We start from the raw sequence: 283,199 nt of genomic DNA, 5'->3' as shown, positions 1-283,199 counted from the left end.
AGGAGGGTGAGGCAGACAGGGGTCAGGAACAGGGCCCCTGAGAGGGGAGGGGGCAGGACCCCAACAAGTTGGCCAGCACCCCAATTTCACTTTAGGCTGCTCCCAGCTGGGGCCCTGGGGTGGTAGGAGAGGTCCCCTGGGATAAGGCCAAAGGGCAAAAGCTTTGAGCTCAGTGCCTAAGGCCATTGAGATGGCTGAGGTGGCTCCGGGGGACAGATCTGGGAAAAGATGTTGACTTGGGCCTTGGGGGGACTCCCTCACTTCTGGAAACTCAGACTGGACAACGAACTGGACAGTATTGTCCTCACTGTCCAGTCTCTTGACATGGGGAGGCTTGTCCTGCAGTTCTGGAAGCCCCCTGGGAGTTTTCACTGCCCCCCTGCCGGGGGGCTTGACCCCAGTCACAGGAGGAGAGCTGGGGTGTCCCTCTCTCACCCGCCCCCCCCACGGTACAGAGACCAAACGCCAATGCTTGGAGCCCCCATGACCTGGATCTGGGCTCAGGGCGGGCCGGTCAGTCTGAGAGGAAAGTTCTGTGGGGCCAGGGAACCTGGAGTTGGTTCCCGGGCTGCCTGCTCCCTGCTGTGTGACCTCAGGAAAATCAAGTTTCTCTGGGCCTCACTGAGTGGGTAGCCCTTCACTGCAGGGGTCCCTTTCAGCTCAGCTCGGTGAGAAGGGCTCCGTGATTTGAACTCTTCCCTGTGTATCTGGGTCCCCTGCTCTGGGGCATGGAGTAAGGACGCTTGGGAGAGAGGACACTCGCTGGACTGTTGCTGGGCAGAAGGACCTGTGGGCCTGGGTTCAGGCTCTGCTTCTTTGGGCCTCAGTTTCCTGCCTGTGAAAATAAGAGGCTGGGCTCTCTCAGCTGGGGTCCGAGGGCCATCAGGGGTTGCGTGTGTGGGAAGGGAGGGGAGGGAGGCCATTGGCTGGGCGGGGCAGGGCAGGAGTGGCCCTCGCTCAGGGCTCACAAAGGGGCCGTGTGTCCTCCACGGGCCTTGCGGGGCGGGCTGGGCGTCCGCTGTAGGGATGGGGATTTGGCTTGAGAGTGAGGCTTTATTATGTTTCCTTTTTAATTACGATGGTCCCGGCTCCTACAAGGGCAGCTTTTGTTGGGGCAGCTTAGAAGAGGGAGGGTGCAGGGCTGGCCAGTCTGGGGCTGGAGGGGTTCTGTGGGGAGGGGCAGCTCTCAGACCCCCTCTTAGGTCCTTGGACAGGGAGGTGTGGGGGCACGAGGGAGGGGACAGCTGGGGGGACGGGTGCAGCTGAGTTGGAGCCAAACAGACACTTCTCTCTGCTCCAATTCTTTGCCAAGCTCCACATTCTGACCGGCAACACTGGATACTTGACCACCCTCCTCCCTCAGGTGGCCCTTGGGTACCTCAAGTTCAACATCGACTTCCCCTAAACTGGCTTCGTCCTCTGGGTTTTCCATCTCGGTGAATTCATTCATTCAACAGCTATTTATTGAGCACCTGCCTAGTGGCAAATCTCACTCCAAGCGCTTGGGTGCCTTGGTGAAAAGAGGCCCCACTGCCTGTCTCCTGGGGCTGCCTGGCTCGCTCGAGCTCATCACGCGTTTGTCCCTGTGTCTCTAGGAAAGGGCAGGGTTTGCTGCGAGCCCGCCCGGTGGTCCTGGCAAAACTTGGCACACAGTAGGCACTATGGGAATGTTCTCTTGCTGAAGACGGAGAGAACCAGGCGGAGTCTGAGGCTGAGCAGGGTGCTTGGCCTGGAGAAAGGCGCGGAAGGTGGGAGCAGGGCGGGCGGAGCGGAGCTGACCGACTGCCTTGCCTTCGTGCACCTTGTGTGTGCGTCGCCGGGTCACCTGTTCTAAAGCGCGTTGGTGATTCACATGTTGGAAAGAGCACGTGAGAAAATCTTTAAATAAAAAAGAGGTTAAATGAGCTTTAACAACAACAAACCCCAAGTAGATTTTAAAAAATGGAATTCATCTTCATTTCCCTTAAGGAATAAAGCATGTAACTAGTGTGCTTGGACAGTCACCTCTGCCATTTCCCAGGTGTGTGACCTTGAGCAAGCCACTTTGTCTCCTCACATCTGAGTTTATCTGTAACCTTGAGGGGTTGCTGAGAGGGTTGAATGGGGTAATGACCATGAAGTTCCAGAGTATTCTTACTGCCCTCAGGCCACTGGAGGGGGTGGAGGCCATGGTCATTGTAAGAAAGAGCCCTTCACCATGGAACCTGCACAGCTCCCGCCCACCACAGACCCCTGCACCACCTGAAGCTCCCAGCTCCTAACCCTTAATGAAGGGGTGTCTCTGAGGCTGGTAGCCTTACTCCCTGGACCCCAGGTTTGGTCACCTGGGACTCCGGCTACATTCCTTTGCCTTAGGGTTAGAGTCGAGGCTTCTAGGCTGTCTAGGCCCTTGGACCTTGGCCTCTCCATCCCACTTCTAGCTGAGTCCCTCTGGACCGCAGGACCCAGGTACCACTGAGTCTCAAGGGACAGAAGGCGCCAGACCGAGTCCAGTGGAGTGCTTGCAGTAGAAACCGCAGTTTCACTCTTACGGGCCGGTTTGGGGGAGGGGATGGGGTTCCTCTGGTCCTACCCATAATCCCCCGCTCTCTGGTCCATGGTGGGGATCTCAACCCATATCCGCAGACAGGTCTTCCTAGACCACCCGAGATAAAGTGGAGCGACTGCCTCCGCTCCTGCGTGCCCGAGCCCCCGGCCTACGGCGAGCCTGTGGGCTACACACCCAGGCTCTTGACCCGATTGCCTAGGCCAGGGTTGGCTGACTCCTGGAAGGTGGGCTCCTGGAAGGCAGAGACTTTGGTCTGTTCACTGCTGTATCACAGCCCCTGGGTGGACTGAGCTCTTTTCGTGTTTTAGAGATGGGGAAAACAGCGGTTCAGAGAGGGCAACTGACTCTCCCAAAACCACACAGCAGGTCTATGGCAGTGAAAGGACTCTCGAATTATCTTTCTCTCTGGGAACCACCCCCCATATTTCATCCTGATTGTCAGTAGTTGAGTACCTCCCCCGCATTGCTCCCATCCCAACAGCCTCCAGAAAAGGCCGTGTCCAGAGGGAGGCTGTGATTTAAGCCCAGGCCCAAGCGCTGACGTGTGAGGCGGGAGCAAGCAGAGGCAGCACAAGGGGAAGCACTGCCCGCCCTGCCAGGCGCCCATCTGGACAGGGCAGCTGCAACCCGATCTGTGGGCCAGAGAGCCGGGCTATTTTCGGGGCGGCACCAGAGGCCCGGGCACCCTGACTGGGGGAAGGGGTGTCTCCTGCCCTGCTGCAGGCTTGGGACATAGGCCCTGACCTGGGGCCTTTCCAGAGGGCCAGGCAGGGGTGGGTCTGGCAAGGAACTGCGTCCTGGGATAGGGTGGGAAGCTTCTGCAGGAGAGACAGGGTCCCAGGGGGAGGCTTCCTTACTTGGGGGCTGGAGGCTCTGGGGCCACAGGCATTGACTGAGGAGCCATTCACCTGGGTCCTTACCCCAGTCCGGCCATCTCACCATGTGCCCCCTCTCTGGGTTTCAGCTTCTCCATTTGTACCATTTGGAGCCCTCACGTCCTGTTCCAGTGGTCTTCCATCTTGATAAGCAAAGGGAGAAAACCCCTTGAGCTTTAAGGTTCTAGGGAAAAGGAGATGGCTCATATGTGCTCAGATTAAAGGAAGAATTCTAACTTTTGAGGACTCTGAGAATAAAGAGAATGATTCAAGGGTTTCAATGATCGTAGGTTTTAGGGGGTGGTCATTAGGTGGCCGAGAGTCAGGAAAGGGACCTCCTGGGCTCCTGGCAGTAGTGGTGTTGGGGTTATTCCTAGTTATTACTAGGGCAGTCCAGAAGACGTGTTCGATCCCACGGCACAGCCCGTGTGAGTGGAGCAGGAGGGCTCCCGGGGGATGTGGGGGCAGGAGGGTCAGCAGGGGCAGGTAGGTGCCTGGAAGTCAAGGCTGGCACAGGTGGGCCCTCAGGGCTGGCCTGTTCTTGTCCTGACCCTAGGCCAGGAGAGCAGCTGATACCCCTGCCTGCCCTGGTTTTCTGCCAGGACCCACCCGGCTGTCAGCTGTGGTTTTTGGGCAGTGCCTGCCAGAGGGGCAGAGAGGGTGAGTGTGCACGGGAGTCCCTGAGGACGACTGGGCTCCTGCTCCTCCCTGAAGCCTCCCGGACCAGGGCTAGTGTCTTCTGGCACAGCCAGGGCCCCCGGGAAGAGCTCTGGCACATGCCCTCACCGAGCCAGGCTTCTGGGAAGAAGGCAAGACTGGACCCAGCCTGGGCAAGGTCTGGGGTGGGTATGGGTGGGAGAAGCCCAGGCACATACAGAAGCCTTCTGGAGCCCCTGCTTCTTCATCTGTAAAATGGGGCAATGACACTCCTGCCTTAATTGACACAAATAGTGGATAGGGCCTCAACGTTCAAGAGCATCCACAGGGTAGAGAGATGGAGGCAGCTGGAAGGGCGAGGGACACATGCTCTGTGGGAGAAGGGGACTTCCCGGGGGAGCTGCACCCCCCAGCGGCAGGCCATGGCGAGGGTCACCTGCCTCCTGGCCTGGGACTCGGTCCAGAGGACCCCCAGCTGCCTTTCGCTCAGCCTCAGAGTTTTTCCAAATGGAACATCCCCACTTACCAGTCAGTGAAAACCTGGTGCTGGGCCAGGCGTCAAAAGCGGGTGGAGGGTCCCAGTTTAGGTCCAGAGGTGCGGGTAAGACAGCGCCAGGAGAAGTACTTGCCTTTCCTCACGTGAAACTGAGACCCTGGGAAGTGGGAGGTGTTGAGGGTGGACCCCCAGCCTGTCCCAGAGCCCATCACTTCAGGGGGGTGTGTGCAGGAGCAGTTATTTACTGACTCCATAGCAATCCTAACCTGTCATCTACCAACAATCTCTTTAATCTATTTTGCAAAGGGTTTGGTGCAGCTGTAAGAAATATTTGTAATTAAAGAGAATAATATAAAAATAATCAGAAGCTTCTATAGTGCATGTGAACCTTCGAAGCAGCTGAACTGGACCTCTTGGTGCTATGGGGAATGCATGAGCTCTGGGCCAGTCAACCCCATCTTTCTGAGTCTCAGCCCCCACACCTGGAAGCTTGGGAGACTAGTTCCTGCCTTGTGGCTGTGCCGTGGGGATCCAAGGACCGTGTTCGCAAAGGGCCTGGCTGGGCACTAGGCAGGTGCACGATGTCCCACCTGAGGGCAGGGGTCTCTGGAGATGCTTCTTGCAGTTCCTGCTTGATTTGTGTTGGCAATGAACCAACCAGACAGGCTTCCTGGAGGAGGTGTGCTTTTTGAAGCTAAGTTAGGTGTGCTTTTTGAAGCTAAGTTAGAGTCCAGGTTGGAATCAGGACCAGGAAGAGGAAGTGGGCTCCTGAGTGGGGGCTCTGTGGAGTTGCTGTCAGAGCCCTGAGGATGTGAGAGAGAGAGGTGGGGAGCGGGGGGGGGGGGTATGAAGTGGGGGGGCTGGGAGGATGGGCTTGCTGGGTCTATCCAAAGCCAGGGAGCAGGATGGAGGGGAAAGGAAGAGAGGAAGGGAATATGCAATCTGAGAGCACCCGTGTTCTCTCAGATACCCCCAAACCCTGTTAGAGACACACGGGTGGGTCCCACTTTTTAAAATCCTCACCTGACAATATGTTTATTGATTTCAGAGTTGGGGGAGGGGAGAGAGGGGGAGAGAGAGAGAGAGAAAGAGAAACAGAGGAACACCTATTGGTTGCCTCCCATACACACCCTGGCCAGGATCAACACTGCAACCTAGGCACGTGCCCCGACTGGGAATCAAACACACGCCCTTTCGGTGTGTGGGATGAGGCTCCCACCAGCCAAGTCCCCAGCCAGGCAAGCCCCCCCTTTATATTTATAGATGTGGAAGCTCGGGCCGGCGCTGGGCTCCGAGGCAGCTGTTGCTCCGTGGGGGACACCAGGGAGGGGAGTCACTGCGCCTTGCCACAGTTTCGGCTCGCCGTGTGCTGGGTTTCGTTATAAGCAAAAACTGAAATTAAAACAACTTATCAAATAATGACACAGAGCAATAACTTGTTTATAGAGAAGGAAATGCAGGCCAGCACTTCAAAATGTGCAGCCTGAGGTGCCAGGGCCAGGGCCAGGGCCAGGGCCAGGGCGGGACGGAGCTGCCACCGGCCCGGCTCCTTCTCCCAGGCAGGGCCAGGGCAGGGGTCCTTCCCAGGGCGGCTTCCTGCCCAGCAGGCCCCTCTCTGGTTCTTGAGGAGTTTATTGGCTTAACAGGCTCTCCGAGACCTGGCACCTGCCACCTTTTCTGTTCTAATAAAAGGCAGACGCTCTGGGGGGGAGGAGGGTGAATGGGGAGGGGGTGGCGTGTGGGGGTCTCTGGCTCGTGGCCACTCTGGGCGACACATTCCTGGCTCCTGACTCACCGGGAAACATCTTCTTGTCTCCTCAGCACTTTTGGACCCTGCAGCTGTGGTCGCATTCTTCCCCCCTCCCCACTCTGGCCAGAGTTGCCGCTACTGGAACAGACCTGTCCCGGGCTGTGGAAACTGAGGCCACTGAGAGGAAGGCGCTGGTCCCCAGCTGCGGCGGCGGAGTCAGGGCAGGAAGGGAGCCTTCTCAGCTTGGCCTGGGGCAGAGACCTCACGGAGGCAATTTGGCCTTCCAGGGGACATTTGTCAATGTCTGGAGACATTTTTGGCTGTCACAACTGGCAGAGGGTGTGTGTGTGTGTGTGCACACTTTTCTATTGGCACCTGGAGGGTAGAGGCCAGGGATGCTGCTAAGTAGCCTACAATGCACAGGACACCCCCTACAACAGAGAATTATCTGGGCCCTGAAGTCAGTGACCCTGTAGCTGAGACACCTAGGTCTTGGGCTGGAGTGGGGGTTTGGCGCCCCCACTCTGCATGTGTCTCCCTGTCTCACTGGGGCAGACCCCGGACTGAGATGGTCCATGTCGAATCCTGGGGCTTAGGGAAGCCCCGGTCCATGAGGGAGACAGACAACAGCCCAGCTCAGCCCCAACCTTCAGAGCCGGGAAACCAAAGGGCGTGAGCAGGAGGCCATGAGTTCTGAGCTCGGAGGACGAGCTCGGAGGACGGATCCCTGATGCTGCAGACAGAGCGTGTGACGGGGCACTGGGAGGCCCAGCTTTGGGCAGCAGGGGCCCTGGGCAGGCCTCGTCCCCGCCGTGGACCTCAGTCTCATCCTCTGGCCAACTCCCAGGGCACTCTGGGCTCCCGTAAGCCAGGTCTCAACTTGATAGCAGCATGGGCCGGTACAGGGTCTGTGCCCCAACGCAGGGTTGGGCACATCACAGCCCACCTGGCCTGTCACTGTTTTTGTGGAGAAGTGTCATTGGCACACACCATGTCCATTCGTTTATATACTGTCTGCGCTACATCAGCAGAGTTGAGTAGCTGCAACGCTGCCTGGCCCTCGATTCTGAAATCGTTTTCTATCTGGCCCCTTACAGGAAAAGCTCGTGCTAATGAATGGATTTCAGGTGTAAGTCATTGGCCCCCTGGGGGCTGATGGCGGGGCATTTGTTTGGGGGAGGGGGAGGGTTGGGAAGGGCATATCTTAAAGGAAGTTTCCATGAGTGCACAGGTCAGAATCTCAAATTCACACTCCTCCACGTGGCCTCGGTTCCCCGTGTGTCCGTGGACCTCACTGTACCTGCCTGGCGGAGCTGTCCCGGGGCGCAGCAGGTGGTGAGTGAAGAGAGAAAGTCTCGTGCCCAGGCCAGGCAGCCTGAGCCAGGTTATTTATGGGTTTCCGCCGGGAGGGGGCCGTGGGCCTCGGGCGGTGTCTGACCTGAATTCTTACACTCACAGGAAATTAGAGCCCTCAGAAGCAGGTGGCTGGTGAGCCCAGCACTCGGGTGGCCAAGAGGGTGATGTGGCGGAGGCAGCAGGGAGGGGGGGCTGGAGGGGGGGGCTGGAGGAGGGGCCGCCCCGGGGGGTGGGGTGGGGGCTCCCGCCACCCCTGCTCCCGCAGTAACGGAGGGAAAACAGAATGACCACCACTGCGCACTGGGTTTTCCCTCTGTACTTCCCTGTGTTTGCTCAGTCAGTCCTCACAACCTGCCTGCGAGGTAGGGCCATTCCTCCATTTTACAGACAGGAGAAGGAAACAAGGACCCGAACCTGGGAAGGACTGCGTAATTCCAGTTCTTCTGTCTCCTTAGTAACGCCAGCTGTCTTTGGGCAAGGAGGAGGAATCTGAAAAGAATTCCAGGGTGTTCTGTGGGTTTCAGCGGTTCCCTGCTGAGGCGGTGGTGGGCGCGGGGCAGGGGCAGGGTGCGTGGATGGTCTGTCCCTGGGGGTGGAGTGGGAGAGTGAGGGGCAGGCTTCTCGGGGGGGTGCATGGATTTGTGAGTGCTGGGGGTGGGGCCAGGGAGTGCCAAGTGTCCGCAGTCAGCAGGGCAGGAGTCATGAGGGGCCGTGTGATGGAGTGTGTCCTGGGGCCAGCTGAGCCCTCCAGCTCGGGGGCCACCCACCTGTCTGAAGTGGGAATGGGAGGCAGGTGTGAGAGACTGTGAGTCACGTGCGTGCGTGACACTGTCCTGGACTCGTAAGAGTGTGTGGGGATGTGACCACATGTGCGGTAGTGTGACCGTGACAGAGAGTGAGTGCGGACATCTGAGTGTTTGCAGGGGCAGGTTCGGGCCTGGTGCGGCCCCGAGTGGATTCAGTTTCGGGGTCCTTCTCTGTGAAAGAAACACAAAAGTACAAATACTGAAGAGCCTTTAAAATGAGAAAAGAAATCAAAGCAAATCACCCAATTTTAAAACTGAGAAATGCCACAAACGTTACCGAATTCAGAAAAATCTCATAATATTTTTATTAATTAACTTCCTGGCACAAGCCTCTGCCGATGATTTCCCTGCCTTCCCTGGCTTCGACCGTTGCACACACGTGTTGCAAGGCTCTCACAGGGCCTTGGAAGGAGCCTGCAGCTCAAGCCTTGTGTGTGTGTTTGTGTTGGGTGTGTGTGTGTCTAAGGACGTGACCAAATGTGGTGCCGCATTTCCCAAAAAAGTGAGAAATGGAGAGCCAGTCCTTAGCAAACTGCCTCAGCGCATGTTTGTTGACTGAATACAAGAGAGTACCATGTATATGTGTAAATGTGTGCGAGGGACACACACGTGTGTGTTTAAGCATCTGCCCCTCTGTGAGCTCATGAGTGTGTGGTAGTTCTGTGAGGAAAGAGCAGGTATGTAAGTCTGTGTGAGATTCCTTGGGTGTCTTTCTTTGGCATTTCAGTTTTGGGGAACCCCTCCCTGCCCGCACCTCCACCCCCACCCACACTCCACCCCAGAGGCAGATGGGCACAGACACGCTGTGGCATTTGGTCCAGGCCTTGCGGGGACAGGCCTGGTGTGCGGAATTCGCAGCTCCCTTCCCTGCCCCACCTCCCTTCCTCCCACCGATGAAATGTTGGTAATTCAATCCCCAAGAAGCTCAGTGTCCTGGGGAGAGGCTGGCATGGGCCCTGTGTGTGCGTGTGCGCACGCGTGTGTGACTGTGCAGGGGAGCGAGAGATCCACAGTGTCCAAGTCCCTGAAGAGCTGTTCACATCCTTCCTTGTACAGAGCAAGACACTGAGGCTCAGGAGTAGGAAAGGCATGTTTCTGAGAAAAGTCCAGGTTGGGACCAGAATTCAGGTCTCCCAGGCCAGCAGTTCCAATTCAATGAACAATAGTTGGGCACCTGCTGAGGCCCAGACATTAGATCGAGTGAAGGCATGGAGAATGGTGGATGGAGAGTACTCTCCCTGACCCTGAGGTGCTTCTAGAAAAGTAGGGGAGTACGTGAGGGAGTCCTGGGGAGATATGTCTTTTGTGGGGGCAGGAATGAGAAGCAGGTGGGGCCATATCATGGGGATCGAGAATGGCTGGTTAAGGAGCTTGGTTTGCTCCAGAGGGGAACAGGAAGAGGTTAGAAGGTTTAGGGCTGGTGGGCCAGGGACAGATTTGTGTGTCAGGAGAACCTGACTTCTGTTGGGTGGGGGTGGGGTTGACCACCAAGGAGGCTGGTGCCCCATCTGGGAAAGAATAGGGGGTCTGATGGGGTGGGGGACAGGTTTTCAAGGTGGAGTTGACCCCAACTCTGGCCTTTCTTGCTGCTGTCCTTGCCTTCCCCATCAGCTTTCCCCTAACAAACAGGTCTTCACCCAGCCATATCCAAGAGAGGCCCAGCGCTTGAGTTTGGAGGAAGACAGGCGATGCTCTGCTGGCCTTGATCTGTAGGGGAGATGGGCACATCAGAGAAAGCCTAAAAGGCAGGCAGAGCTGGGTTCAAATGCTGGTCCAAGTGGCTGTGTTACTTAACCTCTCTGGGCCCCAGATTCCTTATCAGTGGGGATGACAGCAGGAAGGACTTAGAGAGTTGTTATGAGGACTAAATGAGTTCAAGTACGGGTGCCCTGCATGGTACGGCTACGTGTGTGATCGCTACTGTTCTAACTATAGGAATCACATCCAAGATGGAGAGATTTCTTCTCCCTTGAGCAACCTAGGAAGGCTTCCTGCAGAAGGAGGCAGCCTGGTACAATGATGAGAAGGCTAGCTTTGGGGTGAGACCAGAGTTGGGATCCCAGCTTCTTCCCTTGTCCTCTGTGCCCTGGGTGACTCGGGTGAGTCACAGCCCCTTTCTGAGCTCCAGTTCCTTCCCTGTGAGGAAGGTAAGTGCAATGACAAGAGGCAGCGAGTCCTGAGGACCTTCATGCTTTGAACAGGAGACCAGTGCTTAGGGCCTTATTTAACCTTCTCCTCCTCCACTCAGGAGGTGAGACTCTTGAAGCTAGAGAGGCGCAGGCTCTAGGGGGGAGGCCACTTGCCCGAACTCCCTCTGTTTGGAAGGGCAGAGCCAGGACTGACTTGGGTGGTTTTAGCCATGAGGCTGGGTTCTGCCCGCGCTGACGGTGAGTGGACAGCTGTTAAAACAGTGAGCGGCCAGTGGCATCAGAGCTGGGTCTTGCCAGAGGAACGGGACTTCCACAGAGAGCAGAGGGGAGAGGGAAACCCAGTGAGGACATGGGCTGAGCAAAAGCAGGGTGGTGGGGAAGGGTCTTCTTCCCTGGGCACCTGTGCTTTTCATCTGCAAGAGAGGCGCTTGGGGCTCTTTTATTTATTTCCTCCAGGACGTGGTCAGGGACCTTTGGGACAGGAGAAGCCCTGGGGCTGACAGGAGCTGTTTGCCCCTTCACTCTGCCCTCCCCACCTGCTCTGGGCTCTGGGACCTGACAGCCCGCACTGCATCCCGAGGCTCGAGCCAGTGAGAGGGTGGGAGCTTAGTCTGGCTCCCTCTCTTCCGAGCGGCCACTGGCTGGCCTCCTCCCCCTACGGCTGCCTGGGTTCCAGTGACTGCTCCCTCCTCGATCTTTGGGGAGGGGGGTGCTAACGGCTCCCCACTGTTGCCAGTCTGGGTGCAGCGTCACCCCCACTCGATCGTCCTTAACTCCATCCACTCCTCTGAAAATCTCTCTCCTGTTACCCCTTTCGTGTCAGTCTGGTTCCTGCTGGGACCCTGTCTCCCCCGGCCTGTCCCCAGCTGCCCTTCGCTACACTCTCCCCTCTGGCCTGGGCTCCGGCCTTCCTCTTAGCTGGGCTGAGGAATGTCACTCTCAAGTTCCCAGGGGGGCCTCGAGCTTGAGCTCCTGGGATGACAGCCCCAGGGTCATTTCAACAAACACCCAGTGCAACAACCACAACTTTAAATAAATAAGGTCTGGCGGGAGGGCAGCTGCTCATCCGTGTGCTTTGGGGGAGGCCTTGCCCCTGTCCCACGGGTCTGCTGCTCACACTGTGCCGATGTCCCGGCGTCCACAGCTCTCGGGGGTCTTCTGGGCCCTCTCTGTGCCTCGGCCCTGTCATGAAGCTAAATAACCTCCTCACAGCAGCACTGGAAGCTCAGACCCTCAGCAGCTTCTCCTAAAGGCACATTGAAGGTGCTTCTTTTCCGCACTCGGGAAGTTCTTCCCACATCTGACCACTTCCTCTACTGCTTTCTGCTAGTTCAGTCCTTAGCCAACACCAGCCCCTCCCACCCACGCCCAAGATATGAGAACACACCGGCTGCTGTGCCAAGCCTATGGGAGCAGGGGTGGAGGCGAGGGGACCAGCCAGGATGCTCCCATGATAGACCAGCAGGAAAGGACGATGGCCTGGACCAGGTAGCCATGCAGGTGGAGAGAACCAGCTGGATTCCAAGAACTCTCCCATTTCAGCAACCAGATCCCATGCCAGAACACCAAAAATATAATTCTTTGGGCAGACTGAGGCCTTGCATTTGGGTTCTGAAAATTTGCATCCTGTCTGGGAGGTGGCCCATTCATTATTCCCTGGGGGTGGTGGGTGGGCCAACAAAAGCCAGGACAGGCCTGCGGTATCTAGTCATCTGGTGCACGCTGACTGTTTTTCTTGCCCTGCGTGCAGGCCGTGAACTAAATGGCCCTGTCCCCCTGGTGCCGCCAGCTCTTTAGTGTACTGCAGGTCGCCATGTGACACCTCTCTTCCCCACCCCGTGTTTCCTAGCAACAGTACCTGCTGCGTGTTGACTTTCTTCTCTCAGGGTCTTGAGAGCTTGGACAGTGCCTGGCACAGAGTCAGTAATTACTGAGCACCCACCAGCTTCAGGCACACTGCACCTCCTCCAAACTTCCTTTCATTCGAGAGGTTGTGGTGTTCTGAATGCCAGGTTTCTTGTGAGGACAGAGAGTCTCAGAGGCGTGAGGGCCCATGCTCAGGGTCCCAGCGGTGGGTGGTGGCAGAGCTGGGATTCGAACCCAGGCTGGCCTGACTCCCGGCCCTGCCCTGCCTCTGTCACTGTGCCCTCCCTCCGGCCCCCTTCCTCCTTCCTGTCCCTTCCCTCCAAGCAAGGCCGAGCCAGATATGAGACTGAGGTTCCAAAGACCTTCCTCCTTCTTGGTCCAGAGATAAATATTTGTATCTCCCAGTGTAAATACCCCTCTGTGTTTAATGAGGTGATTTCAGGCCATTTCCTGGCACTGCTCGGTGCCTGGAAGTCTCTTTCAATCTGGGAAAAATGGGCCTTTCTGCAGTGCCTCTCATTTTCAGATGAAACTGCAGCCCAGAGAGGGCAGCTAACCCATCCAAAGTCACACAGCCAGAATTCAGACCTGTGCAGCCTGGCTCTTGTCTCCAGGTTATGCTGCCTTCATTTTCTGCTTCGCGGACACTTCCCTGGCCCTCCGCCCCCCGGTGCCTTGCACTGTGACTGACAGGCCGGTGAGCACCGAGTCCCATTCCCTTCTCTTGGCATCTCCGGTCAATATGGCACTGCAGCCCCCTGGGCATGGGCCCCCTCCTGCCATCCCCACTTAAAGTGATGCTTTAATAAATTATGCTTTTATGTTATTACACGTGGAGCTATAAAAGCAGAGCGCGTGCAGTGGTGCTGAGGTAAGGCGCCCGCGACTTTGCAATTTCCTGGTCTGGCCTGGCTCTGTTCCGTGCCGTGAATTTTTCATTAAAGTGCGCAGGTGACGCCACGGGGGCAGACACAGGCCAGGTACGCCCCCACGGTGGTGCGGCCCCTCCCCGACCTCGCCGGGTTGGACTGGTGGTGGTGGAGCTCTCACACCCCGGGTGACCAGACATAACCTCATTCTGGGGCTCTAGCTGAGCCCCGGACCCAAATGGCAGGTGATAAGAACCACACTGCATCTGTGCAGAAAGGAAGGGTGTCCCTGGCCCAGCACCTGGCTGGGGCAGACCCTGGGCCTGGCATTTGACATGCATTACGTCATTTCACCCTCAGCAGGGTGAGCTCAGCATCATGAGCCCCATCGGACGGACGAGGAGAGTGGGGCCCCGCTGACCAGGGACAGCGCCAGGTCCGCCCCCAGCCAGTCGCGTTCCAGAGCCCCTGGTCGTGGTAGCAGTAGCCCTGCTCTCCTCACTTATTTCTCTCTCTCTCCCTTCTCTTCCCCAAACCTCTGGGCCCTTTCCACGTTGTCCTAATTACAGAGGTTAAAAAAGCCGTTTGGACTCCTTGGGGAAGAAGCCCTCCCGGCTCCACAGCTGTGCCCACCCTGTTCCCTGCCGGCACACTTTGCTTCTTCCCCATGGGGCTGAGGCACTCGGGCCTCCTGCCTCACAACCCTCAGCTTGCCCCCCTTGCCCTCTCTTCTGCTGGGTACCCGCAGATCAGTGCCTTGCTCACCAATGGCATCCTGAGTACCGGCACTTCGGAGGTGTGTCGGTCCTCCCACCCGCAGCGTGGGGCTAGGGCCTTGACGGAGTGAAAATGGGTCCACAGCAACCCATTGAGGTTTACGTGGTTCTAAAATGATTCTAGAAGATTACAGAATGAGAGAGGCAACAGGAAAACAGGTGCCCTGGCCCTGTACATGCACAACAAAGGTGCTTCCTTTGTAACATGGGTACAGGGACCTGTGCGGGTGTCACTGAGAACAGCGCTGCCTTCTGGTGCACAGGCCTAGTCGAGGCCAGATTTCCCCAGCTCTCTTGGGAAGTCATCCCTGGAGCTGAAGACGAAACCAAACTTGGACTAAACTCTCAGGGCCCGAATACCCCATAAATCTGGGCAAGCGCATCTCCCCTCTCCAGCTTCGGGCTTCCTCGCCGGCCCGGAGCACAGACAAGAGGCAGCGTGGTGGTGGGGGCCTCTCACATAATCCGTGAGATTAGCCGAGGGTGGGAGCCCGGCAGATGTCCCCTCTCCAGACTTGGTGACTCACTTGCCTCCCTGGTCGAGACAGGGATCCAGCCTCCAGCCGGCCCGAGCTGTCCTGGCTGGTGAGAAACGAGAAGCAGGGCAGAGGTCAGGGTAAACACCGCGGTCGAGGCAGGAGGTCGGGATCAGGGTGGGGACAAGAGGAGGACAGAGCATTTCCACTCAGCAGAGGAAGAGCTTTCAAAGGCCCAAGCTGCACTGGGCAGGAGAGGCCGCCTGGAGAGGTGGTGGGGGTCCGTCCCAGGGCTGTGTGCAGGGCTCCCGAGGACCCTCTGAAGGCGGATCCTAGTCAGCAGGGAGGGTCCCTCCAGCAAGAGGCTCTACTGCACAGAGGGGCAGCCTTCCCTGTGAAGTGTCCGGTAGAAACTGTTTTAGGCTTCGCAGGCCTCATACCCTGCTCTGCTGCTGCAGACAACACGTAAATGAATGAGTGCGGCCATGTTCCAATACAACTGTAGTTTACTAAGACAGGCGATGGGTCAGACTTGGTCCGTGAGCCATCATTTGCCAACCTGTAAAGGCTGTGGCCCTGGGGCCTGTGGGTGGGGGTCAGAGGGTCTCTCTGGAAGCTTGTGAATCGGAGCCACTGGCCTGCTCTCATGCACTTGACCCTGCTGAAGGTGCCCCTCCATGTGGAGGGGCTTGTTCTTCCATTTCTTCTTTCTCCCTTTCCCATTCACTCACCCTTCCATTTGCCCATTTGCTTCATTGTTTCAGTTAACCTCTAATTCATGCACCAGCTCAGTAACTTGTTTGCTCACTTGCACCCTCACTCAAGAATTCATTCAGGGACAACTGTAATGGAACAACAATAATAGTTCACAGTGAAAAAAAAAAGATTCATTCAGTCACTTATTCACTCACACATTTCTCAGGGCTCTAAAACTTATGATATGGACATGCTAGATGACCCAAGATTGTTTTATCTGGAGAGAACCTGAACAGACCCAGGGCTTGGTGGTTCTCTCCCAGGGTTTGTCAGGTTTACGTGAATAAGGTGTGAGAAGTTATTCCTTCATTGAGTCCTGTGTCATTTCTGGACTCAAAGCTTCCTCCACCCGAGGGTCTGTGCTAGGAGTTCAGCAGGGAAAATGCTGTCCTCATCCTGCAGGAGCCCACAGCCCAGCCTAGACACCGACTGATGTGACCGGTCGGGTTTTTCCAGGCGGGAGAAGAGTGTGCCCGTGACCAAGGGGTGAGGCGAGTGAAGTGTGTTTCGAAATGACAGTTCAGTCCGACTGGAGCCCAGTGCCTGTGCATTGCCCCTCTCTGGGCCTCTGTTTCCAAGTTTCTAGGACAGTTCCCACCTCATCGGGCTGCCGCAAAGATTCCAGAGCACCTGGCTCAGAGCTTGGGCTCAGTACCTGCTGGCTATTGTCAAGGGCTGATACGTGTTAGCCACTAATAACCGCTACTCATAGTAAGTATTATTAGATGAAGACCGTGAACCGGTGGGTGAGGATCAAGCCAGTGGCCTGGCTGGCTGGACTACAGGGAGAGGATGGAGCCAGGGACCAGTCAGGGCTTGTTATGGGCTCAGCCAAAATATAATAGGAGGAAAACAGCAGTAATAGCAGCTAACGTTTACTAGTCACTCACAAACTCTGCAGCTTGGGCACTTTCCTCACCTCTTTGAACTTCCTTCTGTAAAGAGTGTACCATAGTAGGGCTTCATTTCAGGTTGCCATGTAGATTGAATGAGAATAATGCACGTTAGTAGCTTGTCCTGATAAGTGGCAACTAATATCTTCATTATCGTAACGTTTGGGTCTTCGCAGCTGCCGCTCTGACCCCCACCTGGCAGCAGAGAGACCGAGGCTCAGGGAGTGCAGTGCTGCGCCCCAGGTAGCCCAGCTGGCTGGGCCCCAGCAGGATGAGGCACAGGTAGGGGCAGAGAACCGTAAGGTGGGCCCCTCCTGTCTCAGGCCTCCTTCCTGGCAAGTTTCACATCCCTCCCGCCACTCCCAGGACATGTCTGTTCCCACGCCTCTGGCCTGCCTCTCTTGCCCCACCGGGTTCCTGGTGTCCTGAGTCTGGAAATTTCCCGGGCCTGGGAGAGATAAGGGGTGCCTTACCCAGGCCCCTGGGCAGTGCCGGCCGCGTTTGATCGCAGACCAGATGGTTCTGCCAGCGCAACTGTGGGAGAAGCAGCTGCAGTGATAGGGGCAAGCCCAGGGAGGGGCCAGGCCTGGTATCAGCCACCTGGAGGGGGCACCTCCTGCTGTTGCCGTAGCAACAGGCACCCAACCCTGCAAACAGGAAGCTGCCCCTGCACTGGTGGTGGGATAGGCAGGTGTGAGGGAGACCCAGCCCCTTTAATCTTCTAGAGGAAGTGGTCTGGGGGTAGGGTCTGGTTTAGACCACCAATCTCCTATCTCCCCAGTGAATGTGGGGGTGAGGCACAGCAGGGACAGCCCCTAAACTGCACAGTTGCCTGAGTGCTGTCAAAGGGTGGATTGCAGGAAGATCTTCCCAGGGCAGCCCAGGCTCACCAGTCCAAGGGGCTGTGCAGACCTTTTTCTGAGGCCTTCAAGCCGGGCACTCCCAGGCTCCAGTCCCCTGCTTCCTGGGAGGTGGCAGAATCACTTTCGGGCACCCGGGGCTACCTGGTGCTCAGGGCACGTCAACACCCCTTTGAGTCCCCTGCCCAGCTCAGAGGGCTGCAGAAGCTAATGGCCTCAGGATCTCTGCAGTTGGCTGGGTAACCTTGAGCAAGTCACCATCTGCACCTCAGCAAGACAGGGATCAAGAGTCTTCCCCACAGGGTTGGTGTGCAGGCCCGTGAGGTACTCTAGGGAATACGTCTATGTAAAGAGTAATGCAATTTAAGGTTCCATGACCCCACTTCCAGAGCCCCAACCCTAGAGAAACCTGACACCCCCAAACCCAGCAGCCATGCAGTGCTGGGGCTGAGGGGCTGGCAGGCTTGGGGCTCAGGATGCCAGGCCCTGAGCCGGCCGCCTCCCCTGCTACCTCTCACTTCATCCTTCCAACAGCCCTGATGGGCAGGAACATGATTCCCATTTCATAGATGGGGAAACCGAGGCTGGGAGCTTTACTCATTGAATCTTGGGCTTCCTGATATACCCTGTGAGCCCTGGGGATTCAGGCTAGAGGCCCCCAAACAATGCAGGGACTCAGAGAGACCACGCACTTGGTGGTCCTTTGGTCTACCTGTGGCAGCTCCCTCAAGGCACCACCTTCTTTCTGCCTTCAGGGGCAGGGTGACCTCAGCCCCTCGGGGCTGCAGCGAGCCTGGGCTGTCAGGGAGGGCGGACCAGGGAGGCCAGGTGACTTGCTCAAGATCACAAGCAAGGGTAGCCCCCGAACCAGGACTTCTGGCACCTACTGCCGGCCTCTGCCTGCCCTCCCTGCCCTTTTCCACATCCCACAGGCTTCCCCTGGGCTGGCACTGGGGCCTGCACTGGGGTCTGTGGGGGTCCGAAGGCATCACCGTGCTTCCTGACCTCAATGACCTGCACCTAGCTGGGGAGGCAGAGACCTAAAGAGACAAGGATGGGAGGGAAGAGGACAAGCAGAGGGTGGAGGGAGCGCCTGCCAGGAGGTGTCAGACACCTGACTGATGCCCCTGCTGGCTGAGGTGAGGGGAGGGTGCTAAGGGCAGGGGCTCTGTAGGTGCAGAAGTCTGCAGGTCTGAGGAAGTACAGTGTCATCTGAGAACCAGGGCTGGGCTGAGGGGGTGGCCGGGCTCTTGGCTGCAGGACCAGCATCTTAGAGACGGTCCCCTCTGCTGCCTGCCCCACCCGCCAGCCACAAGCCCCTCCCAGGAGTCACAGTCTCAGTCTTCCTCCTCCCCTCAAATAACTGGAATTGTTTGACAGTGCCCAGCAAGAATTCAGCTCAGCAGGTTATACTGGTCAGAGAAAGGGCCCAACACTGAGTGTGGGACTGCTGGTGGGGGAGGGGGCACTTAGTGGGACTTCCTGGGAGAAGGTGAGAGGTCCTGGCCTCAGGCCAGGGCCAGCGCCCCTGCGAGCCCTGATCTGGGAGCAGATTACAAAGGAGACGATCCAATCAGCTTTGGAACAGAGACAGTGAAATGGCCTGGAAAAGCTCCTCTCCCTGCCTGGGGGGGCAGGGAGGAGAGTGGGAGTGCAGAGCCAGGACGGGGGCTGGCAAGGGGCACTGTGTGCGTGTGCAAGAGTGTGTGCACGTGTGCACGTGTGTGGTCTGATACACCCATATCTGTGTGTGTGAACACATCTGTGTATCTATTTTCTCTCTATTCTCATGCACATCCCTTTCCTTCTCTTTCCCTTTCTCTCCTCGCCCTGATTTTCTAGTCCTCAGTTCCACCACTATTAGCATTGATTCATTCAAAAAGCATTTACTGTTGAGGGTCTGCTGTGTGCCAGGCACTGTTCCAGGCTCTGAGAATGAATGGGAAGGAAATAAGACAGACGAGATTCCTGACCCCACAGGAGTGTGTGTCCTCCTGGGATGAGACAGATGTTAGACAAACAAGCAGGGTGACAACACGCCAGATGGCAACACGTGTCAGGAGAAAAGTTCAGCAGGGACTGCGAGGCTGGAGGGGGGGCTATTTTACATGGCTGGTTGGGGAGGGCCTCGCAGATAGGGGGTTGGGACACACTGTGGGTCACAGGCAGGGAGATGACATGACTACCTGGGAGAAGGATGTTCCAGGCTGAGGGCACAGCCAGTGCAAAGGCCCTGAGGCGGGAGCGTGTGTGGGCTGTTCTGAGAACTGTAGAGGCTGGTGTGGCTGGAGCAAAGTGAGTGGGGGAGAGTGGAAGCATGTGAGTCAGCAAAGCCACGGGGCACAGGACCAGGTGGTGGTGAGGGCTGTGGATTTTGCTCTGGGTGACAGGGGTGTCATTGCAGGATTTGGGATTAAAGGGGAGACAGGTCATTGAGGAGGCCATCGCAAGAATCCACTGAGGGGAGACAGTGACTTGGTGAGGAGAGCACAGGGGAGGTGGGGAACCTCACCACAGAGACGCTGAGTTTGGTACAATCATTGCGCCTCGGGATTTGACGACTCAAGCCTGGAGGTGGAGATACAAATGTGGGAGCCGTTGGCACTCAGCACTGAGAGCCGAGATCACGTGGGAGCCATGTCGTGCATTTCCACGGATGTGTCTGCGTGTGCCCACACCCTGCTGTGGCTGAAGACTTGAAGCCAAGGGGTCCCAGTTACAGGCCTTGCCCCAAGGGGAAGCGTGAGGGGCAGGTGAAAGCAGGCAGGGATGAGTTAAGGGGGCAATTCTGGGGGTAGGTTAAGGGCACATGGGTTAATATTAGACCTGGGTTAGTGTTCTGGTGTGACCTTGGACAACCAAGGTCAACCTCAACTGCTCTGAGCTGTGCCCTCCCAGCTGCAAAGTGGAGATAACAGTGGTATCTCCTTCCTCAAGGGCACCTGTGAGGACTCGACGGGGCAGTGCCGGTGCCTATACGGAGCTTAGACTAGGCACTGGCCCCTTGTTATTCTGATCAGCACCAAGCTGCTGCGGAGGGAGTCCTTTTGGACAATTTGCTTTCTTCCTCTGGGTGGGGTTTAGGAAAGTGGCATTTCCTAGGTGCCAGGCTCCTCCACACTTGCTGACTGAGGAATCTGAGGCTCAGAGAGGTTGATGTGCCCAGGGACACACGGAAATGGTGAAGCTGGCACTGCAACCGATTCCGCACTGTGTCCCCTGCCACCCCCTCCCCACCGCCTATGGCTTCATGCTGCCACGGAACAGGAAGCTGCAGGCTGGTAGGAGGGGCTGAGGCCTGAAGACTGGCCTGCGTGCCCAGGAAGCTCTGCCTGGGGGCGTGAAGGCAGCAGCTGGTGCAGCCTATGCCATCCCCTTCCACAGGGCCCTGGGCAGTCATGTCAACCCGATTTCTCTAGAGCAAATGCTTGCTTCTGGGAAGAAGGTGGTGGGGAGACCGTGCTAAGAAGCAGAGGCCCTGGCACAGGTCCTTTAAGACCCCCCGTCTAGTTTGTCAGGGGGCCGGAGGCGGCCAGACCTGGACCCCTCTCCACAGTGCTGCGGGCAGCTCCTTGTTCCAGGGTATGCATGCATTGCCTGTCTGTGGCTGTGTGTGTTGTTGGGGTGGGAGTGGGGGGTCAGACCTGTGTGGACAAAAGCCCCGTCTGGCAGCAGGGCCAGGCTGGAGGGAGCCACGCTGCGGAGGGATCTCCCGTGGTCCTTGAACCACATCAGAGCTGCTGTGGGAAGGCTCCCCGGTGCATGGAGAGTGAAGAGGGAGGCACGGGCTGGTGATTTATCAGCATCTCGTCCTTTTGATCTCCTGCTTCTCTGCAGAGACTCCCTCCTCCACACCTGGGGCCACAGCAGGAGGCCTGGCGAGGGGCCAGCAGCCGGCCTGGGACACAGGAAGCTTCTCTCTCCTGCACAGCCTTGCTGGCTCCTGGTTCCCTGTTATTGTCACTGAGTGACCCGGCTCCGTGGTGCCATGGGTTCTGTGAAGGCTTCCTGTCCTGTTGGTCAGGCTCCAGGGCACACTCGCCCTGAGTCTTCTGGGCCAACTCTCTGTTTCTCTGTCCTTCTCTTTCTGCCTCAGTTCACAGTCTTCTTCCTCCGTCCTCTCTGCCTGATGTGCCAAGACCCCACTCCAGGCGTTTTAAGGGTCTGAGAGCCCCAAGAATTTTAACTTTTGCTCTGGTTCCAAGGGCCAAAGAAGCCCAGCTTTCAGGCGGGGTCTGGGCATGGCTTGCAGGCTGGTTGCCAGTGGGCAGGTGCAGAGGCAAAGAGAGGGCGGAGCCAGCCAGGGCTGGGTTCGAGTCCTCGCTCAGCCCTCTCCCAGCTGGGTGGCAGCAGGTGAGCCGGTGGCTGAGGCTGTGCATGGCCTCCTGGCAGGTCCTGGAAGAACACCCGAGCCACAATGTCTGGGCATGTCTGCGAGCAGGCGGGCTGCCCTGGGGCAGGGGACCGGCAGCACTCAGACGTCCAGGTGGGGCTGGGGACTGGGAACTCAGCCAGGGAGAGGCGGAGGTGGGGTCCTCAGCACTGTGCCCCGGGCAGACCTGGGTCAGGGCAGGGGCAGGGGCCTCCCTCAGGCCCCAAGTGACAAGCTCACCTGGTCTCTTCCTGGGGATTGGATAGGGGTGCTGAGCAGCTGCCCTAGCCAGGCCAGGCCAAGATCAACCAGAACTCAGAGTCCCCTGAGTGGGACAGTGGGACTGAGAAAGGAGGGGCTGGGAGGCCTCAGCTGCTGGCCCGGGGCACTCTCGGCTTGGGCAGCGGTGGACACAGGACAGGTTGGGAAGGGACGCGGTAGTGGCATGGGCTGGACAGGGTGTGGCTGTATGCAGGGGGCTCTGTCTACTCACCCCTGGTCCAGGGGCCTCCCGGACCCGATGGCTGTAGCACACTCCCCAACCCTGCCCCACAAGGCCCCTCGCTCCTTCTGTGGCTCTAGGCCTTCTGGCTCCTCAAGGCTTCATGTTTGCATATTTATTTTTTCACATATTTTTAAATCATTTCTATTGTTATTCTATTACAGTGGTCCCGATTTCTCCCCTTTGCTCTCCTCCGCCCATCCCGCACTTGCTCCCTAGTCAGTTCCCACACCGTGGTCCATGGCCCTGGGTCATTCCTACGTGTTCTTTGTCTGCTAGTTTCCCCTTCTTTCCACCGTTATCCCCCTCCTGTCGCCCCCTGGTCACTTTCAGTCTGTTCCGTGTTTCCCTGCTTGTGGTTCTATTTTGTTCGTTAGTTTATTTTATTCGTTAGATTCCTCTTATATTTAAATTTCTCAGTTTTCTTCTTTCTGGCTTGGGTTTTGTTTTTTTTAGTTGCCAAGGAAGGGCTTCCCTACCCAAGATCATGAAGACCTGTCCTCTCAGTGCTCCCAGGCCTTTCCCAGCTGTAGCTTCTCTGTGTTCCTGTAGCTGCTTGCCTGTCCCTCACCCAACTGGTCGTTCACCGCTGCCCGCTGGATAGAAGCTCAGTGAGGACAGGGGTTCTTGTCCGCTCTGTCACACATCGTGTCCCTCACCCCTAGCAGGTACCCATCAGTGCGCTGCCCTGGTGAACGAGGCACCGGGATGTGAATCCAGCACTTCAGGACAGAGAGTGTTCAGCAGAGACACCCTTCACCATGTCCGTCCCCAACACACTCTCTTGCTCCCACCCCAGATGGTTCCCTCTTGTCCAGGGGCCTCTGCTCCAAGTGTGCAGCCCCCTCCTGCCCGGAATTCCTTCTCCCGCCTCTCCTCAGCCCGCACATTCCCCTAGCTCTTCCCAAATCTCTCTCCTTCCTAACTACGGATGGAGGAAAGAATGCTGATGGATTCCATTCATAAAGGCTGCTCAGCGCCTACAGCGCTCAGAGCTGGGGTCCCCTCCTAGGGGACCTAGGAGGCCGGTCTGCCCCTCCCATAAATACCATGCCACCCACTGAAGACTGTATATAACAAGGGCAAGTGCGTGCTGCCCGGAATGCTGGCTAGGCACCCCATCTGAAGAGCCGTAGCACATGTAATAGGCTCCCAAATTATTGCCCATGAGCTAAATCACATGTAAGTAGCATTAATTTCTATTAAAATTGCTGGAGAGGAGCGGCTGGGTTTCTATTAAGGGATAAGAAATTCCAGCCTCAAGCTGCTAATCAATAAAATGAATGCATAATTATACACCCCAGAGCTCCATAAACCCATTCATCATGCTAATAAAATGACCCAGTTCCCGAAGCGGCACCAGGGGTCATGGTCTGGCCTGTCGTTCTGTGCCCGTGCAAGTTGAGGCTGAGAACTGATCCCAGAGCACGTCTGCGCAGCGTGAGCAGCTGTGAGAGGGGAGACGTGCTGCGCGGGGAGGCCAGCCCCCCAGAGTTGGGGGCAGTTGGATGTGGTTTTGAGCAGCAGAGAGGACTAAAGGATGTCATCTCTCAGGGGTCTGGCTTGCAACTGGGGATGGAGGGACAGCAAGAGTGATCATGACCTGAAGCAGGAGAGCAGGCACAGCAACAGTGCTGAGAGACAAGGAGGAGATGCGGAGGGTGCAGCCTGGCTTTCGTCACTGCAGATCCCGTCGTTCCCCAGCCTGAGCCTCAGTTTTTCCTTCTGTCAAATGGGATTGAGAATCTCTGCCTTGGCAGCACCTCTGAGAGTGGGAGCGTGACTGAAAAGCTCACTGTCAAGTTAAGACATTCGATTTTAGTAGATTCTGTCTGACTTGAATTGAACTGGTGTGGCCAGGCCCTCAGGCGCTGATTTACATGGCTGCGGTTGTGTGATTTTGCTCTCGTAAGAATTGGCTCTGGAATGTTCTTGGCCATGCAGTCAGGTCCAAAGAGAGCCCAGCCTCTCTGCTGGAGACAGAGACCCCCACTGGACTGGTGGGCGCCATTCGATGCCCCCAGGCCAGCAGCACCATGTTCCCTCCTAAGCAGCCTGGGGAGGAGGGGCCTCACAAAGGGCGTGGGCAGCCCAGGGTGCGTATCCATGCGGGAAACTCTTCCATTCACTCGTTCATTCTTTCACTCACTCGAGTTGGGTAGGGCCAGCCTAAAAGAAGAACCTAGACAAGTGAAACTAGACTCAGTTGCCTCGGTGTCACGGAGAAGACCAACAGGGGCTGAGGTGTTGAGGACAGGATCCCTGCTGTGATGAGGTCAGGAAAGTCTTTCTGAGGAGGCCACAGCCCGGCTGAGACCGGAGAGATCAACGGGAAGGTGCTGTGGAAAGAGTGGAGGGGCAGGTATTCTGGGAAGGGGAGAGACCCTGGGCCAAGGCCCTGAGGTGGGAAAAGCCCGGTATGTCTGAGAAATGACGTAGCTGGAGTGACAGGGTGGGGAGCAGCGTGGTGAGATGAGGGGGAGGGGCCTGGGCCACACACCACAGGAGTCGGGGGACAGGCCGGGCAGCTCATCCCCTCCTGAGCATCAGGGACGGTTCCAGAGCCAGTTTCTTCCTTGGGTCCTGGGCAGAGCAGGCCTGGTCCACCCAGGAATTTGGGACCCTTGGGCCTGGCTCCCGGGCCTCCAGACAGGACCCCCCAGCCAGCCCAGGTATGGGACCCCGCAGGGCCCGGGTGAGGTGAGGGGTCCCAGTGCCGGCTCCAGCCTGCCCTTTCCCAGGGCTCTTCCAAACCGGCCCGTGAAACCGGGACCACGAGATCCCGTCCGGGCAGCTGGACGCGGGCGCGGGGTTAGGGGGCTGTCCACTGCGCGGAAACCACTCGTGTGCGAGGAGCTGGGAGCTCCCGGGCTCCCGGGCAAGGGCAGAGCTGGGAAAATGAAGACAGAAAATCCCACCTCAAACCCACAGCCAAAATATTTCATAAGAATCCCCCTCCCCTTTTTGTTGAGTGAAAGATATACACGGCCTTTCTACTTGTAACCTGGCCAAGAATAATTTGTGGCAGGAAAGTTTGAGCATTTGTAAAAATAAAATAAAAATGTAAAAAAAGAGAGCGAGTGAGCACTTGAGGGTACGTTCGTGTGAAACTAAACAGAGGGAAAGTTATTTACGTGGTAAAATGTGTCCAGGTCTCCCTCCCACCCCCTGCGCCCTGACACTTGGCCCCCTCCCCGAGTGTTGAAATTGAGATTGCTGGGGTATTTGTTTTGTTAATCTCCTGCCAGGGCCAAGGGGCTGCAGGCTGGGTTTCTTCTTGTTCACAGGGGCTCCAGCTGCCAAATGAGTCCCCCTCACCTAGCCTGGGGCTGGGATCTGTGCACCTGTTCCCTGCTCGCCTGGACGCTGCTGGGGCTGGGGGAGTGTGTTTGCCCTCCCAAGAGAGCATGGCTTTGCCCTTCCCGAGACCCCCAACTCCCTGAGGACTCGCCTCCCCATCGCTTCTGGAGCCTCGGAGCTCTGGCCTGCACCCCTGGGTGCTGCTGAGGCCTTGTGGGAGTGCCAGACTCTACATGGGGTCTGGTGGGGTGGTTACGAGAACCAGGTAGATGAGTCACCCGGACCTAGGTTTGAGTCCTGGCTCAGCCATTTGCTAGTTGGGTGAACGACTTCATCTCTCTGTGCCTCTGTGCCTCATGTGCCAAACGGGGACAATGACAACAGCCACTTCATGGCACTGTCAGGAGGACTGAAGGTGCTAACACAGGGGAGGGGTTAGGACTCTGCCTGCCACACAGTAGCTGCTCAGTAAACAGGAGTGGGCTTTAAGCAGTATTAGCGGTGTTGAGACGATGGCTTTGAGCGTTTCACTTCCCTGTGGCTCAGTTTCCCTCTCGGTAAAATGGGCGCAGTCTCTGCCCACCTCATGGAGTTGTCTATGAGGGTGGAGTCAAATAAGTGTAACGCTGAGGTCAGAGTCAGGCACGTGGAAAGGGCACATTAAATGTCAGTGGTAGTATTATTGTCTATTTGCTCTGTCATAAAACTTCATTTTGGTTCAACAAACAAGAAAGGAGAGGAGTGGTCGCCAGGCATTTACTGGCCACGGCCTGCACACGGCCCTGTTTCATGAGCGAGCCAGTGCGTGACCTCAGTGCTTGTCCACACGCGTCTCTTGGCCGCTTTGGCAGGAGACAAAACTGAGGCTTGGGGGATTCAGCAGGTTAATGGCAGAGTGGGGTAGAGCCCAGGCTATATGGTGCCAAGGAAGATGCTCTTTTCATTTTTAATACTCACCCGAGGACACGCACGTTGATTTTAGAGAGAGGGGGCGGGGCGTGGGGGGGAGAGAGAGAGAAACGTGGACGTGAGAGACGGTTGCCTCTCAGAAGCAACCGTTCGACCCCAACTGGGGGGTCGAACCCGCAACCTTTTTGTGCATGGGATGACACTCCAACCAACCGAGCCACCTGCCAGGGCCAAGAAAGGAGCCTTTACGGCTGAGCCCTAAACGGGCCGTCCGGACCAGGAGGGGGTAGATGAGGGTGGCGACCACAGTGACCACGGCATGGCCGAGTGCTCCGCAGAGGGTGTGATGTGAGGCACCACACACGTGTTATCTGTTGGGCTCTCCTCGCGGCCCGATGAGGGTCTGTCGTCCCCACGGGACAGAAAAGGAGGTGGAGGCACAGGAGGGCAGGAAAGTGGTGTCCACTGACCTGGGCCTTCTGGGCGGCATCTGCTTTGGCCGCTCTGCCACCAGCAAAGAAGCCAGGCCTTGGTGCCTGGTGCTTGGCAGATGCCCCACACAGCCACTCCCCTTCCCACCCATTCACCTTGCCCTTGCCCTTTTCTCCAGAGAGGTCAAGATCAGGATGGCCAAAAGGCAAGACTCAGAGCCCAACTCACTTGTTATACAAATGGGGAAACTGAGTCCAAGAAGGGGGAGGGGGTGGGTACCCAAGAGCAAGCAGAGAAAAGCCCATTGGATGGTCTGTGAGGCTCAGATGGCTCTCTGGGGGGTGGTGGGGGGAGTGAGGCTGAGGTGGGGAGGGGAGGAGGAGAGGTATAGCCTGGTTGCTGCTTTGAAAGAGGTTGATTGAGGGTGGGGTGGGAGGCGAAGGGAACGGTCTGGGGGGAGGAGGCACACATCTGTGCTTCACAACTTGGCCACCTCACCCCTCCCAAAAACCCAGCCTTCCCCGCCTCTCGCCTGCATTCACCCCTCCCCACACCAACCTCCATCCCTCCCTCACCAAGACTTCAGGACGGGAAGCTAGGACCTGGTTCCAACACCCTGGGAACTGGGGTAAGCCCCTTCCTCTCTGGGGATTGGGAAAACGAGGGACAGCGGCACCCACCTCCCCTGGCGGGTGCGAGGACAAGTGAGGTAAATGCAAAGGCTGAAAACTAGACAGAAATGGGAGTTGTTGTTATTTTTGTTATTACTGCATCAGATAACTGGTTGGACTGCATTTTTCTCCACTTGCCCCTGGGGCCCTGCAGAAACTGCTTCAGACTGTGCTGGAAATTGTTGAGGATACAAATGAGAAAATCTAGGTTCCACCCCAGCTCCCACCTGACTTGCGAGGTGCTTTGGACAGAGTCCTGCCCCTGCCCCTCTCTTGGTCTTCATCCCCCGACTGGGCGATGCAGAGTGGCTGAGGTGTCCTGTCCTGGTCTCTGGGGCTTTGCAAATGGCAAGTCCTGGCTTTGTGGGGTGAGGGGAGGGTGCCCTGGAACAAGAGGGAAGGGGACAGCAGGGAAGGATGCGTCCCTGGCAAAATCTATCCACTCCCCCATGCACCTGAGCCAGTGGGCTTCCTGGGTCTGACTTCGTACACAAATGAGTTCCTCCCTCCCCTCCACAACATTTTGGGGAAGGAGAGGTGGCCTGTCCCGAGGCCCCATGATCATGATAACCCTCAGCGAGGGGGCACCCCAGCCAGCTGGACTGTTTTGAGAGACTGCCAGGCAGAGGAAGCTGGGGGATGTGGAGAAGCATCTTCCGGGCCATGAATCTGGGAGCTGAAGGTGGAGGCCTGCAGGGGCTGGGAAGACAGAGTGTGCACATCGCCACCTAGGCCCCAAGGAGGGCAACGCAGCCCCAGCTGGGCTCCTGGGTAGCTTCTGCCCACTCCCTTCAAGCCAGGAGCACCCTCTGGGCACCATGTCTGTGCTGGGGCTTGGGGACAGAGTGCAATGCCAAATTGCTCACTGTCCCTGCCTTTAAGGTGTTCACAGCATGGACAATGATGCCCCTGGAGGGGGACCGCTAAGCTTTCCTGCTTTGTCACCAGCTGGCTGTGTGACCTCAGGCAAGAGACAACCTCTCTGAGCCCATTTTCTTGTCTGTGAAAGTGGGGGCTATTTCTTCCTTTGCAGAGGCACTGAGGGCCTGAAGCGGGATATTGCCTGAGAGGTGCCCAGCCCCAGGGTCAGGTACCCAGTGAGTGTCCAGTTGCCCGTTGCTGCCTTTCTCTTCCCTCTACAACTAAAGTCATAGGATGTAGGAGAGTAGCGGGAAAGAAGCAGCTTACTACTGGGGGGTGGGGGGTGGTGGTGTCAGGGAAGGCTTCACACTGAAGAGAGAGCATTGGAGTAGGGTTGGGGGCATTGAACAGGAGTGTCGTGGCATACCAGGGCTCTGTGAAGGCAGGAACCAAATCCGCCTTGGGTTACCCCTGCCTGGTATATCATAGGAACTCAGTAAATATTCGTCGGGTGGGAAGAAGACATTCCAGGGGGCAGGGACAGCGTGGGCAGAGGCGTGCAGGCGTTCCTGGGCCGCTATCACTGGCAGATGAACCGCTTTGACTACGAGAGACCATTGTACATGTGGGCTCACCTGTGTCCCCGAGGACTGTGGGCACCACAGGGGCTGGCTTCTGTGGCCTTGCCTTCCTGTCCCTATGGCCTCACCCGAGGACGGGTCCTAGATTCGATGCTCAGGTGAGTTAGTCTGCCCCTGTGGACAACTGTCAAAATCCTGGTTTGGGGCGTGGTGGCGGCTGCCTTCCCCTCATGCTCCCCACTCTTCCCAGGGACCAAGGACAAAGTCCAAGCACTGCATTCGGCCTCACTTGGAGACACTGTGCACCCCGAGGAAAATGAAGCAGGATAGGGGCTGGGGGGTGTGTGAGGGGAGGGGTTGCCGTTTTAGGTGAGGAGGTCAGTGAGGGGCCTCCCTGGGAAGGCGATGCGAGAACCGTGTGTCAACTTCCCCTTTGGGCTCTGGGAACAAAGCCTGCCCGGCCCTCAAGCGGAGCTGGGGGTCCGCCTGGTGCCCCGTGGCTTTGCGTATCCTGGCCCGGTCACTTCTTGGCCATGTGACCTCGGACAATTTAATTCTCTTTTCTCTGCCTCCGTTTCCTTACAGGTCAAATGGGGATAAAATAGTACCTGCTTCTGGGGTGTCAGCAGGGGTTCCATCTGTTGTCATCTACAGAGGGCCAGGACAGCACCGGCGTCCCAGAAGTGTGTCAGTTATTAGCATCATTGCCTTCCTCCCACTTCCATATCCCTGTCCCGTGATGCACTGGCCTTGTCCAAGACCTTTGGGTCTTGTCCAGTCCTCTGGAAATGGCACTGGCTGGGGATTCCCAGGGGAGCCTGGGCAGGACTCAGGCATGAGAACAGTGTCCAGCAGGCTCTCCAACTGCTGGACGGGGGTGGTGACTAAGCGAGCCCTCAGTTACGGCCAGGATGGTGCTCAGTCTCTTATGCCTCATTATCGCAGACAGCCTTCCACAGTAGCCCTGCCCTGCACCCCAGGAAACCCTGACTCAGGGACTGCCAGCCTGGGTCTGACTCCCAAGGGTCAAGGCCGGCCTGTCCCTATGCCCCATAGCCTCCAACCACCATGGAGACCAGAGGGTTAGTCAATGGCATGGGCTTGGAGCAGGTCTGCAGGAGGCCAAGTGCCTTTCTCCAGAAAGGGGAAGGTGCATTGTGCCGTCCACATGCCTAAATTCAGCTGTTCTCTAGTATCAAAGGGGGCGTGTGTGAGAGAGAGATAGAGAGAAAATGCACAGCAATCTGCATGCACTTTGTCCAGCTGAGCTGTACACTTAAAAATGGCTAAGATGGTAAATTTTATGATATGTGTACTTTACCCTAGTGAAAAAAAAAACATTGGTTTATCTTTTCTCCTTGGCCAGTAGTTTGGATATTCTTCTAAGAGTAATGTGAAGTAATGGGAAGCCACTGGAAGTGGTCAAGTGATCAGTGGATCTAATATACGTGCAGTTCGTTGAATTCCTTTGGCCACCCTATGGAGGAGGAATGCCAGGGCAGCAGGGAAGGATGCAGGCAGACCGGCGAGGGAGGCGGGTGGTTGTTCAGGAGCTAGTGGGTGCCTGGGACCAGGCCAGTAGCTGCAGATGTGGGGAGAAGTGGGCAGATCCAAGAGGGAGGGTGGAGCAGCGTCAACAGGAGCAGCAGCGGATGGGAAGGAAGAGGAAGTGTTAGCCATGACCTTTGGCTCCTCTGGTGCAGTGGGGATTTAAAGTCAGACCATGTCATCTCCGTCATCTCTGGGCTGGGCTAGTCAGCTTAAGACTTGAAAAGACTTCAAGACATCATCTTGCCCATCCTCTTGCCTCCAGAGCAGACAGGACTCACCCCTGTCTCCAAGCCCGATCTCTAAGAGAGCGCACACTGGGGATTCCAGGGCCCCCCTCCCTGCCAGATGTCTACTCGGACCAGTAGACTGCATCCTGGTCGAGGCTCTGTCACTTCCAGAGCCTGGTCACAGCTCCAGTCCATTCGATGGTCCCAGCATCTGGCGGGTTGGCAGGGAAGGTTGTCCTCCGTCATGCTGTTGAGGAAAGCGAGTCTCAGAAGCATTGTGCCATTCGAGATGAGGCGTGTGTCTCCTTTGATGATGTATCTTTCTTGGCTTTAAAGATGTGATTCGGATTTGAAGCAGGAAGTTATGAGCAGGTGCCCGGCTGGGGGAAGCCAGGCTGGTGGTCCTCCGAGATGTGGAGGTGAGGCGGGGCGCCCGCTGTAAAGTACAGGGGTCCTGGCAGCCTTGAAGTGTTGGAGAGCATTTCCCTGTCTATCTCTAAGCACAGGGCAGGAGTTTCTGAGTCCCCCCTCTATCTGTAGCCTCCTCTTGAGGGGGCCTGGAGACCACCCAGAGCTGTAGCCCCAGGATGTTGCTTTTTGCCCACATCCCAGAAGCCATGTGCTTTCTCTCCCACAAACTGCCAAACTCAGGTGGCCCGGGAAGAGAAGGCTGAGTGCCCACAGGATTGGCCCACTCATGCATTTGGAGCCCACGGATGTGGGAATCGGAGGTGCTTCTAGAGGCTTGACTCTCATCTCCACCCTTTCAGCCAAGTTCAGGAATGTGTCTGGCTGCAGACAATTGGCGTCATGGCTGCAAACCGAAGTCTTCCAGGGCTGGGAGTAACTGAGAAGTCCTCCCATTTATTCTACAGCAGTGGGGGGCGGGTCGGGGGGCATGTCCTCCCTTCCTCCAAGGACCAGCCCAGCCAAGGGAAATGATGGCTTTCCCTCCCCTCCCCTCCCCCCCCCCTCCCCTCCCCCCCCCTCCCCTCCCCTCCCCTCCTCCCCTCCCCTCCCCTCCCCTCCCTCCCCTCCCTTCCCCTCCCCCTCCCCTCCCCTCCCCTCCCCTCCCTCAGGCCTTCATTCCTATAGGGAGCAGCTTCTAGCCAAAGACATGTTCCCGAGGACTGTAGACATCTTTAGTTCTGCCTGCCCAGCGCATATACCCCCTTCAGAACCTCCCCAGCTCCTCTTTTAGGTCATCAGTTTGGGTGAGGCTTGCCAAGACCCTGCTGCAACATTGTGGTCCCCTCATTTCAGGGTTGCTTTGGGGGGGGATGGGCATGAGACTGAAGCAAGGCCAATCAGGTTGTTGCTTCCTGACAACAGCAGTGAGGCTGGACGCAGCCGTGTCTGAAGCTGGAGCCCCCCGCCCACCCCACCCCCCCAGCGCATCTTCAGTGCATAAGCTAATGGCTCCCCTTCCTGCTTGATGAGCCCATTTAAGTTGCGTTTCTGTCATTGTCGACACACTGCACCAAGCCCACACTAGGGCCGCCCTAGGCTCCTGTGCAGAGCCTTGTCCCTCGGCCCCGCCTGCAGTGGGCTGGAGGGGCCGGGCTGTGCCCTCGGCAGGAGGCACCTTCCTCTCCCGAGTCTGCTGGTCCACCACTGTTCAACATGTGTCTCCACTTGGGCTCTGCCTCTCACTGTTTCCTCCTTGGCTTCATGTTGTTTAGAACTTTTTCTGCTATAAGCCGAGAGAAGCCCACATCACATTGGCTTGAGCGGAAAAAAAAAAAAACCAAAACAAATCCTTGATGGTCTAGGAAGAGGCCTGAGAAAGGCCCTGGGACTGGAGCCAGGGCTCAGGGCCACCGGGATTCTCTCCCTTACATACCTCTGCTTGTCTCTGCTTCCCTCTGGGGTCAGTCCGCTTCTCTCCCTTCTATGGGGTAAGGAACTTGGCCACCACCAGGCCAGTTTGGCAACCCCAGTCCAGGTCAGTCCCAAGGTAGAACTTTGGCCTTGTTGGCTCTTGCCCACTCTTGGACCAATCACTGCTGCCAGGGAAGTAAGTACAGTCATTGATCAAGTCGGGGGAGGATAGGGGGGTATTGAGGGTTAGTGAGTGACGGAGTCCCGCGGGGAAGAAGGGCATTTTTCCAAAGGAGATGGGGGGCTAATGTTGGGCAAAGGATGGGATGTAGGGGATGCTGGGTAGAAAAGCCAAGAGGTATCCACCTTAGCCACCACTGCTAGCACCGCCATTGATACCTGTTAACATTTAATGAATCCCTAGTATGGGCCAGACTCCTCAAGGAATTCATTAATTCATCCATCCATCCATTCATCCATCCATCCATTCATTCATCCATTCATCCGTCATGTGCCCACTCTGCACCAGACCCTGAGCTAGAGGCACAGTGATGAGACAAATGCCTCTCATCTCACTCACAGAAGGGGGGGCTCAAGTCCAAGGTCAGCCTAGGGGGAAAGAGCATTAAATAAGCCATTACATTTCCCTGGGATAAGAGCATTCATAGGGGAAGTACAAGGCACCCAGAGAAGGGCCAGCTAATGTAGTTTTGGCAGAGCAGTTAGGGAGCACTTCCAGGAGGAAGTGACAGCTGAGTGGAGACCTAAAGGAAGAGTAGGAAATAGCCAGGTGAAGAATAAAAAGACGTTCCAGGAGAGGTAGTGCTGGGAGGAGTAGCCTTCATGCCTCCATAGAGTTCGTGGATGTGGGAAGACAGGATGGGAACCCATTCACTCATCTGTTCCTTCCTTCACTCAGCTGGTGACAACTCAGTGCCAGGGAGGACGGTGAGGGGCTCCAGGAGCAGGGTCAGTCTGTGCCGAGTCTTGGTATGAGGAGCTTACTAGATGGAAGTAAAACCACAGGTCCCCTGTTCTCAGCGCTGGTTCCTCTAACCATTGTCTTCATAACTACCAGTGTGCAGGTGTCCCCAACAGCATCGTCTTGATGGCCTCTCGCTCCTGGAGAAGCCTCACACTAAAGTTCCTTGGCCAGAGTCGGTCTCATCCTTTCTCCTATGCTCACGAGTGGCATAGAGGAAATAGGTCACGAATGTTGTTGAAATACGATAAGTAGACCAACTTGGGCAGGGCAGGGACGGTAGGAGATAGGGTTTGGTCTGGATTTGAAGTCGGCAGATGGGACTCTGGTCCTCCTTCAGCCACAAAGTCGCCTGTGGTCTTGGGCAAGCCCCAGCCCTCTCCTGGCCTCCATGGATTCCTCCATTGGGTGGGAGGAGCGCACAGGCCTTGATAAGGGGCCAGTCCAGTCTTGCCGCGGTGGGTTTCCTGGGCCTGTGGCCCCTGTCTCTGTGAGCTGGTCGGGGATGGTGGAGGTGAGGTTACTTTGGGGCTCCTGGCTCTCGGCCGAGCCGCCTGCAGCCTTCAAGTCCTGAGTCATCTTCCAGGCAGCGAGTGACCTCTCCATACCCTTGTCTCCCCCCAGCCCTGTGACCTTGGGCGGCGCAGGGCCAGGCCGTCCCAGGCAGGCAGGACGGTGAAATCACAATATTGACCCAGAGCGCAGGAAGTGGGGAGGACAGGCCGCCGGGGTTCCGGGCCTGAGGAAGACAGCTCGCTGAGTGATGAGCTTGGAGCCAAGCTCTCTCTCCCTCCTGGGTCACCCCCGCTGCCCGTCCGCCAGGGCTGTTCCTCCCAGCTCCAGGGCCCCCTCCTGGACCTGCCTCCCCCACATTCTCCTGGCCCAGGCCTGGGAGCGGAGCTGCTGGTGAGCTCTGCGGCCTCAGGCCCTCTTGGGCCCTGCTTCCTTCCAGATGAGGTACAGGCTCCCCTGGGCTTTCCAGGTTCAGCAGGACCAAACAGGATGTACCCTCATAGGCCGTTGGCCTTTGGAATAGTCCTACTTTCCACCTAACAGGTGGGGAAACTGAGGCCCAGAAAGTAACTCAGCCAGTCATATCAAAGCCAGGATTCAAACTCAGATCTGTCTGACTCCGAGCCAGCGCTCTGCCCACCACCTGTGAGTTGGTCAGTTCATCTTTGATAACCACAGGAGTGTGAGTAATAGACTGCCAGCTTTGGGGGGGGCACAAGGCTCACTCAGTCCTCACAACAACTCTATGAGGGGGTCAGTTGTTGACCTGACTTTACAGACAGAAGAGGAAGGCTCAGAGGGGGTGGAGTAGCTGTCCCAAGGACACAGCTGGTAAGCAGCAGGGTCGGGGTTTGAACTGAAGTTTGCCCAATCCCAAAGCTCATTCTTTGTCCTTCCTGACAAACTGCAGCTTTAAGGTTTGCTCAAATGCCTCCCACTCCTGAGCCCTGGGACCACATTCTGCATCCATGTTCCTGTGGGTACTTGCATTTGCAAAGGGGTTCCTTGGGGCAGCCTAGCCTGCCACTGGTGGAATTCTCGGTGGGTGTTGCTTGGGACCTGGGCCATAGGACTTGGTGGTGACCCTCCAGCCAGCTCATGGGTCAGGCTAGACTAGGAAGTCCTGCTGAGTGGCTAGCAGGCTCTGGGGAGCCAGTGGCTGGGGAGAGGAGAAATACTGCTGGGCTCCGAGTAGGAGACCTGGGACTCCTCTCTGCCTCTCAGAGTCTTGGTCTGCTCATCCAGGGAAGGGCTCGGGGGCTGTCTGCAGGTCTCCTCCCCAGTACTAAAAAGTGAGGAGGAAGTTCCTGTTACGCCTACCACCCTCCCCACAAGCTGGGTGTGGGCAGAGAAAGGGCTTATGCGGGCTTTCAGACTCTGCTTGGATATTATACCCTGAGCTGTCTCTGTCTACAGTCACGAATCACAGTGCGCCAACGTGCTCATTCTAGGCTGCCATTGAGGACGTCACCGGAGTCATCACATGGCTCCGCTGTGAGAAACCACAAGAAAAACTCACTCAGACTGTACTTAGTGCAGGCAATCTGCATGAAGCCTGAGAAAAATGGTATAACATTGTATCAATGTTATAACATTGTAACAATGGTATAACAATGTATAACATGGGCACCAGTGTGCGTGTGCGTGTGGAGAGGCACGTGCATGCCTGAGTGTTTACTTCTTTGTTTTGTCCCCATGAAGCTCAGTGCAAAAGCTGTGGCGCCGAGCAGCTGCAGGGCTTTCTAATTCAGCTTGTTTCCTGGGCTCCCCCTCCACTGACTCCAAATGCAGTAACTGCCATTTACTGAGCAGCTACTGTGTGGTAGGTACAACCCTGTGCCGATTTTCTCCTTTCCTTTGTACCAAGGTGGAACCTGACTTTCAGAATGTGGATGATGTGCATCATAGGTTGCATTGATTAGTGATGTCTGCCCCAGGCACGCGAGGGGAAGTGCAGGCTCAGACATCTCATGTTTGTCTTCCGTCACTCACTCAATGTATTCAACTATATGTACTGATATATTTTTAACCATATGTAAGTACGTAATCTATCTTTAAACCTTTGTGGAATAAGATTTTAAGAATTAAAAATAATACTTCATTACAAATAATTATTCAGTGCCTTCATGTAGGTTATATGACTATGTCCTCATCATATCCCTGTAGGAGAAAGTGGGTGGGTCATTACAGAGGCAGAAACTCAGGTTCAGGGTCAGGACCTCAGTTAGCCTGTAGAGCACCTTTGTGTGTATCGCAAAAACGTGCCCCTCTGGGTGATCGTGGCTGGACACACGCCGGACTCACCTCATCACCCCGGTGCCCTGGTCCAGTGCACAAGCTGAACAGCCTTCCACAGCAGCCTCGTTTGTCTTGTCAAATCCCACAATTATATCCCACACTTCGAACCCAGGGCTCATTTCACTGCTCACAGCTCACAGACCACATTCTGGGTCTTGGACCCCCGTCCCAGGCTCTAGGACGGATGGTGTTCAGTCTGAGGCTAAGTGAGGGGGTTGGAGAAAGAGCCCTGTTAACAACTCAGCCTGTGTGTGTGCCCAGAGCAAGCGAGACCGCTTCTGGTGCCCGCCCCTGCCGGCCGGGCTCCGCTGAGGATCTCAGGCTGTGAATAGTCCCAGTGAAGCCCTCTTGGAGAACCTGCTGGACAGCCCCGAAGCCCCGTCCTTGGCCTCCACCTCAAGCTGCTGGAAAACCTGGGGTGAGGCCTCCTCCTTGGCGCCTCCGTCCTGCACGTTTCTTCCCGCTCGCTTTCCGCCCGGGATTACCGCTGGGGCTGGGCTTCTGAATACTGCTGTCACTGGGGCTCCTGCACAGGATGCTTGAAAAACATCTCTCTGAAAGCAGAGAAAGTGTGAGCCTTCGAGAAGGAGGGTGTGGAAGGAGAGCGGTCCTCCGAGGAGGGGAAATTTACAGCATTCGTTTGGCTAGTTCTGAGGACATCGGGAAGCCAGTGCAGAATGCCTTCCGGAGGTGAGCACTTTTGGTATTTTACAGCTTAAAATCGGACGTCAACACGTTGCTGCCCCTGGAGACTGCCTCCACCACCCTCTCCTTTGGCAGACGGAGAAACTGAGGCACATACCAGAAAGAGAGTCTGCTGAGCCCACGCAGCTGAGGGAAGACATCCCGGCACCACCCGTGAAGACTGAGTGCACACCAAGTGCTCTGGGCGGCAGCGCAGGGACCGAGCACGGGACGGTGTGCTGCTCAGCTTGGCTCCATTAGCTGCCAGTTCCCTACGTGCCAGGCTGTTCCCTTGACCACTCACAACCTCCCCATGAAGACGGAGTTACTGCCCAGATTTCACTGATGGGAAACAGTAGGTGAGAGGGCCCGAATCACTTGGTAAAGGTCACACTGCACTGTGGCGAGGGTGAAAACGATATGTCACAGTGATTGGGAACGTGCCCTCCAGAGTCTGACAGGCCTGGGTTCTCTCACCACCACCCACTGGCTGTGTGACCTTAGCTAAGCCTCTCCGAGCCTCAGTTTCCTCATCTGTAAAGTGACAGTAATAACCGTGTGTCATGAAGATTCGGCAGGATAGTGCGTGGGCGGTGCTTAGCACTATCATGTGTATGTTCATGTTCAGTAATTAGTGCCAGTGTCTGTACGGTTGTCATTACCGACATTATTAGTCATCTGTGGCAGACATTTGCTTGGTTGGCTGCCAGAGTCCAGCCGCTGGGTTTCCTGGGGCAAATAGCCCCTGCCCTCTGCGTGGTCTTGATGGTGATGGTGAGAGTCGGGGCTAGTCCTCGGAGCTCCCCTCCCTCCTCCAGGATAGGAGGAGTCACCGCCATCTTCCCCCAAACTGGCTGTGACTGTGCTCGGCTGCGTCTTTGAGTCTTGCCTGGTGATTCAACGCCACTCAACGTCAGCTGGGTTTTTTTTCCTGATATCACAGTCGTAGTGATGTGTCGGGAGGGTTTGTCTCCCCTGCCAAATGCTCATTTATTGATTCATTCAGTGGTTATTCTGGGAGCACCTGGGCCAGGCATTTGTCTGGGTGCCTGGGACACAGTGACACAGTGACACAGTGACACATATGACAGGCAGAGTCCCTGCTTCCTCATTCCCAGCTTTCCTGAGTCCCCTGGGGCCTGCCTCTCCTGAGCTCACCTCTCCAGCCTCGTCTTGGTTCAGGGCGTCCCCGTGTCAGTTTTGCCCTCTGCTCATGTTGGCCAATTAGCCAGAGCCCAGAGTTAGCTGGTGGGATTGCACCCCAAGCTTCCCTGTCCTCTGAGTCTGGGCTCATCCCCTGCTCTCTGGTACCCATAGTTATCTTGATATTCAAGCTCTGGCCCTAAGATTGGCCTGGATGAGACCACCCAGGTCACAGGATACATCTGAGAAGAACAAGGTCTGCCCTGGACTCTGAGATTCCTGCCACATCCCTCAGAGCCGCGCAGTTCTGCAGAGGTACCTGCGGGGCGTTGGGATTTGGGAGTGGTGGAGGGGACATTGAGTGCAAACGTTCACCTCCCCTCCCCATTACCATGCCTGTTTTAATGAGAGTGGCTTTGTTTAGCGTGACACTTAACAAGCATGGGTTCTGGAACAATGCTGCCTGGGTTTGAGGCCTATCTCTGCTACTTGTGAGCTGTATGACCTGGAACAAGTCTCACCGTGCCTCAGTTTCCCCATCTGTAAGTGGGAATAAGGATACTTCAGAGAGTTGCCGTGAGGACCGAAGGGATGTATGGTGCGTTGGTCTATGGTCAGACTTCACTACGTACCAGCTACTGTTACTGCCCACTTTGCATATTGAGTTTCAGTGGAATATTCTATTGGGGGGAAGGGGAACTTTTTGTTGCTTAAGAAATGATTGAAAATATCTGCTCCACATGCTCACTGAGGTGTGATTCCCTACCCTAGCCTGGCCTCAGTGCCTTTTTCCAGCAGTTCTCCTCTGTGGAACTTTCCAGCTCTCAAAATCCACCCTGAGTTGTGTGAGGAGTCACTGGTGTTCTCTTCTTGGGCCACGTCAGGGCGTCTGGCCACGTGGCCGGTGTGTGGAAGCAGGTGGCAGCTGCCCTGCTCTGGGGCTGAGCTCCTGGGTCTGGGCCACTACCACTCGTCTCTACCACCTGTGAACCGTGTGACCTTAAACAAGTCATTCAGTCACCCCGTGCCTCAGTTTCCCCACCTGTACAGTGGGCACGATGCTACTTTAGGGGTTCTGGTCTCTCTTACATGACAGCCCTTTAGTGCAGGTGTTTGGGCAGCTTGGGGCTTTGTTGAGTCCTGGACTCTGTTCCCTCCCTTCCTATCAGGGACCCTGCCCCGAGCTCGGAGGAGAGAAAGAGACCGTCACTGGCCCCACCAGCGGAGACAGCTCCTCTCCACTTGGTCTGGGGCGGGGGCAGATCCGGATGCCAGCTCTCGGCTGATGGAGAGCAATCCAGCCCCGTTTTCCTCAAAACACCCTTTTCCCCTTCTCTGAGGCCACCCATGCCCGGGGGTCCTGGTGATGGGTCAGGACGGTTTCTGCCTGTGTCCACCTGTGCTGAGCCTCTCGCGCCTGACATAACTGAAGTTTTGGGACAGTCAGGAGGCCACAGCCTAATTTATTCGTGGAGCGAGTGGGAAATGTCAGAAGTCTGAGGAGCTTGTCTCTGCCCCAGGTACTTTCCCTCGCTGGGCTACCACACCCTTGTCTGAAATGTTTATGCATTTGGGAAGCAGAGCTGGCCCTTCGGCATGTGCCAAGTTTGGTGCCTGGTGCTCAGGAGGCTCAGATGCCCCACCTGGGTCCTCACCTAGGGCCCCACCCTCAGAGGGTCAAGCCAAGTGGACAATCTGATGTACAAACATGTCCCTGCCAAGGGCTGGGACATGGAGTGGAAAATACATACCTGACTAGGAGCAAAAACATTATATAACTGTCGACCATCATGGAGAAGGGTGAGGGGACAGATATGCAAGAGAAAATCTTGTCTTTAATGCAGAGCGCAGAGCTATTGCCTGGAGCTGACAAAGAAACCGGAGTGTGAGCGTGTTATGTGTGGATGTGGAGGAAACGAGCAGAAAACCTAAGACTAGAAATGATGATGATCATCAATACTCCTGAGTGTTCACCACGTCCTGGGTGTGGCTCTTGGTGTGTGTCAACTCACGGAGTCCTTGCAACAACCCGACACGCTAGATGTCATATAATCAGCCCCACTCTCTGGGGGAGGAGACCGAGGCACAGAGGTATGGAGGTGCTCCGCTGGTGAGTGGTGTGTCCTTGGATGCGAACCCCGCGTTGTCTGACTCCCAGAGGTCTGCTCTTAACCACCAAACATGGGCTGGTGCTCTCCGAACTTCAAAAAAGTTCTCTGGATGATGTACCCAGGACAGGGCGAGGGTAAAAATCTTTTCTCTTTGCTATTAATATATTCATTGGCACTTGCATGAATTACTTTGCTTAATTACACACTCAAGTAAACAACGAAGAGCACTGATTCTGGACTAGGAGAGAGAGAGTTCCCACTCTGGTTTTGCTAGTTACTGGCTTTGTGTCCTAGAGTAAAGTGTTTAACCTCTCTGCTTCTTGGTTGAGAGAATGGGAATGATCGAAAGCTGATAAAACTGAGGAGGACGTATTGAGCTCACTCATGCAGGTCCTTGAGCACAGCGCCCTGCACCAAGTGTACTCAGTAAGTGCCAGGTTCTGTTAGGCCTGGGTTCAGTGTGGCACAGAGCAGGGGAAGCAACTCCAATCGAGGGAAATCTTCTCGGAGGAGGTGATACTGGGACTGGTTCTTTAAGGATATACTGGATGCTCCAGGTGGAAGGGCGGATCAGGCAGAGTGAGCGTGGAGTCCTGGAATCGCGTAGTGGGTTGGGAGCAGCACACTGTCCAGGGGCCCTGAAAGATGGGATGGGAGCTGGTGGGAAACAGCAGGAGGTAAGACCTGGGAGGAAAGCAGAGCCTCATCACATAGGGCCTTGTGGCCAAGTTAAACACGTCCCCAGGGCAGTGGGGAGCAATGGAAGGGTTTGAGTGAGGGAGTGACCTGGTCAGCTCTAAGTTGTAGAAAGACAGCTCAGCGGCGCCATGGAGAATGGGAGGGAAGACCCTCGGGCCCACTGCAGTCATCCCAGTGACGAGGCCCAGAGAGGGAGACGAGACATCATTAGTGCCCTCTGCCCTGGGCCCAGGAGTCTTCGCTCTGATTCCATCTGGTGAGGGTGGCTGGGCTGACCTCCAGCCCACAGCCTCAAGGTCATGGCTCTGAAGGCCCGAAGAGCTGGCTGGAGAGGAGGCTGACTCCAGCCTGGAAGGGGGAAGCAGAAATGTTTGCTCAGCTGCAGAGACAAGCTCATGGGTCTGTCCTTCCCCATGAAGAGGAAAGATGCTGGCCGGGTGGGGGACCAGCATGGACCTCCCTCAGCTCCCTGGCTGCTCCCCCCTCCTCCCCGAGACCAGCCCTCTGAGATCTGAGGTCTCAGAGGCTCTTTTTCCTTTTTCTTCTCTAATCAAAGACACCGAACTCTTTCATCTTTTCCTCATGTGACAAATACTGACCTTTATTTTTATTTTTAGAGAAGTGTCCAGACTCAGCAGTCATTGATTCAAATCTTTTTGTACTGGCTGACACAGGCAAGGTGCCGTAAGGGTTCAGAGCCGGGGCTTTGAGCTTGACTCCCAGCTCTGCCACTGCTCTGCGTTATGGCCTTGGGCAAGTCACTTCATCTGTCTGTGTCTCACTGGGCTGCTCCCCTAAATCAGTACTCAGAACCCCTTTTCCAAAGTCTGATATAAAGATTAAATGAGCAAATGTTCATAAAGCACATAGCGAATGTTCAATAAACAGTACCTATTATTTTCTGTGTCTCTGGACATCTTGGCATCACTTTGTCTTCCTCTGACACCACGGTCCCAGGCAGCTGTACCCTTACCAGTTCCACAACCACTTCTGGGTGGGTGCACACTTTCCACGGCCCCAGGGAGCCTCGCCTCCTGCTGTCCTGCCTGTATGGTCTCCTCCCTTCGAGTATGACGTGTTTCTGACCCACACAGAATACAGCAAAGATAATCAAACATCATTCCAGTGATTCCGTTACATAAGACCACAACTTCTTTCTTGCTGGACTCTCTCCCTTACTAATGTGGATGAGAAAGGGGCCACACACTAAACCGGACACTCTCAGGGGAGGCCTGCATGGTGGGCCTCACAAGCTCAGAGACCTGAAGTAACCATGTAGGATGGTCTGAACACAAAAATTCCTGACAAAAAGCGAGTCGTGGAGGTAGTCATGTCCTAGGCCCCATTGAACAGAAGGCAAAGCTGAAGTTCAGAGTAGTTCACCCACTTGCCCAAGGCTGAGGGGTGGAGGTCTCAGATATTGGCAGGCCCAGAAAGCCCTCTGGTACCCTCTCTGACTGTGTGATGGGGCCTAACTTCCATGCCAAGGGAGCAGCAGCCAGCCAGACCAGGGTCTGCGTCCCGGCTCTGCAGCAGCAGCTCATCACCCATCAGCTCATCTCCCGACACACACAGTGGGGTGGAAGGACCACTGGCGTACTCCTGGCTGCCTGCCACTTCAGCAGGGTTAGTCTTTGTCAAGAACAGTTCAGTCAGCTGGGTTCTGCAGCTGTAGGGCTTATTCAGGAAGGTGGGGTGCCAAGGAGAGATGGAAAACCCCATAATTAATTCCACAAACAGGTACTGAGCACCTGCTGTATGCACGGCCCTGTGCTAGCTGCTGCATGAGACGCACTGATGAGCAAGACGCAGTGTCTGCCCTGAGATGCACACAGTCTCATCAGGAGTGAGGGTGTAGGGAGAAGATAAACAAATCTTCCTGCTGTGGCTACAAGGCAGAAGACTCCCCTGTGCTGTGTGGCCCCAAGAAAACTACCTAACCTCTCTGGCCCATGTGTCATGGGTTGTTACGGAGTCCAAGGAGAGCCCTGTATTATTTCCCTAGAGCTCCAGTGACAAAAGTACCACAAAGTGGGTGACTTAAGAGTAATTTATTGTCTCACAGTTCTGGAGCTAGAAGGCCAAGGTCAAGGTGTCGGCAGGGTTGACACCTTTTCAGAGCTGTGAGGGAGAGTCTGTTCCATGCCTTTCCCCTCGCCTTCGGGGGTTTGCTGGCCCTCTTTGGTGTCCCTTGGCTTCTAGAGCATCACCCAGGTCTCGGCCTTTATCTTCACATGGTGTTCTCCCTGTGTGTGTGTCCCTGTGTCTACATTTCCCCTTTTTATAAGGACATCTGTCATATTGGATTAGGGCTCACCCTCCTTCTGTAGGGCCTCATCTTAACCAATTCCATCTGCAATAACCCCACTTCCAAATAAAGAGGTTAGGACTTCAACGGAGGAATTTGGGGTGGGGCACAATTCACCCCATAACACTATCCTGGACCTCTCCCTGTGGCCTGGGCTTCTCCCAGCACGACAGCTGAGTTCCAAGAGGGAGCACCCAGAGCAAGTGCTCAGAGACAGACAGGTGGAAGCTCTGAGTCTCTTCCACTGTATTCTCTTTGTCACAAGTGAGTCACAGGGCAGGGGACCAATGAGGGTATGACTACGAGAGGTAGGATGGGAGCCACTTTTGGAGACCAGTTACCCCTGTTACATGGAAGCTCACATGTCTCCTGAACCCCAGAAGGAAGTGTCTTCTATTTCCTGTTTGTGTCCACCCTGGGTAGCTCACAGTGTTTGGACAGGGGTTGTTTAGTAAATGACTGTGGTGTTGAAGTAAATTGTGAAGGGGTCTACTTCCCATTAGCAGGAAAGTGACAGGGACCAGCCCCTTCCCAGTTGGTTCTTTGTCCCCCTGCAGACCCCCTTCCTTGCAAACTGGAGGCTGGTGGGGACCATGTCCTGGGACCTAAAGGGTTCGAAGCCTGAACACAACAGGCCGCTTTTGCCTGCCCACACACCTGGGCCTGCCACTGGAGGGAAAAGCTCCCCAGGCAGCGGGAGTTTTGCAAGCCCAGCAAGAGGGAGACCTCATTTGAAATGTTTTCTGAGTCCTCCAAATAGAGGCTCTGCAGCCCCCACCTCCACCCCAGGGAGGAAGGAAAGGCCGCAAGAGGAAGAGAAGGAGTGGGTTTCCAGTCTGTTTATATTTCAGGCTATTTTGAAACCCCCTGAAGGCACTCACACACAGGGGCGCATTTAAATGCACCAGGAAGTGCTCCCAGAGTGGAAACTGGAGTCAGAGGAATGCTGGGGCATGGCGTGCTGTTCTGGTCTTCTGTCCCTCAAACAACCACCGATTCAGCCCCTTCAATGCCCAAGTCAGAGCCGCTCTGGCCGGAAGGGCTCCTAAAGTTCACTTCATTCCTCCTTCTCCCTCTTCACCAAGCATTTACTGAGCATCTCAGCATCCTCGTTATATCAGTTATAGGGCTCTTTCGACCACAAGAAGAAATAGAAAAAAGCACCCAAGCTGATCTAAATAAAAAATAAAGGGGAATTTTATTGGCTCAGTTCACTTGAAAGTCCAAGGAGAATTTAGCTTCAGGTATGGCTGGACCCAGCAGATTCAACCATATCATCAATGTTGGTTTCTGAACATCCCTGGGCTCTGCTCCCTCCATGGTGGCCTCATTTTCCTCAGCATTATAAGGAGGCCAGATGATGCCAGCAGCTTCAGACCCTCATCTTCAAGTCCTGCAAAAGATCTTAGGATGTGATGTTCCCATCGCCTAGGCTGAGTCACATGCATCGTCTCCCACTCCTCGCCCTGCTCACCTGAGAGTGGAATCAATTCTCTCTGAGGTTCAGAGGTACCTCTCCCACCCAACCCTCATCCCCAAACACCAGACAACAAAAACCACACCCTTGCTCTCATCCTGACAAGTAGTACCCATGTCCTCCACCCATACCCCTCCAGCAATAGAGGGCTCCCCAGCGTGGAGCAGCCCTGTCCTTTGAGAACTTCATCCATGTAACTCCTCTTACTGTGCTTTGGTATAATTCATTGCTCACTCGTCTTCCTTATTGAACCCTGTTCTTCCTGTATCTCCAGCACCTAGCCCAGGGCCTGGCAGAGAATGGATGCTCAGTAAATGTTTATCCAATGAAGAAGTAATGTCTTCCTTTATTAAGCGATAGTGCATGCCAGGTGCTTTATACATGTTACCTCATTTGATGCTCATGACCACTCTCTTAGGTAAATAGCATTGTCCCTCCTTTTATGTGAAAAAAGCAGGTTCAGAGAGGTTCACCAGGGTCACCAACAAGGTGTGGAGCTGGGATTTCGAGCCGAGGTGTCTCTGGCTTCTGCCTGAGGTGGGGGTGGGAGAAGAAGGGAGAGAAGGGCAGCAAGTGGGAAAGGAGGAGAACAAGGAAAAAAGAGAAATAGCACAGAGGGGAGCGGGAAGGGGAAGGGCTGAATGTTCAAAATTCTTCCCTCTGATGTTTACTCTTAACTCGCTTTTCGGTCACTGACTCCTTCAATAATTGGATTAAAGTTGGACCTGTGAGCAGAAAGTGCTTTCGCTTGGCGCACTGGTGGTGGAGGAAATTGCTCGTCTCCTGACATTTCGAGGGTGACTCAGACTCCCCTTTCGTCCACAGGAACCAGATCTTTGTTATGCTACATGGGCTCTTCATCCTAACAAATGATTTTCTGCTAAGTTTTAATAGGATATTAAAGTTATTAATAGAATTATATTATTGGTAATTATAATACAACATACATTATAATAGGTTAATTATTATATCATTAGTGGAATAAGAGAGAAATATAATGAGTCACATGACCAAAGACAGCACATGGCTTTTCTACAGTGGCCCCAATTCATGTCACTGTTTTTGGATTTGCTCGTAAAATCTAGAATAGTTGTCAAGTTAGAGAATGGGCTCTTGGCTTCATTGCTGTGACTTCTGGAGTAAGGAACGACCAGGGAAAATGGGACGGGGGTCATGTGTGACAGCTGCACATGCAGGGGGTTTTCTGTGTGTGCTTTCAGGGCCTTGGAAGATCCTTTACATTTCATGAGCGTGTGCATGAGAGGAAGTTACCGAGAGCGGGGAGAACCACCTAAAAGCTTTAGAGGAACAGTGCCTGGGACTCACAAAGAGTCTGGAACAGCACTTATTCCCACCCGCTGGACTGAGAGCCCTCGTTCTGCACAGGGCACGGGGCAGAGGACACAGAAGGGCCTCGCTGCCGGGATGGCAGGGATGGTTATTCCTGCACTGCACACTGCTCTCATCTCTCTGGAAAAAGTCCCCTAAGCAAGACTTGAAAAGATCAAACCGTTTTCCATTAAATTAATTGTGTTCCAGAGCAAAGATGAAGATTTTTAAAGAGAAATATGAAAATCTCCAGCACACAATGAAGCAAGGCCCGCAAACAAAAATTACTAATCACTCAAAGAAGTGAAAAAATACAACCCATAATGAAAACAAAAATCAATCAAGACCAACCTAGAACTGATGCAGAAATTAGAATTAGCAAATAAGGACATTAAAACAGTTATTATAACTGTATTGCACAAATTAAAAAAACTAGAGTAAAGATTGAACATGTCAAGGAAAGTCACAGAAGAGATAAAAAGGGACTCGAATCAAGCATCTAGATATTGAAGCTACAGTGTATGAAAAAACAAAGACACTGAATGGAATTCATAGCAGAGTAGACACTGTAGGAATAAAGGTTAGCAAACTTGAACACATCAGTAAAAATTATTTTAAATGAAACTGGAGAGAAACAAGACATAAAAATAAAAATGAACAGAACATCAGTGATCTGAAGGACAACCTCAAGCAGTCTAATATATTAGGAATAGATTCTCCAAAGGAGAGGAGAGAAAGGATAAGGAAAAGAAAAAAATGTATTTAAAATGAAAATATTAGAATAAATAATGACTGTCATTTTCCAAATTCGAGCCAAGAATCTCAGTGGACCCCAAGAGAAGAAACATGGAACAAGTGACCCCATATCAAATCCTAATTAAACTGCTCAAAACTAATGGTAGAGAGAAATCTTGTAAGTAACTAAAGAAAACAGGTATAATGTACACAGGAACTGAGATGAAGTTGACCACAGATTTCTTGTTGGAGACAATGCAAGTGAAAAGTCAGTGGAACAATCGATTTAAAGTACTAAAGATAAAACAGACAAAAAACAAAAAGCAAAATTGTTTATCTAGAATTCTACACCTAGAAAAAAAGTATTTCAAAAATGAAGATGAAATCAAGACTTTTAGAGATATACAAAAGCCAAGATAATGCATTACCAGCAGATTCATACAGCGGAAAATGTTTTAAAAAAGTCCTTTTGGCAGAAGAAAAATGTTATCAGATAGAATATAAATTTACACAAAGGAATGAAGAGCACTGCAAGTGGTAATTATTAAGATAAAATACAAATTTTTTCTTATTTAAATATCTTTAAAAGATAATTGACTGAACAAAAACAATAACAACATAATATTCCAGAATTTGTGGAATGTATAGCATGTATAGATATGTACCATGTTTGAAAATAATAGCACAAAAGCTGAGAGAGAATCAATGGAAGTGTACTATTTACATTTTTATACTATTCATGAAGTGTTATAATGTTGCTCAAAGGTAAAATGAGAGATTAAATATGTATACTATAAGCCCTAAACCAACCATGAACATAACAAAATGAAGAGATATAGGTAAATAGAAACAAAGAGGATAAAGTGAAATCAATTAACCTAAAAAGAAGACAGAACTAAAGGAGAAAGAGAACAAAGAACAAATAGAACAATTAGAAAACAAATAGTACAAGGGTAGATTTAAACCTAACCATAGCCATGATCACATTAAATATAAATGTTCTGAATACCTACAGTAAAAGACAAAGTTGTTAGATTGGACAATAAAGCACACCCTACAAAATGCTGCCTAGAAACTTACTTTAAGTATGAAGCCAAATTGATTAAAAGTAAAATTATAGGAAAAAATACTGTGTCACACTAATCAAAAGAAAGCTGGAGTGTCTGTACATCATATTAGGCAAGGTGGATTTCACAGCATGAATTTGACCAGGGGACAAAGACAGTCATTTCAAATGAATGAAGAGGTCTGTTCATCAATAGGGCATAGTCCCAAGTATTTATTATGTACCTTATAAAAGACTTTCAAAATACAAGAAACAAAACCCAATAAAACTGCAAGGGGAAATGGAAAAAAGTACAATCATAATCAGAAATTTTAATACACCTCTTTTGCTAACAGAACAAGTGGATAGAAAATCAATAAGGATATAGAAGACTCATCAGCCAACATGTAGAACATTATCAGCCAACTTGACTTAATTCACATAGAACATTCCACCCAATACAAAATACAACATTCTGTTTCGGGTGCCTATGGAATTGTTATAAGATATATTCTGGGCCATAAAACAAGTTTCAATGAATGTAAGAGAATTTAAGTCATACACAAATATGATCACTGATGAAAATGGAATTTCATTAGTCAAAAATCAATAAATAAAAGTAGTATCTGGCAAATCTCTTTAACATTTGGTAACTAAATAACATACTTCTAAATAACCCAAAGGTCAAAGAAGACATTAGAAAGGAAATTATAAAGTATTTTTAACTAAATGAAAATGAAAATACAATATTCCAGAATTTGTGGAATGCTACACTAAGGTGGTACTTAGGTGGAAATTTGTTGCATAATATATTTGTAGTAGGAAAGGTGAAAGGTCTGAAATCTCAGACCTCAGCTTTTGCCGAAAGAAACTGAAAAAAGAACAAATAAAAACCAAAGTAAGCCGAAGAATGGAAATAATAAAAATAAGAGAGGAAGTAAATGAAACAGAAAAATGAGAGAAGCACTCACAAGACTAAAAGCTGGCTATTGAGAAGATCCATACAATGAACAAACCTCTAGTCTTTCTGGTCAGGAAAGAAAGAAGACAAATTACCAATATCCAGAACGAGAGAGGTGGCACCACTGCAAATTCTACAGATACTAAAAGACAATAGACTATTATTAATAACTTTGTGCTAAAAAATTCAGTGACTTAAATGAAATGTAGACTTTCCTTGAAAGACATAAGCTACCAAAGGTCCCTCAAAAAATAGATAAGAAGAAACAGATGTAGCCCTACATCTATTAAAGAAATTGCAGTACAGTTAGAAACCTTCCCACGAAGAAAACCTCAGCTTTCACTGGTGAATTCTACCAAACATTTAAGGAACAATAATAGCAATTCTACACAAACTCTCCCAGAAAACTTAACAGGAGGGCATATTCTACTCATGTCATGGAGCCCAAACTAGAAAATGATATTACAAGAGAAGAAAGCTGCAACTAAGGTCCTTTATGAACAAAGATGTAAAAATTCTTAACAAAAATTTTATCAAATTGGATTCAACAATATATAAAAACATAATACATCATAATTACATGGGTTTATGCCAGGACTGCAAAGTTGGCTTAACTATTGAATATACATCAATGTAATTCACCATACCAACAAACTAAAACAGACCTCTGATTATCCCAATAAATGCAGAAAAAAGCATTTGACAAATTCATTGTCCATTCCTTATAAAAACTCAGCAAAGTAGGAATAGAAGGAAGCTCCCTCAATTTGATAAAGGACACATACCAAAAAACAAATTTCAGCTAACAGTATACTTAAAAATTCATGCTTTCTCCCTAAGATGGGGACAAAGACAAAGGTGCCTGCTCTCAGCACTTCTGGTCAGCATTGTGCTGGAAGCTGTAGCCAGTGTCATAGGGGAAGATAAAGAAATGAGAGGTGTTCAGAATGGAATGGAAGAAGTAAAACTGTTGCAGATGACGTGATATTGTATGTAGAAAATCCAATGCATGCTAGAATTAATAATTAAGTTTAGCAAGATTGCAAGATATAGGTCAATATACAAGTTAATTATTTCTATATATGAGCAATAAACCATGAGAAATTGAGATTAAAAAAAAGCCATACTGGCATCAGAAAATATAAAATCCAGGAAAATAATGTACAAGATTTGGACACAGGAAGCTACAAAACACTGCTGAGAGAAATTATAGAAAACCCTAAGTAAATGGAGGAATATGCTATGTTTATGGTTTAAAAGACTCAATATGGTCCAGATGTGAGTCCTCCTCAAAATGACCTACAGAGTCCGTGCAAACCCAATTGAGTTCTCAGCAGACTTTCATGTAAAAATTGACAAGCTGATTCCAAGATTCGCAAGGAAATGCAAGGGTCCTAGAGTTGTCAAGGCCGTTTTGAAAAAGAACAAAGTGTGAGGACATATACCACCTGGTTTTGAGACTGACAAACTTACAGTGATCGGCACCGAGTGGTGTTTGCATGGCGATGGATAAGCAGATCAATGGGAGAGGAAAGGAAATATAGAAATACACATAGATAGACAACTGGTTTTCCAAGGTGATTCAGTGCTGAAAGAATAGTCTTTTTATCAGATGGTGCCAGAACAACTGAATACCATCATGCAAACACAGAAAAAAGAGTGAAAGAAAAGAACTTTGGTCTATATCTCAGACCACATTTAAAAATTACATCAAAAAGATCACCGATTTAAACGTAAAAATCCAAAGCCATAAAAATTCTAGAAGAAAACATAGGGGAAGTCTTTGTGGCCTGGGGTTAGGCAAACATTTCTTAGATGAGACACCAAAAGCACATCCATAAAAGAAAAAATAGACAAAGTGTACTCCGTTAGAATCAAAATAACTTCTACCCCCCAAACACTGCTAGGAGAGTACAAAGACCAGCCACACACAGGGAAGGAGTTTTTTCCGATCATTTATCTGATTAAGCATTTACATCCTGACTATATAAAGAACATGCAAAACTGTAATTAAGAGCTTGCACAATGCATTTTTATATATAACTGTTTTTATATGTAACTGTTAAGAGATTTGAACAGTTACTTCACCAAAGAAGACATGAGAGTGGCAACTAAGCATGTGAAAAGATGCTCACTATTATTAGCCATCAGAAAATTGCAAATTAATGCACAAAGATACCACCACGCCCATTAGAACGGCTACAACCTGGGAGACTGACCATGCCACGTATTAGGCAGACGAGGAGCATCTGGGTCTCCCACCCATCGCTGCGGGAAGTGCCAAATGGTACAAACACTTCGGAAAGCAGTTTGGCCGTCATATAAAGTTAACATACACCCCCCATATAATCCAGCCGTTCTCCTCCAAGTGTTTACTGAAAAGAAGAGAAAGCCTGTGTCCCTATATATCCACACAAAGACTTGTACACAAACGTTCACAGAAGCCTTATTTGTTAATGGACCAAATCTGGGTACAACTATCTGTCCACTAACAGGTAAATTGGTAAACAAATTACAATAGAGCCATATAATGGAATACTACTCAGCAACAAAAAGGTACAAACCCTGATCTATGAGACAACATGGATACATCTCAATATAATTGTGGGGAGAGAAAAAGCCAGCAGTACCCACTACCTGATTGTATTAATATAAAATTCTAGAAAATATAAACTGATCTTTAGTAAGAGAAAGCAGATCGGTGGTCGCCTGGGTTGCTGGGGAAGGAGAAATTAGAATGGGACTGTCTCTTGTGTAGTGTTGGTTTGATAAATGCATACACATGTCAAAGCTTATTCAGCTGTATACTTTAAATACATGCAGCTTAGTTAGCTCAATATAGCTGTCTTCAAAAGCCATGTACACTTAGCAGCTACCTACTGCTTATGAACAGTTACCTACTATTTACAAAGCATTTTGGAGACTATACAGACACTCATTTATTTATTCAACAAGCATTTTTGAGGGCCTATTACACTTCATATACCCTATATAGTCATAGTCATAAACTCTCATGAAGCCTGGGAATACTTCAGTCAACAAAAATAGACAAATTTCTGACCTCTTAGAGCTCACATTCTTGGTGGGGGAGTAGTGAGTGGGAAGACAAATTGCCAGCAAATAATTTAAATACTTAATATGTCAGATGATGATGAGTACTATGAAGGAGAAGAAGCAAGGCTAGGAGATCGGGAGGTGGGGAGGGGATGGAGCTGCAATTTTAAACAGTGGTCCGGGAAAGTCCAAGTACTTCAGCGGAAAGCCTGAGGGCCTTGAAGAAAGGCATGCTGGTATCTGAGAGAAGGGACTTCTAGACAGAAAGGAGAGAATGTACAAATGTCCTGAGGTGGGAATGGGGTTGGCGAATTGGGAAATATCAAGGATTCCAGTGTGTCTGGAGCAGAATGAACGACGAGATGAAGTCACCTTTGGGGCAGGTCAAGTTCAGCCATTAGAAGCACTTTGGCTTTCATAAACATGCAGTGAGTCCTGCCCCTCAGAGGAGGGGCAGGAAACCTATTACCATTTTCTGTGGACCTACTGTGTGCCTCCTGCCTCCAAAGCCAGAGAGACCTGGGGCCTGCCCCATCCTACTTCATCAACGGGCACATACTTGGGTGGCATCCAACGCCATGCCTGGCACACAATTGACACTGAAATATTAACTGCGATTGTCCTAGAGAGAGAAGACGTCGGGCCTGGCTTCCTGGAGAGAGGCATCTGAGCCAGGCTGGAAGGATTATTCTGAAACTCTACAGCTGAAAACCATTGTCTCTGGACAAGCCAGAGGGGACAATATGCTGTGGGTCCCCTGGGAGCATGAATCTCGCGGCTCTTGTCAACCTCTATTCCCAGAGCCTGACACAGCACCCGGCGTGCTGCAGGAATGCCCCCCGAGTTTGCTAGATGAACAACTGATCGAAGGAACAGTGACACAGCTGGAGGGGAGCCAGGGACTGCCCAGAGGCCCAAGAGACCCAGGTCCCGAAAGAAAGACAAAGACCCCAAGTCCTGGTGTCAGAGAAACCAGGATTCAGGTGCCAGTTTCACCCCGTTCTGTGAGACGATGGGCGGGCACTTGACACTCACAATCTCATTTTCGTGCTCGGCCAAATGCAGACAATAATAATATCTACTTCATGGGGTGCTTGTGAGGACCAAATGAGAAAATCGCCCTTGCAAAGTTCCAGCCACATGGGGAGTACTCAACAGGTAATAAACTTGGTTTTATTGAGTACTACAGGGGACAGGACTTGAGCTAACGACTTTTCATGGGTTAACTCTGAATTTAAGCATCACACCCACCCTGTGGGGTAGGCACCAACATTCTCCACTCATCTAACAGATGAGGTGACAGAGCTCAGAGAGGTTCAAGAGGCTCACTTGCCTGAGGTCACACAGCTAGTAAGTGGGGATGCTGAGATTTTAATCAGAGTCCACACTGGTAGCCGCTGTTCTTTTAGGTCTCTCCCCCCACCCCCCAAACTTCCCACTTTCTCTAACCAGACTGAGGGCTTTGCTCACTGGGCAAGACGGAGCTATTACGGATCCTGAGGATGAACAAGAGGATCTGACCCTTGCCGACCTTCTTAAGGTGGGAGGCCCTCACACGCAAACCCAGGAGGCAAGGAGGGGATTAGTACGGGAGAGCTCACTGCCCACTGTCCCTCCTCAGTGTGCTCCCAGCTGGGTTTGCTGTAACCTTGAAGGAAATTGGGGAATAAGCTTCCCCAGAGCCAGGCTGCCCCTGTGTTGGGACAAGAGTCAGCTGGGTTCCTGGGTAAACCTTGGGGTCCACAGCTCGTCCCCTAAGAGGGACTCTTGCTGGCAGTGACCTGCCGGGGCAGGGAGGAGACCAAAGAGGTGCCCGGGGCTGGCTGTCTGGGCGGGTCTCACGGCAGCTGTAATTGTTGGGCAGCCCAGGCTGGGCCCTTTATGGAGACATTTATAGCCAGTCCGTCTGGGGGACAATTCAAGTGGTTTTCTCTCTTTTGTGTCCCTTTAATAAGCGAGAAGAAGAGACATCAAATTAAAGCGGATGCCGGAGAAACTTGGCTTTGCTGCGAGGCTCTGGGGAGGTCAGGGGAAGGTTATTCTGCTCACTGACCCTGAGGCCTGGAGTTTTTACCACATGCTTTTAAAATGTACAGACTCAGATGTCAGGGCTAGTCGGGCCTTTGAGGTCACCCAAACCAACTCTCAGCCTTGTGCAGTGATCCCTGCTGGCACATTTGCAGTCTTCCAGGGATGGGGAGCTCACCACCTTTAAGGCAACCATGCTGTTGATAGACAGCCCCTCAGAGTCTCTCTGGAGCCATAGAATCCGCCAGGCTGGGGGAAGTCCAGCTCTTGTGCTCACCCATGGTGATGTGGGGTCCTGAGCAAGCTCTCACTCCCCTCTGAGTCTCCTCCTCTGTCAAATGTCACTCATCCATCCAAACTATGGTCTTAGCCTGGGCTTCCCCAGAAGCAGACTCAAGACAAGGATTTGAGTGCAGGTATTTGGGAGGTGGTCCCCAGAAAAACTGAGGAAAAGGGGAGACTGGGACAGGGAAGGTGCTGTGGATTGAAATGTGTCCCTGCAAAAAGATTACTGAGGTCCTGGCCGCTGGGCCTTCTGACAGTGACTGTGTTTGTGGGTGTAACCAGGTTAAGATGAGGTTGTGTTAGGTCAGGGTGGACCCTGATTCAGTGACTGGCGTCCTTATGAGGGAAGTTTGGGCACAGGGACACACTGAGGGGAGGTAGCTCTGTGGTGACAGAGATGCACAAGGGGAGAACGCATGTGACAACAAGACAGAGGTCAGAGTCACGCTGTGGGCCACCACCAGATGCCGGGAGAGGGGCACAAGCAGAGTCTCCCTCTGAGTGCGCAGAAGGGACTATCCCTGCCGACGCCTCGATCTCCGACCGCTGGCCTCCTGAGTTGGGAAGAGTGCACTCCTGCTGCCTTAAGACACCCAGTTTGTGTCACTTTGTTGTGGCCTCCCTAACGCAGCAGGGCAGGAAGTGATGAACAGAAAGGGGCATTCAGTGCACAGCCACTGTGGGAAACTGAGGCTGGGTCCCCGGGGAGGTCAGGGAGGCGGTGGATGACATGCCTGGGGGTTGCCCGGGCCTGAGAAGCTATTTGTCCTCCAGCTTCTGTCAGCCTTGCCTGGAGGATGCTCCTGGGGTTCGACACACTGGCCTCCCCGGTGTGTGGACGGGCCAGGCTCCAGTCGCCGGGAAAGCCGCGGGTGAGAGTGGCTGGCAGTTGGAAGTATTGGGGCTTGGAGCTCAGGAAGGGGGTGCTGAGGTGGTATGGGCAGGGCACCAACGGTGTCTTGCCAGATCTTTACTGGGTGCCTGCTGTGCGCCTGCTGTGTGCACCAGGCACCGATCTTGGTACATGGATGGAAAGCAGCTCCCTGGGGCTGGGCCCGGGCCGGCCCTCCTGGAGGGAGACAGACGACAGCCTAGCAAACCAGGAGGCAGCATGATGCCCCCAAGAGCAGACAGGCGCACACGGTGACAGGTGGTTGGCTGGAGGGCCGTGTGGGTCACAGCAGGTGGCCCTAGGTGAGCCTGGCTGTGCAGGGCAGGCCTCTCTGAGGTGACTAGAATATGGGGAAAGCCCAAAATTCAGACACCGCGTGGAAGAGCACTGCAGGTGGAGGGAAGGGCCAGTGCGGAGGCCCCGAGGAGACGGAGGGTTAAGTGAGCTGAAGGACTCTGTGGAGACCTTGAGCAGAGGAGGCTCACCGCCCCACCTGTGCTTTTGTTCCTGGTTCTGCCCCGGCCCACGCAGCGTGGTTAGTCCACTCCTGGCCCAAGGACAGCCCTGGAGAGGCTCTGGCACAGGGCTCAGGGGGTGAGCCTGGGCACCTTGACCTTGGACAAGACCTTCAGCTCTGAACCTCACTTTTCCTCTCACTGTAGAATGGCAGTAAGAACAGTGTCCACCTCCTGGGGTTGGTGTAAAGTTCAAAGGCTGCCTTTCCCAGGCAGAGAAAGGGGGGTTCCTTACACTCAAGCCCCTGAAACCCCACTTCCCTTCCTGCGGGAAGCCAGGTAACTGTCGGCCAATGTTCTTTGTGGTGAGGGAGAGTCATCAGTTGTCCGTGAATTAGAACGGCACCTGTATACGTCTTTAATTCATCAGTTAGAAAACACCCCTGGGAAGGCCCGAGCTCCTGGGAAGGGGGGCCCGGTGGGAAGCGAGGGGTAAGTGGGCACTGGCCGCGCCTGCTCTGCACGTTCGCCTCGGAATCTTCGCAGCAAGAAGGGTGAGGGCCACGGATAGTTTTCATTTCAAGTTTTGTTGCACCTTGAATACATACTTAGAGGTTTAAACATTTTCCAACAATTTAGGAGTTTGTAGAGGATGAAATAAAACCACCCACCCCTCCCCTTCCGGTAACTTTCCGGCGACCTGTTTGGGTGTTGTCTCCCAGACTTGTCCATGCACAGCAAACGTGTAAATGCAGGTTTGGCTCTTTGTTTTTGACAGATGTGGGAACACGTTTGCCCTTTTTACTTAACATACTGTGGACATCTTCTCTTATCAAAAATATCGAGGTAGAAAGGATTGCCTCATTTTACCGGTTCTTTGCCAAGGTTGGAGAGGTAACGTGTTTAGCTGCAGGTCTTGCACTGGTGAGCGGCAGAGCCAGGACTGGGACCCGAGTCCGTCTGAATCTGGGGTCCCAGGCATTTCTGCTGGGCCCAAATGCTGTCATTGGTCATCCTTAGCGTCTCCCCAGGACCAGGTAAGAGAAGAGGCACTTCCTTCTAGGGGCAGAGAGCTGAGAGGGCAGCCCTTTCCAGGGGCAGGAGGTGAGAGGACAGGGTGACCGTGGGGCTCGTTCTTGGAGGAGGGCCCAGTGGGGGGAGACACAGCTGCGGGAGGCCTCTGCCAGGCTCCCAGCCCATGTCCTCACCTTCTTGATGACATCCTGCTTCGCTGTCTGTCGAGCCTGCCCAAGCTCCGAGCGCCACCCCCGCCCCCGCCAGCTGGTGCTGGCTGGCATGCAGCTTCCCCGCTGTCTCATTCATGGCTCAGTCACACATGGGCACCGTGGGCAGCATTTGCCTGCCTGTCACCCTGTGCAGGCCCAGGGGCATCCGGTCTGTCTCTGTCGGATGCTGGGTTTCGTGAAGTACTGCAGCAGGTGGTGTTCAACTGTAGCTCAGCTGACTGCAGAGCTGGCTAGCTCATGACCTTACGAGGAAGCTGGTTCCTTCCTGGATGGCTGCAGCGGTGGGTGGGCTAGTGGGACGAGCTTGGGCCCAAGGGGCAGACCCAGGTACTGGTGGGGAGAATAGGAGAGATGATGAGTGTAAAGTCTGTTCCTATTGTATGGGGGCTGTGGGAGCCTCAGTTTCCCCTCCTGGCCTCCTTGGGCTCAGTGTTTATCTAACTGTGGGCCATAAACCATTAGTGACCCATGACATTAATTCGGTGGGCTGCGACCAGCATTTTACAAACCGCATAGAACAGAATAGGATAGAAAATGTCGGCATGCATCTCAAGCAGTTAAGGTCTAAGACTTGTTTCCTGAAACTTTTGCCGTCAACATGGGGTTAGCACCCTCATTCGGTGGGCATGGAGGGGTCGGAGCAGGCCTGGTGGGGGCAGGGGCCTCCAGAGGCACCGAGGGTGGCCTGGGGGGGCTCCTGGGCTCAGGCACCTCTTCCTGCCCCGCAGGCACCAAGCAGGGGCCCCAGGGGCGGTGGGAACAGGAAGATCCTCTCCTCTCTCCCCGGGGCATCCAGTGGGCCCTGAGCAATCGCATAAATCGTCTGCCTGGAGTCAAGGGCATAGAGCTCCCTGATTTATGCCTTGCTGGGCCACCCCCTTTGCCTCCCTTCTGGCTTTTGTGGGGCCAAGGCCTGGCAGGCTGCTGGCTCCAGACAGCCCCGCAGTTGCCGTGGCAACCAGTTCAGGCTGGGCCATTATCCCAGCTCCTGCCTCTCTGTCTGCTCTCACCAGGCCTGGCTCTTTAACAGCACCAATGGGACTCTCCTCCCTAAGCCTGGCCTCTCCCCTCGGGGCGCCCCTTGTCCAGTGGGGCCCACGCAGGGGTGTCACAGTGAAGCACAGATGTGGCATCATGCTGAGATGGGGCAGTGTGTGGTTCTGGGTGACTGCCTGGCCTTCGAATCTGGCAATCAGGATTTGAATCCAGCTCTTCCACTTCAAGACTGCCAATCACAGTATCTGCCTCACGCCCTTGTCAAGGATCATCCAGAGTCTACAGGGAAAGTACTGGCCCTTTCCTTGGCACTTAAACCTTTGCAGGTCTCATCCATAAAGTGGGTGTAACTATACCTCACTCACTGCTCTCTCCAAGAGCCTGCAACAGTGTCCAATGGAGTATGCGCCATACGTGTGAGCGAATAACCGAACATCATAGGTTGTTGTGAAGATTCTTAAGTGAGAGCGTAAGTGTGTGGAATAGAGATGGCCACATATCCTCTGACACTCCTCGCATTGGGGTGTGGGGGTTCGGTTTTCCTCCTCTGGAGTCCGGGCTGGCCTTACTGCTCGCTCACAACCCACAGAACGTGGCGGGGGCAAGGCTGCTGGCCCTCCGGAGACCGGCTGTCTCCCCTTGGTCTCAAGGAGCCCCCTGCCATTCCCCCTGCTGGGCAGACGCAGTGGAAAGGCCCCGACCCCCCATGAAGAGAGAGCGGGAGATGCTCTGTCCCCACCACCCCAGGTTCATCCCTGTGGAGACGGAGATGAGCTATCCCCGCCAGGCCCCGCCCACACTGCAGGTTCATGAGCAAAATAAATAATTGTCATCGCTTTTAGCCACCAAGTTTGGGGCTGACTTGTTCTGCAACGTGGATTTTTTAGAACAAACCGTAAAGCCCTGCTCCATGGCCAGCACATAAGACGCGCTCAGTGAAGGGTAGTGGGGAAGCGGTAGCGGTTGTTGCCGGCGAGCAAAACAGCCGAGTTACTCAGAACTGAGGCTCCGGAGGCAGGCCGCCTGGGTCTGAAATTCTGCTAACTGCGACCCCAGACAATTTCTGTCCCTCTCCAGGCCTCAGTTTCTTTATCTGCACAAGTGCAGTAATGACACTTTGTAGGGTCCCTGTGGAGGGGAAGTTGGTGAGATGTGCATGTGAAGCAGTGCGCACAGGGTGCCGGGCACGGAGCGGGTCCTGGTCTGGGACAGCCACCGCCACCAGCCTCAGCTCCGGCGCCTGATCTCCAATGTAACATTGGAAGTGCTCTCTCCTCGGAGGGTCAGAACTGGGAGGAGCAAAGCCATGGTGTGTGACCCGCCACCACACAGATGGGGTTGGGTTACCAGTGGAGGCTGTGAGTTATGATATTCTTATCTTTCTTTAAAGAGCTCTGGGTGGCCCATCTGAAACCAAATAAATAAGAACTATGACACTGGAGGAGGAAAGGGGGAGGGGGATGAGAATTTGCCTAGTGGAGCTCACCTACATCTTGCTTCTGAAACAGCCCAAAGGGCTGGTCTCTCATGGACTGCTAAATTCTGGGAGCTTCTGGGGGTCGGGGCAGGATAGAAAATTTTCCACATTTTTGGGGTGTTGGACACTCTCAGGATCTCCCAGGTCAGCTGACCCATCCTCTCATTGTACATATGAGGACCCAGAGAGGGACAGTGACTCACCTAAGGTCGCACAGCAGGTCAGAGGCAGAGCTGGGACCAGAATCCAGGGCTCTTGCATAGAGGTTTCCAGGCTGCTTCCAGCCACAGAAGCGACACATTTTGGAGGGGGCTGGACTTGCAAAGCTTTCAGGACTGGTTTCGCCCTCTCCCTGCCCTGCCTACGGTGGACTTCCTTGCATTAAAATTCTCATCGTGGGAGTCCCAGCTATTATTCATTTCTTTCCAAATGGAATGTTAGCACTTGACAAGGAGCTTCTGGGGAAGACTGTGCCTGCCATCTGTAAGCTCATCTCCAGCCCCAGCTTGAGCAGAATCGGGTGGTCTTCTCATCCCCCTTTAGCAGATAGGAAAGCAGAGGCTCAGAGCGGGGGAAGAAGGCTCCGTGTGCTCATCTCGGACTCCACCACGCACTTCACCTCCCCAGACGCCTGGCAGGCAGCCATCCACGTGGTGCACTTCGAGGGCTCTCGGGAGGCTGGAAGCGCCCTGGCTCAAAAATTGTCTTCTCCATCATGTTCTACCACGACTGCAAATCTACCTTTGGAGTCAACTGCTTTTGAGTAGGAAAGCATTTGTGAAAACCCTCTGGTCGCCATGCTATTGAGCTGACCAGCGATGGGGTACAGTGGAAACAACACAGGATTTGAAATCGATGAATCTGGCTTTGCCACTCATTGCCTGTGTGACTTTGAGCAAGTCATTTTATCTTCCTGAGCCTCAGTTTCTTCATCTATGAAATGGGGTCATAAATGGCTCTACCCCACCCCATGAAGGTGAAGTGCAATATTCTAGTTGCCTGTTGCTACATAGCAAACCACTCCGAAAGCTTAATGGCTTAAAACACAACAATCCTTTGTTTGGCTCATGGATTTGCAACCTGGGCAGCGCTGGTCACGGCTCCACACGGTGTCCGCTCGTTGACGGGGGCTGGGGGATCTTTTTCCAGGATGAAGCACTCACGTGACTGGTGGTCAGTTTCTCCCCACACGGACCTCTCCATGGGGCAGCTTGGGTTTCCTCAAACCATGGAGGCTGGGTTCCTAGGGAAAGGACGTTGGTTTGGGCCTAGAAAGTGTTAGAGTGACACTTCCATTGTATTCTGGTGACAAGTAGTCACTGAGCCCACATGCAAAGAGAAGGGACATAGGGAATAGCATTCGCCACAGTCACAATTAATATAGTTATTTATGTCATTATTTTTTGACATCTGCTTCCCTCCCCCCACCCCCCACCAGAATGCCTTATTCATTGTTGGATCCCTAGAACCTAGAACAGGGCCTGGAAGATCGAAGGCTTTCGATAAATAGTATTATATATGCAGAGGAGTGAATGAGCTGAGGCCTCTCCCCTGGACTGCACTCCAACCCTGGATCCCGGTTGCTCAGGCTGGGGCGAGGGTTGTGGAAGGGTTTGGGCCCGACTCTGGCCGCAGGGTGCTAGGTGACCTTGGGCTAGTCACAAACTTCTCTGTGGGTGTCAGCAAAAGCTAATAAAACAAGACCCTGGCTTTTCAACTTATGTCATCAAAAACCCCACATAAGACTTGCTTTAATTAAGATAAGAGCACAGCATAATGTTTGGACTTGCTGTTCGTTCTTTGATGTTTGGCCTTTTCTGTTGTGTTTGATGTCCAGGGACTTGGAGAACTGGACTTGGGTTCTTGGCCCTTGCTGGCCGGCTGCCTGCCGTCTGCTGTTTGCCTTGTTAAAAGCACTTATGATCTAATAAAGTGAGATGGATGCGGCCTCCCTGGGGATGAAACACTTTCCATCCCCCGTAGTCACCGCACTTCTCGGCTACAGGCGGAGCCGATGGTTATTGAGCACCAGCTGAATACCGGGCCTGCACTAAGTTTCATCCAACCCTCAGAACAATGAATGCATGGGGTGCTGCTAGGGTCCCCACTCTAGACAGGAGGCCATAGGAGCACAGGGACTTGTCAAAAAAGGCACTGGGAAGTAAGCACGTAAGTAGGGTGCCAGGATGTGGACCCAACGCAGCCTCTGGTGGCTACTGGTGGCCCCGGCTTGGTCGGGGAACTTAGTGCCATATAGAAGAGGAAGCAGGTGGCTCTGCTCTCTCAGTCTGCTCAGTACCAGAGCTAGACAACAGACGTACAAGGTTCTGTTTCTATGACCTCCCGTTTTACAGGCGGGAAAACTGAGGCTTATAAAGGTTGCACAAAGGGAACTGGTTTTGGGAAAAGACGGTGGCTGAGAAAAAGGAGGCGGGGCCTTGGCACCTCTGCCCCTCTGCCTGGCTCATCGTCCAGGGTTACGTCAGGTCGAGATGGGAGCCTTTGCTGGTCTCCTGTGTCAGATTCCGGTCAACCTGACTTTGGCCTCTTCCTGTCCAGCACAGACAGGGGAAGGGTTGTGACTATGCCTCCCCTCTCCTAGAAAAAGCCGAGCTGCAGGGAGGGAAGGAACGTCACTCCCGAGAGCACTTTCTGGGCAATGTAGGAACTCTGGTTTTCTTCCCGGGAAAATGAAAGAAGCACCAACCCAAGAAGGTTGGAGAGCTCCTGGCACAGTGCCAGGCACTCCAGAGGGCAAAAGAGGCCTGTGCATTCCAAACTGCACGTCCGCCCCGCAGATCCCGCATCTGGGCCTGCCGTAGAGTATTGGATGCTCATCACTCACCAGAACCCAACTGTCCCCAGGCCTCAATGGCCTGCAGGCACCTATGAGGTCACACTGACATTAATACTCAGATGAAGAAGGTTCTTAGCCCTTTCCCCGTAAAATCCTCTCCCCACCCCTGACCAGCGGGGCACCTCTAGCACCTCCCAGGATACCAACGGGCTCATGGTGAGGTGGGCACAGGGTGGGCTTAGGCCAACTCCAGTTCAGGGTTGGTCACCCGGGCCATACAGCAGACCTACCTGGGTCCCCGGGGTCCATGGTCTCTATGACAATGGCTCGGACAGCTTCTTACCCCACCCTTTTCTCCATCAAGTCTCAAAATCCAGTGCTTGGACAGAAGACACGCCTTTACCCTATTGCCCTCATCCCCCCATTCCTTGGCCCCAAGTACCCAATTCTGAGGCTGGAGTCTTCCTAGTGCTTGTGACAGCCAGGCCAGCCAGGCCAGCCAGGACCCACTGAGCGCCCTTTTCCCACTCGGGCCAGAACAGCCCGGCGGTCCTTATCGTGCACAGCTATCTTCACTGTTTGCACAGTGCTCATTTCCCCGGCCTAAGAAAACACATTTGCAAAATCAGATTTCCCAGGAAAGCCGGCAGGTTGAAAGGAAAGGAAGCAGTTTGACGTCTGTGAAGCGGGGGCCTGAAGTCGGGACCAAACCTCTGGGACTGCCCCACTCTTCTGGGTCCCCACGACTGGTGGAAGCCGGGCCTGACCCCAGACTTCAGCTTCTAAGCAGCCCCTACACCACCCAAGTCTATTCGAGGACCCCCAGGCATCTGAGGCTGACCGAGGCTGGCGGCTGTGTTCAGAGTCCCACAGAGTGGAGACTCCCTTCCCTAGAACCTTCAGTGGCTCGCCTTTGCCGGCAGGGCAGGCCCACACGCAGCCTGGTGTTCAAGTTCTTCCCTCATGTGGCCCTTTAGTTCTAGTCACCCTAAGTTTCTCACTGTCCCGAACAGGCCCATCTCTGCCCCAAGTACACACCCTCTACCCCCCTCTCCACCTGTCCAGCTCTCTCTTCCTCAAGGCCCCACTTAGATCCTACCTCCTCCTGGAAGCGTCCTTGACTAGCCTTGCCCACAGGATGGTCCTCTCTCAGGAGCCCTGGCATTGTCGGGTCACTTCTCATCTGTCCCCATCCCCATGGCCACCACTGGGTCCCAGCTGCCTTCTCAGTCAGAGCCTGGCCTGGCTTGCTCAGGGCCGCTGTGAGCCACCAAGAAGGGACCCAAGGGTTTCCTTGGGGAAAAGAAATGATACCCACAGTGGCCACAGGCTGCCAAAGAGCCTCACCCTGAGGCTTTCTTGAAAAGTGACTCCTCCCGATACTAAAAGTGAAATAAATCATGCATGCAGTACCACCGCATGCCAGTCTGTGGCCGTTAACAAGGCAAGATCGACCAACCTGGGCCCCGTGGACAGCTGTCCCTGATGAAAAACGCAAAAGCTGCAGAAGGAAATGCCCGTGGAATTGCACTGGTCTGAGCACTCTGTGTGCGCTGCTTCCTCAGGCCCCCAGTGCCGCGGGGCAGTTGGCACCATCGCTGCCCCATTTTACAGATGTGCAAACTGAGGTCGGGAGGGGGGAGTCGAGTGCACACTGTGGGCAAGGTCAACCTCGGTGTGGCCTCTCTGTGTTCTCCACTCTGTTCTATGTTTGTGTACATTCAATTCCAAAGATACAGGAAAGTTGGTGAGGACCTTCCTCGGTGACTCGCGTATAGCAGGGTTTGAGAGTCTTTTCCTTCCTCTTCTTATATTCTGTATTGTTCGGTTATCAAATAATATAAAGTGAATTTAAAAAATAGAAAAATCAGTGCATATTCATTCAAGAAAACTCAGAAAAGAGAAGAGAAAGGCCTCAGAAACCAGCCTGGTTTCTTGGAGTTGAGAGGGAGCACACTCAGGGCCGTGGGATTCTAGAAGGTTCACCACAGACACGGGTGAGAAACTGGGATTATTCCAGACCCAATGGCGTTAGGTGGGGAGCAGACCTCAGCTCAATTTGAAAGGCACTTTGTAACTAAGCGGAGCTGTCCCACCATGGATGTGGCAGCTTCGTTTGGTGGTGAGCCGCCTATCAGTGGGGGCATGCAAGTTTATGCCAGATGCTGGATTAACACTGAGCTGTTTGCTAAATATCTCATGTGAGTGAGGCTGATTCCCACCTCCCACTTCTACCCCAAGCTAGACAGTGAGAGAATGTGCCTGTGAGGACTGGTTGAAAATAACAAATAAAAACAAAGATTAAGAGCCTTGCACAGATACAGCTGTTTGCAGCTGGCAGAATCTCTCGGCATACGTGGTCTCATGTGATTTCAGAACCGCCTGACATTACAGAAACATTTTATAGAGGAGACAAACAGAGGCTCAGAGGGGTATGCACTTGCCTAAGATCAGCCAGCTGGTCCCGAGTTCCCGACCCTGGCCTGGTATGCCATGCGGCACCCAGGCACAGCAGTCCTTCATCTTCCTCGTAGTGTCCAGTACCCAGTAGGTGCTCAGGTCCTCCACAGAAACATGTGGGTTCTGGTCCAGCTCAGGCCCTTGTGCTGTGTGATGCTGAGCAGTCCCCTCCCTCTGGTGGTTTGATGTGTCCGGTTCTCTTCCATCTCCGTTCTGTCTGCCACCCAGCTGGGTTCCTCGCTTTTCTGAGCTTGTCCCCCGACAGCAGGCCCCAAGGAGTCCTCATGAAGCAGAGGAAGGGAGGGCCTGTGGGGCAGTGGACACTCCGACACTTGGACCCTTCCTTTATTCTGGGCAGATTTATAGGAGCACGTTCCTGAACTTTCGTTCACTGTCCATGGCCCAGCACATGTCTAAAAACAACAGATCCGATGAAAGAGATTTTGCCCACAGATGAAAGTGGGAGGGAAACCGGCCGCCCACGGCCCCAGCCTGCTGCACACTCTGGTCAAGGCCAAGTCAGGGCTGCAGGGTCTGGAGAGGCCTAGAGGAGGCGCCTGCCCACCCAAGGGTCTGGGGTTTTGAGGGGCCCTGGGTACAAATCTTGGACGAGGTTCTGTGGGAGGCAAAAGAACATGGAGGCCCAAGCCCCATCCAGAAATTTAGCAGAACCTAAAGTCAGATGGGACGAGGATGAATGATTGCCAGGTACCACCTCCAGCACCATCTGCCCCTCTGCTCATTCACTCTGCTCCCACTGCTCTTCGTTCCTTGTGTCTTACAACTCAGCCAACACATCGCCTGACCCCAGGGCCTTTGCACATGCTGCTCCCACTGTCTGGAACACTCTTCTCCCCACCCTTCACAAGACCTCTCATCTTCTGGATCTCCAATTAAATGTCACCTCCTCCGGGGGGCCTCTAACTAGTGTCCCAATCTGTTCTCCAGTTCTCTGTTTCCTAATCGTACTTGGCACAATTTATAATCATTTGTTTCAATGATTTCTCTGTAAGCCCAGGAAGATGTGCTCTTTATGTTATGCCTCTGGGTAGACAGAAACAGCGCTGACACCAACCCACTGCTTCAGGCTCAGGCGTGAGCTCCCCTGATGATAACAGCAAACAGTGTTTAGCTCTCGTCACATGAAAAGTACTTTCCATATATGACCAAACTCAGTGCCCATGAAACCTAACGAGGCAGGTGTGGGTATCATGTCCATTTCACAGACAAGGAGACGGAGGCTGAGTGAGATGAATGCTGTGCCTTCGCTACAGCCCCCCGAATGGTGCGCTGCTGCACAACACCTGCCCCTGCGGCCAGGGTCCCCGTCACCCTTGGGTGTCTCCCATGTGAGCACTGTGTGGGGGGAATCAAACTGTGGGGACACTACAAGCAACTATGGGGAAAGGGATACTTTCAGGGGAGATGGGGGGTCCGGGCTCTTTCTGCACAGGCTCCACCCCTCAGAGACCCCTCAGAGATCCCGCTGACCCCCTCCTGGTCTGCAGAGGGGACCTCAGGTGTTTCCAAGGGGAGGAGATCAGCTCCCTCCCCTGCTGCCGGTGGAAGGAGGGTGGGGGGTGTAGACCGTTCACCGTGATCTGGGAGGATGCCGCTGCTCATTAGAAGCAGGAGCTCTCTGCCTTTGGGCTCCCTTGGCCCAGATAATTCTCCGAGGGACACATCCTGAGAAATCATCAGAGGCAAAGAAGGCAACTTCCACAAAGCTGTTCCCCCAGACTCACCTCCCCGAACCCATGCGCAGCCCCAGGGTGCTGGAGATTCTGTGTGCCAGCCTCTGCTTCTGTGTGCATTGCATTTTTCTGTCATGAAGAGTAAAAAAGGGAGGGAGGGCAGGAGGGAAGAAGGAAGGAAGAAAAATACAATTCCGTTTTTTTAATTAAACAAATTATATATGAGGACATACACCAAAATGTTGACAGTGGTTCTCTGGTGGAATTATGGGTCATTTTATTTTTCTTCATTTATACTTTTTATATTTCTAATTGATGGGGAAACACCTGCAGCTATGAAGGAAAGAAAAGGAATGCCCCGGGTTCCAGACTCCTTTCCACCCACACGGCCATTCTCGGACTCTGCCCCGGTCGCCTTGCTGAGTCTCCTCTCTCCTGGTGAAATGCGGGGATGAAAGCTCTGGCCAGACCAGAGGAGCTGGTGCCTGAGGAGGCACCCAGTGGTGCCAGTCCCTGTGCGCTTGTCCCCCACCAACACACTCAGGCACCCGGAGACCGGGCACTAAGCCCTTGCACACCTGCAGACCTGCTCAGGAGACATGCAGACCCAGAAGGACAGCCAGGCTTTCTGCCCACCCCCCACGCACTCCCTGGCACACCAAGCCCCTCGTGCCCATGCACACAAACACAGCACGTGGGGTGCCTGTGAGCACACACAGCACTGTAACCTGCGTGGGGCGGCCCATCAGCCGACAGGGTGGGTGAGAGGAGAGAGCCGCGTCCTCTCCAAGATAAACACAGGAAGTGAGGATCCCACAGTGTCAGGGTGAGGTTGGGAGCCATCCATAAACTGCGGGCGGAGGTGGGGGTTGGGAGAGAGGGAGAGGGGCCCGGAGCCGGGAGGGAGAGTGTGGGAGTCTGGGCAGGGGCCCCAGTTTGACAGCCGCTGTCTTAGGTTCAAATGTGAAAAGTTGAAGCCGTGACTAAGCTTGGGGGCCGTCTCAGCTCTGTCTGTCTGTCTGTCTGTCTGGGGTAGCACCTCCCACCCTCACCTCACCTCTCGCTCCCCGGCCCTGAGCTCAGTGTACCGTGTGCCCCGGCCAGTTGGAGGCCTGAGGGCCCCCAGCTGAGCCCCCCACCCCCAACCCTGGGGAAACCAGAGCCTTTGCTCAGCAGAAGTTTGGTAAATGAATGAGTGCATGGAAAGAAACAGTCATTTCAGATTCCGGGATGCTCCCTAATCCAGCACACGCTTCCTGGACCAGCTTGTATCTCTGAGAGATTATCCTGGGGCAGCTGCCAGGGCCCACCCCCCCCCCCAGCCTTCCCCTCTGGTGCTGAAGCTCCTGCTTCCCCTGAAGCCCACTGGGTCCCAGGGGAGAAGCTGGACAGGGTCCCTGGCTGGGCCAGAGGGCGGAAGGCACAGGGCCAGCCACCGAGGGGCTGCCCCATTGTGATTCTGGATGAGTGAGCACTTGCCGTGTGCCAGGTACTTTACATCAGACTTAAATACTTTTCTGGAACAAAGCAAGGACAGAGCGGGAGAGAAGGGGACGCTTTATCGTTTATTCTCAGCCACCCAACCATTTCAGTTTGCCCTCAAATTCCCAGTGCCAGAGGCAGCCGCACCTCGCCGGGCCCCCTGCCATCACCCTCCCCGACAGTGGGTACAAGTCAGGAGTGCCAGGGTGGTAGCAGATGGAAACATTAAAAAAATATATGCTGTTTTGAAATTCTCATTCAACCCATGGGCAGGCGGGTTGAATAGATCCCTTCTGAGCATGACCGCCTGCTCACCTCTTGCTGTCATAAGCCTCCAACCCGCAGCTGGAGCCCCTGCCCGCCCCAACCAGCAGCCGGGGAACCTGGCCCACCCCACCCGCCCCTGCTGTGCCAGTTTGGGCAAGCCGCCACACTCCCCGCCAGCTCCAGCTGCTTCAGGCCCACCTGGATTCCTCCAGCTTCCAGTAACTTCACCTGTGCACAGCGCTCTACAACTGTTTATTTCATTGGCTCCTCCTGGCAACTCAGAAGATAGAAAGATTGTGTTCATTTTGCCCACGAGAGAACCGAGGCCCAGGAAGGCCACACAGGGGGTGAGAAGTGGAGCCCAGCCCAGACCCTGGCGTGCTGCTTCCCCAACCAGTCCCCTTCTCCAGGGCCAGCTCCTGCCTCTGCCAAGCCTGCCGGTCAGTGGTGGTGACGGCACCAGGGCTGTGAGAGGGACCCCGGGGCCCGGGGTTTCTGTTGGCTTCTGCCTTCCTTGTCACCTCCACCCCACTACCAGCTCCGCCTTGGACCCCAGACTCACCCCCGACTGGGGCCCATTGGGACCAGCCTGGGTCGGCCCTGCCTAGTACCTCACGCGTCTTTCTTTGAACTTTTTACTTACTACCTTCAGCCACGCGGTTCTTCTTTCATATCCTTGAATTCCTGTTCTTTCCTGCCCTGGAAATCTTATTGTTATTCTTCTATTTTCCTGTTTTAAAAAATGTATTCACGGCATAGATGGGTGACAGGTGGTTCGTTGATGGAAGGATGGACAGATGGGTGGATGGATGGATGGAAAGATGGATGGGTGGAGAGATTAATGGATGGTTGAGTAAGTGAGTAAATGAAGAGGTGATTAAGTGAGCGGGTGAATGGGTGGGTGGGTGATGGGTTTGGATGGATGGAAGGGTGGATGGATCTGATGGATGGACAGACGAATGTATGGAGGACAGACAGGCTGGAGGGAGGAGACAGCTTCAGTGCCGCTGGGATTTGCCCTCTCTGCCACCTCAGTGACCTGGACCATAGTTTTCACACCTACTGCCAATCTGCTCTCCCCCACGAGGATGGGGAACAGCTGGGAGGCTGCAGCAGCCCCTCGGGAATGCAGCAGGACCCCCAGATCAGGCTCCAGGGGTGGGGTCAGCCCCTGTCCTCTGCCTGAGGCCTGAGCAGCTCGAGCCCCTCACCCGTCACAGTGGCTGTGGGTGGGGAGGGGGTGGGGTGTTATACCCCCTCAGTTGTCCTGAAAGTAAAACCAAAACTGAGAATTTGCCTCAGATAACACTGCGATCTAAATTTAATGAACTAAAATGACATTTTGATGACGAGAACTTAAACTTTAAAAACTCAAACATTGTCTTGAAGAGGTCCAGAGTAATTTAAATAAATTTTGAAAGGACACCCACCCCAACTAACTCACTACAGAGTTAAGAGATGCTTGTTAATCAGCCCCGAAGTCAGCCAGAATGTCTTTAGACCAATTAGCTAAACAATCTTCCATATACAAAATAGAAACTGGAGCGAAAAAAGATGCACCAACAGTGGGCAGAAACGTGGGTGTACAGGTCATCGGGCCAGCAGGGCTTTAGGGGAGTGTGCCCGACCCTAGCACCCTGCCCTCCCGAGTCCCTTACCCTGACTCCTGGAGATGGGAGCAAGACCCTTCTCCCAGAGCCCTGGCCGGGGGCTGGGTTGGGGGCTGCCTCTGAGTCCCTGTGCTCGCCTGTCCATGCAGAGGTACTTACCAGCCCTCACAAAGCACCTCCCGGGCTGAACCCTGCAACACAGCGGCTCACCTCATCCTTACACAGACACTGTGGGGTGAGCATTACGGTGATCCCCATTTTTCAGATGCAGAAACTGAGGTTCAAGGCCAGGAAGTGGCAGACCCAGGATCCAAATCCGTCTTAAAGATTATCTATTTCCTCCTAACCCCACAAAGTAGATGAAGCAACCGCGGTTCAGAGTGGCCCAGGCCACAGAGCCACTGAGGGCAGACCTGGGCTTCAGTTGCACAAATTCTAGTGTTGGTGAATGGGACAGGGCCTTGGCTTAGGGGATCGACTCCTGTGAGGGTGTGGGTGGCGACTAGAGGAGCGAAAAGGAGACTGTCAGGGAGGGCTTCCTGGAGGAGGGAGGCATTGACCAACACAGAGGATCTGGCAGACCCATGTCCTCCGAAATCCCCGTGGAGGTGGAGAGAAGGCAAAGAGCTCTCTGCTCTCTCCCCTGAGATTTCTCGTGCAGCCGTGTCACCGGAGTAGCTCCTGGCCCCCGACTTTGGGAAAACCCCACCCCACCCCCTAGCAGGGCCAAGGGGGCAGAAGCAGCCAGCAGCCTCCCATCAAGCCTCGACAAGCGTTGTCACCAGCACAGATCCAGCAGCGGGTGGGGGGCCTGTCTGGCCTCAGCCCCACTGTTTACCTGTCTGGGCTGTTGCTGGAACCATCCATCTGGGTGAAGGATCACACAGCCTCCTTCCCTCTTCCTCCCCCTCAGCTCTCCCATCAGGCACCCGTGTCCACAGATCTCCTCCACTCCTGGCCCCTTAGACACTGCCTCCCTGCATCCCCTGCTCCTTCCTGGCCAGCCCCTGGGCAGGCTTCCTTCTGCTCAGCCCGCCCTGCCCTGGTTGCCCAGCCTCTCCCCTGCCCTGGTGTGTGTTCTTCCCGCTGTCCTCACCCACCCATTGAATTCCACTTAATTAAAAAGACGCACCGAGCGCCCACGGACAGCATCGGTAGCACCGAGAGTTTTGCGGTCCTGCTGTGTGCCACTGGCCCTGTGCTAAGTAAGCCCTTTACGCCCCTGGGCTCCTCACCTGCGTGGTGTCCTCAAAGAACGAGAGGTGAGCGCACGTTTTTCCTGATCGGTGAGGTGGGGAGAGTTCACATAGCTGCAGTCATCAGACCTCAGATAGGGGAGCTATTAATTTCATCGAAGGAAGTTGGGGTGGGGGTGGGGACAGCAATGAAGGGGCCCCTCTCTAAGCCCTGGCAGGAGCAGTGGTTGTCCCAGGGACCAGTGGACTGTGAGCGCCCACGAAGGACATGCATCAGGAGCAGCCAGAGTGTCCGTGTGGGAAGAGACCAGAAGCTTCCTTAAGGCTTTTCTTGAGCATCCTTCTTTCCCAACCCCCAGTCACTGGATCCTCTACCCCTTCTAACGCACTTACAAGACATAAATTTCGCCTTCCTGTGTAACTTACTGATCACATGCTGTCTCTACCCAAGGATCACAGGCCCCTTAAAGGCAGGGGGCGTGCCTTGTATTTCCCCACTCTGGCCCTTGTGTCCAGTGCAATTGGGACTATACCGTAGACATTCAGTCCAGAGGCGGTATTGCTGCCGCTGTTGCTGAAGGGTTGGTGGTGTCTGTGAGGATGGCAGGGGGTCAGGAATGGGGACCGGTCAGACACAGCCGGGGCTCAGAAAGCGGTGGATCGGGCTGCTGTGCTCCCTCCCCCCTTCGGCCCTTCCAGCCCCCAGATCTTACAGGGGACAGAGGTGGGGGCTGGAGAGCCCCAGTCGCTTGGCTTTCCCACAGGTGATGTGGGTGCCCTTCCAGCTTGGCGGTCGCGGAGTCTGGCCTCCTCTGTCTCCCCTGCTGCCGCCACCCCCCGTGGTGTGGCGGTTTGGTGCCAGGACTCGGAGAGCGAATCGCTGCTCTGACCCTGACCCGCTGCGAATGGGCTTCCGTGTCCCCATCCGTAGACTCCGAGGACTCTGGAAGCACTTGTCCAATGCACTTGTCACGTGGAATAAGGACGCGCAGTGTGCATCAGGCTCTGCACAGTGTCTGGGCATCTCAATAAAGGCAATCGGCCTTTGTCGTCTTAAAAACGCTCCTTCCTCCCTCCGCTGTCGGGCCTTGAGGGAGGTATTTCTCCCTGTTCACCTCTGCTCAGCAGCCTCTAGCTCACGGTCCTCAATCCCTCAGTTCGGGAGGAAACAAAATTGCCCTGGGTCCAGAGAGATCTGGCTCGTACATTTAATTCCTGTAGTCGGAGGATCGTTTCAGGGCCTCAGTGGTCTCCGTGAAGATGGGGGCCCTTCAGGATGAGGGATGTGCTGGTGGCCGGCTGAGCCGCAGCAGGAGTCCTTGGCACTGGCTGTCCCCATGCCCACACCGAGACGCCAGGCGGCCTTGCCCAGTCCCCCGTGCACACGGAAGCCAGGTCCCCTGCTGCCCTCAGGCCCAACGCAATTCTACCTGTTACACCCTCTGTTTGAACTCTGCCCTGTGACCCTGGTTGAAGTGGGCGATGTCCTCTCCGGGGGCCTCCTTTTGGTGGCCACAGTGGGTCAGGGGGGCCTGGGTGGGGCTGAGGCAGGAGCCTGGGGCCACTTGAGGCTTGGCCGGTGCTCTGGGGAATGAGAAGGGCTTGTCTCCAGATGCCCCTGAGGGGGTTCTTCCCCTCTGGCCTCTGCCTGGAGGCCTGGCCTCGTTGCCCACAAGCACAGAGACAAAGGAGCCCTGGAGATGATGGCCCGGTGGGCGTCAGTGCCCATCGCAGGCCCGGCTGACAGGGAGGGCGCAACCCTTGGGGGAAGGGGTGTTGTCATTTAGGTAGGAAAAGAGAAGCCACCAAGCAGAGCACCGGCTGTAGGTGCCCTCTCCTCCCCCACTGGTGCTTCATTTTATCTTCTCCGAGGGCCATCCCGCAATCCGAGACCCCGTTCCAGAATGTGAGCTCCTGAAGGACGCTGGTGTACTCATCACTTTATCCCTCATGTCTAGGACACTGCCAGGCACACAGTAGGTGCTCAGTAATACCTGTTGGATTAATGGCCACACGACGGCATCATCTCATTCCTTCTCTACATGGGTGGTGGGTCCCATTTTGGAGATGGGGCGGCTGAGGCTCCACAGAGCGAGGGGGATTGGCCAGTGTGCACACCCTGCAGCCCACGGGGTCTGATTCGAGCCCAGGTCTCTCCTCTCTGGGCCACAGGCCTGGCCTGGTGTGCGATGGCACCAGCTGGCCCTTTGACAGGAGGGAAGAAACAGATTAACGCTTGGGTTCATTGGCTTCTCCTGCCTGGTGAATAGTTTTATTCCCCAAGTTAAGTGTATTTGTGGGCCAACCCCTTATGTTGCAGCCTCAGCACCCCACCTGCCTCTGAAAAGGACGGATGTTGAAGTGACACCAGAGACCAACAGTGGGGGCAGAGGAGCAGGGTGGGGCAGGACGCAGGGGCTGGACACTTTGCACGTCAGTCATGGCGTCTGATTTGTTGCATGCGTCCTGGGTGCACCAGGCGCCCCTCTCAGCCCTTTGAGTGGGTCATCTCATTTAGCCCTCACAGCCATCCTAGGGGACGTTCGTTCCCATCCTCCCCAGTGGCTGGATGAAGAAAGTGAGCCCCTGAGCGGCTGAGCCACTTGCCCCAAGTCACACAGCTGGAGGGCGGCAAAGCCAGCACAGGCCCCAGCCACCCTGCCGCCAGAGCCCACCCACCGACTGCTCCTCCACGTCCAGGGGAGGAACATGGGCTTCGGTGCTCGATTCCAGTCCCAGTTCCACCACAGCCGAGCTGTGTGATCTTGGGCTAGTGGCTGAGTCTCTCTGAGCCTCCACTTCCTCCACTGTGAGTTGCAGGCTACAGCAGCACCTTGCAGGGTGCTGGGGGCACTCAGTGAAGCAATGGGCAAAGCACGTGGCCCGTGCCTGGCACGTGGAAGGGGTGCGACCAGCAGTGGCGGAACTCGTGGCTCGGGCGCCCGGCCTACAGCTGTGACTGGGGTTTCCACTCCAGTTTCATCTTCTAGGAACACGGGGTCAGTTCCAGGTCAGTGAAACTATCGCACCTCAGTCTCTAGTCCCTCCCGTGCACCCTGGACGGTGCCCGAAGTTCCAGCGTTCCTTTACCTGAAAGCTTTGCTTCTGGAGAGAACACAGCTTCCCGCAGGTGGGGTGGCACTGGGGGTGGGGCCAGGACTTCACAGTAACAGCCGTCCACAGTCACGGTCACCTCCCTGTGAACGAAGATTCCAGAACTGGGCGCCTGGGGAAGGGGTTGCCCAGGAGACAGGCAGAAAGGGGTAACTTCGCCAAACTTACAGTTTTCTGCCCGTCAGACATCAGCCTTGGGCTCTATCATGGGTCTTGCCTGAAAACCTTGCTTTGCAGGACCGAGTATTGATAATATGAACGTTATTTCTCGTGAATATTGATAACATCAGTTACTTTGTGGGTGCTCTACAGTTTATACAAGCTTTTCACCTCATTCACCCTGTGTGGGCACGACACTGCATTTCACAGGTGAGGAAACTGAGGCCCAGAGAGAAGAGACTGGCCAGGGCAGTGCCAAAGCCCCAGATGGGGGCCGGTCTGGGGCTTTCTCTGGGGTTTGGGCTTGGCGGGCCTCCCCAGGGACCCCCCTGGCCCCACTCCTTCCCATCAGAGAGGCCCAGACCCTGGGCCAGGCCGGGAATGTTCCGGGGGGGAGGCCCGCCCGCGTCAAGGCTGCGTGTGAGTGTTTTATTGTCTGCCCGCAGAGGTGTGAATGAAGTAATGGGCCTTCTCCAGCACCCCATCCGTCTAGGGCTGACAGCCCTGCTCCAGGTCCTGGGCCGCTCTGTGTAAACGCTGTCACCCTGCCATCCCCGAGCAGGCAGCTTCCTCCGGGAAACTGTAATCAGGGCCTCCCGCACCCGCAGCTGGCCCTGTCCGCAGCTCGTAAATCACGGCTGCCTTCCCGGAAAGCAGAGGGAGAGACAGACAGGGTGACGAGGAGACGGACGAGGCCGGGCGAGGAAGAGATGATAGGGACAAGCAAGGAGAGAGGGAGGCAGCGAGGGCAGCATGGAGGAGGGACAGGCAGAAAGGGACAGACGGACAGACCAGGGAGAGTGGCTAGAAGACGAAAAGGGAGAGAGAGAGAGAGAGGGAGAGAGGAGTGGATGACAGATGTGCGAGAAAGGAGGAGACGGAGAGAAGAGGTGAAGAGAGGCCTCACAGAGAGAAGAGAGAGAAAGAGGGACAGACGCAGAGACAGATGGAGGCAGACGGAAAGGCAGGGTGGGGTCTGGGAGGAAAGTAAGGAAACAGCAGGCGGAGAAGAAGATGAACAGGATGAAAGAAAGGGCAGGAACAGCACAGACGCAGAGGGAGGGAAGGAAGGGGCAAGTCAGACAGAGGGGCGCATACCAGACAGGGGGCCTCAGCTGGGAACCAGGGCAGGAGTGCGAGCACTGGGCAGCTGGTCCAGACCGTTGACTGGAGGGGGCACCAGGGGGCTGCCCTTCCAACCCCGGCAGGGCCGCCCAGCTTCCCCTGGCCGGGCCTGGTCCCTTCTAGCACTCAGGCCCTTCTCCCTCCACCCTTCGCCCTGCGACTCCACTCTGCAGCCAGAGGGCGGGGGGAGAGGGGTGCCGAGGAGGGTGGGAGAGGAGAGCAGGTCCAATCCATGGGCCTCCGTTCTCACCCTGGGACCTCTCAGGGATCCTAAGGGCAGATGAGGGGCTTGCCCGGCAGCCACGAGGACACCCAGGCCTTGCAGCCACCAGTGTGCACTGCACTCCCATGCCCTGGGTGCACATACATGCCGGCCACATGCACACATGTGTGTGCCTGTGCCCACTTGCAGAATGACTCACGTGGGTGGACGTGGAGATGCTGGTTCTCAAGCCTAGCTAGCCGGGCTACCTTAGCCCTGGCGGCCACTGGCAAGGCCCCCAGAAGTGGCAGAGAATGTCTCCGGCAGCATTCAGCCCAGTGAGGAATTCTTTTCCCAACCTTAGCCCTGAAAGTTGATTTCATAAAAACTCTCACCCACCAGGTCCTGTCCCAGGCACTAGGGATCTAGCAGAACACAAAATCGAGTTTCTGTCTTCCAGACTTGATGTCCAGCAATAAGCAAGTAGACACAGCGTATCACGTGCTGATGAGAAATCTGAACCGGGGAGGAGAATGGGAGCCTTGCTAGTTCATCGAGGGTGGCCAGAGAAGGGGACCTTTGAGCAGGGAACTAAAGAAAGTGAGAAGATGGAGCATTCCAGGTGTGGGGCATTCCAGGTGTGGGGCATTCCAGGTGTGGGGCCAGCATGTGCAGAGGCCCCAAGGCAGGAACAGGGTCAGCATGTTTGGAGGACAGAGGAAAGCCAGCCAGTGTGACTGGAGCAGAGTGGGCCGGGGGAAGAGCTCTGGGAGGTGAGGTCAGAGAAACGGGGGACTGGGTCGGACAGGACTTTGCAAGGACTTTGACTCCTAACTCGAATAAAAGGGGAAGTCGGAAACGGTTGGTAACTGAGGGTGACTGGGTCTGACGTATTTTCAGAGGGTCCTCTGGCCACTGCTTTGAGAAGAGACCGAAAGAGGTTGGTGCAGAAGCAGGGAGACCGGTGAGGAGGTTGCCGAATTCATCCACGCACAGGTCGATGCCATCTGCTCCGGGGGTAGCGGTGGAGGTGAGGAGAATGGTCAAATTTTGGATGTCCTGTGAAGCTGTGACAAGATTTGCTGATAACATTAGTCGTGTGAGACAGGAAAGTCGAGGGCAAACTGAAGGTTTGGGGACAGAGCCACTGGAAGGATGAAATTGGCATTTAACTGTGATGGCAAAGATACATGTGGAGCACGTTTGGGGTGGGGTAGATTTCGGATCTGTTTGGAGGGAGGGGCCTGTTGCACGTCCCGGTGAAGGCCGTGGGCGGGAAGTGGGAGAGCTCGGTCTGAGCCGAGGACAGAGATGGGCAGCTGTCAGCAGGTGGGTGGTATTGATAGTTCTGGAGCCAGACGAGGTCACCTGGGGATGAGGGGCGACAGCCCAAAACTGAGTCTGGGGCCCAGGCTGCATTTAGAGGTTTGAAAGAGAAGGGAAATGTAGCAAAGGAGATGGAGCAGGAAGGACCAGTAAGTAAGAGGCAAAACCGGAACAGCAGAATCTGAAAGCCAAGTCAGGGGTCAGTTCCAGAGGGAAGGCTGGTCGGCAATCCTGCCGAGGGGTCAGGAAACTCGAGAACAGATGGACAGAGGCTTGACTCGGGGTGAAGAACACATACTGCCCGGGTGATGTGTTGTAGAACTGCACACCTGAAACCTGTTTGATTTTGTGAACCAGTTTCACCCCAATAAATTCAATACGAAGAAAAACAAAAGGGTGAGGACCGAGGCTCACAGTTAGACAGGCACAGGCAGGTCACTGGGACCTGGACAGAGCAGTTCAGGGTCAGTGTCGGTTGGAGTGGACTCACGAGGGCATGAGAGGGGAGGATCTGCAGACGGTGAGTGTGGACAGTTCTTCTGGGGGGTTCGAGAAAACAGGGAGGAAAATAGAGGAGGGGGACGTAGAATCAAGAGGGAACTTTTAAAAAATACCTCTTTTATTCTGGAATCATGTAATATTTACAGAAAGTCTGCAAAGGTGCCGCAGAGAGCTCCCGCGTGCCCTTCACACAGCTCCCCTGTGATGCTCGCATCCTCTGTAACCACAGTTTATGCGTCAAAATTAAGCCATTGGCATGATACCATCAGCCAGCCTACAGACTGGATTCCCATTTCACCAGGCTTTCCACAAACTTTTTTTTTTTTCCTTTGCTTGGGATCCAGTTCGATCCAGGACACCACGATGTATTTCATAGAGAACATCCTTTTTATTTTTTATCTTTAAACACAGGGACCGTGCTGTCTGTATGGTTGCTGATGGCGATGGCTTAGTGCTGGCGAGAGAGCTGACGCTGTGGGTGAGTGAGGTGGGGACGATGGCTAAGATGGATGTTCCCTGACAGGGACAAGCACACGGGCACCAGGACGTCAGCATCCTCCTGGTTTCCGACTGCCCTGCGCCGTACGGAGGTCACCCAAAACCACAGGCACCCCTACTCACGTAAGAATGATGTGTCCTGCTTACAACGGTCTCTCCATACAAATGTATTTCCAAACTCTTCTCCCAAGAGAAAAACAACACCAGAGGCAGGATGTGTGACCGAGGAGAGGGACTCAGAAGAAGCAGGGACTTCCCCAAGGCCACACGGTGTCAGCCGCTGAGCCAGATCTCCCGCTCATGGGCCCCAGCTCAGGGCTGGAGCCATCGGCCCGTCTCTCCCCTGCAGCCGGTGTGTTCTGGGTGTTCCAGGTGGCAAGCAGAAAGGGCAGAGCTGGAACGAGACACAGAGACACTCACAGTGTCTCACCCCAGTACACCAGCTCTGGGACTTGGAAGGTGTTGGTGGGTGTGATGGAGCGCAGTCCCGCAGAGGGGGCAGGTCAGGCACACAGAGCCCGGGGGGGCCACGCAGGAGGCCTGTCCAGGACACGGCCGAGACAGCACTCAGGCCCCACTGTGTCCTGGCCAGTGGGGGTCGGTGTTTAACCCCAACACCCCCTCCTCTGTGCATTCCCCATAATTTGCTCTTTGTATAGGGTGAGCTTTGCTGTTTTCAACCAACCATAGTGATGCCTCTATATAAAATGAATGAATGAATGAATGAATGAATGAGTCCTGTTCCGTTTAAAGAGTGAAACCTCCCACATCCTGATGTCTGGTTGCAGGGATCAGTTTTGCCTGTAGCCAGTCGCACACACACATACACGCACAGGCACCTTGCAACCGGCACCCCCCACCCTCCACCCCCCATCTCTCTCCTGGAAGCTACGACTTCACCTAGAACAAGTTCATGGTCCCTTATCTGAAGCCCTTGGGGCCACATATTTCGGACTTCAGAGCGGTTCAGCGTTAGGAGGGTAGTTTGGCCCACATTCCCCAGCATTTGTACTGACACCTGTGCGGCCCGAGCAGCACTCTGCACACAAACACATCAATATTTCTTCGGTGAAATGTACGAATATTCACAGTAATTGGGAGAAACAAAGGCCATAAATAGCCTCACCATAGTTCAAGTCATGTTTTACAGACCCGTGGGTTCAGGCAACACGTGACTTTCAGAGCTTCTTGGGTTTCAGGATGGTGGGCAGGCAACTGAGGCCCTGGAGGGAAGCCCCAGAGGGGCAGGCTGCCCCGTCCCCAAGACACCGGCGTTTGCTGCATGTCTTCCTCCTCTGAGTCCTGGTGGGGCCGCAGAGGCACCCTTTGAACCCCCTGACAGCTCCCCACCAGTGGGCACCCAGCCACCCACCCCATCCTTCCCTTTTCCTGCTGCCTCCTCCTCCTCCACCCAGCATTGCCCTCCTGTGCGCCCTCCGGACTTGGCCCGTCGCCTCCTCCCTGAGGGGCTCAGAGCGGAGCAGCCCTGCAGCGCTCATTCACCAGCAGCATTGCCCGGTGGGAACTGCTGGCGTGCTGTGAACCTCGGCCACCTCTGGTTCTGAGAGCAGCGTCTTGCATCCAGCTTCTGGCCAGTGAGTGTGCTTGACCTGGAGGGTCCCTGCCACTGACCCCCGTGGCCCAGGACGAACCTGATCAGAGCTGCAGACGCCCATGCTCTCTCCTTCCCTTGGAGTCTCTGATTTCTTTTCTATGATTTTCCCCCGTGAGATATTTTAAAACTTTTAAATGTTTTTGCTAAGCATTCTGGAAAAGATGGATAATTAAAAATTTTTAAATAAATTTTGAGATCATTTGAACTTACAGAAAAGGGGCAAAAATAGCCCAAAGGGCTGCCGTCTGCCCTTCGTCCACACATGTCATCGGTACAGGCTCCGGCGTTTGCTCCATCACCCCTTGCACGGAGATCTGTTCGCCGGAAAGCGGCAGCGTGGCGCTGCTCTTTGCCTCCCTATCTCTGCGCGGGTTCTGTAGAAATAAAGATCTTCTCAAATGTAACCGTAGACTTCGAGGGTATGCAACCCAGGAAGTTTAACGTTGACACGACACTTTAATCCATAGTTCTCCCGTGCGCTTTAAGTCACTTGTCTTACGGTTCCTTGGACGGTTTGGCTGGGCTTGGGGTGAATTCCTGGTGTGAGGAGCTCGAGTGCCAGTCACGGCTCCCGTGGGTTAGTCTGGACTTCAGATGCAAACCACATGGAGGGTTCTCAAGCCATGAGCCACGGAACCCTCGGGGTTCCACCCAGGGAGGGAGGGCGGGCAGCACTTTGGAGGGCGGTTGATCTGAAGAAAAAAAGTTCTACTTCAGAGAAAGAGGTGAAAAGCCACTGAGAAGCCAGTCTCTTCCTTTCCCGTTTGAGGATGGAAGCCTCAGGGGGGTTAAGCAAACCCTTTCCTGCCACCCTGGGAGTTAACGTCGTTAGTGGTTGAGCCCAGTCAAAAGCCAGGTCATGTATTCATTCAACCGGCATTTTGCAGCCATAGCGGGGAAGTGGGGGGGAGTTGCACCCTGGAGTCACAGAGATGACAAGCACCAGCCGGCCTTCCAGGAGCTGGCTGGCTGAGCTGGGGCGGGGCCCTGGTGCCCTGCGCTGCCCGGAAAGGCGGGCTCTCAGCTTACTCACGTTGGAGCCCAGGGCCCCTGGAGGAGGGGAAGCAGCCTGTGAATCGGCAGGAGCTTTTCCAAGAACAATAGTGTTCTCTTAGCAAACATTTGTTCTATCAGCGAATTTTTGAACATTCAACAAACATTGGTCCATTCAACAAATATTTGTTCTCCCGCCGGTGTTGACTCAGTTCCTGCCCTGTGCCTACTGCTGGGCGGGGGACCGCCGGCATGGGGTTAGGGACAGAGGGCCAGGCAGCTCGAGGGCCAGGCCGGAGCTCAGCAAAGGATGCAGGATGGTAGCATCTCTTCTTCACCACCTCCCTCTTCCTGCCTCTGCCTCCCGCACCACAGCAGAAGGGACAGGACCACCCAGCTCCTTACTCCCATACTCCTCCTTTATAAGCAAACCCTTCATGTTATCAAGTGGACCCTCCGGCCCCTGACCAGCAGGAGCAGACCCTGCTGTCCGGAGGGCAGGTCGGCAAGTCACTGGAAACGTCTCGGATGTGCACGACCTCCGAGCCAGGGAGTCCACCTCTGGGAATGGGTCTCAGGAGCTCGGCCGGGGGTACATCTGAGGTCCAGCCTCAAAGGTTGTTTCCCTGAGTGAAAAACAGGAAGCAGAAGGAACATCTGCTGGGGAGGCAAAGCCAAGCGTCCTGTGACAACAGGCAGGAGAAGGTGGCACGTCAGGCAAGATGGTCCCCAGTCGATTAAGGAAAAAAGTTCCCAAGATTGGATCCATGGGGTGATTGGTCCTGGTTTTTTAGAATTATAGACACAAATACAAAATAGTCTGATGGAAAATACCCTAGAAAAGTTAAAAATTGTTTCTCTCTATACAGAAGAATTACCAGTGACTTAAAATTGTTTTTTCTTAATTATGTTCTCCTGATTTTCTAACTTTCCTGCAATGACTATGGATTAGTATTATAATTAGAAAGTAATACACAGAGTGTAACCTTGCCATTAAATTTGATGGAACAGCAGTTATTAATCCTTCCCCTGGTAGTTCTTATACAACACCCAGCTGCAAGCCTTTATTACAGACCCAACACCATTTCTAGAAACTTCGCCCAAGGAAAACATATAACCCTCAACCCCAAGCGACAACCCTGATGATCACATCAGCCCTCCTGGGCCTGGGGCTTCATACCCTTGTGCTACACATGCACATGCACGCATGTGTGCAGACAGATGTGTACACAGATGTGTTTCTTGGGCCGGGCTCGCTCCCAGTGAATGCTGGAACGGGCTGGGACAGCCATTCACATCCAGAGAAAAGAATGGTCTTTGACCGACAGAGTCGGTTCTTAAAGCTGCTTGTATCGTTGCCAGGGGGACGGGCTCATTGAGCCGCCCCACCCTGAATGCATTCACACACCCGAGAGACACACGTGCACACGCACACTTTTTACAGCCAGGCACGGCCAGGAGAAAAGCAGGGTCAGAAGGGTTACAAGTCCCATGGGCTGGCCTCACATGGGTGCAGAGTCCCCGGGGGAGGGCGCTCCCGCAGGTGCTCACGCAGAGGGTGTGCTCCCAAGTTCACTGCTACTGGGTGTGCAACACCCACATGCACATGTGCTCTTGGTGGGCACACATGGACCACGAAGAGAGACAGGTGTCCAGCTCCCAAGTCCAGCTTAGCTGTTCATTAACCTTGTGAATCGGGCAGGCCGTGGCCTCTCCGAGTCTTTGTTTCTCCTGAAAAGTGGGAAGGACGGGTGGGGTGTGATTGATAAATGGTGCCATGCTGTCCACATCGGACGGCTCCTACACACGAGGGTGGCCAAGCGTGGGTTTACAGTTGTTTGTATGGAAAGTAATACAATAGCGAATACATAATAATACTAGAATGAACTGTTTCACGTACTCACAACTGTTAACCTACTCTTGCCCACCCCATATATATGTGGTCATACTTACAAAACCAATAAGTCATAGCAGTCATAGAATCTGCCTCTCCTCTAGCCCTGCTGACATTTTTCAACAGACTCTGCTCTGCTCACCTCCCTTCTCTGTGGCTGCTTCATGTTAATTACAAAATCTTAGCTCTGGAAAGGATCCTGGAAGTTACCTAGTCAAAGAGGCATGAACAGTCTCTATCGGAGAGAGGGGCCCCTGACTCAGCGGAGCAGGGTGCACACCAGCAGAGCCCACCTGGGGGATATGCAGCTGGGGGGGGGGCACTAGCCCCCTGTTGCTGAGCCAGGGTAGGAGCCTCAGGCAAAGGGAATCAACAGACCCAGGAACTCCCACTAGCTCGCCCCAGCGAGGGGCGGGCTGGCCCCGGGGCCCTGTTGGAGGGGCCGGCCAGGCTGGGATTTATGGGCCCCTCTTGGACACGTTAAAGATCACATTAAGTGCAATAAATGTAGATCACGCTCCTAAATAAGCTGAGATTTATCCCCGGATCCTCTCCGCAGGGGCTAGCCCCATAAATCCTGCCCAAGCCTGTCCCCTGGCCAAGCAATGGGGGAGGGGAGGCCAGAGTGGGGAGGGGAGAAGAGGGGGAGCAGTTCCAGGTACTGAATGACTGTAGCTGACTGTGGGCTCTTGACTAAGGAAGGACAAGAGAGAGGGTGGGGCAAAGATGGGGCCCAAGCTGTCTGCTGGCCTCTCTCTAGTCCCTGCCCTCCTCTCCCTTGCCCACACTTCTTGTCCCGGTACCAGCCCAGCCCAGCCCAGCCCAGTCCAGCCCCTCCCCCTTCCCTGCCCCCACCCACCCTCCCTCTCCTGGCCCCTGCCTGCATATGATCTTGTTTAGACATCAAAACAATAATGACTCTAATACTGGAAAACAATCTGTAACTTCTAAATGGGAAGCTGAGCCTCCCACCCCACCCTCACCCCCCCAGCTAAAATTTGCCTTTGTCCACGGTGCAGGAGGGCCCTCCAGTAAGAAAAATATATTGTAGGGAAATGCAAATTTACAGACCAATAAATTAGGGGGTGATTAGTCACATTGCAACCTTTCTTCAAAGGATTCTTTAAGGGCTTCACTCCTTCATTTAAGTGTCTGTTTATAGCTCAGTAACTTCCAGACTGAGAGAAGGCTGGGAGGCCCCACCAAGGGCCCAGGGAATCTGGAAAGATGTAGAAAAAGAGGGAGAGGCCCTCTCCGTAACCAGCCTGGGAATGAACCACCCTGAAAGGTCATCAGAGTCATCTGGACTGTGTCGATGGAACAAATGTTTGCTCGGCATCTACTATACCAGGCACAGCCCCAGCTTTGGGGAGGAAACCAGACAGGACCCCTGGGGCTCCCTGGACCCCCACTGAGTTCACTGTGGGGGTGAGACGGGAGATTAATAGTGATCAGATCCATCCTGGTTGCAGGTTGACTAGACGTGATTTACAGGCAACTGTCTCTGGGCACATCTATCACTAAATGTCAGGGACAGTCCATGTGCATGACGGCGGAAGGACGGATGAGTCAATAAAAGATGGGGTTTTGAGGAAGGAAAAGCAAATATAAATGTCATGGCTTCTCCAGTGTTCCCAAAGAACAAATACGAAGTTTGGCCTTCACTGAACCAATTGCCCCAGAGTCCTCTGCTCTGTGACCTGGATCGAATCACTCAGCCACTCAGCACCTCCAGCGCCATTGACCACAGGCAGACAAGAATGATGATCTCACACCCTTGGCCACCGGGATCGCTGAGGAATCTTTTCCAAGGGCGAGAAGACGCCTGCTGGATTCCCTCCACCCACCAGTTGGAGCCACGGAACTTTACACGCTTTCCCAAGCCATCCTGCTCCTTCTGTCCTCTCCGCCTTGACGCCCTCTCTCCTCTTCTCTACCCGGCAGACTTTGACCCGTTCCGAAAGACCCAGCTTCTATCAAGGACGTACTGCGTATTGTTGTGATTTAGCCATTTTTTGTGTCTGCTGACCCCACCGGATTATAAGCTCCTTGAGGGCAAGAGTTACGTTTTATTGGTGCCAGCACCACACCCGCCTCACAGGTGCTGCTCCACAATTGTTCGCAGAATGAATGGCCTGAATTAACCGGATGGCAGATGACCACAGTCGTCACAGTTATAGTTCCTGAATGTTGAGCACTGGCTGGCGGCTAAGCGCCTCGCCTACCACAAACATGCCGCAGAGTTTTGATAATCACCATTTTACAGAAAGAGAAATTTAGCCTGGAAAGATTGAAGGCTTGTTCAAGGTCAAAGAATTGGTAATTAACAGAACCCAGGTCTATTGGATGATCTATTCACACACTCAGTTGTCCCTTCCAAACCGTAGTCTCTCTCTGGGTGGGGGCTGTTGCACTCAGCTCTGGGCAGCCCCCAGGCCCCAGGAATGTGTGTGCAAAATCAAACGACAGAATGAATGAATCCGAAACCACTGTCTTTTCATTGGCAAAGCGACACTTGTGTTGATTTTCAAATCAACAGCCAATTGGCTAAGATTCAGTGCTATGCTAAGCCACATTGGAGTCAAAAGCAAAGGGGAAAGCGTGCACCCTATGGACATAGTTTAAATAGTTTTTAAATAGTTAAATTTTTCTAGGACATTAAAGGATATCAAACAATGAAGAGCAGGTTATGAGAACTCACATTATTTTAAGTGTGGATGTTTTTCTTATACCCAAATCAGAATTTACTATATTTCTCTTCTGGCTTGAGCAGAAACACATTCATCCATACAAATCGAAATTCAAAATCTACTTATTGGCTTGTTTTATTTTTCACTGAGAGCCAAAGTTCCAACAAAGAAGAAAAAACTTTGAAAATGTTTGGTGAACACAACACTTTAACAAAAGATGTCCAAATACTTCCCAAATACTTAAACTTAATATTGTGAGTTTTAATACATCTACTTTTCCATTGTTTTCATATTTTGAACTATAATATTCTGAAAAAATATCTTTAAAAATACATGAAATCATGTAAGTGGGGAAACACATCTTTTCTCAGGCTCATGGCGCTGTGTTTTTATATAAAATTTTGATATTTTGTTCACCAAGGATTTTTTTTTTGCATTACTTTTGATTTTTTAAAATGTTGCAATAAATATTATTTATCTTGAGTACTGAGTTTTCTTTTGGTGCCCCTTAAATTTTATGTGCTGTTGCCCTGGCTAGTGTGGTTCAGTGGAGTGAGTGCTGGCCCGCCAACCAAAGGGTCACTGATTCGATTCCCAGTCAAGGCACATGCCTGGGTTGCAGACCAGGTCCCCAGTAGGGGGCACATGAGAGGCAACCACACATTGACATTTTCTCCCTCCCTTCCCTTCTCTATAAAAATAAATAAAATCTTAAAAAAAAAAGTATGACCTGCTCACGTAATATTGGCCCTGTTAATTTCCAGAAGAGGAAGGGTGAAAAGGGGGCCCACTCCCACCCCGAGGCAGAGACACAAACAGATGCGGCTTCTCTGCCTCGCAAAACGTGATATGCTCCGAAAGACATTGAAATGTGTCCACCGTATGGCCCATCAAAATCCCACTTCTAAAGAATTCAAGAGATCCAAATAAAGTTTGTTTTGTTTTTGGGGGTTTTTTTATGGGGATGTTCATCTCCGTGTTATTTATAACGCTGTAAAGTTGGAAATAACCTGATTGCCCAAGAATAGGAGAGTCACTATTAAACACTCTGTTTATCTGTGCGATAAAATGCAAGGCAGCTGTTTTGAATCACGTTTTTTCCAAATAATGTTTCTGAAGAATATTTAGTGACGTGGGAAAATAGTCCGGATGCCTTCGGTGAGAATGCACGATGGGAACCATATATTCTGTTATTTCATTTGTAAAAAACATTTGTTTTGGAAAAAAATGAAATATATAAGTTAACAGCGATCATCTCTGGATGATGGAATTGTAAGTGACTTTTTTCCTCTACTTTTTTTGTAGATGTTTTGTTTCTCCTGTTTTTTAAAAATCTTCATTGTATTTTCCCATTACCATTTCATCCCCTTATCCCCGGTCCCCGCAGCAATCACCACACTGCTGTCCATGTCCATGAGTCCTTTTTCCTTTTATCTCCAATGACTTTGTATTAGTTTTATAATCAGGAATTAAGCATATTTCTTCTTTCTTACATGAAAATGTGATTGACATATAAAAATAGATATTTTAAGTTAATTCATCCAATGAGTCTATGCTTCAGACAGGTTCAGGAGAACAGGGAATATGTCTGCGTTGCCCCTTGTTGCATTCTCAGTGCTCACAGCAGGGCCTGGCACGTAGTAGGTGCTCAGTTAACATTTGTTGACTACTTACGAATAAGAAGATCAAATACTCCTTTGATTGATCAAGCTTCTTTTGGTTGAGAGACAGAAATGGAACTCAATTTACAGGAGAAGGGTGGAGGGGAATGAAGGGGGGGAATAGAACAACTGTAATGACATAATCAATAAAATATATTTAAAAAATAAAAAATAAAGGAGAAGGAAATGGCGGATTCGTAGGCGAAGCTCCCTTGGGGATCGGGGCCACTTGTGTTCGTTCACCTCTCATCTCTGTCTGGCTCCCCCTGGTTTCAGCAGGGACGATGGCCGCCGACAACGCCTGAACCACCTCCTCCCAGCCCCACTCGACCCCACAAAGACAGATTCTGGGCACAGGCCCCCTGTAATCTAGCTTACCTTCTTAGCCAGGCCTGTTAACTGTGGGCACTCAGTTAACTTCAGTACAAAAACTTCAGCACAGCGAAATCCAGCATCCTTAACAAAATTTTTGAAACACCCTATTCATAGTGTCGCAAAACTGGCGACACTGAAACTTTGAGTAATTTAAAAGGTTCTAGAGTTGAAAGTCGGATAGTGCCCAGGGTAATGAGACAGCAATGGCTGCGAAACAAAGAAGTTCCCGGAAATTTTCGGTTCTCATCTGATGCGACATCTCTCCCATTCCCGATAAGTGCGCCCCGACCCGTTGGCTAGAGCCAACCAATGGGACGTTTACCGTTCCCGAAGGTCCCAGTGATGTGAGAGACATCAGCTGTCCGGACGACAGCCTTAAGGTGCCTGATGCAAGCTAGCCATTGAGCTCCCAAGGTGGTCAGCGTTTTGTACCTGGGGATTTCGGGGTGTGGGTGGCATTTCTCAGGCTGCCACCGCCAGGGGCAGTATTTGTATCTGTAGGTAATTCTGCTGCAAGAACTGAGTTTAGATCAGAGAGGAATGGGTCATTGTCCCAGGCACTTTATCGAATGACTTCACAACCCTTACAATGAGGCAAAAACGGGGTGGTGATTATAATGATGCCGTTTTACAGAGGAGGAAACTGAGGCTCAAAATGGAGAGTGCACACACTTATCAGATAGCAGAGCTGGGCTCCAAAGCTGGGTGTTATTCCAAATCCTGTGATCTTTCCAGTTTCCAGTTATTTTCTGAGGGACATAAGAGCCGCCAGATGGTATGCCGAAAACATCTATTTGGGGCAAATATTTTGGGAAATGTTGCAAACAATTTCTCCCTCTTGAAAAGCCACAAATTCTTTAGCATGTTAAAGGTTCTAGGAAGTCCCACATGAAAGAAACTGGATTGATTTTGTGTAGTCTCATTGTTGCCTAAAGTTATTTGCACATGTGACTTTTTTCTCCTTTCCACAGTAACTGTATCTTGTGAAAAATACTATGGGAATCACTGTCCGGTCTCCCACCTACTGTGTTCGTTCGTTGTAACAACAGCTTCCCAACGCTTGCACCTGTGCTTGGCGGTTTGTGGGAGGTGTGTCTTAACTAATTTTACACGTTCAATGTTGTAAATGTCAGAGCCACTGAGACGCAGAGGGGATCCAAAATTATGATGATTCTCACTTGCTCACTTTTGGACGGTTTCTGGAGTGAAAGGAAAATGGGTCGGAGTCACAGCATTAGCCCTGGAAACTGCCCATGACTCACAGCCTCTCTGAGCCTAGCAACGCCATGACCTATGTGAAAACAATTACAGTGATGATGGATTGTGACTCTTACAGTCATTTCTGTTTCCTGTTTGATTGGAACCAAGGATGACTTGAGAGGCAAGGTACCAGGGACATTTCTTGCTCTGTCTTTCGAAGGATTCCATCCCCTGTGGAAACACCAATATCAGTGCCTCCTACTGTGCCCACCACCTTGCCAATCACAGAATCTGCAGCTGTGGATGGAGTAATTGACCCGATGGGTGGGTCGTTGGCCCAAAGACAGCCAATCAGATTTCTACCAAGTCAGCTGTATGGATTCTGGGAGAAAACCTATTAGACCATATGCCTGTGGACATAGGCTTGTCAGAGCTGTCTTTCTGATCCCATGGACAAAAGCTTCTTTGACGTTTACGCCAACACACAGGAGGAAGCAGAGCTGAAAGCTATAGTGAGAGGGATAGAAAAGACAGCCAGGGTCTTGGTAACATCACTTTGTCCCTGGATCCAGCTGTGCCTGACACGGTCCCATCCTCAGTTTTCTCAGTTATGTGAACCTCAATCATGCATTCCTCCTTTTGCTTAAGCTCACTGGGGCTGTGTTTCTAGGCATTAGCAACAACTAAGAAACTACTGATGTATTTGGAAATCAGTACTGCCAAAATGGCATATTATAACTGTAGAATTAACTGAGGTGAGGTGGGGTGTGGGCGGGAGAGCTGTAAGAGAGGAGGTGAGTGAGAAACTAGGCCAGTGCGGCAGGAAGCGGTCCGATCACTCTGAACCTCACAGACCAAAGCGCAGGTTTTTGGTGGTTTTCTAAGTGTGGTGGGCAGCTTCCAGGGGTTCGAAGTAGGACAGTGAGCTGATGGGGCTTATGTTTTTAAAAAGTTATTCTAGTTGTTAGCTGCACAATGGCTGATGGAGGCAAAAATGGAAACCAGCTGGGAAGAAGGCCGTGGAGTCAGTGTAGGTGATAGGTAGGGGGGCATGGACTGAGGTGAAGGGGGTGCAGAGGGTGACAGCTGACCCTTGTGGGGTGCCTTGTGGAGCAGAGCTGAGCTGAGGGACTGGGTGTGAGACTCAATGCGTGGAGGAGTGAAGGGTGACTTGTGCAGCGGGTGTGCGTGGTGCCCCACCCAGATCCCCAGTGCTCCCGGAGCACCCCTCCCCCAGGACCCGGGAGGGTGTGACAGCCACCCCCTGCTCCCGAGAAGGGCCCTGCCAGTGACCAGCTAACAGGAGGTCACAAAAGGTGGTCCTCCTTGACCTTTCAAGGTATAACTAACTCTGTGCCACAGTTCATCCTCCAGAGCTCTGGGGGGATCTGGCTAAAGCCCATCTCCAGCTGAGACTGCAGCCTTGCTCAGCCGCCCTCCCCTGCCTCCTCCTGAGAGCTCTTCCCCGAAGGTCACTGGGCAAGGACTCCTGGCCAGGGACCTCCCTCCAGAGAGCCCCATCAAAGATGGCATCTCCATTTTCAGTGGGAGCTGCTGGGTGGAGGGTGATGCCATTTGAGTTGGGGAAGATTGGGGAAGTTTAGGGAAGCAGAGGTGAGTCTAGAAAATAAAGAGTTTGATTTTGGACATGTTAAGTGTGAGACGCTTGCTGAAAAATGCCGAGAAGCTGTTTGGAATGGGAAATTAGGAAGTCACTGTTTAATGGAAGTCCTGACCCTGGGGTCTCACTTGATGATGGTCTAAGGCAAAGGGCAGGTGACAGGGGGTGGCAAGCGTAGATGGGGTAGGAGCTCAGGTAACAATGGAAGAGAGCAAGTGCCTGCTGATCACAGGAGAAAATGCCACCCTGGGCACAAACCGATGCCACGTACACAGTCCATCTTCTGCCTCTGAGCCTCAGTTCCTTTACCTGTGAGACTTGGAGGGGCTCTTCTAGCTCTGACACCTTTCTCTACCCCTTTTCCCCGCCAATCCTGACCAGCTCCCCAAACAGTGTGACTTGGACTTTCTCCTGACTATGTCTGGGTTAGTGCTTCCATACACCAGTTCACACTAAAGTGTTAGTGACTAACAAAAGGTGAGCTTATATGTAAACATGTACATGGAACTTGTTCAGTAACTCTATATCAAGCACCAGTCAGTGGTTCAAGACATATGCCAAGTGATACTGTGGAAGATTCAGTGGAAAGGAAGATGAAGCCCTTGCACTCAGTCCTGGAATCCAGACCAGAGAGACTTCAACGAGCCCCCCATGAGAGCCAGGGGCTTCCAGATATTCTCTCTAGTTCTTCATGTTACAAGCCAGATATTTTTTTCTGTTTGCCAAGAAGGAAGTGAGGAGGAAGCCCAGGATTGCCCAGGCGCACAGTGTAAGCAAGTGCTTTCCTCTGCACCACGTGACCCCCGGTTCCATCTTTGCACTCTTCCACGCAGGTGTGGCCTGCTTCTGCGCATGTCCCTGCCGTGGCAGGAAGTGCACTGAGGATGCCGGCTGATTCAGGGCCTGGGAATCTGTACTGTAAAGATGATTCTACAGGCAGACAGGTTTGGAAACCACTAGAACCATGCACCTTTTTTTTCCCTCTGAATTCTGAGTCCATCCAGCGGTGAGGCTGAAGTTCAGCCATCCTGGGAGGGAACTTGGCTGTGTGGCCCTGAGTCAGTCATTTGCCCTCTCTGAGCCCGTTTCTCAGCTGAAAAACAGAGACAAGAACACCTGCCCATATGAAAAGGGGGAAACTAAATGAGGACCTTCACAGTGCCGGTGTGAGCAGCAGGCACTCAGCAAATTGTCAGGGTCACCAGTGCTATTGTTACTGCACATTAGTGGCCATCTGACCCTGAAACACAGGCCCTCCTGCCTCTCACGTCCAAGGCAGCATCTCCCTGTTCAGGATACTCGTCGTCGACCCCAGCTTCCAGCGTCAGCAGGGAACTCCTTTCCCCTTTGTCAGAGCCTCCTGAACACTCACTTCTTCCACGGGGCCGCCCAGTGCTGACCTCACCCTGGGCCCTATCAGCGGAGCCCTGGGCGGCATCTCTCCCACTGTCTCAGCTCCCCACACCCAGTGGGTGGGGCTGGGCAGGGGGCCGGGCCCTTGTGTCTGCAGCCCAGGCAGCCAGAGTTGTCTGACCTGGGCACCGGGTGAGGAGCGCACGGGCGAGGGAGGGGGCCTCTGTTGGGCTGTGGTCCTGCTCCGTGAATGCAGAAGACCATTCTCCCCTCACAGGGCTCTAGAGAGTAATCAGGGGGGTGGTGGCTAGAACGTCTTCGATGGACAGGAGGTGTCACTGTCAGTTCCTTCCAGAAGCCTGGCGTCCCCTGAGGCTAAGGCAATAAAAGGAGCCTTGTCAATGGAACGCAAGGCCGGAAGCGAACCCTCTCCCAGCATGGCACGGTGCAGGAGGTGTGATGGCGGGAGGCTGCTTTTCCTTGGGCAGAAGGTTCTACCACCTCTGTCTGTCTGTCTGGAAGACTCCAGCTGAACCTCAGACCACCCTGAAGCGCTTCGCTTGCACATACTCAGGATCATGATCTGCGGGAAAGAATGGAGAGGGGAAGAAGTCGGGGGGTGGGGCCGAGAGCCCAGGAGGGCCACCCTCCGGGACCAGGTGCTGCAGCTCTGATCGGGGCCTGGGGACGAGGAGCCCAGTGCCGTGCAGCTCTCAGACCGCCACTCCCCGGGGGACTCAGTCCACCTGAACTGGTACGTGCTCAGCCTGGTGACAGCAAGGCCATTCTGTACCAGTCCCTCTCCCTTTCTTCTCCAGTAATGCGACGATAACGTCTCACTGTATACCACACAGCACTTACTGTTTGTCAGGCATGGTTCTGGGAACAACAGATATTAATTCATTTACCCCTCACAGCAGCCCCATCTTACAGAGGAGGCAACTAAGGCACAGAGAGGTTAAGTAACTTGCCCAGGGTCACACAGCTACTAAGTAGTAGAGCTGGGATAGACTCTTCGAGGGGACCACCCTCCTGTCCCTCTCTCTTCATCACTGAATGTTCCCACAAGGCTCTCTCCCCATTACCTCTTCACTCCTTGGTCGGTCCCCTCACCTGCAAATAGTGGCAGTGTCATTCGACATTATTAATCCCCTGCCAGACTGTCCCCAAGAGACCAAGAGGCCAGTGTCCAAGTACCAAAGCAGGACCCGACTCCTGTCAGTCTCTCCAGCTCAGCCTTGCCACAGTCCAGCCCCTGCCCAGCGTAATGTCTGGCCATTTCCCTGCCGGGCCTGGCTGCTGCTCGCTGTCCCCGCAGCCTGGAATGCCCCACGCATCCACGTGGACGGCACTTACGGGCCTTCGGTGGCCAGAGCAGGCGGTTGTGTTTTCCCAGCAGCAAAAATCTGGGAGCGTCTTCGATGCTCAGCAATAGGGGATGCATTAAACAAATGGGGGCAAGTCTGTGCATTAGAACGTATGCAGCCAGTAAGAGCGCTCCCGTAGAGGACGTCCGCAGGCTGGCCCAGACACGGGGCTGGCGCAGTATCTGCATCCATTGCCCCATTTAACCTTCGAACCGGCCCTGGGAGGGCAGCCCTACTTTTTCTCCTTGCGCAGATGCAGTGAGTGAGGCTCAGAGCAGCGGGCGGAGCTTCGGCTTCACTGCTCATGCTCACAAACTCGAAGCTACGCTATGACGTAGAAACCGTCCACGGACGCTGCGTTGTGTGAACACCAAAGCAAGTTGCCAAATAACACAAACGCTGTGATCCCAATTACATCAGCAAAACCATGCATCTACAGGCACAAAACAATCACCAACATTTTATCTGTTCATTTCTGGAGGGCGGGTGGGTATGAGGTTCATTTTTATTCACTTCCTTCTGTTTTTCCGCTTTTCTTTGTTCTGAACAACGAGCGCACACCACTAATATAAGGCAGTTCTTACCTACCTGCCTTGCTACGTGCTTCAAACCGGGGGCGTCCGACCTGCGGCCCAGGCGCTGTGAATGCAACTGAACACAAAGTCGCAAATTTACTTAAAACATTATAAGATTTGTTTTGTAACTGTGTGTTGCAATGTATTTAATGTGTAGCCCAAGACAACTCTTCTTCCTTTGTGGCCCAGAGATGACAAAAGTCTGGATGGCCTTGCTTTAAACAGCCCCTAGGCCCTAATCACCTGATCTAGGGCAACCTTTCCTGCTCTCCGGGGCCCACTTGGGTAGCTCCGCCCTGCAGGTCTCCACCTACCTGTGGGTCCTGCAGAACCGATGTTCTCTCCTCCTTCACAGCCCCAAGATGTTTCAGGTCACTCACTGTTACCACCATGATTGCACTGAGGCCCCTGGTGGAGGTGCCCCTCCCCCACACCTGCCTCACCCTCTCTGTCTCTCCAGCACCCCCGCAGGCTTGGTCTGCAGTAAGCATCCACGCGTGTCTGCGAGGGGCCTTACAGAGTGATCACCGTGCTGAAGGACGGCAGAACGGGTGGCTCCCAGGCCAGCCCCTAGCGAGAGTCATCCCCATTCTCTACTGCAGGCTGCCAACCAGCATTCCCAGGGTGGGCGACACCCGTCCAGATGAAAACCTCTGATTCAGCTGCCACTGAAGTATGACCTGATATCCTGTGTGCTCAAAGGAATCACTCTCCACCCCAGGCAGCCAAGATGATCCCCGGGCAGAGGCAACAACCGAACCTAGAGCTCTGCCTCGCTGTTAGGTCCTACTATGCACACAGCTCTCACAAATGCACATGTCCACTGAGACGCACATGCACAGACAGAAGTATACACACATGGAGATATGTGTATACACACATGTAGAAAATGTGTGCACACAGATTATGCACATGCATAAAATGTACCCATACATATATCCAAACACATACACGTGCACGAAAACACGTGTGCATGCACAGAACTGTGGACACACAGCTATGCATGCCTACAGCCAAGTGTACACACTCAGACGTATGCACACACACAAGCACACCTCTCCAGAAAGATGTGTGCACGCACTTGTCAGAAGAGGCAGAGAGGAAACTCCAAGGACCCCGGGGAACACAACATATGGGTTCTGTCCCTGCTGCCGCCGTGCATTTGTGGTGTGACCTTAGGAAAGATACTGTTCATGCTGGACCTCAAGTTCCATAATCTTAAAATGTAGTCATTCCAATGAACCGAGTAAGTCAGCATCTTCAGGTCAAGGGCATGAGTGAACCATTGCATTCAAGATCCGGAAGTTTCCTTGTGATCTCATCCAATCCCCTCCCTATGAGAAGAGAGGGGACAGAAGTGAAGTGACTTTTACTGGGCCCCATGGGGAGTCCACACAGATCAGAATCCAGGCCTCCCGACCCAGGCAGGACTTCATCTGATTTTCCATAGCACTTAGCAAGCGATTGAGGGTGTCTGCTCTGAGGTTCTTTACACTGTTAGTCCCTTACCTCTCTCCTTCTCCTTTTAATATGAATTCAGTACTAATGACAAACTCTCTATGTCCTGCTGGAGTTGTGAAGATGGAAGACCTCAAGACTGTTGCATGAGCCAAATGCTGCTGGATTTCATTGGTCACCACAAAAAAATGGGCTGGATCTCATTGGTTACCACAGATAATGGGCTGCCACTCCCAACAAAGCAGGCGGAAGTCCAGAGGTCTGGATGCCTGAATGAAAAACTGTCCTTCTATCCTGGCAAGTGGGTATCGAATGGTGAGTACTTGGCATGCCCTTTGTGCAAAGTAATAAGAAGAACAATTCCTCCCTTAGGAATTTTTTTGGGAAATAATTGAAGATCAGGGGAAAGATATATCTGCAAGAATGTTCATCCTAAGTGTCATCTATTATAGCTAACATATAGATACGATTTAAATATGCAAACTTTTGGATAAATCTCTCTATTGGGGATGAATTATCCCACAGGCAGAATACCATGATATTTTTGATAAATCATTTCTCCCCAAAGAATACTTAATTGCATGTGGAAATGGCCACGGTGTCTTATTCAGTGGAAGAAGCCTGTTCAAAAGCTCTTCCAGAACAGGAGCCGCCGTGCGGAGGTGAGAGGCATGGATTCTGGAATTCAATGGAAGTGTAGGAAAAACCCCACAGATTTTAACTCCGATTATTTCTGGATGGTGGGTGGGTGTGGAGTTTCTTTTTATTCCCTTCTTGGCATTTCTCTGCTTTGTTGTGTACATTGAGCGGTGAGCGTGCATCACTTACACAAGACAGGACGCATCCGCCCACCCTGCTACATGCTTTAAATAGACTCCAGGCCCCAGTCTGTGCAACTGTTTTCTGCCCTCTCTGCCCACCCAGGTAGCTCTGCCCCCCTGGCCCTGCCTGCCTGGGGGTGGGGCAGCTCTACCACTTAGCAGCTGTGTGACCTCAAGCAAGCTCTTAACCTCTCTGAGTCACAGCCTCCCCTTCTGGAAAAGGGGCATAGTCATAGTACATACATCATGAGGTCACCAGAAGGATTAAAGAGTGTGATGGATTTCATTGGCTTAGTGCAAAGCCTGGCACATCACAAGCGTTGGGGAAACCATAACATATATATGTATCCGTATATACACACACGTATACACAGGTATATTTTATGTATACATATACACACACAGATGGTTCGATAGTTTATTTTTTTTTTGAGTTTATAATGGTGCAAAAGCGATACACATTTTGGTAGAAACTGTATTCCACATTCTGAACTTTGATTTTTTCCTGGAGATACGAGGTACAGTGCTCTCTCGAGAGGCCGGGCACTGGCTGGGCGCCACAGCTGCCGGTCAGCCCCGCAGTCACGGGGACGGATAGACAATACTCTACAGTGTTCTGTGCTGCCAGCGATTTCTGGAGAATGTGTTCTGGGGACATTAAAGGTAGGCTAGGCTGAGCTATGGCTGGTTAAGTGTATTAAGCACATTTTCAACTTATGATATTTTCAACTTGTAATGAGTTTATTGGGATAGCCCCACTGTAAGATGAGAAATATAAATATAATACATAACCCATATTATATATATACACACACACACACACACACACACAATTACACAAAATACTAGAGGAACCCCTCTGGAGAATTTTTTATTCTCTGGAAATCAGGGGGAACAAAAGGTTATGGAAAAAGAAAGGAAAATGTCACCCCACTGCCACCGAGTCTGATGCAGCAGGACCCTGGTGGCACCCAGCCCCGCCCGTGGCCAGTCCCGTGTCCCTTCCTCTGGACCACGCGTGGGAGCGTGGATGAGGAGAGATGGCAGAGCCCACAGATGACCCCAGGGGTCGGGGTCAGGCGAGCCCAGAATGGTATGTGTAGAATGGGTGAATGAATGAATGAATGAATGAACGAACCCCACAGACTATGCGGGAGACAAGGAGGGAGAAAGTTAATCCGGGTTGCTCTATTATATAGAGCAGGAAATCGAGGCTCTGAGTGATAAAGGAACTTGCCTGAAGTCACTCGGCTGCCCTTGCCTGAGCCGGGTTTTGAGCCAAGGCCTGTCGATGCCAAAGTGTGTACTGTTGGCATCTTTTAAGTGACCCTTTTCTCTCTAAGTGACGAAGTCCCATAGAAAGGTGGCTTTGCAGGTACAGAAAAGTACGAGGGCTCCAAGGTAGGGTCTGGCCACCTTGGAGGTCCAGCTGCAGAGCAGGAATGCACAGCAGGAACTCAGAGATTGGGGGGTGAGTCCTTCGGCCCCCAGCCTCGGGGGCTGCTGGCTCTGAGCGCAGACACAAAGACATGGAAACTGCTGTCCCAGCGTGACCTGCCTGCTGGTCGTCCTGCTGACTGGGGGAGAGCCAAGTTCTCACAACCCCTGCAGCTCTCATCTGCTTCTAATGGACTCATTGTCTACCTTGTTTTGTCGTCTCAAGTTCAGGCCACCTTGCTTTTGCCTGGTGAGTGGCCTCTTTCAAAGGTGAGCTGGCCTTTCTCTGCCTTTGACAATCAGTCCATTCAAAGACGGTTTGCACGCCCAAGGGCAGGCCAGTGTGGTCACGCAGGCCAATCTCACCACAGCCAGCAAACGGGTGTGCAGGGAGGTGTCCGTGCACCCCGACACCCGAGTGTGCCCCTCATGCAGGAGGAGGGCAGGGTAAGGATGGGGAGCTCAGGAGGATGGGGGGCGCTGCAGGCCGTGCCTGGGGACAGTCAAGGTCAACTGCAGCTCTACCAGAAAGTGTGCTCAGTCATCAAGGAAGTTTGGGAAATCCCAGTTACAAAGATCATTTGTGAATGCAGATGATCTTTGTCTTTACAGTGTAGCATTAGCATGATGAAGGCTCCCAGAAGTTGTGCAGTAAGAAAAGTTTGTTGACTTTTAACAGAATTTTCCTTCCTTCCTTCCTTCCTTCCTTCCTTCCTTCCTTCCTTCCTTCCTTCCTTCCTTCCTTCCTTCCTCCCTCCCTCCCTCCCTCCCTCCCTCCCTTCCTTCCTTCCTTCCTCTCTTTATTCCTTCAGCAAATGCTTAATGAGTTCCTAATATCCATCAGGGACTGTCCCAAGTTCTGGGGACACATCAGTGAACAAAACAAACCAAGGCTCCCGCCTCCCCGGGGCCGACACTGCAGAAGGAGGAGACAGAAAATACAGGGTGGGTTTGCAGCTGTGAGTACGTGACACAGAATTTCTTCTTGTATTATTTACTAATTATTGTGTTATTTTTCGTACAAACGACTGTAAGCCTCCTTTTATACCACCCTGTGTGTGTGGTAAGTAAAACTCGGAGTATGTCGGGTGCAGGCAAGTGCTGTGGAGGAGAATAAAGCAGGCAAGGCTGGGGGTGCTGCGCTAGGGGTGAACTGAAGCTTTACGTCTGGGGGTGAGGGAGCCCTGATTGAGAAGGTGGTGTTTGATCTGACCTAGAGGAGGCGAGGAGGACCGCCGTGTGCAGAGGGACCTGAGGGAAGAGCATTCCAGGCGGAGGGACCCACAGGTGCAAAGTCCCTGGGCCCCACATGCCTGGTGAGATCTAGGAGCAACCGGGAGGCCACAAAACCAGCCCCCCGCACCCCCCACAGAACACTTTTGAGCACCTACCACAGCGGTTTGAGAAACCAACGCAGACCTGGGTGTTTATCCCAGCTTCATCTCTTCGGCTTAGACCAAGGTCGCCTCTCGGAGTCGCGGTTTCCTCATCTGTGGGGCAGGGGTACTAACATGCACCTACTCCACAGAGCCCCGGGGAGGGGCAGATGAGGTCCTGCCTGCAGGCGCCTTCCCTCTGCCGGCCCATGGTGAGCGCCCACCCTGCAATGTCAGCTCTGGTCGTCGTTGTCAATGTCATCAGAGCTGCACAGAGGCACCATCTCACCCCCTCAGACCGGCACCTCTTCAGTCCTCCAGCTGCGAGGCAGCGCCGTGCTCAGAGAGGCCAGGGACCCAGAGGGAGGGGGCGTGTGTGCGTCACTGGAACCCCGCTGCCAGCTGCTCCCACAGCAAATAATCCCCCGAAGACAAGGAGGAATGGATCAGAGCGAACCGCAGGAGAAGTCCAAGATGAACGGCCAAGCCATAAAGCCCACCCAGGTCCGAGCCAACACACCGGTTTCAACTACTCTCTCTCTCAGTCCCGCCCCAAGCACATAAATTTCCCTTTTCTCCCGCCAGATAATTTTTCACCGTAAACCCCCAGGAGTTTTCTCCTTACTGTTGCGATGTTAAGATGGTTTATTCAAGAAATATTTATGAGTGCCAACTACGCACGGCCACTGCCGTAGGGCAGGGTTCTCCGAGTGTGGTCCCCGCACCGGCAGGGTCGGCGTCACCGTCACCGTCACCTGGGGCTTGTGAGAAAGGCCACCTCTCAGCTGGCCCCAGACCTGCTGAATCTGGGGTGGGGCTCTGATGCGGGTTAAAGTGCGAGGCCCAGTCGCTCAGAATAACGGTGCTCAGCCAGGCACGATTTTGCAAGCGTGTGCACACACCTGCCCGAGACCTTTGGCAATGTCTAGAGATGTTTTTGGTTATCACAACGTGCAGGTGATGCTATTGAGACCTAGCAGACAGAGACCGGGAGGGGGGCTGCTGGACTTCCACATACACAGGATTGCCCCCCACCCCGACTCTGCCACAGCAAAGAGTTATCCAGCCAGAAATGTCAACTGTGCCAAGCTGGGGAAACCCTGCTCTGGAGGGAGGGGCGCAGGGATGTGAACACAGACACATCAATAAGCAGGACCATCTCAGGCCGTGACAAGTGCTCAGAAGCAAATAATTCAGGGTAGTAGGAGTGGCTAGTGGTGGTTGTGACACTGGGTGACTTGAGGGGGCCGCCATGAGGGGCGGCAGAGTGCTCACTCCGGGGATGCCCTCTCTTGGGACCCGAAGGGAAGACCCCCGTCTCCTCTACTCCCAGCTCGTCTGACATCAGATGTGTGTGTTTTTCCACACCAGCCAGTTCTGCAGTTCTTGGAGGACACCAACTAGGTTGGCCTACGGTTTAACTCAACTGTTCGGAGTTAGCACAGATTCCACAGGTCTTTAAAGACTCAGTCCCTAAAAACTACCCCCTTCAGACTCCAATCTCAAGTCCAAGTTGTCACCTGTTCCCACAACCCCCTCCGCAGTTTTGATAATTCGCTACAATGGCTCACAGGCTCAAGGAAACATTTATTCATCTGCTGGTTTGTTACAAAGGATATCACGGAGGACAGAGAAGAACAGCCAGAGGGAGCGGTACCAGGTGTGGGAAAGGGGTGGGGAGCTCTGGTGCCCTCTCCAGGTGCACCGCCCTGCAAGACCCCCTCCCCCACATGTTCACCAACCTGGAAGTCCCCAAACCCCTTCAGTCAGGGTTCTCACTGAGGTTTTCACTGCATGGCTTGATTAAATCATTGCTTATGAGTGATTAAAGTTCCAACCCTCCAATCACATGGTTGGTTCCCTTGGCAACCAGCCCCCATTCTTAGGGGCTTTCCAAAAGTCACCTCAGTGTCATAAACTCAGGTATCAATGAAAGGATCTTGTTATAAATAACAAAAGATATGTCAGCAGCTGTTTCAAGAGGTGGGAACAGAAATCAAACAAAAGATGTTCCTATCATTTTTATTACAAGGGTTTTAGAAGCTCTGGCCAAGAACCAGGGGCAAAGATCAAAATATACATTTCTTTTACATCACAATATCATAGAACCCAACTGCTATGCTGTGAGAAGCCCATTCCACATGGAGTATGGGGGGCGGGGCAGAGACAGGTAGGCTCTCTGTCCCACATCTTCAGCCCCTCCCACTGTCAACATCAACCTGTGGGGCTGAAGTTGAGCCCCTGGCAGAGGGCAGCCCAGCCCACGTGTCATGTGGAGCAGAAGAGCCACCAGCTGAGCCCAGTCGGTCTACAGGCACAGGGGAGATGATAAAATGGTGTTTTTGGCCGCTAAGGTTTGGGAGGGTTTGTCCTGAAGCAGCAGCGAGGTGAGGCAGGCAGGACTCTGACACTCGTGGGTCCCCCTTGGGAAAGTCCCATAAACAGAATCGCAGACACCGGGGGACTGTGTGGGAAAGGCTTGGGGCAGCCGGACAGCAGCTGAGAGGCGAGGTACTTTGGTCCGGGTCCGGGTCTTCCACCGGGATGCTGTGTGCCTTTGGGCCTAAACTGCTCCGGACGTCAGTGTCCTCCTGACACAGAAGAGCCTGGCCTCAGAGCATGGCTGTAGCTAAGCCATCCTTCAAGGACCTGCAGATCTCTGTCTCCAAGCATTTCCTCCTGCTGACCCCGAATTGGAAAGTACTCCAGGGGCCCTGGGCGTCCTCTCTGACGGTGCCAACCAATGGCCCGCATTTCCGCGGCATGGGCTCTCTGGATCCAGACCAGTGGGGTGCAGGTTCCAGCTCCATCACCTCCTAGGTATAACCTTGGTTGGGGGTCTGCAACTTTCTGTGCCGTCATTTCCTCATCGGCAGAATCAGAGTACCTCTCTCACGGGAGTAGCTGCGCAGACTGAATGAGAGAATTTGCAGGAAACGTCCAGCCTAGTGCCTGACCTGTGCCAGCTGCCGCTGTTACTTCCCCTCATTTTCTGTCTCACACATCTGTGCTCCATCAAGCATACTTAATGTGAGCCTTGTCTCCTAGCGCGGACTCTCTGCTACAGGCTTCGGGCTTCTGGAAAGCCTGACTCAGGCTGAAACCCCGACCACAAGATGCAGCAGCATCAATGAGCAGAGCAACACGGCACTGCCCTGGGGGCCAGGTGTCAGGGCTTCACACTCTGGCTCTGGGCCCTGGGCTGGATGCTCAGCCCCTTGGTGCCTCTGCTTCCTCATCAGGAACACGGAGGTGATTGGCCCCACTCTGCCTGCCCCTGGGGCAAGGTGAAGATCCTGAGATGCGGGGTGCAGAAGCACTGTGTCAGCTGCTGCATACTGGACATGTAAGGGACACGGGGGTCCAGGGGTCAGCCCACAGGTCTGGAAGGTGGGAGAGCTCGTTCTCACTCTGGCGGATGACCTTGGGCACATTCATTATCTCTCTTCTCTGGGTCTCAGCATCCCCCTAAGCAAAGTGAGGGGAGGTCAAAATACCTGGAGATGTGTTTCTTTTACCCACATAGTACCCCTGAAAAAGTTGAACCTGTTTGTTAAAGACTGGAGGAATTCCCATAAAAGTTGATTTCCAGGGTTTCCCCTGCAAAACCGGAAGGCGTAGCAGCATAGGGCTCACAGGTCTACAGGGCAGATGCTGAGTGATGGCTGTCCCCCCAGAGAGGGGTCCGTGTTCCACAAGACTCCCCAGCCACATGCCCTTCCGGCTGCACGCACGCATGTCATGTGTGCATGTCGCGTGTGCGGCCCTAACAGCCACCAGGGCTCTGGGGCCACTTGTGCAGATATGCTAAGAACCTCTGCCCGCGAGGATGATGACAGTTGTGCTTCCTGGTATCCTGCTCAGTTCTGGGAACACAGTGGACACTCTGCAAACATTTGGCTCCCACCCCTCCCCGGCTGCCTGGTGACCTCAGTTACCCTACACCCCGGGAGGCTTGCGATGCGTCCTGTGGCCAGTGCAACAGAAACCAGGGCCTTGTTCAGCAAGGGTGGGTCTGAGAAAGCCTCCAGGATCTGTGGAAGGTCCCTTTCCACCCATTCCAAATTGGTAACCCTGTCCTCTCCTCACTCCCTCACCCTGAACAGAACTAAGCTTCACCTGTGGGCAGGAATTCACCGTCACTGCAGGGATGGGACAGCCAGGATCACCAAGAACTGGGCTGAAACCTGGGCTCCATCACTTGGCAGCTGTGACCGTAGCTGACTCAGTCAGGGTTCCCCTGAAAACCAGAACCAGCAGGATATGGTGAGACGTATAGGAGATTTATTATAGGAATTGGCTCGTGTGATTACGGAGGCTGAGAAACCCCACCACCTGCCCTCCTCCTCCACAAGCCGGAGACCCAGGGAAGGTGGTGATGTCATGCAGTCTGAGTCTGCAGGCCCGAGGGTCAGGGGTCAGCGGAGCCAGTGCTGTAAGTCTGGGTCCGAGTCTGAAAGGCCGAAGCACCAGGAGCGCTGACGTCCGAGGCCAGCAGATGGACATCCCTGCTCCAGGAGAGAGCGAATCCACCCTTCCTCCGACCCTGTGTTCCGTTCAGGCCCGCAGAGGACTGCACCGTGCCCACACTGGCGAGGCAGCTCTTCCTGACTCCGTCTACCAATTCAAATGCTGACCTCTTCCAGAAACACCCTCACAGACACATCCAGAAATAATGTTTCACCAGCACCCGGGGCACCCCTTCGCACAGTCAAGCTGACACATGAAATCGGCCATCACAGTAGCTACAGTCCTTACCTTCACAAATCGTCAGGTTTCTCAAGCGTGAAATGGGAACAGCACTTCCCCTGCCCTCCTCGGTAGGGAGCGGCAGACAGGATTAAAGGGGCCCGTCTGTAAAGCCTCCAACTGGCCAGGTGACGAATGCCCGGGGTATCAGTGTCTCACCCCCCAGGACAGCGTAGTTTGGCGTTTTCAAATGGGAAGGGGTTATTTCTCCAACTCCACTGTGCAACCAGGAAGAAATTGGCCAGCAGACCTGGAGTCAAACTGGAACTGGGTGGGAGGAGCCCAGTACAAGGCGAACTTCTTACTCCTATGTAGAAGATACCTGTTCATTTTAGGCCCCCAATCCATTTTCTAGTAATAGCACCCTAAGTTTCCGTAGAGAAACAAACTCCCTCACCATGCTCCCTGTGACTAGGCCTGGCCAATCAGAGCCCTGACTCCTCCGACCACAGTGATTGGTCAGAGGTGAGCACATGACTCGTGCTAGGCCAACAAAAGGCCTCTCTGGGATTTTTGCTGAGCTCTTGGAAAAGAAGCACCTACTTTCAGCCGGAGGGCTAAGCTGATAGGACATAAGCTTGCAGCTGCTGGTGGACAACTTTATAAGCAGAGAGGAAAACAACCCAACTGGCCTGAGAGTGAAGTTGACACAGGAAAGCAGAGCCAAAGGGCATGCGGAGTCACCGACAAACAACGCCTGGGCGCCTGGATGCAGTCAGACTGGGGCTGTGTGTGCTCACCTAGGGGCATTTCGGATTCCTGTGTCGGTAAGTTCCTTTTCCTGCTTCAGTGAGTTGGAGCCATTTTTCAGTCACGTGTAATGAATGAATCCTAACTACACAGTCAAGAAATAAAGTGTGCTACAAACAGAGTGATTCAACGAATGAATAAGTAAGTACATGAATTCATTGATGAGGGAGCAATAAAATGAATGAGCGAATTCTGAATGAGGGACTGAGTGAATGAATGAATGAATGAATGGATGTGTGAGTGAACGAAGCGTTGGAGGAAACAATCCCTTCTTGTTCTCTGAGTCCCAGACGCCAACCCCTCTGTTCCCGGAAGGCCTCCTCTGTTTGCTCCAGGTTTCGGGAGCAGGAGCACCCAGCCCGTGCACCATGTGAGGGAGAATTTTTGGTCAGTCTGAGAGCAGGTCCCCACACCTGAGGGAGGTAAGTTTTCTCACAATGAAATGGACATAAGAGGTCTTATCTCACCGGCTGTCAGAGCGGTTAAATGAGACAATGAACTTAAAGCACTTTGCCCAGCAAGAAGAAAGGGGTGGATGTACGTAGAATCTTGTAAAGTCTTGACAACAATGACGATGACCATCACTGTTATTATACTTTCAGTCTCAGCTCACGTCCACCTCCAGGAAGTCTTCCCTGACTGCCTGAGTCCCTCTCAGCTGAGTGAGTTCCTTTAGAACAGAATCCGCTTTGGCGAACTTGCCCTGCACTGAGGCACTGTCACCTCCATGGGTGTTGCTCAGATTGGGGGCTGTCAGAATCCCCAAGGGGGTGCATCATGACTTCATGTTCCCAGCCCCACCTTCTCCTCTGAGGACCTCTGTCAGAGGCCTACTGTGAGGTCCAAAAATCTGCGTTTTCACCAGGTCCCCTACCCTGAGGTCATTCGGATGCAAGCTGTCCGCAGGTGACACTTGCAGAAACTCCTACCCACCTCCCCCTTTTACAGGTGGGGAAACTGAGCTGGGGGCAGGCCAGTGGGCCCGGCATCACACAGGGATGCACTGGCAGGGCCGGTGGGAACCTGAAGTGGAGCCTCGTGGTCCTGGGCCAGTCCACCCTGGTGCACGGGGCCCCCTCTCTGTGGACCAGGCCAGACCAGTCCTTGGCATGGGTTTCCACCGTCCGGTTCTCTGATCACTGGCTGGCCTCCTGCCTCCCGAACAGGTGTCTCTTTGGGGCCCTGAACCCAGCAGGTGCTCAACAAATACCCGCCACAGGATGGGCACAGCTCTAGCAAGACCGAAATATTTAGCATTTTCTTCAGCAAGGGGGTTTCTTCAGCGAAGGCACCAGCGCCGTGGAGTGATGGACTCTCCACAGTGGTGCGAGGAGAGAGCCCTCATCCCGCTGGGGACCCCAGAATGTGGGTGTTTTTCTTGTTGCCTTTTCCTCTCTGAGGAGAGGGTTGTGATGTTGATCGGGCTGCTACAAACACACCAGGCTGTGAGCTGCAGCGGGCGGACCCTGCGTCTGCTCATGGTGCTTTCACTCTCTCCCACCGGCATGGGTGTAGTAGGTGCTCGGTGAGTGTTGATGAGATGGGAGAACGGAACCTCGGACCCTGCTCCTCACTCCAAGCAGCTCATTTCTCACACTGCGGATGGTCTGAGGGTAACAGAGTGTTTCCGCCATTCCTCTCCCCCTCGGGGCTCCTCCTCCCCTACTTCCAACTGTGGGTCTGGGGGGTGTGAAGGCCCAAGAGGTGGTCCTGGTCCCTGTCTTGGACCCCCTTCTCCAGGGCATCTGTGGGTGCGGTAAGAAGGTTTCTGCAGAAATCACTCTGCACAGCTGGGCCTGCCTTCACCCCCGCTGCCCACACTTCCTCCAGCAGCGCCGTGGCGCCACGGCCCCGCTCCGCCAGGACTGGATTTGATTGATTCTTTACTGGCCTGTGGACTTGATGCCCGTGCTGAGTACATGTGGAAGCTGAGCCAGGGACGAGGTGGGGGGAGAGGAGAGCCAAGGGGGTGCCTTGTGAGCCAGACCCCAACCCTTGCAAAACACAGGGCTTCCCCAGGCTGACCCAGCCAGCACAGCCTTTCCCGCCGCACCCACACGCTGCCGATGACTCTGGTTTCTAGAACTGCCCTGCTAATTTCCCAACAATGTCCAATGCAAGGGGAATGTCCAAGGCTAGGCCTGGGGACAGGCCCGGGCCAAACGTCCTCCCGAAAAAATGCGATGCGAGCATTGTTCATCTGTTATTGATTGGGAGGCTGTGAGCTTCGCTTCCAAAATCTCCAATAAAACTGGCTTGGAGGAGAATTTCCTGATTCCCCGGGTAAGTGGATAAAGATGTTCCAGGGGTCCGGGTGGTGCTGATGGGGAACTTCATGCACCATGCCCGGTTGGTCTTCCCCTTTGTTACTTAATGCAGAACAGAAGACAACCAACCCCATCTCTCTGCATCCACAGAGACAGCCTCTCTCATTATTTGGGTTCATTTTCGGTTGGAGGCAGGGGTCTGCTCAGTCTGAGGGCCCTTGGGAATCTGGCCCTTCCTTTTTGGGTCTGGGGCTTGGATTAGCTCAATCCTCTGGGCATCTCAAGAAAGGGCTCTGGCACCTGAGTGGTGTTGGGAGGGTAGGAGGTTTTCAGGGAACATGGCAAGGCACTGGGGAGCTGGTTCAATGGCCAAACCAGCCCAGGTCACAGAGGAAGGCGCCCAACTCTAAGGTCCCCCTTCAAAGGCCCTACCATTTATCAGCTGTGTGACCTTGAAAAGGGGAGGTTGCCTTTTGGCACCTCAGTTTCCTCATCTGTGAAATGGGTGTCATCTTAGGCCCTGCCTCATGAAGCTGTTACCAGAGTCAGGAATGCCTGGTGTGTACGTACACGTGCTTCGCATGGCGCCTGGCACACAGAAAGTGCTCAGGAAGCATAGTTTTTATTACCATTGTTCCTTGACATCAGCAGCTGGGACTCTGCTGACTTCATGGTGAGTCCCTGAGACGCCCAGAGAGATGGGATCACCCCTTTCTCAGACTTCTTCCCTTCCTCCCCTCCCACCATATGCTCTTGGGCCATGAGATGGATAGAGGGCGATCTGAGTCAGAGCACTTTGCATCTGGGGGGGGGGAGAGGGGTGGGCCAGGAGCTGGGAGACCTCAGCCAGAGCCAGGGTGTGGCTGGGGAGGTCAGCCGTTGGCCTCAGGTCTCGGCCATGTGGTGTGGAGATGCCGGAGCAGCCTCCCACCCCCAGCGACTCGGATCTAGGTCTCTGTCAGCCCTCACAGTGGGTGGGGAAGGAACACGCTACTGTGATTTCTGCCCCTGAGCACCTATGTATCCGTGGGCCCTGAATGCTTCATCTGCCAGATGAGGAGGTTGATTTCCCCTCATGCGTCTCCAATGGTTGTTATACAGCTCAGATCAGAGGAGGGCTCAGAGATCAGAATGACCCAGACAGGCTCTGCCTGACCCAGAACGACGCCAACACTGGGCGGATCCAAACTGATGCTGCAAAGACTCCGAGAACTGGACTGGGAGATGAACCACCGCCCACAGGAGCCACGCGGAACTGAGTCTAAACCCAGCCAGGTTGTCTGGCTGCTCAAGGAAAAACCCCAACATTCTTTAAAGGCAATAATGGTCCAGAATCTATGCACCATAACACTCGAAATGCCCAGGTGCATCCCAAAAGTCAACGTGCAAGGAGCCATGAAAATACGACAGCCCTGAAACTGGAAAATTGGGGCCCGATTTTCTCTGGAAAATCGAGGGTGGAGAGCACGCTTCCGGGTGAAGACTGAACGCGTTATCTTATGAGCTGTGTCTTACATCTTGCATTTTCATACTTTGAAGAAAAAGGGATCATATCCCTAAATATAAAACATAATAATATGAAAGTTCTAGAAGAAAACATAGGAAGAAATCTTTGTGATCTTGGGGTAGGCAAAGATTTCTTGGATCTAGCACCAAAAATGCTATCCATAAAAGAAATGGGTAAATTGGACTACATCAAAATTAAGAATGTATGCTTTTTGAAAGACTCTGTTAAGAAAATGAAAAGATAAGACACAGACAGGCAGAAGCCATTTGCAGATCACGTATCTGTTAAGGGACTTGCATCTGGAACATATAAAGAACTTTCAAAAATAAGAAGAAAGCAAACAGCCCAACAACAACCAAAGAAAAAGGCAAAAGATGTGAATAGACGCTTCACCGAAGCAGATACATAGATGGCAAATAAACACACAGAAGACATTCAAAGTAATTCACGACCTGAGCACAGATGACTAAAACCACAATGAGATGCCATTCGCACCTACTGGAAAGGCCAAAGTTAAAGACATGCACCGTACCAAGTGCTGGGGAAGACTGACTGGCATGCACTTCTGGGGGCGAATGAAAAGCAGTATGACCGCGCTGGGATGTGGTTTGGCAGTACTGTGCGACCCTGCCACTTCATTCCTCTTCACCCAAAAGAAAAGGAAATACACGTGTCTACAAAAACTTTGTATGCAACTATTCATAAGAGCTTTATGTGTAATAGCTAAAAACTGGGACCAACCCCAAAAGTTCTTCAACAGATGAGTGGACCAACAAACTGTTGTGTAGTTATGCGGGGCGCCATGACTCAGCAGTGAGAAGGAGTAAATGGCTGAGATATGCCACAACGTGTTTGAATCAGAATAATAGATCTGAGTGGAAGGAGCAAGACAAAAGAGAGCATGCGCCACGTGACTGTATAAAACTCAGAAATGAAAACAATTTGTAGTGACGGGTGCAGAGCGGCGGTTTTGGGACTGAGGGAAACATTTTTCTTATCCCAATTATGGTGATGGTTTCGTGATTGTATACATATGTCAAAACTGACCAAAATTGTACACTTGAAATATGTGCAGGTTATTGTCCTTCGAATAGAACTCAATAAAATTGGGGAGAAAGAGGAACTGCTTTCTTCCCAGCCTGACAGGGAACGCCTGTTCACAGAGCACCCCGAGTCACTCCGCCCCGCCCAGGCCTCTGCCCTCAGGAAGCACTTGTGTGCGTACATGCGGGTCTCGGAGATGCCGTGGGTCTGGCGCCAGACCCCCAGGAGAGAACGAGTGTTACGATAAAGTGAGTCGTCCTGGACTGGGATCTATGCCATCGGACCTCCCAGTTCTCAGGCTCAGAGTCGGGCGGAAACTACACCAACTTCCTTGGGTCTCCAGCTCACAGGTGGCAGATGCTGGGAGCTCTCCACCCATATAACTGCGTGAGCTAGTTTCGTACAAGAAATCTCAGTCTACATATACGTGTATATTGGTGTCACTGTCGACATAGATAGACCTCCTCTTGGTTCTCTTTCTCCGAGAGCCCTGACTAATACCTCCAGGAAGCAGAAGGGAAGGACAAGAGGAAAGACGGGGGAGGGAAGGAGCCTTAGGAGGGTGTGTTCAAGTTGGCTGCAGGCAAGAGTCACCAATTGCTGGGCCTGTGAACTGTGCCCTGAGAAACTGCACCTACTGAGCCTTGGGACACCCCTTGGGGATGCATGGTGGGGAGAAGAGAAAATTTGCCCACCGGCTTTCATCTCCCAATGATCCAGGTTTAAAACCCCCCCCGGACCCTTGGGTTGTGCACACCCCTCTCGGCACACAGGCACCCCGAGGCAGAGTTAAGGGAAGCCCCAGGATGGGCAGGAAGCTGCACCTGGAAATGCCTGTAGGCCCAGGGAGAGCAGGAAGCAGACACTGAGGCCCGTGTGGACTGTGAAGTGGTGGGTAAGAGGTATCTGATAAGCCCTGGGTTATGAGGAAGGCCCCAGAAGGGGCAGATGGACTGGAGCCAGGAACGGATAAGTAGAATAGTCATGGCAGTGAGCTGGGAGGCACTCCAGGCTGATGAAACAGCAGGGCCAAGATGTGGGAGCTGCATGGTGCCTGGTAGAATCATGGCATTCCTGTTCGAGTGCCCTGCGACCACGACCGTGAGGCAAGGTCTGGCTTCTGTTCCCATTCCTGGGCATCCGTGCTCTCACCTGCCCAGAATCCATTCCCACCCCTTTACTTTCAGGTCCCAGGGTTAACCACTGGAGTGGGCACTTGACCTTTGCCTGGCCAAGGACAGTGCCACATCCTCTCAGCCGCAGTGATTGGCTCAGGGATTGGCACATGACCTGTGCTGGCCAATGAGAGCCAGCAAGTGGCAATGCCAGGAGTGCTGCAGAAGAAATTGGGAAACAGTCTGCCCCTCTCTCAGGACTACTGAACTGGGAAGACAGGAGCCTGGGGCTGTTGGGTTGTCATTGTCACATCTACGGAGAGGCTGCCTGAGAATGACTGACCCAGGGAGTCAGAGGCAGGACATGCAGCGGGTTCTTGACATCATCTGAGTGCCTGGATCCTGTCTGTGAATCAGATCTGTCCTTTGAGTTTTCTGTTATTTGAGCCAATAACTTCCATTTTTTTTTTTTATGTAAGTGAATTTGACTTGGGTTTCTATTACCTGAGTCCAAAAGCATCCCAAGGCTGCATTGCTGCCTGAGGACCTCATAAGCGTCTGGTGCAATACTGTCAATAATATTGTGATAACTATGTATGGTGCCAGCTGGGTACCAGCAATATCGGGGGAACACTTTGTAAAGTATGTGATTGTCTAACCACTATGTCCAAGTGCAGCCAGTGACTGGACATGCCTCAGTTTCTCCGTCTGAGCACTATGGCCTTTAAGCGAGTTATTATATACAAAATGCTCGCTTTAGAGCCCAATACATGGTTAGTGCTCAGTAAATATGAGCTGGTGTTAGTAAGGTACTGATGAATCCCGAATCGACTCCTCAGATTCATATTGCCTACTGCGCTCCAGGCCAGTAGACAGCTGTGCTCAACGAGACTTGGACTGGACTGGCCTCCACCCCACCCTGAATCCTCACGCCCACTCAGCATTCAGCTCGAGAGCTTGGCTGAAGGCCCCCATCCTCCCAGGCGCTCGCACCAGAAACCTGGAAGTCTCCCTGGAAGCCCCTGCCCTCCCCCAGATCCAGGCTTCACCCAGCCTTTGAGTCTCCCCCTCAGTATCTTCTCCAGATACAGCGTGGTCTGCATGCCAGCAGCATCAGCTCCAGACTCCCGGCCCTGCCTCTGACCCACAGACAAAATTGTCTGTTTTAAGAACATCCCCAAGGTGATTCAGATGAATGTTACAGTTTGAGAAGCTCTGCTCTCCAACTTCTGATTTTCTCAACCTTGGTGCCTAATGACATCACGAGAGGGCCTTTAAAAATACTGACACCTGGCTCTGCCTCCAGACATTCTGGCTGCATCGGCCGGGGGCATGGTTCTGAGCAGGACACTGCGATTTCAATGCACGGCTGAGGTTGAGACCCACAGCCCCTGCCCCGGTCCAGGTCTCCTATCAGAACAATTTTGACAGCCCTCAGCCTAGCCTCCAGAGCAGTGCCCCTGCCCCAGGCTGTCCCCCACACTCCAGCCAGGCAGCCTTCCATGGCAGGAAAACATCACACCCACTATCACTGAGATGTACTGAACATCACAGAAATGAAATTCTCTAACTGATCCCAATAAACCCAACCTTACCAGTTAAAGGTGATGCCACCTCTTTTGGGTTACTTCGGTCTCTTTCTCTGTCTTTCAAGGGTTCTTCACACCTCCCACCCCACGTTTCCTTCCCCAGGTGGTTCTCGGGGTACGCGAGGGGCTGCTGCTAGTCCAGGTGGGTCCTCTGGCCCACCTCCTCGGCCTCAGGTGCCCTGGACCCCTTATCTCAGAGCTTCAGACTCTTTTCACAGAAGCTACAGGTGCTGTCCTTGGTCCCTCTTGGCCGGCAGGTGTGTGCCCACATCTCCTGTTACTGACAGGGGACCCTGCCGTTAGCTCTCCGTGGCCTCTTTGCTCTGATCCTCTCGGTCCCTCCAAACCCCACTTTGGGAGGCACACGTGGACTTCTGGGACTTGTGTCCACCACCCACAGGCCATGGGGAACTGGCCAGGCTCTCTCGGACTTGCTGGTCTGGACATGTCCCGTGGTGCTGGCCTGAGCCACCATGCCCTCAGTTCCCCCTTTACTTCCCTAAAGCACCCAAGAGAACTTCTGTTTTCTCCCCAATTCCAACCAACCGACCCAGCAGCATTCCCCGCATCACCCCCCACCGGCTGGTCCCCCTCCTCCTCCTGTCCTGGCAAGAAGGCCCACTGGTGCCGCTGTCTCTGGGCTGGGTGCTTCACCGGCAGCCCATGGCTCCCTCGAAGGCTCTCAGCAAAGTTCTCTGGTCCATGTGGGTCAGGCCTGGCTTGTGAATACGAAGGGAGCTTTGGACATTTTTAAGAAAGTTTTTCTTTCTCCACCAGGCTGGCTTTCAAGACAATTATCTCCTGGCAAACAAGAAAGCCAGTCTGGTCTCATTGTTCTGAATAATACTCGCTCTCTCCTTCCCTGGGGAATAAGTCCCCTGACCTTCTCCTGCAGGGAAAAAGCTGCAAGGCTGCGTGCTTTAGGGTGGAGGAGGGGAGACTCCAGAGCAGCCTTTCCCCACACTAATGCGCACCAACCCTGAAAGAATAACCACACTGTGGTACAGCCTTGCAAGGGAGTGTTACTGTGTAGCAAAAAGGGTTCCACAGCAGACAACATGAGGGCTAAGAGCACTGTGCTAAGTGAAAAAGCCAGACACAGGAGGCAGCCATTGTGGTGCAATGACGAGAAAGTCTAGACAGGCAAATCTGCCAGGTTGTCTCCGCTGGTGGGGTGGAGGGGAGGGGCCTGGCTGCCGAGGGGCAGGGAGGACCTGTGGGGGGTGATGGAAATGTTCCATGCCTGGGTTATGGTCGTGATTACACAACTGTACACCCTTGTCAAAAATGATGTACTTGTACACTTAAAATGGGCGAATATTGTACATAAATTATTCTTTAATAGAGCTGATTTCAAATAAAAACTTAAAAAATAGCAGTTTCATATTTTAAAACCTCGACCTCATTTTGTATCTAAAATTGACAACCCCTTACCCAAGTGTCCATTTCAAACTCCCCACGGCCCTTGGGGTCAAGTTTAAAATCTGCACTGCTCTCTCTCTCCCTTCATCTGCTGGCTCCAATTCCTTCCTGGGCACTCAGCTTAAACCTTACCCCCTAACACAGGCCCTTCCTGCACCCCAAGACTGGGTTAGAGCTCCATGTGTGGTAGCCCCACAGACACGCCCACCCCTCCTTTGTGCACTGTGGTTGCTTAACTGCCATTTTTCTCACGAGACTATACGTTTGGGGTCCCTGGGCCCCAGTACGGTGTCTGGCACAGAGTGGAGCCTCTGATGAATGTTTGCTGAGTGAGTATTCAGGCTCCCAGTGAATGTCTGGTGAATGAACAAAGGAGCAAGGAGCGGGTTGGTGGGGCTGGAGTGTTGTTTGCCCAGAAGGGAAGTCAGGGAACAAAAACTGAGCAGAGATCTAGGGAAAAGCCACATGAACAAGGCAGAAGGAATTCAGAAAAGAGAAGGGGATGTAAAAAGACGTTTTGCATTGTGAGACCAGCCCAAACAAAAGCTTGGAATGGACAGAGGGGGGCGGGGGGGGCGGGGGGAGTCAGGAAGAGTCCGGCTGCTCCCAGCCGGGCTCAGGCACCACTAACGAGCATTTGCTGAGCACCGATTGCACGCCCCGAACCGTGGGGGAGCCGTGAGAAGGACAGGCTGTTCCTGCTTGTCTCCCCACCACGTTACACCGCCCCACACATTAGTCTCTGTCTTGTAAAGATCGATTCTGTATTGACAGTTTCTGTCTGCACCCAAACAGGCAGAAAAAAACAGCCCTGCTGGAGGCACTCGACGACAACTGGATTTACGACCGAATCTCCGAGAACGTGGACTGCCCAAAGGCACCAGCCCTGCTGGGCTCCCAGCACTCCCAGACACGCAGCTCCCGGCCGGAAAAGCAAGGACGGGTCCAGGAGGACAGGACCAGTCCGGTAAACCAGCGTTTCCTGATGTCCCTCCCGTGCCAGCCCCCGGGGGCTGCGGAGAAAACGAAAACATCACTCCTGCCACGGGCAGCTCTCAGACCTGCCAACAAACATGACCGAATACCTTCCATGTGTCTTCAATAATGTTTGCTGAGTTTTAGTTACTTAACAAACACTTACATAGTGTGTGTCGTGTGCCAGGAAATGTTCTAAGTACCTTACAAAGATTAACTCAGTTAATCCTCATAGCGCCCATTGTCATTCCCATTTTGCCAATGAGGAGACTGAGGCAGAGAAAGATGCAGAAACTTGCTGGTGGCCTCACAGCTGATGCCCGGCGGAGCCAGAAGGCGACCTCTAACCGTGGGCTTCAGTCGCTTGTTCGTCCTCCCGGTGCTTGCGCGGCCTTAGTTCGGCAGCTGTCGGGCTTCACTCATTCATTCTACAATTGTTCAGTGAGCTCCTACTATGCACCAGCACTAAGTGTGAGAGTAAAGGCTTCCTCTAACATTTAGGGAGAACCTACTATGTGCCTCAAGGACAAGACCGTGTCTTCCTCATCTCTGCACTGGGCCTAGGCTGCAGCACATAGTAGGGGCCTGATCATGTTTGCTGCGTAACCGGCAGTGCCCAGTATTGGGAAAAAGTGCCGAACTTGGAGCCTGAGAACTTGGATCCCTCCCACCGGGAAGGAAAATGTTTTGACATGCTCATCCATATTCAGGTATGTTATATATCCCAAGGGGCTTATATTGCAAGAGTGGAACTGAGATAAGACCATAATATCCTCCAAAAGAATGAAGTATTAATGGTGGAATTTCAGGCATCCATAAAGGAGATAATTTGGTGGGTGGGTGGCCCCCAAGTACACCCTGTCATTGATCGCCTCCGCTGAGTGCCTGGGAATAGGACAGGCATTGTGCGCTAGAAGGTGCCAAACACTCCGCTTGGGGGCGGTGAGTCACCGGCTGGTCACAGTGGAACCTGGTGGGGAGGCAGAAGAGCACGCCCACCCTGCAAACAGATACGTCCCCTGGGACGAGGCAGGGTCTGTGGGAGCAGAGCAAGGGCCTGGCCCTGCAAGCCGTCGGTGGCGGAAGCTGCCAGCAGCCCCGGTCTTGGGCCTGGACTGGGACTGGCGTGTCTTCGCCGCGCCGGCTGAAGTCTGGGGAGGGCTCGTGGAGGATCTGGGACGTGGGCAGGAGTCTGCGTCACCTTGGGCACTCCCAGAGTCCCCCTCGATTGCTCTGTCTCCTGGCTCAAGGCACAGGGTCAGCTGGGAGAGGGGGGATCTTCCCAAGTTCACTCTGCGCAGCCCAGGGGTGAGACCGAGGGGCAGACACTGCTGGATGGGCCTCCTGTCCTCCAGGAAATGATGCTCACTGACAGTGACCTGTGCCCAGGTTCCCGACACATAGCATCTTGTTTTACCGAATCCTCGCCTCCGCCCTAGGAGGTGGAACTTCTACAGAGGAGGAAACAGGGCCCAGAGAAGCAGAGGCAGCTGCCCAGGTTGGCTCAGGAGGACCCGCGGTCAGCTGTGAGCCTGCCGCTTCCGAATCAGGAGCTCGGGCACAAAACCGCAGTGCCGAGCTACCACCCGCCGGAGACACAGCCCCGCCCTCGCCTCCTCTCTGCCCGTCCCTGCCTGGAGTTTGGACCCTGCCATGGGTGGTGGCTGCCCACACTGATCTCCGGTTCGGCCATCATATCGGACACGGCGCCTGCCGAAAGCCTTCCTCGGACCTTGGATCAGAGCCTTTAAGGGCAGCCCGTAACAGAAGGCAGTGAATCCCCCACCCATCCAACACTCGCACATCCAGGGCCAGCCCCACCCTCTCTGGAGCCTCTCCAGCGCCCCCCCCCGCCCCCACCCAACCAGGCCAGCTGCCATTCCCCTACCCTGCTGGGCCTCCTCCCTTGCCAGGAGCGCCCAGCCAGCTGGCTTGGACATTGCTGGGCGCACCTCAACCTTCTCCCAGGTAGAAGAGGCAGTGCTTGTGGTATGAACTTGCCCCATTAGTAGTAGTGATATTCAGAGTTAGGCACTGCCCCACCTTGAAATATTGGCCACACTGCTTCCCCCTCCCCTCCGAATCTGGTGGTGGTGTCAGAACCAACCTCAGGGGCAGTTTCTGCTGCCCACACTCAAGCAGATCCCAGACAGTGGCAACGAGGGAGAGACCTTGAGAGGCCATTGAGACCAACTTCTTCATTAACAGATTAGGAAACTGAGGCCCAGTGCAGATGGAGGATTTCCCCCAAGTCATGCAGCCACATCTGCTTGGGGCTAGAATCCGGCTCTGTGCAACCCCAGTGCGGTGGCCACTTCCTGAAGTCAAGTCTCCAGAAGCACCGAGAGACCTTTGGTGACCTTGAGCGTAGATGCCGCCTCTAGGACTACTTCCCTGGGCGGGTGGAAGACTGCTCCTGTCCTGTCCTGTCCTGTCCTGCCGTTCATATCCCTGGATGCCCAGCCCTATAAACAAAACAACCATTTTCCCACACCTCTTTCCCCCCTTAATAGAAGCACTAATTTATTCTCTGTTATGCAGGCCAGCCAAGCAGAGAGGAGAGGCCAGATGGGCCGCAGCCTTCCCGAGAGCTGGGGGACTGAGGCATCTCAGCTTGCACCAGGGTGCCATGCCCTGTCCGGCCAAGGGGCCAGGACAGGGGAGGCGCAAACCACTTCCTGGCGGGTGCAGCCAGCAAGCCCTGTCCTGACAGTCCTCTGGCTGAAAGGCAGGGCTTCTCCATGAGGCTGCGCTCGGGGGTGGGAAGGGGGGTGAGAGGGGGTGGTCCCCAGGCACCAAATTAAGAGTAAAAAAAAAACAAACAAACCCAAGTTCAGGGGAGGGGGGAAAACCCTAGAGCACGCCTGGCCCTGCCAGCTGGTCAGCATCCAACTGTCCAGGGGTTGGCTGTCTGTCTTGGGCTCCATCACATGTGGGCCTGTCACGAAAACACATCCCTGCAGAGAACTCTTGTAGCTCTGAGAGTTCCCTCTCAACTCCCAGTTGTTAGTTATTCTCAATTCCTCCTTCTCTCCTGCTTCCCCAGCATGCAAGCCATCGGCCATCTCACCGGCTCTGCCTTTAAAGTCTGTCTGGGATCCGGCTACTTCTTACCATCTCTGTATCTCCTCCCTCCCTGTTCCGAGCCACTGTCATCTCTTGCCTGCAGTGTCACCACAGCCTCTCCCTGGGCTCCCCGCTTATACTCTCATCTGCTCAGCCACCTTCCATACAGCAGCGGAGGGGTCGTGTCAAATGGACATCAGATCTCTTTTCTGCCCCGCCTAAACCCGCCAGTGGAATACAACCTCAAGCCCTCACAGTGGCCTTCCAGTCCCCACTCGCCCTGGCCACTGCCTGTCCCTCTAACCTCATCTCTGATGGCCCTCCCCCTTGCTCGTTTCACACCAGACACCCCCCTCTTTGCTGTTCCTCACGCTTGCCCCGCACATGCCTGCCTCAGGGCCTTGGCACGTGCTCTTCCCTCAGATATCCCCAGGGCTTCCCCACTGCCGTGATTCAGATCACTTGAAAACCTCCCCTCCTTGGAGGGCCCACCTCCGATGATCTCATCTAAAATCGAGTCCCTGGTCCAGACACTCTCTGTCTCCGTCCCCACTGTATTTGGTGTGATTTGTTGATGGGATGGTGGCCCCCCCAGAGTGCAGGTTCTGCGAGGGCAGAGGTTCCCTCTCTCTGTGTCTTGTGTCCTCGCTGGGTCTCAGTGCCTGGGACAGTGCCTGGTGCATAGTGGGGTCTCAGTACGTATTTGTTGAATGAATATTCTCTTGCACGAAGGCTGCGTTTGCACAGGTAGCAGCGCTGCCCGCCCGCATGATGCTCTGGTTAAAGGAAGGCGTCGCCCACCCCAAAAGCAGCTCCCGAAGGGCTGCCCGCACCCTCCTGAACAATAGTGATTTTGTTGCCGTCAGTCAGGGCAGCAAGTGGTGCCTTTCTTCCTTGCCTCTGCCCTTCCACTCTCACGGCATTATTTGTAGGGCACGGTCAACCAGGCTCTTCCCAAATGGAGGTCTGACATCTTGGACGGGTCATGTCATGGACTGCGTGTTTGAGTACCGCCCCCTGAAAATCATATGTCGAGACCCAAACCCCCAGTGAGATGGAACTGGGGGAGCTTTTGAGCAGTGATGAGGTGTAGATGGGGTCAGAAGGGTATCAGTGCCCTGACAGGAAGAAAAGGAGGTGACTACCCTCTCTCTGCACCACGTGAGGGTACAAGAAGACAACCATCTGCAAACCGGACAGAGGGCCCCCACCAGACATGGGGTCTGTCTGCATCTTGACCTTGGACTTGCCAGCCTCCAGAACTGTGAGATACAAATGTTTATCTTTTGAGCCACCTAGTCAGTGGCAGGTTGTCATAGCAGCCTGAACAGTAAGACAGGAGAGGGACTGTCACAGAAAGCCCTTGTCACAGAAAGCATACGGGCTGTAGGAGTCTGGATATTTTCTTAGGTGTGGCTCACAGCTGGGAGAGACCATGAGTGTGGCAGAGGACAGGGTGCCCAGAGCAGCAGGACAACCCAGTTGGAGTTGATGAAATGAAGTTCAAGCAAGAGTGATACTGCCCTTTACTTAAGGTCTAGAAAATGAAGCATCACGACTTATCCTACAGAAATGTAGAATGTGGGTGGTGATTTATGCCTGAAACTCTTTTCCTGACCTTGTTTGCATCCATGAAAAACTAGAAAGAGTTTTATTTGCAACAAGAAGAGGGGGTGAGTCAAGTCTTGTAGCCCCTCACGACGGATCGCTTGGCAGTGGGGTTCTCAGCCTCAGCACAGATCAGCGTCCGGGCCAGGCCACCCTTTATTGTGGGGGCTGTCCTGTGTGTGGTGGGGTGCTAGCGGCCACTGCCATGCGCCCCACCCTCCTCCTGTGGCAGCCAAAAATGTCCCCAGACATTGCCAAATGCCCTCTAGCTGGCAAATCAGCCTCGGTGGAGAAGCACTGCTATACATTCGAGAATAATGGTAACTCTTACCACCATGGAGAAAGCTTGTGCTCTTATGCTGGGTTGAAAAAACAAAGGTGCAAAATGGGTCTTCAACTATATGTGTGCATTCAACAGAAAAAAGCTTGGAAGGAAACATACTAGGATGCTTACAAGAATCTCCAGGTGGTAGCATTATGAAAGATTTCCTTTTACTTCGTTATTTTTGCTTTTAAACACTCATTCATTCAATAAATATTTATTGAATGCCCACCCCACGCCAGGCACTGTTCGGAGCGCTGGGGATAGGCTGTGTGCAGACACACGCTGGCATTCTGCGGGGCTCTGCCTTCACACCGGTCAAGTTCCTAGGGTCAGGGGTAGACTGAAACCCAGAACCTATGAAGAACGACACTCTGAGATAGTGACGGGAGCTTTGAGGACCATGAAGTGGTGGTGGTGGGGGGAGAGCCAGCCTGGCAAGTGGTACCCACTCAGTGACTATTTCTTGAATGAATGGAGAACTCTTAAGGAAGTTTAAGTAGTGGAGCTAAGTGATCTGATTTCCATTCTTAAATAATTATTGTCAAAAATTGGGAAAAGATACTACGTGTCTGTTCTTATAAGAAGTCAAACAGTGTGAAGGGAACAATATCAGGGAGCTCATAAAAGTCACATGAGTGCAGCTGCTGTAAGTATTTCAGTGAACATCTTTTCAAGCATCCTTTTCCATTCTCTATTTCTGTCGATCTCTGCCTCTCTTTATAAATATATGAAAACATTTTATGCAAGTGGATTCCAACCATTCATGCTGATTTGTAACCTGCTCTTTTCCTGCCCTTTGTAATTTTATGCTCATTGCAAACTTTCCACAGTGGGCATATATTACTTTTATAATCCGGAACACACAAAAAAAGCAAAAAGACCACAAGAAATAAAGTGAAAACCCACAAATGCAGGATGAGGGATCACTGGCTGAGCAGTAAGGCCGTGAAGAGAGGCTTTGGGGTTTAGCCGACCACAAACTCAGCGTGAGTTGACGGCATAATGTGGTTTCCAATTTCAGTTGAGTTCGTTTTATCAGACAATTCTCCAGCTCCCAGTGTGGGAATGGCAAAGGGCAATGTGAACGAGCTTCTCTGGGCTCAGCTCAAGGTAAATGAACGTCCACTCGATTCCCTTTCTTGTAGCTTTTGAGTCAAGCTAATGTCCAATAGGTACTTACTCTGTGCCAGGCGCTGTTCTACGAGATTCACATAGATTAACTCATTCAGTCTTCCCAGCAGCCCTGTGGTATGGGTCCCATTATTATTCCCATTTTACAGATGGGGAAACAGAGGCCCAGAGAGGCTGAACGACTGGAGCAAGGTCACAGCCTCACAGACCCCACCAGCCGCAGACCGGCCCTCCCACACACGGCACCGCCTCCCAGAGGCCTTGCCCACAGTGCCTGCCCCTCCACGCCCACCAGCCCTGATGCCTGAGATGACTGCACTAGACATGCAAGTAACTGAGCCCTGCTCCGAGGACCGCTGTGACGTTGAGAGGATCGTAGAGGGGCCCTTGTCAGCTCATACATGCCCCTGTCGTGTGAGCTCTAATCTCATCATCAGGAATTATCTCCTCCCTCCACTGTCTCCCCTGCCCCTGCTTCTCCTGGACCTGACTCACCAGCCCCTCAGCCTCCCCTGCTCCACTTAACACAGCTCATCTCTCTTCTCAGCAGCCTCACCGGCCCTGCAGTTCAGTTCTTCCAGGTCAGCTCAGCCCTCCTCAGTTCCTCTCCCACACTTTGCTGAGGAGAAAACAGGGAAAGAACAATAAAACTAGAGTTCGAGATGATGAGATGGTGATAAGGATGGTAACGATGGTGATGATGGTGGTGATGGTGATGATGGTGGTGATGGTGATGGTGAAGGTTGTGATGATGATGAAGGTGATGGTAAAGGTCGTGATGGTGATGATGAAGGTGATGGTGATGATGGTGGTGATGATGGTGATGGTGATGGTGAAGGTTGTGATGGTGATGATGGTGATGGTGGTGATGAAGGTGATGGTGAAGGTTGTGATGGTGATGATGGTGGTGATGAAGGTGATGGTGAAGGTTGTGATGGTGATGATGGTGGTGATGATGGTGATGGTGATGGTGAAGGTTGTGATGGTGAAGGTTGTGATGGTGATGATGGTGGTGATGAAGGTGATGGTGAAGGTTGTGATGGTGATGATGGTGGTGATGAAGGTGATGGTGAAGGTTGTGATGGTGATGATGGTGGTGATGATGGTGATGGTGATGGTGAAGGTTGTGATGGTGAAGGTTGTGATGGTGATGATGGTGGTGATGAAGGTGATGGTGAAGGTTGTGATGGTGATGATGGTGGTGATGAAGGTGATGGTGAAGGTTGTGATGGTGATGATGGTGGTGATGAAGGTGATGGTGAAGGTTGTGATGGTGATGATGGTGATGGTGAAGGTTGTGATGGTGATGATGGTGGTGATGGTGAAGGTTGTGATGGTGATGATGGTGATGGCCATGATGATGAGCACCAATGCAGACCTTACTGAGCGCTCTCCAGGCCTCACCTGATGAGACTTCTCATCTGGTCTTCCCTGCAGCCATGGAGGTAGACGCTCTTCAACTGGTAGTGGCGTCCCCGACATCAGCAGGATAACAGCGATGCATAGCACTCACAAAGCACTTACTATGTGCTCAGCTTGGAACAGGCACCTTCTACTGGCTGCCTCCTTTCAGCCTAATGTAATGGCAGGAGATGCTCTTATTACGTCCATTTTGCAGGTGAGGAGAGGTGGAGTTGTTAAGTAAAAGAAGAAATTTTTTTCTCAGGGGGCAGGGAAACACACAGCCCTGCTTCCCTGAGTGTCCTGCCCTGGGGCAGGGACCCGCGGGCCTGGAGCTGGTGGCTCTCTGGGGAGTGGTGGGGGGTGTGGGCACCAGAGGTGCCAGCGACTTGACTGTCCCAGCAGGGCTGTGGCAGCCTTTGCATTTTTGTGGCATAAGGTGGAAATTTGAGGCATTTAAGACAGTGGGGAAAGAGAAACAAAAAAAGAATAAGCAAGAAGACAATCAAATGTTACCATCTTGCAGGTGCCGGGGTTGGTGATGAAAACACAAATGAGCCCGAGGTTCCGCAGAGCCCAGAGTCTAATGCAAACCAGACAGATAACAGCCCCACTGCTCTCCTGTCCCAGCGCTCCGAACGCGCCCTCAAAGCAAGGCTGGGATGGGAGCCCCCCACACCATGCTGCCCCACATCTAGCAGCCCACCTGGGTCTAGCCAGGGTCGGGGAGGACGTGAAACATCACCTGCTACCCAGCTGTGGAAACCTGTGCATCCCAGAATCAACCAGAAGTATTCCTACCTGTGTGTGAGGTGGGTGCTACAGCCCACAGTGCAACGAATGGGACAATGGAAGACAATGGACGTGGGGTCAGCTCCTGGCCTGCAGGAGAGGGTCACGGACCACTCAGAGCATCAGGTTCCCCACTGGAAAATGGGGGTGTTACCATGTGCCCTGTTTTCCTCACAGGATGGCTGGAGGACCAGGCGAGATCCTGCAAGTCACTGTGAACCTCAGGTAACGGCTTGCTTCAGGCCATTCAGCCATCTCTGGAGTGGAGCTTCACGCAGACCACAAGGGTACCTGCTCCGAAGGGACGGATCACAAGGACTTAAGCGCTGAGAGCTCAAATTCCTATGTCTTCCTTTGCCATTGACCCGAAGCTCCAGCCCCTTTGCCTGTTTTGGTTGTGACAGGCGATGAGAATTGAGGCGAAGAGACACAGAGACAAAGAGGGAAAAGAAATGTGTTGCAGTGAAAAATGAAAAGACGGGAAAGAGGTGGGCCTAAGACAATCGATCAGAAGAATGGAAAAATCATGCATAAAAGGGCAAAAGACACCCGGAGAGAAAGGGAGGTGGGGAGACCAGTGGTGGGGACAGAGAGGCTGGGGTGGAGCCAGGAGAGGCAGAAGCCTGGGCAGCTGAGGATGGAGGGTGCATCCTGGACCCTGGGGCTCCCGGACGTCACGCCAGGTGACGCGGAAGAGGGAAGAGTCGGAGGGCGAGTGGCCAGGTGTCCGGGGCTGCATAACCCTCCAACCGTGCGGCTCTGGGTCTGGGTTCGGGAGAGAGCTCCAGGCCCCACTAGAGAGGAAGGAGACTTTGCTTCCTGACACCAGGGGCTGCTCCCTAGCACGGTTCGGTCCAGAAAACCCAGCAACAGTTTACCACAGAGAGAGCTCTGTCCACAGATGGGTGATTTCTAGGAGAGCTGGTGGGCCCTGGAAGGCCAGGTCGCCCAACCCTTTCTCTCCTACCATCCATTCTGAAGTTTATTCAAGGCCCAGAGGGAGGAGGCCGGCCCACATCACAAAGGGAGCCAGCTGGTGGCTGTCCAGAAACCCGAGCCTCCTGGTCCTGGAGAAGAAGGGCAGAGACTGAATGGGGTACAGAGTGAGCGGAGGTCTCAGTGCTGGGAGGCTGCGGGCAGAGGGAGACCAGGCAGAGGGGATGAGCCTGGGATTGGAAGGAGGAGGCTGGGGGAACGAGGGAAGGTGGGGAGGGCGTGCATGTGGAGGGAGAAGAGAGGCTGTCCCCTCTTCCCAAAGCCACCTTTATGTTCACAGACACGTCCCCAGCACCTAGAAGAAGTCTGGGCACATGGGAGGTATTTAATAAATCATTTATGTGAGACCCCGAGTCAGAGGAAAGGCATCTGGGGACCCCTCTGCCCTTGACCAGAGTGTACCACTGGCCGGCCTTGGGCGCAGTGTGCACCGGGACAGGGTTAGGTCCAGGGCGCAGCAGAGCTGGGAGGGGGGTTCAGGCCCGGGGTGGGGCTGAGCCTTCCCCTGGGGCTGTGGCTGCAGTGGCCCTGAGCCTGGGTTGGCTGAGCTGATGTCCGGTCGCATGTGGACGGGGCTGGCGCCAGGGCAGGTGCCGGTGGTGTTGAAAGCTAGGCCTGGTGCTGAGGTCGGGCTGGGGTGAGGGCTGAAGGGGGTTCAAGGTGGGTGCTGATGTGCAGCCTGAATGGAAGCTGGTTGGGAATGGCCTTGGCACTTGGACTAAGGCTGGTTCAAACAGGACCCAGAGCCCCCTTCCTTCCATCACCCCGGCCCTGTACCCCTCCACACCAGCACTGGGTGGTGCTTCCCGAGGTCCTGTCTGGCCCACAGCAGCCCAAGCAACAGGCCACATTCTGACCTGGTGCCGTGGCCTGCGATGCAGAGACTTGGAGGTGTCCCCGGGTGCCAGCGGGGACAGCGCCCTTACAGCTCTGTTTGGACGGCTGAAAGGGACAGGCCCGCTACTCGCTGCCTTTTCAAATGAAGTACATCACGTGAAACTTTCTGTGAGGCAACAGCAAAAGCTGATGGTGCTGCGGCCTCTGAGCCCCTGGGCAGTGGGGCAGGACTCCTCCCCTTGGCTGCCCCAACCCCTGAACTCACGTGGTAATGGCTTCAGTCGGTTTCTACCCCTGAGGCCTTGGCAGGGAGGTGCTGACGGGGTCAAGAGCCCTGATCAGAAGTCTGCAGATGGAGAAGAGGGGACTCCCACCATTGGGGTTTCCGGATTTGGATCAGCTCTGCGACCCGTAAATCAGTTACCTCCTCTCCCTGAGCATCGGTGGTTTTCATCTCTCTCAGATGCAGATAATTTGTCTCCCTAGAGCCGTTGAGAAAACATGCCCCCCCACCCCTCCCCAGTGTCTGGCTCGTAGGACAGATTTGCTGTCCCTTCTTTCTTGTAGAGGTTGGGAGATTGAGCTCTGGACTCAGACAGACCTGAATTTAAATCTTGGCTTTGGCTCTCGTTAGCTGGGGGACTCTGAGCTAGTCACTTCACCTTTCTGGGCCTCGGTTCTCCCATCTGTAAAATGGGCCAGTGAACATATCTGTCTTCTTGGGTTCATGGTCAGAGTGAATGGCTGCAAGCTACAGAACCTGGTTCTGTCTCTCACGAGTGTAGAGGGAATTTTCTTTGAAGGATGTTGGGAACCCATTGCATCAGCAGTGACTGGGAAGACCAGGCCTAGAGAGCGAGTAGAGAACAAGGAATGATGGGGGGCAGGGCAGCAGAGAGAGACCAGAGCAGGCGGGAGCAGCGGAAGCCCCCACTTCCGCCCCCTCGACGACCAACCGGGACTCCACTGGCCCCCAAGCCCTCAGAGCAGTTTCTCCTTGTTCACGGCCCAACCTGTTATAGACCCGCCCCCTGCCCATTTCTCTGGTTTTCATAGTGGGGTCTGTGTGACCGCCCACCAGTCCACGCTCCCTGGGGAGTCCCCAGGAACGAGCAGGGTGCCCCCGACCAAGGGGTGTGGAACAACAAGGCAGGTCTATGAAAGGGGTCTTCAAAAAGGTGATAAGATGACAGGCGTCGATCCCCTGTGCCCATCACCGAGTAACACTCTCGAACCGCAGCCGCCAGCCATCGCGGTGGCCCCTCCTGGTGTGGTCGCTTCCTGCAGAGACCCCTGAACTGAGAGGGGAGCGGGCTTCGCTGGACGACTGGCCCGAGAAGCACCGTCTGCTCACCAGGCAGCCGGACGTGGAGGAACGAGCCCTGGACCAGGAGTCCGGCTCTGCCTCTCGCCTCCCACCCTCTGCAATCGGCCCCCAGAGCGGGTCTGAGCTCCCAGGCTCTCAGGGGACTCACAGCCCCCGTGCTGCCTGCCCTGGGTCACCTTGGGGATATTGTTGTACAGTTTGAATGTTCCCTAATAACTTTCAATCCTTAAAAGAACTCACATCCCACAAAATTCACCCCGTTGAAGTACACAATCCAATGATTTCATTAGTGTCTTAAGGTTGTGCAACCCTCACTACTTTCTAATTCCAGAACATTCCATCAGCCCCCAGAGAATTCCTGTCCTCATTAGCAGTCATTCCTCCGTCCCCCTCTCCCTCAGCCCCTGGCAGCTACGATGCACTTTCTGTCCCTACGGACTTGCCTTTCTGGACACTCCATGTAAGTGGAATCACGCACGATGTGGTCTTCTGTGGGCGATCCCTTCTCGTGGCATGGTGTCCTCAAGGTTCGTCCACGTGGTAGCATGTGTGGTACTTCAGTCCTTGTCACGGCTGAATCACGTCCACTGGATGGACATGCCACATTTGTTTGCCCCTTCGCCCAGGATTACCGTCAGTTCACACAGGCCCCCCGCTGGGGCCACAGGTGTTCTCAGAGGGCGGAGGCCAGAGCAGAACCAGGAGGGGAGGCCACGCCTGGACCTCTGGACGGGGAGCTGTGTGCAGCCCGAGGAGACACGTCTCCCGCCCTGTGCATCCTAAAACTGCCTGCAGGCATTCCAGAAATTCCCGGGACTCAGAACGGAGAATCACTGCTGCCTAGACTCCAGGTTTTCCACCCCTCTGCCTCAGACCCGAGGCTGGTATGGGCACTGGCGGGACGTCCTGGAGGTGGGGCGGTAGCAGCTGGACCAGGCACACAGCCAGTGCTTAGCAAGTACTTGGATGGATGGTAGATGGAGGGAGAGAGATGGATGATTGGGTGGAAGGATGCAAAGGTAGGTGAATGGAGGAGGGACGGGCGGCTGGGAGGTTGGGTTACTGAGTGGGCTGCTGAGCGGAGCTGGCTCTGCATTCTTGCCAGGGCCCCCTTAATGCAGGAGAGAGAGAAACTCTTCACTGTGAGAGAAATCCTAGCCCAAGGCATCCTTGAACCAAAGGACCCACCATTTACCTACTCTCTCCTACTCAGGAGGAGCTAGGATGGAATCTCAGATCTTTGGGATTTTAAATCCCACCGACCCAGCTGTGCCTGGCGCAGGGTGTGACCCATTGTCAGAGGCAGGGCGAGTGGACAAATGGCCGAAGCAGCCGAGAGGACCTATTTCCCACCCACTTTACAAACTGGGGGAGTGGCACTCATTTAGAAAGCGGGGGAAGTGACACCCAGGTCACCCGGCAGACCTGGTGCAGAGTGTGCCGTGGAGTCCAGGCCAACTGAAGTCCCACAGTCTTTTGCATGCAACGGGCAATTTCCTGGCCCCTGATCTCATGGGGGACATCACATGTGAACCAGATGGGCCACTTGTATGTCTCACACTGTGTGTTCTCCTACCTATGGCAAGGAGGCCACTGAACGACCGTGCGTCTGTCTGGTGTTTGGGGAGGGTGCATGCACACACTCAAGAACGGGAAGGCAAGTGTGTCTCGTCAGCAGCTCCCCTCTCCTCGAGCCCAGCTGCAGCGGATCAGGTGTGGGGGGCACTGAAGATAAGCTGGTTTTGACACATTGCAGATGCCTTCCTACCTCCCAGGGAGGTTGTCACAGCCCCATGTGACAGGGACAATGACATCCCACATCTGGATAGCATATACATGAGGCAATGACTCTGGCTGTCACATGGTAAAGGCTCAGTGAATGGTGGCCACATTCAAGTCATTAAATAATGACAGTCCCCGCAGCCCAGGCACTCTTAGCAGTGCCATGGGGCTGGGCATCAGGAGGTCAGGGTCAGACCCCCGCTCGGCCAGTCGCTCCCCGTGTGGCCCTGGGTGTCTGGCTTCCTTGGGCCTCAGTCTTCTCATCTGCAGAATGGAGATGACCACGCTCTTGTCCCAGGGCCGCTGGGGAAACAGTAAGAAAGACAGGCTATGCTGGTACTTTGCGTGCTGGGGACTAAGCAGAGGACAGCAGCAACAACCATGAGCCAAATCTGGCCCATCACCTGTGTTTGTGAGTAGCGTTGGATTGGAACACAGCCACCCTCATTCAAGTGAGTGTGGTCTGTGGCTTCTCTCACACTGGAATAGCAGAGCTTAGTTGTGTTAGAGGCTCTCAGGTAACCATGTCGGAAATGTTGACCGTCTATCCGGGTACAGGGAAAGCCAGCCAGCTCCTCCGCTGAGCTGCGACTCCCAGGACATAGCGGCAAAGGCCCCCACCCCAGCCCTGGGAGCTTATTAAATGCACTGCTTCCAGGCACACCCCAAGGTTCCAAACCAGCAGGTCTAGGGAGAAGCCCGAGTACCTCCTTTTGATAAATGTTTCTGGTATTATCGATAAAGTGAGGTTCCCTGTCCGGATTTTGAAATGCCCTGGGATAGACAGACCTGGGATCAAATCTGTGCTCCACCACTTCCCATCTGTGTGACTGTGGGCAAGTTACTTAACCTCTCTGAGCCTCTGCATCCTCATCTACAAAATGGGAACTGCAGTGCCTGTCCCCGGAGGCCACTGGGAAGATTCTGTGAGAATCTCTATAAAGTGCTCCGTCGGGCTGGCCGTGTTCTTTCCGGATCCCTAGACGCCCTCTTTCCATCCTGGGCAGGCTGCTTCTTGGTTCTCAGGGCTTCTCGGGGACCCACTCCCCATCTTTGCAGGCAGGTCCTGCTTGGCCAGCATCTGGTAAGAGGCAGCGTCAGAGGGCACGTCCGGTGGAGCCCGAGTCAGCCTGTTTCCGACACTGAAACTGCCACTGTCTCCGTGTCACTCTCATGACATTTGCTCTCCGCGGCCACTGTGTGCCCAGGGGCTGACGTTAGAGGGAGACATCAGAGGCCCACTAGAGCTTTCAAAGAGCAAGGTCAACACCCCCCTGCCTCCACTGCCTGTCCTTCTCTCCTTGTCTGAGCTTCCTGAGCTAACCGCACTCCAGGTGCCAAGTGACTTGGCAAAACGTGTCGGTGTGAGACCGGGAGAACAGGTAGGTTCTGGTCCCACCTGGTCACTGACCTTGGGCTGCCTTGGGCACGTCTGGTTCTCTTCCTGGGCCTGTCCCGCCTGGTCTCCTGGGCTCCTGCGGACACCACGCTTTTATGGCTCAGGGACTCCAAGACACCGCTGGGGGGTGGGGGGAGATTCCAGAGTGTACCTGCTGTTCCCTCCACTCTTCTCAAGCTCAGAAAGAACAAATTGTGAAAACTATACCATGTTTCTTTTTATCTGTAGCCAAGCAAGGAGGATGATCTTTCTCTCATCAAGATAAGAAACAAAACCGGAAAAACTGTCAGCCCTGCTGTGAGACCCTCTCCTGGAGGCGAGTTCCCCCCCATAGGGGACACCCCACAGACCAGACGGCTCGGGAGCCCGAGGGATGGGCCGTGAGTCCAGCTCCCCCGCCCGCCCGTCTGCCACTGACTCACCCGAGAGCTCAGTCAGGTTGCAGGGAGGCCACCTGCGTCCCAGGGCCAGCTCTGCCTCTCGGAGGGGAGAGAGAACCGCGCTCAAGTCCAAGGGATCTGCAAAGCGCCCGACCCCACTGACATGTGCTTCCACGCCAGGGACGCACAAGGCAGGGCAGGAGTTGGTTTACAGCAGTGAGCACACAAAACCGGGTCCATTCTTGTGTTAGTGTTAGTAACAGTTGCCTTATTTTCTGTACGAACAACGGCAAGCCAGCCTTTGCCCCACCCTGTACTGGTTCATGGGAAAGCCTTTGGGAGGGGAGCCCACACCCCCAAAAGACTAAATAAAGGGCACTTACCTGAGGTCTCAGGTGGAAAGACGTTGGGGAGACATACGGGGCCCCTCCCGCCTCAGAAGGAAGTCGTGGGGGGCGGGGGGCGTGGAAGGCAAGTCTGTGGAGCCGGACAGACCCAGGTTTAGTCACGAAGGCCACTGATGGCTGGGTGATCCTGAGCCAGCCATGTCACCTCTCTGGGCCTGGACTGTGCCAATGTGAAATGGAGATGACGATAATCCGTGCCCTGTGGGGCCCCCGTGGGAATGTAAAGGGGGCAGTGAGTGAAAAGTGCCTGAGCCAGCTGTACGGTCTCCGTGGGCACCCCCCCCCCCAAGAGACTACGTTCCTCCCTGGAAATGCGACCGACAGGTCTCTGAGGGTTTGGACCGTGGACACTCACCTCCAAGTTCCTGGAAGCACTCACACAGGCTCTCCCCTTTAGAGTGTTTCTCACAACAGGCCTGAGAGGCCGACGTCCTCGTCCTCACTTTACAGCTGCTGAAACGTCCTGCAGGCCCCACGTGGCTGGAGTGGGCCCAGCTGTGTCCAGAGGCCCCCCAGGTGCTGGCCCCTGGCCTTGCGAGGGCTCTTCAGCCTCAAGTGGCCGTTCTGGGCTGTGTCCCAGGGAGGCTCAGCTAGAAGTGTGAGGACACAGCGCCCCCCAGTGGTTTCTGTGCAGCAATGAGGAAGCCGAAGTTGGGGAACCAATTTCACAAGGGCCGCTGTAGCCCAGAAGAGGGGGTGCGCAGTCCGGCTCCTTCCCTCCCCAGCCCAGTTGAGGGCCAGAGTCACCAGCTCCTTGACACCACAATATTCCCTCTGTCCCCTGGCTCTTATAATTACATCATTTTAGTCTGGGAAGAAACTTAAACACCACCTAAACTAACTGCAAAGAGGAAGCTATTGAACCCAGAGGAGAGAAGGCACAGCCATGGTGAGATGTCGCGTCAGTGACCCTGCCACTCACAGGCCCGAGTTGCCTCTCTGCCCCTTCGGCCCCAACAGGAAGTTCAGGGAGGCTGTACCCACTGGCCCTGCGTCTGCCCTGCCCCTACCCCCACTTCCCCCCATTGCCCCTTCCATGCCTTTCCTGGGCGGGCTGCTCAGCCTCTCTGTGCCCCTGTTTCCTGCTCTGTGAAATGAGATGAGAACGGTACCTGTGTCACACGGCTGGTGTGAGGACCAAATGAGGTGTGCGGAGGGAAGGCTGGGGCACAACGCAGGGTGGGGCGTAAGCAGCCCCCCAACATGGCAACGCTTGCTGCAGCTTCTGCTCTTCCTTGCTCGGTGCTGCCCATTCGCTGGTTCACTTCTTGGGGGCACAGACCCCCCCCCCCGCCCCTTCTCTCCATTTCTTCTCCCCAGACCCAGAGTGAAGCAGCGCCCTGTCCTCGGCACCCACGTTTCACCGCCCTCCGTGCGAGGCACTGCATGGGGAGGCGGCCTTGTTGGGGTACCAGGGGCACTGCCCCCATGTGGGCCAGCAGGCCACTCTGGCTCAGGGCGAGCTCGGTCAAGGCTGAGTCTGAAAGAAGGGCTAGAACCCCAGGGGGCATCTCTAGGGGCAAGAGAACGGGTTAAGGGGCGTGGTCAATACCTTTCCGGGCTTCTGGAATGACGCCGAGGGCCCATCCAGCTCTAACAAAGGGACACCACCAGGCTGGAAGCCGGGAAGATGTGCAGTCCTGGGAAGGCACTTGTCATCTGTGCCTTCATCTGCACAGTGGGGATGATGACAGACTTGTGCAGAGCTGCTAGACTCAGAATATGGTGCACAGCACAAGACCCAACTTGCTTATTGAACAGCAACGAGTTCCAAATAAACTCACCGGCCCCCTCTCCCTGCTGAATTCTGCCTTTCCTCTTGGATCCCTGTCCTGGTAGGTGGCAGCACCCACCCCGCCACCCAGGCCCCTGTTCCCCCACCTGCGTCGGCTCTGTGGGCAGGAGGTCCATCCCGACACACCGTCCTTGCTCAGCTGACCTTCTCGGGTCACTCATCTTGTTCCAGGACGGGTTTCGGCTAATTCCTCCCAGCTGGTTTCCTTCTGCTCCCTCCACCCTGCTGCCGTGAGACCACCTCATCTCCTCTCCATTCCCACACCGCCCTCAGGCGCCCGCCCCGCCCCCACAACCTGGGGTCCTCAGCAGAGCCGGGACACCCAGGGCCCCGTGACCCAAGCCCCTCCTGCACCCACCGCCCCAGCATCATCTATCCACCCCTCTCCCTTGCTCTAACCATCCCAAGGCACTCAGGTCCCCCGAAGACTCCCTGTCACTTCAGGCCTCCAAGCCTGCCGCGACTCCCCGGAGCCTCACTCCCTAAACCCTCCTCTGCAAGTCCTCCAACTGCCCCCATCTCCCCGGCATTCCCCCATGGAGCTGAGCCCACACGCCCTGGGGCCCCACTGGCCTCTTTAGACGTCTGTGATGGCCCCTCTCACCTGCCCTTGGCATCCTTACCTGGCCAGCCAATTCTGGAAGACCGGGGAGAACACTGGTTGAGACCAAGGCCTCTGGGGTCATGTCATGGGGCTTGGGCTTAAGTGCTGGGTCTTCCTGAGGATCACTGAGGGGACGTGTGGAAAATACTAATGCAGCATCCGCTGCATAGCAGGTGCTCAATAAATGGAAGTGACTTAGCAGGTGCTCAATAATTGGAAGTGATTCCTTTTATTATTATTCCCACACAAGACTGCGTATTCCTGGAGGGCAAGACTCATGTCTTATTTATCTTTATATCCCTGGCAACTGGCATGAGATCGGGCCCACAGAGGAAGTTTAATACAATAGATGTTTTTTTAATAGACAGATGAATGGATGTGACTGAAAGAGGAGAAAGAAATACAAAACAGCTGCTGTCTATCTGGTAATTGGGCCATGACGGAAACACGCAGAGCCCTTTCCCAAGTGATGTCAGGCACTCCGCGCCCCAGCACGGAGAGAGATTCGATGCCTCTCCCCAGTGCCTGGGGGGGGGGGGGAAGCCTGGCTCAGAGAGGCAGAGACCCCTGCCAGAGTCCTGTAGCAAGGACGCTGGTGACAGAGCCGATATTCGAAGTCGCTTCCCTCTGGCTACGAATCCCACGCAGCTGCCATTCCCTGCACTGCTCACTTGCAGGCAGAATAACAGTCACCCTGGGATGGAATCCGGACCAGCGTTTACTGGGTTTGCTGAAGTTGTCAGGTGCTCCCCACCTATTATCTCATTGAGTCCCCACCCGAAGGGAGGCTGCTCTCTGTCATCCCCGTCCTGTAAGTGAGGAAACGGAGGCAGGTGCAGGCTCTTTACTGCCGTGTAAGCCGCTCTGCCGCCCAGATGCTGGTGGTACCCAGCGCAGCACAGAAGGGCAGGCCTGGAGGGGTGCACCCTGCGTCTTAAAGTCGGAGGCAAGGAGCTAAGGACGTTTCCAAGCATCTGGGGCTGCGGCATTAGGGTGCCTGGGAAATGTCGCTGTATCACTACTAGTAATACAGAGTCTCTACCATAGATGCACCGTGATAATATACCATAACATTTCTCACATTGTCCTGGCACTTTACAGTTTCCAGAACACATCTGCACACACAACCAATTTTTCCTCACCCAAGTCCTCCCACACAGGCAAGGCAGAGATTACTAGCACAGCCTCACAAAGTGCTGCTTCAGAGGGGTTTCTCGAACCCCCCTGAGGTCCTCTAGCTAGTAAGTGGTGTTCCCCAGGGTCACAACCTACGTCTCTGTGACTTCCAGTCTGTGCTGTTTCTCACGCACCTGCAGCCTCTCTGATAGCAGTGTGATTAGTACAGGTGTTGCTCAGTAGGTAGATGTGAGTGGCAGTGGAGAGGCAGAGATGGCGGAGAGGGAAAAGAGAAAGCAGGACGATTTGGGGAACTGGGAAGAGGGGCTCTGCAGGGGACAGTCGAGGCAATCTAGGGGCGTCAAATTCATTTTCACCAGGGGCCACATCAGCCTTGTGGTTGCCTTCAAAGGGCTGACTATAATGTTAGGACTGTATAAATGTAACTACTCCTTAACTAGGGGCAAGGAGCTTGGTGCTGCAGCCGGGTAGAAACAGGGTGCCCAGCAGGATAAAACAGGGTGGAGGGCCAGATTTGGCCAGATTTGGCCCAGAAGGCACCAGCCTTCTGTTTGCCACCTGTGAAGGCCTTCCTGGGCCCCACCCCATGTCCCGGCCTGTGCTCATCCACACGCCAGGCTGCCAACCCGGATGCTGACACGAGAGGGCGCCCTTGGATAGGGAACCGACTGCAGTGAACTTGGCTGGCCTGGGACTGCTGACAGGGCACCTGCGGTTTCTGTCCTGCTTCTGGTGAAGAGGGCGTCTCCTCACGTCAGCCTGCACTTCCAAAAGGCCCCACGAAGCCTCCTCAACTAAAGTCCCAGGTCAGTCCTCTCCGACCCAGACAATGGAGGCCCGGGGTTAATCAGGAGTGCCCCATCACCAGCCCGGGGCGTTCGAATGTGGGGGAAGGCAGGTTCTCATCGCAGCCCAGGCCTTCTGAGTGGGTCCCCAGGAAATGAAGGCTGGTGGGTTTCAGCAGAGATGTTTCTAGAGCTTCCTGAGCACTTCCCATGGGACACACATACCAGGTCAGATAAAACACAGGACACCCAGTTAAACTTAAATTCCAGCTAAACAAGGAATACTTTATTAGTGTGAATATGTCCTACATACTGCACAGGATTTACTTCTACCAGAAAATTATTCCTTGTTTATCTGGAATTCAAATTTAACTGAGCAGCCTGTAGTTCTGTTCACTCCACCTGGTGGCCCCACTCGTATTATTCCACCCTTTCAGCCACCGAGGAGGAAGGTTCTGGAACCATCTGCACTTTCACAGGCATCATAACCGAGGTTCCAAGCGTGGAAGGAGCTTTCCCACGTTGCGTGGCGGGTGAGTGGTGGGGCCGTGGCTGCAGCGCCGTCTGCGTCTGTCTGCGTCTGCGCAGGACCTGAGTCTGCGCACTCGCATTTCCGCTCTGTCAGCACGAGGGGCAGAGAAGAAAGGCTGAGAGTTTCTGTTCCCTTGGGGAAGCAGCTGGTGAAAAGCGGGCTCTGAGGGCACCGGGAGTAAATAACGTCCCAGGGGGAGCAGCTCCCACTGCATTGCAGGAACGGGGTTTATCACGGATCATCCAGCTGAGAGGCGGGTCCGGGTCCCCCATGGGCTGGAGAGGTGGGCTCCGGAAACAGATCACTGGGGAAAAGCCCACCCCCGTCTGCTGCGGCTGTGAGACTTCAGGCAAGGTACTGAACCTTTTTGTGCTTCGGTTTCCCCTTTGAGAGGATAGGAAAATACTACCCATGCCGTAGGCTTGTGGTAAGGATTAAGTGAGATAGTACACAGACAGCCCTTAGAAGAGTGTCCGGCACTGGTAAGCACCCCAGATTACACACGCTAGCTCTGTGCACGCAGCCCAAACGCTGCGCTTGGTGAGCGAGAACGGGGACACTCAGAGCAGGAGCTGCCCTGCCCGGAGCCACATGGCAGGTGAGTGGTGGGGTCTCACCCCAGGTCTCCAAACTGCAGTCTGTGAGGCCAGAGTCGAAGGAAGAAGAGAGAGAAATTGGCCTCATGCGGCAGGTGAGAGCCCGCTTCCCCATCCTCCATCCTCATCCCCCCCACCCCAGCGGCTGGTGGAGAGGAACCCTACTGCTCTGAGGTCATTGATGGAATTGAATTCTTCAAGCTCTTGTTCAGCAACATACAATATTGTAAATGTATTTCATTCCTTCCACAAACACTTACTGGGGGCCAGACACTGGGTAGGCGCCCAGGACAGAAAAGGAGGTAGATACTGAGAGACCCCAGGGTGATCAGCGCCAGCTGTGGGGAGGCCAGGGCCTGGGGGAGGGGCACCTGGTGAGCAGGTCAAACTGACCATGAAGCCCTGACAGAGAAAGTGATGGCTGATCTGACCTCTTCGGGACAAAGGTGGTTGGCCAGGCACAGAAGGGACCAAAAGGCCTTCCAAGCTGAAGGAAGAGCATACGCCACAGGCTAGAGCCAGACGGAAACCGTGCTGTTCCCCCGTGGGGTTCACAGCATGGACTGGAATCAGGTCTGGGTGTACCGAGCGGTCCCCACAGTCACAACCAGGTGTCCAAGTCGGAAGTGCGGAGACCACATCTGATTCCCGCCTGTCCCTCAGCCCCCGCTCATCAAGTCCGAACCCCCCTCTGCCCATTTTCTTACCACCTCTCACCACCATCCCGGTCAGAGCCACCGTCATCTCAAGCTTGGGCACCCTGTTAGCCCCCAGCAGCCTGCCCAGCAGCCCGCGACCTTACCCCACCAGCATCTGTTCGCGGTTCCACAACTAGAGTGATCGTTCTAAAATTAGAACATCATCCCCCTGCTTAAAACCCTCCCAGCCACTCATTCATTCATTCCCTTAATCAGTCTGCCGGTCACTTCTTCAACAAATAATGCTGGGCCTGCCATGTGCCCCAGATGATTTGTTCTCGCAGTAGGAACACCTCCAGACAGACAACGTCCCTGCCCTCCAACAGCAAATACTGTGTTGAGCACCAAGCCCCAGGCACAGCGGGACAACTTTACCTCCCTCCCTCTTTCACGCCCAGGCCTCTCTACAGGCTGCCCCGGGGCAGAGAAGTCAGGCCCTGGGATTTCATAAAGGGAGCCTTCCAACCTCTATGCATTCCAGTTGGTGTCCAGAGACACCCCCAGAGACCCTGATTAGGTCAGAGGTGATCTGTACCTTCCCAGGTGACCCTGAGGCGAGGTCCTCAGGCCAGCTTTTGCAAAACACTGTCCAAGGGCCCAGAGAAGGTGTAACTACTCCGGCAGAGGTCAAGCTGGACAGCACAGAGGGAATCAGAAGATATAGGATGTGTCCTGGGCAAGGCCTGGTGCAGAACACAATACCCAGAATGCAAACTGTCCTTGTTAATGTGAAATAATATCCCACAGGAGACAATATAACATTTTCTGAGAATATAAAGCTTAACCCAAGACAGCGGGCTGCTCGTCCTTATAAAAGCTAAGAGGTGTTTAGAAAAGCATGTATTAGCTGTGCAACCTTCTGCAACAGACCGGACCACTCTGTCCCTCTGTCTTCTCATCTGTAAAATGGAGATCCTGTCATGGTGCCCTGCTCATCCGGTTGCTGTGAAGATGAAGCGAGTTGTTGCACATGAAGTGCTCAGCACGGCTCCTGACGCAGGTCAGGTCGGCTCTGACTGGTCATCATCGCTTTGTAATGGGGATCAGAGACCCCCTGTAAGACGGATGGGGAATGTGCACCAGCACACACGCACCGTCCAGCGCCCAACTCTGGAGGTTCACAGAGTCCCCGAGGCTCGTCCATGAGGCCCTGGTGATGCGGGGGGCCGTTCAGGCAGAGCTCGGAACCCCCAACTCCAGGTTCGCCTGCTCTGCCTCTGTGTTCTGTATCTCCAGTGTCCTGTCATTCTGAATGCCACATCTTCTAAAATACGGAAAATGCTCATCTTTCTGCTCTCACTTTGCAGATGAGGAAACTGAAGGTCAGAGAGAAGACACCCAGCCCAAGGTCACACAGTAACTTCCGGGCAGAATCAGGACTGGAACCCGGACCTCCTGCCTCTCGGGGCAGTGGCCCTGCCCCCGGGGAGAAACGTGGAAGGCAGATCAGCAGAGGCCTCCCTGGGTGAGAGTGGTCCCACTGGAGTGGGCACAGCTCAGTGGAGGCGCAGGTGGGCTTGGGAGGCAGACCGAGGTGTGAACCCTGAATCGGCCACTCACCTTGAGTAAGTTTCTTAGCTTCTCTGACGGTCAACTTCACTGTCCCTAAAATGAACTACAAAACACCAAGGCGTCTCCAGGTCCTGTCTCGTGAAGGGGCAGTGCTGGCAGTGGGATCGCAAAGGGGGGCATGTGTCAACATGCTTGGCATCATGTTCAAACACGTACGTGACTCTGTTCATCTGTACTTCTTCCGGATGAAAGTCATGAGGGGTAAGACAGTCACTAAACAAATCTGTGACATTGAGGCAAAGGTGTGCCTAGTGGGAAAGGACATCAGGACCCCCCGGGGACAGTGTTGGAGTCGGGGGGCGGGGGGAGCTTTGCCAGGTTCTGCCCCTGGTCTGTGTAGCTGTGCCCTGTGTATCCTCTTGGGAACCCTCTGTGAGGCTTCCACAGGGTAATTCTGTTGTTTTATTTATTGCCCATAAACTTCATGCTTATGGGAGTTAAATTTTGAGACACACTAATAAGATGAACTTCATGGGGTTACTGTGAGTTTTGAAAAGGGTAATGGATGTAACGAGATTCACTCTGTGCTTGGCACGAAGTCAACTTCTTTTTAATCATTTTTTTATTGTTATTCCTTTACAGTTGTCCCAATTTCCCCCCTTTGTCTTCCTCCGCTCATCCCACCCCCCACTTCCACAGTCAAGCCCCACACCGCTGTCCACGTGGGTCGTTCGTACATGTTCTTTGTCTAGTCCCTTCCCCTCCTTTTCACCGTTACCCCCCTCCCCTCGCCCCTCTGCTCACTTTCAGCCTGTTCCAGGTTTCCATACTGTGGTTCTATTTTTTTTGTTAGTTTATTTTGTTCATTGGATTCCTCTTATGGGTGAGATCATGTGGTATTTGTCTTTCACAGACTGGCTTGTTTCACTCAGTATAATGCTCTCCAGTTCCATCCATGCTGTCACAAAGGGTAGGAGCTCCTCTTTCTCTCTGCTGCATAGAATTCCATTGTGTAAATGTACCATAGTTTTGGGGGGTTTTTTTACCCATTCATTTATTGGCGGGCACTTAGGCCGTTTCTAGCACTTGGCTGTTGTAAATTGTGCTGCTATGAACATAGGGGCTCATAGGTTCTTTTGAACTGGAGAAGTCAACTTTTAATAAGTGTGTGCTGATTTTAGGAATGTGAGATCATTGTCATTGTTGAAAGCAAAAACAAAACGTTATGAGGCATGGCCCATTTCATTCACCGCAGAATCCCCCAGCACCTGGTGCAGTGCCTGGCATGTAATAGGAGTTCGATAAATACCGGGTGAATAGTGTTATATGGACAGAGTGGAAAGATTTACAGCAAAAGGGGTAAATGTTTATTGGGTTCACTGTAAGCAGTGTACTGTACTGAACAGGAATGCAGTAGAGAGACTTTTACAGAATCCATCAGGAAAGTCCTCACTCGAGCTGTCAGTCATGCTTAGTGAGCTTTCCCTGTTCCAGGCGCTTTGCCCAGCGTGGGGGTGGGGCCGTGAACAGAGGAGACCAGGCCTCTGTTCTCACTGAGCTCACATTCTAGGTGGGGAGACACATGAACAAATAAACAGCGAATATGATACAATACTAAGCGCCGTGAAGAAAAAGTAAGCGGAATGAAGGAGGTAGGGAGCAAGGGAGATGCTGTTATAAACAGGGAAAGCCACTCCCCAAAACGACATTTGAACAGACACACAAGTGAGGCCGTGTGGATTTCCGAAGGAAGAGATCTCCACCTTTGGAAACAGCTGCAAAGAGAAGAAATTACATTTCATCCAGTCCCTTGGCCTCATCGCCAATCGACTGAAACGAAACGAAGACTTTTTGTAGAGTGAAAGGTGAACAGAAATACACTCAGCATGAAAAGCAAACCTTTAGTTAATCTGTTTTGTTCTTATTAAAATCTTAAGGGCCTTCTTTATCACAGATGGCTCAAACCTGCAGGGAAAGGGGTGAGTTAGAAACGCAGTGTGGACTGAGAAACAGACAAACAGCCCTCGGCAATGATGAAAGCCTCACCGGAAATGACTCGAGGTTGTGAGCGCACCTCTTGACGAGGAGATGAGACAGCTGGAGGCGCATGGTGCTGGCCCTGAAGAGGAAGGTATGTGCGTGAGTCATCACACAGGACCCTCGATTCATCACGTCGGACTCGGCCATTTTTTGTTTGGGGAATCGTCCGCCAGTCAGTCGAGTAACAGGGCGGAGCGCCCGTTTATTTGTAAAACTGAGTGTTTGGTGGCTCGAAAGATGAACCAAGCCCAGATCTACACTGAAAGGAGCGGCTTCTGTCTTGCCCTAGGTTGGCGTATATTTATTATTTATTTTTATTGTATACGATTTATTATTTTATTTTTCTAATTGTTTATTTTTCTTCTGTTCATCTTCAGTTGCTAGTCTCATTCCCCTTTCCCCTTAGGTTCTCTGTCCATTTTATTTATACTCACACACCTACACTTTAAATGCATACGTATGCATTCATATGAACAACATATGGTGTCCACATCTAATATTCCTAAGTGACAACTGCCAGGGCTTGACTTGTCTTTCTCTTAATAGTGTGTGAGAGGAGGTCCCTTTCACTTTCTCCCACGACCACTTGAATAATCTGTTCTTTCCTCGCTGAGTTGGATTGTCGTCTCTACCGATCGCAAGGTTCCCGGTGCTACATTGAACAGCAGTGGAGTTGGAAAGTGTACTTGTCTGGTTTCCATACTGATGGGAAATTCACATTTAAAAGAATTAAATATGATGTCTGTTGTAGGGTTTTAATTTTGTCAGGTGAAGAAAAATACTTTAATCACAAATAGATGGTTTTCCTGTACCTATTGAAATATATATTTTTTAATTTTATTTATTTACTTTTTAGAGAGGGGGAAGGGAGGAAAAAAGAGGGGGAGAGAAACATTGATGTGCGGAGAGATACATTGATTGGTTGCCTCTCACATGCCCTCAGCTAGGGAACCTGGCCCACAACCCAGGCACGTGCCCTGACTGGGAATTGAACCTACAACCTTTTGGTTTGCAGGATGGCACTCAATCCACTGAGCCACACCAGCCAGGGCTCCATGGGAATATTACAGCTTTTAAATTTACTTTTTAACCCTTTAACAGGTTTATCTAATGGTAAGGCATCTGTACATTCCTAAACTAAACACTACTGGGGTTTTTTTGAATTAGGAGTTTTTCATCTATAATTATAAGTAAAACTGGACTATAGTGATCTTTTCTCACATTCTCCATAACTGGTTACACCATCAAGGTTTAACCAGAGTCATATGTCAGCTGGGCAGCTTTCCCACCCCTCTTCTCTGGGGAAACTGGAATAGCATAGAACAAACTGTTCTTCAAACATTTGGTGGCATTTGCTAATGAAGCTGTCCTGGCCTGGTGGCTTCTTCACTGGGATTGGGCTGGGGGCGGGGCAATGGTGGAGGTGCTCACTGATCGTGTTTTCTCAGTGATGCCTGGGCACTTCATTATTTTACCGCATGACTGGCTGTATGAACATTTTAAATATTTTTATTCTTGTGGCAGCTTGGGCATTTCAGATTTTTCCAAGAACGTAGACACTCCTTTTTGATTTCCCATTTTTTTCCTACGAAGTTGTTTGTAACAATGGCAGACACTGTCAATTGCCGCCCTGCCCATCATTTCCCCATTTCCCTCCCCTTGGTCATGTACTTGAGAAGGGTGCAGCCCGTCCCAGGCTTTGAGTGAGTTGGAGCAAGACCCAGGCTTGGCCTAAGACAAACACAGTGGTCTCCGTGTCCTTGTTGGTGACGGGCTTAGATGTGAATGTACGATGCAAAGAGGCAGAGGAGTTTACAGTAGAGAATGAGGGACTTGGGAAAGATTTTTTTCCCTGACAAAATGGGGTACACAGGAAGAAACCTTTTGCCTATGAATGTGGCTGTGACAGTGAAGCCTGAGGCTCCTACAGCTGCCGGGCGCCCGGGAGAGGAAATGGTCTGTGGGTGAGGCTGATGCACCAAGGCTGGAAAGGTGGGAAGATGCAGGGAAACTTGACTTTGATGACTCACTGGCGGTGCAGTTAAGTGCTCCCGAATCATCCTACTTTGGGGCTCCTCGTTCGAAAGAGAATAAATTTCTCACTCTTACAATTGGTTTAGACAGATTTATTTTTATTATTTGCAGCCTAAAGCAAAACTCTTTTATAGGATTTTTCTGTGCCTTTTTTTAGTTTTATTCCCATAGCTTGAAAATTAAATCAAAATGGCTTATTTCCACTGTAGCTACAAAATACAACATACGACATAATTTTAACTTATGACATTCTAGAACAGACAGAAGTCACCTATATGGAGACAAAGTGGATGTGTGGTTGATGGGTAGCTGGATCTGGAGGAAGGTGAACAGGAAAGGGACTTGGGAAAACTTTTTCAGGTGATGAAAATGTTCTAGGATAAGACTTCTGGTTTCTGGTCTCGCACATAAGAAGATTAGAAGTCACCGCTCCATACTGACAAGTGAAAAGCTAAACAAACAAAAATCAACACCTTTTCTTGGCTGTAGCTGAGAAGGGAGATCACACTGCAAACTGCCGCCCCCCCAAAGTGAAGAGCCAGACAGGTACATACGGAGAATGGAGATGTACCTGGGGCAGAAACCCGGAAGCAGAGCCTCGGCAAGAACCGGTGCAGGGACAGGGAAAAGCTCCCAAGTGTAAGCGACAAATTGTTGGAGGCTCAGTGCAGACAAGTGTGAGGGTTAAGAACTCCAGGGAGGCCCATGATTGGTGCTGCTGGGGGCGCACCTTTGTGAGTTTTACCTCTTGGAGGTCCATGGGGTTCTCCCAGTGAGTACCAGAGCACTTCTGGCAGAGGGAGGGCAAAGGAACCATTGTGAAACACACCAGCACATTCTGTTCTTCTTAAGAATAAGGTCTGCTCTCAGGAGAAGCTAATGAACAAGTCTGACCCGCTCGAGTTGGTTGTATTGGAGCACAACTGACCTAGGGGGAGAAAAACACCCCACCCCAGCCTCCTCTGGCCACCCTGTTTCACCTAAGGGCGTTGAAGGAATGAGAAGCACTTGTGAAGGTCACCATTCGGGGACACAGCTTGCTAAAAAACGGAAGCATTATCATAGGACTATGAAAGCTTTCCTTCCCTCTACACCGTCCGCCCATCACTAAAGGCGTAATTTGCAGCAGTCCCTTTATCCAGAACATCCTGTCCACCCTTCAGCGAAAAATTGCAGGGCATACTAAAAGGCAAAAAGCACAGTTTGAAGAGACAAGCAGGTAGCAGATTCAGGTACGGCAGGGATGTCGGAGCCCTCAGGCCAGGAACCTAAAACAGCGATGACGGGCATGTCAGTTACACAGCGGGCAGCGGGCAGCCACAGGTGGGCCATATAAACGGAGGTGGAAACGATCAGAAAGCAATGTTGGAGGTCAAAAACCCTGTCATGGGAATGAAGAATGCCTTCGATGGGCATAGCAGGAGACTGGAAATGACTTGAGGAAAGGATTTCTGAATTTGAGGGTATCTCAACAGAAATCTCTAAAACTGAAAAGCGGAGAGGAAAAAAAAGGGCAACAACCAGACCCCAAGAACGTACTGAGGCATATCATATTTAAACACCAGAAACCAAAGGCAAAGAAAAAAATTTGAAGGCAATGAGGGGAGAGGGGACTCTCTTCCTTATAGAGGAGCAACAATAAGAATTACATCTGACTTCTCAGAAACCACGCAAGCAAGAAAAGAGTGGGGTGAGATATTTAAAGTGTTAACGGGAAAAAAAAACAAGCTAGAATTATGTAGTCTGTAAAATTATCCTTTGAAAGTAAAGGAAAAATAGACTTTCTCAGACAAGTAAAAATTTAAGGAATTGGTTACTACTAGAACTGCCTTGCAAGAAGTGCTAAAAGAAGTGTTTTTGAAAAAACAAAAATTATGTAGGTCAGAAAATCTGGTCTACATAAAGAAAGGAAGAATACTGGAGAAGGAATAAGTGAAAGTAAAAGAAAAACTTTTATTTTTCATCTTCTTAATTGATTCAACAGATACCAATTCCTTGGTCTGCCCTCTAATACTAATAGCAACAATGAATCGGTCATATATATTTATATATATATATACACAAATATATTCTTATGTATAATTACAGATGATGAAGCAAATGATAGCAATTATACAAGGGACAATATGGAAGATGATTTGTTATTATAAAGGGCTCACACTACCTGGGAAGTTGTAGTTTCATTTGAAAATTGACTTGGATTAGTTGTAAATGTATATTGCAAAACCTAAGGCAACTGCTAAAAAAATAAGAAGTATGACCGATATGCTAAGAACAGAGAGCAGATGGAGTCGTATCACATGCTCATTGAAAACCATGAAAGGATGAAAAAGTGTGGCAGACGAGATCGGCAACAAAGGACGACACACAGGAAACTGCAGGAAATATAGAAGGTGACTATCCAAGGGTAGCGGTGGTCACCTTGACTTTCAGTGGTCTAAAGGCACCAATGAAGAGAAAAAGAGAGAGGACACAAAGCACTCATACTGGAAGTGAAGGCGGGGACATCTTTTGATCCCAAGGACTGTGAAGGAACGCTCTGAACAATTTTACGCCTACAGATCCAATAACTTCAATGAAATGGACCAACTCCTTGAAAGCCAATCTGCCAAAATCCACACAAGATTATACTATCTGAATGGGCCCTGTATCTATTAAAGAAATTAATTCAACAATTAATGGCCTAAAATAGAAAGCACAAGGTCCAGGCGATTTCACTGATGAATTCTACCAAATATTCAGGGAAGAACTCATATCAAGTATCTACAGTCTCTTGCAGACCAGAAAAGCAGAGGAACTGCTTCCTAATTTGTTTTTTGAGGCCAGTGTTACATTGATACCCAAAACAAAGATATTCCAAGAGAAGAAAACCACAGACCAATATCTCTCATAGATACAAAATCCTCTAACAAAACATTAGCAAATCAAATCCAATGACGCGTAAAAAGAATTGTCCACCATAACACACGTAGGACCAGCTGATTTTCAAAAACCCATCAGTGTAATCTATCACATCACCAGACTGAAGAAGAGAACCATGGGACGGTAACAAGAGATTCAGGAAAAGCATGTGACACAGTCCAACACCCATTCATGATAAAAGCTCTCAGCAAATTGGGACCAGAGGAGAATGTCCTCAAGTTGATGAAGAATATCTGCCAAAACACATAGCTGACACTATACTTGATGACGAAAAACCTGAAACTCGCCCACTGAGCTCAGGCAGGAGGCAAGGGTGTCACCTCTCCCCAGCACTTTCCCCCATTGGAGTGGACTTCATAGGTAATGCAATAAGATAAGAAGAGGAAATAAAAGGTATGCAGATTGGGAAGAAAAAATATTAAACTCTGTTTATTTTTTATAGGTGGTGCGACTGTCTACTCAGAAATTCCGAATCATGACTTCAGCCAAGATGGAGGCGTAGGTGGAAGCACTGCACCTTCTCGCACAACTAAGTTTAAAAACAACAAAGTTTTAGAAACAAAAACGCAGCCAAACCACAGAAAATTGAAGTACACGGAAGTCTGACAACAACGAACCCTTCAACCAAACCGGTAAGAGGGGCAGAGGCAGCAGCAGAGCGGGTTGGGCAAGAAAGATCCACCGACCGAACGGGGCGCTCGACCCAGTTGTGCTGGCAGCTGTGGGCGGATCCCAGGTGTGGAGAAGCGGGCGGACCCACTGAGGGCTGATCGTGGTCACACATTCATGAGCAGATAAACCAGTGAAGGAGCTAGCAGTGAGATAGACCACACAGGCCCCAGTGGCGGGAAGCAGCACAGGGAAATGAACCGCCATTGTCCCTCTCTGACCCCGCCCCCACATACAGCAGCATAAACTAGCGACCTGGGTGGCCCCACCCTGGTGAACAACTAAGGCTCCGCCCCTCATACGTAATAGGTACAAACAGACCAAAACTTTATGGCTCAAGAACAACTCAGAGCCCCAGAGCCGATAAATCTAAAGGATGAAGAAATAGCCAAACTTTCAGATGCACAGTTCAAAACACTGGTGATCAGGATGCTCACAGAACTGGTTGATTTTAGTCACAAATTAGAGGAACATATGAAGGCAAAACTAATTGCAATGAATGGAAATACACAGGAAACCAATAGTGATGGAAAGGAAACTGGGACTCGAATCAAAGGAGTGGACCAGATGGAGGGAAAAAATGACCAAACAGAAAAGGATGAAGAAACAAGAATTCAAAAAAATGAGGACAGACTTAGGAACCTCCAGAACATCTTTAAACGTTCCAACATCCAAATTGTAGGGGAACCAGAAGGGGAAGAGGAAGAGCAAGTGGAAAACTTATTTGAACAAATAATAAAGGAGAACTTCTCCAGTCTGGCAAAGGAAATAGACTTCCAGGAAATCCAGGAAGCTCAGAGAGTCCCAAAGAAGTTGGACCCAAGAAGGAACACACCAAGGCACGTCATCATTACATTAGCCACGATTAAAATGAAGGAGAGAATCCTAGAAGCAGCAAGAGAGAAGGGGACAGTCACCTACAAAGGAGTTCCCATCAGACTGTCAGCTGACTTCTCAAAAGAGACCTTACAGGCAAGAAGGGGCTAGAAAGAAGGATTCCAAGTCATGAAATCCTAAGACCTACATCCAAGATTGATCTATCCAGCAAAGCTTTCATTTAGAATGGAAGGGCAGATAAAGTGCTTCTCAGATAAGATCAAATTCAAGGAGTTCCTCATCACCAAGCCCTTATTATATGAAATGTTAAAGGGACTTACCTAAGAAAAAGAAGATAAAAAAGTTGAACAGTGAAAGGATAGCAAACTCACAGTTATTAACAACCACACCTAAAACAAAAGCAAACTAAGAGGACAGCTAGATCAGGAGCAGAACCATAGAAATGAAGATCACATGGAGGGTTAGCAACAGGAGAGTGGGAGAAGGAGAAGGGGGGAGAAGGTATAGAAAATAAGTAGCATAGATGGTAGGTAGAAAATAGATAGGAGGGAGGGTAAGAATAGTATGGGAAATATAGAATCTAAAGAACTTGAGACACGTGTTCATGAACTAAAGGGGGGAGAATTGTGGGGGAGGGGTATGCAGGGTGGAGGAGAATGAAGGAGGGAAATAGAATAACTGTAATGGCATAATTAATAAAATATATTTGGGGACTTCCGCCAAGATGGAGGTGTAGGTGGAACCACCTTGCCTCTGTGCACAACCAAATCTAAGAACAACTATTTTTAACAACAATAAACACAACCAAGCCACACAGAAAATCGACAATACGGAGTCCGAAGACAACGAAATGCTCAGCTAAACCGGTAAGAGGAGCAAAGCCAGCAGCGGAGCAGGTTGGCAAGAAAAAATCCCCGAACGGGTGGTGCGCGGTGCGCGAGCAGCCGAAGGCGCAGATCGAGGGCTGGCTACGGGAGCGCACAGGGAAGAGGCGCGGCGGGCTGTCTGCGGTCAGTTGCGCATCTGCGTGCAGATAAACCAGTGAGGAGGGGAGCCTGCGCGGGGCAGCAGGCTGGCACAATTCCGATCGGATAAACAGGCTCGGGGCGAGTGGTGTGACTGGACGGACTGGGCTAGCGGAGAGGACCGCCATTGCTCCCTCTCTGACCACGCCCCCACACACAGCGTCACAAACCAGCGACCTGGGTCGCCCCGTCCTGGTAAACAACTAAGGCTTCGCTCCGCTTACTTAAAGGCACGAATAGACCAAAAATGGCTCTAAGACAACTCAGAGCCCCAGAACCGATAGATCTAAGCGATGAAGAAATAGCCAGTCTTTCAGATGCACAGTTCAAAACACTGATTATCAGGATCCTTACAGAACTGGTTGATTTTAGTCACAAATTAGAGAAACATATGGAAGCTAAACTAATTGAAATGAATGGTAATACAAAGGAAACCAATAGTAATGGAAAGGAGATTGGGACTCAAATCAAGGGAGTGGACCAGAAGGAAGAAAAAACTGATCAAACAGAAAAGAATGAAGAAATAAGAATTCAGAAAAATGAGGAGAAGCTTAGGAACCTCCAGGACATCTTTAAACGTTCCAACATTCGAATTATAGGGGTACCAGAAGGGGAAGAGTCACGAGTGGAAACCTTATTTGAACAAATAATAAAAGAGAACTTCCCCATTCTGGCAGAGGAAATAGACTTCCAGGAAATCCAGGAAGCTCAGAGAGTCCCAAAGAAGTTGGACCCAAGAAGGAACACACCAAGACACATCATTATTACATTAGCCAAGATTAAAATGAAGGAGAGAATCCTAGAAGCAGCAAGAGAGAAGGGGACAGTCACCTACAAAGGAGTTCCCATCAGACTGTCAGCTGACTTCTCAAAAGAGACCTTACAGGCAAGAAGGGGCTGGAAAGAGGTATTCCAAGTCATGAAAACCAAAGACCTACAACCAAGATTGCTCTACCCAGCAAAGTTTTCATTTAGAATGGAAGGACAGATAAAGTGCTTCTCAGATAAGACCAAATTCAAGGAGTTCCTCATCACCAAGCCCTTATTATATGAAATGTTAAAGGGACTTACCTAAGAAAAAGAAGATAAAAAAGTTGAACAGTGAAAGGACAGCAAACTCACAGTTATTAACAACCACACCTAAAACAAAAGCAAACTAAGAGGACAGCTAGATCAGGAGCAGAACCATAGAAGTGAAGATCACATGGAGGGTTAGCAACAGGGGAGTGGGAGGAGGAGAAGGGGGGAGAAGGTACAGAAAATAAGTAGCATAGACAGTAGATAGAAAATAGATAGGGGGGAGGGTAAGAATAGGGGAAATACAGAATCTAAAGAATTTGAGACACGTGTTCATGAACTAAAGGGGGAAATGGTGGGGAAGGGGTATGCAGGGTGGAGGGGAATGGAGGGGGGAATAGAATAAATGTAATGGCATAATCAATAAAAAAGTTTAAAAAAATAAAAATAAAAAATAAAATATATTAAAAAAAAAGAAATTCCGAATCAACAAAAAACTTCCTATTAAGGGATTACAGCAAGGTTGCAGGATCCAAGGTTAATATACAAAAGTCAATCACTTTCCCACACACCATCAAAGACAAGTTTCGAAACTCAAAACACAATGTCAGAACTACATGTTCCGATGAAAGAAATTGTCGACCTAAGTCACTGCAGGGACATTCTGTGATCACAGATAGGAGGGCTCTGTGTTGCCAAGATGTCGCTTCTTTCCAACTTGATTATAGATTCAATGAAATTCCAGCGAAAATCCTCACAAGTTACTCTGTGGATTTTGACAAATCGATTTTAAAGTGTATTGGTAGAGGCAAAAGACCCAGGATAGGCAACACAATATTGAAGAACAGTCAGTTGGAGGGCGGATACCACTCAAATGCAAGACTTACCATGAGGCCACAATAATCAGGACTGTGGTGTTGGCAAAAGAGCAGATCATTTGAATGGAATACGGAGCACAGAAAGAGACCCACACCAATGAAGTCAACTGGTTTCTGACAACAGGGGGAAAGGCCATACAATGGAGCAAAGGTAGCTTTTCCACAAATGGTCCTGGAGCAACTGGACATCCATGTGCAAAAAAAAAAAAAAAAAAAAAAAGAATATAGATCAGACCTTACATCCCTCACAAAATTAACTTAAAATGAGTCACAGATCTAAATGTAAAACAAAGCTATACAATGCCTAGAAACTAATACAGAAGAAAATCTTGGGGATTTCGGGGTATGGCGATGACTTTTTAGATACGACACCAAGGTCACATTCTATGAAACACAGATTTAATAAGCTGGACTCATTAAAATTAAAGTTTTCTTCTCTGTGAAAGACACTGTCAAGAGCACTGTGAGAAGACAAGCTACGCACTAAGAGAAAATATTTGTAGACACATATCTGATAAAGGACTATTATCCAAAATACACAAAGAACTCTTAAAATTCAACAATAAGAAAGCAAACAACCTGATTGAAAAATGAGCCAAAGACTTTAACAAACACCTTACCCAAGATACACAGATGGCGAGCAAGCATATGAAAAGATATTCCACATAATATGCCATCAGGGAAATGCAAATGAAAAGAACAATGAGAGATACCTCAATACACCTATTAGAACAGTCAAAAATCCAAAAACACTGACAACATCAATGGCAGATGAAAATGTACAGCAACAGGAATTCCTATTTATTGCTCATGAGAAAGCAGAGTGACAACCGAGCACTTTGGAAGACAGTAACCGTTTCTTATAAAATAAACATCCCTTAGCATATGACCCAGGAATGGTCGCCCTTGGTTTTCACCCAAGTGGACTGAAAATGCATGGCCATACAAAAACCTGCGTCCAGATGTTTATAGCAGCTCTAGGTATAGTTGCCAAAATTTAAAAGCAACCAAAATATGCTTTCAGGGGGTGAATAGATAAACTGTGGAATATTTTTCGGCGCTGAGAAGAAATGAGCTATGAAGCTATGAAAGGCGTGGAGGAAACTTATGTGCATGTTCCTAAGTGAAACGGGTAAATCTGAAAAGGTTGCAGGCAGTGTGATTGCAACTATGTGACACCAGAAAAAGGCAAAAGTATGGAGACAGTCAGAAGATCAGTGGTTGCCAGTGGCTGGGGGGAGGGAGGGATGAATAGGCAGAACACAGAGGATTTTAGAGCAGTGAAATATTCTGTACGATACTCTGAGAGTGGACACATGTCATTGTATGTTTGCCCAAACCCATAAACTGTACAACACCAAGAGTGAACCCGAGAATGAACCCAAATGTAAATGCTGGGTGTTGAATGATAATGATCTGTGAATGGACGTACAGCAAGAGTAACAAATGTATCATTCTGCTGGGCGAGAGTAACAAATGTATCGTTCTGCTGAGCGAAGTTGACAGTGGGGGAGGCTATGTGTGGGTAGGGCCAGGGGCCTATGAGAAATCTTTGTACCTTTCTCAGTTTCACTGTGAAACTAAAACTGCTCTAAAAAATAAAAATGTTCTACATCTCCATATGCTATTTGTTACACAGGTATACAGAGTGGCCAAAACTCCACTTTAAACGAGTTCATGGTCTTGTATGTGACATTATTACACCTTCCCAAAGTTGATTCGAAGAGAAACGAAAGACTCCGCTGGTGCGCTGTCTGCCGAACAAAATAGAGGACAGCGAAAGAGGCGGCACAAGGAGAACGTCACAGTCGGTGGAAGGTAAAGGTCATGTGGACTTTGCCTGTGGAAATGGAAAGAGTGTATTTAGAGGTAAAATCAACATGTCTTGGTGACTGGCTGAGCAACAGGAATGTCAAGGGCAACTCCCACGTGTCTGACCTGAGTCACCAGCGGAGAATGGTGGGCAGGCCACACTGACCGGGGGCCTGGAGAGGACAGGCAAGCTCAGTGGGGTCTCCATCTCCCTAGAGCTATCGATTCCATCACTCTAAACACAAGAGTGCCTTTTGTCTCAGGGAAGACTGAGGCAAGGGATTTATTCACAATATGTGATACAGGTAGAGGCAGACCCACGGAAGTGTTCCAGACTCCCATTGGCAGGCAGCCCTGTTGGAATGAGGAGGGTGATCTCCCTCCTGCTCTGTCTTTTTTCATCCCAGATGGATGAGCAGGCAGCTGACTTTTCTGACTCATTCGGCAAATTCCAACAGCATCCTCATCTGAGACGCTCTGGTCTCCACTGGGCAAGATCTGAAGACCACACTTCAATTGGATTGGAGAAAAGGGCAGTGGAATTCTAATGCTCGGAAAGCCAGGAAAAGAAATGCAAGGCACAGATACCCACAGTAAGAAATAAAAAGCATGTGTCCAGCCTCTAGCAAAATTGACTTCCACAAATAACACCGCAGCCCTGGGGAACAGCAGAGACATTTGACCAGGCAGCAGCTGTGCAGAGGACGCTATTTAAAGACTCTGCTTCTGCAGCCCAAGAACTCTGGGCTTAAGATTGGATTGGAAAGCGGAGAGAAGACAGCAAAGACTGAGAAAAGAGTCAGATTTGGGAAAAAAACATCACCAGGTGGTTGGCTGCTGATGTGAACCCTGAAAATGTGAAATGAGCTTACTTTAATAAAATTATGTCTGTCCAAGTCCATTTGCCTGAATTAAATGTGTTCATTCATGGAAAGCACTAGAAGCATCCGGCACACAGTGCTTGCTAACGGGAAACCGGCATTGTTATCATTAGTGTTTGTCCCTGTACCTACCTGTATATATCTGCCCAGAGACGGAGAAATGTGCATTTATAATGATATGTTATTGCTAAAATGGTGATTCTGTTTTTAACTTTCTTATTTGCAGGGTTTTTTGGGAATCTGTGAATTGTGTACAGTGAATGTATTTTGTAAAAACCATAAGGCATTCTGGGGGAACAAACTGAGGCTCTAGAGTCAGGGTCCCCAGGTTTGAACCCCTCTGCTGAGTAGCTGTGTTACCTAGAGCCATTTATTTACTTTCTTTCTCCGAGTCTGTCTTCTTTTGCATAAAAGCAGGTAGTAATGTTACCTACTTCGCTGGGTGGTGATGAGAATTAGATGAGATAATTGAGGTACAGAGCTCAGCATGGTACCTGGCAGAGAGTACAGGCGAGATTAGTGATGACTGCTGTTATTAGCTGTAGATATAGTAGCAGCTGTTATTTTCTAGCAGGGGAGGGACCATGTTCTATTCACCCCAGTGTTCGTGGCACATAATAGTCACTCCAGAAATGATAGTTTAGCTGGACCCACATCAACCACTGTCCTGGGAACATTTTCTGTCAAGGTAGAAAAAGTGAAAAGTCTGCAAGTACCTTCCCCTTCAAGGTCAAGGATTGGGTCCTTCCGGGGATTGGGAAGCAACAGTTCTTTCTCTGAAAGCGCTGAAGATCTCCCAAGACTTGAGGCTCTTAAAGGGTCGAGCCACTGTTTTCTTATTCTCCCGTATGCTGGCCAGCCTGAAGCCGGAGCCATTGCTGTCCAAGGCCCTATGCTATTCTTCATGAACTGTAGGCAAGGCATTCCCATGGGAATTTGTAATAATGCAAAACAATTATGGAGAAACTATAGCCATTGACCCACTGACTGTGTGCAAGTGTGGGGGGCACACTGGGTGATATAGCCTTCTTTTGTATGTCTGAAACAATCCTCCAGAAGGAAGGAGTCCTTCCCATGTTTTCTAAATGTTCTACAACAAACATGGTTGTGTTTTAAAACATAAAACAAAATAAGAAATAAAAACTTTAAAAAAACCTATTCTTTGCGACCAAGGTCCCAGGAATTCAGGACAGGCACAGTGGCTACCTCTCTTAGTCCTGATGGGATGCAGAGCTTCGTTACGTAAAAAAGGACAGACAGATTGTGCCTGCAAAGTCATTCCTGTCGTTTGAGACTGATAGGTCTCACGCCATCCACAGTCATATACAGCACATTAGAGCAATACTGTTTTTCAATCTATTAACTTGACATATTTCTTGAGCACTTACTATGTGCCAAGAAACACTGTAGGTGTTTGATTGTTTGCTAAATCTGGCAACCCTATATTGAGGGCTCTCGCAAGAGAAGAATGCAGCGATAGCAGAAATAAATGACTAGGAGACACAACAGCTGTGTGTGGCTCTGGTGACTACAAAAGTGACTGAATGTCAGCCACGTTAAAGCTGCCCCTGAATGTGACAGTGATGTGTGAGCATAATAGTGAAAGTGACTAACTGGGTAGTAATGAGGACAGCTGTGTAACCCAGTGTGGCCTTGCTAAGTATTGGTGGCAGTGAAAGGCGAGTGACAGTGACAGGGAAGACAACTGAGAGGGTGACAGCTGGGTACACAGTCCGTGCTATGTTGTACAGAACTGTTTGAAGTTTGTGGCCATTGAAAGTGTTAACATTTCGGACAGTGACAGTAGAAATGATGGACCATTGGAAGCAACAATGCAGCAGTTCTGTTGGTGAGTGGAATTTGTGACTAACGACGGTGATGGAGTGTGGGAGTCAGGCTGTCAGTGACAGCTCTCAGAACGACTGAATATTGACACCGTGGAGGTAACAGCTGTAACCACAGAGGGAACTCGGCATTGTACTGAGACAACTGGAACTGAGCGGCATGACTGGCAGTTGACAGCAAAATTGGCTGCGTGTCAGTGACAGAGTGACAGAGTGAAGTTCCGTGGGTCAGCGCAGATATGATTTAATTAGTCTGACACTGTCTGGATCTGACTTCATCTGTTTATGTGAAGATGGCAAGAGGAGCTTCAACGTGGACAAGGTGAGTAAGAGAGAAATTGAGTAAATGAACAGGCTGTCAATACTTTCCCTCCGAAACCCCAAACACTAAAACTGGGAGGAGAGGGAGGTGGGACCAGAATGCCTTCAAGTCATCATGATTGGTCAATACGGGTCTGTTAGCCTATCACGTCTGAGCGGTGTCAAGCCTCTCCACCAATGAGAATATGTTTGGGTACCAGCCTGAGGTCAAGTCTCCGTATTGCCTGTGATCGTTATGTTTTGGAAAAAGGAAGAGAAATTTTTTGTGTCTACTTGCCTGCCATTCTTTGAAATAAGATCCTAACTCTAGAGCGACCTTAGAGGCAGTGTAACTCGATTAGAACTTTCCTAAGGGAGCGCTGGGAGGAGGGAGGGGAGGAATGGCCAGCCAGCGTCAGGTGTCAGGGGCGAGGCCAGCGGCCTGCTTGCCCCAGAGACCCAGCATTGGCGGAGAGCTCGTGCGTGACGCAGGACCCTCCCCCTAAAGGCCCGCCCCTAGCACGTGACTACGGTGCGCTGGGCAAGCCGCGCCTCTTGCTTACCACTTCTGTCCCTTCCGCGCCGGCCTCAAGATGGCCGCCTCGTGGCGTCTCTGGTGCTGTTGAATGGAGAAATCTTTATTGTTCCCTTCGGGCAGGAGTGTTCGTGTTCTCTATGGCGCTGTCAATAAAGAACGGCAGTTTGAATCGGTGCTGAACAGGTAACCATAGAAACGGGGCTGGGACTCCACGTGGAGACCCCTTTTATAGCTGAGGCCCTGGAGGCTCCCCAAATGAGGGGATCACAGAGACCCTTCCGCGTGGCGAACACTGCAGGGCTCTGCCCAGTTCCAGTCGTCCCTCGCCCTGGGACGTGGGTTCCCTGGGGCGCCCTACACTTGGAGCGCAGGCTGGACGTTAGTCTCCCTAGGAGAAAGGCTGCAGCTCGGGTGCTGCCCCCCGTGGGGCCTTCTCTTCGTCCGTGGCCTGCCCTAGCCCCGCACCTCCTGCTAGTCAGCGTGGTGAGATGGTTGGCCTCTCGCTGCGGTTATTCTCAGTCTTATCCCCCTCTCCCACCAAGTCCCTGCACTAGGCAAGACAGTCTGGCCTTGGGCCAAATCTGTCTCCTCACCTCCCCCTCCCAATTTTGTCTGCCGGGAGCTAAGAATGTTTTTACATTTTTGAATTGCTATGGTTGTATGCAGTCGAATTCCGGAGTCCGTAAATGGAGTTTTATTGGAACACAAGCCGTGCTCATTGTTTATGTAGTCCGTGGCTGCTTCCCTGCTATTAGGACAGAGTAGGGTAGTTGAGTGTGTTGCACGGCAAGGCCCGTGAAGCTGAAAATAACGCCCTTCACAGAAAGAGTGCCAACCCCCTACCCTAGGCACAAGTAGACTGGGTCAGTGTCGCCTAGCATTTCTTCTGGTCCCTTCCTACGTAATGGGAAACTCCAGTCACAACTGTCCCGTGCACCTGGGCTTTTTGACAAAACACTCTGCCTTCCAATACCTCTTGTGGTGTTCAAAGTGAGAATTGCTTCCCCTACTTTAAATAATAATACCGGGCACCCAGCTTCTATAAGAAGTCAGGCGGTTAATTTATTCATATGCAGCGTTTTTGTGCTAACAACACTTGATGAGCAGGTGTCCATGTTTCTATTTAAGAGGAGGAATTTTGATTCTGAGTGGTTCAACTGTTTTAGGGTGTGGCGAGATCATCCCTAGAAGCCCCTTTCCTGGTGACTCTTGACATACTGCTCAGAGTGTCGTCTTTCAGGTCTGTCAGCCTGGGGCTATTGTTTCTTCCTCGGAGTTGTATCCAGTCTTTGCGTGGTTTATGGAGATTTAATTATAACCCCGAAGTGAAATCTCTCTCTACTTGGCGAAATCATCAAACTTCTGCCACACTCTACTTTCTAATTTAGATGCCTTTCATGTCTGGCAGTAGTTCCCAAACCTAGCTATTCATCACAAGTTTAACAAATGCTTTCAGAACCCTATGCTTGCCTGTGTGCATTTGTGAATCATTCGGTATTTGTTGAGCACCTTCTGTATACTAGGAATGATTCAAATTTCTGGAAGTGCAATGGTGAGAAAGATCAATATGATCTTTGTTCTTGCACGGAATTTTAATTCTATAGAGGCTGGACAGATGGTACACAAACAAGGATAATTTCAAATACAGCTGTCATAGCATCATAATAATAAGTTAGTAGTTAATGTTTATTGAGTGATTCCTGTGTGCCAAGAACTCTTTGAGTTTGATTGACACTGTGTGCTTGGTTTGCATGGATCATCATTTAATCTTCACACCATCGCTCTGATGTAGGTAGCATTAATGCTCCCATTTTAGAGATGAAGACATTGAGACTCAGAGATGAGAGATGTCCAAGGTTACATAGCAAATGCATAAGGGAGCTGGATCTGAACCTAAACTGATCACACTCACCACCCTGTATCATTCCATTTGTTTATCTTTTCTACCAACTTGGGACCTCAAGGGCAGGAACCACACTTTATCTGTTTTTGTATCACTGCCAGCCAGTAGTCACAACCAGTCATCTGGTAAATATTAAATAAACAAATCCAGGCTGTTCTTGAGCAAATATTTGAGTGCCTGAGCAAGGTGGACCTAAAACATAGTGTGTGAGCCAGTAAATAAATGGCAAAGTTTATTCCAGATTGTGGCAACTGCTGTAAATGGAAAAAAGCAGTGGTAACCTGAGAGACTCTTATGTGAAGATGGCCTTGGAAGGCAAGAGAGGTGGTTTAAGCTGAAACTTGTTGAGTGATAAGAATCCAGTCCTGCAAGAGGGAAAGGGAGAGAAGTGGGGAGGCAGAACTTTCCAGCAGGTTTGGAGCCTGAGAGTAGGCTAGAAGCTGGAACGCTGGGGCACTGAAGAAATGTGTGACTGTGCTGTGGTTCAGTCCTGTGTGCAGGGTCCTGGGCCCTGACCCAGCTTCACCACTGATGGAGCTGCATATCAAGGGCCAGTTACGTTAGTGGTCTAACTGGACGGATGTGGACAGTGGTACCTTTTCAAAGAGCTGTATTGTGTGGATTAAATTAGAGAAAATGGAATACGTTCTGAGTTTTCTTGTTACATATGTTGCTGAATTCCAGTCAGAGGAAACTAAGCAAATTTGGCCCCAAATGGAAACTTATTTAAAATGCTTAGTAGTAACAAAAAAATCCAGTGTGTTACAGACAAAATTGAAGGTGTCTTCGTGTATTTCTATCTTTGTGGGGCAGGGGGAGGGGGACAAATCTTATTTTTCCTTCATGTCTTTAAGAGTTGAACTTCTTCAGTGGGGATGTAATGTTTTTCCAACCACATTATGCAACTGTCTATTCAGAGCATTTTAAAAATTGTTTTAACCCCAAAACTATTTGTGTCCTTCCATTACATGTATTTGCATTTTTTAAGGCATTCTATGGAAATAATAGGCTTCAGATTCTAGTTTGTGGTCATTTCAAAATTTGTTTGCAAATGATTTGGGGTTTCCTCTGAAAGTTTCAAAATATCGTTGCATTATTTTTTATGTCCTGCCTAGTCAAAGCAGGTCATTGAATGCTTTAAAGTAAGTAACAGACTTTTTAAATAGGTGAAAATAATACGATGTTTGGGCTCATGAACACGAAAAATTACAGAGGCAGTAATAAATCGAGCGAACTATGCAAGATCAGTGATGTCAAGTTTTGCTTTAAACTGTGTCCAGTAACCAGATGGCACATGTCATCGGAAGATATAATCCAGCCCAGCAAATGGAGCACAGAACTGGACAGGGAGTGGCATGTCGATGCAGTGTTAAACAACAAGCCCTGAATCAAACTGCTATTTTAGGTCTGGGTGGGACCGATGCATTTAAAGTATTGCGGTTTTGCTCTGTGATTTGTGTCTTCTGGGCTCCAGTAAAGAGTAGGTGGTAACACTAGCTTTGAAGGATGATATAAAACTGCAGGCAGAGCAAGGGCACACTGATTTGTTTTTCAGTCTGTTTTATTTCAGTTCAAAGTGCCATCGCAGACAGGCAGCGCAGGAAAAAAGAGCCACACTTTGGCAATATTCAACTGCTTTTGGAGATTGGAGGAGAACTAAGTATAACCAAAGTGTGGCTTGTTTTCTTGGACTGTTCGCAACGATGCTTTGAATTGAAATAAAATAGATCAAAAAACAAATTGGTATCCCCTGTTGCCTCATACTGAGTATTTACATACCCTTCTGGAGCCCTGCCAGTCCCAACACCCTGGGGGGCAGGCGGTGACCCCTCAGCCTCCTTCAGCTCTTCAAGAGAGTGAGTTCTTTGATTTTTACAAGGACATTGAATTGGAATATATGGTTTCTGGATCTCCAGTAGCTTGCCTTCTAAAGTCATCATCTTGATTATGTGGAGAAAGCAAGCTATAACCACATAGAGGAAAAAGTAAATATTGAGGACATTTAAATTCAGAGAAGAGATTGTTACTGTTTTAAAAGCCGCGCAAAGGGTGCAGTATTTCATTTGCAGAGAGCACGCAGTTTGAAGACTCCTGCAGACATCATGGGAGAGAAGGGTAAGGAAAGAAAGCTAGCGTACTACACTTCCCTAATGCCGTTAGCCTCCAAATCGTGTTGTTGGATCCTGAAAGTCATGACACCAGGTATTCCATTTCCTCAGCTGTGTCACAGTGGATCCACATAAAGCAGGGACCTAATCTGGGCTGAACGGTCCAGTTGCAAGGGATCCATGAACCCTTGAACTTCACCTAGAAATTTTGTGGGTGTCATTTTTCTGGGGAGAGAGAGCCCATGGCGTTAATCAGATCTCAGTCCTTGATCCCTCAAAGGATGCAGAGCCAACAATGAAATGTCACATCACCATATCAAAGTAATAACAAGGCTTCTCCTAAAAACAGTTTTCTGCTGCTGCGGGGCCTCGATCTCAGAGTTTTGAAACTATCTTTCCAGGGTTTGTTTCCTGCCTAAAGCGGTTAAGCGTAGTGGAGTGGTCATTGAGTGGTCACCTGTAATAGAGATGTTTACCCAGTGAAGTGCTTCAGAAATCCCTTGGAGGCCCTTGTGTGTCCCTGTTCTACATGAGGCTGTCAAAATGGGGGAGATCTTCTTGGCACCCTCGTTACCAGACACCGTATCTGTTTCTTCTGACAGGTGGAGGGCAGCCTGATTCTTGGCTCTAGGCATCAGCTTGTGGCAGATGGATTCAGTTCCTTGGCATTAGGAGAACGCGGTTGAGTGGAAAAGAGGAGGAGAGGGATGGACTCAAGGAGGCAGAGACGGAGCAGTAGATGAGGAGAGGATGCTGCCCCGGCATCTGTCTGGGGTCCCTCTGCACCTGGGCAATTAAAGGGCTTTTCTTTGAAAGCAAGCTTATCACAGAACCTTTCTATCATTACTAGGACATCTGGGAAAGTCAATTCATAGATGTAATTTTTTATTTTATTAGTACTTGAAGGGAAATAAAAGGAAGGAAATACCTTTTAAATCTTTCTTAGGCTATTTTGTAAAAATGGCACCTCAGTAGAGAACTTCTGTGGGCCAGAGTTGATTGGCCCATACAACATGTAACAGTTAGTTGCATGCATTTAAGCACCGGAGGTTTTACGTCTGTCCGACCTCTGTTGGTATTTGGATGCTTGGCCACTGCTAAAGGCCCCAGAGTTCGGTTCTGGGACAAATAATAGAAATTCTACTTCTGACTCTGAGAGAGCACTGCAGGAAGCAGTCTCAGCCCCCGATTTCTTCTCCGTCGCTCAGCTGTCTGGGTGTGCCGCCTGACGGTTGGGGCCTCCTGGACTCCTGCAGCTCCTTGTCGCTACTAACTCTGCAGGATGGTGCTGGGGGCTCTGGCCACAGTGAATTTGCCATTTGTCCCCATGTGGTACTTCTCTTCAGTCCCTAGCCTCAGTGAATGGCACCTCGGAGTTGCCAAAGGCAGAAACCCAGGGGTCTTCCGTGTTCTTGCCCTTCTCTGGGCCCACCACCCTCCTTCCACTCCCCACTCACAGAGAGCACACATTTCTGTAGGCTCTAAGCCTTTTGGGTGTCCCCTTTCTCTTTTGGTTAAAGCTACTATAATCTCTCGTCCTGGGTTACTGCAGCCACATTCTAGTTGGCCAGCTGGCTTCTAGCTTCGTTCCTCTTTGATAGGTCTTGCCCCTGCTGTCAGATGTTCATGCAGCACAGGTCTGAGCATGTCAGGCCCTCACTGCAGCTCCAGGAAGGCTGCCTGCCCTCAGGGTAGTGCCATCCCCCCCTGGGCCTGTGCTGCCTTAGAGCTCCTGGCTGTGCTGTTCTCCCACCTCACCTCCCACTTGTGGACAAGTGGGCCACACTGTGGGGCTTTGAGGCTGCTGGGTTCCTTGGCCATGTTACTGACCAGGCCAGTAGTGATGCTATTATCTGTACTGACAGTTAGATTTCTTTTTTTTAATATATTTTATTGATTATGCCATTACAGTTGTCCTATTCCCCCCCTTCATTCCCCTCCACCCTGTACACCCCCTTCCCCACCATTCCCCTCCTTTAGTTTATGTCCAAGTGTCTCAAGTTCTTTAGATTCTGTATTTCCCATACTATTCTTGCCCTCCCCCTATCTATTTTCTACCTACCGTCTATGCTACTTATTTTCTGTACCTTCTCCCCCCTTCTCCTCCCCCCACTCCCCTGATGCTACCCCTCCATGTGATCTTCATTTCTATGGTTCTGCTCCTGATCTAGCTGTCCTCTTAGTTTGCTTTTGTTTTAGGTGTGGTTGTTACTAACTGTGAGTTTGCTGTCCTTTCACTGTTCATCTTTTTTATCTTCTTTTCCTTAGATAAGTCCCTTTAACATTTCATATAATAAGGGCTTGGTGATGAGGAACTCCTTGAACTTGATCTTATCTGAGAAGCTCTTTATCTGCCCTTCCATTCTAAATGAAAGCTTTTCTGGATAGAGCAATCTTGGTTGTAGGTCTTTGGATTTCATGACTTGGAATCCTTCTTTCCAGCCCCTTCTTGCCTGTAAAGTCTCTTTTGAGAAGTCAGCTGACAGTCTGATGGGAACTCCTTTGTAGGTGACTGTTCCCTTCTCTCTTGCTGCTTCTAGGATTCTCTCCTTCATTTTAATCTTGGCTAATGTAATGATGATGTGCCTTGGTGTGTTCCTTCTTGGGTCCAACTTCTTTGGGACTCTCTGAGCTTCCTGGATTTCCTGGAAGTCTATTTCCTTTGCCAGATTGGGGAAGTTCTCCTTTATTATTTGTTCAAATAAGCTTTCCACTTGTCGCTCTTCCTCTTCCCCTTCTGGTACCCCTATAATTCGGATGTTGGAACGTTTAAAGATGTCCTGAAGATTCCTAAGTTTCTCCTCATTTTTTTGAATTCTCGTTTCTTCATTCTTTTCTGTATGGTCATTTTTTTCTTCCTTCTGGTCCACTCCCTTGATTTGAGTCCCATTTTCCTTTTCATTACTATTGGTTTCCTATGCATTTCCCTTCATTTCAATTAGTTTAGCATTTATTTGTTCCTCTAATTTGTGACTAAAATCAACTAGTTCTGTGAGCAGACTGTTCACCAGTGTTTTGAACTGTGCATCTGATAGGTTGGCTATTTCTTGGTCGCTTAGAGTTATTGGCTCTGGGGCTTTGAGTTTTCTTGAGCCATAATGTTTTGGTGTGTTCACACCTGTTAGGTACAAGGGGCAGAGCCTTAGATGTTCACCAGGGCAGGGCCACCTAGGTCTCTGGGTTGTGACGCTGAATGTGGGGGCGGGGTCAAAGAGGGGCAATGGCAGTCCCCTCTGCTGCTTCCCGCCACTGGGGCCTGCGTGGTCTGTCTCACTGCTCACTCCTTTGTCTGGTTTATCTGTTTGGGAATGTGTGACCATGGTCAGCCTGCCACCTTGTACCTTCACTGGGTCTGCTGGTTGCAACCCCATGCCTGGGATCGTGCCTGTTTGGCAGAGTTTTCCTGCCCGACCCCGCTCCTCCAGTCTCTGGCTCCGCCCCTCTTACCGGTGTGGCTGAGTGGTTCGTTGTTGTCGGACTTCCGTATAGTTCAATTTTTCTGTGTTTTGGTTGTGTTTTTGTTGCTAAAACTTTGTTGTCTTTAAACTTGGTTGTTTGAGGAGGTGTAGTGTTTCCACCTATGCCTCCACCTTTCCAGACGTCTAGATTTCTGAATGTTGCTTTCATTCTGAGTGGTTCCTTTGCACTGAGACCATGTGCTACTTGAGATGTACGGTCAAACACTGTCTTAAACTCACTTGTAACCATTTTCTTGTGTGGCCGTGCCACCAACTTGATAAATGTGCTAAATGGGTTCATTTGTCTTAAACTTTTAAAATCGCTTTTAAAAATCTAAACTTGGTTTCTAATTATGTTAGCCATCTACGTGGTCCCAAAATGAAAGCAGTGTAACAAGGCACATTCACAGAAAGGTTTATTTCATGCCCACCCCTTTTTCTCTTCTCTCGAGTCTGGCTGTCAGAGTCGTGGGCTGTTGCCAGTCCATCGGGTAAGAAGTAACATATCAATGTAGTCTAAATGGATTTTCTCCTTTTTTGAGATACAGGATATCTGCCCAATGTCTGTGACATAAGTTGCAAAAATATTTTTCCAGTTTGTCATCTGCCTAACTTTGCATGTTTTATTGTTGTACAAAGGTTTTATACCTCTTACATAGTTATGTTTATCAGTCTCACAGTGTATTACTTTAGATTTTGAGTAAGAAAGCTTGCCTCACTCTCAATTTACGAGGAATTCATTAATGTTTTTTTCTAGTACATACATGGTTTCACTTTTATATTTTATTTTATATTTTTATTTTTACTTTTTAATCCTCACTGGAGGACATTTTTTCATTGCTTTTAGAGAGGGGGAGGGGTGGGGGAAGAGAGAGAAACAGAAAAATAAACATCGACATGAGAGAGAAACATTGATTGGTTACGGATTGAACTTGCAACCTGCATATGTGCCCTGACCAGGAATCGAACCCATAACCTTTCAGTCTCCATGATGGTGCTCCAACCAACTGAGCCACACTGGCCAGGGTGAGACTTTTATCTCAGTGACAGTCTAGAAGAATGAGTATGAACATGTTCTGACCCCTGCGAATGAGCCAGGCCACAGGACCGAGAACCGCCCACCCCGTTATAGCGCCCACATCGGCCCCAGCTTGGCTGGTGTATTTTCTGGTGCCGGGAGCTCAGCCATTGTTTTGTTTCCATCTCCTAAGGTGATGTTAGGAACATAGTAGGACCTTACGGATTTAAATAACAGTGAAATTTGCTGCTCATTCAGCAAATTTCAGCTAGGGGCATTCAGCCCCTAGACTCCTATGGCACTCTGACTTCTGGGTGCTGCTCTGAAGCCCTGACAATCGTTAATCTGGCCTCCCAGACGCCAGCTGCTCCTGTAGCCGGCACTCCGCCGTCGGCTGCCCTCAGTTCCAGTCCGAGTCAAACTGGGGTGGACTTTCTGAGGTCAGAGTCCAAGACAGCAGACTAATTGACTCCTAGAGCTCTGGACTTTTTTCCCCGGGCAGCATATTGTTGAGGATGAAATTTTCCATGTTTTCCTTTGAACATTTGTGAGCAAATGCTATGGAATCCCACAGGCTCTTTCCCGAATTTAAAGACTTTGTTTTTGGTTTCTTGAGTTAACCCTCTTGTCATACTCCCTGGTGATGGATAACAGAAGAATAGAGATGAAAATGAGTCCTGTGTCTTCAAAGACCAAAGATGCTTATGGCACTCAGAGAAGAGGAGACTGGAGTTCATCTGTGAAGTGTGCGCAGAGGTGTCCCGGGGCTGGGTGAGCTGAGTGTGTAAAAGGGCAGTAGTGCAGGGAGCTGGGGGTTCCTGGTCTCGTCCGTGCTCCCACTCCCTAACTACAAAGGTACAGGAAAGGAAGGGTTTTAAGCAGAAAGTGGCCTCTTCTATCTAACTGTGGCAGAAGCTCCCCGAGAGCAGGGGTTATGCGGAATTTCTGCTCTGCAGTGTCAAACCTCAGTGAGGGGCACTCAGCTGGGCTCGGTAAAGATCTGCTGGACACACTGTCCACTGACAAGGCTGGGAAGCTGGACCTGGGAGTTGTGCTGGGGCTGTGTGGCCTTCACATTCCCCAGCGGTACTGTTCCCAGCTGTGTGGCCTTGGACAAGTCAAGGGCTTGAGAAATGCTGCCTCCTGTAGCCCAGAAAAAGTAAATCCTCAGTAATGTCATCTGCTCTTCCTTAAAAATCACTTGACTTAGTGTGTATCTGTGCAGTGCCTCTGAACAAAGAAGGTACTGAAAAAGGAGAGAGACTCTAGGATCAAGAGCTTAACTGCTTTTTAAATTCTCAGGCCTGGGCAATGGACAGGGGTAGAGGTTCCAGCTCCAGAGTGGGCAGCGTGGGCTCGTTTGCCGGCACTGCCACCCACTGGCTTTGGATCTGGGACGAGTCATTTACTCTCTCCAGGCCTCCACTTTCTCATTTGAAAGTGGAGTTAATAATAGTAACTGCCTCACAGGCTTTGCAAAAACGATGTGAGACCACCCATGCAAAGTTCTTGGCACAGTGTCTGGGAGATAATAAATCTTAGTGAATGTCAGCTACACATTGTTATGTTGCTGCCTTAACCCTTCCAGACTGTCTATCGTTCTCCTGTTCAAATGTCTTCCTCGTTGCTTTCCACTTAGAATGTATAGCTCAGATGTGGGTAACAGGGTGAGTCTCATTTCTGTCATTAGTTAACGGGGAAGTCTTAAAACACTTCCCTTCTCAACACTTCAGCTTCTCATATCCAGAATGTGGGAATCAGACAAGGTGATTTCAGAAGTTCTTTGTATCGCCTGCTGAATTTAAGGCTTTGCATGAAATCGCTGATTGTAGCCCGGAGATCTGTGTCATGAGAGGCGCGGCCCTCTGCGCTCACCCTCACTTTCCTCGCTGACTCCCATCCGGTCCCCTGCAGGTGGGTGGTCGGAGCACCAGCAGCACAGCCATGGGCTGGAGCAACAGGAGGCTGCTCCTCGCAGTCTCAGAAAGACTGAGAAATCGGCCCACGGTCACTGCTCTTAGGTGCCTGCACAAGGTTACCTGAAGGACAAAGCTGAGTCCAGTTGTACCAAGAGACTGGAGCCACAGAAGAGTCCAGGAGTTCGGTGATGGAGGTGACAAGATAGAATGGCAGCTGGCGCTGCCTGTACAGGGTACATTGACCCCTTGGACTGCATCTGCCGAGTCTGGGGGCCAGGCGTTTACTTCCAGGGTCAGGACAGATGCACCAAGCTTCCAGTAAATGTAGCATACAGCCTCTTCTGTAATTCTTTTTATAAAAATACTGTATTTATCTTTTTAGAGAGAGCAGAAGGGAGGGAGAAAGAGAGGGAGAGAAACATCTGTATATGAGAGAATCATCAGTTGGTTGCCTCTTGCATGTGCCGAACTAGGGATCTAACCCACGACCCAGGCATGTGCCCTGACAGGGAATCAAACCAGCACCCAATCTGCTGAACCACACCAGCCAGGGCTCTTCTGTGATTCTTAAAAAGCTTCCTGATGATACTTGACCTCACTGCTTGCTTGCTCATTTGATTATTTATTTATTTATTTATACAGATAACTGCAAGGAGTAGGCCTATGTCACTAGTAAGTGAACTAATAAATTGCTTTCTGATTTCCACAATAGTTCTTATGAATTTAGACAGTGTTCTCTGATCTCCCAAGTCCAGTTAACTGCGAGACTTTTACAAGATAGGGTTTTTGTGTCTGTGAGGTCAGCAACCAAACCAGACCCTAAGCCCCGCCAGTGAGGGAAGCCTCTCGGCACCCAGTTGGTCTGCCGACCTGTCCCACTAGTGCCCTTTCCCAGGCACGCCTGTCCAGCCGTCTTCCAGCCTAGGCCAGCAGAGGAAACCAGGTGCCTCGGATGCAGGTGCTCCCATCAGGCTGTGAGGCAGCGCGTCTCAGTCTGTGAGTGGCAATGGGGAGGCGGTAGTGGCCCGGACATCCTGTCAAGGCCAAGGTGGTAATTAGGAGCTGGGCAGATCTGCAGCTGAGCTCTGCTCAGTTCATTAGCACTGAGTCTTGGGCAAGTTGCATAGCCTTGTTAGAAACTAGTTTCTGCACCTGAAAACTGGGACTAATAATCGTAGCTACCTCATAGGGAGGGTGGGGGAATTGGAATGGAGAGTGCAGGACTGAGATTAACACAGCGCTGGACATCACTGCTGTCACAGAGCGTTGCTCACCGTACCAATGCAGTCAGTAGATTCCAGGGCACAAAAAAGAGCAGAGACCAGTTGACTGGGCAGAAAACGAGTTTTAACAGCCTCCTTTTGCCCCATTGGTAAGGGAAGGGTTCTCACCCTGGGGTTATGGCTGAACACACAACACAGGGCCCTGGATGGAGGAGACCGACAGCTGTTTACTAGTCACACCCACACCCGCCCAGAGGAGGGCGGCTGCTGTGCCAGGCCCCACGTGACCGCACTCAGGAGCGGGGGCCAGGGGCTGTGGGAGGCAGGCTTTGCAGTGCTAAGGGTTGAGTGCCCTCTGGTTCCTGCCAGAGCATGTGATCGTTTATTTATATTTATGTATTTGTTTTTCTCTTACTGATTCCAGAGAGGGGAAGGGAGGGAGAACAAGGGAGAGAAACATCCATCAGCCAGCTCTCGCATGCGTCCCAACTGGGGATGAAACCCACAACCCAGGCTTGTGCTCTGACCACCAGGAATCGAACCTGTGACCTCTTAGCTTACAAGATGACGCCCAGCCAACTGGGCCACATCAGCCAGGGCAGATGTGATTGGTTTATTTGAAAAATTGGGGGGCTGTCAGGCTACTAAATCCCAGTGCTTGGGGATGAGCAGGAACTACACTGGTCCCTTCAATAAGAGAGATTGTTTAGCTACAGGACCTCGTCCATGGGAGCAGAGCAGGGGATGGAATTTGTGATTAAGCGCTTTGAGGCTCTCCTGATTTTACAGAATGTCAAGGTAGCACATAACATTGATCCTTAATTTTAGACTTTATGCTAAGAATACAGGCCTTGAAATACTATTTAATACTGTTTTCAGGGGATCTGGGTAGGAGGCTATGGGAGATGAGCAGAGATGTCTGATTCTGTGGGGGCAATTGGTGGCACAGTAGCTGAAAGAATGTGTCACAGTAGGTTATATGTAGTGGCGTGAGCCAGGCTCTCTTCACTGTACCCATTTCATACTTTTACTGTTTGGCTGTACCACCCGATGCCCTCTCAAGGCTTAGCCAGGCTCAGTGGACCACTTGACCCTAAATCAGGGGCATTTCGACCTCTAGTTTCTTTGGCAGCAGCCAGGGAAGCGGGGCTAGTCCTGGAAGACTAGGTTGCTGAAATGCATTTTAAAGGAGTCTGGGTTGGTGCCAGGCCGTGGAGCCTAGTTGTTGGAATCGTCCATATTTTGTAGGTTTTATTCCCAAAGCTATTTCAGAGTTTGTTTTTCAGGCTGGAGCCAAGGGCAGGTGGAAAAGGAAAGATTTGAGGATGACTCATTCCTTTTCAGAGGTGGACAATTGCTTAACACGTGATGTAATAACTAGATGTGAAAAACTGAGATTTGAGAACAGATAATGTCATAGTCCTTTGTGACTCAGAGAGGGTTCCTTTAACCAACAGCATTCATATCACCTGGAGCTTATTAGAAATGCAGAATTCAAGCCCCATCCCAGAACTCCTGGATCAGAATCTTTTTTTCTTTGGCAAGATGCCCAAGTGATCCTTAGAGTGCACATCAAAGTTCGAGAAAACATTCTGGCAGATGGAGGGCACTCTGGGAAGGACTGGCTGGCTGCTCAGAATCTCAGTTCCTCCCTGGGCCGGTTCGCTGTGTGGCCTTGAGCCTGTTCCTTGACCTCTTCACTGTCAGGACTTGGTTGAAATTGAGTTTGGCTGTCTTGCCAGGTTGTTAGTATTAAAGGAGGTGACACGTGAAAAGTTTATAACAGGGCACTTAATTATTAGTAGCTTTTATTAGTGGTTACTTAGTACCCTAGTATGATTTGGTAGAAAATGAGGAGAGAGCAGAATGTCATTAGGACTCACCCTGTTGTGAGACATGAATTAGTAATTGAGAAAACTACAGTCTCCTGAGCCAGTGGGGCAGTGAATGTGGTTGGCTCACTAACCAGTTCCCTCAGGGTGAGACCAGAAGCACACTTGTTAAGTGACCAAGAGTTGACAGCTCTATTCCTTAATGGCTGCTGAGCTCTTGGAAGGGAGAATTCTCTGTGGAAGTGGTAGCTAAGTCTGGGCATCCACTGAGGCCTTGTGTTACAAAGGAAAGAACCATGGCTTGAGGGTCGAGACCTGGGCTTTTTTTCCTGCCTCTTATTAACTCCATGGCCCATAAGGCATCAGGCACCTCTGAGCCTTAGTCTTCAACTGTAAAGCGAGAGTAACAGGGATGATGAGGTGCAAATCCCAGTGTGTAAGTGAGGCATATTATTGTAGCATCATATCCCTCCTTGGCTTCTGCCACAGAGCTCAGTAGATAGCCACCCCCCTCCACAGTCCCCAAAAGTGAATTTTATACCTGATTCAGCCAGTTTAGACTCTGCAGTAATGGAGTTCTCTAGAGCTATCCTGGCTCCCTGGAGGTCCCAGTGACCAGGATGTGCCTTAGGGGAAAGCACAGAGGTCATTTGGGTGTCGCTGCAGCTCCCAGGGGCTGGAACAGTAGCAGATCTGCATTTGGGATAGAAGGATGGTGGTAGTGATGATAACATTAGAAATAACAATGACTATACATATGTAAACCCAAGAGTATCTGATACAAAAATCTTCATCCCTTGCACTATAAATTGCTGCCTTTCATGCCCTTCGTGTAAGAGAAGAGACCAGATGACAGCTGCTTTTGAACTTTAGAAATCTGGGCCTGCTAAAAGCTACAGTCACCCTTTTCTAACCTCGCCAATCTTCCTTGCGTTCTCAGAAATAATTGCTACTGGTTCTCTTTTAACTTAGCTGATTCCTTACATACCTTACATTTTAAATCATCTTTTTGTGTGTAGCAAATGCCTCATTTCTTGTCTCTGAATGTGTGATCTTTGGTCTAATTATGTTGAGAGTGCCTGTTATTTTGCCTGATTCTGGTTGTTTGTGAGACACTAAACAGCCACGGGGTTAAAGCTGGCTCAGATCAAAGAACTCGCCGCCTCTCAGGACCTCAGTTTCCTCCCTCGCAAAGGGAGGGCTTGGACTAAGGTCACTCGGTCATAAGACGAGCCAGGGATAAAGTGATGAGCTTCTGTTTGCTGAAAGCAATGAACAGGGCTCAGCAAGGTCCCTCCCAGCTTTCCAGTTCCAGCAGAGCCCAGGCATCAAGACAGAAGTGAGAAAATTATTCAGCTAACAGGGACAGTAAACAAACAAACAAACAAACAAAAAACCTTTAAGCAGGTAAGGCAGCCTCAAGCCAGACCATAAAAGAGATATCTTAGATGTTCCACAGGGAGAGGTGGGAATTGTTAAGGGAACTGGAAGAGAGGACCCTGACCAAGTATTAGAATGGCATTTATCTCTTGAATATTGGCATACAGAAATGCAGGCAGAGGTGGGACCAGCCTCTGCTCCATGGGACTCCAGTCGTTTGGCGGTAGACAGTACACATAAGGTGCCTGTCCTTCCTTCTCATTGCTAATCACCTCTCCTCGTTAGTCCATCCCACCTGTCCCTGGTAAAGCTCTGCTTTAATTGTGCTGTTTCTGTTACAGAAAATAACTCAGCTGCTTTCGGGTGTGCTGAGTGGAACTTTATTTTACGCGAGCGGACTCAGAGGAGTCAGTCTCCAACTGGGCGCTGGGCAGCGGGGGGAGCAGTTATTTTTATAGGGCAAGCCCCCCCCCCCACCCCCGTTCGGACCATTACTTCTGGCGAGAAAGCAGGAGTCAGCTTACAAAAGCAGGAGAAACGGAGCATTATCTCTAGATTTAGAAGAACTTAAAAGAAAATGAGTCAGTGGCTGTAAAAACAACTCCCTAATTGTTGTGCTGTATTCTAAAATAGCGAGTCACTCCCTACTCACTGTGCTGTATTTTAAAATAGCTATCAATTTCAATTCCAGAAGCTCCTCCCTCGAAGTAGATAGAAGCTCCTCTGCTCACTTTCTGGCCTGCCTGACCTAGGCAGCCCTGTGCCCCCACTTCCTCATACCACGAGTGTCTTTGGAGACCCACCCTAGCCAGCCCAGTGTCCGTAATAATAACAACGGCAAGTACTTGTTGGATACCTTTCCAGCGCCAGGTGCAGTGCCGGTTCTGTGCACTACACCGCTTTCAGGGTGCTCGCCAAGTGTCTGCCTGTGGAACCGGGTTCGTTGTTCCCCCTCTGCGTGTAGTTCTTGACCCTTCCACCCTTGCCTGTTGAAATTCTCCCCAACTTCCACTGACCTGCTCCAGCCTTTCCTTTTCCTGCCACTCCCTGGGGTCGATCTGTTTTTCCCCTCTCCCTTTTCCTCCTCTTGTCTCTTGTGGATCAAGTCTTTTGAGAGTTCTGTTTTCCAATCATTCCAGCGTAGGGTGAACTTTACTACGAACTCTCTGTGGACCAAGGGTCTTGTTTTATATTTCACTTGGCTCCCACACAGCACCTAGCAACATGCTGAGTAAATAGTAGTAGGCAGTCTACCCATGAATAATTATTGGTTGACGTGTGTATTGCTAATTTACGGGAAAGTAAGTACCAAGAATGGAGAATCACAGATCCGGTTCCCGAGGCACAGGAAAGAGCCTCTCAGGGTCCGGCAGTGGAGGCGGAGGCCTTCGTGTGAGGGCTCCGCTCAGGGCATCGCCCGCAGTGGTGGATTTCAGAACATCTATTTGATTAAATTAAGCAGTACATATCAAAACTGCAAGTTTTTGTATTTCTTTTTGTTTGTTAAAGGGATTCCATATTTTCTACCAGCTATGGCTTTAGTTCTTTTGCATTTTCTGGGTTTTCTTCTGTATGTGATTGTTGTTCCTTTATAACTTATAGAATCTTCAGACTTTGAGGGGGGTTTTTTGGAAGTAGACAGAATAAGATTATAGGTAGATAGACAGAATATACATTCTCCGAGCTCCTTTTAGAACGCTGGCCTAGCTTTCCTTTGCATCGACACCCCACTTGTGTTTCGGGTCATTGTTGCAGCACTTGGTTCAACCATTAAGTTTTTTCTTTGTGAGTATCTTGATTCTACATCTGTCTAGTCTTTTCTTGAGGCTTTAATATTGTTCCTTTGAGGAACGTTCATCATTCTAGTGCTCTTTTGTTGCTTAAATGTTCTTCCCCTGGGAACTTTGACAGTTCTCCCAAGCCTAGCAATTTCAGTAAGTGCTTAATAACATGATTTAGGTTGCCTCTGTGTGAGAGTCTGCAGGATTCCCCTAGAGATTTCCAACACTCAGTGTTTACACTATTGTTTCCTAACTTTGAGAAGCACCCTTTGGTGACATTATATCTAGTGCCGTATTTTCTCCTCCATTTAACTTCCTTGCTGAGGAAGTGAGGGGTAAACTCAATAAAATACATGTTAGGGGCTTTTACATTTTAGTTGTGAGATCAGCAAAGTATAGTTGAGCCTCTATGGTATATTTCAGCAACCCACAAATCATTAGTGTATCCCTCGTGATTATACATTAGATTTACTTATTAATGGTAGTCTGTCCCTGAAAGTGGTCTACAATGATTTTATAGTTTAATTGTTTGTTTACAGATAGATACTCAGCTGTCATATCAGATGGCTAGTTTCAACACTATTTAATGAGAATGATTCACAGCTTGGTAATAATAGTAACAGCTAACACACACAGCATTTAAGACGTGTTCAGCTTTAAGTGTAAACACACCCACACATTAATTCTCTTACAAGCAACATAAAGCTGGGTTTTTCCCCCATTTTCTAAAGAAATCCAGTCAGAGAATCTGCTTTTAACAAGAAAGTTGAATCTGCTTTTATAAAAATTTGCAATTACTAATATATTCGGACTTACTTCTACCATCTTAAGTTGTTTTCTATTTACTATACTTTTTTTGCCTTTTCCCCTTTTCCATTTTCCCATTGCTGTTGCTCAATCACATTTTCTTTATTCCCTTTTATATCTCTTATTTGCAAATATTTATTTAGCTCCTATTTCCTTTTATCCTTACCTGTTAACATACATCACTTAACAAAAGTTAAAGTTAATCGCTATTTTTGTCACCCCCTTGACCGGGGAACACCCCAAGTTTAGTCTCCCTTCTTTCGCCTTCCATGTTGTTGATTTTTCATTTCAGGGAGGCAGTGGAGTTCTCAGCACCTCGGAGCCAGACTGCCTGAGCTTGGACCCTGACTCTGCCACACGCAAGGCGTGTGACCCTGGGTAAGTGCAACCTCTCCGGGCCCCGGTTTTCTTACCTGTAATATGGGGCTACTAAGAGCACCTGCTTCATAGATATGTCAGAAGGGTTAAATGAGTTAGTACAAGTAAAGCATTTAGAGCGGTGCCCGCATGTGGTGGGCATTCAGTAAGTGGCAGGTGCTGGGGTCGTCACCGTTCTACACTGGTTCTCACCTCCGCTTCTCCTGCCCATTCTTAAACGGTGCGTTTTAGGTGTGCTGACACATTTCTTCATTTCTTTTTTATTGAGATATACTTAACATGCCGTACGTTGAGCTTACGTTTTCTGTTTTAAGTTTTTGTGACTACCCAAAGTAAGATGTAGAACAGTTTCATTTCCCCAGGAAGGTCCTTTTCGTCTCTGTTCACTTCCCTTCCCCACACGACCCCAGCACCCTCCACAACTACTGTCTGCTTTGTATCACCACAGATGAGTTTTGCCTGTGTTTCTGTCACCTGTAAACTGTCACATAGTATGTGCTCTTTTGTGCCTGGCGTTGCTTTAACATTATATTTTTAAGATTTATTTATGTTGTTGCCTCTATCAGTAGTTCATTCTTTTTTTAAAATATATTTTATTGATTATGACATTACAGTTGTCCTATTCCCCCCTTCATTCCCCTCCACCCTGCACACCCCCTACCCCACCATTCCCCTCCTTTCATTTATATCCATGTGTCATAAGTTCTTTAGATTCTGTATTTCCCATACTATTCTTGCCCTCCCACCTGTCTATTTTCTACCTACCATCTATTGCTATTTATTCTCTGTACCTTCACCGCCCTTCTCCTCCTCCCACTCCCCTGTTGCTAATCCTCCATGTGATCTTCATTTCTATGGTTCACTTCTGATTTAGCTGTCCTCCTACTTTGCTTTTGCTTTAGGTGTGGTTGTTAATAACTGTGAGTTTGCTGTCCTTTCACTGTTCATCTTTTTTATCTTCTTTTTCTTAGATAAGTCCCTTTAATATTTCATATAATAAGGGCTTGGTGATGAGGAACTCCTTGAACTTGATCTTATCTGAGAAGCACTTTATCTGTCCTTCCATTCTAAATGAAAGCTTTGCTGGATAGAGCAATCTTGGATGTAGGTCTTTGGATTTCATGACTTGGAATCCTTCTTTCCAGCCCCTTCTTGCCTGTAAGGTCTCTTTTGAGAAGTCAGCTGACAGTCTGATGGGAACTCCTTTGTAGGTGACTGTCCCCTTCTCTCTTGCTGCTTCTAGGATTCTCTCCTTCATTTTAATCGTGGCTAATGTAATGATGATGTGTCTTGGTGTGTTCCTTCTTGGGTCCAACTTCTTTGGGACTCTCTGAGCTTCCTAGATTTCCTGGAAGACTATTTCCTTTGCCAGACTGGGGAAGTTCTCCTTTATTATTTGTTCAAATAAGGTTTCCACTTGTGACTGTTCCTCTTCCCCTTCTGGCACCCCTGTAATTCAGATGCTGGAATGTTTAAAGATGTTCTAGAGGTTCCTAAGCTTCTCCTCATTTTTTTGAATTCTTGTTTCTTCATTCTTTTTAGTTTGGTCATTTTTTTCTTCCTTCTGGTCCACTCCCTTGATTTGAGTCCCATTTTTCTTTCCATCACTATTGGTTTCCTGTGCATTTCCCTTCATTTCAGTTAGTTTAGCCTTTATTTGTTCCTCTAATTTGTGACTAAAATCAACTAGTTCTGTGAGCAGACTGATCACCAGTGTTTTGAACTGTGCATCTGATAGGTTGGCTATTTCTTGGTCGCTTAGAGTTATTGACTCTGGGGCTTTGAGTTCTTCTTGAGTCATAATGTTTTGGTCTGTTCATGCCTGTTATGTATGAGGAGTGGAGCCTTAGATGTTCACCAGGGTAGGGCTACCCAGGTCGCTGGTTTGTGACGCTGTATGTGGGGGCAGGGCCAGAGAGGGAGCAATAGTGGTCCCCTCTGCTGCTTTTCGCCGCTGGGGCCTGCGCAGTTTGTCTCATTGCTCACTCCTTCACCTGGTTTATCTGCGTGTGAATGTGTGACTGTGGTCAGCCTACCACCTTGCACCTTCACTGGTCCGCCTGTTGCTACCCCACACCTGGGATCTGCCAACGGCTGCCTCCTGGGTCAGTCTGACCAATCTTTCCTGCCCGACCGTATTCCGCCAGTTGCTGGCTCCACCCCTCTTACCGGTGTGGCTGCAAGGTTCGTTGTTGTTGGACTTCCATATTGTTCAATTTTCTGTGTTTTGGTTGTGTTTTTGTCACAAAACTTTGTTGTCTTTAAACTTGGTTGTGCGAGGAGGCATAGTATTTCCACCTACACCGCCATCTTGGTCGGAAGTTTGGATTTATTTTTAGAGAGAGGGGAAGGGAAGAGAAAAGAGTGGGAGAGAAACATTAATGTGTGGTTGCCTCTCCTGTGTCCTCTACTGGGAACCTGGCCTGCAACCCAGGCCCTGATTGGGAATCAAATCAGCAACCCTTTGCTTCACAGGCCTGGGCTCAATCCACTGAACTACACCAGCCAGGGCTCGAATGTATATTTTTGACTTACGTATATAAATGATGTTATGCTCTAGATCTCCTTCTCATTCTTATGTCTTCACTCAGCACTGGGTATTTGAGATCTGTCCATGCTTTGGTCTAAATAGCTACTTGTTGCTCCTTTGCAATGCACTATATGCCATAATGCGCATCCTGCACACCCGCTCACATTCTGTTAGTGGTGGACATCTCAGTTGCCTCTCCTTGCCCTGCTACCCCAGATAATGCTCCAGTGATACTTCTGGCCATATTTCCTTATGTGAGAATTTTTCTAGGCTATATATCTAGGAGTGTGAGTCCTGGGTCTTAAGGCACATATATGTATGCACAGAAAACATAACCAAATATTGCCAGAATGTTTTTTCAGAAGGGCTCTATCAAGTCGTGCACCTACCAGTGGTGCCCTCAATGCAAGTCCATGTCCACCACTGTTACTGTGAGACCTCAGAGAAACTGCTCAACCTCTCTAGGCTTTCGTCTTCCCATCAGTAAACGGGGATAGTGACAGCATTCGCCTATCAGGTTCTTAAGAAGATAAAATGAGCTCCTGTGTATAAAGTGTGTAGTGCACTTCCTGAATGGGATAAACATCACAATCCATGTTAGATGCCATTACAACAACTACTGCTGCCATCGTTGTTGTCAGTGAGGTGAGCTCCTCTTCTGAATTGCCCAGTTATGCCATTGCCCGATTCCTACCCTCCACCTTGGATTTTAGTTTTGTTCCTAACATTTGCAGGAACTCCTTAAATGTTCTAGATATTGATTCCTTGTTGCCTTTAAACTTTATTTTCTGCTAGTTGTACCATTTGTCCATTTGTCTGTTAATTGTGTCTGTAGAGTTCTTTTGACAGAAATCTTTAGTAATCAATATAGTCAAATTTAGCCCTTTCCCTTCTCTCTCTTTCTCTCACAGCTTTTGGTTTAAGAAGTTCCCCTACCCCCGTTTCGAAGATTCCCCCGACATTTCCTACTGTTAGCTTTTACAGATTTATGTTTCACATTCATGTTTCCTCGTATGGTTTGTAATACTGAACTCTGCTCTATGTTCCTAGTATGAGTCTGTGCCCAGGGTTAGGAAAGTAATCCTCGTTTTTGTCTGTGGCATGTCAAAGACCAGTTTTTATATTAATTTTTCAGCATAAGATTCCTGGGTGATAGAGGGAGTAAATTTGGATTTCACGCCTCTATGGCATAGGCCTTCACTGTAGACTTCTTGCAGGTACCTTTTTCCCTACTCCGGGCCTAGATAGTTAGTGACTTCAGTGAGCGGGGATTTTCCAGACCGCATTTCAAGGCGGGGTAGGTGATTGAGGCTCTTTGTGCAAGCATCGCAGTTCCAACTCCCCCGCCTCCGTCTGCCTAAAGCTATGTTTCCAGTCTCCACGTGAGCATTAGTGCTTTCTCCTCCAAGCCCAGGGCCTGTATTGGGGTTGGAAACCCCCGGGGACCAGCGTGGTCTCAGCTTCCATTTACTGTTTTGGCTTTGATTTTGATATCTCTTTTATTTCAGGTGCCTCAGGAGCTCCTTTCTTTCTTCCTTCCTTCCTTCCTTCCTTTCTTTCTTTCGTTCTTTCTTTCTTTCTTCTTTCTTAGCTTGACTATGTATTTTTAAAGCATTTTTTTGTTTTATTTTATCCACCATCTCTGTGGGAGAAAAGGTTCACTTAACATCAACTCACTGTGCCATTTTGCCAAAAGTTTGTTCTTTAATTAGTATTCCTATTAATCTCGGTACAATTTAAACTTTCAGCATTGCCAACATACATTTTTTAAGAAGCTCCTGATCACCCTTGAATGTTTTCTGCCTTAACTAACCCCACTCTCCTTTTATTGGTCAGATTTATAACCATGTTTTAGTGTCTGTTAATCGGTAAGCTACGTGATTCTGTTCAGTTTTTTTTAACCTGGCTTAGTTGCTTATTCTGCTAAAATTGCTGTATTTTCTCATCTAATTCAGTTGACAAAACTATGAAATAGCTCTGACCACAAGGTTCTGTAGTTAACGTTCAGAATATTGGTGTATCTTATGTTTAATCTGACGGGAGATGTGGATGCTCTCCCTAGAAAAAAATGACCGAAATATGACATTTTCAGTTTTAGTTTGTCCTGAAAATGTAATTCCAATCACTTCTTATTCATAAGAATGTTTAAAGGGATCTAATGTATGATCAGTTAATTTTTAAGTTTTCAGAAGTATCTGCTTTTTTCTAAAGATAACCCCTCCTTTTGCCTGTGGTAAATATTACAAGGTTTTGGGTTTTGTTTTGTTTTGTTTTGTTTTCTGTTTTTCACAAGTACAAGGAGATACAGATTTCAGTCTCGCTTCTATTGCTGGTACTATTGTAGCAAGTCAGTTAGCTCCTCAGCCAGTTCATCTGTTTTTTAAAAGTATGCATTTTTATAATGTGAATATTAAGACAAACTGTACTCAAAGAGTCGGGCTGGGTGTTCTTAAAAATGCTTGTTGAGCATACTAAAAAATTGTATGAATTTCATGAATACCCTACAATACTAGATACCGTGGTATGTTAGATAGGGCTTGGGGTGATTAGAACTGAAAAATTTATGTTCATTCTAGGAAATTTTTATAAAGAAATGACCTTTGTTTTTTAGAGCAGTTCCAGGTCCCCAGCAAAACTGAAAGTACAGAGTTCCCATATAACCCTGTCCCCACACACGCCCAGCCTGCCCTAAAGTCCCACAGCGCGGCGATGCGTTGGTTGTAATCATGAGCCTACTCTGCATGCCATTTTCACCCGAAGTTCCAAAGTTTCCGTTAGGGCACTGTTTTGGTGTTGTGTATCTTCTGGGTTTTGACAAGTCTGTAACACACGAATCCAGCATTGTAGTATCGTACAGAACGGTTTCACTGTCCTGAAGTCCTCTGTGCTCTGCCCCTGCATCCCTTCTGCACCCCAGCCCCAGTGACCGATATTCTGTCTCCATAGTTGCCTTTTCCAGTGTGTTGCGTGGTGGGATTCATGTAGTATATACAGCCTTCAGACTGGTTTCTTATACAATACATTTCCTCCATGTCTCTCCATGGCTTGGTAGCTTTTTTTTTCCGAGCTTTGAGTAATATTCCATTGTGTGGATGTACCACAGTTCATTTATCCACTCACCTACTGAAGGGTTCCTTGGTTTTTTCTAAGTCTTGGCAGTTATGACTAGAGTTGCTATGTCTTGCACAAAAGCATCTATGTGCAGGTTTTGTGTGGACATGGTTTTCCGTTCATTTAGGTAAATACTGTGGAGCACTATTGCTGGGTTATATTGTGAGGGTATGTTCAGTTTTATAAGCAACTACTAATCTGTTTCTCAAGGAGGCTGTGCCATTTCGCCAGCCATGAATAGTCTTGTTGCTGCACACTCTCACCTGCAGTTGGTATTATAAGTGTTTTGGATTTTGGCCATTCTGACAGGTGTATAGTGGTATCATATTGTTGCTTTAGTTTGCAATTCCCTTATGAAATATGATGTTGGACATTTTTTCATATGCTTACTTGTGGTCTGTGTATCTTCTTTGGTGAGATGTCCGTTAAGGTCTTTGGTCAGTCTTTAATCAGGCTCTCTGTTTTCTTATTGTTGAGTATTAAGAATTCTTTGTGTATTTGGGGTAATAGCTCTTAATCAGATGTGCCTTTTGCAAATATTTTCTCCCATCCTGTGGCCTCTCTTCTCCTAACAGTGTTTTTCAGAAGTTTTTACATTTTAGTTAAGTCCAGCTGATCAGTTACTTCTTTCAGGGGTCCTGCCTTTGGTGTTGTACCTAAAAAGTCATTGCAATACCCAAGTTCATCTAGGTTTTTTCCTGTGTTATATTCTCAGAGTTTTAGAGTTTCACATTTTAGATTTAGGTCTGTGATTCATTCTGAGTTAAATTTGTGAGGGCTCTGAGCTTGGTGATGAAATTTTTTTACATGTGGATGTTTAGTTGCTCCATCACCATTTATTGCAAATACTGTCTTTGCTTCATTGTATTGTCATGGCTCCTCTGTCAAAGAACAGCTGACTGTATGTTTGTGGGCCTGTTTATCTGCTTTTCACAGCACCTCACTGTCTTGGTTACTGCAGAGCCGTAGTCAGTCCTGAAGCCGAGTGGTGTCCACCCCCCACTCTGTTCTTCCGGAATGTTGTGCCGGCCGCTCTGGGCCTTTGGCTCTCCACGTAGACTTTAGAATCTGTCGCTGTCCAGAGAACGACTCTCTGGGGTTTGGACTAGGATTGTACGGAGTTCATAGATCAAGTTAGGAAGTACTGAAATCTTGGCGGTACTGAGTCTTCCAGGCCATGAATATAAAACATATCTCCATTTTTAGTTCTTCTTTGATATCGTTCATCAGTTTTGTAGTTTTTCTCACATACATCCCGTACATGTTTTGTTAACTTGTTTCTAAGTACTTCATTTTTTAATTTCTTTCTTGGGTACTAATAAAATGGCTATACCTTAGTTTCAAAGTCCACTTGTTCATTGCCAACATATTGGAAAGCTATTAACTTTCGCATATTTACCTTGCTCTCCTAGTTTATTGTTTTTTTAATTGGTTCTTTTAGATTTTCTACATAGACAATCACAATATCTGTGAGCAGACTGTTTTATTCATATGTTTTCTGTGCTCTTTTTGTCTGCCTGCATTAGCTGGCATTCCCAGCTCAGCGTTGGAAGGCACTGGTGAGAGGGCACACCACGCCCTTCTGGTCTCAGCGCGGAACCTTCAGGAATCTCACCCTGAAGTGTAATGCCAGCTGTAGGGTTTTTTTAATAGAATGTTCTTTATCAAGTTGAGGAAGTTCCCCTTTATGCCCAGGTTGCTGAGGGTTTTTATCATAAATGTATGTTGGATTTGTTCAAATGCTTTTTCTGCATCTGTTGCTATAATCATTAGTCTGTCACTGTTACAGCTTCTGTAGCCTGTTGACATGGGGTTACCTGCACTGGTTTTCGAACGCTGGACCAGCTTTGGGTGCCTGGGCCAAACCCCTCCCACTCGTGGTATGGTATTCATTCTTTTTCTGTGTTCTTGGATCTGGTTTGCCAATGTTTTGCTGTTCCTTTCTCTCTTTCTTCTCCTTTATATATTCATGTTGCGTGTATGCTTTGCCATTTGGAGCTCTCTCACAATTCTTGGGAAAGTCTGCTCTGGGTGGTTTTTCTAAACGCTCTTCTCACTGTGATTTTTAACTTTGTTGGGCCCTGTTGCCGAGGCCTCTGGCCCTGCCTCAGCTGTGCCCCACCCCCTAATGAATGCACCGAAGGCGCTTCTCCTCGCCTCGGTGTTTTTGATCTCCGGAGCTTCTTTTCTGTTCTTCCTCAGACTCCCTGTCTGTGTACAGTGTCCATCTGTTCTTGCATGTGCTCTGCTTTTTCCCTTAGCACATGAATCACGGTTTTTAAAAATCCCTGGTCTGATTATTCCTGACATATCTGACCGAGGTTCTGGTGCTTGCTCAGTCTCTTCAAACTGTTTCGGTATTTTTTTGGTTGTTTTTTTTTTGCTTTTTTTTTTTTTTTGCCTTTAGTACGCCTTATAATTCTCTATGGAAGGCAGACACTGACGTGCTGGGTAAAAAGAACCGTGGTCAGCCGGCCTCCAGCAGCCGGTGGTGAGCTGTGAGCAGGGTGGAGTTTTACAGACCTGTGGTCAGGCCTCTGTCTTGGGGGGGGCACGGACTTCCCAACCGTGCACTTCCCCAGCTTGTCTCCATCACCCCCATTCCTGGGTGGTACCGGACGTCCAGAATGGGCAGGAGTCGGGTATTGGGTTAGGCTCTAGTAGTACAGTCTCCTGAGGGGAGGCCTTGTTAAGAAGAACAGAGTGCTCTGGTATATTTTTAAGAAATGGTTGCTGTTCCCCCTCCCCTCCCAGAGGCAGGAGGGAATTTTTCTCCGATCTTCACTATGAGCACCGGGTAGAGAGCTCCTGGAGGTAAATCTCATGAAACTGTGACTCAGAGTCCCTGGAATTTTTACCACCCAGACTTGTCCTCGCAGAGCCTGCGGCAGTTGGCAGGTCCCAGTGTTGGTCCCCTAGCGGCGCTGGTGCCCCGGGAAGCAGTGAGCCTCGGTCTCCCCTCTCTGTCTCTTCTGTTTGGGGGGCAACAGTTTTGCCTGCACCCTCACCTCTCTGACTGATCTACAAAGAGCTGTTGATTTTTCACTTTGTTTAGGTTTTCACTTACTGTCTGGACGACATAGTGACTTCTAAACTCCTTACGAGGCAGACTGGAAACTGGAACTTGGAAGCACTTTATTTCTGTTTTTCTCTGTCAGTTCCAAATGTAGAAAATAAAGAAATAAGGGTGGAGTAGACAGGGCATTATCCATAATCCTGCTAACGAGGCGACCTGTGTTGTAGTGACATACGTCTTTCTGCCAGATTTTTTTTTCCGTATTTATGCTTTATTTTTAGTGAGATGATACAATTTTGTTGTATATCCTCAAACCCAAAACTTAACTAGATGTCACCTTACCTAAACTATATTTTCTTGTATTATCTCGATTTTTAGGGTGGTCAGTGAGGTGAGCTGTGAAAGCATTCACAAAGAGAAGAAAGCGCAGAGTAAAGGTTTTATCTTTACTTTCCCGAGGGAGGGACAGGGCCGGGTGGGGAGAAGTGGGCACCAGCCCTGAGGGGCGGGGCTGGGAGTTTTACGGGGGGGGGGGGCGCTTGCAGAGCAGGGTTTCTCAGCGCGGCTGCAGCTCGTTTCCGTGTTGTCTTCTGGGTGCGGGTGGTGGTCAATCGTGGTCTGGTCCGTCCTGTTTGGCGAGTTCCTGGGGCCTCTGCGCCTTCAGGGCGCTTCCAGGAATTTTCTAGTCCTGAGGACAAAGGCCCAGAAAACAATTAGGGCCAGTCATGCTTTATGGGGTCCAGCCAGCTCTGGGAAAGAGGGCCTGAGAAGTGGCTTTCGTCCCACTGTGGGTCACCTCACCACCCATCCCCACTCACCACACTGGGAACCTGGGAGTCACATCCACTCAGACCCTAAGTGACAACAGTTGTACTTTCTAAATATTTTTGGCTGTATCTTTGTCTTCTGTTATCGCCTTTCCTGGTCAAAGCCCTCATTAATTTTTTCCCTCTAAAGTCCTGCAGTAATAGAGCCTGTCTTTAGCATTATCCCCCTCAAATTCTGCACAAATCTTTGTTAGATGATATATTTAAAATGCATGTTTGACCATGTGACTTTTCTGTTTAAAGCCCTGCAAACCCTTCAGTGGCTCCTCGTCGCCTTTAGGATAAATTCAAGCTCCTGGGCATGGCCCACATACCTCTAAGTGGCCGCGCCCCTGCCTGCCTCTCCAGCTGCGTCGTCTGACGCTCCCTGGCCCCTGCTCCTCCACTCATGCCCAAGTCCTTCCAGTCCCACCCTCTAACCCTTCGCGGTTCCTTCCCCGCGTGCCTCGTGGCAGCTTACCCGCTGGGGCTGCCTTTTCTCTTGCTCTTTTCACCTCCTCAGTACCCACTCTTTTGCAGGCAGGTCCGCTGTTAGCTCCTGCTCAAAACTTCACTCCTGAACTTTACTATTCCCTAAACCGGGTTTCTGGGTCCAGATCTGTATTATTACACTTTCTTCCATTCATTTGTGCATTCTACAACCCACCAACAGTGTTTGTGTTAGGCAGGATTTTAAGTACTGGGACATAGAAAACAAGAAAAAAATTAAAAAGAGGTCCTTCCATAATGGAGCTTACATAATGAACAGTAACAAACATGTCAGTGGGAGGTAAATAGTACCTCGAAAAAGTGAGTGCGAGGGAGCGGTGTTCCGAGGTTGGAGAGGAGGCTGCTGCTTCCAGGACGTGGTCAGAGAAGGCCTCGCGAATAACGTGGCCCGTGAGCAGAGCCCCGGAGGAGACGAAGGGGGGGTCCGGCGCACGTGTGAAGAAACCTGGAAGAGGAGCTTGCCCGGTGTGCTCCCAAGTCAGCAAGGAAGCAGTGCGCTTAGAGCAGAACTGGTGAGGAGGAGAGTGGAGGTGATGTCGCAGAGCTAACGGCAGCCAGACCGGGACCAGATCCAGGCTGTTGTAAGAACCTGGGCTTTGGCTTGTACTGTGAGACGTAAAACTGTGGAGGCTTTTTGCAAAGAAATGACAAGATGTGGCTTTGGGCTAAAAAGATCACTCTGACTACTGGGTTGAAGCTAGAGCAGGGTAAGGGTAAAGCTGGGAAGGGGTGGAGGTGTGGAGACCAGTTAGGGCATTGGTGTAGTAATCCATCTAAGAGGGGGCGGTGGCTTGGACTGACCATGGCAGAGCCAGTGGAGGTGGTGATGAGTGATTGGATTCTGGATATATTTTAAAGGAATAGCCAACAGGGTTTATAAAGGATTGGATAAGGGGTATGAAAAGGACATAGGAGACAATGTTGACTTCTAGGTTTTTAGCCTGAACAACTGGAAGGATGGAATCGCTGTGAAGTGGGGAGGATGGCAGCGAAGTTTTTGATGCAAGTGTAGGAAACCCGCCAAGGCCTCCAGGCAGAGATGCTGAGTGCGTGGTTGGAGGGGTGCGTCTGAAGTTCCGAGGAGAGGTCTGCAGTGGAGATGGAAATCTGAAAGCTGGTCTGCACGTAGAGATTTCACAGTTGTCACATCAGGTGAGAGAAGATAGGAGGCAAGAGAGTCACTGAGTCCCGGAGCACCCCAAACTTTAGAGGCCAAAGTGATGCAGAGGCATCTGACCAAAGGACGCTGGGAAGGCCATTGAGGCAGTAGGAGAAGGGAAGAGAGCAGGAACAAGTGGAAATGCATTTTAATGGGGGCGGGGAGAGCATGAGGACTCGTGAACGATGTTGCAGGTAGGTAGAATAAATGAGGACGCTGTGTTATGAGTCTCTGTTTATAAATCTGTCTCCTTTAGTTGGCTGAGAACTACTGCAATTTGCCGTGTATAATGTGCACCCATGTTTTGGTACTACCCATATATAAGTGCACTCTTGTTTCCCTCTCAAAGAATTGGGCAAAAAATTGCTCATTATACATGGCAAAATACAGTAATTGGGAGCAGGAATGCATATAGCCACGTAGGTACTTAGACCTACTTACAGCGTTGAAAGCAGTGACTGCAAGCATGCTGTTGAACGGCTGTTCTCCCTCAGCCTGTTCTTGCAGCCCCTTTGCATTCAGTCTCACTGGTAAAATGGGGAGGATGTACTACTCTCTTTTCCATAGAGTTGTCATGAGGATTAAAGGAGATCATCCAGGTGAAGCACTAAGCACAGTCCTGTTCTAGTTAAACACATGACGGTTATTATCGGCATTAATTTTGTATACTTGGCACTGTGCCCCTTCATATTAAGCAAAATCTGTTAAATGAATGAGTGACTTGCCCTTTTTGCTGGTTTGTTTTAATATTTTATCTGAAGCATTTCCCTGCCTCTTGTGGAGTATTCACACGGCCTTTTTGGGTTTGTCTAGGATCTAGTGCTGATCCTCAGAGCAGGTTCTGGAAAGAGAGAAGAGAAGTCCTGGGGCAGAGCTGGCGTGATGGAGCTCCCCAACTACAGCCGGCAGCTGCTGCAGCAGCTCTACACGCTGTGCAAGGAGCAGCAGTTCTGTGACTGCACCATTTCCATCGGCACCATTTACTTCCGGGCCCACAAACTCGTCCTGGCCGCCGCCAGCCTCCTGTTCAAAACCCTGCTGGACAACACCGACACCATCTCCATCGACGCGTCTGTGGTGAGCCCTGAGGAGTTCGCCCTGCTGTTGGAGATGGTATACACCGGCAGGCTGCCCGTGGGCAAACACAACTTCTCCAAGATCATCTCCTTAGCCGACAGCCTCCAGATGTTCGACGTGGCTGTCAGTTGCAAGACTCTCCTGACCAGCCTGGTGAACTGCTCCGTGCAGGGTCAGGTGGTGAGGGATGTCTCTGCACCACCCTCTGAGTCACTCAAGGAGGGGCCGGAGAAGCCGGAAGTAAAAATCCTTTCCTCCCAGGGGGCGGGAGAGCTTCACTCTTCCCCAGAGGGTTCTGGGAAAGTCGGGACCCAGGAAGCCATCCACGTGGACGCACAAGAGATGAGTGTGGATCCTCCCCCTGCCCAGGAGGTGCAAGGTGGTGCAGACGCCCCAGGGGAACCTCCTCATACCGCTGCAGTGAGTTCTCCCTCCCCTGTCGCACAAGCCTTTGGGGAGGCAAAGGCGGCCGGTGCAGAGCCAGGTAATGCTCATGTAAGGGCCGTTTTGTGGTCTGTCCTCCTGTCATCAGTTACTGGAGTCCGTGATCTTCATGAATGGTTCGTTTCATTGATAAATCTACCAAAGGCTGCTCTTAGATAGGGTACCAAAGTCCAATGTGTGGCTCCTACTGGAGCATTCTTTGTTTAAAAACGCCTTTTTGTGTGTTGGAAGCCTGAAGCTGAACTGCAGAGCAGAAGAGCAGTGTTGAAATAACATTGTGCCGTTTCTGATAACCTTGCCGTGGCTTTAACCAGGGAGAGGACGCATGGAGAAGGGCGTCGGAGTCCTCTTTTCTGCCACTCAGAGCTGATGTGCTAGGTGTCGGTTACACACACAGTCTGTGACTTAGTGGTTGTCAGGTGACTTAAACTTTTTAAAGTCATTTCAAGTAATGAATCGCTGATTTGTTAATTTTGTTTTATTTTACATTCAGAGGAAGAGAGGAAATACCAGCTGAATTTTCTTCTAGAAAATGAAAGTATCTTCTCAGATGCACTCTTGGTTACCCAGGATGTTTTAACAAAACTAGAGGAGTGTTCAGAAATTAAAGGTGTACAGAAGGAGGTAGGTACCATCAGTTTTATTTGCTAGCTCAGTGTTCTCAGGGCACCGGATCTGCTTCCCAGACGGGGCAGAAACAGGACAATGCAAAATCACCCACAGTCTCAGTATTTTCAAACTATTTTATTTTACATGTATGCTGTAAAGGGCAGTCTTGCAAAAGTACTAAAGGCTTACAGAAGTCTTGCAAGATACTTTCAAAATGAAATTCTGTTTTGATTACCAGGTGAATTCCAGCTTACAACCAGTTTTGATGGCACAAAGGGCGTAAGGTAAACTCACATAACAAATTGCATCCAACGTTTGGGACTACAGTGGCCATTTTCAGACGTCAAAACAGTCAGTGAATGCTTATTAAATGTTGAACAGGGCTGTGTTTAGAACACGTGCTATCTCGTTTAATCCTCACAGGGATTAAATGAGGTGGATACTGTTTTACTATTTTTTAGCTTTGTTTTATGGATGTGAAAACTGTCTCAAAGAAGTAGCATAACTTGGCCAAGGTCGCAGAGCTAGTAAGACTCTGAGCAAGAATTCAAACCTAAGCATTGACTTTGAGCTGTTTTCTTACAAATTGAGTTAATACTGCCTCCTAACAAGGTAAAAATGATGTGCTCTATCATGTATGTATAAATGCTTAAGAATTAACTAACAGAAAGCTGCCAGATGGTTTTCAGACCCTGTTTTCTAGCTGTCTCTCTCTCTCTTCAACGTTACGGTGAGACGCGCCCGCACCTGGAGGCCCCCTCACTGCATAACTCCTTGTGACCCTGCAGGACTGACTCCGGGGCCACTCTGGGACTCCCCTGGCCCCCCTTTCTCCCAATGCAGAGTGAGAGGACACCGTTCCTCCCCTGTTGCACCCCCACAGGCTTTCTCCCCTGATTGGTGGGGCAGTGTCGGGAGGTCACCCATATTGCTGTAGGCATTTAGTTTTTGTCAGTTACTATTAATCTAATAAATGCCTTCTAATACTTAAATGTATTCCTGATATATATAGCAAATTACTTTTAAAAAAACAGAGTCAAAGTCAAGTATTTATTTTAACCTAGTTAATATAACCATTGGTTGTAAATTGTTTTCTTGAGAGATAAGCTATTTTATAAGACTAGACCAACCCTGTTGACTCTCATAGGGGAATTTCAAGCTGTAAATCTTGGTGTTCTTTGTGCCAGTTATGCTGGAAGACATTACAGTTTTATATTTTTGTATGTGGATGTTCTCTTAACTGTTCAATCCATCAGGCACACCTCTCTGTTTTCTTCCTTAAGACTTCCTTTCTGCTTAAGTTTGGATACAGAGAGCAACGCCATTCCTGAGATCAGCCACACTGAAGTTACCGTGACACCTCTGTACTTAACTTGAACTGAGTCTTAGCATTTTTTCCCTAACACTGGTACCTAAAAGTATGTGGCACATAACAGGTACTCAGAAATATGTGCAGACACGGATTCATTTAACATTTTTCCCTCCCCATTATTGTCCTAATCCTTTGCTGGCGGTAACATTAATAGTACTTCAAAAGAACACTGGGTCACTGTTGGCGATCATTGCAGGCTTCTGTTATTTCTCCCAGTTTTAGAGGTCAGAGGAAGAGTTCTACAAACTACGTGGTGGCAGAGTTTAAAACTGATGGTTGTAGTCCGTAATAAACCTTCCCACAACAGAGAGAGAAAGGAAAAAGATACTTGAATGTAAGATTAAATTAAGCTATATAAATAGAGAGGGAGGGAGGTACTGCTTTGTACTTCGGCCCTGCACGTCTCTCTCTTTGGACTTGCTCTTAAACAGCTTTCAATTCAATAATGAGGTGTGATTGACATACAGTGAACTGTAAGCAGAAGAGCAACAACGGGCAAAGCCCACGAAACAACTGTACAACTGTGGCTGAAATGTAGAATGATGCAGAATGGTTCTCAAATACACTGAACGCTGAAGTCTCGTGGTGATTCCTGTAGTTCGGTGGCTTCTGTGTTACTACAGGATCCCTTCACTGCTGGGCATTCGGGGAGGATAGGGAGCCGGTCTTACCTTTTCCTGGCAACCAGCTCACTGTCTGGCGCATGCCTGTTGCTCCGTAAATATTTGCCAAATCAAGGGGTAGGCAAATAGTAACACTTGGGGGAAGTGGATTTTCAGTGACCCCTCAAAAGTTTGAGAAATGTCAGCAGAGACACTGTGACATCCACCGTCAGACCTTTGAGAGTTCCATAAGCTGTTAATTTACCGGCAGTGCTTCACAGAGTGTGGCTTAGAGAGATGAAAACCAGCAGCCCGCAGGGAACTTGTTAAAGATGGGGGTTTCCAAGTTCTGTCACAGCCTAAGAATCAGAGTCTCTGAAAGCGGAACTAGAGGTGTGCATTTTAACAAGCACACCTGGTGAGTTTTAGATACACTGAACAGTTGTTCTCGAGACTGATGGCTTTGTACAAGACACCTCACCTGCAGTTCAGGAAGCTGCTTCCAGGGCGGTGATGGAACCTATTTGAAGACATGACTTGCAAATTATGCCTAAAGTAACAGCACACCAGCTCATGTGTGGGAGTAGATGACCGTGGCACTAGGGTATTAACAGGCATTAGTTGAAAAGGGGGTTTCAAGGTCAACTTAAGTCTAAAATGCTGTGTTAATGCATAACAGACAGTAGTAGTCACCACCTCCTGAGCTCCTTCTCTGTGCCTGGCATTTAGTAGGAGTTTTATATAAACTTCATTTCACAGCGATTCTACCATGTAGGGGGTAACATTCCCATTTTATAGACCGGGACATGAAGGCTTACAGAGATGAAGTTGGTCAAGGTCAAGAGGCTAGTAGAGCTGGATAAACTGTATGGGGGGACCCCCAAAACAGAATTTATTTATTAAAAATTGTGTATTCTTACCTGTTTCAACTTCAGTTGCCTTCAAAGTACTCTCCTATGGAGACATTTTTTCTACTGCGCTAAACAGTTTTTAAACTCGTTGATTTTGATGCCTTTTAATGCTTCTGCCATTTTTTGTTTCACCTCTTCCACATCAGCAAAATGTTTCCCTTTGAGGACTTTTTTCATCTGGGGAAACAAAAAAAAGTCACTTGGGATGAGATTGGGTGAGTAGGGAGGGTGGGGCACAGGGGGTCATGCTGTTTTGGGTCGAAAAGTGCTGAACACTCAGCACGGTGTGGGCAGGTTAGCTCGTAAATCACCCGTCATGAAATGGGCAAAGGCATTGAGTCTTCAAAAAATACTCATGGAAGCTGAATGCAGCCTCTCGCGATGCCACCAGTTGGTGCACTGGTACAGACAGGTCCCTGGAACACTCACCCAGCAGGGGAGCCTGTAGTGGGTACAGGGGGCCCGCCCTCCAGAAGATAATTCCGGGTTTTTTGTGTTCCCCCTCCTATTTTTAGTTCCCAAAGAACTTTGAGTATTTTTTGTTGTTGGCAGTGGTGGTGATTTGGTTAATCGTCATAACTTGAGAGAGCTTAACATGAAAAATAATCTGTCCTTAGATGTGTAATTCTGAGACTTGATTTAGGGCTTGTGGGTGGTGTTCTGGTTGACATGGACCAGCCTGTCCTTCTTCTGAAAAACAGGCAGCGGGCGTGCAGCTGGTCTGCGCCGAGGCAGGGAGCGCACCAGGAACCAGGGGCCTGGCTGCTTTGTTTCCTGGGGAAGGATGAAAGGCGGAAAAGCCATTCCCCGGGTAGTGATTACGGCAGCGTTGGAAGAGGCTGGGCTGCTTGAACCCTGTGAAACCGAAACTGATTACTGAGGGGTCTCCTGGGTGCTGGGGTGGGGCCATGGCCCCTGCCTGCCCGTCTCAGCGTATTAGGCCCTGCCCACTAGGAAAAGCCGGTCCTGACCCAGGAGGCTTTCTGTTTGAGCTTAGTAAAATCTCTGTTCAAAGGCAAACTCGGACTTTTTCCAGCTTTTACACTAGAACTTTTAATCGTCCTCTTTATTCTAGCCATATCCCTGCTTTTAATTAATTGTGTATATAGCAAAGTGAGTCTTTCACTAGAATAAAGTGATAACTTTTTCTACTACTGACTTCCTTGCTGTTTGATCCACTGCCACCTAAAGTTCTAGAAAGACTGCCAAGCTGAAGAGGCAGTAGCATTTTTTCCTTCTTCAACTTTGTTTCAAAGGCAAACAAGTCTTGTCTTCCACGTGAACTTTGGAGGTCTGTCAGAAGTGCACGTTGGAGGTCTGTAGACTGAGGCACTGACGGGCTGGGCTGGCCCCCTTGAGCAGTGAGTGACTGAGATTCATTTTGCACGTCTATAGTGGATGAAATGAGTTGTTTTCCCAAACCTCCTGTGTGCTAATTATCAAGTCTAAGATACACTGCGTAAATAGAAGGCCCGGGGGTTTTATGGCAAGGGGATTCCATTCAGTTAGACATTTATTTATTTATTTATTTATTTATTTTATTCTTCTTCCCTATTTCCTTCTTTTTTTTTAAATTTTTTATTGATTATGCTGTTACAGTTGTTCTATTCCCCCTTTCATTCCCCTCCACCCTACTCCCCATCCCCACCATTACCCCCCCTTTAGTTTATGACCATGTGTCTCAAGTCCTTTAGATTCTATATTTCCCATGCTATTCTTGCCCCCCCATCTATTTTCTATCTACTGTCTATGCTACTTATTTTCTGTACCTTCTCCCCCCTTCTCCTCCTCCCACTCCCCTGTTGCTAACCCTTCTTGAGATCTTCATTTCTATGTTTCCACTCCTGACCTAGCTGTCCTTTTAGTTTGCTTTTGTTTTAGGTGTGGTTGTTAATAACTGTGAGTTTGTTGTCCTTTCACTGTTCATGTTTCTTTAGCTTCTTTTTCTTAGATAAGTCCCTTTAACATTTCATATAATAAGGGCTTGGTGATGATGAACTCCTTGAATTTGATCTTATCTGAGAAGCACCTTATCTGTCCTTCCATTCTAAATGAAAGTTTTGCTGGATAGAGCAATCTTGGTTGTAGGTCTTTGGATTTCATGACTTGGAATACCTCTTTCCAGCCCCTTCTTGCCTGGAAGGTCTCTTTTGAGAAATCTGCTGACAGTCTGATGGGGACTCCTTTGTAGGTGACTGTCCCCTTAGCTCTTGCTGCTTCAAGGATTCTCTCCTTCATTTTAATCTTGGCTAATGTAATGATGATGTGCCTTGGTGTGTTCCTTCTTGGGTCCAACTTCTTTGGTACTCTCTGAGCTTCCTGGATTTCCTGGAAGTCTATTTCCTTTGCCAGATTGGGGAAATTCTCCTTTATTATTTGTTCAAATAAGTTTTCCACTGGTGGCTGTGCCTGTCCCCCTTCTGGTACCCCTATAATTCGGATGTTGCAGCGTTTAAAGATGTCCTGGAGGTTCCTAAGACTCTTCTCATTTCTTTGAATTCTTGCTTCTTGACTCTTTTCTGTTTGGCCATTATTTGCTTTCTTCTGGTCCACTCCATTGATTTGAGTCCCAGTTTCCTTTTCATTGCTATTGGTGTCCTGTGCAATTCCATTCATTTCAATTAGTTTCGCCTTCATATATTTGTCTAATTTGTTGGTATAATCAACCAGTTCTGTGAGGATCCTGATGACCAGTGTTTTAAACTGTGCGTCTGAGAGTTTTGCTATTTCTTCATCGCTTAGATCTATGGGCTCTGGGGCTTTGCGATCTTCTTGCGACATTTTTGGTCTGTTCGCATCCTTTAAGTGTGAGAAGCGGCGCCTTGGACTCCCAGGTAGCTGGGTTGTGACGCTGTATGTGGGGGCGTGGTCAGAGCGGGGAAATGGCGACCCTCTCTGCTGTTTCTCACAGCTGGGTGAGGATCAGCGCCTTAGGTGGCTCCCCTGGGCCGGGCCACTCAGAGTCGCTGGATTATGATGCTGTATGTGGAGGTGGGGTCAGAGCAGGGAAATGGCGGCGCCCTCCACTGCCGCCCACTGCGGGGACCCGCCGGGCCCGGTCCAACCGCCCACTCCCTTGCCTGTCCGCCCACGCACAAATGCGAGACCACAGTCAACACGCAGCCCCGCTCCCCCGCTGTCTCCCCCGCAGTCACTCACCTGGTCGCTCGCTGGGTCGCTCACTAGGTCCAACCCTGCGCCCGGATTCCGTGCGTCCGGATTCCGTGCGTCTGGATTCCGCGCGTCTGGATTCCGCGCCTGAGTCCGTCTGACCGAGTCCTCCTGTGCAACCCCGCTTCACCAGCCGCTGGTTTCGCCCCCTACCAGTCAGGCTGAAGAATTTGTTGTTAACGGACTTCCAAAAAGTTCAATTTTCTGTGTTCTGGCTGTGTTTTCTGTTGCTAGTATTTAGTTGTCTCTAAACTTGGTTCTGTGAGAAGGCACGGCACATCCACCTATGCCTCCATCTTGGCGAAGTCCCAGTTAGACATTTATTAAGCACCTACTATGTACCAGTGTCTACTAATCATTGAGACCCAGAGGAATGCTGCATGCTGTCTAGGTACTACTACTCAGTGTTCAAAGTGATGTTGATTCTAGTCAGCCCAACAGGATCCAGTGTGAATGGATTTGGTTACGCTCAAAATCTGGGGGATGGAACTGGGTAAAAAGGGTGCCAGGTTGATGGAGTGAGTGCAGTGTTCCTTCCGGGCTACTCTGCTTGCTCGCCCTGTGACGTCGACAGGTTCCTTCACCCCTCCAACTCCCATTTAACCAGTTGTAGTAAGGCCTCCCAGAGCTGACGTGGGGGTAAAGTCAACAGCAGGTACGCACAGTGTCTGGGGTGGCGCCAGGCTGCGATGGTCTGTGTCCTTGTTGCTGGTAGCTTTTAGGGGAGTGTGAGCAAGGAGGACTGGAGTGTGCCCATCCAGACCTGGAGGCAGTGTGCAAACAGCTGGGAATCAAGTGAAGTCCATGAGAAGACCTGAGCATAAAGGGAAGATTAAATGTTTTTCACATCTAATAGAGGGAAAGGAAACTGTCCCATCTTTAAATATTTTACTCAGATAAAAGGCTTTGCTGACACATGTGACTATGAATTGGTATGAATTTACTGAAGTGCCTTTAACTCTAGAATCAAAGGAGTTCCAAATGTGTGGCTAAAGAACAGAGCTCTGTTCCGGTTCACGTCCTCGGGCTCCATTACGGGAGCAGTCAGTGAAAGGCAGCCTGTGGCAGCACGTGACGCCGTTCTGTTTAGGCAGATACACGCTGGGGTTCGGAAAGAGCTCACTCCACCGAGGAGCTGTGGGGCAGGTGAGGCTGGTGGGGGGGTGGCAGTCACGGCTGCTGGCTCCGGTGCAGGCCTCCCGGAGGCTCTGGAGGAGAGAGCGGAGAGCAGGGCCGTCCAGACCACTGACTTCCGGCCCCTTCAGCAGCACACCCTGCCTCCCTCCCCAGATGGTCGGCCTAGCGGCACTGCTGAGCGAGGAAGTTAACAAATGTTTTAATTTCACTGCTGAGTAGCTCTGCAGAGGAGGAAACAGCAGAGAGGATAATGAGAAGCACATCAGATGCCACCATTGATGAAAGCTTCTCTTTCCCAGTGGCTCAGATGATGATGCTAGACAAATTGGATGCTGAGAAAGGTGGATTTGGGATATTCGGAGAGCTTCGGGTGAACAAAGCTGGCCAAGTGTGGGATGGGATAGCTATATCAGTTATGATGCCTTGAAGAAAGGAAGCAAGGGAAAGAGACATGTTTAATAAGGACATTAGCAATGAGTGAGCCTGTATTTGTTATCAGTTACTGTGCCGCGGTCCAGCCGCAGCGGGTCAAGGGGTCCCACAGGTGAGGGTAGGTGTCGGCGCTAGGTAACAGACGACAACACGCCTCAAAGGACAGTGAAGCTCTGTTCCGTTTATTGCAAGTACAAGCAGGTTTTTATATTTTCATTTTAGGTAGTGATTAACATTTGCAGTATAAAATGATCATTTAAGCAGAAAAAATTAATACAAAGGTAATCAGTAAAAGTACGAAAGTTCCCATAGATTTAGTTATAATAAACAAAGATTATTTTAACCAGGAGAGCTATTAATCAGACAATTAGAAGTATCTTATTGTATGTTAAAGTTTCTCAGAATTTGTCATAGGGCAAAAGGATACGCTAGATTGAGTAGAGAAAATAGGAGATTTATTATAAGGCTCTTGTGATGTCTAACTTAGCTATCTACCTTTTTTTGTCTAAAATGTTTTTCTGTGTATTATAAATTCTAACTCTTTAATAACTGTTTAGTTTGTAATAACTAGCCAGCTTTTGTTATTTTTTTGCCTGTCTAGTTGATATATATTCTTATTCAAGGTAAAGGAGGGGCTATTCCTATGTTGCAGGGGGCTTTCAAGGGTACTTCTTTTAAGTTTCTCTAGGAGTTCTTTTATAGACATGTTTTGTACTTTGATTCCCTCTAAGAAAGCAGTGAGATCATCTCCTGATTTCCTAGAGTTTTCTAACTTATCTTGGGTGTTTTTCCAATGATCTGTTATTGATTAAGTTTGAATTCTTAGATTGTTCTGGTTGTTTCTTTGTACCTATATTCCCTGACGTTTCTAGTATGATATCATTATTCTGTTCATTGAGCCGGGAAAGGTCTAGGCACACTATCTGAATCACTGCAAGGGTATTCATAATGATTAAAGCAGAAAAGGGTCATGATCCCCAAAGCAAGCACAATCACAATAGGTATTGCAGGGCCTTCCATGCCACGTCCACCAAGTTGGAAACTGCTTCCTTGAAGTCTTACTCCCCCTCTCAGGACCTTGTCACGGAGAGAGGGATCCAACAGTGGACGCGGCAGTGGACGTGGCATTACTGTATAACAAATTAAAGTTTAGCAGCTTAAAAAAATAAACCTCTATTACCTCATGCTTTCTGTGGGCCAGGAGTCCAGGCCTAGCTTAGCTGAGTCCCTGGCTCAGGGTCTCATAGGCCAGCCCTCAAGGTGTCAGCCAGGGCTGCAGACCTCAAGGCTCAGCCGGGACAGAGTCTTTCTAAGCTCACTCACGTGACTTTCGGCAGGCTTCAGAAGAGCCACTTCCAAGTTCACTCACTGACTCTTGGCCACTCTGTACACGTCCAGGGCAGAGACAGACGCAGTGCACACAGAGGCAAGACCGGAGTCACAGGGACCTAATCGTGGGAGTGGCGTCCAGTTTTCCTTGCCATATCATCTTCCTTGCTGTTAGGTTCAGCCTAAAGGCAGGAGTGCCCGGGGGCAGGAATGTTGGGGGCCATGGAGAGGCTGCCTGCCCTGGTTCCTGCGGCTCTCAGTGCCATTCTAAAGGATTGTGGGCCAGCTAACCGGAGGGTGGGGGTTGGATAAGTGTGATTAAAGGGGAATAAGCATTCAGTTGGTGTCTTTATCTCATTTGTTATTTTTAAAATAGAGGTGAGTTCATGGTAGTTACTTACTCCAGTAAAAATGTGGATGACTAAACTGTGTTTTATCTACGTTTACTTAGGAGATGACCAAAAAACATAGGGACCTTTAAAAAAAAAGGTTTAATTGAGCTTTACACAGTCATCCTGCAATCCCGAAACTAGCTAAAGCAAAACGTAGAATGCAGAGTCTACCTCATTTATAATTCCTGTTTATTTGGGACGAGGGGAAAAAGACAAAGTCTCTACAAACAAAAATTTTAAAACATATAATTACTACCAGAATTTATAACTGACTAGCTTAATTTTGCAAGTGTAGATATTGATGAGATCCTATTGTGTGTTGAGTTGGTGGGGGTAGGAAACTCTTATTTTGCTCTTTAAAGACTCTCGTGAGAAAACTGGTTTCTTTCATAGAATCAACAATAAAAAATCATCAAAGGTAGGTTGTTGTTTTGCCAAGTAGAAATGTAAGGGCTGTGTACCTTAAACTGTACACATGAAATTAAGTTTTCGTTACCAGATTGTTTTCAAATAAATTCATTATTGCTAAAGTGGAAGTGGTAACCCCACCTTCCAGTTAGCTTTCCTCCCGTGTGTGTGGGAGAGGTGCTCTGTCAGACCAAAGAAAGGGAAGGCGATTTATTTCTTCCGTCACTGGAGTTGCTGACGTTTCTGGGACTTGGGGTTTAGCAGGGCCGGCGCGGTGAGTTCGGGTCCAGACACGTGGTGCCGAGGTGGGGATAAGGCATATCCAGCAGAAACTGTGCGGGCCTTGATGCCAACGCAGAGCTCGGTATCAGAGAGGTCTTTCCAGGGTTAGCTACACCAAAGCAATAGTTGAGAGCTTTTCAAAAGGGAGAGAATAAAGAGAGAAAAAACAAGGAGTTGAGAGCAGTCTTGGGTATTGCTTCTGGTTATGGATTTGGAAGCAGAACCAATGAGCGAGGCAGGAAAGGAGTGGTCAGGAAGCGCTTACTCATAGTGCCTCAGTACGATGCAGTTAAAGGACAGTCGTCACACAGACACAGTGGCAATGCCAGATGTCACCAGAAAGTCAAATCAGATTGCCAAGGACCTTACTTGACAAATTCAAGGGGTGTGGGGTTCTTGTGTCGGGCTGATCTCTCTTTCTGGGTACTTGTGTTCCACAGACCATAATGGGATGTCTTACGGGTGAAGAAGGACGTTTAGCATTCCAGAGAATCCTGGACAAAGTGAGAGATGAGAGCCTCAATGTTCAGTCCGTCGTGTCCCTTTTGCAGCGGTACCAAGATTCCAACCCTGCCGTAAAGGCAGCGCTGTTAGGCAGAAAGCCGGAAGATGGGGACGTGGTGCGGCCGAAAGGTAGGAGCACACCCATCCACCCGAGTCACCGAGTTCTGTCCCCAGCAGATGCTCTGAAGTTTGCTCCAGCGATTCAATTCTTCAGTGGCTTAGTTATTGTTAAGTGATTTTCACATGCACTGTGCATGTAATTCCGGAAGCTGCGAGTTAAATATATACAAGCTAAATCTGAGTCTCCATTTCTATCCCCTAGTTAACTAAACTGTCTGACACCTTGAAGTTGGAGAATGCCACCAGTGTGCTTCTGCCCTTCAGAAAGCCACACGCCCAAACCAGTGTTTCGAGCCCAGGGCGAGCTGGTTCGCTGACAGCACTTTTAAAGGCTGAAGTTTCCTCTTATGTGTGTTTGGCACAAAGCGGTGGCCTTGCCAACCAGAAGTTAACCTCTGGCTGGCTCTGCAGCTTTGTGTTTCAACAGATAAGCGAGCCATTTTTCCTTTCATACAATTTAAACAGAATAATAAAGTATTTTCCTCTCTGAAAAGAGAGAGAGTGCATTTGTGTCCTCAAAATAGGCCAAGAATCACTTTACAATTCTGTTAGATCTCTCTTGACAAACCATGCTGTCGTTTCCTTCAAATCGACTCTCTCCTCTTATGCTTCTCCAGCTCTTTCTCCCCCAGGGAGCACAGAGGAGGGAAGGACCTTGTCCGCTCTGTTGCTGGAGCACAAAGAGGACCTGATCCAGTGTGTGACACAGCTGAGACCTATTATGGAGTTCCTGGAAACAGCCAAGGAGGAATTCCTGACCGGCACCGAGAAAAGGGTAACTGACTGTCGAGTGTCTCTCCCGCCCTTCTGAATTTGTATAGCACTTTTTAAAGAACATTTTTTGTGACACATAGGACTTTTCATCTTGCAGTATTGTTGTATGTGCTGCACAGTAAGCACCTCGAGGTTCGGGCCCTTGACTCGTGCTTCCTTGTCCTGGCAGCAGCTTGCTGAGAGCCTCGCACGTGGTGGTTGTAGGGCCTCACAATGGTGAGGTGGGTGGATGGGTGCATATTCCCGCTCTGTTCCAAAGAGTTTTATTATAAAACCGCTGTCCTGAGAACTGAAGTAGATGGGTATGTTTGTAATTATTATGTCACTCTCCCTCTTTACAGCTATACTATTCATCTATGGAAAATTGGGAAAACAAACAGGAAAAAATTAAAATATTCCACCATCTCAACATTCAGAGATGGTTGCTCAGAGGTGATCACTGCTAACATTTTCGAGCATGTGCTCCCACTTTTTCTTATTTGAATCATCCCTGGGATGGGATTACCATACGGTTCTTTAACTTTTTAAACTTAATATATCGTGAATGCACTTCCGTACTTACAGCATGGACTTTGGTAGCTGTGTTGTGTTGTCTAGTGGACATACCATCACTCATTGGTTCTTCGTTGCTGGGCATTTGTTCCCGGTGTCTTGCTGTTGGGAGTGATGCTGCAGAGAGCGTCCCGGCACACAGTCTTTGCAAACTAATGAAATTACTTCCTTAGAGTAATGGTTAAGACGTGGGATATCCAAATAAAGAGTATAAAATTTTCCAAGTGCTTGCTTGATACATGTTGCCAGATTGCCCTTCAGGAAAGTTACACTAGTTCACTCTCCCACCAGCTAGCTACTAAAATCTTCGTAAAACTGCTGGCATGACTTTTCAAGTCAACTAGATAACTGTATTTGTTGGTGCTATTGATTTCAGCTTGGTGCTAAAACATAGTTGTGTATCTGGAAGGAAGGAATAGGAGAACTTCTGTGGCATCCGTTCTAAAACTTTGGGCAGCAGCCTACATGTTCAGGGGAGAAGATGGGTGGAAGCTGCCGGTGTCAGGCTAAGCACTGGGTTAGGAGTGAGACTGGGTTCTTGATATTCTTTTTCTCAGTAATCTTGTATTGCTTTTTTCCATGTAAGATGGGAATGATCTTTAATCTCAAAATTGTATTTTGAGCCTTGGCTGGTGTAGCTCAGTGGATTGAGTGTGGGCCTGCGAACCAAAGGATCGAGGTTCCATTCCCAGTCAGGGCACATGCCTGGGTTGCAGGCCAGTTCCCAGCAGAGGATGCACGAGAGACAACCATACATTAATATTTCTCTCCCGCTCTCCTTCCCCTCCCCTCTAAATATAAATAAATCTTTCAAAAATTGTATTTTGAAAATTAATTTTATTTTCAACCTTTAACTCCTTTGAACTTCTTAGAGAAAGGTAATGCACAAAATAAGAGTAAGGTTAACCCCCGTTTTATCCTTGGACTTCATGTTAAGTGCAATTTCAGTCACTCAGTTAAAGTAAGTTAGTTGCCTGTAGATCTAGAAGCACCTGATTCCCTTAGTGATTTCGATCGATTACTCATTCAGACCTTTTCCTTATGAGCTGGATTGAATGCGTCCTTTGAACTGTTTCATTATCTTGGTAAAACAGCATTTATAGGTAGAGCCCAGACTCAGCCTCATTCTCTGCAGCAAGACGGACCACACTGTCATTTTCTTGTCTCTTTCAGTTAACTTGACAGAAAGGGCTGATGCAGAAGAACTTAAATTAGCTATAAATCACACACAAAAAAACACTTCTTAGGATTGGGGTTCCACCAGGGCCTCATTAAACTACTTCTTCTCACGAAAATTGAAGTAGAACAGTGAAGCAGGAGTATAGACGTGAATGCTGGTCGCATAGCCGCAGTGTCGTGACATCGAGGCACATGCATTCGGGCCTCCCGACCCTTTCCCAGTTATGGAGCAGCGCTGATCACAGGCACCATGGCTCTTATCTCCAGATACTTTGGCTGCTGTAAGAAATGGTAAACAGGAAGGTCTTCAGGATTGGAAACATACAAAAATAGCAATTACCATAGCTGCCATTTACTTAGTGCCCCCTGTGTGCCAGGAAGTGTGCATAGGCCATTTGAAGCTTGTAAGTTCTACCCTCACAGCAACTTGATGAGGTCATGGGTATCACCCCAATTTTAAAGGCAAAGAATAGACGTTTAGGAAGGTTCAGCAACTCACCCAGAGACACTGCTGTGTGTGGCCAGCACTGGAACCCTGGCTTCCAAATGGAGCGCATTCTCTTAACCACCATGTACCCTGCTTCCCCGTGACGTCAGTGACCCCGGTCCTTTACTCACAGTCTCCTGTGACCTGGGCGTTCTGCTAGGCTCCACAAATAGCAGCTCCATTTTACGGAAACCTTGTAAGAACTCTATCAGAGATGGTACAGTTACCTTCTTTTGCAGATGAGGAAAATGGGGTTCAAAGAATTAAATATCTCTCCCAAGATCACAGAGGCCATACATTGTGGAACTGGGATTCAAACGAGACCTGTCTGGCTATAAAACCCATTCCTGCTCTTAACAGGAACTGGCTGCCTCATTACGTGTCAGGTTATTGCTTAGGAACGAGGAGATAGCACTGAAATCAGTATGGTTTTTAGATACAAGCTCTTACATTTTAAATTATGGTTCATTTAGGAGAAATCTAATACATATTAGACCATAAAGAGGCTGACTATGTTCCGTACTGACAAGGAGTATGACAACTTGATTTATAATATATACGTTCCTTTCATATATATAATACAGATTTTCCTTTCATATATATAAAACCGATTTGGTCTTATCGCACAATTCATTCTTTTAAAATGGGAGTTAACTTGGTAGTAGCATCCCCTGGCATGCTGTCATGACCGGTCCCCCTGACTGTTTCTGCCAAGAGCCAGTAGTGTCCCAAAGGATGTCTCGAAGTTCAGTTACTGTGAATCTGTAGATTATGTGTATTGACACAGTCCCCTGCATTGTCAGTTTCATAAGAGCCAAGTCATGCAGATTGAGTTGTAACCCTTTAGGAAACAGTTCTATTGTAACAGGAAAATACCTGCAAAATAGCTGTCACACATTTGGTTTTTCACCCTTTTGCTTGAGCCCCATGCGTTCTTGACTCAGAACACCCTTCTCACACCCAGGAGGAGCATGGAGTGGTACTGGGGGGTGACGCCTAGAGCTGACATATATGGCCATTGAGAACAGGAAGGATAGACAGTAAAGAATCTGCAAGAAAAGTGACCCAGAAATGTACTTTAAACCTGTTATTTTGGAAGCACAAACAATATATAAATTATCTGGGTATTCAGATTGCTGTACAAATAAAAGGAAGTAAAATAATAGAATTGCTTTGAAATTGCAACCTATACTTTACTGAACAGAAATTGAAAAACACTCTAGTTGTATTAATTAATTGCCAATCTGTTTCTCAATCCTAGTGTCTGAGCAAACTCAGTCTAAAGAATCAGGTCAGATGTAAGCTACTTGCTCTGCCGTACAGGCCTGGTCTCAGACTATTTTCAGAGTGCGAACTCATGGAGGCAAAGAATATACACAGCCGTGCAATTGGGGAAGATCAGTTTTCATAGAGCTGTTTGTTTGGAGAATGTTTCGGATTTTTACTGAAACAGAGTAAGGAAGAAATGATGAAAAAACGCTAGAGACCAGCAGAGGGAGGACGTGGAGACAGAGCATCTTGTAAAACCGTCCTGCTGGGTTTTCCAGTGGTGTGTCAGATACGTTTGCAATTGCCAGTAACTGGTGTCTGGTTGATTACTTGCCACCGCAGGTGATTCTGAATTGCTGTGAGGGCGGAACACCCAAGGAGACAATAGAAAATTTGTTGAACAGAATGTCTAAGGAGAGGAGCCTGACTGCTGAGAGTTTGGTAAAACTGCTCCAGGCTGTGAAGATGATGTTCCCGAACTTGGCCCTTCTGCTGGAGAATTTGCAGAAACTAGCCACTTTGCCGAACACCACAGGTATTAGTTAATTGTTGGCTCTCCGGGTTGGAACCACTCCCGCAGAAAATTATAGCTTAAAACACCCTTTTAGCTCCATGCTGGGCAGCAAGATTATGTTAAGAAATGCCATTGCAAAACAGGGACCACCTGTCACAAAACAGTGATTCCAGTGTTTCCAGAGTAAAGACCTGAGACCTGAGAACGACTCTTTTCTGTTAAGCTCCCTCATCACATTCCAGTGGGGCAGGGTTTGTTGAATTTGGCTTTCTCAGGACTGTCCTGTGTCACCTGTGAATGCCTGCAGAGCCAGGCGGGCTCACGAGGCTCACAATTTTGACATGTTATATTGACAAATGTGAGCAAACCCCCCCCCCCCCTTGCAAATCTTGATTTCCCCATTCCCACTTGAGTGCTGCTTGGTTCCAGCTGTCCCTCACACCCACTCAGTTTGGGGCAGCGAGTCTCAGTTCCATTCCTAGAAAAACAACAACTCCAGCCAATTCTCCCCTAACTTAGGGCATTTGAAACTAGATGGTTCTCAGAAAAAGCGTATTTGGGAGATGAGAGACTTTTTTTTCTAGCTTATAAAAGAAATGTATATTTAGGCAGACTTGAACAGTTTTAAAAATAAAGAAGAAAACCAAAACCTACTACCTGATCGTGTCAATATTCACACATTGACATATTTTGTCTGTCACAGTACAGTGTTGAGATACTCTATCATATTTATCATTTCATCATTTTTCCCATTTAACAGTGTAACAGATGTTCTTCCCCATTACAAAAAAACCTCCCTACACTCCTGTTCTGAAGGCTCTGCGCCCCCATCATGAGGATGTTCTCTGGTTCCCAGGTGGCGTAGTGATGAAGACGGTCAGCGCCGCCTGGCTCTGCATCCTGACTCATTTTGTAGCCGTGTGACCTTGAACAAGTGTCCTAAGTGAACCTTGTTCTCTCCTCTGTGAAATAAAGAGAAGCAGGCACCTGTCATGTTCATTTTTGTGGCTACCATGAGACTACATATGCAAAACATTCAACACAGTGCCTGGTGTTGGGTAGCACGTGGTGGGTGCTCAGTAAATGTTAGTTGTTAGTATCTTCATCATCATCATTACCATCGCCATCACCACAGGTTGCATAGGGACAAATACCTCAATACATAGACCACATTTTTTTTTTCTTCAAAACATTTCTCAACATTAGATGCTCAGGAGCAGAGTTATTGGGCCAAAGAGGAAAATAAAATTTTAAATATCTGCAAAACTATGGGAGATGCCTGATGGTGTCGATTTTTCTTTACTTTCTAATAAATCTGACCTCTTAAGAGAGGATCTAGCAGACTGGCTCAAAGGGTTTCACTTGCACAGTCGCGACGTATACCTGCTGGTTTTCTGGACCAGCACAGGGACCCTTCACCTCAGCCATGATGACCAACCCCCAGAATCTGTACATCTGAATCTCCTACAAGTGCAGCCTTCTCATTACCTCCCCACCCTGTTGAGCAATCGCTAGCTTCTGCTACTGGGCACTAACTTTCAAAGGTTCTGTGGTCTTGTGCCCCCGAAGCACCGAGTAATCATGTGCAGATCAAAGGAGCCCTGAGCACACGTGTGTGGTGTGAGGCTCCCCAGGCCGGGAGCCGCTCTTGCTCTCCCAAGGAGACAGCTCCCACGCTGCTCTCCCTCTCCCTCCCGTTCGTTACTCCCCTGCACTTCTGTAGCAGAAGCCCTTGAGGAAGGGGTGTTCTGTCGGGCATTATTATTGTTCTGCTAATGTCTTTACAGTCCAGGCGAGCCCTGATGATTACGGGACTGAGCTGCTGAGGCGGTACCACGAAAACCTCTCTGAGATTTTCACAGACAACCAGGTGTTACTAAAAATGATCCCACACGTGAAGAGTTTAGCCCCTGGAGAAAGAGAGGTAAGAGAGGGAGCAGGGTGGGGGATGGGGCGGGAGTGAAATGAGAGAGGAGAAAAGGTGAATATATATATATATATATATATATATATATATATACTTTTAAAACATGTTTATATCTTATATGAATATATACACAGCTATGTTGAGAAATGCTCAGGCGTCCATGGAGGAGTAGAAGTGACTCAGTTCGTGAGGTTGCGTGACAGTAGGTAGCTGTAATTTCTGCAGCAGTAGGGAAAGGCAAGCAATGGGAGGAATGAAGGGCTTAGTTATATAAGAGAGTCTCAGGTTGAGAGAGGTGGAGGATGCTAAGAAACGCCCCCCCTCCCCCGCCCCCAGGAGTCCGTTCCCAGAGACCCAGTGCTCAGACTTGTGGCCTGGTGGCTGGGCCAGTGGCTGAAAAGCCCCTGACACGTATGTTTGTGCTGCATCTTGAAGGTCATGGAGAAGCTTGTGAAACGTGACTCTGGTTCGGGTGGTTTCACTTCTCTGATGTCGGCAGTTCTGGAAAAGCAGGCTCTCTCTGCAACAGCCGTGTGGCAGCTGCTGATGATGGTCCAGGAGACAAAGACCTGCCCGCTGAGCCGGCTCATGGAGGAAATACGAAGGGAGCCTGGTGCCGACGCATTCTTCCGGGCAGGTGGGTTCCCGACCCCGGTCGTGCCTTTGTTCCCACTGGAGGGTATTGTGAGTTCCTTCGGAAGATAGAAAGAACTCTCTTACGCTAATCTTCCACGTCTCTACCATTAGGAGCAGGGACTAGTGATTTTGATCTGGATGTCACCCTTTTTTGATAAAATGTGCAGCGAGTATTCCGAGCTTGTATAGTAACTGTACTCCGAGTGCGGTGCTGTGTGCGTTTTCCTTGCTCCCAGCCCCAGGCAGCAGACAGGTGCAGTGCGTCCTCATCGTGAAGAGTTGAGTTGAGAAAAGGTGAAGAGAATGCCCAGAGCCGAGAACGGTGCTCCTACTTTTACTAATGGGTTTTCCACTCGCTTTCTTTCAGTGACCACCCCGGAAAGTGCTGCCCTCGAAATCATCCTGAGGCATCACAGATTGATCCTGGAGGCCGTCCAGCACAGGCGGGAAGACGGGGGCTTTACCTCCGAGGAGGAGCGCCTGGCGGAGACGGTGAAGGAGGTGTGGGGGGGGTAAAAACACACCCTGGCGGGGGTTGGTCAGAGTTAATGCCCGGGCCGCCCCTCCCGCGGGAGGAGCCCGCTGCCGCCTGCCCTCCGCGTGCACAGCACGTCTGCTCCTTGACCCTCCCAACGAAGTGGGACGAGGATGCTGTCGTCTGCATTTCACAGACAAGGGGACCGAGGCTCCCGGGGCTCAGTTACTTGTCTAGGATGCTCCACTGGTCACAGGTGAAGCCAGAGTATAAACCAGCTTCATGTGATTTAAACCTAGATTTATTCCATTCGTCTGCATCTCTGTGAACTCAAAGGGAACCATAATACTGTTCTCTAAATAACATGTTTTCAGAAGCAACTTCTTTTAGAAGAAGGAAAGTAAAATGGTCTTATTACATGCTCCATTTTGGCTTCTAGAAAGAGCCAAGATAAACATAGATAGAACAAAGCTTTTGCCCATATGGGGTAACAAACAGTGCCAACTCCTCTTCCGTAAGGCTTCTCACAGTGTGGCCGCATCCCAGAAAAACTAGGTGGGGCCTGGGGAGAACTCGTGGACGTCCAGTCCAGGGTCCTGTGTGTCCTGCACGGGGAGGAATCGTAAAGGAGCATAAAGCGAAACCCCAGCTCCACCTGTAGCGCCTTTTTGTCCACGCAGGCGTGGGAGGTGTACAGAAGGGCTGGTTTCTTTCTTTTTTAAGACTTTATTTATTTATTTTTAGAGAGGGGAGGGAGAAAGAGAGGGAGAGAGACATCAGTGTGTGGTTGCCTCTCATGCACCCCCCACTGGGGACCTGGCCCACAACCCGGGTATGTGCCCTGACTGGGAATCAAACTGGTGACCCTTTGATGCTCAGTCGGTTGCTCAAGTCCACTGAGCCACGTCAGCCAGGGCCAAAGGACTGGTTTCTAATGGCCCACACAGGTGACGGCCCCACCTCAGTCTGACTCTCAGATGGGAAGAAGGTGGCGCACATTCCTGTGGGATCCGAGGAAAGACTCAGCTGTTGGACTCTCTTCCAGGACACCTGCACTGCAGAGATGGGCTTCTGCCGTTGATCAGTTTTAGCCTCACTAATTAGTCTCATGCCTCCCTCCAGGGACTTCAGGTTTATTTAGATAGACTTGAAAAGAGCAGGAGTAAAATACCTTCCAGAATGAAAATTCCATTTGGCCATCTGTGGATGGGTTTGCTTTCTTTTCTCCATGTACCGAGTCTTTCTGCCGATAGCGCTAACATTCTGAGAGAGGGTGGCTTTGAAATAATGTTCTTGGCCTCTTTAAAGGCCCTTTCTTTAAAAAGCTGAGTTTCTTTATGAAAGAAAATGATGTTGAAAAGGGTGCATCTGAGTATCTAAAAATGTGAAGCTACTGATCATGCAAAATTACTTCCAGACATTGAGACAATTATATATTATGAAAAATTATTTTGATCTTCAAGGCAGAAACACCAACAACAAAATCCTACGGTTTTCTAAGCTTTAACATTAAGATCTAGGAAAGTTCTTTGGGAGATTCTTGGTTGCTAGGAGGGAATTTTTCATTGAAAATGCTTAATGCTTCCTCGCTTGCACCTTCTTTGTATTTGCACATGTGTCTTTCCATGTGCCTCTTTTTTTTATTTTGTTGATTTCCCTGTTCTTTGGAAAACAGGGCTCTCCACTACATTTATCACCAGCCATGTAAACTTGGTACGGATGGGGCAGTGCCTGCCTGAACTTAGCTTTTATTTTTTTAGAGTTGAAAACCATGCCGAAAACCTGCTGTTAACCACAAATCTCTGTCTCGTGTTCTCGTGTTCATGTAGATGCTGGGCGTTTCCTCCGAGCCAGCCAGCCCCAGAGCATCCGCGAGAGCAGCGCCGAGCAGAGCCATGGGGAAGTCCGCCTCAGCCTGGGAACTGTGTCAGCTCCTCTGCAGCGCCCGCAGGTCCTGCCCAGGTCTGCAGCCTGTCGTGCAGGAGCTGGCAAGCGCTGGTGAGCAGCGGGCGGGGTGCGGGTCCTGGCGGGCCCCCGGGCCGCTTCCTCACTAGGGAGAAGAGGCGGCAGTTCATGTGAGAGTTCATGCCTAGCTGCCTTAGTTATTTCACGTGCTCTCAATACTTAGGAAAGTCATAGACATAGATATAAAATGACACTGTTTGTGTTAATCAAGTAAAGGTGACAGAGATCTTACTCCAGCATTTTCTGAGGGTCTCGAGTAGTCTGCATTCTCCTCTAAGAAGAAACGTTAGAAAGCAAAGTAGAAACTTAGAGAACTCCCAGGGCCATGTGCTTTCTCTCCCATGCAGGTTTCCTTACTCAGGAAAATGGAGGGGAGGAAACGTGGAAGGTGAGTAATAAATTTCACCTTGAAACTAATGACAAAGCAGATGAACAGGCAGCTGAGCCAGGTGAAGAAGACTGCCAGTCCGGGAAACAGAACGACCAAGGAGAGACTGGTTCCTTGGCGGAACAGCAGGAGAAAGGCACTTCTTCCTCCCCAGACTCTGCCAAGAAGAGCTTCATCTGCAAGGCCTGTGACAAAAGCTTCCACTTCTACTGCCGCCTGAAGGTGCACATGAAGCGCTGCCGGGCGGCCAAGAGCAAACAGGTGCAGTGTAAGGAGTGCAGCGAGACCAAGGACTCGAAGCGGGAGCTGGAGAAGCATCAGCTGGAGGCTCACGGTGCAGGCGGAGAGCCTGACGTCCCCAAGAAGAAGAAGAAGAGGCTTCCGGTGACGTGTGACCTCTGCGGAAGAGAGTTTGCTCATGCCTCAGGTACCTTCCCGAGTGTGGAGTGAGCGAGGCGGGGCTTCTGAGTGCCGTGGTTGGGATTCCAGCGCCGCTTCTCGGTGTGCACGGTGGGCACCTTGGGGAATGAGCGGGCTCCTTCGGGTCAGGCGGCGGTTTGGGAAGAGCACGAGCGTGACAGGCAGTTCTCTGAACTTTAAGTTCCCCACCGACAGGCACCCGGATGCCACGTACCGCTTAGATTGTTAACGATGATTTGAGATGATAGAGCCAGATACGTGGTGTGGTGCCTGCAGTAGAGTTGGCACTCAGCACCTCGTGCCTGTCGTCATTTGTGACAACAACCAGCTGTTTCACACCTGATGGTCTGGCTTTTCTGCATCACTTGTCTCTTGAAAATAACGAGAGTTCCGGAAATCACGGGACGTGCAGTCAGGGTTGTTTTCCCTTGCCCCAGGTGCTGGGTAAAACTAATGAAACATAAAAGTGAGTTTTGTTTCACTCTTTCTGGGTGACTGGGTCCTATTTAAGAGAGAGAGAGAGGAAAGATACACCTAGGACACGTCACACCTGATTAAACCGTGAGTGAGGCCGAGGTGACTTTGGAGATCTGGGTGGCGGGCAGCGGGCAGCAGGGACACGTGATGAGCAGCATGGCTGTGGGAGGCCGACGTGGGTGGTGCCCGCCCAGAGGCAGTGCTGTCAGGGTGTGTCCTGGGGCGGGACGTGGTGCAGCTTCGTGACCCCGACTGCTAGCTTCTCTCCCGCATGGCCTCCCTAGGCATGCAGTACCACAAACTGACCGAGCACTTTGACGAAAAGCCTTTCTCCTGTGAAGAGTGCGGGGCCAAGTTTGCGGCCAACTCCACACTGAAGAACCACCTCCGCCTTCACACGGGGGACCGCCCGTTCATGTGCAAGCACTGCCTCATGACCTTCACGCAGGCCTCGGCCCTAGCCTACCACACCAAGAAGAAGCACTCAGAAGGTGAGGCGCGGGGATGTCTTCATTTCTCCTGCAGACTTTGCGTGAGCTGCCTAAAAATGCACGCGGAAGTAGGCGTGGTATGTATCTCTAGGAGAGTAAAAGCAAAACACAATGTACGATCTAGGCTCACAGAGGACCAGGAGCACGTATGTGCACGGGCATGTCAGATACCGTGAGAGTTTCTGAAGGGAGGCTGGCTAACGGGGGCTTACAACTTTATAGTTGCAGAATCTACATAGAGCTAGGAATTCCTGGGGCTTGACAGCGGCCTTTAAGCTTGAGACAGACCTCGGCTGAGCACCTGTGGGTCGGGCAGTGATGGTGCTGGTGACTGGGCTGGTCCTGTGCTCACAGAGCTGGTGGCGTGGAGTGTGTCTAGTGTAGGACGGTGATAGGCAGCGTCACCAGTGGTGTCGTGCGCAGCAATACTGGGAAGGCAGCAGGAGGGGCTTCCAGTCCAATCGGTGGGGAGCAGCCGTCCCGAGGGTTCTGTGTGCAGCTCAGAGCATCCACGTGTGAGCGATAATGCTGCCTTGTCTCCCTGGACTGTTGTGGCCTCCCAGCTGTTCACCTTCCCTTGCCCTTTCCCTGGACGGAGCTCTCAGGACACAGCCCCAGGGGTCCTTTTGAAGCTAAACTGTATCCTGTATGCAGAGGCTGTCACCCCACTTTCTGCTGGCGCCTTGCGCGGAGTCTCGGCGGCCTGGCCCAGGCCCCCTGCCCTGGTTCTCCCATCGTGCGCATCTTATGCTGCGTTACCTGCTTCGGGGATCTGTTTACAGTTAGTCTCCCCCCGTTAGAATGAAAGCTCTATGAGGGCACAACTGTTAGACTTTTTTTAAACTGCTGTATCTGTGGAATGCAGAATAGTCCTGGGCAATAGTAGACCCTCAGTAATATTTACTGAGTAAATGAATTTCTTGAGGCCTACGGCAGGCACTGGGGATAGCATGTCATTATACACACGCTGCTCTCATGGAGCCGACATCCCAATGGGTAAAGTAGACCGTGGACAACTGTGCAACATAAATGCAGACAGTGGTATTTGCTACAAAGAAAAATAGGGTGGGGTAACCAGCAAGAGCACGACAGGGTTGGGGTGGGGCACTATTTGTATCTTCAGAAAAGGCTTCTGAGAGCTAAGATTTGAGTAGAAACCTGCATGAAGTGGAAATGGAACCTGGGGAAGCTCCAGGAGAAAAACATGCCAAGTGGGAGAGAGCGGGAGCTGCGTGAGAGAGAGCCAGAGAAGCTAGAAGGGGCCAGAGCGAGGTGCAGGAGTGCATGTTGGGAGATGAGATCAGAGGGTCGCCAGAGGCCGGGCCTTGCAGGTCTTACAAGCCAAGGTAAGGACTTGGGTTTGATGTGAACTGTGTATCATAAGCTGTGGCTTAAAACAACACAAATATGTCATCTTGCTACTTTGGAGGTTAAAAGTCCAAAATGGTCTTAACAAGACTAAAGTTTGGGCCGAGCGCGTTCCTCCTGGAGGCTCTGCCTGCCTTCGCTCCCTGCCTTTCCCAGCCCGTAAAGGCTGCCCACGCGCCTTGGCCCATGGCCGCATTACTCCAGCTTCTGCTTCTGCCATTATGCCTCCTCCCTGACTCTCCTTCCTCCATCCTGCAAGGACCCTGGTGACTGCTCGGGGCCTGCGTGTCCAATCCAAGGCAATCTTCCCGTCTCAAGATCCCTAATTTTCACATCTACAGAGTCCCATTTGCCATGTAAGCTGACAACCTTCACAAGTTTTCAGGGTTGGGATATGACATCTTTGGGGCATCGTGCTGTCTACCACAGCAGTCCTTAGGAGAGTTTTGAGCCAAAGAGTGATAGAATCTGACTTACGTCTTTTAGACATAATGCTGGACAGTAAACTGTAATAGGGCAAGAGCAGAGTATTAACAGGGAGGCAGGAGTCATTGCCATATCCAGTGTGAGGTTTTAAAGCTGTCAGCTGGAGTTGCGTTGGGAGCAGAGAGGTGTGAAAGGTTCAGGTTTGGGGAAGTATTGTTAAACATGGAAGTAGTAGGACTAATGATGGCTTGGATGAGGGATGTGTGGGAAGGAGAGGGACCAAGGATGGCTGTGGAATTTTTGATATAAGCAACCGAGTAAATGGCGCTCCCATTTACTGAAGTGGGGGACATGGGCGTGTTGGGGGTGGGTAGAGAATCAGGAGCTTTGTTTTAGACATTACGAATCCGAGGTGCCTGTTAGACTTCCAGACAGGCGGAGAGTGATGAGCAGTCGGGGTGCAGAGGTCCGGCGTTCCGGGGAAAGCTGGGGGCTGGAGATGGGGGTGCGGGTGCTGTCAGTGTGCAGAGGGGATCCGCAGCTCTGAGACAAGGTTGTCTAGAAAGTTGGGGCAAAGAAGAGTCTGGATCTGAGACTTCTCAGTGACTCAAATTTGTGGCTTAAGACACCCTTTTTTTGTAACAGAAACTTACTTCAAAGCCCAATGTGGAAAAATGAAAATGAGCTTGATTGCTGTAGTGTGAGTAGGCCTAGGATTTGGGGGGTCCGGACCCTCACCCCACTGATTTTCCTTCTCTGTTGGCCTATAAGGGTGATTGAAGGTATAGCTGGTCTAGCGTTTTTAACAAATGCTAGTTCTCTACTTGCTCTTTACCTGTATTTTATAACAGTCTTTGGCAGTCTGGTAATTATGTTCTTACCATGTGAAGGAGAAAATAGAGGAGCCAAGTGATCTGTAGTGACTATAGCAGGTCGTTGAGAGACGGCTTTAACTCTTCTCTGAATCCACGTCTCTCGCCTTTATGTGCTGTCGCATTTTTGTGCCGAACCTGTTTCAAGGGGCTCAGACTTGGGTGTTTCTGGGCACAGGATGTACATCTGTTTCCTGGCAGCGGAATGAGCTTTCATACCTGTGATGGCCTGGTTCAAAGATGGATGATCTTGTGTGATGGGAACTCTGCCTCGTCCCTCAGGGCAGGGAGACCGCACTGACACCGTCTCTGTCCCGTCAGCCGTGTTTGTGAGGCATCATCTGATGGGGTGGCTCAGACCTCTCGCCCAGGGTATTGCCAACTGCCCAACGTTGTACCCTCATGTCGCAGATTATATTTCCCCGGTACATGCTTTAGAATGTGACTTTCCTTTAGGAATGCCATAAAGGGTTAGTGCTGGCTCTAATATGTTCTTGTATGTTTCCAGGAAAGATGTACGCGTGTCAGTACTGTGATGCGGTGTTTGCCCAGTCCATCGAGCTGTCCCGCCACGTGCGGACCCACACCGGGGACAAGCCATACGTCTGCAGGGACTGTGGCAAGGGCTTCCGACAAGCCAACGGGCTCTCCATCCACCTGCACACATTTCACAGTAAGTATGGAGACTGCAGCTGGTGGGCATTTGCACAGACCGGCCCTGAGCAACCAGGCAGCAGTCACAGCAGAACTGTCACTCCACCAGGGCCGGGCCGTGCTCATTGCCTTCCCCTCCCCTGCTCCCTACAAAACCCAGAGTCCCTCATTTCCGTCTCAAGGGGAATCCCATTTGACATGTCTCTGTGTGACCCCTGTTCCGCTGGGTGGGCTGTTTCCTTGTCTTCCTTCGTAGCCCCCCAGCCCCATTTGGCCGGAGGGAAGAGCCTCTGTAACAGACAGGCTGGCAGAGCATCGGGATGTTCGAGTTAGTCCGCTGAGAGTCTGGATCCTACCCCCACCCTCCTTCCCACTCTCATCTCGCAGTCATGCCCACCTTTCCCCATAGGAGCAACTGGCACCCTTTGAGTGCACGTGCACCCTCATGAGTGGTCCCTGGTCACGCTTGCTTAAAAGCCTCCTGCCAACGTTCTCTTTCAAATGCCATGGTAGTCACTCAGTTGGTGGGGTCGGCCTCCATCTTTCTCCCCTTCCGCTAGAACCGATACCGACAAAACACACTTATATTGAATACACGCACAGGAAGGCAGGGGGACTGTGATTCCTGTTACAGCATCAGGAAGTCGCCGTGTGGCCCTTGGCAGCCGCATCACACTGCCTGCTGTCGCTGCGGCAGGTGTGTCAAGGGCACAGCTCAACGAGGGGGTTGAGAGCATGGTCCCTGAAATCACCTGGACTGGACTGGAATCTTGACCCTGCTGTTCACTTCCTTAAGACCTTAAACAAATTCCTTTACCTTTCTAAGTCTCTTGGGCCCTTCCTGTAAACTAAAGAAAATAATGACGCTAGCACCTTAAATTGTCCTGAGAATGAAGTGAGCTATCACGTTTAAAGCATGAAACTCCAGTCCTAACACACAAAAGTGCTCAGTGGGTGCCAGAAAGGAGTCCTGGTGACAAGAGCAACCCTTTCAGGGCTGCTGCTGTCACCATCAAAGCCTGTTTGTTGTGCACCGTGCCCCTTGCACACCCACCTTCCCTTCTCCCATCCCTGCCCTTGATCCCCCCACACCAGTTTCTAGCCGTCCGCAAACACGGCACCTCATGAGCCTGGGTTTTATGTCCGCGCAGTCAAGACTGTCATCAGCCAGCCAGCAAAGGACTTTGCCAGAGCTCCTGTGTGCCCAGCCCATGGCTGGAAATTGAGTGATACAGGAGGAATATAAAGCGCACGACCCCCCAAAGAGTTTGCAAGCCTGTGCAAAGCATTCGGTTACAGTAGACTTCCAGATGAGTGAGATTGGCTTGGGTCCAGCCCCACAAGTTTGATGCCCTGTCAACCTTTTCTTTTTTTATTATTGTTGTTCAGTTACAGTTGTCCCCATTTCCCCCATTGCTCTCCCCTGCCACACCCCCCACATTCAATACCCACCCTGTTGTCCTTGTCCATGGGTCCTTTACACATGTTCCTTGACTTCCCCCCTTCTTTCCTGTTATCCTGCTTACATACCCGCACCCCACTGCCCTCTGGTCACTGTCAGTTTGTTCTTTGTTTCCATTCTCTGGTTCCTTTTTGCTCACTTGTTTGTTTTGTTGATTGGGTTCCACTTAGAGGTGAGGTTGTATGGTACTTGTCTTTCACCGCCTGGCTCATTTCACTTAGCAGGATGCTCTCCAGCCCTCACCCTTTCTAAGTGATGTCATGCTTCAGTCTTCTTTTCCCAGTAGCATGACGCAGGAGGCAGGAGCGGGGGGGCGGGGGGGGGGCGGGGACCGAAACGCTTTGTCGTGCCGTAGAGGCCGTCAGGGGCAGCAGGCCCGGCACCCAGGACCCTCTCTTTGTTCCTTACCTGTTTCTCGGGACCTCATCGCTGCTTGTGGAGAACTGCTTCAGAGTGTCTTGAGAGACAGAGCAGAACCGAGATCTCAAGGGTGCGTGTCCACAGGGAAGCAGTTAATGGTACCGCCGCACGTCAGAGTTTCCGCGTCGGTCTGAGCCGGTGCGCGTGGAAGACTGGCTCGTGGGCAGCTCCTTCCTTGTGGGCAAAGGGTTCTATTATCAAAACACTTCATTTTCTGTTGTTTTCAGAAAAAGACTGAAGTTTCCTGCCATAGGGATGGCAAATGCATTCTTCATCCCACTGGTTCTTATTTTGGAGATGCCACCAAAGAGTCAGCATGTCTAATTAAGCAATATAGTTCGGAGCATGGCCTTGGGAATGAAGGCTGGGCTTGTTACCGCCTTCAGCCACCTCCCCCTGGTGCCCCTGGCCACCTCTCTGAGCCTTGACTCTCCTCGTCTACAGAATAAGACCGATAATAGAGCGTACCCACAGGGTTATTGAAAGGATTGAGTGGGCTCGTGTGTGAGGCACTGAGAACGTGCCTTTCACGTGGTGCTCATTAAACTTTACCCACGAGAGTGTGTTTAAGTCTGAAGTGGGGAGCAAGGGAGTGTTCCTCCTGTCGTTCGTGCGACCGGCAGCAAAGGAAACAGTGATGTGCTGGGGAGCGTGTTGGAAATCTTTGTAGAGTTAGACAACAGAACTGCCCCTGCAAGCAGGGGAAGAGCAGGAGCAGTACACCCTGGAAAGCCGCAGGATGAAATTTAACTTGTAAGAGGTACAATGAGGAATTGAGGTGAACCATTCGATGAGCACCGGTGGTTAGTCCAGAAGCCTCGGAGGAACCCAACCTCCTGTGATGAGGATGGAGGTAGTCAGGTGATTGCTGTACTGACCTCTGGTCCTTGGAGTCTGTGACCTTGCATGACCTCTGAACAGAGCCCTGCGTCTGGAGCCGTGCACAGCCTCCCACATGTCGTGGCTGACGGCTGCCTGTTTTTTCCTCCGCCCCCTTCCTCTGGCGGAACCAGACATAGAAGATCCCTACGACTGCAAGAAGTGCAGGATGAGCTTCCCCACGCTGCAGGATCACCGCAAGCACATCCACGAGGTGCACTCCAAGGAGTACCACCCCTGCCCCACGTGTGGGAAGATCTTCAGCGCCCCTTCCATGCTGGAGCGGCACATGGTGACCCACGTCGGCGGGAAGCCCTTCAGCTGCGGGATCTGCAACAAGGCCTACCAGGTGACCTCACGTTCCCCTGGGAGCTCTTGCCCTGCCCCCGAACGACACTCCCTTTGGCCTTTCCATTTTGTGGCTCGTGGGGCGCCTGTCGTCTGCAGAGATGACAGCGTGGCTGACTCTCATGAAGGTGCAGCTTGTCATGGTTCAGACTCCCTGAGGGGGTCTGGTTGCAGTGGGGGGGACGCGGTGGGGGGCTCTGATTGGGGCAGTCCTCACACCTCTGAACTGAGAGCTGCTTCCCTGGGGGGAACTCACATTCTTCAGAACCTGCTGACCCATGTGTCCAGGGACATGAGAAAGACAGTAGGGTGTGTAGTAACACTGCCTGGAATTCTCTTCTTTAGCACAGTTACTTTTTTTAACTCCCAGGGGAGGGCTCTGCTTTTTTACCTTAGAATTTGGTATGTAATTTAAATGAAGCCCCATATAGGACTAAGAATAAAAGGCATCTTCGAGAGACTCTGAGACCACAGAGAACAGACTGGTTCTTGCTGATATCTGTAGGATTTGGGTTAGAGAGTGAAACACGATGGCTGATTTCATTTCAACAAAAGTTGAGAGTTAACCTTGTATCAAGCCTTGTGCTGCAACATTCCAGAGCTGAGTAATCCCTGGGCTCGTCTCTGGGAAACCAGGGAACCGTAGGCAGTGTCCTGGTGCTTCTCTGAGCCCGGGAGGGAGGGGGACACTTGCCTATGGAGTAGGGACAGTATGTGCCCCACCACACCCTGGGCCTCTGGGAAGCACTGAGACACAGCTCGGTGGTGAAGAGCAGGCACCAGCATTTGAATCCTGCTCCTGCTGGTCACTAATCATGTGACCCTGGACCAGTCATTTTACCCCTCTGTGCCTTAGCCTCCACCCCCCGGGAAGTTGTAACCCCTCCCTCTCGGGCTGGTTTCTCTGCTGAGCCCTGTCCCGTAGTGGCCTCTTGGGAAACAGGCAGGTGACCTGTCCTGCTGACACTAGGCTCTGTCATGTCAGCACTCAGTGTGATGGGTGAGAGTGTGACTCTGGACCTGCGAACTTGCCTGAGAATATTTCCCTCTCTCTCATGAGGGCTTTGTGAGCTCCCCAGCTTGCCAGAACATTCTAAACCCTAACACTTTGCCCAATCTCCTGCAGCAATTGTCCGGTTTGTGGTACCACAATCGGACCCACCACCCTGATGTGTTTGCCGCTCAGAATCATCGATCTTCTAAGTTCTCGTCACTTCAGTGCAGCTCGTGTGACAAAACCTTTCCCAACACCGTGGAACACAAGAAGCACATCAAAACAGAACATGCAGGTGCGCTGGGAGCCAGGGGCAGGGAGCACAAGCCCGTGACCTGGCTTCCTGGGTCCTGACCCAGAATCCCAGCATCTAGTGCTAGAACGCAATGGCCTTTGTTCTGACCCAGCACACCTGAAGGGGGCTCCCTGGGCCACCAGTGACAGTAGCTTGAGTGACTCTCAAACCCAGGCACCTAGGCAGGGCAAGCTCCTGCCAGCCCCCCGAGTGACGATTGGCCACAGCATTTAGAAGGGGGCGGCTTAGGTGGCAGACAGGTTCCGGGTGGAAACCCTGACTGCGGCCTGACAGCTGCATGACCTTGACAGGTGACTTCCCTGAGCCTGTTCCCCTCCTCTGTTGTTAATCCCTACCTGGCAGGCAAATCTGGGGGTAATCGCCACAGCCAGCAGTAAGGAGGAGTTTCCTAAACGCAGGGCCCAGTGCTGAGAACTCCACATGTGCTTCGTCCTGTAATCCTCACAGCACCCCCGTTTGCACCCCCAGACCTGCAGCCTTTACCACTAGAGCGCACTAATGCATTGTAGGCGCAGGTCCTGGCACTTGGTAGATGCTGCTCGGTGTTAGCCACCACCCCGCCCCGGCCCCGGTACTGTGCAGCCTCGGAGAGCCGTCCTTTTGTTTTCCCACCGCCTCTTCCCTCATGTGCTCCACAGACATGAAGTTCCATGAGTGTGACCAGTGTAAGGAGCTCTTCCCCACGCCAGCTTTGCTTCAAGTTCACATCAAGTGCCAGCATTCAGGTCAGTGCCCCTGGGGATGCTGTCGAGCTGCAGTGCCCAGTAGTGACTCTCCCCTCCACTGTCCACAGCTGTGCAGCCCATCTTAGTAGCTACCCATGCCTCAGTTTCCTTGTCTGTAAAAGGGGACAGCTGTCATTCCCACCTCACCCTGTAACCGAAAGAATTGAGCATGTTAGCAGACAGAAAATACACAGCGGCCTGACACCAGGGAGCGTCCCGTGTTCTCCATGATTGTCATTGTCACTGCTGTGTCTCATCAAATCCAAAGGGCCGGTGATGAGACACACCCTTTTTAATGAACCAGTGAAACTGTGCTTCCTTGTCACTGAGAGTTTATAGGCTATTCCGAGTGCTGTTTTGGGCCTGTTTTGACATGGATTTTCATGTACCCTTGTGTGCATACATAGAAAGGAAAACAAGAAGTGAATTAAGACAACGATCCAGCTTCTCAGAGTCACTTTCAGTTCAGATTGTTGACGTGCGTGTTTTGCCCATGGTGTTACACTCCGCCACTGAGAGTGCTGGGTGCAGATGGAGAACGCAGTGCAGCCTCTGGCCGTGGTCTGCGGAGCACCGTGCGAAACTGGTGCACTTTTGATTCCTGCTCTGGGGTGTCCAAACATTCTGAACACTCACCTCTGGCCTCCTCTCTTCTAAATCTCTGGGTGCCTGTCAGTTACAGCTGTGCACCCCCGCACCCCCACCCTGTCTTAGGGGTTTTCTTCCAAGCCCCAGAGACGCGTTCTGTGGGGTTGCTGCCGGCTTTCGTCAGGTTTCCACGTGCTCCGAGCACGGTCACGAACAGTTGTGACTGGCCGCCACCTCACCCGCAGCAGTCCTAAGATGGCCCCGAAGCCACTCCAGAGTCGTTAAAATTTGCTGCCTGGAGTTATGAAACGTGGTGTCATCAGCATCATTGCATGCAGTCGAGTGGACGGTGGGCTTCAGGAAAGGCAGGTTGAGCCTGCATCCGGTGCTGCTGAAGCTACGGCTCAGGGGAGCTTCGGTCCCACAGAACCTGGATCTGCCCTTGATCTGCCCCTCCCCCTGCTCTTGTCCCTTTCAGCTTCTCACCCACAGCCCACCCCTTCTGTCTCCCTCCTCCAGGGTCACAGCCATTCAGGTGCTTGTACTGTGCGGCCACTTTCCGCTTCCCCGGAGCCCTGCAGCACCACGTCACCACGGAGCACTTCAAGCAGTCGGAGAGCACCTTCCCCTGCGAGCTCTGCGGGGAGCTCTTCACCTCCCAGGCCCAGCTGGAGGGTCACTTGGAATCCGAACACCCAAAGGTGATGGGGCCCGAAACCCAAGCAGCAACCTCGCAGGTGGTGCAGGTGAGTCTGGGGCCCTCGGACAGGAGGCTGCCGACATGGTTCCTAAGGCTTCTCCAGGTGTCCCTCTCACAACACCGGCCTTGCTCTCTGGGGCTCTCCAAGGGTCCTGTAAGCAATACATTCATCACAGGCAGACCTGTGCGCAAGTCTCTCAGGGCCTCTTCCCAGACAGAAGAGAAAGTTCTAGTGTCCTGGTGGCCACATAAGGAATGTCCTCTAAGCAGTGGGAGCCCGAACCAGAATTTCCAAAAGCAGAACCGTCTTGGCTTCTCTCCCCATTCACGCACGTCCCCCCCGTGACGCACTGTGGGGTCTAGCAAGAGTTGCGGGAAACCTCGGGGATGGGTCCCTGAGCTCCTCGTTGCTCACACCTTCAGCTGATGCCCTGGCAGCTCCTCTGGGCTGGGCACAGGACACCTGTGGACATGTGGGGCCTCGTGGTTCCCAGGGAGAGCTACCTCTCCTGATGTCTCAAAGCTGAGCTTGCTCCAGCCCTCTCCGTGTCCTGCTCCTCCTTTCTTCCTGTCTTCTCCCGAGAGAGTGGGCGGAAGAGGAGAAGCCCGGTGGCAGTCATTTGTGGGTGGACTGGAGAAGGACGCAGACTGACTCTGACCCCATCTAGCCTCCTGGAGCGGTCACTTCTGAACTGTGTGCCTCGGCCTCAGGGAGCAGAGGGCAAGGCGGGCGGGCAGGCTTCTGGATGCTGCGCCTGCCACATGGACCAGGAGCTCTGCTGTCAGCTTTTTCTCTGTTAGGATTCTTGGTACCATGTCCTTTGGGGGAGAGAAAGATTCCATTGGTAAAAGAGAAGGAAAACACACTTTGAAAAGTACACTCCTGGGTGATTTTTGATTGAACATCACAGCCGGTCTCTCGACTCCCAGTGCAGAGATGTGGCTGAGCTCGGCTTCCCCGCTGCTGCCTATTCCTGGCCAGTTTGCAAGAATAGGGGGGCCTGTGCCTGCCCCCTGCAAGCACTCTGGTCTGGAAATATCAGGGGTCATCCAGCTGTCCTGAGCTCCACGGTGCAAAAACATCACTTGGGGGGTCAGGCAGGAGCTGGGGGTACTTAAGCACAGACCAGTTCTCCCTGAAAGGAGAAGGTCCCCTTTAACAGCAGATTTGGAAGGGGCCTGTGTGGCCCGCGGAGGAGAGGAGGGAGCAGCCTTACCCACCCCGTGAGACCAGTAAGCAGGTTGACAGAAGTCATATTTTGTCTCCTCCCTCCTGTAACCTTCACTCTGTACCCACATAGCCACCAAAGAAGGCTTTTAACCTGATTGAGGTCCAGGCACACGACTTTTGGCAAGTCAGGGCTTCCAGTTTCCGTGGCTCTAGCGTGCAGCCGACCGCCTGCAGTAGCACTCCCTTCACTCGGCCCTGCCTCTGCAGTGCGGTGCCCGAGCCAGGAAGGCCGGTGTGAGAGACGGGCGTTCACTGGCAGGTAATCACAGAGTCCGGGTACCCGGAGGTGGCATGCTGTGCCAAATTACAGCGGTGTGGCTCAGCTATTTAGATTGCTTGCCTGCCTTCTCTTTTGCATCACCGGTGTGTTGGATCTGCCTCTTCCCATTAGGCACATGTAATTGCTCTCCTCAGGTGGACACATAAATATCATCATTACAGCAGGAGATGAAAGCCAGGTAAATTCTGGGGAGCTGACTGTGGACACTGCCCGGAGCAGCCTCATGCTCTTTCCCTTTCAGGTGATCCAAACCCCAGAGCCACCGGTGGCTGCAACTGAGCAGGTGATCACTTTGGAAGAGACCCAGCTTGCTGGCTCACAGGTGTTTGTGGCGCTGCCAGATTCCCAGACATCGCAGGCCAGCTCGGAGCTTGTGGCGGTGACCGTGGAGGATCTGCTGGACGGCACTGTGACCCTGATCTGCGGGGAGGCCAAGTGAGTGGCTGCTTATCCAGTGACGGGTCCTGCCTTTGCAGCAGAGAGAAAGCTCCATGGCTTGCCCTTTGCCCTCTACCCCTGGCTGTCCTGGATGGTGAGCATCTTAGCCTACCAGCAACCAAACTAGTCTCACTTGTTAAACAGACGGAAGACGTACACTTGTCCTCATGGAACCCCCAGTGTCTGAGTCATCGGTGCTGACTCAGCTGCTCTCCGTAGCAGGCAGGCCGACCTCCTCGCAGGCCTGCCGTGGCCTCTGTGACACTGTCATGTGTAAGTGGAGGACAGCTTCTGAAACAGAGTCTGGAAGAGCTGTGGGTCACCAGTGAGGTGCAGTGTGCCAGCAGCCATCTGTGCAGAACCGAAGATGTGGGCCTGGGGCTGTGGCCCACACAGTAGGGCTGCATGTCAGTGCCTCTTAAAATTGAAGGAAAAGCACCCACAGGCTATCCAGGGACCGCCCCCCCCCCCGGTCTTGAGCACACTAGGCCCTTTCCTCACTCCTCGCACCCTCCCAGCATGGGCTGCCCAGCCCCTGTTGTGGCGGTAATGGGACAGGTAGCAGCATGTCACCGCAGGGATGCTCGTTTACCTGGGGAGTCCCACCTAATCGGAGCGTTCCTGCTGGGCACATCCTCTCCGAGGCCATCTGGGATGTTCTTCACAGTGTTCTGTGCCTGAAGGCCAGTTCCTGGGGCCTTTCCACACTGTCCTCACCCACTTCCCACTCAACCCCTGCAACTCCTGCCCGACCTGGAGGCCTTGCTCCTCCCGCCGGTGCAGGTAAGGAGCCGAGGAGCTAGCGCCAGGTGGAGTGGTGCCTGTGACCGCCCTTGGCTCTGCCTCCTGCCACCGTCTTCCGTGCTGTGCGAGGGGCCTGCTGTCTGCGCTCTTCCTGGCTGCCACTGCTGCCGCAGGTCAGTGATCCTTTGGAGTCTGAATTTCACAAAGCCCTTTTATCTTCAGTTCCTAACATATAATCTGATAATTAATGGTTTGTGGAATCCATTATGAAGTGCAATTAGATGGATGTAGGTTCCCACCGTTCGGAGGGAATGACTAGCATTTATCTTCGTCTCCTCCACGCCAGAAGGTGGGAGTCTGCTTGTGCAGCGCGTACGCTCAGGCAGGGCACCCGGCCACAGCGGGCCTGACCCCTGCGGAGGGTGGTGCCCATGTTGACACCAGCGCTCCCGCTGTAGCTGGCCAGAGCCTAGCCCAGCCCTTCTTTCCAAGCACATGTCACATCACCGGGGGCAAGCAGGGGTAAAAGGTCGATTCTGGGTCATGGCAGGGACTGTTCCTGGCACTGCTGGAAAGGCAGAAGGCGGGTCCTCACCACTGTCCAGCGTGTTCCCGGGCTGCCCAGCGGGCTGCGTGCAGGCAGCGGGTCCAGCCTGGGCCCACTCACCCACGAGGCCCCTACCTCTAGAGTGCCCTCGTTTTAATATGCAAATCGCTTGAGCTTGTCAGCCCAGGGATCTTTATTTTTGAAGTAAATGAAGTTTTCAAAGGTAAGTCAGCCTCAAAAGCCAAAACCTGACCAGAAGATGGTGCTCAAACCTTTAAGACTTTGCCGCTACTGGAAGCCCTCACTGCTTCGGCCAAGCCGTCTCTCTCCCTAAGGTTTCCAGTTCTGTGAGCTCTCAGACCCGGAGAGCTCTTGATCTGCGAGGCACCGCAGCACTGACTCTCCCCTTGACCCAGATAAAGCCCACCGGAGGGGAGTGGACTGGCCTGAGCCTCCCGCGGACGAGACAGCAGCTGCTCAGTGGCTGGGAACTGCAGCGCCGTCACCACCTCTTCCAGCCAAGACACAGACACATGAAACAGTCGTTGCTGAGGCCAGAAGAGAAAGCGATGTTTCTTTTTAAAAAGTCTTCTGAATAAAGGAAGCTATGTGATTTAAAGCCAAGTTCCAGGTCCTTAGACACACTGAGAAACCCTTTCCCAGTGTCTGACGGGCCCGGCCTGGGACAGGACACGAGCTTCCTCCAGAATCCCCAGAGCAGAGGTCACCGTGCTGGGCGCAGGCGCGGAAGTTGGATGTACTGCTGGCAGACTCCCTCGAGGCCCACACGGCAGGATGCACGAACCCCATGCTCCATCTGCTCGGGAGAGGAAAGGCCATCCCGAACTCAGTCTTTGCTCTGAGTGTACCTTTGCAAGACTCTGCATGGCACTGATTTTCCAGTGTCACTCCCTGGAGACACCCAAGTGTGAATTTTACCGTAGAAAAACTTTTTCTAGCTCTACTTAGCCATCTTATTCTTTTCCCCCACTTCTGCCCAGGAGACCTTTGGAACTGCCGTTGTTACCGTGCGCTCAGTCCACATCACCTACGTACTTTGTGGCAGTGGTGTTCGCGTTGCCTCATCGCCTTGGGTGCTGCCCTGCGGGCTCCCTGCTGAACCGGGGGCCTTCGAGGAGGTGTGGGGGCGTCTGTGGCTCCCAGAGCTCATGAAGCAGCTGGTGAAGAGGGAAAGGCAGGCAGACTCCCGGCCGGAGTCGAGTTTGGTGGGAATGGTGGGAACACTCAAAGAAGTGGGACTCACCCAGGCAAGTGAGACAGCGCGTAGATGACCCAAGAGCAAGTATGTGAGCAGAACCTGGGGCCACAGGGGCAGCAAAGGGGCAGCGACACAGGTGTCCACTCGCTGATCTCAGAAAGTCCACCTGCTCTGTCTCAGAAGCTTTGTGTTTGGAAAAGTTGAGACCAGGGCCTACCCGTTGCGAATCCTGGGTTCCCCAGTGATCCCAGTCCTCTCTGAGAAAGTGTCGGGACTCCCCTGCCTACTGACCATGGAGCACACCCCAGGAATAAGCTCCCACAGTCGGTCCAGAGAGGCGAGTGGGAGACAAGGGCCCTGCCCTCTGCCCCTGATCCAATCAGGAACGCTCCTAGGACTGAGGAGATGAGGTGGGTCTGGATAGCTGCTCTCTCACGCCAGGTAATGGTCTGGTCAGCACGGGCTGATGGCATATTGATGAGATCAGAGGGGTGTGCCTTGAAATCTTCTGTGCTTGAGGCCAATGAGCTGACTAAGGGATAGAAGTCACCTGACATTGTGGTGTCTCTGTTCAACTGGGGCTAGAAAGGTGGACGGTGGTGGAGAAGGTGCTGGCACATTTTAATCTGTCCTCCCGAAGAAAACTCAGCAGCTTGTCCCTGCTCTCTTGGCCCAGTATATCCCAGGGACACTTGGGAGATGGGGGGAAAGGAGTAGGAGGGCAGCTGATTGTTGTCATGTTGCCATGGAAAACCGGGGCTGGTAGGACTTGGGCCGGAAGCTCAGCGCACAGCCAGGACGCAGAGACTCGCCACGCCTGCGAGTCAGCCTGTGCAGAAGAGGAGCTGTCTGTGCTTTGGGGATTATGTGTCGAGAGAGAAGGGTCCCCTGGGCTCGTTGAATTTAGACCGCTTCCGAGTCACAGAAATGTTTATCGTTTCCCCTGCCAGGGCCAGCCCCACCCACTACCACCCGTGGTCCGGACAGCTAACCAGCACAGGATGCTGGGTACATTGGATTACACACCCTTATTTGTGCTCACCTTGCACTATTCCATGTAAATAAAACATGTACTTTGAAAAACATGATGCCGTGTGAGTTTCAAATGGGCTGTGATGATGATATAGGTGTTTTCTCTTCGGCTCTGGGCAGCTGTCAAGCTGGCTTCATAGGCCTGGAGTCCTAGGGGCCATTGTTTTCCTTCAGGCCTTGTTAGCAGGTGCGGGGGTGCTCCCCTGTGTATGGAGTCTCGTTTCCTAAACCCTCTTTCCCAGAGAGCGAGTGTGGTGCAGTGTTCTGGAGACCGGCCTTGTGTCACACCTGGGCACGTCCCAGCTGTGCCACTTCTGACTGTGACCTTGGGTGAGACACCCTTTCTGAGCTCCCTCCTCTGACTCCCGTCCGTCATCGAGGGACATTATTGTATCTGCCCCACAGAGCTGTAGTGCAGATTAAAAGCCTGGACTTAGTGAATTTAGTCTTGAAAATTTTAGTTTTATTAATAAAGCCCTCCACACGCAGGTCAGTCATTCCCCGCAGTTTCCAGCATTGAGAACATTCGTTCCTTCATGTTGATGTGTCTCTTCTTCCAGTCTCTCTGAATCCTTAGGGATCTTTATAACACCCAGTACTTCTCATTTATCTCTAGAATCTCAACTGCCCCCAAAGCATAAAGCGCTGAGCAGATAAGTATAAAATAAGCAGAAACCTTTTGTGGTGAAGGCTGAAAATGTCACATTGCTGGCAGCCAACGAGGAGACGAGAGAGGCAGATGCCCAGCTATGCTGCACATGATTTTTGCAGTGAGAACCAGTGTGTGAGGCCGGGAGGCACCGGATCCCGCCACCTCCAAGCTCAGGTCAGCCCTGTGGCCGGGGCTGGCGGGTGAAGCGCTCTGCTGGCTTCTCCTGGGACAGTTCTGGTGTGGCCAGCGCAGACAGAGACTCCTGTCCAAAGCACTTGGGGCCCTTCTGCCTAAGCAGTGTCTTTGGAGAGAGAGGCCAGAGCTGTCTTTCTACAGCAGTAATCCCGAGAGCATCGCAAGCAGCGGGGTGTAACGGTAGCACGCAGCTGGGCCCCAGCTGTGAAGGGGACAGGTATGGAGGCAGAGCACTGCTGTGGGTCAGGAGCAGCTGAGCAGAGGTAGGAAATGGGCTGAGCAGCTCCCTGGTCCAGTTATCTCAGGCCTAGACTCGGAACTTCCCAGCCCAGCTCTAACTAGACAATGACCTTGGGCAAGTCGCTCCTAACAGTGATTGTGTGGAGAGTTAGCGTTTGTACAATGCCTAGCAGAGTAGAGATGCTCCAGAAAGGACAGGACAGAAGGGAGCCCAGCGTGTCCTAAGGTGGAGGGCCTGGCGTGCACTGCCGGGGTGCCCAAGGCCAGGGCAGGGTTTACCTCTGGGCTGTACGGCAGCAGACCAGAGCCTCTGTCCCAGACCAGAGCGAATGGGGATAAGAGGAGCTTGGAGCAGGGACTCAGAGCCCTGAGGTGCCACAGCGAAGGGGTCATGTCTGAGCAAAGACCGGAGGTCAGGCAGCAACACAGCCGGGGGGGGGGGGGGAATGGGAACGCTGGCCTTCCCACCCTGCCTCTTGAGCTGTCCTTTCCATCGCTTACCTCACTCTCTGTGAGCGTGCACTATGAGTAGGAAAAAATAACTTGTCCTAGACAAGAGCCATCTCCCGCCATTGGGAAATAACCCAGGACTTGGGTTTCCCTGGGAGGCAAGGGTCTAGGACAGAGGCATAGAAAGCAGGTTCGTTTTTTTCTTGTGCACCTGGTCTGTCCTCTGCCCAGGCACCTGGTGCTACCAGATCACAGATCCCAGTCCATGAAGACACCTGTCTTTGCCACCACACACTTGGCCCCAGACAGCGACTCACGTTGCTTAGCTGCTGCCGCCCGACCCGGACCGAGCAGCGTGCCTGTCTTGTGCCCTCCCAGCCACTCAGTGAAAAGCCCAGCTTCTGCATCTCACCTCTGCCAGCAAGGCTGTTCCCCAGGTTACCTGTGGGCTGGCCTATCCGAACATCCTCCTTTCTTTGTCCTCCAAGGAGAGATTAGCAGGAGGCCAAGAGCAGCCAGCCAGGCTGGAGCTCCCCGGCTGCTCTGATCAAACACCACTCCTGCCGGCTCTTCTTGCTCTGGCTCCCCCAGCGCAAGCCAGAGCAGCTGATCAAACACGTCAGGACAAGTGACCTTGTCCAGGGACTCACAGACCCCTCCAGGGGAGACTTCATAGACCTGTCATCACGAGGGTCTGATAAGAACCGGCAGGGGGTGGGAAAGGCGGCCCCTGGGGCTGGCACAGGACCGAACGGCTTTTCATTCCATTTAGGGTTGAAACTTCTGTGCTCCACACAGTTTCCAGGCCAAAACCAGCATTTCCAGAGAGGCCGGGGCTAGAGCTGCCGTGAGCCCAGGGAACCGAGGTGGAACGAGGGAAAGGGTGGCTGTGCGTGCCCACGTGACTGCGGGTGAGAGACAGCGGGTCACAGCAGGAGTGGGGTCGGGGGCATAGATGATGAGATTGTCACCGGGTGGCTTCAGCTCCCCACTGGCTCCCCTGTGACCCTTCAAGGGCAAGACCTGTGCGTTACTATTTTTGTTAACATACACACGTGCACAGGTCGCCTGGCACATCAGGTGTCCCAGCCCTGAAGTCCCAGACTCTGCAGGCCTGTTAAGTGCTGGGTCCCAGGCCAGGTGCTGTGGAGGTCAGGGCCGTGTCTGGCCACAGTGGTACATGGCCTGTGCTCTGGAGGGACAGGCCACCTGCAGGCAGGGGTCATACCTGAGAAACAAGCACCAAAAGCACCCGGGCGAGCCCTGACTGAGGTCTAAGTACCCACAAATGCTGTGTTTCTCTCTTTTTTTTCTTTGTCTTTTTCACGAGGATGGGAGATTAATATTCTTTAGAAATATAAGTAATAGTTACTGTTGTTAAGCACTTAGCACTGCTGGACAGTGGACAGAGCGTTACGGAAGCTTGTGTCACCGGCACCCTGGTGTCGATGACAACTGACACCACAGAAGTCACTTGAACAACATGGCCACTGAGCAACACAGCTGGGAGCTGAACCTAGGCCACCTGGCTGCAGAGCTTGCCCTTCAACCTCGCGCTGTGTATGCCGGCGTTTCTCGTGTTACACCAGCCATCCTTTCCAGGCCTTCAGCAGCCTGGTCTGTTAGGCCTGGACTGTTGTCATAGGACCTGCTAAGTCTCCCTATCGCTGTCTCTCTGTTCTGCCCATCCCATCTGAGACTGCAGCCACGCCTACAACTCCGAGGTCACCAGCCGGAGATGGTCTCTGCCTGTTTGGGACAAGATCTGTTGTGGCTCAGGACCCACCCCTTAGTTTCACCAGTCCCAACACTGGACAGCTCCGTGGGGACCCTTCCTCCCACTGGAGCACAGTGTGGGGGTAGCTGAGCCCCACACAGGGCCTGGCACAAGTGCACGAGGACGGTTCCCCAACCCAGGCGGCTCTAGGGAGCACCTTGGCCCATCTGACTTCCCCTCTCTCCCCTGTTCCTGGGTTCCTAAGGGAAACCTGTGTTCTGGTACAGTGATCGTTTTATTGGAGAGTGTCAGACCAGAAGACAGCACAAATCAATGCAGTGGCTCAGTGCCTGCTTTAGAGTCACTAAGTTCTGAGTTCAGACTCCTGCTCTGTTTCGCTAGATGAGCCACTTCAGGTATGTTAACGTCGATTTTTTTGTCTATAAAGTGGAGGCAATAAAAACTCTTAGGGTGATTGTGAAGGTTACAAATGCACAAAAGGGACTCTGCTAGATAACAGCATGTAGCAAGTGCTCAATAAAAATGACACCAGTCACACTATCAGGGACCCCAAGCTCTGGGGTGGTTCCTGCCCCAGTGCAGAGACCCTTCTGGGTACCTCTGAGCTCAGGTAAGGAGGGCTTCCTGTTGGGGGGGGGTGAAGAGGAAGAAGAAAAAGTAGGGGCTGGACAGAGCCCCAGGAGGGCGGGCCTGCTGTTCACCATCTCTCTGTCCCCCAACACCTGGCGTTTGGCACATGGCTAGTGCAGCCTCCTCAGTGGACTTAAGGGTCCTCAGCTAGTGGAGGTGCAGTTGTGGTTCCGCCTCCTGTCAGCCACTGCGGGCTATTCTCACCTCACCGTGCCGTCCCTGTGTCCCTGCCGTCCCCGTGTTTCAGAGCACTTTCCACCATTTACTTGCTTGACTCTGGCAGCAGTGTTCTGATTCTGGAGGAGCTTGAATTACTATTTTGCAAATGAAGAAATCAAGGTTCTAGGGGGCAGCATCACTCAGCCACACGACGCATCCATAGCAGATCCGCATCCAGAGCAGCTGGCTCCAGCATTTCACCTGCTCTGCACGGAACAGCACCACCTTGGCCAGGTGAGCGTGGGGACTCGGGGCTCAGCCAGAGTCCTCGAGGCAGGGAGGGCTGAGCGCTGCGGCGAGTTCCCCGCTGCCCTGGTCCAGGCCCTGTGCCCACATTCAGGTCACCTGATGATCACCAGGCAGTAGGATTCTGTGATGGGGGACGGACGGCCCATGCTGTGCTGTCCGATGTGGGAGCCAGTGATCAAATGCGAGGTGGCTAGTGTGACTGAGAATTTATGTTTAAATAGTCACATGTGGCTGTCACACTGGATGAGGGTATCGTATTGGACGAGGCTCATACAGGAAGTGGCTGAGCTCAAATTCAAACCAGGAACGTCAGACTCCAAAGCCTGTGACTTTTCCACAGGTGCCCAGTGTCAGGAGGGAAGTGCCCTTGAGTGGAAATGCTGCTGCCAGGCTCCGAGTACTCACTTTCACTTCCACGGCCACCCCTGCTTCATGCCCGACAGCCAGTGCCCTCTCTCGTCTGGCCCTCCGCCTTCACCCTCCTCACTGTCAGTGCCGTTCCTGGGAACAGGGTCTCAGCCTCCATCGTGACTGATGGTGACGCTACCTCGACCACAACACCACTACTCCCCCATTTTACAGATGAGAACGCCAAGCTCAGAGGGGTCGAGACACTCATCCAAGATCTCGCCAGGTTTATCCAAGATCATCCAGCATTTTGCTCCTGTTTCTCTCCAGCTCCAGACCAGAGCTAAGCTGAAGTTAGAAAGGGACAGAGAGGCAGCCAGGAAGCACTCTCCCGTCCGCCGTCTCTGGGAAGACACTGCGCTGAGTGTGCTGCTCCGGCCCCAGCCCCACCCACACGGGGTGGGTGGCCGGGCCCCAGGGTGCCCTTGGCGGGGAGCCTTATTTGTGGGGGTGTGTGTGTGTGATTTTCTAACTACTATCATAGTAGGAGGCACTGGCCTCAATCGAACACATTTTTTGTAGAAAGCATTCCATAATCTTGGATATGATGTTAATCTTGGAACTAACAAAATTTGTGGCAATATGCCAGTGCGTTCACAATGGAAAATCTTGGGAGACCATATGCATCACCACACATGAGCTGTGTGACCTTGGACAAGGCTGCTCAGCAGCACCCCAGGCTGTGGACTAAGTAACCCCTGAGGGCCCTTCTCCAGTATCTGTCACGGACGGAGCATGGGCAGTAGGGAAGTCAGGATTCTGGGCCTGACTCTGCCCCTTTCATGGTGTGGGGCTTATCTCAGCCTCCGTTTCCTTGCTGGCCATGGTGCCCTGAAAAGCTTGTCAGCAGGCCCTGCACCCTGCAGGACCTCACTCGCTCACTGGGGAAGGAAACGTTGGAAGAACTCCCTGTGTCCTGTGGGAGGGGGAACGTGTCCACTCGGCCGAGACACCGGCCCAGGTGCTCATAGTGGCACCAACAAGAGCCTCCCATGGCTGCTTCCATCTGGGGCAGCCCTGCCTCCCCTGCCCCTTAGTAGGGGCTGGGGCTTCGGGGGCTGTGCCCACCACTGGCACAGCTGAGGGGAGCTGGCAGGGAAAGGTGACGAAAGTGGCCAGGCCTGGCAGAGAGGAGCTTCCCAGAGCTGGTGGGGAAAGGCTGCCCCTGGAAGACAGTGGGGCCTGGGACAGTGGCTCTGCCATGCCAGAGAGCCCCGGTCTGAAGCAAGCCTGGAGCCCAGGACAGCCCGAGGGCTGAGAGCGCTACAGTGCCGCAGGGTCCGACGTCAGCCGTGCCGCTGCCCGTGCCCTGGCTTTGGGCGTGTCGCACAGCTGTCTGAGCCCTGGTCTCCTTATCTGTGAAATGCGGGGAGTAGCAGTACCTCCTGCCTCTGGATTAATAACTGCAACCCATGAAGGCCCTAACGGGGCGCCTGGCAGAAAAGAGACACAGTAAGTGCTTGTTGTCAGCTTCCCTGGCCCCGACCCCAGAAACCCAGATGCTGTGGGAGGAGGCGGTGCTTCAAGTCCAGAAGTGGGTGCCCACAGGGCAGCAGGAGGAGACAGTGTGGGAGGGCTCTGCTCCCGACCTGTGGGGGCTGTCACCTCGGAACGAAGAGGGCGAGGCCTGAATGGGGGCCTCCGTGCCCCGAGTTGCTCAGGTCAGGTCAGGCCTGGCTGGGTGGTCAAGGCCCAGTTTGTGGGCTCTTCCTCAGCCCACCACTCAGGAGGCCAGAGCAGATAGGATCCCCCGGATACCACAGGGCTCCCCCTAATTCTCTGACCAGAAGTTTTTCCACAAGCCTTCCTGGGGGTGCAGACACAGGCTGTCAGGGAGGGACAAGGGAGGCGACAAGGCTGAAAGGTCCCCAACGTGAGATCCTGTGCAGCCAGCCAAGTGCGCAGACCCGGGGGCCAAGCTTACCTGCCCTGGCCGTCCTGCACGCCCCCGCCCATCCTCCACCCGTGCCCTCTGCCAGCCTTTCCCACCCAGCTGCTCCCCACCCTCCACGGCCCAGTCCTTGTCTCTCACTCCTGTGGGTGCTATTTCCAGGCAGAGCACGTGCCGGGGAGATGGGCTCCAGGCAGCTGGAGGCCCTGGAGGCCCCGAGCTGGGAAGGGAAGGCCCCAGGGGCTCCAGAGCTGTCTTCACAGACCTTTCAACTGTCAGAGGGATCTGCCTAGGACTTGATCCAACTGCATCCCCTGGTGCCTGCTGCAGCCCCCATCCTGCCCCCACACATGGCACCCTGCCCCCCACCCCCAGATGAGGTCCAGGGTGGACCCTCCAAGATCTGCCCTCTGCCCTCTCCTCAGCCCCATCACTCACCACCCCTGCCCCAGGCTCTGTTCTGGGGCTCAAACCGCCCACAGGCTCCGCTGGCCCCAGCTCTGCGTCCAGGAGGGAGAGCAGAACAGTGCCTGCTCCCCGAGCCTGTGGTGGGGCTGTCCCCAAGGCCCGCCCTTCCTGTTTTCCCAGACAACGCCTGCTTATGCTTGAAGACATTCTGAGCTTCAACTCAGAGGCCACCTTTTTCAGGGTGTCCCGTCCTTCTTAGTGCTTGTGCTAAATTCCACATCCTGGAATTTAGGGGACCCTGCAGCTGTCTGTGTACCTGCCTCGCCACCAGCCCAGGGCTGGGTTACAGTGGGCATCCGTGGGGGACTGGCCACCCAACGGGTCCTCCTGGGGTGGCCAGAGCAGCCCCGCTGTGTGTCATGACCCCCGTTATCCAAGTGGAGGAACGGGGTCTTGGAGAAGTAACAGAACTTACCGAGGTTCTGCCAGGAGACAGAACTGGGGCTGAAACCTGGCCATCAGGTGTGGTGCCATAGCTGCGCTGGGAGGGCCCCCAGCAGGGACCCTGGGGGGCAGAGGACTGAAATTGTGGCCTTCCCAACCCAGCGTTCTCAGATTCTACCAACTTTCCTAGTAGTTCAGATGCCGCCTTCTGAGAGAGCCTTCCCTGTCCCTGCTGCCTAAAACAGCCCCTGTCACTCCATCCTTCCGCTGCCCTCTAGTTTTCTTCCCGACACTCCTCACCATCCAAGTAAACCACTCATTGGTCCGTCTCCTCTGGCTCCAGAGCGCTGCAGGGCTGGGCCCCGCCCGTCTGGTTGGCTGTCGGACTCCTGGGGCCCAGCAGCAAACGTTTGACGAGCACAGGACCCCTTCCCGTGTGTCCTCCACCCACCCTCCCAGCAATGCTCCTGGCAGGAGTCAGGTGTATTTTCCAGACGAGGACATGTGGCCTGAGACAGGTTAGCTGGCTCGGGATCGGTGACAAGCCACAGAGCCGGTGGCTGGGTTTGTCTCATTCCCGAGCCTGCACCCCTAGACCCTGGGCCACAGAGGTGCCGGCCGGCCCGGGGTCACGCAGCTTCAGCTGGAGACGGGCTTTGTTATTCCCACAGCTCCCCGCTGGTTTCCCCCAGGGCCGAAGGCGGGAGCAGGTCACGTTCTCAGCATTTCATTCTGCCCTTCATTAAGCCTGTGAGGACTGCAGCCTTCGTTGCTGTCCTCAGTTCAGCTTCGCTTTTTTTCTTTTTAAATGAGCACACTCCTTCGGCGGCTGCGGCATCATTAATTCTCTGGCCCCATCGCTGTCGAGGGCTTTAGGCCGAGGTCAGGACCCTCCAACCGCCCCGTGGGAGCCTCTCCAAGCTCCTACCCCACTTCGCAGTTGTTAGAACTCTTCGGCACGTGCCTCCTCATCGCCCTGAAGAGCCCGCGGCCTGGGCGACACCAGCAGACCCGGCGTGTGTCTTCGCAACCCTGTCCCTGAGACCTGAGTTCCGGTTTCCTGGACTCTGCCTTCTGGCTGTGTGACCTGGGACAAGTCCCTTCCCTCTGGGCCTCAGTCTCCCCACCAGTACCAGGGGGGTTCCGAGTCCTGGATGCCTAATGGCTCCTCCAGCTCGGATGTTCTAGAACAGTGAGGTCCAATTAGAAATATGAGTCCCTGTGTAATTTCAAATTTCCTAATATCCACATTCAAAGGGTAAAAAGAAACAGGTGAAATTAATATAAATGGTGTACTTAATCCATTACACCCAAATTGTTTTCATTTTCATCTGTGATCAGTATAAAAATACTAATGAGACGGTTCACAATTTCCCACACTCAGTCATCTCCGCCCAGACCCACCCTGCAGGTGCCCAGGAGTCCCCTGTCATGTGCTGGGCCGGCATCCTCAGCTCCTCCTGCCCCAGCCTCCGCTCTTGTCTGCCCAGGGCCGCAGGCCCCGACCCTCCAAATTCCTACCCCCCGGCTGAGTGCCAGACTGGGTGGCAGTCACAGGACCCATGATACCGAGTTCCCACCTGGGAAGCCACCTGGGCTGGAGGAGTCCTGCGTGGCCTTGAGGCTGCACCAGCCACAGCCGCTGTCTAGTAAGGCTTCCCTCCCTGCCAGCCGGGGCGGTGGAGACCGAGGGCAGCAGGTGCTGCCTTCCTCCTCCCCCAGGAGCGGCACAGTTGGGGGAAAGTGTTGGGGGACAGATCTCAGAACCCAGGTCCATTTTATCAGGTGTGTGTCCCTTCAGGTCAGACTCAACTGAGCCAGGTGCTGGGCTAAGCCCTTAACATAAATCTTCTCTTTTTACCTCCTAAGAGCCAGGTAAGATGTGTGATATTTTGCTCCTGCTGTTTTACAGAAGAAACGTGACTCAGGTGAAGTGACCCTTTTCCCTGCACCTACAACCCCCTTTCATTCTGTCTCCCTTCCCTCTCTGCGTGCATAAAGGTGTGTGGTGGGGAACTACACGGAATGAGCCCCCTTCCCACACCCAGCCCTGGGGTTGAGCATTAAGCTCCTGTCGCTGGGGGGTCAGAGCAGGGCTTCACCCCGCCCCCTGGGATGGCCACACCCAGGTGGGAGGAGCTGCAGGAGGGGGAGGGCGGAGGGGCACAGAGCCCCCTTCTCCCGCCCCGCAAAGTGCTCTGAGCCCAGGCCCCCTCCTCAGCCCCTGGACCTTGCCTGCCTTGTTCCTGGCTGGGTCCCCCCACGCCCACCAGGCCTGGCACTAAGCAGGTAAGTGTGAATAGGCTAGATGAGCGTCTCTGGGGGGTCTCCTCTCCGGTCTTCCTCCGGCTGCCTCTCTTCGTCCCCCTCATCCATCTTTTCCTGCCTTCCACTGACTTCCTGTGTGTCTCTCCACCTCTGTGGGTCCGCTTTTGGCCTGTCAGTCTGTCTCTCTGTCTCGCCTCGTCCCCTCTGGGTCCTTCTGTGTGGTGCCCTTCCTGTGCCTGTTGCTCTCTGTGGCCCTGTCTTCTCTCCCCAGGGCCCTGAACCCCACCCTCACTCCCGACTCTCTCTCCCCCTTTCTCTCCAGTCTCCTCCCCCTTCCCTCTCTCTGTTTCCTCTCTGCTCTGGGACCCCTCCCTCCCCCGCCCTCTCTCCCTGTCACTTGTTCCTGCCTCTTCTCCCTGAGCCTCAGTGGAGCCCGGCTCCTCTCCGCCTCCCCCTCTCCTCTTCGTCCCCCCTCCTCAGGAAGGCAGGCGGCTGCGGTGGCAGCCAGTGAGAGGCCCCAGCGGATGACAGCCGAGCCCAAGCATCCCTCGGAGCTGTCACCGAGGAAATCACACACCAGCACCTGAAATTCAAATTAGAGTTTTGCTGAAGCTGCTAAAACTCATCAAATACTATCTTTGAAGTTCCCAAGCAAGCTGGCCATTGCTCTTAAATGAGTCCCAGTTGGAAATGAGATGGTGGGCGGGGGGTTTGGGCAGGGCCACCATCCCAGGGAGGGGTCCTAGGGACCCCTCTCTGCACACTCCCCCTGACATGTCCAGCCCCCCGTGGTCACTAGAGGCTCCCTCTGAGCCTGCTCCCTGGGTCAGTACCAGCCTTGCCTAGCCCACATCTGCTGCCTCCACCTCTTTCCAAGGAATCCCCAGACTGTGGACGACGCGTGGGGAGCTGTGAACTTAGAAGCAGAGGTAGGAGCCCTGGTGGGCAGAGAGCCTGAGGCCCTGGCTCTGCACGTCCAGGTCCTGTCCCTCCGTGGCTCCCTAGCTGTATGACCAGGAGCACTGTCCCGGCCCCTCCTGGACTCCTCTGTAGGTCCCAGGAAGGGCACCTACCCACAGGGGGGCCGGATTAAATGGGTCACTACATGAGTAGCACCAGCTGGCCGCTGCCGCTCCATAAACAATCACCATCACTGTAATAATGGCGACAGCACAAACCATCTCGGCCCCTCGGCCCCGCTCGTCCTCGCCGTAGCTGGTGATGGCCAGGCTTTGCTCTGCAAGCTGCATCTGTGTCACCTCCTCCTGGGGACAGCCCTGTGGGGACACTACTAGCATTATCCCCCCCCCCCCCACTTCACGGGTGAGGAAACAGGGCTGGAGAAGTTAAGTAGCTTGCTCACAGTTCCTCCCCAGCAACAGTACCCCCATCCTCCCCTCCAACACCTCACAGCATCCTCAAAACCAGGGTCTGGGCTTTGTCCTGAACCTGCCCTTTGCCACCTGTTTGCACTTAAGTTTCCTCCTGGCAACACTCTGCTTGCCCTCCTGTCGGTCTGAGGCTTGGACGGAGGTGGCTTGATGGACAGCGGCCGGCAGGGGAAAGCCAGGGAGGCCACAGCCGGCTGGGGGAACTGGAAGTGGTTACTGCCTGGAGTGGGGAAGTAGGAGTGGTGAGACCCACGGCTGAAGCTGTAAGCAAGAGCCAGGACACAGAACTCTCCTGGTGGGGAAGTGACACAGAAGAAGGAATTTTTTAATGTGTCCTGAAAGTTCATACTTACAGGAGCTGGTGGTTAAGTTTAGACTCACCAGCCTTCCTAGGACATGAGTACCCGCTGCGTAGGGCTGTGTCAGTGAAAATGACTGCCCACTAGGAGGTGCCCCTGACAGAGCCTCAGCCCCGAGTGTCCTGCAGGCCCTGAGCTCCCACAGCTGCCAGGGCACTGTCCCTGGCAGGGCTGCAGGGACCACAGACCAGCCCACATGCACCTCCTGATTCAGATGGCCACCGTGGGCTGTGCTGGTGATGAGGGTGGGACAGGGGCTTTTCTGAGGAGGAAACTGACACCAAAGTGGGGGAGGCCTTGCTCACACGGAGTCAGTGCCAAGGCCAGAACTCAGAGCCCAGGCTCCCCAGCCATGGTTTTGAATTCGACCAAGGGAGCCTCAGACAAAGCACAGGGTTCTCGGTCAGGAGTTCCCTTGGCGGCCGGTGCAGCAGGACTTATCTGGTGGACACGTCTCTCTGGTTCCTATGGTGCACCAGACGCTGAACTGCCCGTTGAGGCTGTGCTGAGGGGTGGGGTGGGGCTGGGAGGGCGGGCATTCGAGAGGACCTGACGCTCATCGAAGCCATTTTGGAAGGATGCAGGGGACAAGTGTGTGCTCTTGCAAACAGAAAGGACAGTCTGAATGATGGGGAGGCCACCAGGCATACAGACAGGGAGGGCGCCTGGGCCCCCCACCCTGGACTCTAGTCTCCCAATCCTTAGGCTAAGGGAACTGCTGGAACCGTCTCCCAGGGTCCCCATCCTACCCTTCTGCGCCGCTCGCTGAGCCTGTGTGAGTGTGCACGCATTCGCAGGCGTGTGCGTGGCCCGCACGCGCACGTGTGATGAGCGGGAGCTGCTGACAAGCGCCCCAGGTGTATTTCAGGGGCCGTTAAAGCTCCGTGTTTAATGGCTGGAGCCACAGTGGTCACGGTTGTCATCGGGGATTTCACGGTCTCGTTTACATCTTTAGCTTCCTTCTTCGAAGACGGCTTCATCATCCCCAGCCCCCCAGCCCCTCTGTGGCGGTGGGGGAGGAGGTAGGGCCAGGGCAATGAGCTCCCACATTGGGACAGACTGACAGAAGAAGCCCAAGCCCAGACTGAGGGCTAGGGCAGGGCCTCGGGCGGGGTTCAGGGGGCCCCAGCCACCACGTGGAACCAGCAAGCGGCAGGGGAGGTGGGGCCAAGAGGCTGATCGGAAGTGTGGAGATGGGGATGCAGAGACCAGCAGGAGGTGAGACCCAGAAGGCAGGAGGTCAGGACTGGGAAAGGTCAGGAACTCCAATGAGTTGCAGGCTTGGGGGCCGGTGGTGGTGAGTTCCCGGCAACGCCTCCCTGCCTCCACGGAGAAGCCGTCCACAGCTGTCAGGGGCCGGAGACTCAGGGCTGCTGGGAGGGCTGGCCCAGCTGGAGTCTCGGCAAGGCCGGCATCCAGCGGAACCCAGAACAGCCCCCGGCAGCCGATATCTCAGCGGGACGTGGAGGCAGTGCGGTTAGCCAGGATACTTGAATTCTCACCCGAGGCAGCCACTCACCTGTGGGTGCCCTGGAGCGCGCCACTCCCTTCTATAAAGCAGTGGACATACGACATCCCCAGTGTGGTGGGCGAAGTGGAGGAATAGACACCACACTCTGCTCGGCGCCAGCATGGCAATACGACCCAACAGCACTCCTGGAGTCTGTCCCAGAGAACTGTGAGGGTGGGGGGCAATCAAGGGGCAAGTGTGAGGGCACTAGGGGGCACCCAACACAGACGGCGGGGCTTCAGTTTAGGGAAGGCTTCACGGAGGAGGTGATAACCAAGCAGAGACCAGAGGAAGTAGAACTTAGCCCCGCATCCCCCCCACAGCCATGAGGGTGAGGGGAGGCTGGGCTTTCTCCTGGGACCTCGGGTCCCTGCAGGTGGCAAGCAGGGGAGTGTTGTGCTTTAGAAAGATCCCCTGGCTGTGGGTGAAAGCAGGGTTGGGGGTGGGGCACTGGAGGCCGAGGAGAGGGAGGTGATAGAGTTAAAGGGGATGGGGCGAACTCCTGCGGCTGCTCTGCTGAGGGAGGCCACAGCCAAGCCGAGTCCCTGCCCATCGCTAGCTCCAGGCTGGGGCCGGGCTGTCCCCACCTCATCAGCACTCTCTCCACAGCCCCTGCTGTCACCAGCAGCCCCAGGAAACATCCCCTCCGAGAGGCAGAGGCGAGGGCCTGACGGACCTGTCACCACGGAGCCATCCCGCCCCGCCGGCCCCCTCACCGGGTAATCTGCTTTCACCAGAACACTGTCCTTCAGCCTCCCCAGCTCCCGGCTCTGAGCAGGGAGGGCGGGGTGCACGGGGCTGAGCGGCGGCCTTTCTTCCCCGAGCGAATGACCTTGGGCCAGGCTGGAGCAGCTTGGCTGGAATTCAAACAGCCCGGCTCCGGCTCCGGCAGCCCAGGCTCTCAGTCCCCCTTCCACTCTCATCCCGGGGAGTAAATCTGCACTGGGACAATTCCAAACTAAACCGGACCCTAGGGAGCTCCCTGTAGGTGACCCTGGGCCATCGATGGGTCTCGAGCTTCGGAGTTACACTCCATCTCTTTCCAGAGAAACCTGCCTGAGGGGGACACGCAGAGTCTGAGAGTCAGGCATCCTTGGGCTCACGTCTCAGTTGCTTCCCACCCGGGCAGCCACGGGGAAATCGCCTGTTCTCTCCGGCCGAGACTCCTCTCCTCCTCGCCCTTTTGACCCTGCAGCAGCTTAGGTGTCCCCGCCCCACTGCCATGAAGTGGTCTGTCTAGGGCTGTCCGCACCATCAGACCAGCCATTCCTGAGGCCAGCTGGTGTGCCCCGTGGCCAGCACCCAGCTGGCCCCCGCCCCCCATCCCAACACCGCTGGGATAGCAATGGGATGGAGGTGGGAGGATTCTTCTTTGACCGTACGACAGAGAGGCAAATGGGTCCAGAAGTCAGGGCAGGGGTGGGGGCGGTTGCCCATGCGGAGCACAGGGGTGGCAGCCCTCGGTGTGCAGTGTAGTGACCGAGGAGGCTCCGTGGGCAAGACAGCCCCACACGGGACCAGGCCTCCTCTGTGCTGAGGTGACTGCGAGGGACTTGTGGCCGAGGCTGGGAGTGGCCCCTCCTACCAGCCCCTCCAGGCAGTGCCGAGCCCCTGCCCCTGCTGCCCTGCCCTCTGTTTCCACAGTGGTTGTGAGGAAAATCAGACAGGGATCTGTGGAGCTGCTTAGCATTTTAATACATTCAATATTGGATATTATCCAGCCACCCCCCACCCGCCCCTAAAACTTTTCCCTGCTCTGGAGAGGTGCCACCACCATCCACCCACCTACCCACCTTCCAGTGTCACCCACACGGCCCACCCCCAGCCAGCCACTGTCACCAGTCACTCTGTTACGCAGCCACCCACTGTACTGTCTCTCTGTCTCTCCCTCCCCACTTCACTGTCTGTCTGTCTCCTGCAAACCCAGAGCTACTCCCATCTGTCAGAAGGCTGATGTGGGCTCCTCTCCCAACAAGGCAGAATGACGATAAGGTTACTTTTTCATATCAGGGATATTAATGCTCCTCTTTCCGATAATGAGCCATAGCCTGAACCCTCCTACTCTCCGAGGAAGGGCTTGGGGATGGGCAGGGGGAGCTGTGATGTAGGAGGACCCACTATGTGCTGGGAGCCATTTTGATCATCACCACCCTAAAGAACAGGAAGTGGTATCCCCACCTTACAGACCAGACCCCAAGGCTCAGAGAGGTAAGGTGACCTCCCCAAGACACACAGCACACAGGCAGGATCAGGTTTCAGATCTGAACCAGGTCTGCCTCTGAAGCCCAAGGTCTTTGCTGCCTCCCAACAAATCTAGAGACGTCCCCTGAGCTGCTGCCCAGAAGCCCCGTCACCCTGACAGTTCAGGGAGAGGCCCTGCTCTATCCCATGGTCAGGCCGGGAAGCCAAGCCCAGCTCTGGCTCAATAATACAGCCAGAGGCTGGACAAGGCCCTGAAGATCCTGGACTTGCCAGAACCTCCCTGCCCCACCAGGTGCTGCAGCCCAGTGGTGGCCCGGCCTTGGGGCCATGAGCTCCTTTACCTTTCTCCCCAGAAGCCGGAGGGGCCAAAAGAAGGGCCAGCACACCCCGGGGCTAAGCCATAGACCAGTGGCCTGCTGGGGCACCTGCTTTCTCCCTTGCCTCTGACCAGGTGAGGTCCCCAACTTTCCACTCATCTGAGCCCTCGGTGCTCTCCCCGCTCCCAGCTGCCATGGGGGCTCTGGAACCATGGACCTGAGTGTGAATCCCAAGCAGGCCACTTTAGTAGCCGTGGCATCCTGGACAAATTACATCACCACATCTGATTCCCTCATTCATGAAGTGCAGATAATAACAGAACTTACCTCAAAAGACTGTTAGGAAAATTAATAGGAATAGTGGAGATTCTGTCATATTACCCCAGATGTTGAGAGCCCCGGAGGCCTTCCCCACAGCGGTCGGCATCCCAGACAGGTAATGAGGTGTGTCTAGAGTCATGCAGGCAGGCCCCGGTGCCAGGTCTGGGCCAGGACTCGGTGGGAGCCTGGGCCAAGGCAGAAGTCCTCCCCGCAGCAGGTGTTGAAGGCGTGGTGCCAGCCAGAGCAGAGGCTGTCCGTGCTCTCACAGGAAGGTGGGACCCACGTGTGGGTCGGGTATTCACACATGTGCAGGTGGGTGTGCCCAAACTGAGCCCAGAGTGCAGAGAGCAGGGAGGTGGTGACTGGCAAGGGTCCAGACCACTGGGACAGGGACTTGCAGCTTGATAAGGCTTTGGATCTTCATTTCGAGAGAACAGCGGAAGGCTCTGGAAATCAGAGGAGGGGAGGGCATGGACAAGAGCGGACCACGAGCCTTGGCACTGAATGGGGTCTCTGGCTGCAGCATGCTACCTGACCCTGACCGAGGGGCTGGAGGCCAGGGGCGTGGCCATCGCAAGTGCCCCGGTAAGAGCTGACGGGGACTCAGACCAGCCTGGTGGCAGAGGTGAGGAGCGGATGCATGCAGGGTATGGTCTGGTGGTAAAATCCAAGGACTCGGGACGTGCCAGACACGCAGCTGAAGGAGAAGGAGGGACAGAGACAAAGTTCAGTTTCCTGACTTGCACCACTGCGTGGAGGGCGGTGTCAAATAAGGACAAGGCAGGGGACAGAGAGTCATGGAGTCGGGTCTGGGGCAGGTGGTGTGTCATGGAGGTGGTAATGGTGATTACCATGGTCCAGCTGGTGACCATGAGGCGGTAATGGACGAGGAGCGATTGAGAGAGAAAGACATCCATGAGGACAGACGATTCCTTCAAGAAGCTTGCGGGGAAGGGGGGTATAGAGAGACAGGGCAGTAGGCCAGGGAATGAGGGCCGAGGGAGGGTTGGTTTCATGCAGGACAGAAAAGACTTGAGCGTGAGTGGCGGCAGGGCAGCCGGACCCGTGCGGCCGTGGCATTTCGTCATGTTTCCCGTCCACTCTGCTGCTTGCCCGTGGTTCCGAACCGGGGAAGTGATTGATTCTATGTAAACAGGAGGACGCAATTAGTCCGTGCATGCCTGGCCATTAATAAGCTTCTTGTGTATTTATAACAACACCTCACTTACCCTCCAACCTGAGCACAAATATCCTGAGACAAGCCAGGAATAAGCAGAGGAGACCTCCGAGTAGCCACAGTCATTGACACCAGAGTCCCCTTCTTTACTCCTGGGGATGTTCCTCCCTTAGAACCCACCCACTCTCACCTGCCCTGTGACTCTAATAAGCGCGCAGGGCTTCTTAGTCCACCCGAGATTAGAATGTGGCTACAAGGGGAAAACTTGACTTTTCTATGGGGCACGCACAGTATTTCTAATGGGCAGGGCTGCCGGAGACACCCTGGTGCTAGGGGTGAAGTGCAAGGGTTTAACACGTCCCTCTGGTCCTGGTGAGTCTCTCCCATGTAACATAAGCGACTTCTGTACTCCTGTCTGGGGCTGCCTCCCCTCCAGCCTGGAAGGCGGGGTCATATCTTATTACCTGGGAATCCCAGCGCCGACCCAGGGGAGTCCCAGCCCCGTGCTCCCTTCATGCCGCTCAGAACTCAGGGGAACAGGCAACAGGCGGAGCAGGCCTCTACAGACGGGAAAATGGAGGCCCCGACCCAGGAAGCCACGTGGGCCTCGCGTTGGGAGCCTGGCTCTTGCAAAGATCTCCAATGGCTCCCTTGCCGGCTGGAAAAGAAGGGGAGGTTTCTATGCAAATATGAGGGCTGCCCCACCGGCTGGACCCCTCACAGAGTGAGCCCATGGAGAGGGAGAGGGGGCTGGGTTGGGGCTTTCTCTGTAGGCGCCTAGGCTCCGCTGAGACTAGCTTCGTGGGACAGCTTCGGACAATGCCAGAAGTACCTCTTTTCCCAAAGTGGCACCCTGCATGGTTTCCTCACCTGCAAAATGGGCGACACCCAGGAGTGGTTGGCTCCACCCCAGCCCCCGCAAAGGCCTCCCCCTCCAACACATATGTCTGGGAGCCTTGGCCAGGGCAGGGGTGCCCACAATTGCTTGGGATTGTGTCCCGACTCTGCATTTTTCTGCCCTGCCTTGCACGTGCCCCTCCAAACCCCAGGACTGAGGTGCCAGCTGTGGCTTCTTCCCTCCAAAGAGACCCGAAGGACAGTCTGGGGTCCTGTGGGCATAACCACTCCACCCGCGGGTTTGCCCACACTGTAGTGTTATTGCCGTATCTGCATTAGCTGCCAACTTTAAATATTAACAGACACCACATAAAAAGTCCAGATATACAACCTCTCCTGAAAACGCAGAAAACTGGGCTCATGTGCCCATGGCCATGTTGGCTCGAGCTGGGAACACTTTCCTGGCAGGTTTCACCAGGGTCCTGCCGGTCTCCTGTGGGCATTCGCGTTTGCCCCTCTGGTCCAGTCCAACTGCTGCCTGTATCCCCTGCCCTTCACAGCCTCTACTGGCGCTCAGCCTCTGCTAACGGGGCTGGCTGCGTCTTCGAGGCCACTGACCCAAGCCCTTGGGAAAGGGCTGCTGGATGGGCTGTCTTCCCCCTTCCGTGACAAAGACGCACAGGGGAGATTGAGCTTTGGAGCCCGGTGGGCCTGGGTCTGCGCCCCTCTCCAGCATCTGACCTGCTGTGTGATCTGGCAAACAAAGCCCTTGCTGCACTTGTTTCTTTAGCAGCACTGCCCACGGGGCTGCGTGACCCTCAAAGTAGAGCAAGTTTGTGAAGCTCCTAAAGCAGCGTCTGGCACAAGGCACACGCTCCCCACATAGCCTTCATCGTGCTACGGAACCTCCCGCCACGGCCCCACTCTGCCCTGGTGAGCATAGGGGGCCCTGAGAGATCGTCTGTGCCCGGTACAAGTTAGAGGCAGGGTGACGACTCAGCCCCAGTGTGCGCCCACACCTGAGGGCCAGCTCCTGGGAGCTGGAGACCTCTTACCTTCTTCCAGGACAACGTGAGCCACCAGGGCGCACCCCTGGAGGGATACCAGGTGCCTGCCCTCCCAGGACGAGATGCCGCTCCTGGGAACGGAACTGGAGGTGGGGAAGCAGGGAGTGTCCATCACCATCATCCAGGAACAGCTGCCATTACCAGGGCACCTGGCTGCCTGCCAGGCAGTGGGAGGGTCGCTTTACCTGCGATGTAATCCTCACCACAGCCCCAGGATATCAGTACGGATGTCCTAGTTTTACAGACAAGGAAGTTGAGGTTGAGACAGGTTAGGAAACTTGCCCAAGGCCACAGAGTCAGGATTTAACCTTGTCTGTCTGGTCCCGGGGCTTGTGCTCTTGACCAAGACGAGGATGGCGCCCTCGTGCTCAGTCATAAGGGTGGAGCAGCGGAGAGAGCTTTGACCTAAAAGTTTGTCTTTACGTGGGTCTCTGAGCCTCTGTGGGTGAACTAGTGAGTGTGCATCCGAGTGTGTCACGGTGCGAGGCACTTTGTGTGGGAGAATGAGTCTGAGCCCTGCGAGCGTGCAGATGGATGTCGCCCTTGTGTGTGCACACCGGGATTTCTCCGGGTGTGGGGGCGGTGGTCCTGTGGCTCCGGACGCGCTGGCTCTGAGTCCACGTGCGAACCCGGGGCGCAGAGAGCGCGCGACCCCCGAAGGTGCGGGCGGGTGAGTGCGAGCGTGCGCACGTGCAGCGGTGGTGTCCGGCGGCCCGGTGTCAGCCTCGCGGGCTGCGTGCCCCCCACCCCCTCGCCTCGGTGCTGATTGGCTCGGCGCCGTGACGGGCCAGCCCCCGCCCGGGGCGGCGGCGGCGGCGGGCGCGGGTGCCCGCGTGTACGCCGTGAGCCGGCGTGTGCGCCGGTGTGTGCGCCCGGCCGCTGGGTGTGCGGGAGAGCCAGGGAGCGCGCCGACGCGCGGGCGGCCGCGGCCGAGCCCGAGGGTGAGCGGCGCCCCCGCCCTCCCGGCCATGGCCCCCGCCTGGGGCCGCCTGCACCCCGCGCTCTGGGTCGTCACGGCCGTGGCGGCGGCGGCCACCAGCGTGTCCGCGGCACGCGGCGAAGGTGAGCGGCGGCTGCGGGGCGGGGGCGGCCGAGGGACAGGGGGCGCGGCGCGCGCTGCCCGAGGCTCAACTTCCTTTCCCTGGATCTTGAGCGCCAACGGGGCTGGATCCCTGGGCGTGGGGGAACAGGGGTTGCGCCGCGGGGAGACCCGAGGTCAAGGGACAGAGGGATGGAGAAGGGGACAAGACTGGGTGATGAGGGAGAGAGGCAGGGGGTACTGGGGGACAGTGCTGAAGGTTAGGAGCTGGGGACAGAGAATGGAAGATCGGACACTGGGGACAGGGACAGGATGGGAGACAGCAGACGGGAGAAGAGGTATAGAGGAGAGAGGGGACAGAGAACACAGGGGACGGGGTGGGGACAGAGAACAGCGTGACAGAGGGACACAAAGATGCAGGATGAGATTCAGAGGACTGAAGGAGAGGGGGCAGGGGATGCACTGAGAGATGGGGACCAATATCTGAGCAGTGAGGACCAGAGAGAACAGGGTAGGATTGGGGGGAGACAGAAATGAGGGGCAGGGAATGAGCCTTGGTCGTGGCTGGGGCGCAGGGCTGGAGGACTGAGGGGGAAGGAGGCAGGGCAGCTGGGCAGTGTGAGCTGGCAGGGAGGCAGCTTCCGTGGGCAGGGAGGGGCCGCCTTGGGAGGAAGGGCCAGTGAGGAGAGGCCTGAGGCGCTAGCTGATGAACTGAGTCAGGCGAGGCTGGGGAGATCAGGGTCTTATCCAGAGGCAAGACTGGGCCAGTCCGGTCACTCAGGGACGCAGGAGAGGGAGGCTGGGTTGAGAACGGAGCCAAAGGGTCTGGTGGATGACCTCCTGGGGATGGCAGGGGACAAGGCAAGCTGGGAGGGGACATCCATGGGGCTCCCCCAGCACCTAGGCAGGGCCTCGCACCTACACACACACACACACACACACAGGATGCTGCCCCCATCCTAGACCTCTGCTGCCCAGAGTAAGCTGGACCTGGTGCGCTGTGCTGGCCCCCGGCCGGTGTCCTGGGTCCAGAGCTGGTCTCACCTTGGCAGAACGAACTTCCAGATTCAAGGGAGCTTCAGAGACGGTGTCTGTTGTGCACACTCCGATACACCACAGGTCCACCCCCCACACACAAACAGCTCCCAGAGATCCACTGGTACCCTGGATCTCACACACACACACACACACACACACACACACCGGGATTTGTGTGCACAGACCCAGGCCTATAGAGACTCACGCGCATGGATAGCCCCTCCGCCCACTGTCAGATGCACAGAAATGCAGGCAGTACATGCGTGCACACACATACATGTACAGGGGCGTACACTTGAAAGTATGCACATTTGTGGGCAGACGCCAGATACGAGAAAGGCCCTCAGACTTGCATTCGTGCCCATGGTAATAGGTGTGCACAGAATGAATGCAGACTGCCACAGGAAAACGCAGTCTCCGGTGCACGGGTCACGCAGGGAGCAGGGACCGTAGCAGGGTTGCTGAACAGCCCGGCTGGGGCGGGTACTGATGAGGTGCAGGCTCCTGGGGCACCAGGAGAGGCAGGAGGGGGTGGCCAGGGCCCTCAGAGCTGTGGTCTGAGGAACAGCTTTCCCAGGGGTGGGTACCCGGGATCAGGCAGCTTCTTCACCAGCGGCAGGAACTCTGTGGGGACCCACATCAAGGCTTTGGGCGTTGAGTGGTGCGCTTTCCATTCCTTGATTCAACTCTCTCCTCAGGGAGGAGCCGGCACCCTCCAGAGTGCAGGCTTAGCAAATGCCAGAGCCCCCCCGGGGAGGGGCCTTTGGGGAGGAGAGGCTACTGGCCTGCGGGAGAGGATGTGTCAGTGTTCAGTGTCCCGGGAGGAGCAGCTGGGTAAGGGGCGAGACCCGTGCAGAGAGGAAGCAGAGAAGTCCTGGAGGGAGTGGTGGAGGGACGCATTGTCCTCGCCTGTGTGGTCAGCGCGTCAGGGTGCCCACAGCCAGGTCGGGGAGCCATGTGTGGAGACCTCGGGAATGAGTTTCGAGTGGGACAACCAGGAGTCCCTTCCAGCTCAGCTGGTGCAGAACCAGGATTAGCTGGGAAGACGTTGGACCTTGAGGAGGGGTCTCTGTCCCCAGCTGGGGTCCCAAAGGTGGCAGTGCCCCAGGCTGGTCAAGTGCCCCTACGACAGGTCCCTCCCTGGGCAGGGGGGTGGGCCATCCACCTGCAGAGATGCTGGGCTGGCAGCCCTTTGTCACTCCACGGTGGGGAATTACCCACCACTTCGAGTGATCTCGGAGGCATCCACATCCCGGCTGACATCCCCGGCCACCCTGAATTTTCCATCCTCACCATCATGCGCTGTGTCCTCAGGGAATGTAAATCAATTTAAGTATTAGTCTCAGCGAAATGGAATGGGGGAAGGTGACAGTGCTGGAGAAAAAAGAAATCGCATAATGCCTTCCACAGTCGAACAGGAGAGGCTTCGGAAGGGTCTGTGCCTCTCAGAGCTGGAGATGGGTTCATTTGATCCCCCAGAATGGCCGGGGGCGGCCAGCCTGGGCAGGGGCACCCATGAACATCCGACAGATGAGGAAACCTAGGCACAGAAGGGTTAAGTAATTTGCTTTCCCCGAAGGCCCTAAGAGACCATCTGGTCCACCCCTTACATTTGCAAGTGGGGAGACCAGCCCAGAGGAGGGAATCGGCGTCACAGAGGTCACACAGACCCACAGTCCAGCAGCACGAGAGGCAGGAGAGAGCCCAGCCCCAGTGACCAGATGGGCGTGAACCTCCTTGGGGACTAAGGCCCCGGCCAGGTGGACTGAGGGCTGGAATTCTCTCCAGCCCAGACGAAACCTGCAGTGGGCCTGGAGCTGCCCAGGAAAGGGAACGTCATTTTGTGTCCCCCAGACAGGAGGGGACATGAAATAGGGAAGGGGAGGACAGAGGGAGGAGAGGAGAGGGGAGGGATAGAGAAGGGCCTGGAAGAAATTAGAACAAGCAGCCCCGGAATCCTGTGGCTCTTCCTGAATCCGATAGAATCGACTTTTGACTTATCTTTGGATTATCTGCGTCCCCTGGCTGGCTGATCAGAATCTGCTGCAGATGGGGTGGGGCTTCCCAGGGGAGGGCAGGGCCTGGAAATGGGGTCTGCAGGCGGCTGCCCCTGGAGCCAGTGTGTTCCGGGGGGAGGAGTCCAAGCAGGGAACATCCATTCCGATACCCCCTGCATAGGGGCAGGTCTGGGCTGCTCGGAGAAGGGCCCTCCAGCTCCGAGACCCCATCCAGGGTGGGGGTGAGGGTGAGGGTGGGGGAAACCCACAGGCCTCTTTCCTCACCCCCTCCCCAAACTAGGCCCTGCTGGTCTTGGGGAAGCTGCAGTGCGGCCCCCTCTCCCTCCCACCCGGCAGCAGGAGAGAGCTGGCTGACCCAGTTTCCTTCCCATTGCCTGAGAGGGAGGGAGGGAGGCGGGAAGGCTTCTGTGCCTGTGCCCCTGGCCCTGGCGTGGGGCCGGCTCCCTCTGTGGCTTTGGCTCCATCCCCAGGTCCTGCCTGGCCTCTGGGGACCCCCGGAGGAGCCCAGAAGACCCTCCTTGGTTCTGCAAGCCCTCTCTGCAGCCAGCCTCCCCTGCACCCCTCACCATAGGGTGGGGAGGGTGAGTGGAAGAAAATCAGTGAACAAGAGCATCCTCACTCCCACATTCCCGAGGACGCTTGTCTCCATCTTTGAGGGGCAGGCACAGAGCTATGCAAATCTCAGGCAGAGAACCCCCAGCCTTCCTCTGGAAAGTTCCAGAGGGCCCCGGTTTTAACCCTCTCTGCCCTGCCCGAGCCTGCCCTTGGGGTTAGTTGGAAACCATGACTGCTGGCTGTAAGGAGGGGTGCATGGAAGAGAGAGACACGGAAAGCCCTGGAACTGTGGAACCAAGAGCCCTCTCATACAGCTATCACCAGAGAACGCAAAGAAAGCAGGGGCCCAGAGAGGTGCAGGGACTTACCCAAGGACACACAGCAGTGAGAGGTACAACTGGGATCCAAGCCCTGATTTCCTAGCAGTTTAGTGAGAGGCAGGAGGGGCAGCACTTAGGGACAGGGAACTGGCTTTGGTGAGGCACTGACCCCACTCAGGCTTTATAGTTTACCCTCACCTGCCCTCCGATATTGTCATCTCCATCTCACAGCGGAGGAAATGAGGGTTTAAAACACTTTCTGGATGTATCAAGGTATGAGCCCAGAGGTGTCTGACTCAGCTTATGGGCTCTTTTCCCCACCCTGAGGATCTGGCTTAAAAATAGACTTGCTTTCTGGCCAGCACTCCTTCCCCACCGTCCCCACCATGGGCCCAGGCTCTGCCAGGCTACAGGCATTGACTTCATCGACACGGCCGGGGCTCTGAACGCCAGCCCTGCTCTTGACACTTGGGGTGCCCCAGGCACATTCCTGAACTCTCCTGAGGCTCCATGTCCTTCATCCATAAAATGGAGACAAGAATGACCACCCCTCAGGGTGGCTGTGTGGGTCACAGAGGAGGCATTTCAAGCTCCCCTTGCAAAGCTCAGCACACAGTAGGTGCTCACCGAGAGGCAGCTCTGCTCCCCTCAGTCACTCCACATCAAACGTGCACAGAGGACCTACTAGCGGGTGGTAACTGTGAGTGCCAGTGCGCCCAGTGAAGGACGAGGGCCAAGTCAGCCTCGCAGCCCCTGTGAGTCAGAAACCACCGTCACCCCCATTGCAGGAGGAGGAAGCCGAGACTCAGGGAGGGGAAGGGACTCGCTCAGGGACACACAGCTCCTAAGCCGCAGAGCCGGGGTGGTGACGAAGGCCTCCCGGACTCTGGAGCCCGTCTCAGCCCCCCCACTGCTGCACCAAGCGGGCAGCCTGGCACTCGGGGAAGCTTGTATTCTGGGAGTTCAGATGGTCGGGTTGTGGCCAAGGTGGTAGAGGAGGGCTCCGGGGAAGAGAGAGAACGTGAACTGACCCTTGATGGACAGGGCGAGTCCGCAGGCACACGAAGACAGGGAGCTGGCGTGTGGGGGCTGAGCGCTGACCAGTGCAGCTAGGCCGGGCTGCTCCCGGGGGACTGGGGAAGGCGGCCCCAGGGGTCTGACGTGCTCTTGTCTCCTGTTTTGCAGTGAACTTGCTGGACACGTCGACTATCCACGGGGACTGGGGCTGGCTCACGTATCCGGCTCACGGGGTAAGAGAGGGGCTGCGCGGGCAGATTCCTCCCTCCGTGAGCAGAGACAGGCTGTGACTCAGAGTCTTATCACGCAGATCAGGAAGGAGCAGAGGCCGAGAGAGAGGACAGGACTTACCCAAGGACCTACAGCAGTTAGAGACCGAGCTGCTGACTTCTTAACGGTTTGGCGCTCTCAGAGCCTTGAGATTACAGAACCAGCTCGGGCTGGGCAACAGACCCTTCGTGTCCGAGGCCCTGGATGTGGGATTCTGGGTCTGTGTCCTGGGCCCACAGATTCACGATGTCCTGAGACTGGGCCCAGGGCTGCCGAAGACACATCCGTGTCGAAAGGGGCCAGGAAGGACCTCACAGTTTCAGGGTTGGTCCGCTCCCTCACAGCTGCCCTGACAGGAAACCTGGAACCCCGCTTGCTTCGAGTTTCTATCAGAACCATCTGGGTGGCGTTGCCAGTCCCCGGCCCCCGAAGGCCAAGCCCTCTGCCCATCTGGCCTCCACGGTAACCAGGGGTTTGGGCTCAGCCCATCAGGTCCCTGTGGGTCATGTGCTCATGGGAGACACACCCTCCCAGCCAGGGAGTGGTCACAGCAGCTCCAGGGACAGGGCTGCACGGCCTGGTTCCTCCACTTCTCTCACCCGAATCCCAGGAGGTGGGGCAGAGAACCCAAAGCCAGCCCATGAGCTCCTCCTCCCCGAGTCTCACTTTCCCGTCTGCAGAAAGGGGTGCACGTGTCAGCTTTGTGAGGTTTGCTGCAAGAGTGAGGGAAGATGACACTTGATCTTGGCCCTGTGCCTGGCACCGGTGAGCCTTCACTCGGTGCATCGTGGTCATCGTCGTTGTTCTTGGTATATATTACGGTTCTAGCTCATGCAGATTTCTTCCTACAAGTGCGCTCAGGGACACATACACACATCCCTGCTGTAGAGACACACAGTTCTTTCCACAAACACTTGGGCTTCCGTGGCTCTGGGGACAGAGGGATGATAATATTAGTAATAGTAGCAGGAACAACAACACCACGAATGCACATTCGCGGAATATTTCTTCACTTTGGGATGGAGCTTTCATCCAGGCCATTTGTGGCCTGTGGTCTGTGGCCTGTGGCTGAGGTCAGGCAGAGCTCTGGCCCTTTTGCTGTGGTGGCCCCAGGCAGCAGCAAGCTGAGTCCTCTTACCGGTACCAGCTCTTGTGCACCAGGCTTTAGCGAGCCGGAGGGGCGGGCTCTGGGCCCGAGAGCCAACAGGGGTCCCCTCCTCTGCCTGAGCAGGTCAGCCCTGCCTGGAGACCAAGGCTGGGACCCTGGAGTGTCCCTTGACCTCCCTGGGCCCTGGTCTCTCCTGCGAAGCACTCTTCATCTGTTCCCCAGACGCTGCCTCCCGGGGGTGGGTATGGGTGGAAAGGATTCTGGCCCTGCCAGTGGCAGGGGGCAGACCCCCAAGGAGGTGACTGCCTGGCTCTTGGCTGGGTCGGCCTTGCTCCACCACCCGCATGGCTAGGAAGGAGGGGGCCTGGCCCCAGGTTGGTTCTGGGTGTCCCTGTCCCTTTGTGCCACTCCAGATCTTAGGATTTGGTTTTTAGAGTAACAGAGTGGTGAGGATTTTAAGCAGGCGAGGCACACGCCCTGACTTGTGTTTTGCACGATCTCACTGGTAATTCTTTTGTTTGCAGGGCGCTATAAAACATGGCTCAGAGCTATCTCATTTCATTTGGGAGTTAGAACAAATAATATCTTATATTCACACAGCTCTTAGCCAATTCACAGATGTTATCTCATTTAATCCCCACGACCAGTCCTGCGAGCGGGTACAGCCACCCCATTTTACTGATGAGGAAGCCTCGGCTCAGAGCAATGGGAGAGAACTTGCTCACCGGCTGACAGGTTCCGAGTGGTGGCCTGAACCCAGGTACCTCTGAGCCTGGAGCCCGCGCTGAGTCCCTCCTGCCCCCTTCGGTCTCTGTCCTCACGGTGAGGGCTGGGAGGCGGCGCCGCACTGTCCTCTGAGCCAGGGACCACCTCCCGTCTCTGTGGGGCTTGCCCAGGCAGAGAAGGCTGGATGAGACCCTGGTTCCCAGGCCGTAGACCTTGAACTGGTGCCGGGATCCCAGGTGAAATGTGCAGACCCTGACATCAGGACGTCGGGGAGGAGCCTGGGAGTAAATAAACTCTCCAGGTGGTTCTCCTGCGCAGCCGCGTGGGGAGCCTTTGGAGACTGTCCTTGAGGTTCCTTCCACCCCTCGGGTCCTGGAGTCTGTCAGACACCCAGGGTACAGGGGCATCCAGGGCTGTCCCTGGCATCAGCCAAGTTACAAGATTATCAGGCAGGCCACACGGCCTAAAGGCCAAGGTGCTGGGTGTGGATGAACCGATGCTCTGCCACCTGTCATCAGTGTGACTGAGGCAAATCCCTGACCTCCTCTCAACCTCCGTGGTTGTAACGTGGGAACGGTAACAACCGGCTCCGTGCAGTTGTCATCTATGAGATGACATATGAAAAGGACAGTTTTCCAGTAAAAAAACAGAGGCTCTGAGAGGCTGGGCATCTCTGCTGAGGTTGGGGGAGGTCTGGCCGCGGAGCCCATGCCTTTAACCAGGCTGTGCCCCTGCCTTTGCTCCCCTCCCTGCACACACTGGGCAGGCTTCACCTGGCACATTAACAGCTGCCTTTGAGGGGAGGACACATTCCTTTCCATTGTTCACACCCCCTGGAGTAGAAGCAATGGGCAGGCTTTAGCGACCCCATTCTGCATTTGAGAAGCCCAGGGCTCCGAGGGTGGAGGTCAAATCACCAGGGCTGCACAGCTGGTTCACTGCATTCTGTTTGGGGAAGAAGACAGAGTTCCAGAGCAATGTCGGAGAGTGGAGAGGAGTGGGGGCCGGAGAGGCCCCCAGCACGGGATGGGGAGCCCCAGGAGGAGATTCCACCTTTTCCCCAGCCTCCAGGAATCCATGCCCCTCTGGGCGTCCGCAGCAGCCCCGGGGATGGCAGGGCCAGGTCAGGCCGTCGGCATTAGCGGGGCAGCCGGAGCGGACTGGCATAGAGCTGATTAATTTATCCCGGTCCCTGGCAGGAAACAGACAAGGAGCAGCTGGTTGGCTCTTCGATGCTCCATTAATTGTGACAATGACTTCAACCCCAGATGTGACCAGCGCTGCCCCGAGGCCCGGCTGCAGCGTGGGGCACGGGTCAGGGGTCCTCTTGGGCTAGGTAGGGGTTGCAGGAAACAAGACTGCTTTCAAGTGAGGCTGGCACACCCTGGGCTTCTCGGGGCAGGTGGTCCCTAGAGGCCGACACCGGTGGGCCGGGAGATGCTGCCCCCTCAGCATCACATCAGTCACATCCGTCTCATTCCTCGGGTGCCTTCCTGTGCCAGGCCCAAGCTAAGCACTTTGCAGGCTTTTCTGCACCCCCCGCAGGCTCTCTGAAGGGGGCCTGTCTGGCGCGCTCTGCAGACGTGGGCGCTGAGGGCTGAGACCACACAGCTGGCCACGTGAGGTGCGGCAGAGCAGCTTCCTCGGGCAGGAAGGACCGAGGCACCGGCGGTCCTCGTCCTGGCACCCGCGGAGCAGCTCAGACCCCTGCGGCGTCTCGGGGCTCCATGAGGCCTGGTGGTTGTATTTGACCTTTTACCTCTGCCTCCATTTCTTCTCAGCATTTTTTTCCTATTCCAGTTGACATTCAATATTGTTTTATATTAGTTTCAGGTGCACAGCACAGGGGTTAGACATTCATATGGCTTATGAAGTGCTCCCCCCGTAAGTCCAGAACCCACCTGGCACCGCACACAGTTATCATAATATTACCGACTATACTCCCTGCGTGGGGCTCTGCCTCCCCGTGACCGTTTGGGCCGCCGATTGTACTTCTTAATCACTTCACCTGTTCGCCTAGCCCCCCGCTCCCATCTGGAAACCCTCAGTCCGTTCTCGGTATCTGTACGTCTGTTCCTGTTTTGTTTCTTTGTTTCTACTGTTCTTTAGACGCCACATATACACGTAAGTGAAATCACGCAGCAGCCACCCTTCTCTGTCCGACTCATTTCCCGAGGAGTGGTCCTCGCCTCTTCCCTGCCCCCACTTACGTAACGGAATCTCTCGTCCAAGGACAAATGCACAGGAAGGCCCAGGAGAGAAGATCTGCTGCATCTCTGGTGGAGCTGGGACAGGGACCCAGAGCTTTTCCCCTCCACCTGCCCCCGGTCCCCAGCCTCTCCCCCGGGTCCTCAGCAGTCCACTGAACTCAGCCCACCGATAACTGCTCCTCACTAACCAGCATTCTGCAGGTGAGGAAACAGGGGCCCAGAGAGGAGCAGCGACTTGCCCAAGGTCACACAGCAGGTCAACACCTGCCGCATGGCTCTCCTGTGTCTAACCTGGGCTGCTCGCTGATCACCACTTACTCCTCCAGCCTCCCTGGGGCTCGTCCCTCCCTCCCCTGCACCGGGGACTTGGGGGCAGGGACTGTTTCTGCTGTAGTTCTTTCTTCAGGTTGCAGTCAAATACACATGATGTAAAATTCACTGTTCTTTAAAACGTTAACTGTAAGTGTACAGTCCAGTGGCATGAGCCCATCCACGGTGTCCGACCCACCCCCGGCGGCCACCACTCTGCTTCCCGTCTCTACGAGTCTGACTCCTCTGAGCGCCTCCTACACGTGGGGTCCTGCTGTGTTTGTCCCCTCGTGTCTCGTTTCCGTACATGGTGCGGCGTCCTCGGGTGCGCCCGCGTGGCAGCTGGTGTCGGATTGCATTACCTCTCAGGGCTGGTTATTACCCGGGGTCCGGACAGACCGCATTTCGTTTCTGTTCACCCAGCAACGGGTGCTCACGTTTCCGCCTTCCGTCCGCTGTGAATACAGGCATGCAAAATACTTCTCTGAGTCCCTGCATTCACTTCTTTTGAGTGTGTACCCAGAAGTGGAGCTGCCGGACTGTGCGCTGATTCTGTGTGTGATTTTCCGAGGGGCCGCCACACCGTCCTCCACGGCGGCTGCAGCATGCACATTCCCGCCAGCAACGAGCTGGGTTCCCGTGTCTCCACATCCTCGCCAACACCTGTTTTTTTCCTGTTGTTCCGATACTAGCTCTTGGGTGTCAGGTGGCATCTCATTGTGCTTCTGACTCCAACTTCCCTAATGGTTAGCGACCCTGAGCGTCCTTCCGTGAGCTACTTGACCGTCCGCACATCTTCTCTGGAGATGTAGCTGTTCAAGCTCTTTGCCCATTTTTAAATATTATTGAGTTGTAGGAGTTCTTTATATATTCTGGATATTAACTCCTTCTCAGATACATGGTTCGCACCTGTTTTCTCCCATTCTGTGTGTGGCTGTTTCACTCTGTTGAGAGTGTCTGGTTTGTTTTTGAATCAGCGACGCCTGGCCAGCACCTGGCACCGAGCAGGCACACTCCACTTTCCCGCACCCTAGTGTTCTCTTGAGTGGAGCCCAGACCAGCCCGTGAGCCCCCAGCCCTGTGAGGGGAGCGGAGGGACCATCACGAGCGGCAGGGCGGGGAGAGTCCCTTGTCAGCCACTGACCTAGCGCCAGTCCGGGGGCGATGCTGAAGGAGTTGAGGTGCGGGCACGACAAGGTCAGGTTCACACATTAGAAAGGTTCCTCTGGACATCCCCCAGCAAGTCCCCGTACTCCAGGAGCGAAAGGAGGAGCCACACAGAAGTGAGGTCAGAGCTCTGCAGCTGTGGTAGCCATTCTGGTCCGGGCTCCATCGTTCACTAGTTATGTGACCTCGGGCACAGAGCTCATGTGTCCGAGCCTCATGGCTCAGCTGTAAATAGGCAATAACTAACCCTTCCCCAGAAGGATGTGGTGCTTTCCAAGTCACATCTACAGGGTGCCTGGTATCTAGCCACTGTGACAATCCACCAGAAAAGGTCAGTCCCTCCAGGCTGGAGAATGTCCCCTCTTCTTCCCCAGGACACTCCCCGCACAATGCATGCGACACAGGGCAAGGGTGGCTGGCCGACCCTCACTACAGCTGGCTGTGCTCTCTCTGCCTGCAGTGGGACTCCATCAACGAGGTGGACGAGTCCTTCCGGCCCATCCACACGTACCAGGTGTGCAACGTCATGAGCCCCAACCAGAACAACTGGCTGCGCACCAGCTGGGTGCCACGCGACGGCGCCCGGCGCGTCTACGCCGAGATCAAGTTCACCCTGCGCGACTGCAACAGCATGCCTGGCGTGCTGGGCACCTGCAAGGAGACCTTCAACCTCTACTACCTGGAGTCAGACCGCGACCTGGGCGCCAGCACACAAGAGAGCCAGTTCCTCAAAATCGACACCATCGCAGCCGACGAGAGCTTCACGGGCGCGGACCTGGGCGTGCGGCGCCTCAAGCTCAACACGGAGGTGCGCGGCGTGGGCCCACTCAGCAAGCGTGGCTTCTATCTGGCCTTCCAGGACATCGGGGCCTGCCTCGCCGTGCTGTCCCTGCGCATCTACTACAAGAAGTGCCCCACCATGGTGCGCAACCTGGCTGCCTTCTCGGAGGCGGTGACAGGGGCCGACTCATCTTCGCTGGTGGAGGTGCGGGGCCACTGTGTGCGGCACTCAGAGGAGCGGGACACGCCCAAGATGTACTGCAGTGCGGAGGGCGAGTGGCTGGTGCCCATTGGCAAGTGCGTGTGCAGTGCCGGCTACGAGGAGCGGCAGGATGCCTGTGTGGGTGAGCACGCCGCGCGTGGGCTGGCCGGCCGGTGGGCTCAGTCTGAGCAGGGCTGCAAGGGCGGGGTGATCCACCGTGATCAGCAAGCATCTGGGTGGTACGCACAGTACCTGGGAGAGTGGGTGAGCCCCCAGTGTCTCTGTATCAGCAAACACACAGGCCACCTGTGTGTGTTGGGGGGGTGGGCAGGAAGCAAAACGTACGATAGCCGTGTGGTGCCCTCTGGGGTGCTGTGGGGAGGGCACCTGTGTGCTTTTCACATGCTAACGCATTTAATCCCCATGACTACCCTGTGAAATAGAAACTGCTTTCCTGATTTTATGGATGAGGAGGCTGAGGCACAGAGAGGCAAAACGACTTACCCAAGGTCACACAGCTAGGCAGTGACAGAGCTGTGAGTTGAACCCAGAAGTCTGACTGTATAGTCTGTGCTGAAAACCACTGAGCTACTGGCCAGTGGGGCGGAGGGAAGTGGCATGGGGCCCTGGGGGAATGAGCACGGGGGGGGGCACTGTCTCGGTCACGCGTGGCACTGGGGCACCTGAGACAGCCTTCCTTTGCTCAGGAGGACCTTACCGAGGACCTGTGGGAGGGGACACCCAAGGCCCCTGTGAAGGAGGACAGCTGGGAGCACCCAGCTCATTGCAGTGGCGTGGCTCCTGTTCCCACGGTGTCCTGCTGGGGTCCCCACATCAGAGACCCATAGCAGGCCCAGACCTCAGGCTCCGTGTGCGTGTATGGCCAGCAGGCTGTATGTGGGGGCAGTGCCACCGAGTGCCCTGAGTGCCCGGGACGCCGGGAGGGTGGCTGTGGACAGATGGCTGCTAACCCAGCTGTTACTGGTCTTGGCCCGTTGCCCTCTGCCCTTGGCCTCCCAGGGGTGGGGGGCAGGGCAGACACATGGCAACCCAGCCACTCAGAGCAGAGGGAAGCCCGCTGTGGAGACCACTGGTTCTCTTGGGGAAGGAGAATGTGCCCACGAAGGGGTCAGAGAGCCCAGGGCCCGCCCCCAGGCAGCCTCGGTGAGAACTGAGGCGGGGCCCTGTGGGCCGCCAGGTGCACCCTCCAGGCCGGGCATGGAGGCCATAGCTGGTGGGAGTTTCAGGCCTCTTGGCACCATCCCTCTGCCCAAGGCCGGCAGGAGGACCCCGTGGTGTTTGCAGGACACAGGCTGACAATTTCAGGAGACACAAGGTCATTTTGGGGACCAGGATCTCCCCTCCTACTACCAGACCCTTTTGGACCCCTCCCTGGTTTCCTTAAGAAATCTTTCTTTGCACTCCCAACTGCTACGAGTCCTCAGTTCTCCCCGACCCTAAACCTCAAAGCACCCTCTGTGACATTTGCCTGTCTCTGGATTGGTTCTACCCTCTGGCCTAGTGTTCCAGGCTCCCCCGGCCTCCAGCCTCTCCTGGTCCCTATCACAGGCATCCCTGTACTTCTCCAGTCCCCGTGGGGTAATAGTAGTAACCGGCATCCCTATTGCCTTGACAGCTTGCAAGGGGATTCCTCCTGCATCAGTTCATTTGCTTGTTGTAACAAGGCAGGCATTATAATTCCATTTTATGGGTGGGAGCACTGAGGCTCAGGATGTAGTGTTGCCTTCTGCTAGGGAAAGGTGGAGCTGGGACCTAGGTCGGTCTTGCTCCTCGCCAGGGGTCGGCTTTTCACCTATCCCTGGCCCACCTCAGCTGCTCTCCTTGCCAGAACTGGCTCCCAACACCCCCTCATCCTGGTGGGGACAATAAGGTCCTTTGGCAACATTGTTTTCGGTGTTTGCCATGTGGCAGGCACTTTAATAAGGCATTCTGACACATCGCGTCAGTTGCCTGTTCTGTGGAGTGTCATCTCCTGTGTCCCTGTCTTGGGGGAGTTCCCACAGCTCCTCATTCTTACAATTCTTCCCTAAGCTAAGTATTATGCCCCCATCATACAGATGGGAGACACTGAGTCCCCTCCACTTCGGTCGCAGAGGAGGGGTCTGGCCCCAGGCTGTCTCACCCGGAGCCCCACCTGCTTCCTCTGCACGGAGCCCCGCTTCCCTCCTCCCCGGGTAGCATGCAGACAGTAACAGTTTCGCCGGCCCGGGGATATATCAGCTCCGGGTCAGCTGCCGCCCCTGCTCTGGCTTAACCAGCGAGCACAGGCTAGTCCCTTGCGTGTCCTGTGAATGCGCTTGCCTGTCGGAGGGAGACTGGTCCTCCTGACTTCAGGGTTGTGACCTCACTCAGAAGACTCAAGTACTGCTCCAGCCTCCTCACGTGACAGAGGCGGGACGTGGAGCCCAGAGAGGGAATGCGTCTTGCCCAAGGTCCCACAGCGCGTCAAGGGGAGGGCTCTGGGTGGAAATCCGAGGCTTGAGCAGCGGGCTCTCCCAGGGCCAGGAGGAGCCACCGCCACCCCTGTTTCCGGTACGTTAATACCCAGTAAGAAGAGGCAGCAAAGCAGGGCTAGGGGACTGCAGTGTAGTCTGAGTTTTGCATTTAAATCGCAATACAACATAATTATGCTAGCTACCAGATAATTACGGGTTTCATAAAAAGTATTAACTCACAGTGCACGGCAGGCAGCGAAGTTTAAGGACAGATCGCCAGTTCTAGGCCGCATGAGGAGAGACTTTCCCCAGTCCCGCCCGCGGGCTTCCGTGATTGTTGTGACCTCCTTGGGGGAAGCGGCACAGGCCCCACACCGAGGCCCACCCCCTCCTTGGTGGGTAGCCTGAGAGAGGGGAGATGGGGGCCAACTAGGAGCTGGGAACAGATAGGGGCGCCTTTTCTGGGGTGCTTGAGGGGGTCCTCTCAGAGCTGGGGGCCCTGTGCCCAACCAGAGTGGGACCCCCCAAGGTCGTGGGGGTCTTGGCCTTCTCCGTTGGGTGGTTCTCTCAGAGGAAACAGTGACCAGCAGAAGGGCTGGGACTTCCTGGGGGAGGGGGGGTTCTGCCTGGCCCAGCCCTGAACGTCCCCCACTCCAAGGCCTGCAGTGGGGGCCAGGCCCACAGTGACAGGCACCCTCCCAGCCCCCAGACTCCCGTTTCCCCATTTTCACCCTCAAAGTGCCCTTCGGAGATGGCTGGGCAGTGCCTGATTTCACAGGGAAATCCATATAGCCCAGGAGAAGGGACCTGTCTGTTCACAGGGCTCTTCGAGGCCTCACTGAGACTGCCCTGAGGCCGCAGAGCCCCCCGGGGAAGAATGTGTGGCTGATCTGGTTTTCCAGGGAGGAAGTGGAGGCCCAGAGAGGTGAAGGGGCTGGCCCAAGGGCACACAGCTAGGCGTGGCTGATGGAATCAGCTCCCCTACCAGAAAGCCCCCCAGGCCTCACAGGGTTCCTGACCCAGTGACCTCCCCCACACCTGGCCACACTCCCCTCTCACCCCCACCCAGGAGGAACGTCACCCAGTGGAGCAGCAGCCCCGAGTCTGAAGTCCCAGCTGCCGTCCTTCCTGGCACCTGGACACAGAATATAAATCACCCTCCGTGGCCCTAATCATCTTTCTATAAATATCGGAGTCTCATTTCAGAATGGGGGGCACGAATATCAGGCTCTTTTGCCTCCTGACTGTGTTTGAAATCTGATTTAGAATTAATTTCCTTTGGTCGTCCACCGGCGGACACCATATTTGTCAAATATCAAGCTCTTGGCAGGGGAGGAGAGAGAGGTGGCCGGGGCCTCAGGCAGCAGCCGGCCTGACAGGCAGCCTGGGCAAGGTGCCCCGGACAGGCGCAGGAGCCCCTCCTGGCCCACGGCCCACGTGGGTGCACGCAGACTCCGGAAGCGCCCTGGGGTCGCCGGGCAGGCCCGGGCCCCAGCCCAGAGCTGCTCCATCTGTCTCGGCCATTAATTCCCAGCTCTGCCATCAGGTCTCTGGACTCCCTGAGGCCTGGTGATTAGTATTCTTATTAAAGATTATTTTATTTCATTGCGTGGATTAATCTGGCCTTGACACGTTCGAGCCCTATGGGTGTCAGTGGAGCGTGTGGGAACCGCCCACTGGTGAGTGGCAGAACGGCGGGGCGGGGCCGTCTCCAAGGCAGGGAGGACTCCTGAGGCTCCGGGACACGGGTTTGTATTCAGGGCCGAGGTGGGGGGGCACCTGGGGCAAAGCGCTCAAGCTCACCGACCCTCTCTGCTCTCTCTGCCAAGCAGCTATATCAATGCCGACCACACAGAATTGTAATAACAGGCGCTCGGCACCATCCTGGCATGAATTCACATGTGTGCATCCGTGTTGTCCTGACAGCGGCCCTAGGAGCCCACGTTTTACAGATGGGGAAACTGAGGCTCAGACCAAGCCCAATGTCACTTAGCCTGGGGGAAGAGGTCAGACAAGAAGAGGAACCCAGGCAGCCTGCACCCACCAGTCTGGTCTTAGCTGGAGAGGCCCAGATGGACTCCGAGGGGTCAGGGACCCGGTGGACGCAGGCTGTCCTGTGCTTCCTCCGTGCCACGCATCACACCAAGGCGTCACCGCGTGCGTCCCTGTCTGCCCCTCACTTCTCTGAAAGCTCCGTGAGTGCAGGCCACCGGCTCCCACTCAGCTCAGTAAATGTGGGTGAAGGGATAACTGAGGGGCAGAAGCAGCGAGCAGTCCCAGGGGTGCAAGCCACGTGGACCCGATAGATCATTCCAGTGAGGGTCACTGCGGCGTCCAGTTCAACAGCAGATTCAACACATAATTTGCTGACCAAGTGCAAAGTCCACGTCCTGGACTCAGGAGGAAGCTCTGAGGCAGGGCCCTGGACTGGGCCTGCTGGGGGGCTTCTGGGAGGAGGAGGTGAGATCGAAGAGCGTCGCTTAGAAGCCCCCACCGTCCCAGGAGCTCCCAGCCCCAAGTCAGGCCTGCGCCCTCTCTGGGCCTCCCAGGGCGGGAGGGGAGGCGTCTGCAAACCCAGGCACGTTTTCCTCAGCTCCCTAACCCAGCAGCCCCTTCCGGCTCCACAGCCTCTGAGTCTCTGAAGCAATTTAAGGATATTATCGTTTCTCCTGATGTCAGGTTTCCTCTCAAGTTAGTAGAGTTTTACAAATTAACCTGATTTTAGCTATTATAACAGAGATAGGATTTTTTTTTAAGTGATACAATGTCTTTCCAAATGGAGCTCCTCTCAAAGCCCTGAGGTTTTCAGAATGGGCTTAGTGGAGAGAGACCCCCTCGAGCTCCCTGGTGGTCCCTGCAGCAGAGGAGCCAGATCCATGGGTGAGCTGGGGGCTGCCCAGCTGGGTGGCCTTCGGGCCCCCTGAACCCCTGGGCTGGCGCTCCGCCTGGACCAGGTAATGGTGGGATTAGCTCACTCTGAGATTCCCACCCCCACTGGCAGCGTCTCGGCCAGATGCAGGGAACGTTGTGACGAGCACAGCGATACTGGGATCTCGTTCACAGGGACCTGCCCACAGCCCCTCTGGTCTGGGAGGAGCGTCAGGTACACGGCCCCAGGGTTCTAGGTGCTGAGACTGAACAGGGACTGCGGAAGCGGGGGGCGGGGGGCAGTCACGTGTGTGTGTGTGTGTGTGTGTGTGTGTGTGTGTGCACATATGCAGAGGCCCAAAAAAGCTTCGTCGAAGATGGTTAAAATGTATCTTGAAAGAGTTTGGCAGGCTGACAAAGGCAAGAAGGCACCCGGGGAAGAAGGCACGGCCCGTGCAAAGGCCCGGAGGAAGGGAGCAACCTGCTGGGTTGAGGCCTGACCGGTCCTGCAGCTCTGCCTGAGGATGGGAGTGGCAGGCAGCCCTGCAGGAGGCTGCCTGGTGGTCCACGGGAGCCCGTGAGGGTTTGAACCGGCAGTGCCAGTGTCAGGTGTCATTGCAGGGAGTCCCTCAGCCTGGAGCATCCCCAGTCCCTGCACAGCCAACTCCTCCTTGTCCTTTAGGCCACAACTCAAATATCATCTCCTGTTTCCTTCTTGGGGGAGGTTGCTCCTCCCACCATCCTCTTTATTTCCCTCCTGGAAGTGTGGCAGCCTGCCCACTGTGTGCCCCCCTCCCCTGCCACCCCAAGTGCCACTGAAGGCAGGGGCTGTGGGGATCTTGCTCACGGCCGTGTCTCCAGCTCCCAGATCAGTGCTCGGTGCAAGGCAGGTGTCCATGCCTCCTGGCGGAAGGAGTGGTGACCGCATCGGCAGGCAGGGCTGGAGGCTGCTGAGGTCGTCCAGACGAGGGACGAGGCAGAGGCTGCAGGGAGGGCCACACGGGAGACAAGTCTGACCTGGCCACAGTGACAGAGGGGCCAGGGGCCTGCAGTTCCTAGATGGTCAGCTTTGCATGAGGAGCTCGTAAAACATGGATGCCCCGCCTCCCCCCAACTCCCCCACCCCTGACCTGCTCTTCTGCCTCTTACCGCCCAGTGTCTCTTTTCCAGTTTTCACCCACCCTCACTCCCCGTCCCACTTTCCCATCCCACCCAAGGGACATCCCTGGGGTGTGGGTGTCCCTTTGATTCCTAGCCTCTCAGCCCCTGTGGCTGGTCTCTCACTCAAGGCCAGTGCCCTGGGAAGGACAGGATCAGGCTGGAGACGGGGCCCTGGTGGGAGGGCCTGCAGCAGGGGCTTTTCCCTGTGCCAACTTTGGGGCCGGCACTGAGGTGTCAGGGGCCCAGCCTCAGCTTTGCCTTCAGCTTGGTGTGCAAGTCGCAGGTGCTTTCTGTGTGTGAGTCTGTCCCTCACCAGTGTAGGCAGGACTGGGTGCTGCAGAAGTACCTCCGTCCCTCAGGGGGACCCCCGGGGAGCCCTGGGCCAGAGCGGGACCTGTCCCCGAGACCTGCTGGCTTACCCACAGCCCCTTCTCTTCCACAGCCTGTGAGCTGGGCTTCTACAAGTCAGCCCCCGGGGACCAGCTCTGTGCCCGCTGCCCTCCCCACAGCCACTCGGCGGCCCCGGCCACCCAGGCCTGTCGCTGTGACCTCAGCTACTACCGCGCAGCCCTAGACCCGCCGTCAGCAGCCTGCACCCGTGAGTACCTCCCCTGGACCCCGGAACCCATGTACGTAAGGGCTTCTTAGGGGGCGTGTGCACACTATGGGTGTGCACATCTGGGTGCCTGTAGGGGACCCCTACACCCCAGCAGAGCTTGCACAAACACACCTTGTGAGCTCAGCGTGTGCACTCCGGCCCTGCAAGGGAGTGTGCACCTGGTGCAGGCGAGGTTGTGGGCGTGCGTGCCTGGGTACCTGAGGGGACCACGAAGGCGTACTGCCTACGGGGCTGCGAGACTGTCTTGACTTTCTGCCGACACGGCTCCTCCATTGCCTCCTGTCCCTTAGTGAGAAGGGGCCTCTCACCCTTCTGTCCCAGCTGGGGAGGGACCACAGCCAGCTCAGCCAGCCCTGGCCTCTTGTGGTGGGGCAAGGGGGACTTCGTAAGGTTCCAGCCGACTTTGCTCCAGAATTTACCCCAAGCTGATCCCCATCTCTCCGTCCCCCACCTCCCACACCACCCAGCCCCAGGCCCCGTGCACGTGGTGAGTGAGGGCCCGAGTGCATCCGCACCACGCAGGTGTGCATCCACACATACTCTCCCCACTGTTCTGCCCAGGCCGTGCATCTCCCGGCAGGGGGGGGGGGAGGGGGCTGCCGGGCGGAAAGGATGTCTGCTAACTGGACTCTGCTTTCTCCCCAGTTTCACAGTGCAGGTTCCAGAAATCTTAAGATCAGGCTTTTAGTTACTCTTTACTCTCAGGTTCTAAGACTCTCTAAGATTCACAGATTCTATGGTTCTGTTTTCTTAAGATTGAAGATTGCCTTGCTGGGATTCTGAGAGTTGGAATTCTGAGACCCAGGGGTCTGCATAGCCCCTGCCCCAGGCCCGCCTGGCCCAAATCCCCATCGCCTGGCCCTCACCCCACCCCTCTCTCCAAGGTCCTTGTGGGTCCCAGACAGGGGCTCTCACCTCCGGGGAGGGAAGGACTGAGGTCACCTGCTGGGCTTCCGGGGCCTCCACTCTGCTCTAGGCAAGTGCACAGTGGTGTTGACATTAACTTCAGCACAGGGGGTAAAGGAGTGGGGGGCACAAATGACCGGGCATTTCACACCCTGGGTGGCTGCGGGGCACCCCCAGGGCCATGCTGTCTCCCTCCGACTCTGATGAGAACTTGGGGAGCACAATGCCCAGGGTCCCCGTGGCCCAGCCGAGGAAGGGGTCTTAGGTTTCTGTGCCCAGACTACACTGCCATGGTCCTGGTCCAGTGTCAGAGACACTGCCTCCACCCTTGGGGAGCTGCCGAAGGGTAGAGTAGGGGTGGCCTTATCCTTAGGGGGCCCCAAATATCATGGGGGAGCCAGAGACCTTCTGTGGTTCAGTGGGGGAAACTGGGCCACCCTGAGTAAATACCCTCCACCCCACTTGTCATTCTGTGCTCCCCAGGGCCGCCCTCGGCACCAGTGAATCTGATCTCCAGTGTGAATGGGACATCTGTGACCCTGGAGTGGGCCCCTCCCCTGGACCCCGGTGGCCGCAGCGACATCACCTACAATGCTGTGTGCCGCCGCTGCCCCTGGGCGTTGGGCCGCTGTGAGAAGTGTGGGAGCGGCACCCGCTTCGTGCCCCAGCAGACAAGCCTGGTGCAGGCCAGCCTGCTGGTGGCCAACTTGCTGGCGCACATGAACTACTCCTTCTGGATCGAGGCCGTCAATGGCGTGTCAGACCTGAGCCCTGAGCCCCACCGGGCCGCGGTCGTCAACATCACCACGAACCAGGCAGGTAGGCGGAGACGCTCCGTCCCCCAGCTTCCCGGGCCCCTCACCCTCCCAGGTGCTGCCACGGCCTCGCTGTGGCCTTGAGCTAGTGCTCGCCCTGCCCTGCTCACCAGGACCCGGAGCCAGCCACAGGCGCCCTTAGCAACATAGGTCGCCCTGTGACCCAGAAAGCACAGAGGCAGGTGGTCGTGGCCATCAGAGGCCAGGGCTCCCGAGCTTCCCCTCGTTGCCACCATTTCTCCCCTGGCACACCAGCATGCCCGGCACCGCCATCTTCTCTGAACACGCTTATCAGGGCCCGTGGCTCTGAGTCCACTTTTGTCCCCAAGTTTCTGTCACCGCACGGGCCTCTCCCCTGGGGCCCAGCTGCCCACTCCCACCTCCACTCAGATGTGTGTTAGACAAGCCCCCAAACCTTCACCTCCCACAGGCCCCCATCTCAGGAAATGGCGCCACCATTCATGGGGTTACTCAAGCCCCAGACCCTCGACTCCCTTTCCGTCCTGCCACGTCCACCCACCAGCCAGGCCCACTGGGTCTCCACACTCAGTGTCCCCACCAGCTCTGTCCTAGTCAGCTCAGGCTGCCAGAACTGAACACCACAGGCTGCCGGCTTCAACCCCAGGAACTGACGGCTGACAGTTCTAGAGGCTGGAAGTCCGAGATCCAGGTGCTGGCTTGGTTCCTGGTGAGAACGCTCTTCCTGGATGTGGATGGCAGCCTCCTTGCTGTGTCCCTACGTGGCAGAGAGAGAGCAAGGGAGTAAGCTGTCTGGTGTCTCTTCTTCTAAAGGCACTAATCCCAACAAAAGGGTCCCCCTCCCCCACCGCCATCCCCTCATCTAAACCTAATTATCTCCTTAAGGTCCCAGCTCCAGCGATCTCACTGGGGGTTAGGGCTTCTGTATGTTAATTTGTTGGGGTGAGGGGAGACAGTTACATCCGTAGCAATGTCCATGTGCCCATCACGTGTTGCCTGGACAACCACAGAAGCCCCCTCTCACCTTGTCTCGTGATTGGTTCTCACTCCACATCCTCTTCAACACGTATTTCTTGTCTTATTGACAGTACCCATTCCAACAGCTGCGAGGTGGCATCTTACCTCGGTTTTAATGTGCGTTTCCCTCGTAGCGAGTGATGCAGAGCGTCCCTCCTGTGTCTCTTGGCCTTACGTCTTCTTTGAAGAACTGTCTACTTAGGTGCTCTGCCCACTTTTTAATCAGACAGTGTGCTTTTCTGTTCTTGAGTTGCATGAGTTCTTTATGTATATTGGATATTCACCCCTTATCGGAGGTATCGATCTGCAAATATCTTCTCCCATTTGGTTGGATGACTAAATTTATACGTTATTGACCAATGTTACCCCAATAAGTTTAATTTCAAATAGAACAAAAAGTGAGCCCAGGTCGTATGTGAGCCCTTTAACAATTTTAGCCTGAGCTCACGTTCAGTTCAGACCCTCCCATTGTGGGGGGGGCCATGGCTGGCTCCGCCTGCCTCTCCAGCCTGGCCCCACCCACTCTGGCCTGGCTGGCTCCCTTTCAGCCACACTGGCCTCCACTTCCCCTCCTTGAACACACCAAGCCCTTCCCCTCCCTGGGCCTTGCCCTTGCTTCTCCATCGCAGTGACACACACCTTCCTGGGACGTCCCCATAGCTGGCTCCTTCCATCCTCAGCTTACCTGGTGTCCCCATCTCCGGAAGGCCTACCCTGGCCAGCCCCGCTAAGGTGGCCCCCCCACCTCGATCCCTCCTGGCCCCTGTGGGCGGTCCTTCCCCTCACGGTTCCCTCTTCATGTGTCTCACGGCACTTCACCAAATGGTCCAGGTTTGTCCTCAGAGACCACTTGCTCCTCCCCCTGCCCTCACCTGTTCTCGAAACCCCGCTTTTCCTGAAGCCCTCTCTGGTGCCCCCCCAGTGCCCTCCCTCTTTGGAGCCTGATCCCCTGTGTGTCTGCCCTACTCACACCTCTTGCCTAAGAAAGGTCTTCCTCTTTCAGAGGTGTTAGGATCCCTGGCTCTGTGTGCATCCCTTGCATCCAGTGGTCTCACCGGGGCCTTCCTGACAGGGGGTGCTCTCTGGATGGGGAAGCTGCCTCCGTGGTGCCCCAGCCAGCAAGCGGGGGCCGTGCTGTGCACCCTACCCACGCCCCGGGCTGTGGGGTCACCTACGTACCACCCCCTCCAACTTAACTCTGGAGTTGCTTCTTAGTTTTCCATGTCAAAGTCATCCACATTTATTGGGCACCTACTGTGTATGGTCCCTGCCTTCAGGGGCCTCCCAGACCTGCCAGGGAACAAGATGCCCAGATACGAGGAGGCAGGTGGGAGACACAGGAGGTGCAGGGCTGAGGAGAAGAAGAAGAGGAGGCCTGTGGGGGCGGCAGAGGGAAGGGGGCTGCACCCCTGCAGGCACTTCCCTGTTTGGCTGTGGCTGGTCTGTCTCTGATGCTTTGTAGCAGAACCCCCCCCCTTGGGGTAACTGCACTGGACAAGGGAGGGAGGGAAAAAGTGGGCAGATTGGTCCATGAGTGAGAGGTGAATGGGCATCTAAGTGTGACTCGAGAGCACTTGAGCTCAAATGGGCGGGACTCAGCTCCTGTCCTTTCCCTAATTTATCCAGAGCACCCCTGGTCACCCCTTCAAACCCAGCAGCAGCGAGGGCACGGCCCTCTTCTGTTCATGCCTCCCTTCTTTCTCCTTTCCTTCTTCCATCCTTCCTTGAGCTCCTGAGAGCTGCCCCATGGAGGGCTGGGGGTGGGAGACTTGGAGGTAGAGACATTGGTGATGGGGCCCCGGGGTGGACAGGAGCAGCTGCTTGCTGGGGTGGCGGGGTCCTGCACTCCCAGTGGAGGGGGCTGGCCAGAGAGGAGCAGGTGGTGGAAGCTGGGGCCCTCTGGCCCTGTCTGGGTCGAGCCAAGCCCAGCATCCCAGACCAGCGGCAGGCCGTGCAGAGCCTGGGTGACTGACCAGGGTGGCAGCCTATGACTTGCCAGGAGGGCTGGAGGGGGCTGGCTCTCCTGGGGCAGAGGCAGGACAGCCAGCAAGCTGAACATGCAGGATCTGGGAAGGGGTGGGACAGAGGCCAGCCCTGATGATCGTCACCCATCCATCTGAGCAAGGCTGCCTCCCTCCCTAGCCCCGTCCCAGGTGGTGGTGATCCGCCAGGAGTGGGCAGGCCAGACCAGCGTCTCGCTGCTGTGGCAGGAGCCTGAACAGCCCAACGGCATCATCCTGGAGTACGAGATCAAGTACTATGAGAAGGTGCCAGCCCTGTGGCAGGGAGGAAGGGGGAAGGGAACCAGGTAGGGCTTCCCTTGGCTGACTGCCCCTCCTGTGGACAGGACAAGGAGATGCAGAGCTACTCCACCCTCAAAGCTGTCACCACCAAGGCCACCGTCTCGGGCCTCAAGCCGGGCACCCGCTACGTGTTCCAGGTCAGAGCCCGCACCTCGGCAGGCTGCGGCCGCTTCAGCCAGGCCATGGAGGTGGAGACCGGGAAACCCCGTGAGTGCAGGGAGCGGGGAGGGCAGGGGAGCTGGGCCAGGCCGAGCGCCAGGCCCTGCAGTCAGAGGAAGGGAACTTGCTGAGCAGGTGCCTGTGCTGGGTTGGCATTTTTATAGCTAAAAATAACTGAGGCTCAAAGAAGGAAAGTGACTTGCCCAAGGCAGCTGAGCTTGCAACAGCCCACGAACACGGGCTTTTGCCGGACATCAGTATGACCTGCAGGCATGGTGATGCCCCCTGCTAGCAGGATAACCTTGCCCTTGTCCCAGAGGCCCTCCAGTGAGTGGGTGTTATCCACACTGCACTTTACAGACAAGCAAAATGAGGGTCAGAGCAAGGAAGTGAACTGCCCAGGGTCATCCAGCAGCACAGGATTTGAACTTGGCCGGTGTGGGGACAAATTCTGCGCCCCTTCCCCAGTGTCCTCCTGCTTCAGAGCAGTGGTTCTCACAGGGTGGTCTGGGGCCAGCACCATCAGCAGCACTGGGAGCCGTCAGAGATGCTGATACTAAAGTCAGCAGGTTCTATCAAGCCCCCAGGGTGGTTCTAAGGCACGTTCAAGCTTGAGCCCTCGAGCCCCATCTCCAGCCAGTGGGGTCTTTTCCTACACTCGGGCTCCCTCCAGGGGGCGGTGCCGTGATGGAGAGGCTCAGGGCTGAGTAATGACCCTGCTCACCCGCACTCCCTTGGTATTCATGCATCTGAAGTGCCCCGAGGTCCGTTACCACATTGAGGCTGTAGATGGGAGTCCTGCCCGCTGCGTCCCATTTACTGTGCGGCTTTGAGGAATAGCCTCAAAGTTTTCTCTTCTGAAAATGGAAGATAGTATCTCCCAGGAAGGGGTGCGGGGTGGTTGGCTGAGACTGGAATGTCTGCCTGGAATGGCAGCCCTCCACGGGCATTTTTTGACTCACGTTACAGGTGACGAAGCTGAGGCTCAGAGAAGTCTAGTGACTCCTTCCAGGTCACACAGCCCCAGGAAGTGGTGCCACCGGGTTGGGGAAGCCAGGAAGCCCGAGGCAGTGGGGTTGTAGAGAAGAAGCTTAGTAGAGGCAAGGTGGGGTCAGAGGAAGCAGTGGCCTGTGTCCTGACCCTGGGCTGACTTATGGCTGAGGGGGCGGCTGCCCACCAGGCCCAGGGAGGGCCGCCGAGCCCCAGGCCAAGGTCAAGGCTGAGAGGCAGCCCCCTCCCGCACTCCCGCCGTTCCCTTGCAGGTCCCCGCTACGACACCAGGACCATCATTTGGATCTGCCTGACACTCATCACCGGCCTGGTTGTGCTTCTGCTCCTGCTCATCTGCAGGAAGCGGTGGGTGGCCCTGGGCCCTGGGCCCCCAAGCCTGGCCCTAGGGTGCCGGGTCTTCTGCCTGTGCCTGGGGCTGGGCTCACTTAGATACACCTGTCCTTTCCTCCTGGGAAGGGACCCTTTTCCCCTGCCTCCCATGCCCTGGCCCACCTTCCGTTTTTTGTCCGTGTCTCTGTCTCCTCCATCTCCTCCAGCCCCTTTTCTCCATACAATTTCTAAAGGCTGAAGGATCGGGGGCTCGTCCCAGGCCCTTCTCTCTTTCCCATCGACCCAGGTCCATCTTTTGTGAGTGACGTTATTAGGGCCCATGGCTTTGAACTCCACTCTCATGCTGACATCCCCAAACTTACATCACCAGCGCAGACCTCTCCCCTGAGGTCAGGTGGGCCACTCCACTTGAGTGTGTTTTGGGCAAACAGCCCCCAAAACCTGCACCTCCACGGGCCTCCCCATCATAGGACATAGCACCACAGTTCATGCCACGGGATGGCATTCAGGCCCCAACCAAGCTCGCCAAGATCACACAGCAGAGCTGGCCTTAGAGCCCCATCTCTCAACCCCTCCACCAGGGACAGTTTCATATAAAATCTGGCTAACACCTACAGAATTTGCCGGGAGGGCCAAGTGGACTCAACTTTGCAAATTATGATGGGTTTATAAATGTCAAGGATGTCGCCATCTGGCTGAGAGCCTGAGGGTGGGGGCTCCCCCCGAGCAGGGACAGGGGCTGGGGCGTCAGGTGCTGCCCTGAAAGGGGAAGGGGAGGAGGGGGGACGAGTCTTGGCTTTCCCCTGAATGGGGCCAGGGCTGGGCCCAGGGAGGTGTGGCCTCGGGCACAGTGTGCCCGTCCTCCATCCTCGCAGGCACTGTGGCTACAGCAAGGCCTTCCAGGACTCGGACGAGGAGAAGATGCACTATCAGAACGGGCAGGGTGAGTGCAGGGGCCCTGGGTCAGAGGGCAGAGAGGAGGTCACAGGGCTGGGGGGGGGGGCCAGTGCTGGTCTGGGAATGGGAAGGAAAAGGTGCCCTCAGAAAAGACCAGAGCCCAGGACGTCACAGAGACCCGAGACCCCAGAGGTGCAGCCCTCTTCCCCCTTCGTGGGTCCACAGACCCCAGTGAAGGTGCCAGGGACCCTCTTCCCAGGGAAGTGCATGAACGCACACATGCGCCCACAGTTTTGCATCCGATTTTAGGGAGCTTCCCATGCTCTTGGACAAGAACCCCTGCTGGAGGGAGTTTTTTCAGGACTCTGCAGAGACCCCAGAAAACGAGCCAAATATGGGGGTGCCTACCTCCACATCCCACTTTTGGGCCTCTCTACATATTTGATTCATGGTACTGATTCCCGCTGAGCCTGAATGCAGCAGCCTCAGAATCCTTCTTAACATTGTGGTCTAGAAAACCGTGTTCAATCAACCCACCTTAGTTTCCGGACCGTAAGACACACACACCCCCAATTTGGGAGGAATAACGGTCGTTAACGCTGCTGTTGAGTTCTGTTTACATTTACGCTGGTGAAATGTTATTTATGTTACTAAATATTTTACCACATTTTTTGCTTCAAAAACATTTTTTTTCTATTTTCCTCTTCTAAAACCTAGGTGTGTCTTATGGTCCAAAAAATATGGGTGCGTTGACACTTGCCATGAAATCCTTTTGCTACATCCCTACCCCAGGACAATTTAGAATGATCTCAGGACTCTAGAAGTGACCCTATAAAGTGACAGACATGCTCCAAACTCACTGGAGACACCAAAGGCCTCTGGAGACTCAAGAGCTACTCCTCAGAGACCCTACTTTCACTTGGCAAGCACTTATTGTACACGCAGTGTTTGCCACCACATCCTGCGATTCCCAGAGATGACCCACCCGCCCAGGCCCGCCCCCAGATCTGCCCAGGCCCATGGGATGCTGGGAGGGAAAGTCCTCCCCGACCCCACTGAAGGCCCTTCTGCCCTGGCCCTCAGCACCTCCGCCTGTCTTCCTGCCCCTGCACCGCCCCCCGGGGAAGGTCCTGGAGCCCCAGTTCTATGCAGAACCCCACACCTACGAGGAGCCAGGCCTGGCGGGTCGTGGTTTCACCCGAGAGATTGAAGCCTCCAGGATCCACATTGAGAAAATCATCGGCTCCGGTGAGCCTGGGGGTCGTGAGGGTGGGGACCACACGGAGGGGCACCCAGGGCAGAGGGAGAGGGGGACCGAGGGGCCTGGTATGGCCAAGCCCAAGGGGCCACTCCGGTGTGTGTTGCTGGGGGAGTGCGGGGGTTCTGGGCTGAGGGAGGAGGGTCCCACTGCCCACCCCATGCCTGCTCTACTCGGGTCCGCAGGAGAGTCGGGGGAAGTCTGCTACGGGCGGCTGCGGGTGCCGGGTCAGCGGGACGTGCCTGTGGCCATCAAGGCCCTCAAAGCTGGCTACACAGAGAGACAGCGGCGGGACTTTCTCAGTGAGGCGTCCATCATGGGGCAGTTTGACCACCCCAATATCATCCGCCTTGAAGGGGTCGTCACACGTGGTAGGTTCCAGGGAAGGCAGCCTCACCCTGCAGGGCACCTAGTGCCAGGACAGGGCTCTGGGTCGATCCCATTCCACCCTGCTCTGCCTGTCCCCCGGCTCTGTCCCCCAGCTCTGTCCCCAGGTGAATTGTTTGGGAAGGGCACCCACAGCCATGCCAGCAGGAGCCACAAACTCCCCAGGGCCTCTGTGCTGGCCCAGCCCCTGGTGGGGGACATGCTCCCGGGGTATCTGATCAGCAGCCCTGATTCCCCCACCAAGAGCCACCGCCTCCCCATCCACCTCCCCAGGCCGCCTAGCAATGATCGTGACCGAGTACATGGAGAACGGCTCTCTGGACACCTTCCTGAGGGTGCGTGCCCCCTTCACCGTCCACACGGGCTGGGAGAGGGAAGTGCAGCCTGGGTGTGGGGAGGTGATGTGAGGCCTGCGAACACCCCCAGGAGCCTGGACCCTGCGCCCTGCAGCCCTTGGAAGGGGAGCCAGGTACAGAGTCTTCATGGTCACCAGACAGCCTTCAGCCCCATCATGTCCCCGTGTTGCACGGGGTGCTGCCGCACAGCCACGGGCGCAGAGGGCCGCCCCCAGGCGGGAGGCACGCTGGGTATCCTGGAAACCCCTAGATTCCCAGCTCTCCCTGCCGTGTATTCTGCTGGGTACTCTGAGGTCCAGGTCTCAACCTCTCTGGGCCTTCATTTCTTCTGTGAAACGGATGCACCGTCCTCTCTGCCCCACCTCCCTCTCGGGATTTCCAAGAATGGGAACGAGACTGTGGGAGCAACCGAGTCCATCACAGGCTTCCCGAGCAGCGAAGCGCTTTGCAAACTGCAAAGAGCCTCCCTGCAGCCCTAGCTGTGTCCCCCGCAGACTCACGACGGGCAGTTCACCATCACGCAGCTGGTGGGCATGCTCAGGGGCGTGGGCGCCGGCATGCGCTACCTCTCAGACCTGGGCTACGTCCACCGTGACCTGGCCGCCCGCAACGTCCTGGTTGACGGCAACTTGGTCTGCAAGGTGTCTGACTTCGGGCTCTCGCGGGTGCTGGAGGACGACCCCAATGCCGCCTACACCACCACGGTACGTGGCCCACTCTCCTGTCCGATAGGCCCCCAGGGAGGGGCAAGGTGGCACAGAGGGTGGCCTTCCCCCCACCTGTCGTTCAGCGAAGAGGCCAATTTTGGGGTTGCCTTCTGCCTGAGGCAAGTCCTTCCTCTTCTCTGCACCCCCATTTCTCCTTCTGGGAAAGGTAAGCAACCTTATCTCCCTTCCCGCTATTGCTGGGGGGCTCTGGATCCCAGGGCTGGTCCCCACGACCACTCGCTGGGAGATTTGGGGAAAGTTAGCATCTCCCTGAAACACATCCACTCCACATCTGTCTCTAAAGTTTGGCTGCATCCGAGCATTTTCAAAACGCACCTCGTGGAGATTTGGGTGTCCTGGCAGGTGCCTCTGGGGCTGCCCTGGAGGCAGAGGCTGAGTGGCGGGGCTTGGCCCCCCAGCCCTGCCTCAGAGCCTTCGCTTTGTCTCTCACCCATGTGGCCTCTGAATAAGATTCCACAGAAAGGATCTGTGATGCTCCCCCCCCCAAAAAAAAAGAGAGAGAGCAGGAGGAGGAGGAGGAGGGAGAGGAGAGGAGAGAGAGGGATACCCAGCCGTGGTCTCAGCTTCATGCCTTCTTCAGGCACTGACCCCTTGACTGGTATTTGCTGAGAATCTTCAGCGTGCCAGGCACTTGCACACTTCCCATCACTCAGTTTTCACAGCAGCTGTCTGTGCTGGGCTCCCTGATCAGCCCCCTCCCCAGGGCCCTGGCCTCGCCTCCCCCACTGGACTGCTTAACAGGACCCTGGCGGGAAGGGACCTCAGCCTGGGAAACGTGACACTGTGTTCAGCTCCCTGGCTCAGGCTGAGGACGCGAGCTCAATAGTCCTGTGTCCCTCGCAGGGCGGGAAGATCCCCATCCGCTGGACAGCCCCTGAGGCCATTGCCTTCCGGACCTTCTCCTCGGCCAGTGACGTGTGGAGTTTCGGCGTGGTCATGTGGGAGGTGCTAGCCTATGGGGAGAGGCCCTACTGGAACATGACCAACCGCGACGTGAGTGTGGGGGCCTGGCCGGGCAGAGGCGGTGTGGGGCCTTGGAGGGTGGGCCAGCCTGGAGCCCAGCACCTTGCTCCCTCCCCCAGGTCATCAGCTCTGTGGAGGAGGGGTACCGCCTGCCGGCACCCATGGGCTGTCCCCGCGCCCTGCACCAGCTCATGCTCGACTGTTGGCACAAGGACCGGGCTCAGCGGCCTCGCTTTTCCCAGATTGTCAGCATCCTTGATGCGCTGACCTGCAACCCTGAGAGTCTCAGGGCCACAGCCACTGTTAGCAGGTGCCCAGCCCCCACCCCAGCTCTGCCCCAGCCAGCCCGGCTGCCCTCCTGGCATTGCCCTGACTCAGTCCCAACCCTAGGACAGCCTTGCCCTGACCCCTGGACCAGACTCAGCCTGACCCCTGACCCCTGTTGTCCCTGGACCTTCCTTGGCCCTCTCCTTCCAAGCCTGGGGTCTGGCCCCTCAAACCCTTTGCTCACTGCTGAGCCTGGATGGAGGCCGAGGGCAGCTAATGCCAGGGTCCTCGAAGAAGGCAGAGGTCCTGGCAGGCCACTTACCAAGGCCCCTGTGCTTCAGGTGTCCAGCCCCCAGCTTTGCCCAGAGCTGCTTTGACCTCCGTGGGAGCGGGGGTGGCAGTGGCGGCCTCACTGTGGGGGACTGGCTGGACTCCATCCGCATGGGCCGCTACCGGGACCACTTTGCTGCAGGTGGTTACTCGTCTCTGGGCATGGTGCTTCAGATGAACGCCCAGTAAGTGGTGGTCCCATGGGGGCTGGGCAGGGGAGGGGGCAGCGGTGGCTCCAGGGATTGAGTATGTCCCCGTCCCCATGGCTCTTGGACCCCCAGGCCAGTCAGGCCAGCACCACCCTCTTTTCACAGGGACGTGCGTGCCCTGGGCATCACCCTCATGGGCCATCAGAAGAAGATCCTGGGCAGCATCCAGACCATGAGGGCGCAGCTCACCAGCACCCAGGGGCCCCACCGGCACCTCTGACCAACCCACACCAGCCCTGGGTCCTGCCAGCTATCGGAGGATTTGCAGGGATGGCCAGTGGTCTGGGCAGCCCCTGCTCCTTGGCTGCCTTCCTGTCAGGTGCCCATGAGGCCGAGGACTGCCCGCCAGGACCTGGAGTTGTCAGGGTTGGGCCACCTGCAGAGGGACCTTCGGTGCCCAGCATGGCTGGGTTTCCTGTCCCCAGAGCAGGGGGCCTTCTATTTCCCAGATGTAGGGGCCTCAACGCCACTGAGCCCAACGGAGACATCAGTCACCTGCTTGTGTGTGCATCTACCCGCCGGGTCCCAGCGTGGATGTGTGCCAGTTAGGGCACGCGTGCTCATCCACTAAGACTGGGACACGTGTACACGTGACTGTAGGTGGCGTGTCATGGGTGAGGATGGCGTCACAAGCCTGTGAGCAGGGCCCTCCGTGTGATACTGCCCACAAATGTGGGTCCAGGCCCCGGCGCCCACCAGGACTGCAGTGAGGCTCAGACCCACCTCCCCCTGCCTGGAGGCTGGAGCCAAAGGCCACCTCTGAACCCGCACCAGCACCAGGCCCGCCCTCGTCTCCTGCCCCCGACCCGGGCGAGCCAGCTCCCGGCTCTATCTCAGGTCCCAGCCCTCCCTCCAGCTGGTGGGGGGCCGCCTGCAGCCTCCACCTGGCTTCTACCACTGCTTCAACGGGAAAACAGGGTTCCCGGCCAGCGCCCCTGGCCGCCTCAGTATGTACCACAGGGTACAGGAGATGCCCGCAACTGGACTCGGCTGCCTGGCTAGGGGCCCGGAGCCACCGCATTTCCTCTAGTCTCTGATGCCTGCCTCAGCCCAGGGCTCCTCTCTTGGGAGTCCCTCTGCCCCCCTCACTGCCCCCCAGCCCCACGCCTGGAATCAGGGACCATAGGATCCTAGCTTTGGAGCCCCAAGCACCGCTCCTGCACCATTGGGGCACCCCCGGGGAGTGCGCAGGTCTTGTCCAAGGTCACAGAGCAGCCAAGTTTCTGAGCTGCACCTGCTCCCAGGGCTTTTTCCCCTGCACCATCCCACAGGGACAGCTGTGGGTGGGAGGGCGCTTTGAACCCGCCCCCGCCCCCACCCCCGTCAGAGACCGACCCTCTCCCTTACGGCCCACCAGGGTATGTAAATATCTTTTTTCTACCATGTCAGAATATTTTTTTCCTCATTCCTGACAATGCAAAAATGGTCTTCAAAGCACATAAAAAGCACCCCGGGGTGAGAAAGCTCCATCCCAGGGGAAGCTGGCAGGGCCCGAGGAACCCCAGTGGGCAGGCCCAGGACCCCTGCTGACCTCCAGGGAGGGCAGGCCCAGCCCCCAGCCCCAGCCCCTGCCCAGCCCTCCCTGCAGCCGGCAGAGCTGTTCCGCGGAGACACCAGCACTGAGCCCCTCTCCCTCCTGCAATAATTCGGGGAGTCAGCCCCGCCCAGGTGCGCGGCCAGCTGTCTACACCTCTATATGTTACTATATAGCTGAGCTGCTCTTCCTTCCTATGGAAGTCAGAAACAGGGTCAGGACACGGTCTGGGGGGACCCCGTCTTCCTCCCACCCGCACCCCACCCTCACCCAGCTCCTGGGCTCTGGATCCTCACGTTCCGTGGGGACACAGTGGGGCAGGCACTCGCAAAAGTGTGCCCCCGCCCTCACCGAGAGGCGCCCCCCAGGGCCCCAGGGATGTTTCTCTGTGGTCTCCATCATGAGTCTTGAACTTGCCCACAATGAGAATAAATTCTGCCTCATCTTTGCCTGTGTCCCCCATTTTTTTCCATACAACCTTGACGTCTGGTAAAGAAGGGGCAGCCTTCTGCTGTGCACCCACCTCCCTTACACATCCCGTGCATTTCTTCCTTTCTGGTCTTTCCATCTCGCCCAGGAGGTGAGATTCGTGCACCCAGTTTATGTGTGGAGAGGCTATGGAGGTCAACTTGCCCAACACCAAGTTCTGAGTCAGAGCCCAGGTTTGTCCAGCTCGAGCCCATGTCCCACCAGCAAGCACCCATCAGCCCCACAGTCTCTCTTCAAAGATGTACAGACAGTGCTTGACCTGGAGCACGGCCCCTGCCCTGGGCTCTCCTGGGGAAGAAAGGTGCCCCGCCGAGGAGGAACAAGCATTTCTCAGGAACAACTTCCTCGGGACCCAGGGGTCCACTGAGAGACATGGGTGCTATGGGGCAGGGCAGGAAGGTGGGATGTGAGGGTATTCCACAGTCAAGGACTCGCTTCTGCTCCGAGAGAGAAGGGACAGCACGCGAGGAGCTGGGGTGGTGGCATCAGAGCCTGGGCAGGAGAAGGGGGCAGAGTCCAACTGTGTCCATTTGCATCAGTGACTCAGACATCTGGGGACGATGCCCCCAGGGTCTTCTCGATGAACCAGTGACTGACTCCAGCAGCCTTTCCAGCTGACAGAACAGTCTTTACTTCTGCACCTCTCTTAAATTGGGAAAGTGGGACAGGGAGAAAACACCTTCCGTGTGTTCCTGCAATCTCGGCAATAATCGCGACAGCCCTGTGGGGTGGGTAACATTGTCTCCGCCTTACAGGTGGGCACACCGTCGTCCCGGGAAGCACACCGCCACATAAAGCCAGGTCTGTCTGACTTCAAGGCAGGCGTGTTTCCCCCTGAAACTCTAAACTCTATTCCAGGGCCCTCCCCACGGAGGAAGAAGCTGTTACTACACACTTCTCTTCCCTAAGGACCAGTCAGCCTCTTGCGCACCTACTATGTGCTGGCTGCCACTGGGGATACAAACAAAGGTGATGGAGCCCCTTCTCTTCAGAGGCTGAGACCAGGTGGGCACACAGAACGTGCAGAAGTGGCTCCCCTGATCAGACCCATGTGCTAAGTGGCCAGGAAATGGGGCACAGAGAAGGGGTAGAGGACAGCCGAAACCTGCAAGGCCGGGGCTGTCTCCAAGGACTTCCTGGAGGAGGCGTTCAGGTGGGCCACTGGGGATGAGAAGGATTTGGAGGTTCATTTCCTAGGCAGCCCCCCAGGAGAGGGTAGAATGCAGAGCAGAGGAAGAACACCACTGGAGGAAAAACAAATCCTGTTCGCAGAGTGGAAGTCTCCCTGTTAGGAAGTCGGCTAGCCCCTCCCTCATCTACAGATTTCACTTCACGTAAAACTTGCAAGAGAGTTTTCTCTGCAACTGGACAAGATCACCCCACAATGTATGTGGAATAATAGAACCTAGAATAGCTAAGATCAGTTGAAGAAGAAGGGGAAGGGAGTGGATGGGAACCTCACCCTGCCAGATGTTGATAATTACCATAAAGCTCTAATAATTAAACCGGTTTGATTTCAGCCCAGGAATAGAGAGACGGATAAAAAGAATGGAGAATGTGCCTAGGAACAGATCCAAATGTATACGGGAGTTTGAAACACGACAAGGTGTAATGGGTGATGTTAGGACCATTAAATATGCCCCCTGGAAAAAGATAAAATCAGATCCCTACTCACATGGCTTACAAAACAAGTTCCCAGTGATTAAGGTCCTAAATGTAAAAAGCAAACTGTAAAACATTTAAAAGAAAAAAAACAGGAAACTAACTTTATCAGAAAACGAATAGCCCTGGCTGGTGTGGCTCAGTGGATTGAGCATCAGCCTGAGAACCGAAAGGTCATGGGTTTGATTCCCAGCCAGGGCACATGCCTGGGTTGCAGGCCAGGTCCCCAGTAGGGGGTGTTTGAGAGGCAACTAATCGATGTTTCTCTCCCTCTCTTCCTCCCTCCCTTCTCTTCTCTCTAAACATAAATAAATAAAGTCCTTTCTTTTTTAAGAAAATAAACACACATGATAAGAAAAATTATAATAAACCTTCATTAAAATAAAGACTTCTACATAACAAAACAAAATAATTCATTAGTTACAATGGGGAAAAGATACATGTATTTGCAACCTTATTGCCAACCTAGAGAGAATTCGTTTTCAAAATAAAATTACGACTCCGGAGAATCAATTTACCAAAAGATTGCAAAGCAATAGGAAAATGGGCAAAAGATATGAACAGACAAGTAACAGAGGAAGAAATATGAACGGCCAATAAAGATATGAAAAGATTCTCAACATCACTAGTAAACGTGGAAATGCAAGTTAAGACAATAATGAGATCGCACATCACACCAATCTGATGGGCAAAATTAGCCTCTAACACTAGTAGTGATGAAAGTGGGGGCGGGGATGGCAACGTCTACAAACGGCTGGTGGGAATGCAAATTGGTACAACTACTCTGGAGAGCAGCTGGGAGACAGTACATTTTAAGATGAGCAAATCTAAGACCCAGCAGCTCCACCTTAGTTAGTGTCTGTCTTAGGTTAGGTTCCCACGCAGGGCCTGGGATTCTTGTGCAGGTGATTTATTGAGGGACAGCTCCCAGGTGAAGAGCCAGGGGAAGGCAGATAGGGTGGGAGGAAAAGCTGAGCAATTATGTGTTCTCCATGGGAGATTAGCTTCACTCTGATGCCTCAGGGAGTCTGGGGCATTAATAACGCCACAGAGTCGGTCCGTCTGGCGGCAAGGGGCCAGTCTTTGGTACCCCCCTGTTCATCAGTCACTGCCTAGGTGCTGCCCCCTGGTGCAGGTGGTTTAACTTCCCTGGAGAGCAGATTCCCAAGACGGGAGCAGCCATGAGCCCTTAGCAGCCAAGAGCAGCTGAGGAATGAGCATACCTGCAGGAGGTATGCATACCTGCAGGTCAAAGGAGCCTGGTGAAGGCACCTGCAGTGTTCTGTATGCGTCCTATTCTATACTCCCAGGCAAAAGAATGCATGCCTGAGGATCTTCATTGCACCTCAGTCCATAATAGAAAAATGAGGAGCAGCCTAACTCCCTCTCAGCAGGCAAACAGGAAAATAAGCTGCTTTATACGTACAATGAAATCGTCTATTACAGTTAAGATGAATGAATTTGATCAACATGTACCCGTATGGATAAGTCTCCAGAACATAATACGGTGTGAAAAAATAAACGACAAAGGAGCATGTGCAGTATCACATAGTTTATTTAAACTTTTAAAATATATTTAACAACAGAATGACAGGTTTTGAATGCAGGACTAGAAAACAGCAGTGTATGTCTGGGACAGATAAACGCCTGTTTTAGCTCGATTTCTTCTGAGGAATAAAGGTCAGGAAGCAGGGGTGTTGGGCTGTATCTAGTGTTGCATTTATTTTCCTTGTTAGAAGGAGAGGGCTCTGGTATCAAGATGGTGCAATGTTAACACCGTTTAATCTTAACGAGCACATGTGTCTGTTATGGTTTTTTTTGCATGTTGAAATGTTTTATAATTCAAAACCAATAACGTCCTAAAAACTGCAATGGAGGGGTTCTGAAGGCTGCCCTCAGGAATCGCAGTGTCCCCTGAGAAATGGGACCTGGCCCTTCGGGGACCCTGTAGTATGCACTGTCTGAAGCTGGGCAGCCTGCATCTAACCATTTACCTCCCCCGCCCCCATCCTGGCCCTGCCTCCACCTCTTCTCCGGAAGTCTGCAGGAGCCCCCACCTCTGGCCTCCCTTCTTCCTCTCTTGCCTCCTTGAATGCATTCTCTATAAGCGTTCAGAGGGATACTTTTAAAATTTCAACTGGATCATGCCACTTTTCTAGTTTCAACCCTCCAAAAGCTTCCGATTGAGGTTATAATGACTTTTGAGATCCTCACCTGGCCCACAGCATCGCACGTGGTCTGCTCCCACAGGCCTCTCCCACCTGCCTCCACCCTGCCCCGCCCCCTCACTCCTGTCCTTCCTCTCCGCTCTTGCCCGAACCAGGCCTGGGCATTAGCTCCTCCCTCTGCCTGGATGCTCTTCCTTGTCTGCAGAAGCTCCAGGCCGAGTGTGACCACCTTCCACCTGAGTCACTTTCTACCATGTTACCCAGGGCTACTATATCCATAACTCTTAGCACCAGCCAAAGGGATCCCATTTATTGTTTCTCTCTTTTTTTAAAGATTTTATTTATTTATTTTTAGAGGGGAAGGAAAGAGAGAGAGAAAGATCAATGTGTGGTTGCCTCTCATACACCCTCTACTGGGGACCTGGCCTGCAACTCAGGCTTGTGTCCTGACTGGGAATCAAACTGATGACCCTTTGGTTCACAGGCTGACACTCACTCAATCCACTGAGCCACACCAGCCAGGGCTTTTATTGTTTCTTTATATACTTTACGCCCCCATCATTCAGCATGCTCCAAAAACTCAGGTACCTCATCCAATTGATTCAGTGCTCAGCCCTACCACACAGCACACCAATGGCCCTCATTCCTGTGTAACAGACATTTGTTGAATGAATGAGTGAATGAATGAATGAATATTTACTGAGCACCTCTTCTATGACAGGCCCTGTTCTCAGCTCTGTGAATTCTGGAATGGATGAGATAATTCTTGCCCTTCAGGGACTCGCCGTATAGCAATAGCAGAGGAACCAAATCATAGGGTCACAGACGCTGGAATAAGAACCTTTGCTCTAATTGCAGAATTAGAGGGCTTTAAGGGAAAGAGGTTTTTTACTCTTCACACCTTTGTTTCTTAAATAAAGAAAACCAGCCTTACCCAGAAAGGGAACAGGACTCACCCAAGTTAACACAGCAACAGAGGCGTAGTCTAAATCTGAACCCAGGTCCCCTTGCTTCTCATAGTTTGTATTTAAAGAAACACACCCCCCAAAGCAGTTTTGGACCCTCTTACACCTCCTGGCTCTTGACTGCCACTCGGGGCACTGCCTGCAGAGGGGAAGCAAACTCTCCAGAGGACAAAGAGGAATCATAAGCAGAGGGAAGCCTTACTCTTTAATCGGACACGTAGCTGAATGTCCACCAATAAGACCTCCTCTCTTCAGAGTGAGCTTTGCACACTCTCCAGATTCCTCGAGAAAAAACAGGAGCCCCTGAGAGAATGGAAGAATTACTCCCCCGAGTCCGAAATGTGAGCAAAGCCCATCAAACCCTTCCACCCCTCCAAGGGGGTATATGAGGAGAGGAGAGCAGAGAATATGGCATGAGCTAAATATGACCTCTCACTCTCCGTCCCTGATGCCCGGGAACCCAGTGAGGACACCTCCATTTCCCTCACCGTAGGCGCTGGGGACGGGTCATCTGCCGGCATGAAATTCACAGACCTCGGAGGGTTTGCATTTCCATGTCCCTTGTGTTGGGGCTGATAGTAGGTGATGAATAAAAGATGGGAATGGGTGGGGGGAGATCCTGTGGCTTTAAGAGGAATGTGATGAGCATTTAGAGTGGGGAGTTTAGCCCAAGAGCCTCTCTCTGAATACCAAAAATAAGGGGTCCAGCATCAAATGTAAAATAAACCAACAAACCCCAGAAAGCCATCCTCCTGCCTTGAGGTGGTAAGAGCCCCAGGGACGAAAAGGGCCTGGCGGCCTTGGCCGGAGAGGGGGCAGGGGCAGAGGTGATGCAGGCTCGGGTGAAGGGAGCCAGGGGCTCTCAGCAGAGACGTTCAGGAGGCATGGCCAAGGTGACCCAGGGCTGGAGCCAGGGCGGTAAGGGCAGGGCAGTGTGGGGGCAGCCCCCTCTTGCCAGTGCTGGCATACTCTTTGGGTGCTAAAAGCAACTGTTTCCCCCTTACACTCACACTCATACAAGGGACTCGAGGGAAGGAAGGCTGTCAGGGTGGCATCTGGTGGGAACCAATGGAGGCAGCTTACTGTTACTGCGAACACCGAGTGACGACTTAACTGCACTTCTATCCTGTGACACCACAGTGACGAGGGTTTTCCGTGCATTATGCATATTCCGGATCCCACAGCAGCCTGGCAAGTGTTCCTGTCACCATCGGCTTTCACCGGTCGGGAAACTGAGTCACCAGGAGGTGATGGAACCAGCTCGGAGTCACACAGCTGGTGACGGATGACACGGTGTTCACACCCGGTCAGCCTGACTCCCTGCAGGTGGGCAAGGGTGGGGTGTGCGGGAGGGGCTGGTCGAGGACGTGGGCCCTGTCTCTAAGCCCGGTAACCACTCACACAGCCGGTAGGTCACAGCCGAGTCTGCCTTCCAGACGGTTTCTCCTGTGGAAAAGCATCTCAGGCCCATTGGCCAAGGAGGGTGAGTAATAGGCTCCGGGGGGGGCGGTTTGCTGCATATTTGTGCTTTGGTGTAAGTGGGGGGCTCGGAGTGGAAGTTTTTGGGCATGCAGTGGCGTGGGGCCATGCAAAAGTGTGTGTATGGCATGATCTCCAAGTGTGCGAATAAGTGCTGGTGCACGATGGTAGGGTGCGTGTGCCTGTGTGAGTAGGACCGTGCTGGGTAAGTACATGCCACGGAGGTGAGGGTGGCTGCGGTTAATACAGGTGTCTGAGGGTGTAGAGCCCATAGCCTATCCCAGACTCCCTGAGGCTCAAACCCTGCAGGACGCTCTCTCGGCTCGCAGCGCCGGGAGCTGTCCGTGGTGCTGACGCCACACCTGCAGGCGCTTGCCTCCAAAGCCGGGGCGGGGCCATCTCTGGAGCCAGGAAGAGCAGATGCTAGATCAGTGGAAGCAAAGTCACTGTCACGAAAGATGACTTTCCTGCCGCACTGCACGCTGGCCTGGCACATAGAGAGCCTTGCCTCTCTTCTCCCTTGGACACTCCTTATGGAGCTTCTCAGGGGCTGGTGAGGCTGATGGTCAGTAATATTGGCTGGACTGAGCTGAAGGACAAAAACAGAAGCTGAAGGCCCTTAGCTGTGTCCGGAGAAGGCTGTCATGATGGGGCAGGGCTGTGTCTGGCAACCAGGGTGAGGGGAGACTGTGGTGAGGCCCTGGTGAAGACCCGAGGCCTCACCAGTCAGTGTCTTTATATCCGAGAGGGGCTGTCCCGGGAAAGGGACTCGGGCTGTTCCTTCCCAGAGCCAGATGGTGGGAACTTCAGGAGGACAGATTTCAACTCTTCTCAAGAACCCTTTCTTCAGTCCGAGCTCCCCCATCTGGGGATCCTTCAGCTTCAGGAAGAGATGAGCTTCCTGATGTCAAGAAATGTAAAGCATGCTATTTATTTTTAGGGTCCTCATGAGAGCGAACCAGCCCTTGGCACGGTGGGTGCTATTTATTGAACACCTACTGTGTGCCTGCCACAACTCATGGGCATATTTGTCATTAGCTCTGTGGGACAGTTGAGGACACTGAGGCTCAGAGAGGGGAGGTGACTTGTTCAAGGCCACACAGCTAGTAAAAAATTGAGCTGAAATCACACCCAGTGTGTGACTCCAAACCTGCGTGGTTAAGCCCTGTGCTACAAAGATTCCTGGACCAACCCAAATGGTATAGAGTTCCTCCTTCTCCCCAGTGCCCTCCCCACGGCCCTCTGTCATTCCCTCCCCTCTTCCTCCCCATAGATTGAGTGTTAAGGAAGAAATAAATTTAAAATGAATGAGGCCTCTAGCCCAGGGCGTGAGGCCTGATCCGATTATCACTGATGTTTCTTTCATGAGGGATGGGACAGTGTTTCTCGCCCAGGGCAGTGGAGGAGGCTGCCTCTAAGTCACCAAGGCCACCTGCCTCCCGGCTCTGCGGGTTCTCTGACCCTCCCTGCCCCACCATCTGCCACCAGCAGCCCTCCTTCTGTGCGCCCCACGGCCCAGCTGTGGCTCTCAGAAGCCCCACCAAGCTCCAGCTGCACCTCTAAGATGGCCTGGGGCAGCAGAATGGGCCCAGGCTTTGAGTCCAACCAGAGTCTGGATCCTGGCTCTGACTCTTACTATGAGATTCTGGAGAAGCGAAGTAAGTTTTGGCTTCCCTTCCAGTGAAATGGGGGAGAGGCCTGCCTCACAGAGCCACCGTGCGCTGTGCGTTAATGTATGTATCTAGGGCTCGGAACGCAGTTCGTCTTCTCGTGGTTATCGCTCAGTGAGTGGGCATTGCTGCGGCTATTCTACTCCAGTAGCAATGCTCGTGCTACTGTAATTACTGTCATCATATTAATGGGTGGAAGCACTTCTTGTGCTGAGTGCTTGGTGACCAAAAAGAGAAATTGATACACATCAAGGTGGTGGGACCTAAGGCCCCATTCATAAAGGAACAGGCACTTCTTAGGAAAACCCCCATGTTCACAAGGCAGGGGTGGGGGCAGGGGACAAGCAGCAGGGAAGCAGACCGGCCGCGGCCCCAGTTGTTGGGGTTTGCCCACCTGACTTTGCACAAGTGAGACGGAAGCCCTTCGGATGGAGAGCAGAGGCATCCTGACCACTGGGGAAGCTGATTCCGAACGATGCGGCCTGTAGCTGTGGGCGGCAGGCTTCCTGTGGTGGACTCCAGGGTCCGACAGACTCACTGCCCGGCCACGTGGGCACTGGACCTGGCAGCCCACCACCCGCAGGGGAGCAGAGTACATGAGGGCCTCCTGTGGGCAGCCGGGCTCCCAGCAGAAAAGACCCCTACCCTCATGCTGAGAGTTCTTGGCCTAAACACTTCCCCTT

General features: G+C 52.8%; 2 protein-coding genes and 2 long non-coding RNA genes across 10 annotated transcripts; 3 read left to right on the top strand and 1 right to left on the bottom strand.

Moving 5' to 3' along the window:
• Positions 1-99,903: 99,903 nt before the first annotated feature.
• LOC119042247 (uncharacterized) lies at positions 99,904-103,093 on the bottom strand. The gene is made up of 3 exons (XR_005081183.2): positions 102,706-103,093; positions 102,067-102,187; positions 99,904-101,415 (listed from the first exon to the last, which is right to left on the bottom strand). It is a non-coding gene; the product is annotated as an uncharacterized LOC119042247 (long non-coding RNA).
• A 137-nt stretch (positions 103,094-103,230) lies between these two features.
• On the top strand, positions 103,231-107,890 carry LOC119042260 (uncharacterized). 2 transcript variants are annotated; one of them, XR_008390637.1, is made up of 5 exons: positions 103,231-103,463; positions 103,782-105,059; positions 105,530-105,729; positions 106,231-106,386; positions 106,815-107,890. It is a non-coding gene; the product is annotated as an uncharacterized LOC119042260 (long non-coding RNA). The 2 variants fall into 2 exon arrangements; XR_008390636.1 differs by having other exon boundaries at positions 103,782-105,729.
• A 45,420-nt stretch (positions 107,891-153,310) lies between these two features.
• On the top strand, positions 153,311-226,854 carry ZBTB40 (zinc finger and BTB domain containing 40). Of its 6 annotated transcripts, none has more exons than XR_008390670.1 (21): positions 153,311-153,455; positions 170,994-171,079; positions 183,025-183,772; positions 184,226-184,356; positions 194,818-195,010; positions 195,619-195,776; positions 199,605-199,797; positions 201,564-201,700; positions 202,139-202,340; positions 202,707-202,840; positions 204,644-204,812; positions 205,127-205,594; positions 206,349-206,555; positions 209,730-209,894; positions 212,771-212,985; positions 214,111-214,273; positions 214,933-215,019; positions 216,127-216,353; positions 218,060-218,253; positions 218,401-219,173; positions 226,512-226,854. XR_008390670.1 is itself a non-coding variant. In XM_053660321.1 (20 exons), exons 3-20 carry the CDS (start codon positions 183,094-183,096, stop codon positions 218,441-218,443), a joined length of 3,756 nt encoding a protein of 1,251 aa, XP_053516296.1. In that variant the 5' UTR covers positions 153,311-153,455; positions 170,994-171,079; positions 183,025-183,093; the 3' UTR covers positions 218,444-221,851. The 6 variants fall into 6 exon arrangements, 4 of the variants coding, with proteins under 4 accessions (XP_053516296.1, XP_053516294.1, XP_053516295.1 ...); XR_008390669.1 differs by lacking the exon at positions 226,512-226,854 and adding an exon at positions 220,549-221,851; XM_053660321.1 differs by lacking the exon at positions 226,512-226,854 and having other exon boundaries at positions 202,707-202,831; positions 218,401-221,851.
• Positions 226,855-241,739: 14,885 nt separating this feature from the next.
• Positions 241,740-273,892, top strand: EPHA8 (EPH receptor A8). Its single transcript, XM_037135874.2, has 17 exons — positions 241,740-241,833; positions 246,927-246,991; positions 253,009-253,672; positions 260,458-260,613; positions 262,024-262,359; positions 265,494-265,618; positions 265,699-265,861; positions 267,076-267,169; positions 268,030-268,097; positions 269,135-269,299; positions 269,495-269,680; positions 269,970-270,031; positions 270,547-270,756; positions 271,624-271,773; positions 271,863-272,053; positions 272,352-272,525; positions 272,655-273,892. Exons 1-17 carry the CDS (start codon positions 241,740-241,742, stop codon positions 272,767-272,769), a joined length of 3,018 nt encoding a protein of 1,005 aa, XP_036991769.2. The 3' UTR covers positions 272,770-273,892.
• Positions 273,893-283,199: the final 9,307 nt, after the last annotated feature.

The sequence above is a fragment of the Artibeus jamaicensis genome, unplaced genomic scaffold (genome assembly GCF_021234435.1).
Source record: "Artibeus jamaicensis isolate MK-2021 breed Jamaican fruit bat unplaced genomic scaffold, CSHL_Jam_final scaffold_847, whole genome shotgun sequence".
Classification (NCBI taxonomy): Eukaryota; Metazoa; Chordata; class Mammalia; order Chiroptera; family Phyllostomidae; genus Artibeus; species Artibeus jamaicensis.
This window is presented reverse-complemented; position numbering and strand designations above follow the sequence as displayed.

Excerpts from the sequence above, each read along its gene's own strand:
- ZBTB40 (XM_053660320.1), top strand. The coding sequence starts at position 183,094 with ATGGAGCTCCCCAACTACAGCCGGCAGCTGCTGCAGCAGCTCTACACG. Across the intron at positions 195,011-195,618 it reads GGACGTGGTGCGGCCGAAAG|CTCTTTCTCCCCCAGGGAGC; the intron begins GTAGGAGCACAC and ends ATGCTTCTCCAG. Across the intron at positions 205,595-206,348 it reads AGAGTTTGCTCATGCCTCAG|GCATGCAGTACCACAAACTG; the intron begins GTACCTTCCCGA and ends TGGCCTCCCTAG.
- EPHA8 (XM_037135874.2), top strand. The coding sequence starts at position 241,740 with ATGGCCCCCGCCTGGGGCCGCCTGCACCCCGCGCTCTGGGTCGTCACG. Across the intron at positions 246,992-253,008 it reads TCACGTATCCGGCTCACGGG|TGGGACTCCATCAACGAGGT; the intron begins GTAAGAGAGGGG and ends CTCTGCCTGCAG. Across the intron at positions 268,098-269,134 it reads GCACTATCAGAACGGGCAGG|CACCTCCGCCTGTCTTCCTG; the intron begins GTGAGTGCAGGG and ends CCTGGCCCTCAG.